The sequence below is a fragment of the Salvelinus fontinalis genome, chromosome 37 (genome assembly GCF_029448725.1).
Source record: "Salvelinus fontinalis isolate EN_2023a chromosome 37, ASM2944872v1, whole genome shotgun sequence".
NCBI classification, from domain to species: Eukaryota; Metazoa; Chordata; class Actinopteri; order Salmoniformes; family Salmonidae; genus Salvelinus; species Salvelinus fontinalis.
Window position 1 is genome coordinate 17,858,421 of NC_074701.1, and position 288,358 is coordinate 18,146,778.

The 288,358-nt window shown below is 42.8% G+C and overlaps 7 protein-coding genes and 1 non-coding gene across 9 annotated transcripts; 4 read left to right on the forward strand and 4 right to left on the reverse strand.

Moving 5' to 3' along the window:
• Positions 1-16,041: 16,041 nt before the first annotated feature.
• On the reverse strand, positions 16,042-16,117 carry trnaa-ugc (transfer RNA alanine (anticodon UGC)). Its single transcript has one exon. It is a non-coding gene; the product is annotated as a tRNA-Ala (tRNA).
• A 4,933-nt stretch (positions 16,118-21,050) lies between these two features.
• LOC129836285 (ventral anterior homeobox 1) lies at positions 21,051-30,531 on the reverse strand. The gene is made up of 4 exons (XM_055902232.1): positions 29,638-30,531; positions 29,275-29,528; positions 26,862-27,049; positions 21,051-23,196 (listed from the first exon to the last, which is right to left on the reverse strand). Exons 2-4 carry the CDS (start codon positions 29,489-29,491, stop codon positions 22,660-22,662), a joined length of 942 nt encoding a protein of 313 aa, XP_055758207.1. The 5' UTR covers positions 29,492-29,528; positions 29,638-30,531; the 3' UTR covers positions 21,051-22,659.
• Positions 30,532-78,052: 47,521 nt separating this feature from the next.
• pla2g4f.1 (phospholipase A2, group IVF, tandem duplicate 1) lies at positions 78,053-106,107 on the forward strand. The gene is made up of 20 exons (XM_055902233.1): positions 78,053-78,134; positions 81,907-81,979; positions 82,160-82,296; positions 84,114-84,248; positions 84,338-84,378; positions 91,489-91,531; positions 93,245-93,299; positions 93,789-93,928; positions 94,032-94,133; positions 94,258-94,292; positions 96,771-96,909; positions 97,692-97,828; positions 98,123-98,345; positions 99,825-99,942; positions 100,230-100,367; positions 102,084-102,191; positions 103,953-104,132; positions 104,310-104,479; positions 104,647-104,833; positions 105,131-106,107. Exons 1-20 carry the CDS (start codon positions 78,126-78,128, stop codon positions 105,340-105,342), a joined length of 2,382 nt encoding a protein of 793 aa, XP_055758208.1. The 5' UTR covers positions 78,053-78,125; the 3' UTR covers positions 105,343-106,107.
• Positions 106,108-118,107: 12,000 nt separating this feature from the next.
• kcnk18 (potassium channel, subfamily K, member 18) lies at positions 118,108-130,833 on the forward strand. Its single transcript, XM_055902234.1, has 3 exons — positions 118,108-118,677; positions 118,948-119,103; positions 129,018-130,833. The coding sequence occupies exons 1-3, from the start codon at positions 118,449-118,451 to the stop codon at positions 129,854-129,856; spliced, it is 1,224 nt and encodes a 407-aa protein (XP_055758209.1). The 5' UTR covers positions 118,108-118,448; the 3' UTR covers positions 129,857-130,833.
• Positions 130,834-132,325: 1,492 nt separating this feature from the next.
• On the forward strand, positions 132,326-152,741 carry LOC129836290 (synaptic vesicular amine transporter-like). Its single transcript, XM_055902237.1, has 16 exons — positions 132,326-132,712; positions 133,013-133,188; positions 136,257-136,617; positions 138,551-138,609; positions 138,738-138,821; positions 139,473-139,565; positions 139,666-139,755; positions 139,863-139,906; positions 140,819-140,879; positions 141,558-141,653; positions 142,557-142,635; positions 143,165-143,216; positions 143,714-143,777; positions 143,889-144,008; positions 144,449-144,582; positions 149,354-152,741. The coding sequence occupies exons 1-16, from the start codon at positions 132,615-132,617 to the stop codon at positions 149,450-149,452; spliced, it is 1,710 nt and encodes a 569-aa protein (XP_055758212.1). The 5' UTR covers positions 132,326-132,614; the 3' UTR covers positions 149,453-152,741.
• Positions 152,742-153,305: 564 nt separating this feature from the next.
• LOC129836288 (PDZ domain-containing protein 8-like) lies at positions 153,306-233,576 on the reverse strand. Of its 2 annotated transcripts, XM_055902235.1 has the most exons (6): positions 232,560-233,576; positions 206,536-206,664; positions 197,064-197,166; positions 173,146-173,223; positions 158,422-158,584; positions 153,306-158,257 (listed from the first exon to the last, which is right to left on the reverse strand). In XM_055902235.1, the coding sequence occupies exons 1-6, from the start codon at positions 233,441-233,443 to the stop codon at positions 155,994-155,996; spliced, it is 3,621 nt and encodes a 1,206-aa protein (XP_055758210.1). In that variant the 5' UTR covers positions 233,444-233,576; the 3' UTR covers positions 153,306-155,993. The 2 variants fall into 2 exon arrangements, with proteins under 2 accessions (XP_055758210.1, XP_055758211.1); XM_055902236.1 differs by lacking the exon at positions 173,146-173,223.
• Positions 233,577-245,752: 12,176 nt separating this feature from the next.
• Positions 245,753-256,281, forward strand: edaradd (EDAR-associated death domain). Its single transcript, XM_055902239.1, has 6 exons — positions 245,753-246,060; positions 251,970-252,028; positions 252,425-252,467; positions 252,576-252,646; positions 254,377-254,425; positions 254,642-256,281. Exons 1-6 carry the CDS (start codon positions 246,003-246,005, stop codon positions 255,028-255,030), a joined length of 669 nt encoding a protein of 222 aa, XP_055758214.1. The 5' UTR covers positions 245,753-246,002; the 3' UTR covers positions 255,031-256,281.
• A 13-nt stretch (positions 256,282-256,294) lies between these two features.
• si:ch211-125o16.4 (neuroblast differentiation-associated protein AHNAK) lies at positions 256,295-265,049 on the reverse strand. The gene is made up of 5 exons (XM_055902238.1): positions 264,964-265,049; positions 263,167-263,221; positions 262,418-262,541; positions 262,094-262,269; positions 256,295-261,894 (listed from the first exon to the last, which is right to left on the reverse strand). The coding sequence occupies exons 2-5, from the start codon at positions 263,167-263,169 to the stop codon at positions 256,783-256,785; spliced, it is 5,415 nt and encodes a 1,804-aa protein (XP_055758213.1). The 5' UTR covers positions 263,170-263,221; positions 264,964-265,049; the 3' UTR covers positions 256,295-256,782.
• Positions 265,050-288,358: the final 23,309 nt, after the last annotated feature.

A 288,358-nucleotide genomic window follows, 5' to 3' on the forward strand; every position in this document is an offset into this window, starting at 1 on the left:
ATTTTCAAATGAGTTCAAAGGATATGATTTTGCACAAACACCTTGTTACTACCTACCTAAGCTACTTGGAATATTGTGTTACTGTAAAGGTGAGGCCATTGTACATTTGGTGTTAGTTGATATGTTAAATCAACCAACATTTGGTGTTAGTTGATATGTTAGGTCCACCAACATTTGGTGTTAGTTGATATGTTAGATCCACCAACATTTGGTGTTAGTTGATATGTTAGATCCACCAACATTTGGTGTTAGTTGATGTTAGATCCACCAACATTTGGTGTTAGTTGATGTTAGATCCACCAACATTTGGTGTTAGTTGATATGTTAGGTCCACCAACATTTGGTGTTAGTTGATATGTTAGGTCCACCAACATTTGGTGTTCGTTGATGTTAGGTCCAACAACATTTGGTGTTTGTTGATATGTTAGGTCCACCAACATTTGGTGTTTGTTGATATGTTAGGTCCAACAACATTTGGTGTTAGTTGATATGTTAGGTCCAACAACATTTGGTGTTAGTTGATATGTTAGGTCCAACAACATTTGGTGTTAGTTGATATGTTAGGTCCAACAACATTTGGTGTTTGTTGATATGTTAGGTCCAACAACATTTGGTGTTAGTTGATATGTTAGGTCCAACAACATTTGGTGTTCGTTGATATGTTAGGTCCAACAACATTTGGTGTTAGTTGATATGTTAGGTCCAACAACATTTGGTGTTTGTTGATATGTTAGGTCCAACAACATTTGGTGTTCGTTGATATGTTAGGTCCACCAACATTTGGTGTTAGTTGATATGTTAGGTCCACCAACATTTGGTGTTAGTTGATGTTAGATCCACCAACATTTGGTGTTAGTTGATGTTAGATCCACCAACATTTGGTGTTAGTTGATATGTTAGGTCCAACAACATTTGGTGTTACTTGATATGTTAGGTCCACCAACATTTGGTGTTCGTTGATATGTTAGGTCCACCAACATTTGGTGTTCGTTGATATGTTAGGTCCAACAACATTTGGTGTTAGTTGATATGTTAGGTCCACCAACATTTGGTGTTAGTTGATATGTTAGGTCCACAAACATTTGGTGTTAGTTGATATGTTAGGTCCAACAACATTTGGTGTTCGTTGATATGTTAGGTCCAACAACATTTGGTGTTTGTTGATATGTTAGGTCCAACAACATTTGGTGTTCGTTGATATGTTAGGTCCACCAACATTTGGTGTTCGTTAATATGTTAGGTCCACCAACATTTGGTGTTCGTTAATATGTTAGGTCCAACAACATTTGGTGTTCGTTGATATGTTAGATCCACCAACAAATGGATAAAATAATAAAGGCCTATTGTTTTATCAGGCTGTTAGTGGCTACATTTGTATTATTTAATTTGACTCAAATGTATTGATATAACTACACAAAGATTTCTATAATCTTATATCTCAAGGCCAATTGACCTACACGAAATTAGATTGTTTCCCACATCCTCGAAAAATGTAAAAGCCCTTTGAAACACATTACTTGAGGTTGAGTCATCATGCCTACAGAATGCCTTTATATAAGAATAACATACGGTCTGTACATATAATGGTAAATACTGCAATTCAATTGTTATTGTTTCAAGTAAGGCCACTTAACGGGGCAATCCGGGATTGTAAAAACAGCAAACCGTTCTGAAGCTATACAGTGTTTGTTTACCATTACATTGTTTACAAACATCAGAGTAAAAACAAGCATATATTATGGGTTCTGATAGGGTAAACAGTTGAACTAAGCTTGTGAGGTGTTAGTTATATTGAAACAACCTTAACCCATCACCTAGCGACCTCATCAGGAGGCCTAATGGCTAAGGTGTTGGGTTGTCAGTTGCTGTAACTTTCCAAACGTGCCTCTCCGCTTACCTCATGTCGAAATAAAAGTCCTCCGCAAGCTATCGCTTACTTGGGCACATATGGTGCATGTGCAGGACTTTTTCTTTGACATGAGGTGAAGCAGTGAACAAGAGATTTGTCAGGCAGCAGACCCATGTTTGGAAAGTTTGTTTATTAATACATTATTTAAGATATTTAATCTCAAATTCCCAACTGTATAAAGACTAACCACCCAGATAACCGAGTAAATTAAAATTACATTTTCTCTAACACCTGGCTTTGCACAGACTGATTGTTAGCGACGCTAGTGTTATGTATTGGGATTATGCCGCAGAGCATCATGGGGGTTATGTGTGTTGAGATGATAATTTCTAGATAAATGTTTGAACTGAATTCCTGTCTCCCATCTCATCATTATTGAATTGTTCTAAAGATGTGGTTATGAAACCCACTAGACATAACAAAAGTTTGGCTATAAGTAAGTCTGAACCTACAGTAACTATTCTGTCTGGAAGAAGTCCGTTTTTACAAGTTTAAAACTGTAATTTTCTGTGGTTTAGTCTGTGAAAACAATGTGATTAAAAAGGGAGGAATATACAGTTCGTAAAGGAAAGGACATTTATTGAACTGTGAAGACTAACTTTGTAATTAAAAACTGCTTAATTAGCGCATTTTAGGATTAAACGTTAGTGAGTGAAGTGAATGAAGATCATGTGACTGAGGAAAATATTGCTGTGGCAGAACAGAACATAGCCATGTTGAGGACAATATTGAAGTGAGTCATTAACCTATTGATGAATGAAAAATGTCTGGAATTGTTGGAAACATTGGACAGTGATGAAAGTATTGAGCTGTTGAACTCATGTACAGAACACTTTGAATATTTTTTTCTTGCAAATGACATTGATAAGGCCAAAATTGTGCCTACATGTTTTAGTGTAATGGCGCCAAAGACATTTAATTTACTACACAGCCTGCTACACCCAGACAGGCCAGGTAATAAGATGTATAGGGATATTGTGGAAATACAATATATATACAAAAATAAAGTGGCAAAAAAAAGGTTGTGAACCCTTTGGAATTACCTGGATTTCTGTATAAATTGGTCATCAAATTTGATCTGATCTTCATCTAAGTCACAACAATAGACAAAGATAGTGTGCTTAAACTAATAACACACACATTATTGTATTTTTCTTGTCTATATTGAATACATCATTTAAACATTCACAGTGTAGGTTGGGAAAAGTATGTGAACCCCTAGCCTAATGACTTCTCAAAAAGCAAATTGCAGTCAGGAGTCAGCTAACCTGGAGTACAATCATTGAGATGAGATTGGAGATGTTGGTTAGAGCTGCCCTGCCCTATAAAAAACACTCACAAAATTTGAGTTTGCTATTCACAAGAAGCATTGCCTGATGTGAACAATGCCTCGAACAAAAGAGATCTCAGAAGACCTTAGATTAAGAATTGTTGACTTGCATAAAGCTGGAAAGGGTTACAAAAGTATCTCTAAAAGCCTTGATGTCCATCAGTCCACAAATTGTCTCTAAATGGAGAAAGTTCAGCACTGTTGCTACTCTCCCTAGGAGTGGCCATCCTACAAGATGACTGCAAGAGCACAGCGCAGAATGCTCTTTGAGGTTAAGAAGAATCCTAGAGTGTCAGCTAAAGACTTAGAGAAATCTCTGGAACATGCTAACATCTCTGTTGATGAGTCTATAATACGTAATACACTAAACAAGAATGGTGTTCATGGGAGGACACCACGGAAGAATCCACTGCTGTCCAAAAAAAAATTCTGCACATCTGAAGTTTGCAAAAGTGCACCTGGATGTTCCACAGTGCTACTGGCAAAATATTCTGTGGACAGATGAAACTACAGTTGAGTTCTTTGGAAGGAACACACAACACTATGTGTAGAGAAAAAAAGGCACAGCACGCCAACATCAAATCCTCATCCCAACTGTAAAGTATGGTGGAGGGAGCATCATTGTTTGGGGCTGCTTTGCTGCCTCAGGGCCTGGACAGCTTGCTATCATCAAAGGAAATATGAATTCCCAAGTTTATCAAAACATTTTGCAGGAGAATGTTAGTGGCCCAGTCGGAGTCCTGAACTCAACCTGAATGAGATGCTGTGGCATGACCTCAAGAGAGCAGTTCACACCAGAAATCCCAAGAATATTGCTGAACTGAAACAATCGTGTAAAGAGGAATGGTCCAAAATTCTTCCTGACCACAGGTCTGATCCGCAACTACAGAAAATGTTTGGTTGAGGTTATTACTACCAAAGGAGGGTCAACCAGTTATTAAATCCAAGGGTTCACATACTTTTCCCACCCTGCACTGTGAATGTTTACACGGTGTGTTCAATAAAGACAGGAAAACGTATAATCGTTTGTGTGTTATTCATTTAAGCAGACTGTGTTTGTCTATTGTTGTGACCTAGATGAACACACCGTGTCACCGTCATAGGATGCCACCTTTCAAACAAGTCAGTTTCTGCTAGAGCTGCCCTGCCCGTTCAACTGTAAGTGCAGTCATTGTGGTGGAAATGTCTAGGAGCAACAGCGGCTAAGCCGTGAAGTGGTAGCCCACACAAGCTCACAGAATGGGACCGCCGAGTGCTGAAGCACGTAGCGTGTAAAAATCTGTCCTCGATTGCAACACTCACTACCGAGTTCCAAACTACCTCTGGAAGCAACTTCAGCACAATAACTGTTCTTCAGGAGCTTGGGTTTCCATGGCCGAGCAGCTGCACACAAGCCTAAGATAACCATGCGCAATGCCAAGTGTCGGCTAGATTGGTGTAAAGCTCGTTGCCATTGGACTCTGGAGCAGTGGAAATACGTTCTCTGGAGTGATGAATCACGCTTCACAATCTGGCAGTCCGACGGACAAATCTGGGTTTGGCGGATGCCAGGAGAACGCTACCTGCCCAAATGCATAGTGCCAACTGTAAAGTTTGGTTGAGGAGGAATAATGGTATGGGCTAGGCTCCTTAGTTCCAGTGAAGGAAAATCTTAACGCTATGGCACATAATGACATTCTAGACGATTCTGTGCTTTCAACTTTGTAGCAACAGTTTGGGGAAGGCCCTTTCCTGTTTCAGCATGACAATGCCCCCGCGCACAAAGCGAGGTCCATACAGAAATGGTTTGTCAAGATTGGTGTGGAAGAACTTAACTGGCTTGCACAGAGCCCTGACCTCAACCCCATCGAACACCTTTTGGATGAATTGGAATACCGACTGCGAGTTAGGCCTAATTGCCCAACATCAGTGCCCGACCTCACTAATGCTCTTGTGGCTGAATGGAAGCAAATAGCTGCAGTAATGTTCCAACATCTAGTGGAAAGCCTTACCAGAAGAGTAGAGGCTGATATAGCACCAAAGGGGGGACCAACTCTATATTAATGCCCATGAATTTGGAATGAGACTTTTGACAAGCAGGTGTCCACATACTTTTGATCATGTAGTGTACTTAAAGGACACTTTTCACCAAAACCACTAGTTATTGCTGAAATGTTTAAGTTCCACAGAATGAATCAGGAAGAGAGAGAATCAGTGTCAATGTTTGCTGCTGCTGCATTAAAGAAACTATCAGAGCACTGTTCTAAGGTTGCATCCAGGGGCTACTAAATGACACCATTAGAGACAGACTAGAATGTAGGCTACAGAGTGAAGCTACACAAGAGACTATTGACAGAAAGTAATCTGACCTTGGCAAGGGCCATTGAAGTCAGTGTGTCCATGAAACTAGCTGCTAAAGAGGCTCAGCATGAGCAGTATCCGCTACCACACATCAACAACCTTTTCGCGGGCTTAGCCTAGTGGTCAAAAGTTCCACAAAAACAACCTCTGCAAGCCCACTTGCAGATGCACGTGGATGAAAAGTCAAAGGAGCTCCTGACCATCGTGACACACAAATGTCTCTTCAGGTACTGTCGTCTACCGTTTGGAATCCCAAGTGTTCCAGCCCTGTTCCAGAGGGCGATGGACCAGATCTTAAATGGATTACCAGGAGTACATTGCTACCTGGATGACATCCTTGTTACTGGAAAGGATGAAGAGGGCCATTTGATTTTTAGCCCAGTGCGCCTGTCTAACTTTCTTTTTTTCGCAAAGGTATCATTATCTGGCTAATAATGGGGGCCAATGTGGGGGCCTGGAGGAATATAGTGGACCAGTGTGGGGGCCTGGAAGAAAATAATGGGCCGGTGTGTTAGAAATGCAAGGGCCGATTTTAGGTCCCAGTAGCACCTGGATGCAACCTTAAAGAGATTGAAGAACTATGCACTCGAGTTCGTAATGACAAATGTGCATCCTTCCAATCATTGGTTGAATACCTCGGACACGTCATCGACGCCACAGGCCTTCACAAGGCTCTGTCCAAGGTCAAGGCTATCTTAGATGGTCCCAGCTCTTCAGAACATCAGCTAACTATGTTCTTTCCTGGGTTACTGAATTACTACGGACGCTTTATCCCAAGCTTAGCAACGAAGCTGAAGCTACTGCATGAGTTGTTTGTCAGGACAAAACATGGAAATAGACAGAACAATGCGAGGAAGCATTCGTGAAAACCAAGGAAACATTTCTCAAATCTGAGGCACTTATACACTTTAACCCATCATTGCCCATCCAACTAGCTTTTTCTGATACTAGTCCATATGGTATGGGAGCAGTCGTGTCCCATATCATACCTTCCGGTGAAGAAAAGATTATTACTTTCACATCGAGGACATTAAACAAAGCAGAAAGTAACTACGCACACATAGAACGAGAAGACCTAGGCTTCGGGTTTCTGGAGTACGTAAGTTTCACCAGTATCTGTACGGGAGTAAGTTCCCCCTTCTTACAGATCATCGTCCACTGACGAGCATTTTTGGACAGCATACTGGGATTCCGTCACTTGCTGCAGGCAGAATACAAAGTAGGGGTTTGTCGAACTTGTGGATTCTCATAGCAAGTGGCCAGAGGTTGCCATCAGGAAGTGTACTACTGCAGAGAAGCTTGGAGAAGTGTTAAGTCGGTTTGGATCGCCACTCCAACTCGTTAGCTACAACGGAATGCAGCTAGTGTCCCAAGAAATGGTCACTTTCCTACAGGTGAATGGCGTACAACACATCAGGTCCGCACCATATCCTCTTTCTATCAACAGGCTGGTGGAGAGGTTTCTACAGACCATGAAACATGCCTTAAAAGCGTCTTGGGGTCAAGGGACACTACACCAATGCTTGAACAGCTTCCTGCTATCCTACAGGATCATACCTCACACTACAACCAAGGCTTTGCCTGCATCGCTACTCATGAAGAGAGAGCTATGCACAAGCTTCGACCTACTCAAACATATGACTGCAAAGGAGACAGTGCGATGTCAACAGGAGAGTTAAGTCAAACATTGTGAACTGAGAGCAAAGGACAGAGCTTTCAATCCTGGATAAACTGTCTTAGCTAGGAACTACCTCAAAAGACCAATGTGGGTTCCTGCTACAGTCATTGCTCAGACTGGTCCTGTGTCCTACACTGTCCAAACTGCAGAGGACGTCATCTGGAAAAGGCACACAGATCAGTTACTGTTGAGTAAAGGCACAATAGACCACCAGTTGTGAGTGGTCTGGAGCTGTTGCTGGGTGATGTCCTGACCCAGCGGTCATCATCTAGGGGCTCACAGTCACCTTCTTAGGACACCAGCTCAGCCGCACCAACACAGGTGTGTGGCGAGACTGTGACACAGGAAACTCGCATGCCTACACCTGTGTCAACGCCACAGTCTAAAGGCATTGTTGAGAGTCACGTTGACCGCCTACGAGAGATAGGTGGGCACCTAGATGGTTAGACTTGTAGACAGACCCTCCCAACAGTTAATGTAAATTCAGCAACAACAAAAAACTATTATTTTTCAGGACTATGTCTTTCAAAGATAGTTCGTAAAAATCCAAATAACTTCACAGATCTTCATTGTAAATGGTTTAAACACTGTTTCCCATGCTTGTTCTATGAACCATAAACAATTGATGAACATGCACCTGTGGAGCAGTCGTTAAGACACTAACAGCTTACAGACGGTAGGCAATTAAGGTCACAGTTATGAAAACTTAGGACACTAAAGAGGCCTTTTTACTGACTCTGAAAAACACCAAAAGAAAGATGCCCAGGGTCCCTGCTCATCTGCGTGAACGTGCCTTAGGGATGCTGCAAGGAGGCATGAGGGACTGCAGATGTGGCCAGGGCAATAAATAGCAATGTCCGTACTGTGAGACGCCTAAGACAGTGCTACAGGGAGACAGGACGAACAGCTGATCGTCCTCGCAGTGGCAGACCATGTGTAACAACACCTGCACAGGATCGGTACATCTGAACATCACACCTGCTGGACAGGTACAGGATGGCAACAACAAATGCCCGAGTTACACCAGGAACGCACAATCTCTCCATCAGTGCTCAGACTGAGGTTGGACTGAGGGCTTGTAGGCCTGTTGTTAGGCAGTTCCTCACCAGACATCACCGGCAACAACGTTGCCTATGTGCACAAACCCACGGTCGCTGGATCAGACAGGACTGGCAAAAAGTGCTCTTCTCTGACGAGTTGCGGATTTGTCTCACCAGGGGTGATGGTCGGATTCGCGTTTATCGTCGAAGGAATGAGCGTTACACGGAGGCCTGTACTCTGGAGCGGGATCGATTTGGAGGTGAAGGGTCTATCATGGTCTGGAGCGGTGTGTCACAGCATCATTGGACTGAGCTTGCTGTCATTGCTGGCAATCTCAACGCTGCGCGTTACAGGGAAGACATCCTCCTCCCTCATGTAGTACCCTTCCTGCAGGCTCATCCTGACCCTCCAGCATGACAATGCCACCAGACATACTGCTCATTCTGTGCGTGATTACCTGCAAAACAGGAATGTCAGTGTTCTGCCATGGTCGGCGAAGAGCCCGGATCTCAATCCCATTGAACACGTCTAGGACCTGTTGGATCGGAGGGTGAGGGCTAGGGCCATTTCCCCCAGAAATGTCAGGGAACTTGGAGGTGCCTTGGTGGAAGAGTGGGGTAACATCTCACAGCAAGAACTGGCAAATCTGGTGCAGTCCATGAGGAGGAGATGCACTGCAGTACTTAATGCAGCTGGTGGCCAGATACTGACTGATACTGACTGCTACTTTTGATTTTGACCCCCCCCTTTGTTCAGGGACACATTATTCAATTTCTGTTAGTCACATGTCTGTGGAACTTGTGTTTATGTCTCAGTTGTTGAATCTTGTTATGTTCATACAAATATTTACACATGGTAAGTTTGCTAAAAATAAATGCAGTTGACAGAGAGAGGACGTTTCTTTTTTTTGCTGAGTGTAGGAGGGGAGGAGTTTGTATTGGGGTTGTGCCGCAGAGCATCAAGGGGATTATGTGTGTTGAAATGATCAGGTTCTAGATAAATAGTTGAAGTGAATTCCTGTCTCCCGTCTCAACATTATTGAATTGCTATAAAGACATGGTTATGAAACCCATGAAAAATAACACCTAGTGTGCATGTCAAAAATTTAAATTGAATAGTAGGTTAATTTGGGAGTTTCATGTGTCGGCTCACGGTCAGGGAAAGGGAAGGGGGGCATTGACAGTTCAACTGTTCATTAGTAAGAGGCAGATGTCAGCAGCAGAACAAGTTTAAAACAAGTAAAGACTAGGTAGCTTGTTTCAACAGCATATCTAACTAGCTGATTCATTTATATGCGCTATACCACAGGAGGTTGGTGGCATCTTAATGGTTTCCATGTGTTTGATGCCATTCCATCTGCTCCGTTCCAGCCATTACTTTCAGCCTTCCTCCCCTCAGCAGCCTCCTGTATGCTATACACACTCATAGATTCTACCCACACATCCACAGGCACATACACTGACACTCTCGCACCCCCCCCCCCCCCCCCCCCACACACATACACACACACACACGCATGCACACCCACACACTGAAGCTCATATACACACACATTCACTCACACACTACACACATACAACCACACGGCAGGTAGCCTCGAGGTTGAAGCGTTGGGCCAGTAACCGAAAGGTCGCTGGTTCGAATCTCAGAGCTGACATGGTGGAAAATGTGTTGTTGTGCCCTTGAGCAAGGCACTTAACCCCAATTGCTCCAGGAGTGCTGGACAATAGTGACCTTGGCTGTGACCCCACTCCCTGCAGGTGTCTCAGATAGAGTTGTGATATGCAAGAAACACATTTCCATTCCACACTTGTGTGTAACAGGACAAATATAAACACCCCAAAAGTATTCTTACATCTACACACAATTACCTTATTCGCTGCTGCTACTATTTATTATATTTACCCTGCTGCTCAATCACTTTAACTTTAACCCTGATTACACAACTTTCACCAGTATCCCTTTCGTTAATTGGTACTGATGTTGACCTTGTATATAGTGTATATTTTTTGTATTTCTCATGTGTATTTCTTTTATATGACTTAGTATTACTGCAACGTTGAGGAAGAGCTCAAAGCAAGCATTTCACTTTACTGTTTACACCTGCTGTATCCTGTGCACATGACAAATAAACTCTGATTTGATTGGATTTATTATGATCAGCTGATAGCCCGCCCCAGTGGTTCTAGCTTGCTTATGAGTGGAGGCCTTCATATACAGTGCCTTCAAAGTATTCACACCCCTTGACATTTTCTACATTTTGATGTGTTACAGCCTGAATTAAATGGTTCTCACCCATCTACACACAACAAATGTCACTGGCCTACACACAATACCCCATAATGTGAAGGTGGAATTATGTTCTTAGACATTTTTACTAAATCATTTAAAATGAAAAGCTGAAATGTCTTGAGTCAGTAAGTATTTACCCCTTTGTTATGTCAAGCCTAAATAAGTTCAGGAGTGAAAATGTGCTTAACAAGTCACATAATAAATTGCATGGACTGTGTGCAATAACTGTTTAACACAATTTATTTATCTGTACCCCACACATACAATTATCTGTAAAGTGGGTCCCTCAGTTGAGCAGTGAATTTCAAACACAGACAGCCACAAAGACCAGGGAGGTAGATGGGTAAAACAAATAAAAAGCAGACATTCAATATCCCTTTGAGCATGGTGAAATTATTAATTACGGATGGTGTATCAAACAGCCAGTCACTAGAAAGATACAGGCATCTTTCCTAACTCAGTTGCCAGAGAGGAAGGAAACCACTCAGGGATTTCACCATGAGGCCATTGGTGACTATAAAAGAGGTACAGTGTTTAATTGCTGTGTTACTAGTTAATGGCTGTGTGTCACGGTATTCCTCCTCCTCTACAACCGAAGAGGAGGAGTAGTGATTGAACCAAGGCGCAGCGGGTTGTGATGACATAATTTTAATAAAACAAGACGGGAAAAACACGAAACGAAACCACTTGAAATAATTAACAAAACAAATGTAGACAAACCTGAACTATACGAACTTACATATAACACTAAGAACGTACGAACAGGGAAAATAGACTACACAAAAGGAACGATGTACAAACAAACCGAACAGTCCCGTATGGTGCGACAAACACTGACACAGGAGACAACCACCCACAACGAACACTGTGAAACAACCTACCTAAATATGACTCTCAATTAGAGGAAACGCCAAACACCTGCCTCTAATTGAGAGCCATACCAGGCAACCCTTAAACCAACATAGAAACAGAAAACATAGAATGCCCACCCAAACTCACGTCCTGACCAACTAACACATACAACAAACTAACAGAAATAGGTCAGGAACGTGACATAACCCCCCCCCCCTTAAGGTGCGAACTCCGGGCGCACCAGCACAAAGTTTAGGGGAGGGTCTGGGTGGGCATCTGACCACGGTGGTGGCTCAGGCTCAGGACGAGGTCCCCACCCCACCATAGTCAATCCCAGCTTGCTAATCCCCCTCAGAATGACCACCCCTCTCTTCCACCCACCTAATATAGGCAACACAAAATAAAGGGACAGCTCCGGAACAAGGTAGCTCAGGACATAGAGGTAGGTGAGAATAGAGAGGTAGCTCAGGATAGAGAGGTAGCTCAGGATAGAGGGGCAGCTCCGGACAGAGAGACAGCTCTGGACTGATGGGCAGTTCTGGATTAATGGCCGCTCTGGGCTGAGGGGCAGCTCATGACTGGCTGACGGCTCTGGACGCTCATGGCTGGCTGACGGCTCTGGACGCTCATGGCTGGCTGACGGCTCTGGACGCTCATGGCTGGCTGACGGCTCTGGACGCTCATGGCTGGCTGACGGCTCTGGACGCTCATGGCTGGCTGACGGCTCTGGACGCTCATGGCTGGCTGACGGCTCTGGACGCTCATGGCTGGCTGACGGCTCTGGACGCTCATGGCTGGCTGACGGCTCTGGACGCTCATGGCTGGCTGGCGGCTCTGGCAGATCCTGTCTGGTTGGCGGCTCTGGCAGATCCTGTCTGGTTGGCGGCTCTGGCAGATCCTGACTGACGAATGGCTCTAGCGGCTCCTGACTGACTAACGGCTCTGACGGCTCGGGACAGACGGGCGGCTCTAATGGCTCGGGACAGACGGATGGCTCAGACGGCGCTGGGGAGACGGATGGCTCAGACGGCGCTGGGGAGACGGATGGCTCAGATGGCGCTGCGGAGACGGATGGCTCAGATGGCGCTGCGGAGACGGATGGATCAGACTGGTCCTGTCTAGCGGAAGGCTTTGGCTGCTCCTGTCTGGTGGAAGGCTCTAGCGGCTCCAGTCTGGTGGAAGGCTCTAGCGGCTCCAGTCTGGCGGAAGGCTCTGTAGGCTCATGGCAGACGGGCGGCTTTGCAGGCTCATGGCAGACGGGCGGCTTTGAAGGCTCAATACAGACGAGCAGTTCATGCGGCGCTTGGCAGACGGACAGTTCAGGCGCCGTTGGGCAGACGGCAGACTCTGGCCGGCTGAGACGCACTGTAGGCCTGGTGCGTGGTTCCGGAACTGGAGGCACCGGACTGGAGACACGCACTTCAAGCCTAGTGCGGGGAGCAGGGACAGGGCACACTGGACTCTCAAAGCGTACTATTTGCCTGGTGCGTGGTACCGGCACTGGGGGCACCGGGCTGAGTGCACGCACATCAGGACGAGTACGGGGAGAAGGAACAGTGTGTACAGGGCTCTGGAGACGCACAGGTGGCTTAGTGCGTGGTGCCGGAACTGGAGGCACTGGGCTGGAGACACGCACCATAGAGAGAGTGCGTGGAGGAGGAACAGGGCTCTGGAAACGCACTGGAAGCCTGGTGCGTGGTGTAGGCACTGGTGGTACTGGGCTGGGGCGGGGAGGTAGTGCCGGAAATACCGGGCCGTGCAAGCGTACTGGCTCCCTTGAGCATTGAGCCTGCCCAACCTTACCTGGTTGAATGCTCCCCGTCGCCGACCAGTGCGGGAAGGTGGAATAACCCGCACCGGGCTATGTAGGCGAACCGGGGACACCATGCGTAAGGCTGGTGCCATGTAAGCCGGCCCGAAGAGACGTACTGGTGGCCAGATATGAAGGGCCGGCTTCATGACATTTGGCTCAATGCCCAATCTAGCCCTACCAGTGCGGGGAGGTGGAATAACCCGCACCGGGCTATGAACACGTACAGGAGACACCGTGCGCTCTACTGCGTAACACGGTGTCTGCCCGTACTCCCGCTCTCCACGGTTAGCCTGGGAAGTGGGCGCAGGTCTCCTACCTGCCCTTGGCCCACTACCTCTTAGCCTCCCCCCCCCCCCCAATAATTTTTTGGGTAGTCCTCACAGGCTTTTCGGGCTTCCGTGCCAGACGGGTCCCCTCATAATGCCGGTTCCTCTCTCCAGTTTCCTCCGCTCTCCGAGCTGCCTCCAGCTGTTCCCATGGGCGGCGATTCACCTCCACTTTAGCCCATGGTCCTTTTCCTTTCATGATCTCCTCCCAAGACCATAATCCCTGCTTCGTGCGCTGTCCGTTCCTCCGATTACACCGCTGCTTGGTTCTTGTTATTTGGTGGGTGGTTCTGTCACGGTATTCCTCCTCCTCTACAACCGAAGAGGAGGAGTAGTGATTGAACCAAGGCACAGCGGGTTGTGATGACATAATTTTAATAAAACAAGACGGGAAAAACACGAAACGAAACCACTTGAAATAATTAACTAAATAACAAAACAAATGTAGACAAACCTGAACTATACGAACTTACATATAACACTAAGAACGCACGAACAGGGAAAATAGACTACACAAAAGGAACGATGTACAAACAAACCGAACAGTCCCGTATGGTGCGACAAACACTGACACAGGAGACAACCACCCACAACGAACACTGTGAAACAACCTACCTAAATATGACTCTCAATTAGAGGAAACGCCAAACACCTGCCTCTAATTGAGAGCCATACCAGGCAACCCTTAAGCCAACATAGAAACAGAAAACATAGAATGCCCACCCAAACTCACGTCCTGACCAACTAACACATACAACAAACTAACAGAAATAGGTCAGGAACGTGACACTGTGTTACTAGTTACTTCACAATATTAAACTAACCATAACACTAACCTAACCCATCAGTCGGATTTTAGACCAGGTCATAGCACTATATCTGTTGCATCCCTAGTCATAAATTAAGTGGTTAACTGTATGGATAAAAGGCAACATTGCACTGCCCTCTTCATTGACCTGTCAAAGGCTTTCGATACTGTTGATCACTCACAGCTTTCCTCAATTGGCCTAGACCAGACTGCATGTAAATGGTTTAAAAATTACTTGATGGATGGTTTTAAATCAGGTTTCCTGTATATTACGAAAGGTGTCTCACAGGGGTTGATTCTGGGTCCTGTACTTTTTACTGATTACATTAACAGTATCAACTTGTCCGTAAAAACATTTTACCTGCACTTGTATGCCGATGATAGTGTTGTGTATGCCATTGCCCCCACAGTTGACCAGGCTCTATCTGAACTACAGTCTGTCTTCATTGTATTGCAGAAAAACTTTACTGACCTGAAATGAGCATTGAATGCCAGTAAAACGAATTACACTGTATGTTGTTCTCTAGAGCGGATAAAAATAACTCTGATGATTTAATCATATGTACTGTGGATGGTGCATTTGGATAGATGAAAAGATGTCTTTAAAAAAGCATATTGATGAGTTTATTAAGAAGCTGAGAATAAAAATGGACTTCTTCTATAGAAATAAGTCCTACCTCTCGCTAAATAGTCGAAAGCAGATTATTCAGTCGATGTTCCTATCGGTCCTAGACTATGGCGACATCATCTATGTGAACGCAGCTGACACTTCATTAAAGACGTTAGATGGTGTTTATCAGAGCGCACTGCACTATATTACGGGTTAAAATGTTAGTACTCATCATTGCATTCTCTACCAGACAGTTTATTGGCCCTCTTTGATGATGATCAAGCTGATCCTAACTGTTATAATGTAGGCTTATTTCTATTTTGCCCTGTTTATCAAAAGTGTTGGAAAAACTTGTCAATAATCAACTGACTGGCTTTCTTGATGTCGATAGTATTCTCTCTGGTATGCAATCTGGTTTCTGCTCAGGTTATGGATATATCACTTCAACCTTAAAGCTCCTCAATTATGTCACCATTGCCCTTGATTCTAAGCAATGTTTTGCTGCTATTTTTATTGACTTGGTTTAAGCTTTTGATACCGTAGATCATTCCATTCTTGTGGGCAGGCTAAGGAGTATTGGTGACTCTGAGGGGTCTTTGGCCTGGTTTGCTAACTACCTCTCTCAATGAGTGCAGTGTATAAAGTCAGAAAATCTGCTGTCTCAGCCACTGCCTGTCACCAAGGGAGTACCTCAAGGCTCAATCCTAGGCCTCACGCTCTTCTCAATGTACATCAACAACATAACTCAGGCAGTAGGAGGCTCTCTCATCCATTTATATGCAGATTATACAGTGTTATACTCAGCTGGCCCCTCCCCGGATTTTGTGTTAAATGCTCTACAACAAGGCTTTCTGTGTCCAACAAGCTTTCTCTACCCTTGACCTTCTTCTGAACATCTCCAAAACAAAAGTCATGTGGTTTGATAAGAAGAATGCCCCTCTCCTCACACGTGTGATTAATACATTACATTACATTTAAATCATTTAGCAGACGCTCTTATCCAGAGCGACTTACAAGTACATACATTCATACTTTTTTGTACTGGTCCCCCGTGGGAATCGAACCCACAACCCTGGCGTTGCAAGCGCCATGCTCTACCAACTGAGCCACACGGGACCCTCTGAGGGTTTAGAGCTTGAGGTAGTCACCTCATACAAGTACTTGGGAGTATGGCTAGCCAGTACACTGTCCTTCTCTCAGCACATATCAAAGCTGCAGGCTAAAGTTAAATCTAGACTTAGTTTCTTCTATTGTAATCGCTCCTCTTTCACCCCAGCTGCCAAACTAACCCTGATTCAGATGACCATCCTACCCATGCTAGATTACGGAGACATAATTTATAGATTGGCAGGTAAGGGTGCTCTCGAGTGGCTAGATGTTCTTTACCATTCAGCCATCAGATTTGCCACCAATGCTCCTTATAGGACACATCACTGCACTCTATACTCCTCTGTAAACTGGTCATTTCTGTATACCCGTTGCAAGACCCACTGGTTGATGCTTATTTATAAAACCCTCTTAGACCTCACTCATCCCCTATCTGAGATATCTACTGCAGCCCTCATCCTCCACATATAACAACCGTTCTGCCAGTCACATTCTGTTAAAGGTCCCGAAAGCACAAACATCCCTGGGTCGCTCGTCTTTTCAGTTCGCTGCAGCTAACGACTGGAACGAGCTGCAACAAACACTCAAACTGGACAGTTTTATCTCAATCTCTTCATTCAAAGACTCAAACATAGACACTCTTACTGACAGTTGTGGCTGCTTTGTATGATGTATTGTTGCCTCTACCTTCTTGCCCTTTGTGCTGTTGTCTGTGCCCAATAATGTTTGTACCATGTTTTGTGCTTCTACCATGTTGTGTTGCTACCATGTTGTTGTTGTGTTGCTACCATGCTGTGTTGTCATGTGTTGCTCCCTTGCTATTTTGTTGTCTTAGGTCTCTTTATGTAGTGTTGTGTTGTCTCTCTTGTCGTGATGTGTGTTTTGTCCTATATTACATTTTTTATTTTTAATCCCAGCCCCCATCTCCGCAGGAGGCCTTTTGCCTTTGGGTAGGCCGTCAGTGTAAATAAGAATTTGTTCTTAACTGACTTGCCTAGTTAAATAAAGGTTAAACATTTTTTTTTTATGTCACGTAGGTTGATACATTGCTATGTTTTCATTTATAAATCCCTTTTACAAAAAGTCGAATATCTTTATTTAACTTTAGACATACGAGGGATGGCAAACTCTGGAAGTGAATTTGGTCTCTACTGAGTTAGGTAAATCAGCGTTTAGTTTTCTTGCACCTTATTTGTGGAAAGATCTTCAACATGTTCTTACATTTGATGTTTTGATGCATCTAAGGCAATTCAGAAAGCTGATTGAGGATTACTGATGAATGCTTGCATTTTGTGTTCATATTTTGATGTGTATATTTACTGTAATTTATGTAATTCAGGGCTTATCTGTAAAATAGTATGACTCCCTGATAAAATAAAGGTTAAATAAAATGTAATTGACAGAGTGAAAAGAAGGAAGCCTGTACAGAATAAAAATATTACAAAACATGCATCCTGTTTGCAACAAGGCAAATAATTTGGCAAAGAAATTAAAAAGTTGTCCTTAATACAAAGTCCTAAAACAAATACATCTCTCCATATTTTCAAGCATAGTGGTAGCTGCATCATGCTTGTAATTGTTAATGACTGGGGATTTTTTCAGGATAAAAAATACATGGAATGGAGCTAAGCACAGTCAAAATCCCAGAGAAAAACCTGGTTCAGTCTGCTTTCCATCAGACACTGGGAGATTAATTCTCCTTTCAGCAGGACAATAACCTAAAACGGAAGGCCAAATATACACTGGAGTTACAGTTTTGACTTAAATCAGCTTGGAAATTAATGGCAAGACTTGAAAATGTCTCTCTAGCAATGATCAACAACCAACTTGACAAAGCTTTGAAAATAATAATGTGCAAATATTTTACAATCCAGGTGTGCAAAGCTCTTTGAGACTTAACCATAAAGACGTACAGCTGTAATTGCTTTTATTTTCATGACATTTGCAAACATTTCTAAAAACATGTTTTCACTTTGTCATTATTGTGTGTAGATGGGTGCATTTTTTTTTTTTTAAGCGTTTTGAATTCAGGCTTTTTGAAATAAGTCAAGCGGTTATGAATACTTTCTGATGGCATGTATGGAATCCCATGTGCGCTGGTCACCTGGACTGCAGGTCCTCTAATGTCCAAATTTGAGATGATTTTACGAATAAACGAACTGTGAAGGTACTTCTAGGGCAATTCCAACAGAACGTCAACCAGAGAAAAAATCTTGGCCTTTTCAAAATGAAACCACGTTCCTAATTATCCTATAGGCTATATTTTGGTATGCATACTTTATTTTACCAGTGTTGTTTTGGAAAGGACTCACAGGGCTTGTTTGCTTCATTTGCATATTTTAATACAATATTTCAGAAAGTGTGTCATGCAAATAATGTCATATTCGTGTCTATATTCAACTGGAAATGGTTATTTTGATATATATAAAGAGAAAGAAATACTCCATTTTGGGTGTGGTGCCTGGCTTTAGCCTATACAGTATGCTATTCAAGCTAACTGTAATTATGGAGTTCTAAGGTATTACGGCTTCTGTTCACTTTTTAAAAACTTTCCAGGTGTCAACAAATGTGTTATGATAGATTTTGATCAAGAAATCAGACTCGGTAACGTCAATAGCAAAGTGTAACATTCATAATAGTAATTGTTCCTCTCCAAAGTAATAATGGAAATGACAATATTTTGAAAATGATAATATTTGTGTTCAGCAAACACAACACAGCATGTTTTGAGCTAAGACTTACAAACGCACAGACTTTTGGTAATATGTTCAGTCTCTGCAAAAAGCTTGTCAATTTCATATAACATCCATGACACCTCTTATTTACTTTATTTCTCCAACATGCCAATACTTAGAAGTCTGCTTTTTAGAGACACGCATAAAACATGTCATTTATATTTTGTCTGTCCATTCTGTGAAACATTAAAGTTGTGATTTTGCATGCAAATGTAATGTCGGTAATGTTGGAATGGCCCACTACTCAAAGTAGTCTCATAGTATAGACATGTAGGAGATTAGTCACTAAGGGTTTTTTTCTCTTCTCAATCCTTTGATTGCATAATTGGATTAATTATTCAGTGAGGTTACCAGCCTGTCCAAGGTAGGCGGGTCACTTAACATTCTGGGAAGGACTAGGAAATCCTCTAGATTTGTCGCACTTCAGGAACTGAGGTCACTAGTTCTCGCTGGTCTTATGTGGCATGAGAGAGTTGACGCTTTGATGAGAACTGTTTACTTTCTAATCCCCATACATATGTACAAACAGAAAGAGGAAAGAGGTGAACAAAAAGAACAAAAACAGACTGGGTGCAACTTTTCTTTCCTCCCAAGGCCTTAGCTTAAAGACAGGTCATGTGATGGGAGAAATGTGTTGGTGGTCTCAAGCTATGACACTCCCCCCAACAACTCCACCGGCTCCCTGACCCCCCCACTTACAAAATCTCCCGACCTTCTGTCTAATTGGACTGCAGGAGAAGAGAGATAATGGGTGGTTGTAGGGGTGGGGGCATAAATGTGACCGTTTTTTCTCCAGGGAGATTCCCAAGACACAGTGGGGAAGGTAAGATTCTCTGCCTGCGTTCATACTGCTGATAGACAAAAGACCCTCAGTTTCCAATGCCACTGAAGCATCCCTTCATTCACCCACAGGAGAGAGAGGGATGGACAGAATGGAACTGCGTCTTAAAATGTAACTTAAGACCACTGCAACTGCTTTTTAAAGAGACAATTCCCCCTTGTGTGACATTTTTTTGTATTTTGAATGGTTCAACTCAATTCTTTTCAGAGGCCGGAGTGTTTTTTCCCTATTCCATAGAAAACAGTACTAATGAAAAGTCCTCCAAGGGTTCTTGAAGACAGAGACTGCAAAGGCCCTTTTCGCTGCATTGCTTGGCTTACAGACAACGTTTTTTCAGTGTCCATTTTGACAGATCTATAACACTTTTAGCAATTGTAATCTTTCAACTAACCCCATCTAGTTCCGAAAGTTTGTTGAAGTGAGTCAGACCATATTTTTTATATCACTTCACCCTAGCCTCCTTCATTCCCTCAATCACATTTTTGAATTTGTGATTTGCAATTGGGCAAATTATTGGTTATATTTATGTATCTTTTTTATTTATTTTTTGTTTAACATTTATTTAACTAGGCAAGCCAGTTAAGAACAAATTCTTATTTACAATGACGGCCTACCTCGGACAACGCTTGGCCAATTGTGTGCCGCCCTATGGGACTCCCAATCACGGCCGGATGTGGTACAGCCTGGATTCAAACCAGGGATTGTAGTGACGCCTCTTGCACTGAGAGGCAGGGCCTTAGACCGCTGCGCCACTCGGGAGCCCTAAGACGATGTACTCTCACTTCCTCTCCTCTATGTTATAATGATCTTTATCCAGTTAACTTACGAACATCTTTTCAAAGTCCTTTGACTTTAGTGGTAATATTCAAGAACACACTGTGAATACAACATTTTGAGAGAGTTGCACTTTTCAAAGTGCACTATTTTTTCCATTAATTAAAGGGTAAAAATGTATCAACATATAACATTTATTCTTCTATGCTCCTATCATTATTTATTAAACCGTCTCACACGATTTGTTTATAGCGATTCCATCTGCAGCTCACTATACTGTAGATTTTCCCATGAGTGAGTGGTTAGGGTTTGGATTAGGGTTAAGGTAGCAAACAAAAACCCTCCCCCAAAACACGTATGCTACTGTTGAACACAGCTACTGTTACCAGCTTAGGGCGACTAATTCAATAACTAAAATGTTCTTCCCCTTGTGTCAGCATTTCCTTTATAGTGCTGTATGAGTTCACCATACGCTGAATAGGCTACAATAAGTAGCATTGCAACCCAAAATAATACATAAGAAGGTCTCTGCATAGGGCATAACACCTCATTTAAATACCAACAAAATATGAAATAAACTGCTATTCAAACCCATTTTCAATGAAGGTACAACATGGCCTTTTTATCATAACTGGATTATCATCAAGACGAATCCATGAAAGAAATTGAAAAAACACACATGGCTTTTTTGGTAGCCATATATATATATAATATATATCCACACTCGTACCACACATTTCACAAAGTTCAAGATATTTCACAACAACAGCACCAAAGAGCTTTGATTGATTTATCACCTCCCTCTTTTACATTCATTCATGCATTATTTTGCAGATATACTAATCATCTATTAATTACAGACGTGAATAATTTACAATAAAATAACAATTTTAGGTACAATTCTCATTTTCTTTCTTTTCTTTTACACTACAGTAATTTCCCTCAGTCACCTCATGCTCATTTCCCTCCAAACCTTCCGCCATGGTGACTGATCTTAAAACATTTCAGATGAGAAAAGTTATTGTCTTAAAGATTGCAAAGCCTTCTGCACTGTTTTCAATCATGTTGCATCAAGCTCAATTCTGTATATCCAACTATGCAAGCAGCTTTCTGAAGTTCAAAAGCTTTCCCAGAACTCTTTCCCCCATCAGCTCTTTTCCCCACCCCACATTTCCAAGCTTTACTCCAACTCTTATCTGTACATGTACATCTGGACTACCACTCTAATATTATTGAAATCACAGACGAAAAAGTGGAATACTGCATCTTTAAGACATGAAAGTCACAAATTTAGACTGTGTTAAAAATCATATTGGGAAAACCCTCACAGAACCATTTAGAAAACAACTAACACAGAACCATTTAACTATCATACGGTATGACAACATTTTTCTTTAGTTTGTTTTGGGCCAAAAATAAAAACAAATACAAACTGGTATAAAAGACTGTTATTGTAGCTTAATATTGGAAAACTGCATATGTAAATGGTATTTGCATGTTAAATACCTGTGTTCCTCATGAGTATCTGCAAATGGAAAAAGAGACCTGCGATATTTCCGTAAACAGAAATGTTATATTTGACAAAGGGCCGAATTAACTCCAAGTTCACCAGGCCATCCTGAACTGACAGTCTGTCACCTGAATTGCACAAGCTGTAGTGCTTGATAACTCTAAGTCTACACACTGTGACACAAGTCTACCCAAAACAAGCAAATAAGAAAACACAAAATAAAAAAAGGTACCATCATGTTACACCCTTGGCCAACCACTCAAAAGCTTTGTATGTATTGTGTCAATTACCTCCAGTAGCTAAACATTTGTGATGTGTTACCCAAACATTAACAGACTCATTTTCTGTGCTTCTTTTGGGATTACTATTGCAGATAAATAAATGTGAGAAAATGTGGTTAAAAAATAAAATTCTGCTCCTTAGTAATCTCTTGGATATTTGTTCCTCTGATCATTTGTATTGAAATTTAGAACTTGGAGATTCAATTTAATTTAGTGCATAAGTAAGAATGAAAATGTATACATGTGTATGTTTTTGTTTTCCTCCCTCTGAGAGGCATCAGATGTTCAGTTGGATTTACATGAACAACAACCACAACACAAACAGGACAGAAGAGGGTGAAACAAACAAACTAAACCAAGACAATAAAAAACAAGGAGAACAACAAAGCAAATCAAAATCCTTTGAGAAACATCATTCCAAAACGTTTTTGTCCACACTCTCCTTCCCATTGGTCCGTGAGTAAGGTTCAAAAGCAGAAGAGCTCAGGTAGCGGGCAGACAGTTCCTGCAGGTTCCCGGCCAGGGAGCCGGCCATGGAGAGCGGGTTAGAGGACATGCGGGTGGCCACGCTACCAAGCAGAGAGGGCATGGGGAAGCTGAACAGGCCGTGAGCTGATGGGGAGTTCTGGAGGCCTGTCACCGTCCCTGAGCTCGTCACTATAGGTAGAGGGGGACTGCCGCCGGCCGTCCCTGAGCTGGCACCACTGCTGCTGCTGCTTCCGTTGCTGACCATGCCCATGGAGGGTCCTCGCAGGGCGGCACCCAGGGTGCCGTTGCCACAGTGCTGCAGGAGCCCCGGCAGGCCTGGTGGCGTGAGGAGCCGGCCCTGCTCCAGAAGTCTCAATACACTGCAGGTGGCCGCCGTCTCTGACACCACCGAGCGCAGTTCTGAATCTTTGCCCTGGTCCTTCTTCTGCTTTGTGCGTCGGTTCTGGAACCAAACTTTAACCTTGAGGGGAGGACAAAAAAACGCTCCAAAATCAGCCAGAAAATAAGTAGTAGAAACCTTCAGCAACAGGGTCTATTTGCAAAAGCCAAATTAACATACTTTGGTTAATATGTATTATTTTCTAACATCTGTAGGCATTTATTGCAACACCAATGTTTGCAGAAAATTACAGAATAATTTGGATTGTGGTAAATAATTACTAATTCCCTTGTGATCTCAGTATAGGTCACTTGATATCCACGTGAATTGAATTGTGATAGTAATAACATTGGTAGCACGATCAGGGACTTAGACCAGGGGGCCCGGCTTCTACCTCTTGACAGATTTAGTAGCTAATTTACAGAAATACGGATTAAATCAAAACCTAATGCCTTGTAAATATTTACATATCAATGTCACATTAATGGATGTTATCAGAGTCACACATATACAATACAGTACTGTTTGTGGTCTAAACTTCAACAAAACTTTCTGTAATGGGAGCCATAAATTACTTTATAACATATTTTTCTTCTAGTGAAATGCAGACTGTAAGGTAAAGTAGCTAGAAATTAATAAAATGTATTTCCATGACCTTAGACATTTTATGAAAATGTTGAAATAATTAATGAACTCAAAGACATGAAAGTAACAAAAGCAGGGTCATATAGTAATGAGTATATATGTATGTGTGGCTGAAGTATACTGTTAGAAGGACATGAGTATAACAAAGTAAAGTGTGCATGCAGATAAACATGGCTATTGTATTCCTATTCATGTGGATGAAGAAAAAACGTGTTTGTGAAGAGGCCATTTTGACGCTGAAGAAGTCATGTTACTGCATTTGGATTGCACATGTTTGATGGTCATTCAACAATGAAAATAGACCTCTCTTTTCCCATTTGCATTTCATATATTTCTATTTTATATATTCTATTCCTTTTCCAAAAAGGATAATAGGAGTTTGTATTTTTTTTGCAGTTTTCTTCATGTATTTCCCCACCTCTATCAAGTCTGTGGCAATTAAACCTGATTGCTTTCATACGGACCATAATTAGAGTGAATGTGTCTCAATCAATGAGCCTCCAGCTACAGTACCTCAAACTGCAGCTACTTCAATCACATCTGAATAGCATGTTTTCCTCCATGTACTTGTTGTAGATAAACAACTCAGTAATTCTCAAGGTTAGTTGGTCAATCGCAAATCTATTTTACACTCTGGAAGTAAGGAATTACATTATTACCATATTCCCTCATGTTATAAGAATATCCTAAATTATTGGTGAACATCTTTTATCTGAGAGGATACATTTTCAACAAGGTCCAACGAAGGGCTCTGAAGCCAGCAAGCCAAACAAAGATGATTAGGGGTGTACACTTCAGCATATGGCAGTCGTTTCTTAATGTAACACCCCAAGAGTGCATTGGAACAAAATGTTAATTTCATGATGCCATCATTAGAGACCACTTCATCAACGAATGAAGGAGACATTTGAAGATTTAATGCAATCAAGGAGCATGGCGGCGTGCAACATTTAATGTTGCATGTGAAAATACATTAAGAAATTCAAGCCTATTGTCCTCCCTATGAATAGGGACCTAAGGGCTGTGTGAAGTCTAAAGCACCATTATTCTATTCTAAAAACCAACAATGAATTCTGAATTCATTGTGTGCTGACATGGTAAACTACATGAATACTGTAGCTGAATACAAAATAAAAGCATCAAATGTATTGGTCAGGAAAACATTTATTTATCATTGTAAAATGTATGTATGTATGTGTATATATATATATATATATAGAAATTCCCCGAGGTCAATATTAATATTTCTTGTAATGATCAGAAATGTGTGACAGAAACACGTGTCTATGCTGTGACTCAGAAGATAACTTTGCATAATGCTCCAGTCTGACCTCTGTCCAAAGTCAAGCTTGTTTAGGCCCACTGAAACATTCATGAGGTACGTAATAAACATATAAGGTAAATGTGGCTGACTATGCCATTATCCAGCTTGCAAGATAAACTAAGAAATAAAATTGTGCTACAAATATTTGGGACTAAGCTCTGAAGCAGAGAGCAAGATTTCCCTGAAGTGAAAATGATACATTGGAGGGTGACTAAGCTTGGTATCTCGTCGAGAACGAGCAGACAAGTGCAAATACAGTTCACCCACAGTGGGCGCAGTGTGACCTTTCCCTGACCCCACTGCTAAGCATGAGGTGAAAGCACTTTTTTATTTTTTTAAAGCCTGTGGACTAGAAACATACTGTTTCCGCACTGAAAATGAGCCTCCTTAATGCAACAATTTAGGCTAACAAGGTTATAGAATTTGTTGGGATAGCAGTGATATGAGATGCATAGTTCACTAGGCTAAATACAATGAAAGAGATTTGATTTGAGTTATGTATAGGATCATAACTTAACAATACTATGCTAGAGCTATATGATCAGTGAAGCGGTCTGCCTTTTCCTAAATTATCTTTAACTAATCAGTCAGCTAAATAGAAAATGCCAGGGTTATAGTAAAACTTACAAAGATTGTATTGGAATGGGATATGCTTACAGAAGTCTGATGACAATATAGAAAGCATTGCGTAAGTGAGATAAGTTTGTGTAATCATACACTCTATTTTTCACATTTGAGATAAGATTTTGAAATACATAAGGGTCGTTCCACGAATAGAGTGCCCTTTATGTCCTTGTGAGATTATCTGTGTCCATTTTGATAAACCACTAAATACTCCAATAGTAGTGTTTTCATGTTTGTCAGACTTCTAGGAAGATTGTAACCCACTTCATTTATTTGTATTTTATTTAGCTAGGTAAGTCAGTTAAGAACAAATTCTTATTTTCAATGAAGGCCTAGGAACAGTGGGTTAACTGCCTTGTTCAGGAGCAGAACGACAGATTTTTAACTTGTCAGCTCGGGGATTCGATTTTGGCAACCTTTCGGTTACTAGTCCAACGCTCTAACCACTAGGCCCCTTAACCCCAAGATTTCACCAAGTTTTCACCATCATTGTAAAGCCCTAGTTCTTTTGTTGCTTTGAAAAAGTAACTTCTGAAGATTATTATTTATTCATTGTGATTTAGTGATGAATATTAAACATCTAACATTGAACATCTTATAGTCAAGTAATATTGTAAAAGCAGGTGAGCTGGTTCTACTCCTTTTGGCCATTTTCTGGGGTTTTGTGGTAGAAAAATGAGTGCAACGAGCATACCATGTCACGCCTGTTACACTAGATCGATAGGCTAGCTCAATTTTTTGGAAAGCTTGCATTCAATTGCCCCTCCCTGTTGTACACAACAAGCTTCCATTTCCCCTGTCTCAAGGGGAGTTATGGCTGATTTAAGATGAAATCGTCAATTTTGTTACGGTCAACCCTGTTACGGTCAGCCCTATTACTTTAATTGCCACTTTTATAGTCTTTTTTATTTTACTTAACCTCTTGACATTGGAAAACCTATTTTTTATGAAGTTGAACAAGTGCTCTTTATGACAGAATGTTAAAATGGGGTGAAAAAATGATGTTATTTTCTACAAAATTACACTACCCAAAAGGCACTCTATTCGTGGAATGACCCATAACATATCTATGATAACACAGAATGTGGATTTGGTATGTATTTACTGATGGCCAGAGTGAAATAGGTACATGTATTGTGTTGCTTGAATTTACCTGCGTTTCAGATAGATTTAGCTGGCGGGCCAGTTCTGTTCGTTCCCTCCCAACCACATACTGGCACCTCTGGAACTCCATTTCCAGACGATAGAGTTGCTCTGCAGTGAAAGAGGTCCGGGTTCGTTTGGGACGGTCCAAATCCAGTCCCTTTGGCAGAATGATCTCTCGGATAGACCCTTTTGCATCTACAGAAAAGAACAAGTGACTATTGAAGATTTGTCAATGATAACTATATTCAAAATGTAGAAACACTTTTGGCTCATCATTATCACAACATCAGAATGACCATTCATCATTTTTAGTAATGTGTGTAGGCCTTCTGTTGTCCATGAAATGACCGATTACCGTCAATGAAAGACTTAGGTCTTGTTGCAGTGCATAGCATAAAGCTATATGGAGATATCGAGGATGATTTCATGTTTGCAAAATTGAAAAATGAACCATCCAGGTATGCACATGAATATGGTACATTATTTATATGAATGCATCAAATGCACAACATCAACCACAGTAATATGCATAACTTAAATTAATACACTGATATTTTCCCAACCAACTAGTGTACTTTCCAAACATACTAGGGGATAACCTCAACCACATTAAAAGCAGTCAAAAAAAACTATTAATTCATTTGAAAAAGCACCGTTTACAGAAGAAAGTTGATCAAACGTATAAAACAAATACAAAATACAATGATACATTATTTTATTTCATTGTGATCATTTCCTTTGGTCAACCCATTTAATTGCATCAATACTCTAGTCTAGATTATCATATTTTAGCATCTCAATCAGTACTCTCTCCTAAATAGTAAACTAACCTCAAAATAATTGTTTTCATTATATAGTTTTCTACAATCAAAATGTAATGTGTAATTTAAAAAGTTGTACTAGTGTCATGTAAACGGAAAATAATTAAAGGATATACCTTTAGATAACGTGATATTAATTGTATAACTGTATGAGCTTTTAATGAATTAATAAAAAGAGAGAAATGAGGAAAGATAATAAGGAAAATGTTTTTTCTTAAGAATTTACTCAATGAACTACAATAAATTATTACTTTTTAAATTGTGATTATTTCTCCCATCATCTAAAAGCAGCAAAATATAACCTGAAAGTATAAACATTTATGTTTGAATTTAGTTGTCATTTCGTTGCTAAATGTTTTCCATAACAATTAGCAAGGATATATTCATGTTTTCAAACAGTCTCCATGTTTGACCAACTGTGTTAAACAGATTAAATAAATGTTGTGCGCTTATTCTGCTACAATTTAGCCCTGAGGCCAGACGACACTCAGAAAGAGTACTAAAACAACATAACAATTAACTCATTTATTTGTATTAACTGCATATGAAATACCTTATATTATTTAGAACAAGATGATGTAAGCAAATGCATTTTACGTACAATATTATTACTCATTCATCATCTGTATCAGAATAAGATAAGATAGTGAAAACCTGGGTATCTTATGATTTGAAACTTCTGTGAATATTGCTTTCAAATGAAATAGTATTTTCATGGAGAGAGATTATATAAAGTAGCATGAAATTCATCCTTCATTTTAAAACCAAATGTACAGTACTTAATATCTTAAATAAATGTGCTCTATGATTCTAGAAGTGTGCTGTATAATTCAATGTCAGAATAAACACAATTGTTGTGAATGCAAACCATTTTGATAGGAGTATATCACAGGGGTAAAATGCATAACATTCACAATTCATAAAAATGTGCAGATAGTACATTTTTATAAAAGTGCAAAAAAAATGTATGTTTGTATTTACCTTAAATTCAAAATGGTTTAAGAAAAAAGCCAAAAATACTTTTACAATGACTAAAACTACCATGAGACAGATAAGAGTGAGTGGGGGTGTGTGTTTTTGATTTTTTTCTTCTTTGGCATAATGTTGCACTCTCACCCGAGAACGCCCCGGAAGCTGCAAAGGGGACTATAGCGCATTGTTAACTGATAGTGCCTAATTTTCTTTTTCTGAAGATGAACGAGTGATAAAAACAACAAATAAACAAAATAGCACTCGGGAGAAATTTGCTGCTTTGTGTCAAATATATAAAGTCGAATTAATATATTGAATGATTCTAATGATTGACAAATTTTAGCGATCCAATACCTCAAATATATTGTACATACAGTATAAAAACAGAGCATTTGGTTGGGAACAATTTAGCAGTATGTCTGTGAAACCAAAAGCTATTTCTATGCTTCTTGAGTCTACACAAAGCCAATACCAGAATCCCATGTTCAAAACATCCGTCTGGCAATCCAGCATATCTCACATAGCAAATGATCTTATATCATCCTGTGGATACATATAAAGTAAAGCAATGAGCAAACAGAGTCCATACACTGCAACAGAAGTAAATATGAGTGGACATCCTCTCACCTCGGACAAGTATTCTTCTGCAGTAGTCCGGGTCCCCCGTGCTCCCCCGGTTTTTCTCACAGCTTTCCACCGTCCCAGATGGCGAGAAGGACTCCTGCTGATCCTTTAGGAAGGTTTTGGAAAGGTTTCCCTGGGAATCCTTGCCGTCTTTCCCATCCTTTATGCCGTTCTTCAGCCCCATCCCTGGTTCAGGCTCTTGGTTGTATCTGACCTCCATACTAACTTATCGTCTTCAATGTTTCTTTCTTTTTTTCCTTTGTCAGGTGAAAAAAACAGTGATTACAGAGAGTGTTGCACGTTGTGTTGTCTCAACAGTGTGGCTTTGTTTTAAAACAGCACCTTTTAGACCAGAGAGTCACCTACCTAATGTTCGGGGAACGCTTGCCTCACCTGCCAAGGTGCCCTATTATCGTTGTCCAACTCACTTGCCCAATGATCATGGACTTATCACTGAAACTCAACAGCCTTGTTACATACACATCAGGCTGATAGATGATCTCCAAATAATCAGAGCCATGGACCGACGCACGCTCACTGTTTCAATTGATTACGGTCATTTTGCTGCCTCCACATTTGCGTAGCCTCATGAATACACTAAATTGTTTGGGAAATATATCAGGTCCTAATGGAGGGGTTTGCTCGCTCCGTCCCTCTCTGTCAGCCAGCTCTCAGCCAGGGAATCAAGAGAAATGATTGGTCTCACTTTGCAAAAAAACCTTCCTGAGCACACAGACACAATCACAGGGGTACGACACTTCCAGAAAAGTTCCCAGGCACATCATTCTTCGATCCCCGAAACATGGCCAGCCATTTTCAGCGTTCTCCGATGTTGGTTGTCTGGCCACGATGGCTAACTTTAAATCGCATTTACTGTGTCTTTCGCCAATGATCGTCCCTCTGCAACATAAAGCTCTCACCGCTATAGTGCTATCCCAGGCGAGTGGGAGGGAGAGAGGGAGAGAGAGAGAGAGAGATAGAGAGAGAAAGTGAGAGCGAGATGAGAGAGAGAGAGAGAACAAGAGAGAACGAAGAGAACGAGAGAGACTGAGATAGAGAGAATAAAGGAGAGGGAGAGAGACAGAGGATACAGAAAAAAGTGAATCCACCCCAAGTGGAATTTGTACTGGCCACGACAGCTGATTCACAGAAATCACCCCGCTCGGCTTCACAGGAACTGTGTTAAAGTTTCCTGTGTTGACCCACGTCACTCAGCACGACAAACAACAGCACGAAGAGTAGCCCACAGGTCCTTGTCATTAACGCTGCGTCCCCACCATTCATATATATGCACCACAGAAGCAGTCTGTTGCACTAATACAATCTTAACCTGCACGATCTGAAAAACATAAAAATGGAACAAAACTTGTCATTAGTGCCCACACTAACACCCCTGGAACGGCCCCCCTCTCCAGCACTCTCCTTCCACCCTGCTACCCACCCACCAACTTTTAGCTATTTTCATTGTCAGAGCAACAATATCTCAGGGAACAGCAGTTGCCAGTAATCCAATAAGACCATTGATTAGGCTACAATGACTCAATTCAAACCAATGGCCTTGTGCAAGGAACATTCTCCGGCCCTTCTCGTCACCTTGTGGGGCCAGAAGCCCTCTTCAAGCTGCCCCCCTCCCTGAACACCATTCATTCCTTTATGGGAAACAGAGAGGAAAAGGAGTGAAAGATGGCAATTATCTAATTGGACTATTAACAAACAATTCTGTGAGTGTGGCTGCCAGGCAGCAAACTTGGGGTGGGTTTAAGGGCCGCATGTTGGACTAACTTTATTCACTGAGTGTTTGGGGGTGGCTGATTGGAGTGGAGAAGGAGCGATTGTTAAATAAAGGTAAAAGGGGGCTAAAAAGAAAGCGACTGAAGGGGACTTCTGCTTCTCAAGCTGTGTTGCTGAGCTTCAGCCTGGGAAACAGCTTGTACACGCAGCACTGTGGCCTCTCGGGTTCCAACAATGGCTCATCTTGAAAAATCCGGTCCTCAATGGCCAGTTCTACAGCAATATTGCAAAGACAGTACCGCAGAATAGCATGAATATAATGTTAAAATGCAAATTCCATGTTAAAGACCGGAAAATAGTATGCACATTCAACATTTTGAGTATTCGAAAATCAATGGGTGGGCTTGTTGGGAAATTAGATGCTCTGTTTTTTTGCCTTAGCTACTTGCATGTCATTTCACAGGCTTCACAGCTAGTTTTCCAATTAATTCCAATGTTTTCATCACAATGTGTTTGTTGTGTTTCTCATTTTGAATTATGAGCTCACTTGAAAGCTTTGCATACATCAAACAAGGTAGTAAAAGAGCACAGCAGTAACAGTAGCTCTGTACCTGTGTAGTAATGTTGTAATTACTAACGTAACAACATTGTATTAACATGCGGTTAATCACTTTGTAATGGTTATGGGGTTGAGCGTTCTTTGTTAGTGAAATAAGGAACAGTCAAGATACAGACACACTAGACCCACTCCATTTGACATACCGCCCCAACAGATCCACAGATGACGCAATCTCAATTGCACTTCACACTGCCCTCTCCCACCTGGACAAGAGGGGAAATAACTATGTGAGAATGCTGTTCATAGACTACAGCTCAGCGTTCAACACCATAGTCCCCTCAGCTGGGGACCCTGGGACTGAACACCTCTCTCTGTAACTGGATCCTGGATTTCCTCACGGGATGGCCCAAAGTGGTCAGTGTAGGCAACAACGCCTCCGCCATGCTGACCCTCAGCACGGAGCCTCTCAATGGTGTGTGCTTAGTCTCCTCCTGTACTCCCTGTTCACCCACGACTACATGGCCACGCACGACTCCAACCACATCATCAAGTTAGCTGACAGTAGATAGATAGTCTGGTAGATCACCGACGGTGATGAGACAGCCTACAGGGAGGAGGTCAGAGACTTGGCAGTGTGGTGCCATGACAACAACCTCTCCCTCAGAGGTAGTAAAGCGCTAAAGAGGGTGGTGCGACGGCCCAGTACATCACTGGGGCCTATCTCCCTGCCATCCAGGACCTCTATATCAGGCAGTGTCAGAGGAAGTCCCAAAGAATTGTCAAAGACTCCAGCCACCCAAGCCATAGACTGTTTACTCTGCTACCGTCCAGCAAATGGTACCAGACCATTGGCTCTCATGACCAACAGGCTCCGAGACAGCTTCTACCCCCAAGCCATAAGAATGCTAAATAGCCATAAGAGTGCTAAATAGTCCGGATAACCATCATTATTTACCTATCTGCACCGACCCTATCTTGCACTGACTCTATGCACACTCACAAGACTATATATACACACTATATACAGTACCAACACTCATACACACACTACATTGATACTCCCACACACATTCACAAACACACATACACAGCACACACACACACACACACACACACACACGCACACACACACACACGCACACACATGCATACCAACACAACACAAACACACATATACACACACACGAACACACACTTTTACACTCATCATTTGCTGCTGCTACTCTGTTCTTTATTTTACTCTTATTATCTATCCTGATGCCTAGTCACTTTACGCTGCCTTCATGTACATATCTACCTCAGATACTTCCTACCTCTGCACATTGATCTGGTACTGGTACTTCCTGTATATAACTCCATTCTTGTGTATTTTATTCCTCTTGTGCTACTCATTTTCCTTGTATTATAATTTTTTGATTTGTTGGGAAGGGCTTGTAAGCAAGCATTTTGTTAAGTCTATATACGTTGTATTCGGTGCATGTGAACTCCATTACTACGCAATCAGATTTCAATAACTAAATTGCTGGTACTAACATGGTTATTACACAAGTATAATAGCAAGTTTATGTAAATTGTTACCAGAACCAGCGAGTATGCTAATACTGGTCAAAGTGCGATTGGTTGAGCACAATATGAAGAGGAAGCCACTGGTTGTGCTGCGGTTACTAAATGGGCATAGCCTTCCCCAGTATCAGTCCTGGCAGAGCAGTGTGTCCTCGGATCAGATGGCAAAAGCAAAATGAATACACTTAGACGCTGCACCCCATGGTGCTGCAGCTTTAGTCAGATTTTCCACTCTATCCAAAAAAGAAGGTTACATCACTCCCAATAATGGGCATGAGACATAACAGTCTGAGAAACAGTAACTTTTGCAACAGAAATAGCACTCTCCATTAGCATTATCCTCCTACAAATACAGTGGTTTCCGCTTATAAGAATCACAGATAAAATAATTTATGGTGGGATAAAAACTAAGGGAGAGAAACGTTTGTAGATTTACAATTACTTACTCTGTTTGTAAGAAGCAATTGGTTATACGATTGTCAAAGTTGTGTGGGTTGAATTTGTTTATTTTAAGAGAAGTACATTGTGGTACACATTATTCACGTGTGTACAGTTGAAGTCGGAAGTTTACATACACTTAGGTTGGAGTTGTTAAAACTCGTTTTTCAACCACTCCACACATTTCTTGTTAACAAAGTATTGTTTTGACAAGTTGTTTAGGACATCCACTTTGTGCATGACACAAGTCATGTTTACAACAATTGTTTACAGACAGATTATTTCACTTATAATTCACTGTATCACAATTCCAGTGGGTCAGAAGTTTACATACACTAAGTTGACTGTGCCTTTAAACAGCTTGGAAAATTCCAGAAAATTATGTCATGGCTTTAGAAGCTTCTGATAGGCTAATTGACATCACTTGAGTCAATTGGAGGTGTACCTGTGGATGTATTTCGAAGCCTACCTTCAAACTCAGTGCCTCTTTGCTTGACATCATGGGAAATCAAAAGAAATCAGCCAAGACCTCAGATTTTTTTTTAGATCTCCACAAGTCTGGTTCATCCTTGGGAGCAATTTACAAATGCCTGAAGGTACCACGTTCATCTGTACAAACAATAGTACGCAAGTATAAACACCATGGGACCACGTAGCCGTCATACCGCTCAGGAAGGATGAACATACTTTCGTGTAAAACATGCAAATCAATCCCAGAACAACAGGAAGGACCTTGTGAAGATGCTGTAGGAAACAGGTACAAAAGTATCTATATCCACAGTAAAACAAGTCCATATTTTGACATAACCTGAAAGGCCGCAAGGAAGAAGCCACTACTCCAAAACAGCCATAAAAAAGCCAGACTACAGTTTGCAACTGCACATGGGGACAAAGATTGTACTTTTTGGAGAAATGTTCTCGTCTGATGAAACAAAAATAGAACTGTTTGGCCATAATGACCATCGTTGTGTTTGGAGGAAAAAGGGGGAGGCTTGCAAGCCCGAAGACCACCATCCCAACTGTGAAGCACGGGGTGGCAGCATCATGTTGTGGGGATGCTTTGCTGCAGGAGGGACTGGTGCACTTTACAAAATAGATGGTTTCATGAGGTAGGAAAATTATGTGGATATATTGAAGCAACATCTCATGACATCAGTCAGGAAGTTAAAGCTTGATCGCAAATGGGTCTTCCAAATGGACAATGACCCCAAGCACACTCGCAAAGTTGTGGCAAAATGGCTTAAGGACAACAAAGTCAAGGTATTGGAGTGGCCATCACAAAGCCCTGACATCCACCCTATAGAAAATTTGTGGGCAGAACTGAAAAAAATGTGTGCGAGCAAGGAGGCCTACGAACCCGACTCAGTTACACCAGCTCTGTCAGGAGGAATGGGCCAAAATTCACCCAACTTATTGTGAGAAGCTTGTGGAAGGCTCCCGGAAACGTTTGACCCAAATGAAACAATTTAAAGGCAATGCTACCAAATACTAATTGAGCGTATGTAAACTTCTGACCCACTGGGAATGTGATGAAAGAAATAAAAGCTGAAATAAATCATTCTCTCTACTCTTATTCTGACATTTCACATTCTTAAAATAAAGTGGTGATCCTAACTGTCCTAAAACAGGGAATTTTTACGAGGATTAAATGTCAGTAATTGTGAAAAACTGAGTTTAAATGTATTTGGCTAAGGGGTATGTAAACTTCCGACTTCAACTGTATGTATAGCTCTATGACAGATGGTAGGGAAACTACCCCTAATCTTTCCCCGAACTTTCATCACCAATATCCCACTTACCACTATCCTATCATATAATATGCATCTGTAGCTTCATTCAAAACCTCTTTCAGAACACCTAACAGCAGCAGCCCCAATGACATATTGGTCATCATGGGTGGGCTAGCAACTGTTTACAGAAAAGGCCAAGTGCAAGCAGGGCCACTACCACAACCAGTTCTAGTAATGCCATAAAACATTCATCATGATCACAGCCAGCATGATTGTTGGGAAGGTTTAGTATCAGAGCCTTGCTCCTTCAGTGTGATTGTGTGTGTATAGTGCAATGGATTGGGAAACAGAGAGAGGGCATTTCAATATCCTTCCAACAATCAAGGCAGGAAACCAGAGGTTTGCTCTAAACACATTTAATGCCTGGATAGAAATTTATGTGTTTTACAAACAGACGCCCAGAAATCAAATAGGCCTGCAGGTAAAATATCAATTGGTTCAATGGTGTGGCTTGACATTTGTAGCTATCTAAAATGTGAAATGATAAATGTTGACACAGTCCCAGACAATAACATCCATCTGTATTTCTATTCTAATTATTTTCTGCTGCCTAAGCAAAGGTACTCCTGGCATTAGTGAAGAACCTGCTCAGTCAACAGAGAGAACCTGAGAACTTTCTTGTTGTAGGTCATTAATGCCTAATTACCAAGCTTCCCAGTGTTTTCTGTGGGTAATGTTACTTGGCACTCACTAACAAAGCCTCTAATAGTAGATAACTTGCTACCAGGGGATAAACCTCTTATCAAGTCTTATTTTTTTTCTTTAAAATGTTCAATTCAAGGTAAATGCACGTATTTAAAGAGTTTTACGTTTTCCATTAGCATGATTATGTCCTGCACAGTAGTGAAGCCAACTGTTTTCCAAACTGAACTCTGTAGTAAGTAGCTTATTGTACATAGGTACCTAGGGGACTGCACAGGGAGCTGAGCTGGAGAGTCTTGTGTGGGGGTTTACAGCATAGCACAAGCTGTCATTTTTATCCTGCTTTGACATTTATTCTTTCTTGTCAAAACCCTTGAGCCTTTACATTGGAGTGCTTTTGGTTACAAGTGATATTTTTTAAATAAACTTGCCTCCCAATTATACTCAACATTTTGAGACGTGGGTTTGCACTCAGTGTAGTGGGGTGTAAAAATGACCAATTGTGACAAGTGAGCTAATAATTGGGATGAATGAGTTTGTATTGCGTTCAGGTGGAAGTGCCATATGTTCTTAAAGGTCCTAGCTGCACCAACAGAAACTCTATTGTTTTCAAAGAGCGGGGTGTGAGCTAATCTTATGCCCTTTCTCAATCATCAGGTTATAAAGACAAAGTAGTGTAAACTTACTGAATCCTAACGTGTACTACACTGAACACTGAAATGTAGCCTGTAAATGAAATGAGAGAAAGAAAGAACCTGATATTTAATGTCTTGTTGTACTGCTGTTTCATTTAACAAGGCCTAAAAAAAATGATGCCTTCATATCAAGAAACAGAAATTAGGCAACATAATCATAACCAATTCATATTCCACCAAAGCTTTTCTGTTCTCCCATCTATGAGCTCAGTGAGGGGGAGGGAGAGGACGAGGAACAAAAGCCAGCAAGAGGGAGAGTGGGGGGGATATTTCAATAGGTTCCGTCTTAGAAAAAAAGGTGCTATCTAGAACCTTAAAGGGTTCTTCGGCTGTCCCCATAGGAGAAACCTCTTAAAGAATCATTTTGGTTGCTGGTAGAACCCTTTTGGTTTGCATGTAGAACCCTTTCTACAGAGGGTTCTACCTGGAACCGAAAAGGATTATCCTATGGGGACAGTCGGAGAACCCTTTTCAAACACTTTTTTCTAAGAGTGTAGGCGCTCATCACACACCAGGCCTGTCCCTATGTAGTGACTGTTCCACAACTGTACATTACGTAATAGGTACAACTCACAGCAGGAGTAATCCTCTGTAATTCTCTATCACGTAATACAGTTAAGATGAGGTTAAACGAGAGCACCACAGCCTCCCTCACTCGGCCTCCCATGTTTCCAAACACTCACAAAGATTTACCCCAAAAATCCATCTGTGCGCCTGAAATGACATCTATTGTTGGATGGGGAAAATTATCTATTTTAAAAGCCTTTATGGCGCTTTTCATCAAGACTGTCATCCTTAGTCTAAAGCTATACAGTGACTGACAATGGCACATAAGTGTTCCAGAGACACAAAGGAACAGCTCAAATTACACCTGTAGCAATTACTACACCGATAAATTATACAGGACCAAGAGTGCTATCTAGAACTCCTCGGGAATACTGTAGAAAAATCTAAGGCCCATACTTGCTTCATCATAGCTTTAAAGCAGTCTGGTAATGTAAAACATGTATTGTATTTTAAATAGTAGATTAGTGCATGCACACTTTAATGTTTTCTTTCTTTATATATATACCAGCCTCCTGACTACTCAGAATATCCAGAATATTGAAAGATACACCTGTCAATGTAAAATATTTATATTTTCAAATCAATTAGAGATAAATGGTATAATTTTTTTGTTATTCTCCTGGCTACACTTCATTGTACAATAAGATCAATTAAACTGTGGGCCTAATCATACTGATGTGGAGTGATGTAACACAACGGTTTTACAGACCACAGCACAATCAGTTCAACACAAAGATATCATAGGAAGGTAGGGAGACAATACCCTCAGGGTGAAAACAAGGTGTCACTTTGTATTTCCCTCACCATCTTGTGACCAACGGCATGAGTGTTCACATGGAGGCCTGAGATGCCTTCATCCAGACAGAACATGAGAACTGTATTGCATGTGATTAGTAACAAACAACGAATATGAAATCTGAATGAATTTAGACTTAAAGAGAACACTCTAGTCTTGTAATGTGGAGTTAGAAGTGCAATGGTGGTCTAATTAAGCAATAAGGCCTGAGGAGGTGGGTTATATGGCTAATGTACCACGGCTAAGGGTTGTTCTTACGCATAACGCAATGCCGAGTGAATGGTCACAGCCCTTAGCCGTGGTATATTGGCCATATATCACAAACCCGAGGTGCCTTATTGCTATTATCAATGTAATTAGAGCAGTAAAAATGCATGTTTTGTCATACCCGTGGTATATACGGTCTGATATACCACAGCTGTCAGCCAATCAGCAGTCAGGGCTCGAAACACTCAGTTTATAATGAAACATATCTGATCAGATAAAATCTAATTATTTTGCTCTGAAATTGTGAGGGATGCAGTATGAAGAGTTTGATTGGATTCTTGCTGATATACTGTAACTCTCAAGGCTATGATTTTAAAAAGGAACTACACTCTCGACTGATGAGGATATGATCATCTGCATGTAACAAATCAGATACAGTTTACATCCCAGCTAATGACAGAGGGTATAGAAAAGACTGAACATTTTAAATAAATTACTGCATTTAATCGTGTGTATTATGATTCCCTTCTATCAAAATCACCAGAAAAAATGGTTCAAGGTTAGTATTTTTTTAATTTTTATATTGTCACCTGCCTGTTTTATGTGAATAATTGTTACAAATATCCTCAATAATCAAACAGCATTCTATCTGGATCTGTAGCCATATGCGATCATTCAGTCGCCAAAGTAAATCAATACCTTCATAAGTAGCCTACTTCTTCAATAAACAAACCAAAGCAGTGAACCAAGTCTGCACAACAATGACTACCTGGATGAATTCAGCTCTTTTCAAATATGTCCCCATTACCCTGTGTTTAGTATTTCTGTATTGGGCTGATATTCTTGTCAAGTGCATGGCCTGATCTTCCTCATCAGAAAGGATATGTGCTCTTTTTATTGTAGGCTCCTGAGGCCAAGATCAAGGGGGAAAAAAACATCTATTTTGATACAGTCAGGAAAAACAGAATCTTACCAACATCGACAATCATTGGAAGAGGGAAAGGGATTATTGTGCTGAGAGTGGTCAATAACTTGATAAGCATTATAGACGTGAAGTACCATATACTTTAAGGAAATAAATACAGTACATTCAATTTCGCGTGTACAGTTGCTCAACATGGCATCAATAAAAAGTTATGCACAGTGGTTATGCAGACAGTAAAATTTGCACCTGTGAATCGTTTAAGAGAAAACACTTCAAATAAAGCATATAAAAACACATTTCGTGCACAGAGTCCAGATTGCGTTCATGAAAGGAATAAGAAAAGTAGCATCTATATATAACACTGTCCGAGATGACTAAATATGTTTATGTTCATGTTTAGTTAAATTCCTTAATATCTTATTCAAATAGCATAAAACAATTAATATAACTATTATCTTACTGTAATTGTAACATTTTGTGTATGAAAAAAATGTTTACAGGAGAAAACATTCAGCATTTGAAGAACGATTCATTATGTATGTTCGCATACAGTATTCAACAGCTGCAACTATGAAATGTGATAATCTTGACATTGTCAACTTCATTCAACTTCAACGTAGCCAGCATTTGGACAAAGGTGTGCAGAGGCTTATTGGCTTAGCTATGAGATTTTGGGTGTTGGGCCTCATTAAAGTATCTTATACAGCCACAATAACATTAATGTGAAACTATAAGCATCTCATGTTTGTGACTACTAGCCTGAATAATTCAACATTTAAAAAATGTGGATTCAAATATTTCCTGTGCACATAGATTGAGTTGTATGGTGCAGCCAGCCACCTTTAAGTCTATTGATGAGTATCACCTCCCCCAACCGCCCTCCAGCCCCCCTACCCTGAGTGTCCCACTTTAGCTTGGTATCAGCATTTCGTCCTCAAAGCTCTGCTTATAGGAATATCCTAAAGACTCCAATCTGTTTGCAAGGTATTTAAACTCGTCTGGCAGCCTCTTACACATTAGAGCTGTCACCTGTTCCTAAAATTAGTTCAACGGGTAAATTAGGGGGAAGAACTAATTCTATTTAATCAGACTCTGATTTGGGAATTAAAGAGGTCTGGTTGTGGGCTATTTTGAGATTACAGTTTTAACTGGCATGTCTAATTTAGAACAACAAATGCGAAAGATAAATTGATGATTACTGTAACTCCATCAAAATGCTCTGACATAGACCACTATGAATGGTAGACCACTGTCAATGGTAGACCACTGTGAAAGTGAGAAAATGACATCCAAACTGGACTTCTTTTAGGGTAGAATACCCAAAATGCTCTCCACTGCCCCGTATCCCCAAAGAGTTGACGTATATAACAGTTACTAACATGCAAACTGATGGTGCATGTTTAGGCTACTAATGGTCAATCAGACTATTTTACATGTTGATAATGGTATTTTTACTGCCTGGGTATATATATATTTTTTTTTAAAGAAGTAAGGTGAGCCGTAAACAAACCATGACAAAGACCAAACAGAGAGGTGATCAAGGACAGACGATAAAATATGGCCATGGGTTTCAATAAGCTGCAGCCTCCTCAGTTGATTACTGAGACTGGAGGTCTCTAACTATTGAGGCTCTACCGCCCTCATGTGGTCATCCCCATCCCCTGTAGTGATAATTATGAGTATAGGTGGGGGTGGGGGTATCAGAAACAGATAATTGTGAACAAAGATACGTGTAATAGCAATTATTTACAGATTATTTTGTGTTTACAGATTAGTAGTAAAGCCATAGAGTTGTCAATTATTCCGTCTGTGACTTGAAAAACATGAAAGCCACTTGTTTTGGTATACAACTAAGGAGCTAGGAATGTAACTCCTCTTAAAATATCAAAAACAGTGTTCTAAATGCAAGGACTGGCAGTCCATGACATCCAAGAGACAGTTTAACCATATGTTGAAGGTATACAATGTTTGTTTACATTCTTGTTGTTTGTAAACAATGAAGTACTAAAACCTTTTTAGGCAATCGCAACCACAGGACAGAACTGCATGCTGATGTGCGTTAGATTGTTACTATGGTTGTGTTACACTGCTCAGACGTTGCTGACACATGCAAGCTTATCCTTCTGAAAAATGTCAAGTTATTTCGGGAATATTTTGGAAAGTTGCTGGCTAACTCATTGATCGTGCTTTGTAGAACACCCACTTGTTTTATTTTAGCACACGGTCTTATCCAGAGGGACTAACAGTATTTTTTAATTGAACCTTTATTTAACTAGACAAGCCAGTTAAGAACAAATTATTTTTTACAATGACGGCCTACCCCGGCCAAACCCTTATCCGGATGACGCTGAGCCAATTGTCCGCCATCCTATGAGACTCCCAATCTGGAATTGAACCAGGGTCTGTACTGACGACCCCTAGCACTAAGATGCAGTGCCTTGGACCACTGCGCCACTCAGGAGTGCATGCATTTGAATACTTTTTCCGTACTGGTCCCCCGTGGAAATCGAACCTACAACTCTGGCTCTTCCAACTGAGCTACACGGGACTAACCCTCAGCAGATCAGTCCATTTTATGTCATAATGAGACTACAATTAAACCAAAACACTCCTGAGTCCCGCCCTATGGACCTATCAGGAACATTGGAAGTCACAATTTTGGTAATTATGCGGCGTTCGTGCGCTATCGGAGTTATTGCAAGCTCCTAGTTCCCAGTGGGAAGTTTCACTTGAATGACCCTCCAAGTCGGAATTTACAAGTGGGAAACTCAGACAAAATGTTGTTACCCAAGTTGCAGAGTTGTGATGTCTCACCACTGACCAAAACAAATCATGTTTTTCTCCATTACAACCTTATCACTATGTATAATGTAGCTAGTTTGACCATATTGCCCATGCTAACCAAGCGAGCTTACTTTATTACTAGCAATGCTAGCTTATCAAGCTAAATAAAATCTTAATGGTTGAAGAATTTTTCCGACTTCAAAAGGACTTGAACACAATCATGTCGGAATCACTTTCCCATTTCCCAGGAGCATGTGAAGCCTATTGCCACAGGAAGTATGGGGGCTTAGGGTGTTGCAGCACCCCCTGAAAAATCATAATTAAAAAACAAATGTATTTATTTTTATTGATTTGTTCTTTTATATACATGAAAGTAGTGCACTGGGCTTTTACTATGCCTGTATTAGCGGTCCAATATAGCCATCTGTAGAGGGGCCCAACATTTTTTTCATGTGCATTTTCCTACCAGTGGTGTGTTTCCACCAAACAGACTTGTTGCATATTTTTGTTTGTGTGTGATGACATAGTGCACACAAAATGTACTTTTTCGCTCAAGTTTTCATTGGTTGGTGGCACCTTAATTGGGGAGGATTGGCTCGTGGTAACGGTTGGAGCAGAATCAGTGGAATGGTATCAAATACATCAAACATAGGATTTTCATGTGTTTAATCAACTTGGACTCATAGTAAATGAAAATCCGGGACACTCAATTATATCAATGATATGTTATGTTTGGTTTGGTATGGTAGGTATTAATTAGTGGATGTTCATTATCCATTTCGTATGATATGTTAGGAATTACAATTTATATGATACCGGTATGTTACAAATTTGCAATACGTATATGTTACAAATTCCAATTTGTTGTGGCTAGTGTTGGCTAGGTGGCTAACGCTAACTTTAGCTAGGTGGCTAACGTTAGCTAGGCTAGGGGTTAGGGTTAGGAGTTAAGGAATAGGGGTTAAGTTTTGGGTTAAGGTTAGGAGATAGTTTAAAGGATTAAGGTTAGGGTTAGGGGAAGGGTTAGCTAATATGCTAAGTAGTTGGAAAGTAGCAAGGGAGTAAATGTTATTTATACTGAACAAAAATATAAACTTTTCCATTGCGACGTTTCTGAATACCCATCTGCTAATTATTAGCTGTCTTATCGGCTGCTATCTAAATAAATATACCAGACAATTTTTTTTTTCTTTTTTTCCTGGGTCACTATATCTATTTTGCAATTGGATCGATCCCCTCTACCACACGGAACCCCACTAATCTACCGACGGAAACGAACGAGGTGACAAAAAAAAACAAAAAAAAAAACAGACCTCCATCCTATGTTATCTTGCTACCGATAGCCAGCTACCCGGCCAGCTGTCTGGATCGCCGTGCCCCCAACCAACCTCTACTCACTGGACCCTTATGATCACTCGATTAAGCATGCCTCTCCTTAATGTAAATATGCCTTGTCCATTGCTGTTCTGGTTAGTGTTAATTGGCTTATTTCACTGTAGTGCCTCTAGCCCTGCTCACTATGTATCCAACCTCTCAGTTCCACCACCCACATATGCGATGACATCACCTGGTTTCAATGATGTTTCTAGAGACTATATCTCTCTCATCATCACCCATTACCTAGGTTTACCTCCACTGTATTCACATCCTACCATACCTTTGTCTGTACATTATTCCTTGAAGCTATTTTATCGCCCCCAGAAACTTCCTTTTACTCTCTGTTCTAGACGTTCCAAACGACCAATTCTCATAGCTTTAGTCGTACCCTTATCCTACTCCTCCTCTGTTCCTCTGGTGATGTAGAGGTGAATCCAGGCCCTGCAGTACCTAGCTCCACTCCTATTCCCCAGGCGCTCTCTTTTGATGACTTCTGTAACCGTAATAGCCTTGGTTTCATGCATGTTAACATTAGAAGCCTCCTCCCTAAGTTTGTTTTGTTCACTGCTTTAGCACACTCTGCCAACCCAGATGTTTTAGCCGTGTCTGAATCCTGGCTTAGGAAGACCACCAAAAATTCGGACATTTTCATCCCTAACTACAAGATTTTCAGACAAGATAGAACGGCCAAAGGGGGCGGTGTTGCAATCTACTGCAAGGATTGCCTGCAGAGTTCTGTTTTACTATCCAGGTCTGTTCCGAAACAATTTGAACTCCTACTTTTAAAAATCCACCTCTCTAAAAACAAGTCTCTCACTGTTGCCGCCTGCTATAGACCACCCTCTGCCCCCAGCTGTGCTCTGGGCACCATATGTGAACTGATTGCCCCCCATCTATCTTCAGAACTTGTGCTGCTAGGCGACCTAAATTGGAACATGCTTAACACCCCAGCCATCCTACAATCTAAGCTTGATGCCCTCAATCTCACACAAATTATCAATGAACCTACCAGGTATCACCCCAATTCCGTAAACACGGGTACCCTCATAGACATCATCCTAACCAACTTGCCCTCCAAATACACCTCTGCTGTTTTCAACCAAGATCTCAGCGATCACTGCCTCATTGCCTGAAAACGTAATGGGTCAGCGATCAAACAACCTCCACTCATCACTGTCAAACGCTCCCTGAAACACTTCAGCGAGCAGGCCTTTCTAATCGACCTGGCCGAGGTATCCTGGAAGGATATTGATCTCATCCCGTCAGTAGAGGATGCCTGGATATTTTTAAAAAATGCCTTCCTCACCATCTTGAATAAGCATGCCCCATTCAAGAAATTTAGAACCAGGAACAGATATAGCCCTTGGTTCTCTCCTGACCTGACTGCCCTTAACCAACAGAAAAACATCCTATGGCGTTCTGCATTAGCATCGAACAGCCCCCGTGATATGCAACTTTTCAGGGAAGCTAGAAACCAGTATACACAGGCAGTTAGAAAAGCCAAGGCTAGCTTTTTCAAGCAGAAATTTGCTTCCTGCAACACAAACTCAAAAAAGTTCTGGGACACTGTAAAGTCCATGGAGAATAAGAACACCTCCTCCCAGCTTCCAACTGCACTGAAGATAGGAAATACTGTCACCACCGACAAATCCATTATAATTGAGAATTTCAATAAGCATTTTTCTACAGCTGGCCATGCTTTCCACCTGGCTACCCCTACCCCGGTCAACAGCACTGCCCTCCCCTCTGCTACTCGCCCAAGCCTTCCCCATTTCTCTTTCTCCCAAATACAGTCAGCTGATGTTCTGAAAGAGCTGCAAAATCTGGACCCTTACAAATCAGCCGGGCTAGATAATCTGGACCCTTTCTTTCTAAAACTATCTGCTGAAATTTTTGCCACCCCTATTACCAGCCTTTTCAACCTCTCTTTCGTGTCGTCTGAGATTCCCAAAGATTGGAAAGCAGCTGCGGTTATCCCCCTCTTCAAAGGGGGAGACACTCTAGACCCAAACTGCTACAGACCTATATCTATCCTACCCTGCCTTTCTAAGGTCTTCGAAAGCCAAGTCAACAAACAGATTACCGACCATCTCGAATCCCACCATACCTTCTCCGCTATGCAATCTGGTTTCAGAGCTGGTCATGGGTGCACCTCAGCCACGCTCAAGGTCATAAACGATATCTTAACCGCTATCGATAGGAAACAGTACTGTGCAGCCATATTCATTGACCTGGCCAAGGCTTTTGACTCTGTCAATCACCACATCCTCATCGGCAGACTCGACAGCCTTGGTTTCTGTAATGATTGCCTCGCCTGGTTCACCAACTACTTCTCTGATCGAGTTCAGTGTGTCAAATCGGAGGGTCTGTTGTCCGGACCTCTGGCAGTCTCTATGGGGGTGCCACAGGGTTCAATTCTTGGACCGACTCTCTTCTCTGTATACATCAATGATGTCGCTCTTGCTGCTGGTGAGTCTCTGATCCACCTCTACGCAGACGACACTATTCTGTATACTTCTGGCCCTTCTCTTGACACTGTGTTAACAACCCTCCAGGCGAGCTTCAATGCCATACAACTCTCCTTCCGTGGCCTCCAATTGCTCTTAAATACAAGTAAAACTAAATGCATGCTCTTCAACCGATCGCTGCCTGCACCTGCCCGCCTGTCCAGCATCACTACTCTGGACGGCTCTGACTTAGAATATGTGGACAACTACAAATACCTAGGTGTCTGGTTAGACTGTAAACTCTCCTTCCAGACTCACATCAAGCATCTCCAATCCAAAGTTAAATCTAGAATCGGCTTCCTATTCCGCAACAAAGCATCCTTCACTCATGCTGCCAAACATACCCTTGTAAAACTGACCATCCTACCAATCCTCGACTTCGGTCATTTACAAAATAGCCTCCAAAACCCTACTCAATAAATTGGACGCAGTCTATTACAGTGCCATCCGTTTTGTCACCAAAGCCCCATATACTACCCACCACTGCGACCTGTACGCTCTCGTTGGCTGGCCCTCGCTTCACACTCGCGTCCCCAAACCCACTGGCTCCAGGTCATCTACAAGGCCCTGCTAGGTAAAGTCCCCCCTTATCTCAGCTCGCTGGTCACCATAGCAACGCCCACCCGTAGCACGCGCTCCAGCAGGTATATCTCTCTGGTCACCCCCAAAACCAATTCTTCCTTTGGCCGCCTCTCCTTCCAGTTCTCTGCTGCCAATGACTGGAACGAACTACAAAAATCTCTGAAACTGGAAACACTTATCTCCCTCACTAGCTTTAAGCACCAGCTGTCAGAGCAGCTCATAGATTACTGCACCTGTACATAGCCCATCTATAATTTAGCCCAAACAACTACCTCTTTACCTACTGTATTTATTTATTTTGCTCCTTTGCACCCCATTATTTCTATCTCTACTTTGCACCTTCTTCCACTGCAAACCAACCATTCCAGTGTTATTTTTTACTTGCTATATTGTATTTACTTCGCCACCATGGCCTTTTTATATTTTTATTTATTTATATATATATTTTGTTTGCCTTCACCTCCCTTATCTCACCTCACTTGCTCATATTGTATATAGACTTATTTTCACTGTATTATTGACTGTATGTTTGTTTTACTCCATGTGTAACTATGTGTTGTTGTATGTGTCGAACTGCTTTGCTTTATCTTGGCCAGGTCGCAATTGTAAATGAGAACGTGTTCTCAATTTGCCTACCTGGTTAAATAAAGGTGAAATAAAAAAATAAATAAAAAAACGCAACATGTAAAGTGTTGGTCCCATGTTTCATGAGCTGAAATAAAAAATTATCCATAAGTACAAAAGGCTTATTTCTCAACAACAAAAAATGCTACGCCAGCCCAGGACCTTTAACTCCGGCTTCTTCACCTGCGGGATGTTCTGAGACGAGCCACCCGGATAGCTGATGAAACTGTGGGTTTGTACAATCAAAGAATTTCTAGAGAAATCTCAGGGAAACTCATCTACGTTCTCGTCGTCTCACCAGGGTCTTCACCTGACTGCAGTTCGGCATCGTAACTGACTTCAGTGGGCAAAAGCTCACCTTCGATGGCCACTGGCACGCAGAGAAGTGTGCTCTTCACGGATGAATCCCGGTTTCAACTGTACCTGGCAGATGGCAGACAGCGTGTGGGCGAGCGGTTTGCTGATGTCAAAGTTGTTAACAGAGTACCCTATGGTGGCGATTGGATTATGGTATGGGCAGGCATAAGCTACGGAACAACGAACACAATTGCATTTTATCTATGACAATTTGAACGCACAGAGATACCGTGACGAGATCCTGAGGCCCATTGTCGTGCTATTCTTCCGTCGCCATCAGCCCATGTTTCAGCATGATAATGCATGGCCCCATGTCGCAAGGATTTGTACACAATTCCCAGTTCTTCCATTACCTGCATACTCACCAGACATGTCACCCATTGAGCATGTTTGGGATGCTCTGGATCGATGTGAATAATTTAAATTGACAGATTTCCTTATCTGAACTATAACTCAGTAAAATCTTTGAAATTGTTACATGTTGCGTTTATATTTTTGTTCAGTATAAAAAAAATTGGACCTCTCTGAAATGAAAGTGGATGGCGCTCCTTCTGCAAAATAGTATTAGGGTTACCTAAACCCTCCCTAAAAGCTTGACACTTAAAAAAAAAAGTGACCCTCCCCTATACCCAAAATAATAATTAGAACAAAGTGGATAGCAGAGAACATGTCTACTGTTTACCCTCACTTCTTGGACAGACCAGAGCCTTAGATATGCAGTTTTAGGAACTGTTCGTCATCCTGAAAGCATTACATGGCATCGCACAAGGCTGTGGGCCAGAAGGTTGTGGTTTCACAGATCACCGTGGACAAGAGTAGATGTAGATAGATCTCCTTTTTTATTAAATAATTGCATGAATCTATCATCATATTTGCAGGTCTGATAAAAATAAATGTGGCTTTTCCAAACGTTTCATGCAATTCTACGTAATTTTACATATTAGCACAATTTTTATAATACCACTCAAATTACAGAAATTACAGGCTAAGACTGAGAGATAAGCGTGTGTTTATCTTATCATATTTCTCCAATGCCAAATCAGTGTGTCCTGTTTGCAAATAATTCAATCTGAGACGTCATTAGGATTCTGAGCATGGTACCTTTCCACCCCAGTCAGAGTAGGCCACAGAAACAGAAAAATGTACGCTTTAACTGCTGGCTACTCTTCTTCCGTGGCTTAAGCCAATGAGAGAAGGACACAAGTGTGGGGCGCGCCCCCACCAGTGGGTGCGCGGGGGTCCCCCTCCCAAAAAAGGAACTCAGTTCGGCTTTCAACTTACCCTATCAAAGTTGTAATAGTAGAATGCATAAGGTATAATTTTGAAATTGGGTAGTACATCATCAGTTTTCCTCTTGTCATGTCAGTCATTCCATACCTTAGAGAGCACTTTAGACCTTGTCAGAAATGTCCAGATCAACTAGCCCATGTCAGCTAATGTTTTTTTGCTATTTTGTACTAATGTTTGAGTAACTCAAATATATCACATGAATACACATTAGACATGGCAAAATGTATAGAATTGCAAGAAAATGAGCTGTGTTTGTGTGTGTGTGGGGGGGGGGGGCACAGGATATTCCCCAATGCAGGAAGGGGGGCCTGAGTGAAAAGGTTTGGTCTATTGTACAGAGTGAATAGCTTAATCAATTGATAGTGACAGAATTAGATTACTTCCCAAGCAAAGTACATTTTTTGTCTCCGCAGTTGTAGGTTGTAGCTCAGCCTCTGAATGAAAAACAAATGAAACAATGATATCCCCATATGCAATGAAGTTACGTCTTTCCCAGGTATTTTACAGCTCGTTTCTAGCATAAAGCATCGCTGTCCAAAGTCACTTTATATAATCGGATCCGTTTTATTTTCTTCAAAATCTTAAGCTAAGAAGGGGTAGGTGTGTGCTTTTTGCCATTTTCTTGGCATACCCTCTCAATTCGAGTCTTGGTTTTAACTTAACCTACCTCCGTGTCAGTGAAGGGCTGTTATTTAAAGAGTGCACGGTGGGTGGAGGAATTGACTGACAAACAGTTGCGACCCGTCATTAAATGTGGCAGTAATAAAGCCTCTCTTGAAAAAGCCAAACCTTGACCCAGAAATTATAAAAAACTATCGGCCTATATCGAATCTTCCACTCCTCTCAAAAAAAAATGAAAAAGCTGTTGCGCAGCAACTCACTGCCTTCCTGAAGACAACCAATGTATACGAAATTATTCAGTCTGGTTTTAGACCCCATCATAGCCCTGAGACTGCACTTGTGAAGGTGGTAAATGACCTTTTAATGGCGTCAGGCATCTGTCGTCGTGCTACTAGACCTTAGTGCTGCCGTTGACACCATCGATCACCACATTCTTTTGGAGAGACTGGAAACCCAAATTGGTCTACACGGACAAGTTCTGGCCTGGTTTAGATCTTATCTGTCGGAAAGATATCAGTTTGTCTCTGTGAATGGTTTGTCCTCTGACAAATCAACTGTAAATTTCGGTGTTCTTCAAGGTTCCGTTTTAGGACCACTATTGTTTTCACTATATATTTTACCTCTTGAGGATGTCAATGTCATTCGAAAACATAATGTTAACTTTCACTGCTATGCGGATGACACACAGCTGTACATTTCAATGAAACATGGTGAAGCCCCAAAATTGCCCTCGCTAGAAGCCTGTGTTTCAGACATAAGGAAGTGGATGGCTGCAAACTTTCTACTTTTAAACTCAGACAAAACAGAGATGCTTGTTCTAGGTCCCAAGAAACAAAGAGATCTTCTGTTGAATCTGACAATTAATCTTGATGGTTGTAAAGTCATCTCAAATAAAACTGTGAAGGACCTCGGCGTTACTCTGGACCCTGATTTCTCTTTTGACGAACATATCAAGACTGTTTCAAGGACAGCTTTTTTCCATCTACGTAACATTGCAAAAATCAGAAACTTTCTGTCCAAAAATGATGCAGAAAAATGAATCCATGCTTTTCTTACTTCTAGGTTAGACTACTGCAATGCTCTACTTTCCGGCTACCCGGATAAAGCACTAAATAAACTTCAGTTAGTGCTAAATACGGCTGCTAGAATCCTGACTAGAACCCCAAAAATTTATCATATTACTCCAGTGCTAGCCTCCCTACACTGGCTTCCTGTTAAGGCAAGGGCTGATTTCAAGGTTTTACTGCTAACCTACAAAGCATTACATGGGCTTGCTCCTACCTATCTCTACGATTTGGTCCTGCTGTACATACCTACACGTACGCTACGGTCACAAGACGCAGGCCTCCTCATTGTCCCTAGAATTTCTAAGCAAACAGCTGGAGGCAGGGCTTTCTCCTATAGAGCTCCATATTTATGGAATGATATGCCTACCCATGTGAGAGGTCTCAACCTTTAAGTCTTGTCTGAAGACTCATCTCTTCAGTGGGTCATATGATTGAGTGTAGTCTGGCCCAGGAGTGTGAAGGTAAACGGAAAGGCTCTGGAGCAACGAACCGCCCTTGCTGTCTCTGCCTGCCCGGTTCCCCTCTCTCCACTGGGATTCTCCTCCTCTAACCCTATTACAGGGGCTGAGTCACTGGCTTACTGGTGCTCTTTCATGCCGTCCCTAGGAGGGGTGCGTCACTTGAGTGGGTTGAGTCACTGATGTGATCTTCCTGTCTGGGTTGGCCCCTCCCCCTTGGGTTGTGCCGTGGCGGAGATCTTTGTGGACTATACTCGGCCTTGTCTCAGGATGGTAAGTTGGTGGTTGAAGATATCCCTCTAGTGGTGTGGGGGCTGTGCTTTGGCAAAGTGGGTGGGGTTATATCCTTCCTGTTTGGCCCTGTCCGGGGGTATCATCGGATGGGGCCACAGTGTCTCCTGACCCCTCCTGTCTCAGCCTCCAGTATTTATGCTGCAGTAGTTTATGTGTAAGGGGGGCTAGGGTCAGTTTGTTATATCTGGAGTACTTCTCCTGTCCTGCGTGAATTTAAGTATGCTCTCTATAATTCTCTCTTTCTCTCTTTCTTTCTCTCTCTCGGAGGACCTGAGCCCTAGGACCATGCCTCAGGACTACCTGGCATTGTGACTCCTTGCTGTCCCCAGTCCACCTGGCCGTGCTGCTGCTCCAGTTTCAACTGTTCTGCCTGCGGCTATGGAACCCTGACCTGTTCACCGGACGTGCTACCTGTCCCAGACCTGCTGTTTTCAACTCTCTAGAGACAGGAGGAGCGGTAGAGATACTCTTAATGATCGGCTATGAAAAGCCAACTGACATTTACTCCTGAGGTGCTGACTTGCTGCATCCTCGACAACTACTGTGATTATTATTATTTGACCATGCTGGTCATTTATGAACATTTGAACATCTTGGCCATGTTCTGTTATAATCTCCACCCGGCACAGCCAGAAGAGGACTGGCCACCCCTCATAGCCTGGTTCCTCTCTAGGTTTCTTCCTAGGTTTTGGCCTTTCTAGGGAGTTTTTCCTAGCCACCGTGCTTCTACACTTGCATTGCTTGCTGTTTGGGGTTTTAGGCTGGGTTTCTGTACAGCACTTTGAGATATCAGCTGATGTAAGAAGGGCTATATAAATAAATGTGATTTGATTTGATTTGTGGGGCAACAGGCTTGCCTGTTTTGCATGTTATTTTGGTATTAATACGTGTCACATATCATTTTGCAAACAATGTAAAAAAATATATAATTGAGTTAATAAAGCCGCATACAACCATGGTCTTGATGGGGGTCACCTTGGGGTCAAGATAGGAGCTGCACCAAATGATTGATGTATTATAATAATTGATTAAGCTTATGTTGTATTAATAGAAGGGGAGGGCTATAAGACCGTTCCCCACTACATTTATAGGGTCCTGGACCACAGATTAGCAATATATGCATTATAAGGTTGAATATTGTTCCACAGTTCTTTTCTAGTCTCTGCCTCTTTTATAAGAAATGGTCTGAGCAGATGTGTGAGCCATTTCAGTCAAACCTGGGTGTCTGTGAGAAAGCGCCTCAAGGCTAAAAGAGATACATAGACACAGACCCTGCAGGGGAGTAAATAGATAAGAGACAAGTCAGACACACCACTGTAAGCCACACGGGAATGGAGAATTACTGCTGAGCCCTTAGAAAACACTGGACTATTGTTTTCTCCTGCAAGTTTGTATAACTGTATACGCATGGGCTTGGTCTCACGAGTAGAAGGTGTTGACGTAGGCATTACATTACATCACTTGGGGTTGCATTACATCACTAGGGGTTGACCGCAAGCATATTAAAGCAATTTTGACCTTTTTATTTTGCAGAACTTACTCTGAAACAGAGTCTGCAATTGCATTAATAAAGGTTTAATTGATTTACTTAAAGAAGATATTGTCTGATTGCTGATTTCACCAATAAGCCAATGATTGACAAGGAACAAGGAATCTACCCCAACAGTCTCTTTTTTGTTTTGAGTAAGGGAGCTCCAAAATGCAGGTGTTTCAGCCTAGCTTAGTGCTTTCTGTGGTGGTGGGGTAAGCCAGCAGAAAATACGGAGTGCTGCGCCGTGATTGGCTCAGTGTTCTGTCAGTCATGGGGACACTACGTCACCGCCAAGTCTAAGGGTAGAGCTCGAAAATTCTAGCCCCTTGGGTGCTGCCATAGAGTTATATTAGAAGTGCCCATCCAAGGAGGCTCAAGGTCATTGGCCACAGATAAAATTACGTCAAATCACGTTATATCTACAGTAGCTTTGATTGGGCTGATCATGTCAACATCATACCTTCAAAATCTTAGCTAGCAGCCATCATCATGAATCAAGTCGACAATCTACTGGAAAATCCTTTTTCATCCTTGTCATATGAAGAGAAATAACGAAGAGAAATTATAAATTATAAAATAAAGAAACGTCCCTTTTTCAGGACCCGGTCTTTCAAAGATAATTCGTAAAAATACAAATAACTTCACAGATCTTCATTGTAAAGGGTTTAAACACTGTTTCCCATGCTTGTTCAATGAACCATAAACAATTAATGAATATGCACCTGTGGAACGGTCGTTAAGACACTAACAGCTTACAGATGGTAGGCAATTAAGGTCACAGTTATGAAAACTTAGGACACTAAAGAGGCCTTTCTACTGACTCTTGAAAAACACCAAAGAAAGATGCCCAGGGTCCCTGCTCATCTGCGTGCATGTGCCTTAGGTATGCTGCAAGGAGGCATGAGGACTGCAGATGTGGCCAGGGCAATACATTTTTGCAATGTCCGTACTGTGAGACGCCTAAGACAGAGCTACAGGGAGCCAAGACGGACAGCTGATCGTCCTCGCAGTGGCAGACCACGTGTAACAACATCTGCACAGGATCGGTACATCCGAACATCACACCTGCGGGACAGGTACAGGATGGCAACAACAACTGCCCGACTTACACCAGGAACGCACAATCCCTCTATCAGTGCTCAGACTGTCCGCAATAGGCTGAGAGAGGCTGGACTGAGGGCTTGTAGGCCTAATGTAAGGCAGGTCCTCACCAGACATCACCAGCAACAACGTTGCCTATGGGCACAAACCCACCGTCGCTGGACCAGACAGGACTGGCAAAAAGTGGACTTGACTGACGAGTTGCGGTTTTGTCTCACAAGGGGTGATGGTCAGATTCGTGTTTATCGTTGAAGGAATGAGCGTTACACCGAGGCCTGTACTCTGGAGCGGGATTTATTTGGAGGTGAAGGGTCCGTCATGGTCAGGGGCGGTGCGTCACAGCATCATCGGACTGAGCTTGTTGTTATTGCAGGCAATTTCAACGCTGTGCGATACTGCTCGACCACATTGAAAGTCACAGAGTTCTTCGGTAAGACCATTTTAGTGCCAATGTTTGTCAATAGAGATTGCATGGCTGTGTGCTTGATTGTACTGTATACACCTGTCAGCAACAGGTGTGGCCGAAACAGCCAAATCCACTAATTTGAAGGGGTGTCCACATACTTTTGTTTATTCAGTATAGTGCATTCGGAAGGTATTCAGACCCGTTCCTTTTTTCCACATCTTGTTACATTACAGCCTTATTCTAAAATGTGTTAAAATATTTTTTTTCCTCATCAATCTACGCACAATATCACATAATGACAAAGTGAAAACAGAGTTTTAATTGTTTTTGCAAATTTATAAAAATGAATAAAGTATTCAGACCTCTTGCTATGAGACTCGAAATTGAGCTCAGGTGCATCCTGTTTCCGTTGATCAACCTTGAGATGTTTCTACAACTTGATTGGAGTCCACCTCTGGTAAATTCTATTGATTGAACATGACCTGTCTATACAAGGTCTCACAGTTGACAGTGCATGTCAGAGTAAAAACCAAGCCATGTCAAAGATAATGTCTGTAGAGCTCCAAGACAGGAGTGTGCTGAGACACAGATCTGGGGAACACAGTGGCCTCCATCATTCTTAAATGGAAGACGTTTTGAACCGCCAAGACTTTTTCTAGAGCTGGCCACCCGGCCAAACTGAGCAAACGGGGAGAAGGGCCTTGGTCAGAGAGGTGACCAAGAACCAGATTGTCACTCTGACAGAGCTCCAGAGTTCCTCTGTGGAGATGGGAGAACCTTCCAGAAGGACAACCATCTCTGCAGCACTCCACCAATCACACCTTTATCGTAGAGTGGTCAGACCGAAGCCACTGCTCAGTAAAAGGCACATGACAGCCTACTTGGAGTTTAAAAGGCACCTGAGAAACAAGATTCTTTGGTCTGATGAAACCAAGATTGAACTCTTTGGCCTGAATGCCAAGCATCACATCTGGAGGAAACCTGGCACAATCCCTTCGGTGAAGCATGGTGGTGGCAGCATCATGCTGTGGGGATGTTTTTCAATGGCAGGGACTGGGAGGCTATTCAGGATCAAGGGAAAGATGAACGGAGCAAAGTACAGAGATCCTTGATGAAAACCTGCTCCAGAGCGCTCAGGACCTCAGACTGGGGCGAAGGTTCACCTTCCAACAGGACAACAACCCTAAGCACATAGCCAAGACAACGGAGGAGTGGCTTCGGGACAAGTCTCAATGTCCTCGAGTAGCCCAGCCTGAGCCCGAACTTGAACCCTATCAAACATCTCCGGAGACCTGACAATAGCTGTGCAGTGACACTCCTCATCCAACCTGACAGAGCTTGAGAGGATCTGCAGAGAAGAATGGAAGAAGCTCCCCAAATACAGGTGTGCCAAGCTTGTAGCGTCATACCCAAGAAGACTTGATGCTGTAATCGCTGTAGGTGCTTAAACAGTCCTGAGTAAAGGGTCTGAATAGTTACTTAAATGTGATATTTCAGGGTTTTTTATTTGATCAATTTGCAAACATTTCTAAAAACCTGTTTTTGCTTTGTCATTATGGGCCATTGTGTGTAGATTGATGATGGAAAAAAACTATTTAATACATTTTAGAATAAGGCTGTAACGTAACAAAATGTGGAAAAAGTCAAGGGGTCTGAATACTTTCCCAATGCATTGTACATGTATTTTTAAACATATGATTTTCTTTTCATCAACAAGTAAAGAAAATGTACGAATACATTTGTGATGCTTATTTTGACCATTGCAACTGTCAACAAGGCAAAAAATGTCACAACGTAGCACACACAGACGTCGATGTAAATTTTTCATAAGATACACAATGAAACAGCATGGGAATGACAATGTGTGCGTATGTCATCGTATGTGCGTGTGTGTGTGTGTGTGTGTGTGTGTGTGTGTGTGTGTGTGTGTGTGTGTGTGTGTGTGTGTGTGTGTGTGTGTGTGTGTGTGTGTGTGTGTTGCTCAGTGAATTTGGTGATCTTTTTTTCCCACACTACCTATATTGCACTACCCTGTGCTCCACCTCATACAACTATTTTTGTTATTCCAAGCTGAATTACTAAAGGACCACTTGTGCATTTTTATTGCAGAGAGGTACGATGTTCTCCATGTACCCCAGTCACTAAGTTAACACAATTTTTTTTAATTTAAATGTATTGAACTTTTTTATTTTTTACTTTAAACATCTTCACAGGGAATGGTAATACGGTGGCCAATAATGGTTGCATTAATATCAGCTGTGCGGGTGATCTTAACGCATATTAATAGCTTAATGAGAGATCACCTGCCGATAATACTGTGTGGTGGCCAACAATGGTACAGTAGCAATGGTTTCAACACACCCAGACCTTTTATCCACATCTTTCTTTACCAACATCCTCTCTACCACAGAAATCTGATTTGTATTGTTGGAGACTGACATTGTGTGAGGAAAATAGTCATTATCGTAACAGGTGGGTAGAGTGAGTGATACATTACCATGGCTTGAAGGCCCCACCAGAGGGCAATAGCACCACTATTCCAACGTAATTCCTATCCTAGAGTGGAAACGCTCGTTAAGGTTCCACCTCCGAAGAATGACTTAGTGGTGATTTCCAGGTTGAGTGGAGAAACAACAAATAGGGCACTGACAGCTGCTAACCTTATTTAGCTAGCTAGCATGCTAACCTTATCTAGCGAGCTAATGTTGGGGCGACGGAGAGAGTGGGGTTGCCAAATCGATCATATCACGCAATTAAACCATTTATAAAATGGTCAGATATATTTTTTAAACAGACTAGCTCGAAAATAATGGAAGCTTTATAAACGAGGTCTTAGTGGCCGGGAGAGGGATGCTTAAGTGCGGCTGCCCGGGTTCGCCTGGTGGGCAAGGTTGTGGAGGTGTCCGAGCCACGGCCGGGATGCTCTGATGGGTGATGCGCAGAGAGAGGGGTGTTGGCCGGGTAGGGAGAGTAGGTGTGGAGGCCTGGAGGCCTGGAGGTCCAGGGAGTAAGCTGAACTCTTAGGCCCAGGGAGAGGGCCCTCACGGGGAGGACTGTGCCCCGGCCGTTCACCGCTTAGAGCGCCCAGGTTCAACCTCTACGTTGCGGGGTGCTACCTGGTTGATGCTGCCAGTAGCATACAAGTCTAAGTACACACGGCCGGTACAGTGAAACTGGAAATGACTAGGCTAGCGATGATAGTGGTAATGATTATCAAAATATAAATAACCAGATACAGTCTATGGTCTAGCTACCGGTATACTCACCACCACTGGGGACCAACAAACTCCAACCACCTGTTCCGCATAATATGGTCCTTCGGCAGGACATGCAAACCATAGTTGTTGGCTGTGCATTCTGCTGGAAGCATGCATTGCATGGTCAATCCGTATAGGCCTTTTCATCTCAAACGTCTGTGATCCTTTGAACGCTTTAGGGGCGATGGAACAACAGGGCCCCATTCAATGAAGGGAAGCGAAGGGAGTGGAGGGGTGATTTGCACAAGGAGTACTGATATAAGTAGGACACATGACATCCCGGCAACTTTGAGAAAAAACACTTTATATCGGAGTTGTCTCGAGATGGATATGCATATTCATGGCATGAGGCTAGTAGAATAGCATCTCTCTCCTTTGAATACAGGCGGTTTACATCAACAACCCTCATCGAAAATTTAAAAAAGGATTACAATAATGAGATGTTTCCACCAATCCAAAGAAAGGATAGCCGGGAGGAAGACAGCCCACCATGCTGCTTTGTGAACAACGACTCCCATTGTTAGGGCTGAGAGACATGTACTTCATGTATCTTGTCAGTATATACATACTCTATGCGGCAGGTAGCCTAGAGGTTAGAGAATTGGACTAATAATTGAAAGGTTGCAAGATCGAATCCCTGAGCTGACAAGGGAAAAATCTGTCGTTCTGCTCCTAAAAAAGGCAGTTCACCCACTGTTCCTAGGCTGTCATTGAAAATAAGAATGTATTCTTAACTGACTTGCCTAGTTAAATAAATAAAAAATAAAAAATTAATATGATAACATACCTGTTGGTTGCAATGGGCCCATTGGGTTATTAACAAGATAGACAATGGGCAATGGGCCCATTGGGATATTAACAAGACAAACGTTAAGTGCATGCAACATTTATAAGTTATATTCTTCAAGAATAAATGGGTAAATATCAAGAATTGAAATGACCATTGAACAGCTTCCCCAAATTCCAGACTGTAGCTTTAAAGGGCCAATCTGGAATTGAATCAATAACAAAGCATATTTCCCACCACTGTTTCGGTAAAAAGCTGAGGGATGGGGCTAGAGAAATGTAATCACTCTCAAATTCATAGACGGTGATATGAGAGCAGGGACTGACCATCTATGATATAAAAAGTATAGTTTAAACCATGTTTTGAGTCTATATCATGTTTGTTTCCATTTACTTTGTTGACAAACATTGGAGTAAAACAGTCTTATATTTTGGGTTCTGATGGGGTACCACAGTTAAACTAAGCTCATGTGGCATTTATAATAATAATGTGATTGTGCTTATATTTGTCTTATTTCTCACATGTACAAGTGTGTATTAATATGCATGTGTGAATGGGAAATGAAACACCCTGGCAGAGTGGGTTCACTGCCAGTGTCTGCCATTATCAATGATGACCCTGGAACAGTTAGGGTTAAGTGCCTTGCTCAAGCTAGCAACCTTTTGGTTAATGGCCCAACGCTCTAATCGCTAGGCTACCTGCCGACCTGAACCATCCATGATGTAACCATGTTTTGAAGCTACAGTATGCAGTGTCTGTTTACAATTATATTCATAGAAAAGTTTAAAAAAATGATGTACCAATCCTAATCTAGAATTGGTCATCCATTTTTACCAAAACAAGTGGCAGGGGAACTGCTTTGTTGTTTTCCGAATCCCGGATGGCTCATTTAAAGGTTTTGAAGGCCATTTAATAACTGTTAATGGACAGACAGAACATTCCCGGCCAGTGCCCACTCCATACAGGTTAACGTGAATGTAGGGGAAGGTTGCTCTAAAGCTGTCCTTTTTGGATGCAGGTTTCATGAGGCCTCTGTTAGAATGGAATGACATAAATGAAAAAGGAACTATTACCAACAGCAAACATACTGATGAGTTGCTGTTGATCAAAGTGTGGTTTTGTCCAATTCAAGCACATACAATATATACACTGCTCAAAAAAATAAAGGGAACACTTAAACAACACAATGTAACTCCAAGTCAATCACACTTCTGTGAAATCAAACTGTCCACTTAGGAAGCAACACTGATTGACAATAAATTTCACATGCTGTTGTGCAAATGGAATAGACAAAAGGTGGAAATTATAGGCAATTAGCAAGACACCCCCCAAAACAGGAGTGATTCTGCAGGTGGTGACCACAGACCACTTCTCAGTTCCTATGCTTCCTGGCTGATGTTTTGGTCACTTTTGAATGCTGGCGGTGCTCTCACTCTAATGGTAGCATGAGACGGAGTCTACAACCCACACAAGTGGCTCAGGTAGTGCAGTTCATCCAGGATGGCGCATCAATGCGAACTGTGTCAAAAAGGTTTGCTGTGTCTGTCAGCGTAGTGTCTAGAGCATGCAGGCGCTACCAGGAGACAGGCCAGTACATCAGGAGACGTGGAGGAGGCCGTAGGAGGGCAACAACCCAGCAGCAGGACCGCTACCTCCGCCTTTGTGCAAGGAGGTGCACTGCCAGCGCCCTGCAAAATGACCTCCAGCAGGCCACAAATGTGCATGTGTCTGCTCAAACGGTCAGAAACAGACTCCATGAGGGTGGTATGAGGGCCCGACGACCACAGGTGGGGGTTGTGCTTACAGCCCAACACCGTGCAGGACGTTTGGCATTTGCCAGAGAACACCAAGATTGGCAAATTCGCCACTGGCGCCCTGTGCTCTTCACAGATGAAAGCAGGTTCACACTGAGCACATGAGCACATGTGACAGACGTGACAGAGTCTGGAGACGCCGTGGAGAACGTTCTGCTGCCTGCAACATCCTCCAGCATGACCGGTTTGGCGATGGGTCAGTCATGGTGTGGGGTGGCATTTCTTTGTGGGGCCGCACAGCCCTCCATGTGCTCGCCAGAGGTAGCCTGACTGCCATTAGGTACCGAGATGAGATCCTCAGACCCCTTGTGAGACCATATGCTGACACATGCACATTTGTGGCCTGCTGGAGGTCATTTTGCAGGGCGCTGGCAGTGCACCTCCTTGCACAAAGTCGGAGGTAGCGGTCCTGCTGCTGGGCTGTTGCCCTCCTACGGCCTCCTCCACGTCTCCTGATGTACTGGCCTGTCTCCTGGTAGCGCCTGCATGCTCTGGACACTACGCTGACAGACACAGCAAACCTTTTTGACACAGTTCGCATTGATGCGCCATCCTGGATGAACTGCACTACCTGAGCCACTTGTGTGGGTTGTAGACTTCGTCTCATGCTACCACTAGAGTGAGAGCACCGCCAGCATTCAAAAGTGACCAAAACATCAGCCAGGAAGCATAGGAACTGAGAAGTGGTCTGTGGTCACCACCTGCAGAATCACTCCTGTTTTGGGGGGTGTCTTGCTAATTGCCTATAATTTCCACCTTTTGTCTATTCCATTTGCACAACAGCATGTGAAATTTATTGTCAATCAGTGTTGCTTCCTAAGTGGACAGTTTGATTTCACAGAAGTGTGATTGACTTGGAGTTACATTGTGTTGTTTAAGCGTTCCCTTTATTTTTTTGAGCAGTGTATAAAGGTGATCATTTGATGTGTGGAAATGTGAAGAATATTCAGCAACTTGATTTGACCGACTTTTTCAGAACATGGTAGTGGTTTTGCGTCTGGCTTCAATTTAACAAAATGACGCTTTGATCAGCAGCTTCTCTTGTCAGAATGTTTGCTGTTGATAATAGTTATTTTTTCATTCGTAATCCTACGCTTATCAATCATGTTGCAAACGAGCCCTTATAAACCCTACATCTCAAAAGGACAGCTTTAGAGCAACCATCTCCCACATTCGCATTGATCTACATTATGTTTGACATGCTTGAGCCTGAAAAAGTGGAACAGCGGCTCCTCCCATTTTGCCTCTCACAGTTCTTGAGAAGGGCAGGATCCTTCTCAAGAAGTGTGTATCTTTTCCTGTCAGTGTGGAAACGGTTGTAGACACAACATGGACCATACAGTAGCTGCAGTCTGCTCTTCCAGTTCAGCTTGAGTTAATGGTGTGAGACATCCATCCAGCTCACCCAGGCAAAGGCATAAACAGTATGAGTCAAGACATGTTAGACCTCCCGTGATACTGAGAGCATCAGCATGTTTTGCAATTTTGTCCAGACTAAACAAACATTTTGGGTCTACCTTAAAGTTGGTAACAGTAGTTAGAAAAATGGTAACTACAGTTGCCATCACTTTAAAGTTCACACACTGTAATATTGGAAAAATACATGTTGAATTGAGTGGGTAAGTGTCCCGTCAGTGCTTTACCAAAATTAAGTTTTGACATTCAACATTCATGAATTGGAGACATTCATTAGAACAAATAACACATAAGATAGTTGATTGCACCCAAATTGGACATTTGAATTTCTAGGATTCATAAAATGAATGAATTTAATAAATATAGGACACAAAATACGATTTGGACCAAACTTGTTTCTAACAATGAGTAAGACATGAAGAATCCCAAGAAATAGTCAAAAGCCACCCACGGACCCCCACACCCCACGCCAATCCCACCCCATCAACAAGTATACCGTATCAGTTCTCTATACAAGTAGTATGGAGCTGTGGCGGAGTATTGTTTCTTCATCCTATGTATTTGTCTTTATTATGGATCGCCATCTTCCTGGGGTCCAGCAAATTTAAGGCAGTTTATACCATTTTAAAACATTACAATATATTTGCAGATTTCACAACTGTCACGATCGTCGTTACGTGAAAGAGAGGAGGACCAAGGAGCAGCATGAAATGAACACATATTTAATCAACGAAGACGAAGAACACTTACAAACTAAACAAAACAACAAACCGACGAACGTGAAGCTATATAATGACAAGTGCAGACACAGGCAACTTACACATAGACAATCACCCACAAACTACCTAATGACTATGGTTGCCTAAATATGGCTCCCAATCAGAGACAACGATAGACAGCTGTCTAATTGAGAACCAATCTAGGCAACCATAGACATACATACACCTAGACTAAACATTGCCCCATAAACATACAAAAACCCCAAGACAATACAAAACACATACATCCCCCATGTCACACCCTGACCTAATTAAAATAATAAAGAAAACAAAGATAACTAAGGCCAGGGCGTGACAGTACCCCCCAAAGGTGCGGACTCCGGCCGCAAAACCTGACATAGAAGGGGAGGGTCCGGGTGGCCCTTCTTACGGCGGCGGCTCGGGTGCGGGACGTGGCCCCCACTACACCATAGTCAATACCCGCTTTGGTGGCGCCTCTGGAGCGAGGACCCTTACAGCGAGTCCCGGACTGAAGACCATCCTAGAGGGCACCACTGGACGGAGGGGCAGCTCCGGACTGAGGGGCAGCTCCGGACTGAGGGGCAGCTCCGGACTGAGGGGCAGCTCCGGACTGAGGGGCAGCTCCGGACTGAGGGGCAGCTCCGGACTGAGGGGCAGCTCCGGACTGGAGGGCAGCTCCGGACTGCAGGGCAGCTCATGACTGGAGGGCAGCTCATGACTGGCGGGCAGCTCATGACTGGCGGGCAGCTCATGACTGGCGGGCAGCTCATGACTGGCGGGCAGCTCATGACTGGCGGGCAGCTCTGGCAGCTCCTGACTGGATGGCGGCTCTGGCAGCTCCTGGCTGACTGGCGGCTCTGGCAGCTCCTGGCTGACTGGCGGCTCTGGCAGGTCCTGGCTGACTGGCGGCTCTGGCAGGTCCTGGCTGACTGACGACTCTGGCAGGTCCTGGCTGACTGACGAATCTGGCAGGTCCTGGCTGACTGACGACTCTGGCAGGTCCTGGCTGACTGACGACTCTGGCCGGTCCTGGCTAGCTGACGACTCTGGCCGGTCCTGGCTGGCTGACTGACGACTCTGGCCGGTCCTGGCTGGCTGACTGACGACTCTGGCCGGTCCTGGCTGGCTGACTGACGACTCTGGCCGGTCCTGGCTGACTGACGACTCTGGCCGGTCCTGGCTGACTGACGACTCTGGCCGGTCCTGGCTGACTGACGGCACTGGCAGGTCCTGGCTGACTGGCGGCTCTGGCAGGTCCTGGCTGACTGGCGGCTCTGGCAGGTCCTGGCTGACTGGCGGCTCTGGCAGGTCCTGGCTGACTGGCGGCTCTGGCAGGTCCTGGCTGACTGGCGGCTCTGGCAACTCCTGACTGGCGGGCGGCACTGGCAGCTCCTGACTGGCGAGCGGCACTGGCAGCTCCTGACTGGCGGGCGGCTCTGGTGGCTCCTGGCTGACGGACGGCTCTAGCGGCTCCTGACTGACGTACGGCTTTGACGGCTCAGGACAGACGGGCGGCTTTGACGGCTCAGGACAGACGGGCGGCTCAAACGGGCAGCGCAGGCGGCGCTGGGCAGACAGACAGCTCAGATGGAGCTTGGCAGACAGGCAGCGCAGGCGGTGCTGGGCAGACGGGTAGCTCAGACGGCGCTGGGCAGGAGGACAGCGCAGACGGCGCTGGGAAGACGGCAGACTCTGGCCGGCTGAGGCGCACAGTAGGCCTGGTGCGTGGTGCCGGAACTGGTGGTACCGGGCTGGGGACACGCATCTCAGGGCTAGTGCGGGGAGGCGGAACAGGGCGTACTGGACTCTGGAGACGCACAGGAAGCTTGGTGCGTGGTGTTGGCACTGGTGGTACTGGGCCGAGGACACGCACCTCAGGGCGAGTGCGGGGAAGAGGAACAGGGCGTACTGGACTGCCGAGGCGCACTATAGGCCTGGTACGTGGTGCCGGAACTGGTGGTACCGGGCTGGGGACACGCACCTCAAGGTTAGTGCGGGGAGCAGGAACAGGGCGCACAGGGCTCTGGAGACGCACAGGAGGCTTGGTACGTGGTACCACGTACCAGGCCTATAGTGCGCCTCGGCAGTCCAGTACGCCTTGTTCCTCTTCCCCGCACTCGCCCTGAGGTGCGTGTCCTCGGCCCAGTACCACCAGTGCCAACACCACGCACCAAGCTTCCTGTGCGTCTCCAGAGTCCAGTACGCCCTGTTCCGCCTCCCCGCACTAGCCCTGAGATGCGTGTCCCTCCTTTCACGCTGCTTGGTCCAATTTTGGTGGGTGATTCTGTCACGATCGTCGTTACTTGAAAGAGAGGAGGACCAAGGCGCAGCATGAAATGAACACATATTTAATCAACGAAGACGAAGAACACTTACAAACTAAACAAAACAACAAACCGACGAACGTGAAGCTATATAATGACAAGTGCAGACACAGGCAACTTACACATAGACATAGACAATCACCCACAAATCACCCACAAACTCTGATTGGGAGCCTAAATATGGCTCCCAATCAGAGACAACGATAGACAGCTGTCTCTAATTGAGACCCAATCTAGGCAACCATAGACATACATACACCTAGACTAAACATTGCCCCATAAACATACAAAAAACCCTAGACAATACAAAACACATACATCCCCCATGTCACACCCTGACCTAACTAAAATAATAAAGAAAACAAAGATAACTAAGGCCAGGGCGTGACAACAACACACTGTGTGCCCCTAGGCCCCTATGCCACCACTACCACATATCTACATTACTAAATCAATGTGTATGTATAGTGCGTATGTTATCGTATGTGCGTGTGTGTGTGTGTGTGTGTGTGTGTGTGTGTGTGTGTGTGTGTGTGTGTGTGTGTGTTGCTCAGTGAATTTGGTGATCTTTTTTTCCCACACTACCTATATTGCACTACCCTGTGCTCCACCTCATACAACTATTTTTGTTATTCCAAGCTGAATTACTAAAGGAGCACTTGTGCATTTTTATTGCTGAGAGGTACGATTTTCTCCATGTACCCCAGTCACTAAGTTAACACAATTTTTTTTTTTCAATTTAAATGTATTGAACTTTTTAAAATTTTTACTTTAAACATCTTCACAGGGAGTGGTAATACGGTGGCCAATAATGGTTGCATTAATATCAGCTGTGCGGGTAATCTTAACGCATATTAATAGCTTAATGAGAGATCACCTGCCGATAATACTGTGTGGTGGCCAACAATGGTACAGTAGCAATGGTTTCAATACACCCAGACCTTTTATCCACATCCTTCTTTACCAACATCCTCTCTACCACAGAAATCTGATTTGTATTGTTGGAGACTGACATTCAGGTGGGTGGAGTGAGTGATACATTACCATGGCTTGAAGGCCCCACCAGAGGGCAATAGCACCACTATTCCAACGTAATTCCTATCCTAGAGTGGAAACGCTCGTTAAGGTTCCACCTCCGAAGAATGACTTAGTGGTGATTTCCAGGTTGAGTGGAGAAACAACAAATAGGGCACTGACAGCTGCTAACCTTATTTAGCTAGCTAGCATGCTAACCTTATCTAGCGAGCTAATGTTGGGGCGACGGAGAGAGTGGGGTTGCCAAATCGATCATATCACGCAATTAAACCATTTATAAAATGGTCAGATATATTTTTTAAACAGACTAGCTCGAAAATAAGGGAAGCTTGATAAACAAGGTCTTAGTGGCCGGGAGAGGGATGCTTAAGTGCGGCTGCCCCGGTTCGCCTGGTGGGCAAGGTTGTGGAGGTGTCCGAGCCACGGCCGGGATGCTCTGATGGGTGATGCGCAGAGAGAGGGGTGTTGGCCGGGTAGGGGGATTAGGTGTGGAGGCCTGGAGGCCTGGAGGTCCAGGGAGTAAGCTGAACTCTTAGGCCCAGGGAGAGGGCCCTCACGGGGAGGACTGTGCCCCGGCCGTTCACCGCTTAGAGCGCCCAGGTTCAACCTCTACGTTGCGGGGTGCTACCTGGTTGATGCTGCCAGTAGCATACAAGTCTAAGTACACACGGCCGGTACAGTGAAACTGGAAATGACTAGGCTAGCGATGATAGTGGTAATGATTATCAAAATATAAATAACCAGATACAGTCTATGGTCTAGCTACCGGTATACTCACCACCACTGGGGACCAACAAACTCCAACCACCTGTTCCGCATAATATGGTCCTTCGGCAGGACATGCAAACCATAGTTGTTGGCTGTGCATTCTGCTGGAAGCATGCATTGCATGGTCAATCCGTATAGGCCTTTTCATCTCAAACGTCTGTGGTCCTTTGAACGCTTTAGGGGCGATGGAACAACAAGGCCCCATTCAATGAAGGGAAGCGAAGGGAGTGGAGGGGTGATTTGCACAAGGAGTACTGATATAAGTAGGACACATGACATCCCGGCAACTTTGAGAAAAAACACTTTATATCGGAGTTGTCTCGAGATGGATATGCATATTCATGGCATGAGGCTAGTAGAATAGCATCTCTCTCCTTTGAATACAGGCGGTTTACATCAACAACCCTCATCGAAAATTCAAAAAAGGATTACAATAATGAGATGTTTCCACCAATCCAAAGAAAGGATAGCCGGGAGGAAGACAGCCCACCATGCCGCTTTGTGAACAACGACTCCCATTGTTAGGGCTGAGAGACATGTACTTCATGTATCTTGTCAGTATATACATACTCTATGCGGCAGGTAGCCTAGTGGTTAGAGAATTGGACTAGTAACCTAAAGCTTGCACGATTGAATCCCTGAGCTGACAAGGGAAAAATCTGTTGTTCTGCTCCTGAAAAAGGCAGTTAACCCACTGTTCCGAGGCTGTCATTGAAAATAAGAATTTGTTCTTAACTGACTTGCCTAGTTAAATAAATAAAAAAGAATACATGAATATGCTAACATACCTGTTGGTTGCAATGGGCCCATTGGGTTATTAACAAGATAGACAGTTGTGCATGGGGCAATGGGCCCATTGGGATATTAACAAGACAGACGTTAAGTGCCTGCGATATTTATAAGTTATATTCTTCAAGAATAAATGGGTAAATATCAAGAATATAAATGACCATTGAACCGCTTCCCCAAATTCCAGACTGTAGCTTTAAAGGGCCAATCTGGAATTGAAGCAATAACAAAGCATATTTCCCACCACTGTTTCGGTAAAAAGCTGAGGGATGGGGCTAGAGAAATGTAATCACTCTCAAATTCATAGACGGTGATATGAGAGCAGGGACTGACCATCTATGATATAAAAAGTATAGTTTAAACCATGTTTTGAGTCTATATCATGTTTGTTTCCATTTACTTTGTTGAAAAACATTGGAGTAAAACAGTCTTATATTTTGGGTTCTGATGGGGTACCACAGTTAAACTAAGCTCATGCGGCATTTATAATAATAATGTGATTGTGCTTATATTTGTCTTATTTCTCACATGTACAAGTGTGTATTAATATGCATGTGTGAATGGGAAATGAAACACCCTGGCAGAGTGGGTTCACTGCCAGTGTCTGCCATTATCAATGATGACCCTGGAACAGTTAGGGTTAAGTGCCTTGCTCAAGCTAGCAACCTTTTGGTTAATGGCCCAACGCTCTAATCACTAGGCCACCTGCCGACCTGAACCATCCATGATGTAACCATGTTTTGAAGCTACAGTATGCAGTGTCTGTTTACAATTATATTCATAGAAAAGTTTTAAAAAATGATTTACCAATCCTAATCTAGAATTGGTCATCCATTTTTACCAAAACAAGTGGCAGGGGAACTGCTTTGTTGTTTTCCGAATCCCGGATGGCTCATTTAAAGGTTTTGAAGGCCATTTAATAACTGTTAATGGACAGACAGAACATTCCCGGCCAGTGCCCACTCCATACAGGTTAACGTGAATGTAGGGGAAGGTTGCTCTAAAGCTGTCCTTTTGGATGCAGGTTTCATGAGGCCTCTGTTAGAATGGAATGACATAAATGAAAAAGGAACTATTACCAACAGCAAACATACTGATGAGTTGCTGCTGATCAAAGTGTAGTTTTGTCCAATTCAAGCACATACAATATATATAAAGGTGATCATTTGATGTGTGGAAATGTGAAGAATATTCAGCAACTTGATTTGACCGACTTTTTCAGAACATGGAAGTGGTTTTGCGTCTGGCTTCAATTGAACAAAATGAAGCTTTGATCAGCAGCTTCTCTTGTCAGAATGTTTGCTGTTGATAATAGTTATTTTTTCATTCGTAATCCTACGCTTATCAATCATGTTGCAACCGAGCCCTTATAAACCCTACATCTCAAAAAGGACAGCTTTAGAGCAACCTTCTCCCACATTCGCATTGACCTGCATGAAGTTTGACATGCTTGAGCCTGAAAAAAGTGGAACAGCGGCTCCTCCCATTTTGCCTCTCACAGTTCTTGAGAAGGGCAGGATCCTTCTCAAGAAGTGTGTATCTTTTCCTGTCAGTGTGGAAACGGTTGTAGACACAACATGGACCATACAGTAGCTGCAGTCTGCTCTTCCAGTTCAGCTTGAGTTAATGGTGTGAGACATCCATCCAGCTCACCCAGGCAAAGGCATAAACAGTATGAGTCAAGACATGTTAGACCTCCCGTGATACTGAGAGCATCAGCATGTTTTGCAATTTTGTCCAGACTAAACAAACATTTTGGGTCTACCTTAAAGTTGGTAACAGTAGTTAGAAAAATGGTAACTACAGTTGCCATCACTTTAAAGTTCACACACTGTAATATTGGAAAAATACATGTTGAATTGAGTGGGTAAGTGTCCCGTCAGTGCTTTACCAAAATTACCAAAATTAAGTTTTGACATTCAACATTCATGAATTGGAGACATTCATTAGAACAAATAACAGATAAGATAGTTAATTGCACCCAAATTGGACATTTGAATTTCTAGGATTCATAAAATGAATGAATTTAATAAATATAGGACCCAAAATACGATTTGGACCAAACTTGTTTCTAACAATGAGTAAAACATGAAGAATCCCAAGAAATAGTCAAAAGCCACCCACGGACCCCCACACCAATCCCACCCCATCAACAAGTATACCGTATCAGTTCTCTATACAAGTAGTATGGAGCTGTGGCGGAGTATTGTTTCTTCATCCTATGTATTTGTGTTTATTATGGATCGCCATCTTCCTGGGGTCCAGCAAATTTAAGGCAGTTTATACCATTTTAAAACATTACAATATATTTGCAGATTTCACAACTGTCACGATCGTCGTTACGTGAAAGAGAGGAGGACCAAGGAGCAGCGTGAAATGAACACATATTTAATCAACGAAGACGAAGAACACTTACAAACTAAACAAAACAACAAACCGACGAACGTGAAGATATATAATGACAAGTGCAGACACAGGCAACTTACACATAGACAATCACCCACAAACTACCTAATGACTATGGTTGCCTAAATATGGCTCCCAATCAGAGACAACGATAGACAGCTGTCTCTAATTGAGACCCAATCTAGGCAACCATAGACATACATACACCTAGACTAAACATTGCCCCATAAACATACAAAACCCCAGGGGCCTCCCGGGTGGCGCAGTGGTCTAGGGCACTGCATCGCAGTGCTAACTGCGCCACCAGAGTCTCTGGGTTCGCGCCCAGGCTCTGTCGCAGCCGGCCGCGACCGGGAGGTCCGTGGGGTGACGCACAATTGGCATAGCGTCGTCCGGGGTAGGGAGGGTTTGGCCGGTAGGGATATCCTTGTCTCATCGCGCTCCAGCGACTCCTGTGGCGGGCCGGGCGCAGTGAGCGCCAACCAAGGGGGCCAGGTACACGGTGTTTCCTCCGACACATTGGTGCGGCTGGCTTCCGGGTTGGAGGCGCGCTGTGTTAAAGAAGCAGTACGGCTGGTTGGGTTGTGCTTCGGAGGACGCATGGCTTTCGACCTTCGTCTCTCCCGGCCCGTACGGGAGTTGTAGCGATGAGACAAGGTAGTAAATACTAGCGATTGAATACCACGAAAATTGGGGAGAAAATGGGATAAAAATTTAAAAAATAAATAAATAAATAAACATACAAAACCCCAAGACAATACAAAACACATACATCCCCCATGTCACACCCTTACCTAATTAAAATAATAAAGAAAACAAAGATAACTAAGGCCAGGGCGTGACAGTACCCCCCAAAGGTGCGGACTCCGGCCGCAAAACCTGACATAGAAGGGGAGGGTCCGGGTGGCCCTTCTTACGGCGGCGGCTCGGGTGCGGGACGTGGCCCCTACTACACCATAGTCAATACCCGCTTTGGTGGCGCCTCTGGAGCGAGGACCCTTACAGCGAGTCCCGGACTGAAGACCATCCTAGAGGGCGCCACTGGACGGAAGGGCCGCTCGGGACTGAGGGGCAGCTCCGGACTGAGGGGCAGCTCCGGACTGAGGGGCATCTCCGGACTGAGGGGCAGCTCCGGACTGGAGGGCAGCTCCGGACTGCAGGGCAGCTCATGACTGCAGGGCAGCTCATGACTGGAGGGCAGCTCATGACTGGCGGGCAGCTCATGACTGGCGGGCAGCTCTGGCAGCTCCTGACTGGATGGCGGCTCTGGCAGCTCCTGGCTGACTGGCGGCTCTGGCAGCTCCTGGCTGACTGGCGGCTCTGGCAGGTCCTGGCTGACTGGCGGCTCTGGCAGGTCCTGGCTGACTGGCGGCTCTGGCAGGTCCTGGCTGACAGACGACTCTGGCAGGTCCTGGCTGACTGACGAATCTGGCAGGTCCTGGCTGACTGACGACTCTGGCAGGTCCTGGATGACTGACGACTCTGGCCGGTCCTGGCTAGCTGACGACTCTGGCCGGTCCTGGCTGGCTGACTGACGACTCTGGCCGGTCCTGGCTGACTGACGACTCTGGCCGGTCCTGGCTGACTGACGGCACTGGCAGGTCCTGGCTGACTGGCGGCACTGGCAGGTTCTGGCTGACTGACGACTCTGGCAGGTCCTGGATGACTGACGACTCTGGCCGGTCCTGGCTAGCTGACGACTCTGGCCGGTCCTGGCTGGCTGACTGACGACTCTGGCCGGTCCTGGCTGACTGACGACTCTGGCCGGTCCTGGCTGACTGACGGCACTGGCAGGTCCTGGCTGACTGGCGGCACTGGCAGGTTCTGGCTGACTGACGACTCTGGCAGGTCCTGGCTGACTGACGACTCTGGACGGTCCTGGCTAGCTGACGACTCTGGCCGGTCCTGGCTGGCTGACTGACGACTCTGGCCGGTCCTGGCTGGCTGACTGACGACTCTGGCCTGTCCTGGCTGACTGACGACTCTGGCAGGTCCTGGCTGACTGACGACTCTGGCCGGTCCTGGCTGACTGACGGCACTGGCAGGTCCTGGCTGACTGGCGGCTCTGGCAGGTCCTGGCTGACTGGCGGCTCTGGCAGGTCCTGGCTGACTGACGACTCTGGCAGGTCCTGGCTGACTGGCGGCTCTGGCAGGTCCTGGCTGACTGGCGGCTCTGGCAGGTCCTGGCTGACTGGCGGCTCTGGCAGGTCCTGGCTGACTGGCGGCTCTGGCAACTCCTGACTGGCGGGCGGCACTGGCAGCTCCTGACTGGCGAGCGGCTGGCGGCTCTGGCCGGTCCTGGCTGACTGACGGCACTGGCAGGTCCTGGCTGACTGGCGCTACTGGCAGGTTCTGGCTGACTGGCGGCTCTGGCAGGTCCTGGCTGACTGGCGGCTCTGGCAGGTCCTGGCTGACTGGCGGCTCTGGCAACTCCTGACTGGCGGGCGGCACTGGCAGCTCCTGACTGGCGAGCGGCACTGGCAGCTCCTGACTGGCGGGCGGCTCTGGTGGCTCCTGACTGACGGACGGCTCTAGCGGCTCCTGACTGACGTACGGCTTTGACGGCTCAGGACAGACGGGCGGCTTTGACGGCTCAGGACAGACGGGCGGCTCAAACGGGCAGCGCAGGCGGCGCTGGGCAGACAGACAGCTCAGATGGAGCTTGGCAGACAGGCAGCGCAGGCGGTGGTGGGCAGACGGGTAGCTCAGACGGTGCTGGGCAGGAGGACAGCGCAGACGGCGCTGGGCAGACGGCAGACTCTGGCCGGCTGAGGCGCACAGTAGGCCTGGTGCGTGGTGCCGGAACTGGTGGTACCGGGCTGGGGATATGCATCTCAGGGCTAGTGCGGGGAGGCGGAACAGGGCGTACTGGACTCTGGAGACGCACAGGAAGCTTGGTGCGTGGTGTTGGCACTGGTGGTACTGGGCCGAGGACACGCACCTCAGGGCGAGTGCGGGGAAGAGGAACAGGGCGTACTGGACTGCCGAGGCGCACTATAGGCCTGGTACGTGGTGCCGGAACTGGTGGTACCGGGCTGGGGACACGCACCTCAAGGTTAGTGCGGGGAGCAGGAACAGGGCGCACAGGGCTCTGGAGACGCACAGGAGGCTTGGTACGTGGTGCCGGAACCGGAGGACTGGTACGAGGGGCTGCCACAGGAGAGCTAGTACGTGGGGCTGCTACAGGAGGTGCAGGACTAGGGAGGCGCACAGGAGGCCTGGTTCGTGGGACTGGCACTGTCATTCCCAGACGGTTAGCACGCACCTCAGGACGAGTATGGAGAGCTGACTCAGGTAACATCACATCCCGCACACGCTCTGTCGGGTGGATGTTGTGCTTCCAGCACCAACACAGCAGCTCCCTCATTTGTAAGTCGCTCTGGATAAGAGCGTCTGCTAAATGACTTAAATGTAAAAATTTAAATTTCACTCTCCTCCAAACTCCCCATTAAATCCTTTACAGTCTCTGTATCATTCCCATTGCTCACCTATAATATCAGCCCGACTGGCTCTGGTTCCTTCTTCGGCTCCTCACGGTAAGCACGGGAAGTTGACGCAGGTCTCCTATCTGAACTCGCCACACTCCCCATGTGCCCCACCCCAAGAAACTTTTGGCGTTTCCTCGAGGGCTTCCTACCGCGCCGTCGTGCTCCTTTCTCCAACTCCATTATCCTGTAACCCTCCTCGCACTGCTCCAGTGAATCCCAGGCGGGCTCCGGCACTTTCTCTGGATCGATCGCCCACCTGTCTATCTCTTCCCAGGTTGTTCTCCACTCATCCTTTTCCCGGGTCCATTCCTCCACAAACCTCTGTTCCCTCCTTTCACGCTGCTTGGTCCAATTTTGGTGGGTGATTCTGTCACGATCGTCGTTACGTGAAAGAGAGGAGGACCAAGGCGCAGCGTGAAATGAACACATATTTAATCAACGAAGACGAAGAACACTTACAAACTAAACAAAACAACAAACCGACGAACGTGAAGCTATATAATGACAAGTGCAGACACAGGCAACTTACACATAGACAATCACCCACAAACTACCTAATGACTATGGTTGCCTAAATATGGCTCCCAATCAGAGACAACGATAGACAGCTGTCTCTAATTGAGACCCAATCTAGGCAACCATAGACATACATACACCTAGACTAAACATTGCCCCATAAAGATACAAAAAACCCTAGACAATACAAAACACATACATCCCCCATGTCACACCCTGACCTAACTAAAATAATAAAGAAAACAAAGATAACTAAGGCCAGGGACAACAACACACTGTGTGCCCCTAGGCCCCTACGCCACCACTACCACATATCTACATTACTAAATCAATGTGTATGTATAGTGCGTATGTTATCGTATGTGCGTGTGTGTGTGTGTGTGTGTGTGTGTGTGTGTGTGTGTGTGTGTGTGTGTTGCTCAGTGAATTTGGTGATCTTTTTTTCCCACACTACCTATATTGCACTACCCTGTGCTCCACCTCATACAACTATTTTTGTTATTCCAAGCTGAATTACTAAAGGAGCACTTGTGCATTTTTATTGCTGAGAGGTACGATTTTCTCCATGTACCCCAGTCACTAAGTTAACACAATTTTTTTTTTTTCAATTTAAATGTATTGAACTTTTTAAAATTGTTACTTTAAACATCTTCACAGGGAGTGGTAATACGGTGGCCAATAATGGTTGCAATTAATATCAGCTGTGCGGGTGATCTTAACGCATATTAATAGCTTTATGAGAGATCACCTGCCGATAATACTGTGTGGTGGCCAACAATGGTACAGTAGCAATGGTTTCAACACACCCAGACCTTTTATCCACATCCTTCTTTACCAACATCCTCTCTACCACAGAAATCTGATTTGTATTGTTGGAGACTGACATTGTGTGAGGAAAATAGTCATTATCGTAACAGGTGGGTGGAGTGAGTGATACATTACCATGGCTTGAAGGCCCCACCAGAGGGCAATAGCACCACTATTCCAACGTAATTCCTATCCTAGAGTGGAAACGCTCGTTAAGGTTCCACCTCCGAAGAATGACTTAGTGGTGATTTCCAGGTTGAGTGGAGAAACAACAAATAGGGCACTGACAGCTGCTAACCTTATTTAGCTAGCTAGCATGCTAACCTTATCTAGCGAGCTAATGTTGGGGCGACGGAGAGAGTGGGGTTCCCAAATCGATCATATCACGCAATTAAACCATTTATAAAATGGTCAGATATATTTTTTAAACAGACTAGCTCGAAAATAATGGAAGCTTTATAAACGAGGTCTTAGAGGCCGGGAGAGGGATGCTTAAGTGCGGCTGCCCGGGTTCGCCTGGTGGGCAAGGTTGTGGAGGTGTCCGAGACACGGCCGGGATGCTCTGATGGGTGATGCGCAGAGAGAGGGGTGTTGGCCGGGTAGGGAGAGTAGGTGTGGAGGCCTGGAGGCCTGGAGGTCCAGGGAGTAAGCTGAACTCTTAGGCCCAGGGAGAGGGCCCTCACGGGGAGGACTGTGCCCCGGCCGTTCACCGCTTAGAGCGCCCAGGTTCAACCTCTACGTTGCGGGGTGCTACCTGGTTGATGCTGCCAGTAGCATACAAGTCTAAGTACACACGGCCGGTACAGTGAAACTGGAAATGACTAGGCTAGCGATGATAGTGGTAATGATTATCAAAATATAAATAACCAGATACAGTCTATGGTCTAGCTACCGGTATACTCACCACCACTGGGGACCAACAAACTCCAACCACCTGTTCCGCATAATATGGTCCTTCGGCAGGACATGCAAACCATAGTTGTTGGCTGTGCATTCTGCTGGAAGCATGCATTGCATGGTCAATCCGTATAGGCCTTTTCATCTCAAACGTCTGTGATCCTTTGAACGCTTTAGGGGCGATGGAACAACAGGGCCCCATTCAATGAAGGGAAGCGAAGGGAGTGGAGGGGTGATTTGCACAAGGAGTACTGATATAAGTAGGACACATGACATCCCGGCAACTTTGAGAAAAAACACTTTATATCGGAGTTGTCTCGAGATGGATATGCATATTCATGGCATGAGGCTAGTAGAATAGCATCTCTCTCCTTTGAATACAGGCGGTTTACATCAACAACCCTCATCGAAAATTTAAAAAAGGATTACAATAATGAGATGTTTCCACCAATCCAAAGAAAGGATAGCCGGGAGGAAGACAGCCCACCATGCTGCTTTGTGAACAACGACTCCCATTGTTAGGGCTGAGAGACATGTACTTCATGTATCTTGTCAGTATATACATACTCTATGCGGCAGGTAGCCTGGAGGTTAGAGAATTGGACTAATAATTGAAAGGTTGCAAGATCGAATCCCTGAGCTGACAAGGGAAAAATCTGTTGTTCTGCTCCTGAAAAAGGCAGTTCACCCACTGTTCCTAGGCTGTCATTGAAAATAAGAATTTATTCTTAACTGACTTGCCTAGTTAAATAAATAAAAAATAAAAAATGTATATGATAACATACCTGTTTGTTGCAATGGGCCCATTGGGTTATTAACAAGATAGACAATGGGCAATGGGCCCATTGGGATATTAACAAGACAAACGTTAAGTGCATGCAACATTTATAAGTTATATTCTTCAAGAATAAATGGGTAAATATCAAGAATTGAAATGATCATTGAACAGCTTCCCCAAATTCCAGACTGTAGCTTTAAAGGGCCAATCTGGAATTGAATCAATAACAAAGCATATTTCCCACCACTGTTTCGGTAAAAAGCTGAGGGATGGGGCTAGAGAAATGTAATCACTCTCAAATTCATAGACGGTGATATGAGAGCAGGGACTGACCATCTATGATATAAAAAGTATAGTTTAAACCATGTTTTGAGTCTATATCATATTTGTTTCCATTTACTTTGTTGAAAAACATTGGTGTAAAACAGGCTTATATTTTGGGTTCTGATGGGGTACCACAGTTAAACTAAGCTCATGTGGCATTTATAATAATAATGTGATTGTGCTTATATTTGTCTTATTTCTCACATGTACAAGTGTGTATTAATATGCATGTGTGAATGGAAAATGAAACACCCTGGCAGAGTGGGTTCACTGCCAGTGTCTGCCATTATCAATGATGACCCTGGAACAGTTAGGGTTAAGTGCCTTGCTCAAGCTAGCAACCTTTTGGTTAATGGCCCAACGCTCTAATCACTAGGCTACCTGCCGACCTGAACCATCCATGATGTAACCATGTTTTGAAGCTACAGTATGCAGTGTCTGTTTACAATTATATTCATAGAAAAGTTTTAAAAAATGATGTACCAATCCTAATCTAGAATTGGTCATCCATTTTTACCAAAACAAGTGGCAGGGGAACTGCTTTGTTATTTTCCGAATCCCGGATGGCTCATTTAAAGGTTTTGAAGGCCATTTAATACCTGTTAATGGACAGACAGAACATTCCCGGCCAGTGCCCACTCCATACAGGTTAACGTGAATGTAGGGGAAGGTTGCTCTAAAGCTGTCCTTTTTGGATGCAGGTTTCATGAGGCCTCTGTTAGAATGGAATGACATAAATGAAAAAGGAACTATTACCAACAGCAAACATACTGATGAGTTGCTGGTGAATCAAAGTGTGGTTTTGTCCAATTCAAGCACATACAATATATATAAAGGTGATCATTTGATGTGTGGAAATGTGAAGAATATTCAGCAACTTGATTTGACCGTGTGATAAGGTGCGTCTCGGTGAGAGGTGTAGGAGTCAGGCGCAGGAGAGCAGGGATTTCTGAGAAGCGTGTTTAATATATAATATTATATATATAGTCCACCAATACAAAATTGGCAGACGAAAATCCCAAACTACGTTCTCGAAGGAACAGAAACTCGTGCCAACACACGGAGGAACAACCACAGTTCCGACGCTACATACAAGTGCCTAAAAATGTGAAAACAATACAGAAACTCAACAAACTCACTTCCGAAACTTAACTACACCTATATAATAACGAAAACAAGAAACATCAAAGATAATCGAGCGCAAATACACACACGTTAATCCCGCACGAAATAAGGCAGGTAACAGATGCCCTATATAAACACAGAAATAAACGCAATTGAAACCAGGTGTGAAAATGAACAGACAAAACAACCAGAAAAGGAAAAAGGGATCGGTGGCGGCTAGTAAACCGGCGACGCCGAGCGCCGCCTGAACAGGGAGAGGAGTTATCTTCGGTAGAAGTCGTGACAGACCGACTTTTTCAGAACATGGAAGTGGTTTTGCGTCTGGCTTCAATTTAACAAAATTACGCTTTGATCAGCAGCTTCTCTTGTCAGAATGTTTGCTGTTGATAATAGTTATTTTTTCATTCGTAATCCTACGCTTATCAATCATGTTGCAACCGAGCCCTTATAAACCCTACATCTCAAAAAGGACAGCTTTAGAGCAACCTTCCCCCACAATCGCATTGACCTGCATGAAGTTTGACATGCTTGAGCCTGAAAAAGTGGGTCCTCCCATTTTGCCTCACCTATATAGTGTTTATACCTTCCACTCTGCAGGGAGAAGGATACCCGACAGCTGACAGGATCTTCAATTCTCTGCAAACCTACTGTAGGAGGAACATTAACTAACCATGTTGAAGGTACCTCTTTATTTTACATTTATTTTAAATATGTATTTATGCAACCGATCTTCTGAGAACAGTGTAGGCCCAGGGTTACCCAACTTGTTGCCCACAGGTGATTTTATTTGGCCACCCAAGTTGGGGCGGCGGGTAACCTAGTGCTAAAAGCATTGGGCCAGTAACCGAAAGGTTGCTAGATCGAATCCCTGAGCTGACAGGGTAAAAATCTGTTGTTCTGCCCCTGAACAAGGCAGTTAAACCCACTGTTCCTAGGCTGTCATTGTAAATAAGAATTTGTTCTTAACTGACTTACCTAGTTCAATAAAATAAAAATAATAATAAAGTTTTATGAGAAATATATATATATATATCAAAAGTTTGGACACACCTACTCATTCAAGGGTTTTTCTTTATTTTTACTATTTTCTATGTTGTAGAATAATAGTGAAGACAACAAAACTATGAAATAACACATATGGAATTATGTAGTAAACAAAAACCTGTTCAAAAAATCGAAATAAATGTTATGTTTGAGATTCTTCAAAGTAGCCACCCTTTGCCTTGATGACAGCTTTGCACACTCTTGGCATTCTCTCAACCAGCTTCATGAGGTAGTCACCTGGAATGCATTTTACTTAACAGGTGTGCCTTGTTAAGTTAATTTGTGGAATTTCTTTCCTTCATGTTCTGTGCATCTGTATATTCTTTACTTTACGCATAGGGAACAGGCTACTCAGGAGAATGGTGGTCATTAAATAAAGTTGGATCAAAGCTGAATCAATGTCTGCAATATCCCATAATGATCACATTATTGTACAAAACAGAACCAACATTTTTAGCATAGTAGTATAACGTAACACCGCCACATTTTTCTCTCACGTGGTCAACACTCAACACCGTGCGCCACTAGGCAAAATACACAGGTAGGCTATTCTATGGTTTGTTAACACCATCTGCTCACCATTCGAAACAACACTGTAGGGTACTTCGAAACAACACTCTAGACTACTTCGAAACAACACTGTCGGCTACTTCGAAACAACACTGTCGGCTACTTCGAAACAACACTGTAGGGTACTTCGAAACAACACTGTAGGGTACTTCGAAACAACACTGTAGGGTACTTCGAAACAACACTGTAGACTACTTCGAAACAACACTGTAGACTACTTCGAAACAACACTGTAGACTACTTCGAAACAACACTGTAGACTACTTCGAAACAACACTGTAGACTACTTCGAAACAACACTGTCGACTACTTCGAAACAACACTGTAGACTACTTCGAAACAACACTGTAGGGTACTTCGAAACAACACTGTCGGCTACTTCGAAACAACACTGTAGGGTACTTCGAAACAACACTGTCGGCTACTTCGAAACAACACTGTAGGGTACTTCGAAACAACACTGTAGGGTACTTCGAAACAACACTGTAGGGTACTTCGAAACAACACTGTAGGGTACTTCGAAACAACACTGTAGACTACTTCGAAACAACACTGTCGGCTACTTCGAAACAACACTGTAGACTACTTCGAAACAACACTGTAGGGTACTTCGAAACAACACTGTAGGGTACTTCGAAACAACACTGTAGACTACTTCGAAACAACACTGTAGACTACTTCGAAACAACACTGTAGACTACTTCTAAACAACACTGTAGACTACTTCGAAACAACACTGTAGACTACTTCGAAACAACACTGTCGACTACTTCGAAACAACACTGTAGACTCCTTCGAAACAACACTGTAGACTACTTCGAAACAACACTGTAGGGTACTTCGAAACAACACTGTCGGCTACTTCGAAACAACACTGTAGGGTACTTCGAAACAACACTGTAGGGTACTTCGAAACAACACTGTCGGCTACTTCGAAACAACACTGTCGGCTACTTCGAAACAACACTGTAGGGTACTTCGAAACAACACTGTAGGGTACTTCGAAACAACACTGTAGGGTACTTCGAAACAACACTGTAGGGTACTTCGAAACAACACTGTAGGGTACTTCGAAACAACACTGTAGGGTACTTCGAAACAACACTGTAGACTACTTCGAAACAACACTGTAGACTACTTCGAAACAACACTGTAGACTACTTCGAAACAACACTGTAGACTACTTCGAAACAACACTGTAGACTACTTCGAAACAACACTGTCGACTACTTCGAAACAACACTGTAGACTCCTTCGAAACAACACTGTAGACTACTTCGAAACAACACTGTAGGGTACTTCGAAACAACACTGTCGGCTACTTCGAAACAACACTGTAGGGTACTTCGAAACAACACTGTAGGGTACTTCGAAACAACACTGTCGGCTACTTCGAAACAACACTGTAGGGTACTTCGAAACAACACTGTAGGGTACTTCGAAACAACACTGTAGGGTACTTCGAAACAACACTGTAGGGTACTTCGAAACAACACTGTAGGGTACTTCGAAACAACACTGTAGGGTACTTCGAAACAACACTGTAGGGTACTTCGAAACAACACTGTAGACTACTTCGAAACAACACTGTAGACTACTTCGAAACAACACTGTAGACTACTTCGAAACAACACTGTAGACTACTTCGAAACAACACTGTAGACTACTTCGAAACAACACTGTCGACTACTTCGAAACAACACTGTAGACTCCTTCGAAACAACACTGTAGACTACTTCGAAACAACACTGTAGGGTACTTCGAAACAACACTGTCGGCTACTTCGAAACAACACTGTAGGGTACTTCGAAACAACACTGTAGGGTACTTCGAAACAACACTGTCGGCTACTTCGAAACAACACTGTCGGCTACTTCGAAACAACACTGTAGGGTACTTCGAAACAACACTGTAGGGTACTTCGAAACAACACTGTAGGGTACTTCGAAACAACACTGTAGGGTACTTCGAAACAACACTGTAGGGTACTTCGAAACAACACTGTAGGGTACTTTGAAACAACACTGTAGACTACTTCGAAACAACACTGTAGACTACTTCGAAACAACACTGTAGACTATTTCGAAACAACACTGTAGACTACTTCGAAACAACACTGTAGGGTACTTCTTCTGAGTAGCCTGTTCTCTACGCATAGAGAATAAACACACATGCAGAACGTGATCCCCACACGCCCAGAAGCTTTGGGAAGCTCCGGATCTTTTAGTCAGCGGATCCCCAAAAAGTTGAATCCGCATCCATGGCCTAAAATAAAAGTGTGTGCTATGGTCATTTCTTATCAAGATTGGGGGTAAATAATCCCTGGGCTGTACATATTTGAAATGTGTAACTAAATCTTGTCAATCGAATGGATTGAGTTGTTTGTGCCAGAAGGACATGGGCCGGAATCACTGGGCCGAAATATGCGAGCTGAAGGCAGCGGCCCACTAGATCACCCCAGGCCACAATTCAACAAAATGTTGACAGTTGATTCATAACCTTAGGTTCGCTAGAAACGTTAAGATATCCTCTGATGGCCCAGATCAGCTCATCAACTCAGTCAGGGAATCACAAACAGTGGCCTGTTATCAGTTTTCACACTTTCAAGTATGTGACAATGGATAGACCCGCTGGTCCGAATGACGACTGCCTCCACATGGAGAGATGAGACATGTGGGTTTCACAAATTTGAATTTCCTGATGCGCAAGGGAAAAAAATTGCGACTTAAGAGATCCGATATCTGTACACCATTCAGCACATTTGTCCATCTTATGTATGTAGTATGTCGTATGTGTTTGTATTTCTGTAACCATGTATGTTTTTGCCTCCCCTATTAGAGAGAGGTTAAGACTTACCAGAGCCTGACAGTTACTGTACTCCGAGCAATAAACAACTGCTCTCATGATTATTGTGAGTCATATTGGTTTCAATATACAGTATGTATATACTTTTCATAGATTTCTAAATTCATTATCAGAGCAGACAGTTATTTCAGTTGAAGATAAAAAGTGAACTATCCCTTTAAGCATTTAATCTCTGATCTGTTTTTACACACAAAATCGTTTCTAACGGTCGTGTTTTGTTTTGCAGGGTCTGAGTCCGACTGTTATGTTACTGTAGGTCTCCCCACAGCATCTGCCAGGACCTTCTGTACTAAGACTGTGCCCAACAGCAAGACCCCAGAGTGGAATGAGAGTTTCCAATTCAGGGTCCACAGTCACGTCAAGGTAAAACCCCTCATACAGTATGCCAATCACTAGGCAGATATAACTCATAGGGACATGGTGTCCCTAAAACATATGTATTTGCATATAGGTAGGTAGGGTGTAATGACAGCAGTGTTGCCAACTTAGCGACTTTGTCGCTATATTTAGCGAGTATTCAGACCCCTTTAGCGACACGTTTTCAAAAAAGTGACTAGCGACAAATCTAGCGGCTTTTTCGGGTGTTATTGGAGACTTTTGGAGACTCTGGCGTGAAAGCGCATATCGTTCTTACTCTTCTCAATGAGCAGCGGGTGCTGCTGTGGGCCCCACCTCGGTCCCAAAGCACTCACAGGTGTAAAAGGTTGCGTCAATCAAATCTGGTATCAGGATAAAATGTGATTCAGAGTCACTGAATATACTTTAATTATTTTTATTTAACACAAGCGATAAATGGTAAATGCAATTTTCATATATACGGGTTCACTGTATCACCACGCAGGGTAAAGCAGAGAACTGACTGAAATAGTACAGACATCTTCTTTTATACTGTGACAGATGTAGTTCCAACTTTAGAGTTGGCCTGTCACAGTAGAGGCTTAGCGTGGTTTAAACTTGCTAGCCTATCGGTGGTGCCCAGGCTGGTCCCAGCCTCACAGCACACAGGATCCAGATATCCGGAAGTGTTTGTTATGAAGTTTGAGCTGAGTTGTCGGTGGCTACACTGCTCAGTTCCTGTTTTCTTGTTATTCAGCATTTTTCCATCTTGTCTCAACCTTCTGGTTAGCACAGTCGACACCCTAGATTAACAACAGCTTTTCTGCAGTCACGCTATGTTTTGTGATTAACATGTCCTATTTCTTTAAGGCATATATTTCTGTTAAAAAGAGAACAAAACCATCCTTCACACAGGCGGCCCAGTCCTCGCACAGCAGTCCCTCCCAGCTGCAGTCAGAGCAGGAGATGTTCACCCCTCCGGTCCAGACTGCAAATGAATCGCGCATGCGGGAAGCCGCCGCTGGCTGATCCCGCCCTGGCTTACATTCAGGGCGGGATGTAAATGTAAAAAACGAAACTATAAAAATAAAATCAAAAAACTAAGGAACTCCGCCAGAGTGTCTCTTTGGGTCACTTTTGCCGGTCCCAAGCCCGGATAAAGGAGGAGGGTTGGAATTCTGAATCGACAGAATAAAGTCAGCTGTAGTTGTAAACATATTTAGGGTGTTTTTTACTCACTTGTTGTCTCACCCACATTCCTCTCTCCTACAGCGTCCATCACAATTACATGCACATGGCCAATTATGAAAATTAGGTGATGATGTACTTTTGTGACTTTTAGGACAGCCAATAGCTACTTTCCTTACTGAGGAGTTGGCAACATTGAATGACAGTGTAGCTACACATTTTGGGTGTTCGGGCATGCTGGTAAGTCACATCCCTTGGAATCCCCTTAAGGCCGCTACACACTTTAAGCAAACTACGCAAATGCAGCGACGTACTTTTGTGCAGCTCAAATAACACATTTTATTGTAACACCAATTTAATTTTAAAACATAAAAATGCATTCTACCCGACTTTGCTTTCACAAACACCTGAAAAGCTAGTTTGGATGCATTTTTCCCCCTTAAATATATTGAAAATAATAGGTTATGGTGTTATTTCACATGCCATGGAACAGATTAGAATTGCAAAAGGAATGCATTATCTTGTGTGAAAATTCCGGGTAAGTTCCAGAATGAGAGTTTATAGACTTACTAGTTTTGCATGTGTAAACAAACATATACTGTAAATCAAAATACAGTACATCCAATCGTGATAAAGAGATGCCCTTGTCTTTTCAGAATATCATAGAGTTGAAGATGTACGATGAGGACAGTTTCATTGGCAAGGGCGATGACCTGTGCTCCATCGTAGTGTTTGACGTCAATAAGCTCACCCCTGGGAAGAAGAAGACCAAGACCTTCATCTGTGGACCGGTAGGACTATTCTAGCGCTAAGGAATATAACTAGAATATGTATTTAATGAATCATAACCTTAGTCTCCTATGCCTCCTCTCTATTTCAGACCAAAGATGAATTGTGGGTGGAGTTTGAGTTGCTGGAGAGGTGAGTGTCAACTTTGACATCCATGCCATTTTGGGACCGCTATCAAAGCAGAAGATATTGAAATGTTTTGTTGTAACAACCCTTACAAAAAAGCACACGTGAAATAGCTGTTTTCACATGTTGAGCTTAAATTTCACCTGTGGAATTGCAAGTTCACATGTGAAAAACAATCTCATTTGCAGTTTCATATGTGAAAAACGTTCAAATGTGATTGATTCTCCACATGTGAAAGTAAAAATTAAATTTGCAGTTTCACATGTAAGAAAACATTTATTCATTTAGCAGACACTCTCACTTAGTTGGCTCAGGGATTCGAACCAGCAACCTTTAGGATATTGGCCCGAAGCTCTTAACCTCTAGGTTACCTGCCACTCTTAACCACTAGTTTACCTGCCGCTCTTAACCGCTGGGCTACCTGCCGCTCTTAACCGCTAGGCCAATGGTGTGCCTCCAAACAATTCTAAAAGTATTTTCAGGTGTTCTACCTAGGGCTGTTGCAGTGACCGTATTGCCGCCACACCAGGTGGTCAGGAGTCATGAAGGCAGTCAAATTCCATGTGACCGTATAGTCACTGTAATTAGGCTTCTCCAAGCTCTGATGCTGCTGGTCATTAGTAGCCTACCAAACTTGCTAGTTTACAATTGGCTCATTCATCCCCCTCCTCTCCACTGTAACTATTCCCCAGGTCGTTGCTGCAAATGAGAACGTGTTCTCAGTCAACTTACCTGGTAAAATAACGGTAAAATAAATAAATAAATAAAAAAACTGCCTGGTACTCAGCACTCTACTGTCCCTCAAATAACTCTGACATCAATGAAAATGTAATCGAAAATCTAACCAAACACTTCATGAGAGCCCATGAGCTCATGTTGCGCAACATTTCAATAGGCTATGCAATTGCGTGAGAAAACTGAGTGATGGCCTCTATTAAAAAGAGGAGGATCCCATCAGCTTTCTATAGGCTAGGCCTACTAAACTCAGCAAAAAAAGAAACGTCCTCTCACTGTCAACTGCGTTTTTTCAGCAAAATTAACATGTGTAAATATTTGTATGAACATAACAAGATAACAAGGCTGATCAAGTTCCACAGACATGTGACTAACAGAAATTGAATAATGTGTCCCTGAACAAAGTAAAGTAACAGTCTGGCCACCGGCTGCATTAAGTACTGCAATGCATCTCCTCCTCGTGGACTGCACCAGATTTGCCAGTTCTTGCTGTGAGATGTTACCCCACTCTTCCACCAAGGCACCTGCAAGTTCCCGGACACCCTCCGATCCAACAGGTCCCAGACATGCTCAATGGGATTGAGATCCGGGCTCTTCGCTGGCCATGGCAGATCACTGACATTCCTGTCTTGCAGGAAATCACACACAGAACGAGCAGTATGGCCGGTGGCATTGTCATGCTGGAGAGTCATGTTAGGATGAGCCTGCAGGAAGGGTACCACATGAGGGAGGAGGATGTCTTCCCTGTAACGCACATCAGTGAGATGCAATGACAACAAGCTCAGTCCGATGATGCTGGGACACACTACCCCAGACCATGACGTACCCTCCACCTCCAAATCGATCCCGCTCCAGAGTACAGGCCTCTGTGGAACACTCATTCCTTCGATGATAAACGCAAATCAGACCATCACCCCTGGTGAGACACAACCTCGACGATCAGCTGTCTGTCCTGTCTCCCTGTAGTGCTGTTTGAGGCGTCTCACAGTACGGACATCACAATTTATTGCCATGGCCACATCTGCAGTCCTCATGCCTCCTTGCAGCATGCCTAAGGCACATTCACGCAAATGAACAGGGACCCTGGGCATCTTTCTTTTGGTGTTTTTCAGAGTCAGTAGAAAGGCCTCTTTAATGTCCTAAGTTTTCATAACTGTGACCTTAATTGCCTACCGTCTGTAAACTGTTAGTGTCTTAACGACCGTTCCACAGGTGCATGTTCATTAATTGTTTATGGTTCATTGAACAAGCAAGGGTTTAAACCCTTTACAATGAAGATCTGTGAAGTTATTTAGATTTTTACGAATTATCTTTGAAAGACAGGGTCCTGAAAAAGGAACGTTTCTTTTTTGCTGAGTTTATATTTATTACTCAGCTTTCCTAATTTTAAGCACTTTGCTTATATTTACAACAGGAGTATAGCCTACCTGGCTGGCATGAAAATGAACCACGGGAACAGCGTCCTCCATTCGCTATTTAAGTGCATCAATTACATGTATTTTTTCCTGCTGCCCCTGTTTCGATACAGGTGCATGATAATGGTCCATTCTAAATAAAAATAGAAATTTACACAAATATTATTTTGTATATGTAAAAACAAGATTAAATCAAGAATAGTCTGATGGGTGACAATATTAGCCTATCACTTGTGAATTATATAGTATCACTTGTGAATGATGCCCAGAATAAGAAACAATGTCTTTTTTTGCGCGACTTTTTCTAATCATAGTCGCACACCTCATGTAGCCTAGCCCATGCCTATATGTTTGATAAGGTTTGTATCACAACTAAAGTGGCCAAATAAATTAAGCACATTAATATGCTTTACAAGGGGTGTAGAGCCTAACTGGCATACATAAAGCGCATGAGTTTCAAGTTTGGGGAAAATAATTTTCACCATAAAAATGTGCCTTTATAATTAAAGCATTACATGCATAATTGCATTTATGGTCACTTTTGATAATGGTGTTTTCTGCTAATGGAACATTTGGCTGATAGCCTACTACCATGTGCGCATTCCTACGCTTATAATGTGAAGAAATATCCAAATAGCTTCTCAAGATCTTAAGCTAAACGTTCTGATCTGTTGCGTCAGCCACACTGCGTAAAACATTTTTTGGAATGCCATTGGTTTTATTAATTTGGGATCTATTGCATCCCACAACTGTCCCTGACCTATGTTTGGAATATTTATTTATTGCACAGAATAGAAAAGGTCAACTTTTGTACTATGGGAGATAGTAGATTGACATAAGCTAGTGCTTTTGCTGTTCGTTAGGCCTACTCATCTTCTTGGCTGATGAAAAGTAAATGTGGACAGTTCTTCCAATATCTTCAATATGCACCTCAGAATTGGATAAGGGCGCCCACAGTTGCGTCCCCGATGCGTCTGTCTTCACTTGTAACCTGTCAGAAAGACCCGATCACTTGATGGAGAGCCATGTGAGTGAACGGTGATTGTCAGTGCGCACCTCTCAGGGAGAAGGGCACAACCACCACTGGCCGCAAAAGGCATGGATTTTTTAGGGTGCATTATGGCCACAGAAGGGAATGCCACCGTTAAATTCCAGGCATTATCAAGTGCTTGTCAAATTGTGAATGAGTGACGGATGAAGTGTGTACAGCCTGCGCAAAAAAAAACCTGAGCTCATGCCTTTCAAGTGACTTTTAAAAAATCATCATTAGAGTTGCATCATGCAGCCTTACAAAGTATTAAAAATCAAAACATATAGAACAACGTTTGTAGAGCAAATATATATTTCTTTGTTAAACGGCTCATCACACTTCCTCAAATTGTTTGGAGAAAATATCCCATCAATTTTATTCATCATACTATAAAATAATGCCACGGAATTCTAAGCAAATCTTGTCTGCTATATGAACTAGTGTAGCCCACAGCCATTTGGCGTAGCCACATCAGGACCTAATATAAGGACAACTCAGAGTATGCTATTCTGGTCTTCTGAAATAGGCTGGATTTTCTTCATATCGTGCTTCTTTAGACCTGTCTAAAGTAAATAATAGATTTATTGTGAAGTGTAGGCTATATTACATTCATTTATTAGACTTTTTTAAATGTAGATATTAATCAGTGGCAGTGGAAGCCAGGAGATGCTAAATGTGTTTATGTTAATTAACGGTCAATCACCACGAGACCAACAGTTATTTGTGTGACAATCACCGGCTGACAATATTTTGTGACTGCCACAGCCCTAGTTCCGCCGCAAACTGTCATAAACAAATCTCACAAATATCTCCTAGCGACTATCTAATCAACGCAACATTGACATTATCCCACGCCTGGTTAGCCACTATTGGCTTAAAAAGCCAATTCATTTCCAGCAATATTGCCCCTCTGTCCGTGTGGTGCCGCGTTTGTTTATCACTCCCATGTGTAGCTAGTGGATGTGATAATCTTCTTGTGGGTTGACAAATACTTTCCCCAAAACCTTTAAATTGAATGTTAATTGTAAAGTAGGCTTTCCTGTCAGAAGTATATCATGAGTAAGTACAGTATATCATTTGTATCTATTATTTGTTATTTGCAAACTTTGCCATGAGCAGCTGCAGTACAGAACCATCTCTAGACCGGCACATTGCACATTCCTAACTTGCTAGACGCTCAATTAAAGGGCCAGATGCGCAATTAAAGGGGAAATACACTCAAAAATCTAAATTTGTTTGTTTTCTTCCAGACCAATTAAAAAATATATATGATTTAAGCATTGACATGTTGCATTGACAACATCTAATGTCATTGTTTCTCTATGAACAATTGTAATTTTAAGAGTGGAAAGTACAACTAAGAACATCATTTGGGAAAATATGAAATAGAATTTGCGTGAAAAAAATATTTTACCAGGTATATTGACAGACAACACTACAACACAACTACTGCACTACTTTCTCTTGTACACTAAGGACCCGAGGAAGAGTTGCAGGTGAGAGGAGAATAATGTTCCTATTTGAAAGCTAGAAAGAAATGACTAGCTCGTGACATGTTTCATTTTTTAAAAGGAGCTCTCATGCTATAAAAGGTTGGAGACCCCTGCGCTAGGCTACCTGTCTCCAATGTTTGTAAACAAAGTAAATGTAAACAAGCGCTGTGTAGCCTAAAAGCATTGTTAAAACTAATTATGATGTCATGGATGGTCAGTCCTTGCATCCATAGCATAGCCGAGGGGTCCCCAATTACAGTTGAAGTCGGAAGTTTACATACACCTTAGCCAAATACATTTAAACTCAGTTTTTCACAATTCCTGACATTTAATTATAGTAAAAAATCCCTGTCTTATGTCAGTTTCTTAACTTTTTCACCACTTTATTTTAATAATGTGAAACGTCAGAATAATAGTAGAGAGAATGATTTATTTCAGCTTTTATTTCTTTCATCACATTACCAGTGGGTCATACGTTTACATACACTCAATTAGTATTTGGTAGCATTGCCATTAAATTGTTTAACTTGGGTCAAACGTTTTGGATAGCCTTCCACAAGCTTCCCACAATAAGTTGGATGAATTTTGGCCCATTCCTCCTGACAGAGCTGGTGTAACTGAGTCAGGTTTGTAGGTGCGAGCAAGGAAAATGACCACACATTTTCTATAGGATTGAGGTCAGAGCTTTGTGATGGCCACTCCAATATCTTCACTTTGTTGTCCTTAAGCCATTTTGCCACAACTTTGGAAGTATGCTTGGGGTCATTGTCCATTTGGAAGACCCATTTGCAACCAAGCTTTAACTTCCTGACTGATGTCTTGAGATGTTGCTTCAATCTATCCACATAATTGTCTTTCCTCATGATTCTATCTATTTTGTGAAGTGCACCAGTCCCTCCTGAAGCAAAGCACACCCACAACATGATGCTGCCACCCCCGTGCTTCACGGTTGGGATGGTGTTCTTCGGCTTGCAAGCCTCCCCCTTTTTCCTCCAAACATAAAGATGCTCATTATGGCCTAACAGTTCTATTTTTGTTTCATCAGACCAGAGGACATTTCTCCAAAAAGTACGATCTTTGACCCCATGTGCAGTTGCAAACCGTAGTCTGGCTTTTTTATGGCGGTTTTGGAGCAGTGGCTTCTTCCTTGCTGAGCGGCCTTTCAGGTTATATCGATATAGGACTCGTTTTACTGTGGATATAGATACTTTTGTACCTGTTTCCTCCAGCATCTTCACATGGTCCTTTACTGTGTTTCTGGAATTGATTTGCACTTTTCGCACAAAAGTACTTTTTTTTTTTTCTTTTTTTGTTTTTGTCATTTAGTAGACGCTCTTATCCAGAGCGACTTACAGTAGAGTGCATACATTTTATTACATTTTTACATACTGAGACAAGGATATCCCTACCGGCCAAACCCTCCCTAACCCGGACGACGCTATGCCAATTATGCGTCGCCCCACGGACCTCCCGGTTGCGGCCGGCTGCGACAGAGCGTTTGGAAATTGCTCCCAAGGATGAACCAGACTGGTGGAGGTCTACAGTTTTTTTTTCTGGGGTCTTGGCTGATTTCTTTTGATTTCCCCATGATGTCAAGCAAAGAGGCACTGAGTTTGAAGGTAGGCCTTGAAATACATCCACAGGTACACCTCCAATTGACTCAAATGATGTCAATTAGCCTATCAGAAGCTTCTAAAGCCATGACATAATTTTCTGGAATTTTCCAAGCTGTTTAAAGGCACAGTCAACTATGTAAACTTCTGACCCACTGGAATTGTGATACAGTGAAATAATCTGTCTGTAAACAATTGTTGGAAAAATTACTTGTGTCATGCACAATGTAGATGTCCTAACCGACTTGCCAAAACTATAGTTTGTTAACAAGAAATGTGTGCATTGTTTGAAAAACGAGTTTTAATGACTCCTACCTAAGTGTATGTAAACTTCCGACTTGAACTGTACATTCATCCGTGGCCCAATTTTTCCATGAGTGGATGGTCGCGGTGCCGGAACATAGTTATAAATCATTTGTACAGAATCATTTTAAAAAACTGAATAATTTCAAACTTTAATTACATTAAGATACAAACAAATATGCCTCTCTATTACTTGGGAACAGATTTCAGAAAATAAAATCACGCAATTTAATTTCCTGGTGATTTTACAGTCTTTTATATCCGACAACAAAAATGAATACAAAACAAATAAAATCACCCGTGTGCTGAATTTGGACAGTGGGCTGCCTATTGGGGAACTCTGTAGTCTATGGATTTGAGAGTGGTTGCAATTCTCCAGCACCATCCCTCAGCTTTTTACCGAAACTGGAGGGGAGAACGCTTTGTTAATGTTTCAATTAAGGATTGCTGCTTTAAACACCTTTTTTTGTAAGGGAACTACTTCCATGACTGAAAAAAAGTTTGTTTCTCGTGTTCCCTGTTTGCAGTAAAGAGCCTGCTGGCGAGTTTCTCTCTAATGGTGTACTAGTGGTAAGGGCATTCATTTGGTTTGCTGATCATTCTAAGGCAAAGTCAACATCACAAGGATGGTCAGAGATGGATAATGATGAGGTCAATAATGACAGGACAAATTATTCACACCCCTTTTTCCATATTTTGTTGTATTACAGCCTGGATTTTAAAATTGATTAAATTGAGGTTTTGTGCCACTGATCTACACACTATACCCCATAATGCCCCACAATTTTGACAAATTAATAAAAAATGAAAAGCTGAAATGTCTTGAGTCAATAAGTATTCAACCCTTTTGTTATGGCAAACCTAAATAAGTTCAGGAGTAAAAATGTAACTTAGCTTAACAAGTCACATAATAAGTAGCATGGACTCCCTCTATGTGCAATAAAGGTGGTTAACATGGTTATTGAATGATTACCCCATCTCTATACCCCACACATCTTTATGGTCCTTCAGTCAAGTAGTGAATTTCAAGCGCAGATTCAACCACAAAGTCCAGGGAGGTTTTCTAATGCGTCACAAAGGGAATCTATTGATAGATGGGTAAAACATTTTAAAAAGCAGACAATAAATATCAGTTTGAGTATGGTGAAGTTATTAAATATGCTTTGGATGGTGTATCAACACACCCAGTCACTATAAATCTACAGGCGTCCTTCCTAACTCAGTTGCCAGAGATTAAGGAAACCGCTCAGGGATTTCATCATGAGGCCAATGGTGATTTTAAAACAGTTTAGTGGCTGTGATAGGAGAAAACTAAGGATGAATCAACAACATTTTAGTTACTTCACAACACTACCCTAAATGACAGAGTGAAAAGAATACAGTGTACATAATACAACTATTCCTAAACCTAAACCCTGTTTGCAATAATGCTCTAAAGTGTGGCAAATAAATTAACTTTTTGTCCTGAATACAAAGCATTATGTTTGGTCAAACACATCACAACACATTCATATTTTCAAGCATGCTATGGATATACTTGTCATCAGCAAGGACTAGAGAGTTTTTGGGGGGCATTAAAAAAAAACTGAATAGAGCTGACCACAGGGAAAATCCTAGAGGAAACCAAGTACAGTCTGCTTTCCAACAGACAATGGGAGACAAATTCACCTTTCAGCAGGACAAAAACTTTAAAATCAAGGCCAAATATACAGTACACTGGAGTTGCTTGAATGTTCCTGGAGTTGCTTGAATGTGGCCTAGTTACAGTTGTGACTTAAATCGGCTTGAAAATATATGGCAAGACTTGAAAATGGCTGTCTAGCAATAATCAGCAACCAACTTGACAGAGTTTGAAGAGTTTAAAAAATAATAATAGGCAAATATTGTACAATACAGGTGTGCAAAACTCTTAGAGACTTTCACAAAAAGACACAGCTGTAATCACTGCCAAAAGTGATTCTAACATGTATTGACTCAGGGACTTCAACACTTATTTAATCAAGATATGTCAAGATAGTGTTTTATTTTTTCATAATTCTTTAAAAACAAAATTTTTCTTCCACTTTGACATTACAGAGTATTTGGTGTAGATCAAAAGACAATTAAATTAATTTTAATCCCAATTTGTAACATAACAAAATGTGGAATATGTTAAGGGGTATGAATACCATCTGAAGGAACTGTACATGTAATATAATGCTGTACAAAATTAAGGCAAATAATTCACAACCACGAACAGAAGGCTATTCTATATGCTGATTATTGTAGTATACTTTGTCCTAGGCCTCCCCATTCTCTACTGTGGATGTGAATGTAGAAAAGCTGATGACCACTGCCAGTGAGTATCATTCAAATTATTATCTACTGTATCAGGTCTGCTTATTTTTCCAGGTGCCTGTTGAACATAGTTTGGCCTTTACTTGACTCAGAACTTTCTTCTTTCATTTTATATCAGTCTAAAGACTGCCCCTGCTGCAAAGTTGCTTGCAATGTCATCATGAGTCATCAGTTTCTGGTTTGAACTAGTTTTGTCTGTTTTAGTGTGAGGACATGCCTGGGGGATGTCCACTCAGTTGCTCCCCTCTGTCTAGTCCTATCTAGTAGAGTGATCATAAGGGGCCACTTATTCTCTAAATACCTCCCAATGTATGTTCTGCCTGCCTGCCTGCCTGCCTGCCTGCCTGCCTGCCTGCCTGCCTGCCTGCCTGCCTGTCTGTCTGTCTGTCTGTCTGCCTGCCTGCCTGAGCGAGCATAATCAGACCGGTCTACACAGGATATTCATAGATCACTGAACTGAGCAACCACATCTATGTTGTTATTGTTCCAGTGGCGCAGAATGTGGTCCTGAAAATGCGTGGGGCCTTTCCAGAAGAGCATAAGATTCTTGCTCCTGAGAAAACATCCAACCTGACCAAAACTCTGCGCTACTACATCAACAGAGACCTGGAGACAGAGCTTTGCGTGAGGGTGCGGTTAACTGATCCTTCACTTGACCAATATCTTACCCATCTTTATACAAGTTCCATATGATTTAAAAAAAAATCCACAATCATATTTTTTGTATCCCCAGGATAAATTGGGTCAGGTAGAAGATCCAAATGTCACTGGCTTATCTACTGCTCTGCACCTTCCAGCCAGTAATGATTTCAAAGTATCTTTACCTGTGGGAGAGGTACAGTAGACCTAATTTAAGTCTTTGCACCCTTCTAGTGTGTGCATAAAGTGCCAAGGAAAGCTTATTGATGAACGATGTTTATAAAGCCCATATGATTTACATGGACACTCCCCCTTCACAGGACATGGTGGATCTACATTTGAGAACAGAGGACTGGTAAAAGTGCTTTCCTTTTTATGAAACAAACCATCAGTATTTGAAGAGTTTCTTTCCAAAACGCTATATATCCATTTTCAGAAATATTAAAATAGCTTGTATTGTTTAAAGAAATTATGAAAGAGATTTGTGCGTTTTTTCTCTATCTAATCATGGCATGGCATTGTTCAATGACAAGCATGTATTTGTTTAATATCTTTCACTTGACGGTTTCATTTTAGAGAGACAAATAATCATGTTTTTTGCCAAATGCTATATATCTGCCTCAGTTACAGAGAAATAAGTAGTACAGCTAAGGCCGGTTGTGATACAGCCCTGGATCGAACCAGGGTCTGTAGCGACGCCTCTAGCACTGCAATGCTGTGCCTTAAACAGCTGCGCCACTTGGGAGTATATATATATACACCGTACCAGTCAAAAGTTTGGACACAGCTACTCATTCAAGGGTTTTTCTTTATTTTTACTATTTTCTACATTGTAGAATAATAGTAAAGACATCAAAACTATGAAATAACACATATGGAATCATGTAGTAACCAAAAAAGTGTTAAAAAAATCTAAATATATTTTATGTTTGAGAATCTTCAAAGAAGCCACCATTTGCCTTGATGACAGCTTTGCACACTCTTGACATTCTGTCAACCAGCTTCATGAGGTAGTCACCTGGAATTTATTTCAATTAACAGGTGTGCCTTGTTAAAAGTTAATTTCTGGAATTTCTTTCCTTCTTAATGTGTTTAAGCCAATCAGTTGTGTTGTGACAAGGTAGGGCCGGTATACAGAAGATAGCCCTATTTGGTAAAAGACCAAGTCCTTATTATGTCAAGAACAGCTCAAATAAGCAAAGAGAAACGACAGACCATCATTACTTTAAGACATGAAGGTCAATCAATCTGGAACATTTCAAGAACTTTTAACGTTTCTTCAAGTGCAATCGCAAAAACCATCAAGCGCTATTAAGAAACTAGCTCTCATGAGGACCGCCACAGGAAAGGAAGACCCAGAGTTACCTCTGTTGCAGAGGATAAGTTCAATAGAGTTACCAGCCTCAGAAATTGCTGACAAAAGAATGCTTCACAGAGTTCAAGTAACAGACATATCTCAACATCAACTGTTCAAAGTAGACTGCATGAATCAGGCCTTCATGGTCGAATTGCTGCAAAGAAACCACTAGTAAAGGACACCAATAAGAAGAAGAGACTTGCTTGGGCCAAGAAACACGAGCAAAGGACTTAGACCGGTGGAAATCTGTCCTTTGGACTGAGTCCAAATTTGAGATTTTTGGTTCTAACCGCTGTGTCATTGTGAGACACAGAAAAGGTGAATGGATGATCTCCGCATGTGTGGTTCCCACCGTGAAGCATGGAGGAGGAGGTGTGATGGTGTGGGGGTGCATTGCTGGTGACACTGTCAGTGATTTGTTTAGAATTCAAGGCACACTTAACCAGCATGGCTACCACAGCATTCTGCAGCGATATGACATCCCATCTGGTTTGTGCTTAGTGGGACTATCATTTGTTTTTCAACAGGACAATGACCCAAAACACACCTCCAGGCTGTGTAAAGGCTATTTTACCAAGAAGGAGAGTGATGGAGTGCTGCATCAGATGACCTGGCCTCCACAATCACCTCACCTCAACCCAATTGAGATGGTTTGGGATGGGTTGGACCACAGAGTGAAGGAAAAGCAGCCAACAAGTGCTCAGCATATATGGGAACTCCTTCAAGACTGTAGGAAACCATTCCAGGTGAAGCTGGTTGAGAGAATGCCAAGAGTGTGCAAAGCTGTCAGGGAGGCAGAGGGTGGCTACTTTGAAGAATCTAAAATCTAAAATATATTTTGATTTGTATAACACTTTTTTGGTTACTACATGACTCCATATGTGTTATTTCATATTTTTGATGTCTTCACTATTCTACAATATAGATAATAGTAAAAATAAGAAAAAACCCTTGAATGAGTAGGTATGTCCAAACTTTTCACTGCTACTGTATATATATATTTGTAATAATAATTTAATACAGTAATATGATATCTGTATATAAAACATTTACATTTGACATTTTAGTAATTTAGCAGATGTTCTTATCCAGAGCGACATACATTAAGTGCATTGATTTTAAGATAGCTAGGTGAGACAACCACATATCACAGTCAAATAAATATACAGGATGCGAACCTTCCATTCCAGCTAGACAATGGATTTGCAAAAAAACACATCTAAAATCTATTCATAAAAAATCTGAGAACAGTAATATTTTACACACACATGAAGGTATCCGTAAGCAATCATTTCTGATGAAAAAACACAACAAATTGGTTGATATAGATGGAAATAAACTCTTAATTTCATTCAGAAGAATGCAAACACGTGGCATATTTAGTTGTTATTAATGTGTGTACGTGTGTGTGTGTGTGTGTGCGTGTGTGGGTTCGTGCATGGGTGGGTGTATTGTATGGCCTCTGTAAATCCACAGCCCAGACATTGAATTTAAGGTGCGTCTTGATTTTGACATCCCTCCGGAGGAAAAAGAATTCCTGAAGAAGAGAAAGGTGCTAGTGGGTCAGGCCTTACGAAAGGAGTTGGGCCTCACCTCTCCCCCTGACCCTAAAAAGGTACATGGTGATGATTTTTATGCACTAATTTACCCACTGCACTAATTGCTGCTTATCATCCATAATTTCAACACTAATGGAGACTGAATGTTGATGCTGACCAAATTTGTTTGTCTTTTTTCAGTCTCATTGTTGTGGGGAAATTGTTCATTTCTACTGTGGTGTGCAGATGTCGTCCACTGTCACTATGATACAAGTCTCAACAGAATGTGTTAAAACGGATTGACCTGGGGGCCTCCCGGGTGGCGCAGTGGTCTAGAGCTAACACTCTCTAACTGGTAGAGTGCTAACTGCGCCACCAGAGTCTCTGGGTTCGCCCCCAGGCTCTGTCGCAGCCGGCCGCGACCGGGAGGTCCGTGGGGCGACGCACAATTGGGCTAGCGTCGTCCGGGTAAGGGAGGGTTTGGCCGGTAGGGATTTCCTTGTCTCATCGCGCTCCAGCGACTCCTGTGGCGGGCTGGGCGCAGTGCGTGCTAACCAAGGGGGCCAGGTGCACGGTGTTTCCTCCGACACATTGGTGCGGCTGGCTTCCGGGTTGGAGGCGCGCTGTGTTAAAGAAGCAGTGCGGCTTGGTTGGGTTGTGCTTCGGAGGACGCATGACTTTCGACCTTCGTCTCTCCCGAGCCCGTACGGGAGTTGTAGCGATGAGACAAGATAGTAATTACTAGCGATTGGATACCACGAAAATTGGGGAGAAAAGGGGATAAAAAAAATTAAAAAAAACGGATTGACTGACAGATGGAAGATCCAACCAGAGTTGTTGTTTGTCTTTCTTCCCCCAGTTGCCTGTTATAGCTGTGGTTGGCTCAGGGGGAGGGACCAGAGCAATGACCGGCCTGTATGGCAGTCTGAAGGGGCTGCAGAGATTGGGCCTACTGGACGCTGTGAGCTACATCACTGGTGTGTCAGGCTCCACATGGTGAGCATGGCATTTATCTCCATTGCAATTAAATCTGCAGTATACTATAAGCTGAATGAATGAATGAACAAACAAACAAAAACTCAGAAACAACATTTTGTCACTTTGAATTTTTACTCTGTAATATTTATAAATATTACATATAAATATTTATAAATATTACATATAAAAATAAAAGTATAAATATTTTTACTCTGTAATCTCCACAGTACTGTAACCTGTCTTCACTTACTAAGTTTATACTACTGAGACTCCTACTTACCGTAAGTGACATAACACATTCCTGTTCAACAGGGCCTTAGCCGCCCTGTATCAGGAAGCAGATTGGTCACAGCGTGATATGGATGAGTCCATCTCGGCTATGGAGGAGGAAATCACCAAGTGTTTCCTCAGTGCCTTCACCACTGAGAAGCTGCAGTACTACAAACACCAGATGGCAGAGAAAGAGAAGGAGGGACATATGGTGTCACTCATAGACATGTGGGGTCTGGTCATTGAGCACTGCCTTCATGGGAAGGTACAGCAGCCTCCTGTACACTCATACTTTACAATACACACTGTACTAATCACACTGCAATAGGAAGAAGTTCCGCAGAAATGGATTTGTCGCCTGTAATTATAGTGCCTTTAATTACATTGAAACTATGAGATGTTTTTTCTACAGACACACTATTATGTCTTTCACACTGAGTTATGATACTTTACATAATGCGTTTTGCGAATTTGGTTGCAGCAGCGTATTTGACAGATTGATTTCTCCCAATGATGTATATAAACCCTGGATTGCTGACGCTATTGGCCATTGAGAGGCTTTGAAGCCACCCGTTAGCCATATTGGTACTCCCCAGTAGGAGCAGTCCTCAATGGTAATGAATGGAATTCTAAAGTATTTCAATTAAATGTTTCAAGGACAAAATTACATGTATTTAAGTATTTTTTGTTGTGGTGGGTACAGTAACATTAGTAATCTCTAAAAAATATACTTTAAGGAAAATGTATATTTAGCTCACATAATATAATTTCAAAGTATACATTAAGGTGTCTGTAAAATAATTGTGGTAAAAACAAATATAGACATTAATAAATGCATTATATAGCTTCAAAAATACTTTTTTACTTCGGTGGGGGAGTACCGAGATGGAGGCACGGTGGTATCATCACGGCGCCCCCCTGTCAGTCATCTAGTGTATATATAAATCATTGGTGAGAACTCTAACAACCAAGAACCAACCTCTGTCTTCAGCCTATGTGGATTGCTAGAGTTTACCAGAGATTAATCTGATTAAATGAGTAAAATCAAATAGCAGGATGATTGCTGGTAGGCACGGAACACAATACAATGACTATAGGATCGAGCAGATCCAGAAACATGGGTAAATCAATCCTGTCAAAACAAAGCATGACTGACATGACTATTTGTTACACCCGCTAAAGAAATGAACCAACAAATCAGAAAAAAAACAGAGGGGCAGAATTGGCTCTTCACTTAGATAGTAGATGAGATGTACCCGACCTAGTATTAAACTTTGTAACTGTGTGGCGATCTATATAGTCTTAGTTATTGAGAGGCAGCTCTCTATTTGAATGGTGCAGGGTTGGCTGGCAACCTGCTTTCTCAGTCAAGTCTCTCACACTCCACACTGTGGGTCTGGGAGTGTTTATCACCAGGTCTCTCTGATGTCACAGCAAGCCTTGCTCGGTGCTCCAGTCAGCTACTTCAGCCTGGCTGTCACTACCCATGGAATGTGGGGATTGTGGTGCTTTAACTCCCTGCTATCAACCAACCACCATCTATGATCCAAACAACCCTTTCAGAATAGAATAATTGTGGCAAAAACGAATGTAGACATTAATACATGCATTTTTATAGCTTCCAAAATATGTTTTACAATGGTGGGAGAGTGCCAAGATGGAGGCACGGTGGCCTCAACACAGCGCCCCACATTAGTGTTGTATATACTGTATAAAACATTGATTTCTCCTGTGGGGTTTGTAGAAGAAAACCAGTACCCTGTCTGACCAGCAGAAGGCAGTATCAGAGGGCCAGAACCCTTTACCCATCTGTACTGCTGTCAACCTGAAGGACGGAGTGAAAGGCACCACAACTGAGTTTGGTAAAGCTGTTCTAGGAACTTATGTTTGATATGTATTTTAATGAAACCCAAACAATGGTCCACATGTTGAAGCAAGGAATATTGTAACATCATTTTGATGGTGTTAACTTATGTTATTTACATATCCTTATGTATGCAGTTATACACTAAAAACGTTTTTGTAGTGGGAGGGGACACATAGATAAAATGCCTTACAACCGATTGACAATAGCAGTTGCAGTATAAATTACCTATACATTTAATAATAAATTAACAATTTGTTTATCTTTATATTCCTATCCTTTTAGAGTGGTGTGAGTTCACACCATACGAGGTGGGCTTCCAAAAGTATGGGGCCTATGTCCATGCGGAGGACTTTGGGAGTGAATTCTACCTTGGTCACCTGGTCAAGAAACATCCAGAGATGCATATCGCCTCTCTGCTTGGTGAGAGAACACTTACTTGTGTGTGTGCATGCGTTTCACAGAGAGAGAGAGAGAGATATACAGTTGAAGTCAGAAATGTACATACACCTTAGCCAAATATTTTTTAACTCAGTTTTTCAAAAGAATTCCATGTCTTAGGTCAGTTATGATCACCACTTTATTTTAAGAATGTGAAATGTCAGAATAATAGTAGAGAGAATGATTTATTTCAGCTTTTATTTCTTTCATCACTTTCCCAGTGGGTCAGAAGTTTACATACATTCAATTTGTATTTGGTAGCATTGCCTTTAAATTGTTTAACTTGGGACAAATGTTTCAGGTAGCCTTCCACAAGCTTCCCACAATAAGTTGGGTGAATTTTGACCCATTCCTCCTGACAGAGCTGGTGTAACTGAGTCAGGTTTGTAGGCCTCCTTGCTCGCACACGCTTTTTCAGTTCTGCCCACACATTTTCTATAGGATTGAGGTCAGGGCTTTGTGATGTCCACTCCAATACCTTGACTTTGTTGTCCTTAAGCCATTTTGCCACAACTTTGGAAGTATGCTTGGGGTCATTGTCCATTTGGAAGACCCATTTGCAACCAAGCTTTAACTTCCTGACTGATGTCTTGAGATGTTGCTTCACCAGTCCCTCCTGCAGCAAGGCACCCCCACAACATGATGCTGCTACCCCCGTGCTTCACGGTTGGGATGGTGTTCTTCAGCTTGCAAGCGTCCCCCTTTTCGCTCCGAACATAACGATGGTCATTATGGCCAAACAGTTCTATTTTTGTTTTATCAGACCAGAGGACATTTCTCCAAAAAGTACGATCTTTGACCCGATGTGCAGTTGCAAACCGTAGTCTGTTTTTTAAAATTATGGTTTTGGAGCAGTGGCTTCTTCCTTGCTGAGCGGCCTTTCAGGGTATGTCAATATAGGACTCGTTTTACTGTGGATATAGATACTTTTGTACCTGTTTCCTCCAACATCTTCACAAGGTCCTTTGCTGTTGTTCTGGGATTGTTTTGCACTTTTCCCACCAAAGTACGTTCATCTCTAGGAGACAGAACGCATCTCCTTCCCGAGCGGAATAACGGCTGCGTGGTCCAATGGTGTTTATACTTGCGTACTATTGTTTGTACAGATGAACGTGGTACCTTCAGGCGTTTGGAAATTGCTCGCAAGGATGAACCAGACTGGTGGAGGTCTACAGTTTTTTTTCTGAGGTCTTGGCTGATTTCTTTTGATTTTCTAATGATGTCAAGCAAAGAGGCACTATTTGAAGGTAGCCCTTGAAATATATCCACAGGTACACCTCCAATTGACTCAAATGATGTCAATTAGCCTATTAGATGCTTCTAAAGCCATGACATCATTTTCTGTAATTTTCCAAGCTGTTTAAAGGCACAGTCAACTTAGTGTATGTAAACTTCTGACCCCTTGGAATTGTGATTCAGTTAATTATAAGTTAAATAATCTGTCTGTAATCAATTGTTGGAAAAATTACTTGCGTTATGCACAAAGTAGATGTTCTAACCTACTTGCCAAAACTATAGTTTGTTAACAAGATATTTGTGGAGTGATTGAAAAACGAGTTTTAATGACTCCAACCTAAGTGTATGTAAACTTCCGACTTCAACTGTATGTCACAATATACCTGCCACTAATGATATATGGATTTCAATGTAAATGCAATACTTTCTACAGTGTGTGAACCTTTGCCTCTGTGTTGACAGGTCTTTGGAGCAGTGTCTTCTCTCTTAACCTGACCCAGCTTTGGGACTTTGCAACTGGAGGTCAGACATCCTGGAGCACATGGCTGGGGCAAGATGTCAACAAAATAGGTCTCTAACATGTATATTTGGTGTTTTGTATTTATTAGGATCCCATTAGCCGCTGCATAAGTATTAGCTACTCTTCTTGGGGTCAAAATGACATATTACATAATACAGAACATTATTAGTCAAGGACTGAAATATGTCACAAATAGCCTACAAATCAAATGTATTTATATAGCCCTTCTTACATCAGCTGATATATCAAAGTGCTGTACAGAAACCCAGCCTAAAACCCCAAACAGCAAGCAATGCAGGTGTAGAAGCACGGTGGCTAGGAAAAACTCCCTAGAAAGGCCAAAACCTAGGAAGAAACCTAGAGAGCAACCAGGCTATGAGGGGTGGCCAGTCCTCTTCTGGCTGTGCCGGGTGGAGATTATAACAGAACATGGCCAAGATGTTCAAATGTTCATAAATGAACAGCATGGTCAAATAATAGTAATCACAGTGAACAGGTCAGGGTTCCATAGCCGCAGGCAGAACAGTTGAAACTGGAGCAGCAGCACGGCCAGGTGGACTGGGGACAACAAGGAGTCATCATGCCAGGTAGTCCTGAGGCATGGTCCTAGGGTTCAGGTTCTCCGAGAGAGAGAGAGAGAGAAAGAAAGAAAGAAAGAAAGAAAGAGAGAATTAGAGAGAGCATACTTAAATTCACACAGGACACCGGATAAGACAGGAGAAATACTCCAGATATAACAGACTGACCCTAGCCCCCCAACACATAAACTACTGCAGCATAAATACTGGAGGCTGAGACAGGAGGGGTCAGGAGACACTGTGGCCCCATCCGATGATGTACATACAGTACATACACACAATATTATGTCGAATATATATATATATATAGTACAGTGCAAATTGCAATACAAAATATGTAAAAATGGCTGTCTCCTTGTGCAGTAAGGTGTTCTTTTATCTGTTTTTGAAACTGATTTTAATGCTAGCTTGAGTTACCTGGGGTGGCAGAGAGTTCCATGTAATGGCTCTATTTCATACTGTGCGTTTCCCAGCCTCTGTTCTGGACCTGGGGACTATGAAGACTCTTCTGGTTGCTTGTCTTTTGCTGTACCGATGAGAGTCCAAACTGTGTGCCCACTGCTTGAACAGACAGTTCGGTACCTTCAACACATCAATACCTCAGACAAAGATCAATAGTGATGCGGTCAATTTCTCCTCAACTTTGAGCCAGGAGAGACTGACATGCATGTTACTGACACTTTCCCTCCGTGTACATCTAAGTGCTATACTTGCTGCTTTGTTCTGGACCAACTGCAATTTACATATGTCCTTCTTTGCCGCACATGACCACACAGCTGGGCAGTAATCCAGGTGCGACAAAACTAGGGCCTGTAGGACCTGTCTGGTCTATTGAGACGTCAAGAAGGCAGAGCAACGCCCTATCATGGACAGACCTCTTCCCATTTTCGCAACCATTGAGTCTGTTTTAACCATGACAGCTTGCTATCTAGGGTTACACCAGGCAGTTTAGTTTCCTCAACTTGCTCAATAGCCACATTATTCAAAAATTGATCTAAACGAGGTTTAGCGTTGAGCAAGTGATTTGTCCCATAAAGTATGCTTTTCGTTTTTGATATATTTAGCACCAGCCTATTGCTAGTCACCCATTCTAAACCTGACTGGAGCGCTATGTTAAGTGTCTCAGTTATTTATTTTACTGTTGCAGCTGACATACTGCTCTGCCAAACTCACAATAAACTCTGTGTGGCAATGTTTGAGATGTTTGACACCACTCCGCTTCTTCCTCTAAAGAAAATGACAATGAACCAACCACCCTGGACACCTACCTCTTCAAGCCTATCACTAACACTGCCTCATCGCTGACCAGCTTATTTACCAGCCGGCCAGTCATCACTCAGATCTACAACTTCATGCGCGGGTTCTTCCTGCACCGGAACTACAAAGACAACAGAAAGTTTACATCCTGGAAAGGTGCCATGCATGAACCACCCGAACTATTGCTGTTAAACCAAATTCAACATGGATTTACTCAAACACTGTTATACAGTGTGTGTGTGTGTGGCACCAGCAGTCTATTTATGCATTGTATTATTAATGCATGTAGATTCAGATTATTTTTGTGAAGTTTTTCTCCCAATCTTGATGCAGATATGCATCCAGATGCCTTCCCCAACAGACTGACTCCAGCTGACCCCACACTCTACCTGGCAGACTCTGGGTTCTCCATCAACACAGGCTGTCCCCCTGTCTTGAGACCAGAGAGAGGTGTTGATGTCATCATGTCCCTCAACTATTCGTGGTGCGAGGATCAATTCAAAGTAAATGGGTTGAGTTTATGAATAATACAAGAGTGAACTTAATTTGCTAGATCCACATTTTGCGCAGGTTTGCACACACATACTTGGCCAGAAGGTGCATATGACTTGTAATTGCCATACACAGTGTTTGAATTGTCTGACTGACATCTCTTTAATCGATCTACCAGGTCCTTAAGAGGACTGAGGTTTACTGCGAAGACCACAGCATCCCCTTCCCCCGCATTGACTTCAGCAGCCTGGAGGCACAGCCCCTGAAAGAGCTCTACGTCTTTGAGGATGAGAAGAACCCCAAGGCTCCCATAGTCCTTCACTTCCCTTTCGTCAACATCTCATTCAAAGAGTTCAAGGCCCCTGGTAAGCACTGTCAAGATTATCATAATTGTAAAAGAAGCAGAGGTAGTCAATGAGCTACTGTAGCTAGCTAATGGCTCAACCTGTCAATATGCCATTCGCCCTGTCTGTCGATTTTCAATGTTGTGTGCTTTAGAGATCAGGGCCAAAAATCATTGGCCTAAACCTTTGTATTGTATTGTATTGGACTAGATTGTAGAGGTGGATTGCACTTTGTTGATATTGTTGGTTAAACTATAGTTTGATGTTTGTTCGTTTAATGTTTAAGGCTGACAGTATTGTTATGTTCTCATTCTGAAGGTGTGGCACGTAAGGGTGAGGAGGAGATGAAGGCAGGGGATGTTGACATTAGCTCAAGCAGCTCCCCTTACCTCACCAAACATCTCACCTACACAGAAAAGGACTTCCGAGCACTGATAGACCTTACCTCATACAACATCCAGAACAACAAGGAGCAGATCCTCCAGGCTCTTGGGAAGGTCCTCGAAAGGAAGGTGCCTGTGGAAGAATGAGACCACCATGAGCAGCACTCATATCATTGACAGGGGCCCCTCCATGAAGGAAGAGAGGGAACAACATGCATACAGAGAAGATTTAGAGGAGCAACTCTAACTGCAATTTCTTGGTGGTGCGTCCTAAGCCGTGTTTCTAAAGGGGAGAATGCATTTTTTTGTAACTTTGAGTTCTTGTTTCCGAGCTCCTACGTTCCGTGGGTTGTTTTTCTAGACTGTCTTTTTTTACAGTCTACCTTTATGAACCTTACTGTATGTTTCATATTATGAATTGTATCTTGTTGAGTTCATTTTAGCACAGAACTTCTGTGTGTTTATACACAAATAGTATTTTCTCTTAGAGGTTATTCTGGAGACACATGTAACCACGTTAAATCGTATTTCTTGATAGTGATTTACTCTGCTTTGTTATGTACCATGTCTTCAATGTATATGGTTGTTGTTTGAAAGTTAATTAATTCATGACTAAAATCTATTAGTTGATATGAGTAAATGCATTCCTCGTTTATAGAGTAACTCTTTGAATGGCTATTTTCATAAGTTAGTAATGGTTACTCTTAAATTGGCTAATTGCACACACACATTAATGCTTCGAGATCCTCACGGAGTACACCTTCAAAACACTGTCAAATAAATGTCACACCAAAGCAACACTCACAGGAAAAATAAATGTTTACAAAGTGGTTCTTTAACACAGGCGTCTTTCGAAATGATAGAAAGCTTGGCATCTGTCCCAGAGCAAATGAGACTTCTAAACATTATGTGTTTGGTGGTAAAGACAGAGAGCAGGCTCATTGGAAATAACTTCACGATCCGAGCTCTGTCTTGAGACTCATAATATGGGAATTAGATTGTGTTAATGGCACTGGGTCCAGCATACAGCATTGTATCTAAAGGATTGAATTGAAATCGTACACAACTCATCATAATGCAACTATGGACTTGATGGAAAATGTATACTTTCAGCACTCCAGCTTTTCAAATGCTTTTGCTATTGACCTAACTTTAGAGGTTAATTCCTTCAAAGTGGTGCAGGTGGTAAAATGCAATTCTCTGGTGATGTGAGAACACATGATGCCCAATGCTTGTGACATTGCTGATACTTCAGTCAAGGTCCAGAGGATGGAAAAATAAATTACCTAAATAAACGGATTCAATTGAAATTCCCTCCGCAAGGCAATCAACAAGCGAAATGTCAGTATAGAGGCAAAGTGGAGTCGCATTTCAACGGCTCAGAGTGGCAGGATCTACAGACAATCACGGACTACAAAACGAAAACCAGCCACATCACGGACACCGACGTCTTGCTTCCAGACAAGCTAAACACCTTATTTGCCCGCTCTTAGGATAATACAGTGCCACCAACGCGGCCTACTAGCAAGGACTGTGGGCTCTCCTTCTCCGTGGCCTACGTGAGTAAGACATTTAAACGTGTTAACCCTCGCAAGGCTGCCGGCCCAGACGGCATACCTTGTCGCGTCCTCAGAGCATGCGCAGACCAGCTGGCTAGTGTGTTCACAGACATATTCAATCTCTCCCTATCCCAGTCTGCTGTCCACACATGCTTCAATATGGTCACCATTGTTCCTGTACCCAAGAAGGTAAAGGTAACTGAACTAAATGACTATCGCCCCGTAGCACTCACTTCTGTCATCATGAAGTGCTTTGAGAGACTAGTCAAGGATCACATCAACAACACCTTACCTGTCAACCTAGATCCACTTCAATTTGCTTACCGCCCCAATAGGTCCGCAGACGATGCAATCGCCATCACACTGCATACTGCCCTATCCCATCTGGACAAGAGGAACACCTATGTAAGAATACTGCTCATTGACTATAGCTCAGCATTCAACACCATAGGACCCTCCAAGCTCATCATTAAGCTTGAGGCCCTGTGTCTGAACCTCGCCCTGTGCAATTGGGTCCTGGACTTCCTGATGGGCTGCCCCCAGGTGGTGAAAATGGGAAACAACATCTCCACTTTGCTGATCCTCAACACTGGGGCACCACAAGGGTGCATGCTCAGCCCCCTCCTGTACTCCCTGTTCACCCATGACTGCGTGGCCATGCACATCTCCAACTGAATCATCAAGTTTGCAGACGACACAACAGTAGTAGGCTTGATTACCAACAACGACGAGACAGCCTACAGGGAGGAGGTGAGGGCACTCGGAGTGTGGTGTCAGGAAAACAACCTCTCACTCAATGTCAACAAAACAAAGGAGATGATTGTGGACTTCAGGAAACAGCAGAGGGAGGGAGCACCAACCTATCCACATCAACGGGACAGCAGTGGAGAAGGTCGAAAGTTTTAAGATCCTTGGCGTACACATCACGGACAAACTGAAATGGTCCACCCACACTGTCTTCAGACAGTGTGGTGAAGGCGCAACAGCGCCTCTTCAACCTCAGGAGTCTGAAGAAATTTGGCTTGTCACCTAAAACCCTCACAAACTTTTACAGATGCACAATTGAGAGCATCCTGTCGGGCTGTATCACTGCCTGGTATGGTAACTGCACTGCCCACAACCACAAAGCTCTCCAGAGGGTGGTGCGGTCTGCACAACGCATGACCGGGGGCAAACTACCTGCCCTCCAGGACACCTACTGCACCCGATGTCACAGGAAGGCCAAAAAGATCATCAAGGACAACAACCACCCGAGCCACTGCTTGTTCACCCCCCTACCATCCAGAAGGCGAGGTCAGTACAGGTGCATCAAAGCTGAGACCGAGAGACTGAAAAACAGCTTCTATCTCAAGGCCATCAGACTGTTAAATAGCCAGCACTAGCACAGAGAGGCTGCTGCATACATACAGACGTGAAATCATTGGCCACTTTAATAAATGGATCACTACTCACTTTAATTATGCCACTTTAATAATGTTTACATATCTTGCATTACTCATCCCATACAGTTGGTCGGAAGTTAACATACACTTAGGTTGGAGTCATTAAAACTTGTTAATCAACCACTCCACAAATTTCTTGTTAACAAACTATAGTTTTGGCAAGCTGGTTAGGACATCTACTTTGTGCATGACACAAGTAATTTTCCCAACAGTTGTTTACAGACAGATTATTTCACTTATAATTCAGTGTATCACAATTCCAATGGGTCAGAAGTTTACATACACTAAGTTGACTGTGCCTTTAAACAGCTTGGAAAAATCCAGAAAATGATGTCATGGCTTTAGAAGCTTCTGATAGGCTAATTGACATCATTTGAGTCAATTGGAGGTGTACCTGTGGATGTATTTCAAGGCCTACCTTCAAATAGTGCCTCTTTGCTTGACATCATTAGAAAATCAAAAGAAATCAACGAAGACCTCAGAAAGAAAACTGTAGACCTCCACCAGTCTGGTTCATCCTTGCGAGCAATTTCCAAATGCCTGAAGGTACCACATTCATCTGTACAAACAACAGTACGCAAGTATAAACACAATGCGACCACGCAGCCATCATTCCGTTCAGGAAGGAGACGCGTTCTGTCTCCTAGAGATTAATGTACTTTCGTGCGAAAAGTGCAAATCAATCCCAGAACAACAGCAAAGGACCTTCTGAAGATGCTGGAGGAAACAGGTACAAAAGTATCTATATCCACAGTAAAACCAGTCCTATATCGACATAACCTGAAAGGCTGATTAGCAAAGAAGAAGCTACTGCTCCAAAACCGCCATAAAAAAGCCAGACTACGGTTTGCAACTGCACATGGGGACAAAGATCGTACTTTTTTGAGAAATGTCCTCTGGTCTGATGAAACAAAAATAGAACTGTTTAGCCATAATGACCATCGTTATGTTCAGAGGAAAAAGGGGGAGGCTTGCAAGCCGAAGAACACCATCCCAACCGTGAAGCACTGGGTGGCAGCATCATGTTGTGGGGGTGCTTTGCTGCAGGAGGGACTGGTGCACTTCACAAAATAGATGGCATCATGAGGAAAGACAATTATGTGGATATATTGAAGCAACATCTCAAGACATCAGTCAGGAAGTTAAAGCTTGGTTGCAAATGGGTCTTCCAAATGGACAATGACCCCAAGCATACTTCCAAAGTTGTGGCAAAATGGCTTAAAGACAACAAAGTCAAGGTATTGGAGTGGCCATCACAAAGCCCTGACCTCAATCCTAAAGAAAATTTGTGGGCAGAACTGAAAAAGCGTGTGCGAGCAAAGAGGCCTACAAACCTTACTCAGTTACACCAGCTCTGTCAGGAGGAATGGGTCAAAATTCACCCAACTTATTGTGGAAAGCTTGTGGAAGGCTACCCAAAACGTTTGACCCAAGTTAAACAATTTAAAGGCAATGCTACCAAATATCTGCACCTGTTTGAACTCGTTACCTGTATAAAAGACACCTGTCCACACACTCAAGCAAACAGACTCCAACCTCTCCACAATGGCCAAGACCAGAGAGCTGTGTAAGGACATCAGGGATAAAATTGTAGACCTGCACAAGGCTGGGATGGGCTACAGGACAATAGGCAAGCAGCTTGGTGAGAAGGCAACAACTGTTGGCGCAATTATTAGAAAATGGAAGAAGTTCAAGATGACGGTCAATCACCCTCGGTCTGGGGCTCCATGCAAGATCACACCTCGTGGGGCATCAATGATCATGAGGAAGGTGAGGGATCAGCACAGAACTACACGGCAGGACCTGGTCAATGACCTGAAGAGAGCTGGGACCACAGTCTGAAAGAAAACCATTAGTAACACACTACGCCGCCATGGATTAAAATCCTGCAGCGCACGCAAGGTCCCCCTGCTCAAGCCAGCGCATGTCCAGGCCCGTCTGAAGTTTGCCAATGACCATCTGGATGATCCAGAGGAGGAATGGGAGAAGGTCATGTGGTCTGATGAGACAAAAATAGAGCTTTTTGGTCTAAACTCCACTCGCCGTGTTTGGAGGAAGAAGAAGGATGAGTACAACCCCAAGAATACCATCCCAACCGTGAAGCATGGAGGTGGAAACATCATTCTTTGGGGATGCTTTTCTGCAAAGGGGACAGGACAACTGCACCGTATTGAGGGGAGGATGGATGCGGCCATGTATCGCGAGATCTTGGCCAACAACCTCCTTCCCTCAGTAAGAGCATTGAAGATGGGTCGTGGCTGGGTCTTCCAGCATGACAACGACCCAAAACACACAGCCAGGGCAACTAAGGAGTGGCTCCGTAAGAAGCATCTCAAGGTCCTGGAGTGGCCTAGCCAGTCTCCAGACCTGAACCCAATAGAAAATCTTTGGAGGGAGCTGAAAGTCTGTATTGCCCAGCGACAGCCCCGAAACCTGAAGGATCTGGAGAAGGTCTGTATGGAGGAGTGGGCCAAAATCCCTGCTGCAGTGTGTGCAAACCTGGTCAAGAACTACAGGAAATGTATGATCTCTGTAATTGCAAACAAAGCTTTCTGTACCAAATATTAAGTTCTGCTTTTCTGATGTATCAAATACTTATGTCATGCAATAAAATGCAAATTAATTACTTAAAAACCATACAATGCGATTTTCTGGATTTTTGTTTTAGATCCCGTCTCTCACATTTGAAGTGTACCTATGATAAAAATTACAGACCTCTACATGCTTTGTAAGTAGGAAAACCTGCAAAATCGGCAGTGTATCAAATACTTGTTCTCCCCACTGTATATACTGTATTTTATACCATCTTGCCTATGCCATTCTGCCATTGCTCATCCATATATTTATATGTACTGTATATATTCTTATTCCATTCCTTTACTTAGATTTGTGTGTATTAGGTAGTTGTTGTGGAATTGTTAGATTACATGTTAGATATTGCTGCGCTGTAGGAACTAGAAGCGCAAGCATTATGCTACACTCGCAATAACATCTGCTAATCATGTGTATGTGACCAATACAATTTGATTGATTTGATACAAATGTATACCTCATTTGATCAATTCCTGACACGTTCTACCCAAGCGTGATAACAATGGCAAAGAACAAAGAGTTTAAAATACTGTGGCCCCACCAGGCTAGAAGCTGAGGCTATAGCAATCATCCAACATCAAGAAGCACGTCACCTAATTCAAACAACAGCTGACTTACTTCACTAATAAAAGGTTTGTCTGAGAGTATATGTCTGCTCCAGACATAAGAATGTGAGCAGCCTGAATGCCGCCTTACTTGGCTGTTAAGCCACCTATCAGAGCCTTGTGATTCTGAAACTCACTGATCTCTGTTTATACCAGCCTTAATTTCAGCTAAATATTTACAAATTTAACATTGACCAGACATCAACTGTTAACACAATAGGTTGTTTTATATGGTAAGAGCTCTTGTAGCCTTCTCCAGGTTTACTACTCACATACTGGGATGTGCTCGGACAGTATGTACAAAACATACAGTACAAGATTTATATTGAACAGTCATTGATAATGGTTGAGGGACAAGCTATCGGTGTTAAGAGTATTCAAGCTATGGAATAATGCACACTATAATTAAGTAATTCATTGTTGAGTACAAATGAAACACTTTTAATTATCCACCAGCCTGATAAATTGCGATTGTAGACGTAGTGTGACACAGTATGTCTCAGGCTACAAGAATGTCCGTGTATGATCCTATCAATTGATCATTATTCATTGGACCATTGTATGATTGTATGATGCTCAAACGTGTGTGATGACCATACAGATAGTGCAGCAAGTCTCACAATAAGACCACTCCTCATCTGAATTATTGTATAGTAGGCCTATATGTACGCCCACTGAAGGATGTTTTGCAGAAGTAGTGCCACGGGGTCTAAACTCTAAGGGTTTGGTATTCACCTGGAGAGTAGCCTATATGGTCAGGCTCAGAGAACTCACATGGTCAAATTTGTCCACTTACCTCTTAGACCAGGTTAGGCTTCTTTTTAGGCCTCACAATTTTCTTACAACTCTCTGCTTTAACCTTTTACTGCAGTGGGCTAAATCAGGTCACACAGAGTCTTTCTTGGTAGTTTTAGTCTTAAACAAATCTACTTTGAAACAAAAGTATACACCTCACACACATGGTTATGGGCTTAAAAAAAGTACCATGTCAGATTACATTTTTAGTTTGCGTCCCAATATTACATTGTACAGTATATATATATATATCACAGAAGACTGAAATACAGTATAACAAAACCATTTAACGTAGAAACACTGGATTTTCTGCATTTAAACAAATAATAGTTGATTAATTATGAAACTATGAAAATGATTAATAGCTTTCCAACCATGAGGCCACTAAAGGGTGATTTGGTCATTTGACTGCAGGAAAAGGGTGCATTTGGGGTAAAGTGTCACGGATTCCCCCCATACTGCTGCTCATTCCGTTCAGAAGCTACGGATGCCTACGTGGAGATGGAGGAGCAATGTATCAGCGCAGTCAGGTCATGGCCCATCCCCGACTCCGTGAAAGCAGTCCAGCGATTCCTGGGGTTCGCCAATTATGTTCATCTGGGGCTTCAGCACGGTGGTCGCGCCTCTTACCTCCCTGCTGAGAGGAGGTCCCCAGCGGCTTCATTGGACGGCGGAGGCGGAGAGGGCGTTCGAGACGCTGAAGGCACGCTTCACCACTTCTCCCATGCTGGCACATCCCGACTCCTCACTCCCCTTCATCGTCGAGGTGGATGCCTCCGAAGTAGGAGATAGGGCAGTGCTGTCCCAGCGCATCGGAACCATTCCAAAGCTGCGGCCCTGCACCTTCTACTCCAAGCATCTGAGCCCCGCCCAAAGGAACCACGACGTAGGGGACCGGGAACTCTTGGGGGTCAAGAAGGCTCTGAAGGCGTGGAGGCACTGGTTGGAGGGGTCCAAACCCCCTTTCCTGGTGTGGATGGACCACTGCAGTCTGTAGTACATCAGGACAGCGAAGAGGCTAAACCCGAGACAGGCCAGGTGGGCTCTATTCTTTGCCAGGTTTCAATTCCCGCTTTCCTATAGGCCAGGCTCGAAGAATGTGAAGGCGGACGTCCTGTCTCGCCTTTTTGACACAGAGGAGAGGCAGGGAGAGGAGACCCCGAATATCCCTCAGTTCCGTATCATCGCGCCAGTGGTGTGGGACGTGGACGCCGACATACGGCAGGCCCTGCGTACGGAACCTGCACCGGCACAGTGCCCGGAGAACCGCGCCTACGTGCCCACGTGTGTGCGGGACCGCCTCCTTACCTGGGCGCACATGGCGCCTGTGTCGGGTCATCCTGGGATAGGCCGTACCATCGCCTGCCTGACTGAGAAATACTGGTGGCCCACCTTGGCTAGGGACATCTGGGTTTACGTCTCTTCCTGCTCCATCTGTGCCCAGTCTAAGACACCCAGACACCTCCCTTATGGAAAGCTCCTTCCCCTGCCGGTCCACAACGACCCTGGTCTCACCTCTGGGTGGACTTTGTCACTGACCTTCCCCCTCCCAGGGGAACACCACCGTTCTCGTCATTGTGGACAGGTTTTACAAAGCTTGTCACCTCCTTCCTCTGCCTGGGCTTCCGTCGGCTATGCAAACCGCGGAGGCTCTTTGTACGCACGTCTTCTGCTACTACGGGATCCTGGATGACATTGTGTCAGACCGTGGCCCTCAGTTCACCTCACGCGTATGGTCAGTCTCACCTCCGGGTACCGCCCTCTCCAGCGGGCCGTGCGTCGGCACAAGGAACAGACCGACCATCACCGCAGTGAGGCACCTGTTTTCTCTCCAGGCGACCGGGTCTGGCTCTCCACCCGGGAACCTGCACCTCCGCCTGCCCTGCCGGATGCTGAGCCCGCGGTTTGTTGGGACGTTTAAAGTCCTGAGGAGGGTTAATGAGGTAACGTACCGTTTGCAACTCCCTGCTGATTACCACATTAACCTGACTTTTCATGTGTCTCTCCTCAGGCCAGTGGACCCTGGTCCCCTTGCTGAGGCTGGACCCAGTGACGCCTGGCCTCCTCCTCTAGACATCGAGGGAGGTCCGACGTACTTGGTCCGTGAAGTCCTGGATTCAAGGTGTTGGGCGGGGCATCTCCAGTACCTCATCAACTGGGGGGGATAAGGGCCCAGAGGAGCGGTGTTGGGTTCATGCGGTGGACATCCTGGGCGCTTCACTGACCAGGGATTTTCACCGTTGGCGTCCTGACCAACCCGCACCGTGTCCCTGTGGTCGTCCCCGAGGCCAGTGTTGTCCCGCTGCACGTCGGCGGGGGGGGGGGGGGGGGCCTTCTAGGCGTCCTTCTAGGCGTCACTGAACTAGATCATTACCACCAACCCTAGACTGTCATGTCTCATTATACACAACTGTTTCCCATTCCCTCTGATTAGTATGTGTATATATGTGCCCTCTGTTCCCCAATGTCCTTGTTGATTATTGTTCCACTTCCGTTAGTCTTGTGAGTACCTGTGCTCTGTTGTATCGGTTTTCTTGATACCGTGTATTGTTACTACGGGTCTCGTCACGTGTATTGTTAGTACAGGTCTCATCCCGTGTATTTATTAGAGGTTTCCACCTCGTGCTTGGTTTGGGTTACAGCCTCGTGTTATATACAGTTGAAGTGTGAAGTTTACATACACCTTAGCCAAATACATTTAAACTCAGTTTTTCACAATTCCTGGCATTTAATCCTATTAAAATTCCCTGTCTTAGGTCAGTTAGGATCAACACTTTATTTTAAGAATGTGAAATGTCAGAATAATAGTAGAGAATTATTTATTTCAGCTTTTATTTCTTTCATCACACTCCCAGTGGGTCAGAAGTTTACATACACTCAATTAGTATTTGGTAGCATTGCCTTTAAATTGGTTAACTTGGGTCAAATGTTACGGGAGCCTACCACAAGCTTCCCACAATAAATTGGGTGAATTTTGGCCCATTCCTCCTGACAGAGCTGGTGTAACTGAGTCAGGTTCGTAGGCCTCCTTGCTCGCACATGCTTTTTCAGTTCTGCCCACAAATTTTCTATAGGATTGAGGTCAGGGCTTTGTGATATCCACTCCAATACCTTGACTTTGTTGTCCTTTAGCCATTTTGCCACAACTTTGGAAGTATGCTTGGGGTCATTGTCCATTTGGAAGACCCATTTGCGATCAAGCTTTAACTTCCCGACTGATGTCTTGAGATGTTGCTTCAATATATCCACATAATTGTCTTTCCTCATGATGCCATCTATTTTGTGAAGTGCACCAGTCCCTCCTGCAGCAAAGCACCCTCACAACATGATGCTGCCACCCCGTGCTTCACGGTTGGGATGGTGTTCTTCGGCTTGCAAGTCTCCCCCTTTTTCCTCTGAACATAACGATGGTCATTATGGCTAAACAGTTCTATTTTTGTTTCATCAGACCAGAGGACATTTCTCTAAAAAGTACGATCTTTGACCCGATGTGCAGTTGCAAACCATAGTCAGTTTTTTTATGGCGGTTTTGGAGCAGTAGCTTCTTCCTTGCTGAGTGGCCTTTCAGGTTATGTCGATATAGTATAGGACTCATTTTACTGTGGATATAAATACTTTTGCACTTTTCACACCAAAGTACGTTCCTCTCTAGGAGACAGAACGTGTCTCCTTCCTGAGCGGAATGACGGCTGCGTGGTCCCATGGTGTTTACACTTGCGTACTATTGTTTTTACAGATGAACCTGGTACCTTCAGGCGTTTGAAAATTGCTCGCAAGGATGAACTAGACTGGTGGAGGTCTACAGTTTTTTTTCTGAGGTCTTCGCTGATTTCTTTTGAGGCACTGAGTTTGAAGGAAGGCCTTGAAATACATCCACAGTTACACCTCCAATTGACTCAAATTATGTCAATTAGCCTATCAGAAGCTTCTAAAGCCATGACATAATTTTCTGGAATTTTCCAAGCTGTTTAAAGGCACAGTCAACTTAGTGTATGTAAACTTCTGACCCATTGGAATTGTGATTCAGTTAATTATAAGTGAAAAAATCTGTCTGTATACAATTGTTGGAAAAATTACTTGTGTTATGTGTAACAGTATAACTTTAAAACGTCCCCTCGCCCCGACACGGGCGCGAACCAGGGACCCTCTGCACACATCAACAACTGACACCCACGAAGCGTCGTTACCCATCGCTCCACAAAAGCCGCGGCCCTTGCAGAGCAAGGGGAAACCCTACTTCAAGTCTCAGAGCAAGTGACGTAACCAATTGAAACGCTATTAGCGCGTACCCACTAACTAGCTAGCCATTTCACATCCGTTACACTCACCCCCCTTTCGACCTCCTCCTTTTCCGCAGCAACCAGTGATCCGGGTCAACAGCATCAATGTTAACAGTATAAACTTTACGTCCCCTCGCCCCGACACGGGCGCGAACCAGGGACCCTCTGCACACATCAACAACTGACACCCACGAAGCGTCGTTACCCATCGCTCCACAAAAGCCGCGGCCCTTGCAGAGCAAGGGGAAACCCTACTTCAAGTCTCAGAGCAAGTGACGTAACCAATTGAAACGCTATTAGCGCGTACCCGCTAACTAGCTAGCCATTTCACATCCGTTACATATGCACAAAGTAGATGTCCTTACCGACTTGCCAAAACTATAGTTTGTTAACAAGAAATTTGTGGAGTGGTTAAAAAAGGAGTTTTAATGACTCCAACCTAAGGGTATGTACATTTCATACTTCAACTGTATACACGTGTTTGTTTTGGGCTTCGTCCCTGTCATGTTCATGACGTACTCTATTTTGGGTAGAGAAATAAAATCCCCCTATTTCGTATTCCTGCGCCTATCTCCTACAATATACAACGTAATATGAAGAATAAGAAAAAACTAGTCTGAGAATAAACCCTTTGTTGGCTCCTACCTTATACTCACTCACTCATCCCCGCATAGGGCAGCAACAAAGGTTTCTACCCATAGAAGGTTCTTCATTGCCTGTCTCACAAAATTGGACAACCTTCTGGTAGGTTAGTTTCGTTACTTGTGTTTCGGTGAACCATGCTCACATGATGAAGCACCTTGCTTAAAACCTTAAAACAAACACCCATCCATGCAGTCCTTTCGGATCTTGGCAACAGTCTCAAAAGACTTTGAATGGACCATCTGACACTGTGCACCTTTTATCGTGATTTGTTGGATTAAACAGGACAGGATCAATTGAAAGCTAAATACAAACATTTAGAGTATATTTCTTGCTTCACAGAAGGCTCTTTATACAGATGTAGGAACTTAATTTGATCACTCTGTTGCAGAACATATCTGCGTTGCAGGAAATGTAAAACTTGTAGTATATCTGGGGTTTAAAAAGGCTTCTGAAGTTTGCAATTTCCGCTTTTAAATTTCAGACTTAATTTTCCCTTAAACAAAATGTATCAACCAGAGGCTGGTGGGAGGAGCTATACAGGCTGATTGTAGTGGCTGGAATGGAATCAATGAAATGGAGTCAACAAACACATTGTTTCAATGTGTTTGATGTGCTTGTACAATTCCACTGATTTACTCCCACCAGCCTCATCTGGTATCAACACTACAAAAATGTTCATTAATTATAATCCACATAATAATTAATTTTCCTGCTGTAGCAAACTGGTTCAAATTAAGATCCTAGCCTAAACACGTAATATGACAACTAAGTAAAGCAGTAGGCCTATTTAGCCAATGTTTTAGGCAATGGTCATAATTTACCCAATGATTTCCATTGTGATTCATGGCAGCAGAAGTTTGTTGTAATGTTTGTAGGATGTTTTTAAGGCAGTTTTGTCGCTGTGCCTTGTAGGGAATTGTCTGTTTTACTGGATGGAATTTGACAAGCTCCAATTGTTCTTCTGAAACAACAGCGGCATTCATATGGGGCTAGCTAAATAACACCTGTTGCTCAATGCTCAAAAAGTCGAACGGCAAGATCAAATTGTGTTTACTGATTAAAATGGCAATTGCATTATCCAGTTTAGGAGGCTTTAATGTGGAATCAAGTACAAAACGAATAAATGTCCTCTTTTGTGGAGTTTCAAAATAGCCTACCTGAGAGATGAAGTCAATAGCACTTGTCTCCTGGGGGACTTCGATTTGGTGTTAGCTTAATGCGGGGGGGTGGCGGGCACATATCATTCTGCGCTTCTCGCCGTCGGACGGTCTTGACAGCCTTGCCATGGAGAGAGAATTTGGCATCGCGTTCCAATAGCTCTTCAGAGACTGCAAGATGTCGTTGGCAGTGGGTAAAACACGAAGTTCGATAGAGAATTCCAAAAAGTGTGCTTCAAAGCTATGGAAGCTGTTTCCTCACGTTTTTCTCATACTTTTACTCGTCGGATATGCCGCCTTGGGAGCGGTGCTATTCTGGTGCATTGAGGGAGGGAGTGGGTACCAAGCAGAAGGGGAATATCATGAGTTTTTGGGTAAACTGTTGCGCAGAATTCAGAATTATCCAGGTAAAGTAAATCAATCAATCAATCAATCAAATGTATTTATAAAGCCCTTTTTACATCAGCCGATGTCACGAAGTGCTATACAGAAACTCAGCATAAAAAGGCCAGAAAGCTAGATCTATGTTTATTATTATTATTGTTATAATATAGGGCTACCGTCTTTATAGATGGGGTAAAAATAGGATTTTTACATTACATTTTTTTTATGTGTTGTAAATGTGTTCAAAAATGTTTACGGCTAACTTCATTCAAATAATTCAATTTTATTTACAGGTAATTTGTCCAGCAATTCTTCTCAAGAACAACATTCGGTGAAAGAACTAGAGAATGAAATCAACGGGGGGTTCAAGTCCATATGGCTTCAACGTCCAGAGCGATGGACATTCTATGGATCCCTGTTCTTCTGTTGTACTGTATTCACAACCGTGGGTAAGTCATCTAAATTACCAACTTTTAAGTTAAGTTTCGTCTTAAGTTAAAAGACATGCAAAACAAACACAAAATAGGCCTAATTAAGACAGCACATTACAGTATACTGAAATATAATTGTGCTGGTGTGGCAGACCATTTGCTAATTTTTTTGGCTCATTTGATTCTCTTTGTAAATGTATAGCCTCATTGGGACAATATAGATAGATACTCTCAATTGTTATGCCTGGTTATGGATTGTTATGCATGGGCACCACTGATATAGATTGCCTCTATGCAACAATGGCTTTCCTGTCAAAATGAAGCCCACCTGAAATAAATATCAATGGATATGGAACACCAGGCATGATGTATTAGTACAATATCATTACAATCTTTTTACAAATAAGACACTGTCTCTCATCTCTTTAGTCACTGAAATGTCCACCACATTAAATCCTGTTGTTTGCCTCAGGCTTGATGAACTTTGGTCTTAGTGTGCTGTGTGCCATGCTCACTGAGTGAACTGATGTTATCAGGCTGTAAACGAGAGTGGATCCGCTCTCCATCAAACAGCAGTCAACCATGAAACAACGGGTTTGGCCAACAGGGATTGAAAATTTGATATTTTGGGGATTTGTCTATCTGTAATTCCTACCATAGCTGATTTGACTCCTACCATACCTCACTGATAAATAGTTTGTCATTAAATGTAAATACTGTGGAATACACATTACACATTTGTGCATGTTACATCAGAGCATTTCATGGACAAAGTTATCAGTAGTATTAACAGATCGATGTGTAAACATATTTTTTTTAAAGTCTGGACTGTAGTATGAATTCATATCCATCTAACCCTTATCCTTTGTCAAATGAATTGTTAAAACAATGGTTGACATTGACATACTTGTATCTAGTAGCACATGCAATGTCGATATACATAGAGTAGTTTACCGCGTTCCCTAAATTAAACAAATTTGGTTTCTTAACCACCTCCCATACAATTATTTTTCCAGAGGAAACCATTTTTTAAATTGAGTTTAAAATGACTGCATTAATGTCAAATAAATTAGCCTTTCCGGGGACAACAGGAATGAGCTATAATGGCAGTATTCAAAACCAAATGAGTTAAATGGCAGAAGACTGTGTTAGTGATGTAACTATGTTATTATGTTACTCTTACACTTTATAAAACTTACAGACTAAAAAAAACTGTTGACTGTGCTCTGCATTCATTCTTGCAAGCACCTTGTGGTTCTCATCTGCAGACAGCTGCAGCAAAGAATGGGGGGGGGGGGGGGGGGTTGCCATGTTCTGTGCTCTTTTCATGTGTCAGTCCCTGTGGTGCAGGTTCACGCTGGGCTCAGACCCTCTCTGATTGCGATGATCACCACCAGGGACAAAACCGCTGCTTTGATTGCACCTTAAGATGGTGATGTCATATTGAAATCAGAGTCTGTGCCCATAAGATTAATACAAGAGTATTTGTGTCTTAAGATGTGCCTATATACATAATATGAACTGTCAATGATATATGTGGTCATTGACTATACAACTACTACCATCTTGAGGGAGTGTGAGGACAATGTAATGTATGTCCAGTGGTTAAAGTAACAAGATAAGATATTGGTTAGCCTTCTCTTTCAACGCTCCTTTAGTGAAGAACATAGATCATTGACTTGGCCTCACCCCCAGTCTTGACTTCACTCAACAGCCATTTCAAGCCACAGCTTCAGCATTAGTGCCTAGCCGTGATTGCTAATGGACCATTCCCATCAACTGCATTTGCAGACAGTTTTTCACACATGCATATTATGTAGTTCTTGTTCAGCATTGTTCTGAATCTCGAAACTTTTAGTGTATCAAATCAAATACACTGCTCAAAAAAATAAAGGGAACACTTAAACAACACAATGTAACTCCAAGTCAATCACACTTCTGTGAAATCAAACTGTCCACTTAGGAAGCAACACTGATTGACAATAAATTTCACATGCTGTTGTGCAAATGGAATAGACAAAAGGTGGAAATTATAGGCAATTAGCAAGACACCCCCAAAAAAGGAGTGATTCTGCAGGTGGTGACCACAGACCACTTCTCAGTTCCTATGCTTCCTGGCTGATGTTTTGGTCACTTTTAATGCTGGCGGTGCTCTCACTCTAATGGTAGCATGAGACGGAGTCTACAACGGTCCTGCTGCTGGGTTGTTGCCCTCCTACGGCCTCCTCCACGTCTCCTGATGTACTGGCCTGTCTCCTGGTAGCGCCTCCATGCTCTGGACACTACGCTGACAGACACAGCAAACCTTTTTGCCACAGCTCGCATTGATGTGCCATCCTGGATGAACTGCACTACCTGAGCCACTTGTGTGGGTTGTAGACTCCGTCTCATGCTACCACTAGAGTGAGAGCACCGCCAGCATTCAAAAGTGACCAAAACATCAGCCAGGAAGCATAGGAACTGAGAAGTGGTCTGTGATCACCACCTGCAGAATCACTCCTTTTTTGGGGGTGTCTTGCTAATTGCCTATAATTTCCACATTTTGTCTATTCCATTTGCACAACAGCATGTGAAATTTATTGTCAATCAGTGTTGCTTCCTAAGTGGACAGTTTGATTTCACAGAAGTGTGATTGACTTGGAGTTACATTGTGTTGTTTAAGTGTTCCCTTTATTTTTTTGAGCAGTGTATGTATTCGTCACATGCTTCGTAAACAACAGGTGTGGACTAACTGTGAAATGCTTACTTACGGGCCCTTCCCAACAATGCAGAGAGAAAGAAAATAGAGAAATAATGAAAAGTAAAACTGTAATAATAGAGAGCAACGATAACTTGGCTAAATACATGGGTCAATGTGCAGGGGTACGAGGTAAATGAGGTACATGTAGATACAGTATGTGCATATAACAACCCCTCTTTTACGCTACTGCTACTCTCTGTTCATCTTATATGAATAGTCACTTTAACCATATTTACATGTACATACTATCTCAATCAGCCTGACTAACCGGTGTCTGTATGTAGCCTTGCTACTTTTATAGCCTCGCTACTGTATATAGCCTGTCTTTTTACTGTTGTTTTATTTCTTTACCCACTTATTGTTCACCTAATACCTTTTTTGCACTATTGGTTAGAGCCTGTAAGTAAGCATTTGTATTCGGCGCACGTGACAAATAAATGTTGATTTGATTTGATTTTGATTTAACTAGGAATAAAGTGACAGATAGTAAACAGTAGCAGCAGTGTATGTGATGAGTCAAAAAGGTTCTATGAAGATAGTCCGGGTAGCTATTTGGTTAATTATTTAACTAAATATTTATCAGTCTCATGGCTTGGGGGTAGACGCTGTTCACGGTCCTGCTGGTTCCAGACTTGGTACATCAGTACCATTTGCCATATGGGAGCAGAGAGAACAGTCTATAACTTGGGTAGCTGGAGTTTTTGACAATTTTAGGGCCATCCTCTATACAGTTGGCAAGCCATAGACCATTCAACAGGATGATTTTCTAGTGAGCCATGCTGTATTGAACCAAACATTTACCGATCATATATCGGAAAGTGAAATGGGAGAGGTTGCTATATTCCATTTTTTTTCTAATGTTGTGGTAGTACCTGCAGGGGAAGTTCACACGTTTTTACATGTAAGCTTCTTTTCACTCTTTCTGTGATTGTAGTTGATCCCCATATTTTGTTTCATTACATAGACAATTGTCATCACTTGCCATTGACTACAAGGCATTATGCAAATGTTGCTAAAACATGTTAGAAAACACTCCAAAACACTCCAAACCAAGTAATATTACATCAGAATCCCATTTTGAATGACATCTCTGCACTCTATTTTTTGTTAATGTTCCACTTTATGTTCATAAAATACATTAGGAAGTCTGTTAAGGTCTGATATATGATAGCTATCACGGTCCATTTATGTTGGGGTTAATGGCTAATAGCTTGGTCGGCAAACAGGAAGGCCACAAATTACTGAAGAAAGTCCCTCGAAGACTCAAATGCATTTCACATCACCAGAAGCAGATTAGAGGTCTCAAGACGGACTTCTTTCCACATTATTGATAATTATTGCTTTCTAGGTTCCAATTTCCAAGATCACCACAATATGTCCTCATGTCACTACTAGAAAACCACAATGGATCTCATCTCAACTATTTTTCCTCTTTATCCCTTTGTCGTCAAATTGTAAATGATTGAGCTTGTATGACATTGTTATTATACATTTGTTGTTAATGCTATGACTTGTGTCTATAGTCACTCTTATGAAGCTTCACTGTTACATCATGTAACCATCATTACCAGGGACACTCTCTCAATAGTCTTGGATATCCCAGACCTTGGAGTATCTTAAGTTAGGCAACGGCACAAGGTCTGGGGAGGATGTCGCCTTCTCTCTGACATTCCGAAAGGGAGAAAAAAAAAATCAGGGTAGGGTCCTTTTCAGACACACAACTCTCCCAACAAATCACGAGTTTGGGTATGCAGGGCTTAAAATGCAGGCAGGAATTGTGCTCATGTTTAGCTCATTGAGGTATAGTAAGAACTGGAGACTGCATCCAGGACATTTGTTTTCAAGGTAATCTACTCACGTTCACATATGCTAATTCATGGACCTTCTATATCCGGGTTGCATCCGGTTTATACCGACCAACATCACATGCACAACTAGCACTCAGTGTGCACAGGAAGCAGCGGGAGCAGCAACGACATCCTTACGTAATCCCAAAATATAACGAGCGCGCTGAGAGTCGGGAAGCAAGTTCAGGGAGTGAGTGTTTTAATAAATAAAAGAAGCAATGAACACGAAACACAAACGCACCGGCATGAAAACAGAGTCTATAACACCTGAGGAAAGAACCAAGGGCAGTGACAGATATAGGGAAAATAATCAAGGAGGTGATGGAGTCCAGGTGATTGTCAAGAAGCGCAGGTGCGCGAGACGATGGTGATAGGTGTGCGGGATAATTAACAGCCTGATGACCTGGAGGTCGGAGAGGGAGTATACATGACAGTACCTCCTCCCCGACGCGCGGCTCCATCTGCAGGATGCCGTCAAAGGGGACGGACCCGGGGATCAGGAGCGTACCGGTCACCCCTGCTGATGCGCCAGAAACTGTCACGCCAGCTGAGGCTCGGGAACCTGTCGAGTCAGCTGGGGCGCGGGAACCTGACAGATCGGTTGAGGCAGGGGAGCCTGGGGATCCGGTTGAGGCATGAGAACCTGACAAGCCGGTGGAAGCACGGGAGCCTGTCGATCCAGCGGAGGCATGAAAGCGGAGGCAGAAACGGAGGCAGAAACTGTCACGCCAGCTGAGGCTGGCGTGACAGGCAGGGGAGCCTGGCGATCCGGCTAAGGCATGAAAGCCCGACGAGCCGGCGGAGGCAGTGGAGCCCGACGAGCCGGCTGAGGCAGGGGAGCCGGCTGAGGCAGGGGAGCCCGACGAGCCGGCTGAGGCAGGGGAGCCCGACGAGCCGGCTGAGGCAGGGGAGCCGGCTGAGGCAGGGAATCCTGGAAATCTGGTTGAGGCATGAGAGCTTGTAGCAGTTCCCGGACCCGAAGTCATTACTCTGACACAAAAAGTGAAATTTAAAAAACACTCCCTGATACTTCCCTTGGGTGAGGCGTTATTCTACAACGAGCGCGCATGAGAGTCGGGAAGCAAGTTTTAAAGAGTGTTTGAATAAATAAATGAAACAGTAAGTAAGAAACACAAACAACACACCGACATGAAAACAGAGTCAATTGCACCTGAGGAAAGAACCAAGGAGAGTGACAGATATAGGGAAAATAATCAAGGAGGTGATGGAATCCAGGTGATTGTCAAGAGGCACAGGTGCGCGAGGCGATGGTGATAATCAGCAGCCTGATGACCTAGAGGCCGGAGAGGGAGTATACGTGACATAGAACATGGCAGACATTGAATGAATGTACAATTTTAATATCTTCGGCTGTGAAAAAATGTATTGCCCTCAGCGACAATTATTAGGATAATTCACAAAGGTGATGACTAAAGTGTCTTAATAGGAATTTTCTAATCTGACTTCTCTATGTAGCCATGTATGAAAATTGTCTTTCTGGGCCAAGCATCAGTTAAACTGCAGTACCGAAGAAAAACTGTAGGAGCAGTCGAAGCTGTCCTTCTAGACAGGCACCCTGGCCCCTTGGTTTAACTAAGGCAAAATGCCACTAAGGCACTGAGCAAATTTCAGGTCTGCTGAGCGCAAACTTGAACGTTCTGAAAATCCTGTGCAACTTCCAGCGCGCATTTACTGTGAACACTGAGGCTGTACCACCTTTATGTTACAGTTTTAACAGTGGCCAAATAGGCTACTCTTGCTATTTGATCATAATGTAGGCCTACCAGAGTGGCCTACCATAAAAAAACAATGGAGAAAATGCATCCTATAACATTTGAGCTGTTCTATCATTCAGCCTTCAGTTGCAGCCAATGTGTGGTGTTCAATGTAGGCCTAAATTCCATGAGACTTTTGAAAAAAGCATGCAGGGCTTGACATTCACCTGTTTGTCCTTCAGACAAGTAGGTGACTGAAAATGTTGTTGTGTTGTTTGATGCAAGAAACCACTTTACAAAATAAAATACATTATTTCCATACTATTATTACAGTGTCTAGTTTGACACCTCACAATCCTCAACTGGCAGCTTCATTAAATAGTACCCGCAAAATACCAGTCTCAACGTCAACAGTGAAGAGGCGACTCCGGGATGCTAGCCTTCTAGGCAGAGTTGCAAAGAAAAAGCCATATCTCAGACTGGCCAATAAAAATTAAATATTAAGATGGGCAAAAGAACACAGACACTGGACAGAGGAACTCTGCCTAGAAGGCCAGCATCCCGGAGTCGCCTCTTCACTGTTGACGTTGAGACTGGTGTTTTGCGGGTACTATTTAATGAAGCTGCCAGTTGAGGACTCTCAAACTAGACACTCTAATGTACTTGTCCTCTTGCTCAGTTGTGCACCGGGTACTCCCACTCCTCTTTCTATTCTGTTTAGAGCTAGTTTGTGCTGTTCTGTGAAGGGAGTAGTACACAGAATTGTATGAGATCTTCAGTTTCTTGGCAATTTCTCACATGGAATAGCCTTCATTTCTGAGAACAAGAATAAACTGAGTTTCAGAAGAAAGTCTTTGTTTCTGGCCATTTTGAGCCTGTAACGAACCCACAAATCTGATGCTCCAGATACTCAACTAGTCTAAAGAAGGCCAGTTGTATTGCTTCTGTAGTCAGCATGACCATTTTCAGCTGTGCTAACCTAATTGCAAAAGGGCTTTCTAATGATCAATTAGCCTTTTAAAATGATAAACTTGCACTAGCTAACACAACGTGCCATTGGAACACAGGAGTGATGGTTGCTGATAATAGGCCTCTGTACGCCTATGTAGATATTCCATAAAAAACCTAACGTTTCCAGCTACAATAGTCATTTACAACATTAACAATGTATATACTGTATTCCTGATCAATTTGATGTTTTTTTCAAAAACAAGGACATTTCTAAGTGACCCCAAACTTTTGAACGGTAGTGTATGTCTGTATGGTCAAAAGACTATACCGCTATACTATATATGGAAATAACTTGTTTTGATATAGACATTGCCATTGAGGGCTTCCGCCATTTAAAAGTAGTCAACTGGGTGGGGATTCCTATGGGTTGGGAGTGATCAGCCAATGATCAGAGAGCATTGTCTATTTCAAATTGGGTTGCGTATAGCTCGTAAACCAAAGACTAAGGTAATATCTAGGAGCCAAGACCAAGATTCATACCAGGACATCGGTCCCAAGATTCAGACCCAGATCCAGTGAGTTGAGACCATGACAAGTTACTGTGCTCTGTTATAATGTATCCTACTGTAATGTTCTCTACTGTTCTGTGCTCGAGTTTACTCTTCTTGCGTTTCTAACAATTGAAGAAAGGGCCCATGAACTCTTGATCTAGTGGTCTTGGTCTGTAGAGTACAGTAGAGTAGAGTAGAGTAGAGTACAGTAGAGTAGAGTAGGATACAGTACAGTAGAGCACAGTACGGTAGAGTACAGTCGAGAATAGTAGAGTAGGTTAGAGTACAGTATAGCACATTATAGACGTCTGTTTTGGCCAAATAGATGTCAATGTTTGTCCACTACCCACATCGTGGTCCTCTGTAGTAGAGGTCTGCGGAGAACAGATTTTTTAGTACCGTGCACGCCCCCACAGGTTTTTTTTGCCAACACCGACCTGCTCCTGCCAGATCTCATCCAGCTCCTGCCTGCAGTCCCACAATGTTAAAATTACACATCTTCAAAACCACAATCTTATACATTATATTGTGCAATGAATGCATGATTTCATAAGACATTTTCTAGTTGGAATAAAGTAATGTTATTAAAACAAACTCCAGTGTAACCCTTTTGAAGCAGCCCAGACAAAAGTCACTGCAGACAGAATATTAAAAAAAAATGAATGAATTCACCTTGTAAACTTTCCAATTCCAAACGCATCTCAACTCGAACTGTCAGTAAGAGAAAGGTAAGGCAACAAAAAGGCTATTGATAGGCTGACTAGTGCCCAATCATAATATCCATTATTTCATTACCTTTAGAAAATGATTAACAACATACTTTCCAGTGAGAACTGCAAAATGATTGCTTTTATAATTCCTTCTAGAATTTATCACAATAAACTCAATCATATCAGAGAATTGTTTTGCCAACGTGAGCCCCAGTTAAAGGCGGGGAGAGGTACACATGCAGCCAGAATTAAATCAAATCAATTGTTATTGGTCACATACACATGGTTAGCAGATTTTATTGCGAGTGTTGCGAAATGCTTGTGCTTCTAGTTCCGACAGTGCAGCAATATCTAACAAGTAATATCTAACAATTCCACAACAAATACCTAATAGAATGATTCATGTGATAGATAAGTGGTTTTATAACAATTCACAGCGCATTTAAAACGGCGATGCGACCATTATGAAATAATTTAAACAAACTCTTGGAAGAGTCTTGGCGGTTCCAAACTTCTTCCACTTAAGAATGATGGAGGCCACTGTGATCTTGGGGACCTTCAATGCTGCTGACATTTTTTAGTACCCTTCCCCAGATCTGTGCCTCGACACAATCCTGTCTCGGAGCTCTACGGACAGTTCCTTCGACCTCATTGTCTGGTTTTTGCTCGGACATGCACTGTCAACTGTGGGACCTTATATAGACAGATGTGTGCCTTTCCAAATCATGTCCAATCAATTGAATTTACCACAGGTGGACTCCAATCAAGTTCTAAAAACATCTCAAGGATGATCAATGGAAACGGGATGCACCGAGCTCAATTTCGAGCCTTATTGCAAATACTCATGTAAATAAAGTATTTCCGTTTTTTTGCAAACATTTCTAAAAACCTGTTTTGCTTTGTCATTATGGAGTATTGTGTGTGGATTGATGAGAGAAAAAATAATTATATCCATTTTAGAGTCTGTAATGTAACAAAAAGTGTAACAAAAAGTGAAGGGGTCTGAATACTTTCCGAATGCACTGTAGAATTAGACATAATTATTATGGCTCTAAACTTCCTCCCCCCTCCATCCTCACATACTTCATGCCCCTTATAAAATAATGGGTGTATGATGCCCCTGCCTGAGCATACAGTTAGTTATCTGTCCCTGAATGCCCTTAGAGAGAAGCATCAGCAAATCCAGTATTAGAAATGACCGACAGATGGCAGCAATAGATCTAAAACCATGTTTGACAAACTATATTCTTTCAATCTTCTACACATCTTTTTTTGTATGTTAGGAGCAGACATTTTTACAATATAATTTGAGGTTAGACACAAAATTATTGTTGTCGATAAAGGGGATATTTGGATATGAGAGGGAAATAAGTAAGCTACCTGTATGATCCCATACCCTGCTGCTCTTCTTGTCTCAGGTTATGGAGAGATCTATCCGGTGACCCTGCCTGGTAAAGTGGTCTGTATCCTGTATGCCATGGTGGGTATCCCCCTCATGCTCCTGGTTATCACAGATGTGGGAGACCTCCTGGCCATGCTCCTCTCCAGGGCCTACTGCCACCTGCACAGTCTTTTCTGCAGGTTGCCCCAATACGGCCGCTGGTCCCCCTCCCATGACACAGAGAAGCCAGGGCACGGGGGCCAGGGGGGCTTCCAGGACGGGACCTATACCTTCAGCCAAGAGGTGGTGGTCCGGGAGCCCATGGACATCCGACAGGTCCTCCACAGCCAGCAGTCTGTGAAGCGCAAGTCCGTCCAGCTGCGAAACAACACAGAGATCTTCAACCGCATCATTGCACGGGAGAACTTCAACAGGCAGGGCCCACTGGTGCGGAGCCTTTCCTGCCCTGAGCTGGACCGCATGCCCCCGTTGCCCAAGGGCTTTGCCATCTGGAACTTCACAGGCATCGGGGACAATATGGACAAGCTGAACGTGCCGCTGCTCCTCATCCTGGTGGTGGTGTTTGCCTACATCCTGTTTGGAGGCCTCATCCTGCCCCTGTGGGAGACAGAGTTCAACACCTTTGACGCCTACTACTTTTGCTTCATCACCCTCACCACCATCGGCTTCGGTGACATCGTGCCCAACCACCCCAAGTACTTCATGCTCACTTTTGTCTTCATCATCATGGGCATGGCCATCATGTCCATGGCCTTCAAGCTGGGCCAGTCACGCATTGTCAGCTGCTACCGCCAGTGCATGCGCTGCATCAGCGGGGGGATGGTAGAGAGATTTGAGGAGTTGGGGAGCGACTGAGAAAAAGAGTTTCGGCCTCCACCGGGCGGCTCAAGAGTTCTAGGGTTATGAGGCCCTGCCATTGTGGGTCCAAAAAGCACTAAGCACGAAGTTCTGTACGGCTGACTTGGGAACCGTGTCTAGCTCAGTGGGGTGCAAAGCTAACCCTTAAGCTAACCCCTCATCATTAGCTTGAGCAAATGAAAATGTGCATGTGACCAAAGCTTAAGCAAAATTGTGTGACTTTAAATATGTGAGATTTATCTTACATGTCTGTTGCCCGAATATAGATATGCACTCTATGTCTGGATATATTTATCCAACAAGTTACTTATACTATCTATGGTATGTATACATGTTGTCTACAGTTCAACCTGTTGTTCCAAAACTCTACCTTTTGATTTAGGATGGGGACATCCCAATCAGCTGTTGGTAGATTTGACTGAAGCTGCAATGACTCTTGCATTGGTTAGAATTGTTTATGAGTCTTTGTTCAAGTTGTGAGATTTGTGCACATTAAAGCTTTCACCTGCATTTTTCAGTGCCTCCTCTATAGGAAATAATATGGTAGCAGTTTATTTTTACAGTACTGTACCACTGTTATTTATTTACCTTGTATTTATTATCAATGTATACTTTCTGGTGCTTACTTAAAATAATTCAACACAATTAGTAGCTATAGTACCTGGTACCAAATGGTTATTGTTGTGTATGTATCATGTATAAATACTTGGTAATGTGTGTACGGTAAAATGAAGTACTACCAATACGTTTTTTTCAAATTGCCTTCTGTGTTCATTGAGATAAGGTGTCTGTTATTAAGGTAGTCTTTGGCTGTGTGCTTTTTATGTGCCAGCAGTAACTCCTAACATGCAAATATAGTGGAGAAATATGAGAAATACATGTTTGTTGTTAATCACCCTGCATGCATAAGCTTATGCTGTCTAGCAACCTGTATATCCTGCTTTCACATCACCATTAAAACATGTTCAGGTCAATGTGTGGTGTCTAAATATTTTATGAAAGAAATTACATGAGACATCGTGAGACATTACTCACACAGTATATTCCAAAGATAAAAATATGATATGCTTATATCCTTTTAGTATGGCAGCACATTCTCAAAGAACAGAAAGAAAAAAGGTAGAGAGTGGTCTGAAAAAGGGCCCATAACTCAACCTGAGGAACAATGTAAAGGGAGGTTTGTTGTCAATGGCCAATCACAGGAGACCACAACCAACATACCACTTCACATAAAACCCCAGTAGCAACAACATAGGCCTACTACATTTCAGGAAAGCTGTGTCATTACATGTTGAGGTAACCAATAGATAAAATAGTTGGATCTACTCCTACAGCAACAACATACTAATAAATCACAAAAAAACAAAGGTACAAATTCACTTATGGTTGAGAAAAGGTGTTCTTGGTAAACGTGTGTTGGCTATGTAATCGAAGGGGCAGGAGGCTATGGTTACTCAATGAGCTGGAGATCTCATAGGTCAGTCAAGGGGGTAATAGGCTACAATGGTTGTAGGATTATGTAATTGAGTGGGTGAAACATGATGGTCGTTTTTTAAATCTTTATAATACAAGCCTTCTTGGACAACATCCTGACTTGGGTGATCCTTTAGATGTGGATGAAACTGGTAGGAGTTTGAATATGTCAATATGGTTAAGATTTGCTTCAGTTTAACTGGATGAAAGTGGTGGATAAATCCAGGGCCAAAAAATTCATTGCAATTACACTTTCAGTCGCGTGAAGTCTAGACAGATTACAGCCGTATCTTTATACCTCCACAGAGTTGGAAATGCAAAGATAGGTTGTTCCCCGTTTATGGCAACACATCGGCCTGCTAGTGTTCGTTTTGCGTTGTCTCATGAAGATGCAACAGACATCATAAAACACAAGGTGGTGCCATTGCCACCCTTTACTGCAATGACGTGCTCAAAAGCATTCATAATGAGTCCTTTTCAAAATAGACAGAGTTTAGTTATTGAGAGATGATTCTGCACTGATCTTGCATAAAAAGATAGGAAGATAAGGGTCTCTGATAAACGCAGAGAGCGAACGCTCAGGAGGTCAAGTCACATGGTTGATAAAAAGGGATTTTGAAGAGGCAGGAGTGGTCAAACCCCGTGTAAAAATGGGGTCTGGCAGGCTTTGTGAGGGTTGACGGTTGGCCTGACAGGTTTTGTGACGGTTGACTGTTGCCAAATGGAAGCTAGTTTTACCTAGCTCTCACGGGTTCCATATCGGTGGCATCTATATAACATTGTAGAGATGCTGTCGCTGTATTGAAACATGGGAAGTTACAAGTGTGTGTGTTCTTGCTCCAGCTTTAAGTTCGCAGCCCCATGCGAAATATATTTTAAGCGTGTTCCACATTGCTCGCGTGCTAGCAAGCACACACACACACACACACAAACACGCACACACACACACACACACCTACTGCACCCATATAGGCTATTGCTTATGTATGATAATGAATGAACCGTATTTGATTTACATAGTCAACAAAATGCTAGATTGTCAGTATCAAACTGTTACTCTGATAAACTGTAGTTGGTTTCAAAATGATAATGATATCCCTCAGAAGTGTAAGTAACTTAAAACTTTAAGTAACATGCAATTTTGTTAATTTCATAGTATGCACATCATCAAAACCCCGACTACCACATTGTCTCACGTTTTCGACTTAGTCTTCAATGTTATTTGCTTGTGCGTATCCCTCACTGTGATGCTGTATGTGAGGATGTTCATGATAAAGGTTGCATGACGTCAAGGAGCATTCAAGTAACTATAACGCCCCGCATCTATCGTTCCTTTCGGATTTGCCGCCGCAAAGGGATTTTTGCTAATGTGCATCTAAGGTAAGATTTCAACCATTATGGCACTTTTAACACATTTCAGGTCACGATCTCTTGAAGCAGATGTCCCAATTTCTACTTTATTCCACTGGCACATAAGCGATTTATATTAGTCTACTCCACTCTGTATAAGGGCATTTTACATTGCCCTGTGTGAAATCTCTACAATTTATACAAAATTAACATTTATTAATTGACATTTTAACGTGCGCAATTTGCAATTAGGCTTATATACTATAGTAGCCTACATTTTTTGTTTCCAGACTGTCACTCTCTGGTGTCCATAACGTTTGTTCTTTTCAGAGCGAATATATTTTTTTCACTTGCTCCTTTGTGGACTCTAAAAATGGGAAGATTAGACACACTGAGAGAATTTAATTTATTGTCATGGATGAGAGAGGAAAGACAATCGAGGAAGTTGATCCTGGTCATCGTTTTCATCGCCTTGCTGCTGGATAATATGCTTCTAACGGTGGTCGGTAGGTGCAACTTTGGATAAAGTATTTTCACACTGCTTACCTGTTGCGTCAACTGTTATTTCACCCATTGAAGTTCACATAAAAATGCATTTCTGAAACCAATTCGAGTCCGTTGCTAGCCTAAATAACCTATAAACAATGTGGAAACATAACAGATATTATTTTGAACCATGCAATGTTTTGTTATTTCCATTTTAAGAAGGTAGTATTCTCCTCTTTGTTTCGAGTAGTTCAATTATTATTTTTGGTGTGGAACAAAAGTTATTCATGTCAGCGTCCTGGCTATTGCTTTCCAATAAAAAAAAGAAATAAACTAGGCTAGTCTAAAGCCTATGATTTGCTCATAATTTAGCCTTGCCTGAAGCTTTGTAATATACGAAATTAGACACAAGCTACTTCAGTTCTTAACTTTGCATAGACCTGGTCATATCATTTAATTGAATTCAAATAAAATAGACATTGATTGGTTTGTCATCCGATATCCAATATTAGCTATGACAATGAGTAAGAATGAAGGCATCAAATATTTCATAAATCAAACAGATTATGAATTAAAATGTTATTATACCCATAATAACATATTAGTAGGCGGCCAATGTGCAACAATGTTGTTCCCTAAACGTTTAATCTGTCCATTATGATTAGTCATGTTATCAGATTGCGTCAAATTGCTTACAACTTTAGGCATTTTCAAACGCTGTAGCCTATAGTGTAAAGCTTCACAAGGAGATTAATTGTTCATAATTTAACATAATTTATATTGCCTTTCACGTTGCCAAGTAAAGAGTAATTATTAAATAAAATCTGGTGGACCGGGATGGTGGACCCGCTACAGATATGTTTTTGGTCCCAAGGTCCCCAGTTCACTTGATTTACCTGAAAGCATCAAAACTGCCATTTCCAATGAATCTCCCAGTCGTATCCGATAGATTATAGATGACATTGATGTGTGCGTAAATGCTGTTATTTCGCGCGAGATTACACCCTCAGCGCTGGTTATGTCTCCCGGACATGTCCATTGAACACTGGATACAGGTGCGCGTTGGAAGAATGTCAGAATATGTCAGTCAGAAATTACTCTAGAGTAGCTAGCCGTATATGCCTATATGTGATTGGAGGCAAATCTATATACAGCAAGGGCATAACTTTGTGTTGCATATTGAGTCAATGGGTTCCGGTGGCAATACCCCTCAAGGTGGGTCTGGGGGAATGCCCCTCAAGATATATAAAAAAGCTGTGAAATGGTTGTTTCTGGTCAATTTCTAAGGGAAAATACATCCAAAAATGTCCTGATAATTTGGTCAATATACATCAATCACAACTGAAATACCAATATTACTTTTAACTGTGTTGTTACTCTTAACAGTTCAGAAAGTCACCACCAAAACCCATCTTTAACTACATTTAAATGTCAAAACCCATTCATCTATTTGTGTACCCTTCACCATGGTTGGCTAGTACGTGGTCTTGAATAACTAATTTCCAATACTGAATTAACTTAAAAGGAGTCGAGGCAATCTGAGTACAGAAACTTCTCACTTGGTTACACAATTTTATTGCAATATTATTTCATACAATAATTCAGTGACAGTCAAAATATAACTCCTCAATAAGGAATAAAATGCTATAGCAATAGACTTCAAAATAAATAAATGAGTATGCCATCATGCTCAAGAAATAGACTTCAAAATATCCCAATCAGTATGGCCTCATGCTCAAGCAATAGACTTCAAAAATACATAGAAACATTGTCATTCACCATCAAGTAAAAAACACACATTCAAAAACAGTCAATAACTGGTTGCAACCTTATACAAAGGTGGGCGTATAGTGGTACAGAGAGGGGTCAGATCTTTAGTCTCAATTCACTTAAATGCACCAAATACCTTTCTATGCATGTCACTGAACGCAATACAATTATGGCATATTGTTTTCCTATCTATGGTATCCAGCTTTTCCAGGTGGATATGACAGACATCAACATGGTTCAATCTGGTGCTCTCTCTCTCCCTCTCTCTATACTACCTGTCTCTGACCCCTGCCATGACAACCAAATTAAATCAGAATGTGGGCAACCACATTTTTTATAGCACTTGGGCACCAGTCTATTAGGAATTGTACAGTGTAGTTAGCTAGCTAGCTATGTAGCCATTTATTCATTTACATAGTCTTTTGCACTCCCAAAAATAAACTAATGTACAGCACTTTTATCCTCTTTGGTGTTGGCACCTCCATTAAAGGCACTATCTACTTTTTCACAAATGTGAACACTGACTCACTGAGTGCTGCTCATCTGAAACTGCAGTTGAAAAGATCCAGATACTGTGCTAGCTTTGGTGCTAGCTTAGCTAATTTAGCGTACGTTAGCCTAGCTACAATAGCCAACCTAACATTGCATGCATCCGTATAACTTGTATAAAACTATTTTTACACACTATTATCTCATCACCATTAGTTTGCTATTTACACAACAACATAGGAATACATCTATGAAATGTTCATGAAGTCTTACTCATTTTAAACTTTCGAAACATGTATACAAAGAGAAAGAGAGAGAGCGGGTAGTGCAGGCTGCTGAACAGTTACTGCAGACCAAAGTAATACATCACAGACCGATGAAAAGGGAAAGAGAGGATAAATTGCTTGTTTCTCCGTTCTCCTTACAAGCCGTGCTCAACTTTTTTTCCCGTTTTACCACAAACTGGTGCCTCTGCGGGCACTCTGGTGCAAAACCACATAAAGCCAGGCGCTTTAGATTGGGGATTTTTTTCTCCAAACAATTAAACTGATCATGGTATATTATTGGGGGGGTCAAATTGTCCTGTTTCAAATATTGGGGCGGTCATGACCTCCTAATAATCATATCGTTACAATATAATAAAAACATGATAATAACATAATAATATGAAAGTAATAGGCTAAAACCCTCTTCATGGGGCCAATTATTGTGTTATCTGCAATATTTATAGCTAAATTAGTGAAATCCAATCAATCTATTCTTAACCTTTGAAACAAATGTAGTGAACCTTTTTACCCCATCTCTTTTTCTGATCCTTTCTCCTTGGTAGTCCCCATCATCCCAAGCTACCTATACACAATTGATGATGCAGCAGCCAACGTGGCCAAGAATCACACTACGGCCTCCCCACACACCCCTTCTGGAACCTTCCAGACCATCGTGTCCCTCTATGACAACTCTGTCAGGGTAACCAGCGGAGGCCCAATGGACTCCACACCCATACCCTTGGGTCAGACGCAGGGGGTCTCTTCTTCCACCTCGGCTCTCACACCCCACAACTCCACACAGCCCGACTGCCCCAAAGCAGACGATCAGCTGCTCAATGAGAATGTGAAAGTGGGACTACTGTTTGCCTCCAAGGCCACTGTACAGCTCATCACCAACCCCTTCATTGGCCCTCTCACCAACAGGTGGGTGAATGAAAGCTTCTAACCGTCACATTTCCCCATGTCCACACTGGTGTGTTTTCTGTTACTCACTCTTTTTCAAATACAATAGTTTTATGCTTATTTCTAGATTATTTTAAATTGAATGCCAGCTGTGAACTGGTTTGCATGGCAACTAGCTTAGCTGTATAGTCATATAATTCTGGTTTCATAAGACATGTCTATTTATGTTTCCCTTGTGTATGAAGAGCGGCGGCAGGTAGCCTAGCAGTTAAGTGCATTGGGCCAGTAAGCGGTTGGTAGTTTGAATCCCAAAGCTGGCTAGGTGAAAAATCCATCAGTGTGCCCTAGAGCAAGTCACTTAACCTTAATTACTCCTGTAAGTTGCTCTGGATAAGAGCGTCTGCTAAATGACAAAAATGTAAACGTTTTAGCATTTAAAATGATTCACTGCTGGCACTCATTTATATTTATTTAACCTTTCTTTAACTAGGCAAGTCAGTTAAGAACAAATTCTTATTTTACAATGATGGCTTAACCCTCGCCTAACCCGGACGATGCTGGGCCAATTGTACGCCACCCTACGGGACTCCCGATCACAGCCGGTTGTGATACAGCCGGGATCAAACCAGGGTCTGTAGTGACACCTCTAGCACTGAAATGCAGTGCCTTAGACCACTGCGCCACTCGGGAGTATAAAGTGGTTGTTTCATACAGTTATGACTTGATATGACTAATAATTAAAACAAGTAGTTTTGAATTACACTAAAATGAGATGACAGCAGGCAGGCAAGCTGGACCAGTGTGTGTATCTTCCCAGTTCAGTTCATAGCCACATGCAGTGTGGGTGCCTGCCAGGTCACAGTGGCTTCCTGCTAGCCCAGAGCTGAATGGTGACTAAGCTTACCCTGAGTTTGGGTACTCAGTCAAAGGTCATTATTTAATCATATTTATGTATTTATCTAAGTAAAATCACAGTATTCATGGAACGAAAGATCAGTAACAGACTCGTTTCAAGTGACAGGGAGGAAAATCAAAAAATGATAACATTTATATACATTATATTACATTATATTGCTATTTTGAGACCAAATGTTATGTAGTTAGATCTAATCCATCCTGCTCCCATGTAGCTAAATTCCTGTTTAGTGATTTGTGTTGGATTTATGCTTCCCTGCATGCACGTAGCATGCATTCCGTAAGGATCCCTGCTTGTAGGGCTTTACAAGCACTTGTAGTTATTGTTTTGAACTACTTGCTGTGTTCTAAAATTGCTCAATATCGATTATACTCTAGAACAAGTATTTTATAGACATACCTGTATGTCAGCACACGTTCTGAAAGACCAAGGTGTCAGAGACATTACTGTGAGTTATTTTCTTATGGAATGCGCCCATGGGTAAAGTATGGAATCAGTCAAGATGTGAGCTCTAGCAGTGCTCACTGCTCAGTATTGGCAAATGCATCAAGGCTAGTACTTACCGTCTCAACTGGGCACCACAATATGCTGTAATTGAAGCAAACAATAGAATCCTATTATTTCCCCTTAGTCACCTTCGGCTTGGATAAGGACAACACAAGGCAAGTCATGCATGTCAGTTACATGGAACAAGGCCCGCAGTACACACTCAAGTTGTATAACAACTGATGTGCAATTCATTGTGATACAACAGAGTTTTTCGCATTGACACCACACAATGGTTGTGTAGACATTTCTGTGGAGACCAACTCTCAGTTGTGTATCACACAAATATCAGTTGTATCACAACCATTGTGGCAAACGCATTGTACATCAGCTGTACAACCTAAGTGTGTACAGGGCCAAAGAGTATTTCTGCCCGACTACTGCAACTAGACTGCCTAGTGTTAGAAGAGATGTAGTTATTGGTGTCTTGTTTTATATTGTATTGTATTACATTGAACAGTATTGAGAAGGGATGTCTCTATGTGCTTACAGAATAGGATACCAGATCCCCATGTTTGCCGGGTTCTGTATTATGTTCCTGTCAACCATCAGTAAGTATTACCCACATCCACACCCGTCACATCCACACCTGTTTTCAGATCTCACACAGTGTTTCAATGTTTTTTCATGATTGATGTTTTCTTTTGTCTGAATTTCTATTGTCGTCGTTGTTGTTAAGTGTTCGCCTTCTCATCGAGCTACACTCTGCTGTTTCTGGCCAGATCCCTGCAGGGTGTGGGCTCCTCCTGCTCCTCTGTGGCTGGTAAGGTCCTTGGCATTACCCCTGACATTTATGGATGCTTTCAGGATTAGCTTTACTTTGAGACAGATGTGCAAGAACATACAGTTTCTCCAGAAACTTCACATTTTCATTACTGTGGGCCTACCTTGTTATGCATCTTTATGTCTCTCAAGTTGAACAATCATTTATCACAGCTCTAGTGGAGTTATTGAATGGTGCTGTGGTAGAGGGACAAATACTCCTAATATAGCGCTGTCAAATGTCTATTCAAACAATCACAGAGGTTTTGGTTTGTTTTGTTCGAACAGCTCTGGGATAAACGAAGAGCAGTGTTTCATTACAGTGTGCTATAAAGAAATAAAATACCCCGACTGCTTTAACCAAACATATACATTTAGCCAAGTCAAATGTATCTGTGTATCTAAGAGCTTACCCACCGGGTAAAAATCTATGTGATGACAATGAATCAACGTGGAAAATTGATTGGATTAGCAAAAAGTCATCAAAGTAAATACTGTTTTTTTTAATTTAAAAAAATCTAAATCCAATGATATTGTGACATTTGTTGTTGATTTCATGTTGAATTCACATTAGTTGACAACTCAACCAAATGTAAATCAAAACTAGATGTCTGTGCCCAGTGGGTAGCTGCATGTCCTGTTCTTCTTCTAGGGATGGGGATGCTTGCCAGTGTGTACACAGATGATGAGGAGAGGGGAAATGCCATTGGGATAGCCCTCGGTGGTCTGGCCATGGGCGTGCTGGGTATGTACACAATTCATGATGCATTTCAGCTCTTTGTAGACTACAGTAACAGGCTACGTTTGGCCAAAACCATTGACCATCTTTACTTTCTTCCACCCAGTGGGCCCACCATTTGGCAGTGTCATGTATGAGTTTGTGGGGAAAACGGCGCCTTTCCTCATTCTGGCTGTTCTGGCTGTGCTGGATGGAGGTAATGTGGCCATGTTTCTCTCCATCATGAAGCAGACATTCTGTTTTCTCCAATCAGAAGTTACCTGTTAGGGATGCTAACTAAGTTCAGACTCTGTCTCCCAACAGCACTGCAACTGTTCATTCTCCAGCCCTCAAAGGTGGAACCAGAGGTGAGATTTGACAGCTCTTTTTAGGATTATTGATGTAAATTCATTGGAATTGTGTTGGAATGTGTTCACAATCACCAGATCACTGTGATATCAATAGTGTATTATATGTGATTTGATCGGGATTGGATTCGAACAGTGTTTTTCCAGATGATTAAAGTGCTTTACACCAGCGATTCTCAAGTGGGGGTCGCGGGTGTCTGAGTAAAAACAACCAAAAAAACAGTCTGAATTTAAACCACTACATTTGTGGGTCTCTGGTATGATGGGTTACCATTCCAGTTAGAGGAGATCTGTGCCTGTGATAGAGATTCCTATCACAGCCACTATGACTTTGGTCTATGGGGCTGATGTGTATCAGTCACCACGAATACCAAGAAGGCAGAGACTGAATCAGAGCGCTAGATGGTGGCTGTGATTGTCAGACCAATGGCGCTTAGACGTTGTTTAGTTGTGGATGATAGGGGAAGGTTGTTTATGTTTGAAATAGTTTCATGTTTGAAATTGATGTCTTGAAGAATATTAAAAAGGGGAAGTAGAATGGGTCTGGGTCATGACATAATCCTCACAATTAGTACATATCTGTCATTAAGCTTAGAGACGGTGTCAGAGGGACTGATAACAGGTTGTTGTCAACACTGTGCCAGTCTTTAGTAAAGTCATTGGCTATGTGTGGACATTTTCTATTCGCTACTGTAAGAGCAGGGATCCTCAGAATAGAGACGGACAATTGTGTTCCAGTTTGACATAAGCACAGATAGTAACCAAACATCATTGTGGAATGATGTAAAAGCACTGTAGTAATTACGTACCCTAGATCATATTTTGGCTGCCTTTTTTGTATGAATCAGTTTTGACATGAAACTCATGGCTCTCTGTTTAGCTCTACATTTCATGTCGCTTTTCTGTCTACAGAGCCAGAAAGGGTCTTCACTATGGAGTCTTATGAAAGATCCATACATACTCATTGCTGCAGGTAAGAATGCGTCACTTATTAATACTGTAATATTATTACTTCATTCTGAAGCACCTGCTGTGCCATTTCCCATTTCAGTCACACTAAGCAAAGAGGTGGGAGCAAAGAGGTGGGAGCAAAGAGGTGGAAGAAGAATTGATTCAGATGTTCCATCAAATTCTATTTGAGCGGTTGAATTTGTGCCCTGAGCCAGGAAAACACAGTATTATTGCCAGTGAGAGTGTTGAGAGGGAGCGAGCGCTGCATGTTAGATGGGGTCATCTCTCCATTAGAATAGAGTGAGTGAGTGAGTGCGAGCGTCCCTGCATTCGTGTGTGCATTCACACGTGCATTGGTGCATGTGTGCTTGTGCATGCATGTGCACGTGCGTGCATGTGTGTGGTGTGTGACTGTATGTGTGTGTGCGTGCTTGCTTGCACACTTGCTTGTGTGTGTTGGAGTATGTGTGATACTGAAGTACTGGGGGGAAATGCATTTATGTGTCAGTGAGCCTCCCCACCACTTCAATTACCAGGTCCTTAGGCCAGGGTGGACTAATACTTGGTATTATGTCTGAGGCTGCAGGAACGGGGGGTGGGGGGTGGGCGGTGGGGGGGTGATAGGGACACACAAAATGTGTGAAGATGGAGAATAATAGGCCCAGGGTCCACTTATCCTCAATCACATTCTCTTTTCCAGGATCCATTTGTTTTGCAAACATGGCCATCGCCATGTTAGAACCAGCGTTGCCTATTTGGATGATGGAGACCATGTGTCCAAGAAAATGGCAGCTAGGTATTTTGACATTTATTTTCCTTTTTGTCCCTCTTGACAACCCTGTTTCCCCTATTGACAATGCTGCTCATGAAACCATTCTGTCCGCTGAATGTACTTAGAATAAAGGTCCTCATTTCAACTCAAGGTTTGGATTATAACTGTAGACTTGCAATAACTTCAAACAGTATGTAGGTGAACATTGAAAATCTCATTGAACCTCCCATTGAAACCAAATCACTCTTTTTCTTTTCCGTCATTATTACTTATTTTATTAGTGGCGTTGCCTGTGAGGACTCGCACAGATAAAGGGGGATGAGAGAGGGGCTGGAGGAAGATGGGGGGACAGGGCAGGATATTAGGGTGTCATTTGAGGGCGAGTGTAGAGCGGGAGTGTTCATTACTGTGTCTAGGAGATGTGCTGGAGACCTATGATGAAGGCTGATAATGTGGCTGCTTATCTGGGCCTCTCTCTCTCTCTCTCTCTCGTTACCCTGCTCTCTCTCTCCAACCTGCTCTCTCTTTCTCCTCTCTCTCTCCCCTCTCTCTCTCTCTCTCTCGTTACCCTGCTCTCTCTCTCCAACCTGCTCTCTCTTTCTCCTCTCTCTCTCTCTCTCTCTCGCTCTCTCACTCTCTCTCTCTCTCTCTCTCCTCTCTGTACCCTGCCCTCTCCCTCTCTCTCTCTCTCTCTCTCTCTCTCTCTCCCTCTCTCTCTCTCTCTCTCTCTCTCTCTCTCTCTCTCCCTCTCCCTCTCCCTCTCTCTCCCTCTCCCTCTCCCTCTCCCTCTCCCTCTCCCTCTCCCTCTCCCTCTCCCTCCCTCTCCCTCTCTCCCTCTCCCTCTCCCTCTCCCTCTCTCTCTCTCTCTCTCTCTCTCTCTCTCTCTCTCTCTCTCTCTCTTTCTTTCTTTCTCTTTCTCTCTGCTAGGCATTGCCTTCGTGCCAGCCAGCATCTCTTACCTTATTGGAACCAACATCTTTGGCGTCCTCGCACACAAGATGGGGAGGTAGGGAGGGAAATTACTCCAGTTTTTCCGTCTCCTTATCTTCTCCCGCGTTGGTATCTGTTTCCTGTACTATTGAGCAACTCTGAATGAGATTTCTCTTGCAGGTTGGGTATTTGCTGTTTATTGAAGTCTCAGTGTGACAATGAGTTTATGACCTCTTGGCTAATGTTTGTTTGTTTTCCGCAGTTGATCAAGTGTGTGATCTGTCACATATGAATCATTTTAATTTTAACTCACACTTTATGAAAATAAATGTATTTCAGGACTCAAATGTTGCCTGTAGTCATAGCAGTATTATTTTAGAAAGTTGAAATAAGCAACTCCTATTTGTTTCTTAAAATGTCCTAATCCTGACTCAAAGAAAACAGATTGTGATCCATTTACTTCCTCTATTCGTTTATTTTAAGTTTAATATTCTAAGAAATCAGATTGTGTGGCCTTGCGGTACAATACAACGGTGGAGGGAGGGGAGAGGGACGTTGACTGTTGTCATTGGCAGACGCTGAACTGCTCTTTCTTCCTTTCCCAGATGGCTGTGCTCTCTCATCGGGATGGTCCTCGTGGGGGTTAGCATCCTCTGTGTGAGTGCTAGACACATCTTCCTCAGCTAGAATTTAGCATCCAGCTCAACACAGTGCTTACCTGTTTGGCATGGCATCGTCAGTATTAGGGTGTCCATCTAAAGATTGTTTGTGCAATACAATGGGTATAGGTGAAGCTAGGGTTTTACCAATGTCAGATCAGGAATTACATAGAAGAAAGGGGGAAGTAATGATACATTTTCAAAATATTGGAACAGTCCCATTGTCTTAATGTCCTACTATATCTCATTAGTCTCCAAATCACATTCTGAGTCTAGGGAAGGGGAGTTCGCTCAGAAGTCAACCAGCAAACAGCTCATTCTCTGGAAACAGACAATTCCATTTTCATTGTAGTGCCTTATGCAGTTGTGTTCGTGTGTGGGAGAACAAATATCTTCGAGTCCCACATAAAGAATGGTATTCTGGATAACACTGTAAACATTTGATCAATAAAACCCCTGTTCCACTCTTTACCTTGACTATGTCCTGTGTCATAGGTTCCTTTTGCTAAGGACATCTATGGACTAATACTTCCGAATTTCGGTGTTGGTTTTGCAATTGGTAAGTCAATTTGTTTTTATGAAATTAGCATCTGGTTATTATGAAATTATGAAATTAGCATCTGGTTTGTAACAGATACTACTGTATTCTCAATGTCTTGTCTCTTGTCAGGCATGGTGGATTCCTCTATGATGCCAATCATGGGCTATTTAGTGGACCTGAGACATGTGTCAGTCTATGGCACTGTGTACGCCATTGCTGATGTGGCATTCTGCATGGGCTTTGCTTTAGGTAACTCAGATGCTTGAAAATAACCCAGTCAAGTAGCATTGTCTTTTAAACATTTCTATCAAACACTTATTATCATTTTTTTGTGTTCAGGTTTTAATTTTGGGGTTGACAAGACAAACAAAAAAAGCACAAACCAAAAGACATAACTCAAATACACATTTATCCCCCCCAACCCCCTCCCCATCCCACCCACAGGACCCACTTAAGTACACATACAGTATTTAGAGTAATGATTTTAAACTGCCAAGTGTTGTAGTCCATATGTTTATATTCTCTGATTTTGTACCGTGCGTTCTTATGTATGTTTTTAAGGTGTGGCATAGTAAGAGTTCGCAAATTTGCCGTCATGGGGATAATTATCATGATATGTCAAAATGGGGGAAAAAAGGCCTCTATATTAAACTCCTCTATAAGCTCATTTACTTCCTTTGCTGATGAAGGTCCGTCCGCTGGGGGTGCCATAGCGAAGAGCATTGGGTTCTCCTGGCTCATGACCATCATCGGCATCGTGGACATCCTCTTTGCTCCCCTCTGCTACTTCCTCAGGAGTCCTCCTGGGAGGGAAGAGAAAATGGTGAGACACTGAACACCTACACTACACACGCACAAGCGCACACACATGTACACAAAGACACACATGCACACACATAAGCACGCACACACACACGCAAACCTACTACACACACATCAGCAGAGGTATGCATTTGAATGTGAATTACTTGTAAAGCTGCGTCTGATGCAGAGAGAACTACCATACCCACAGGCTCAAACTACTGCCGTCTTTTACAGGCAATACTACCAGGAGAAGCAGAGAGAGAGAGGAACTCGAGACAGAGTTTTGATCAAGAGACACATGCCTTCTTAGATTTGGCTGTCTATTTAAGTTGGCCTGTTCAAGTCTTACCATTGCTGTGTAATGCATTCTACTGCTGTTGGCCACCCCCACCCCAGCTTCCACCTGCTTTTGGTTCTCCAGACTGAATTGGTTTAGAGCGGGGATCTCCAGCAGGTCGATCGCGAGCTACCAGTAGCTCACAGCCCACCTATGAGTAGCTCGCCAAACAATTCTGAAAGTACATGCAATTTTCACGTGTTCCACGCAAACTGTCATAAACAAATCTCACTAGTATCTCCCAGCGACTATCTAATCAACACAACATTCACATCATCCCACACCTGGTTAGCCACTATGGCTTAAAAAGCCAAGCCTAACACATTATCTGCCAATTCATTTCCAGCAATATTGCCCCTGTCTGTCTGTGGGGCGCGTTTGTCTATCACTCCTCTGTGTGTAGCCAGTTGATGTGATAACCCAATTGTGGGTGGACAGAAAACCTTCTGAATTAAATGCAAAGTAGGCTTACCTGGCAGAAGTAAATCATGAGTAAGTATATAATTTGTATATATTATTTGTTATTTGCAAACTTTGCCATGAAGTCGGCAGCAGCAGTACAGAACCATCTCTAGACTGGCACATTAGACAGAACATTCCTCACAGATGCTCAATTAAACCATAAGAGTGTAAGGAGGGTAGGGGGGTACTACTAAGCTGTATGGAATTGTTTTAAGAAGGTCATACCAAGGATCATTTTGGCACTGCATCACAGTGGCACTGCATCACAGTGTGGCAGCGTCACTACAGCCTGGGGTTTGATCTACATGGAACAACATGAAGAATCTATCCTATATCTGACAGATATAAAAAAAGATCAGGATATAAAAACAAAACAAAAATGTAACCCCTTATTTTTGTCACCTAGAGACTCCATATACACTACAAAGCCAAAAGTATGTGGACACACCTTCAAATTAGTGAATTCAGCTATTTCAGCCACACCTGTTGCTGACAGGTGTTTAAAAACGAGTACACTGCAGCCATGCAATAAGCCATGCTATCTCCATAGACACACATTGGCAGTAGAATGGCCCGTACTGAAGAGCTCAGTGACTTTCAACGTGCCACTTTTCCAACAAGTCAGTTCGTCAAGTTTCTGCCCTGCAAGAGCTGCCTCGGACAACTGTCAGTGCTGTTATTGTGAAGTGGAAACGTCTAGGAGCAACAGCTCAGCCGGGAAGTGGTAGGCCACACAAGCTCACAGAACAGCTCACAGAACAAGACCACCGAGTGCTGAAGCGCGTAGCACGTAAAAATCGTCTGTCCTCAGTTGCAACACTTAGTACAGAGTTCCAAACTGCCTCTTGAAGCAACGTCAGCACAATAACTCTTCATCGGGAGCTTCATGAAATGGGTTTCCATGGCCAAGCAGCCGCACACAAGCCTAAGATCACCATGCACAATGCCAAGCGCCAGCTGGAGTGGTGTAAAGCTCGCCACAATCGGACTCTGGAACAGTGGAAACGCGTTCTCTGGAGTGATGAATCACGCTTCACCATCTGACAGACAAATCTGGGTTTGGCAGATACCAGTAAAGTTTAGTGGGAAAATGGTCTGGGACAGTTTTTCATGGTTCGGGCAGTCCACTTAGTTTACATTTACATTTACATTTAAGTCATTTAGCATTTAGCAGACGCTCTTATCCAGAGCGACTTACAAATTGGTTCAGTGAAGGAACATCTTAGTGGTACAGCATCACAGTGCTGTGCTGCCAACTTTGTGGCAACAGTTTGGGGAAGGCACCTTCCTGTTTCAGCAGGACAATGTCCTCGTGCACAAAGCGAGGTCCATACACAAATGGTTTGTCGAGATCGGTGTGTAAAAACGCGACTGGCCTGCACAGAGCCCTGACCTCAACCCCATCGAGCACGTTTGGGATGAATTGGGACGCTGACTGTGAGCCAGGCCTAATCGCCCAACATCAGTGCCCGACCTCACTAATTCTCTTGTGGCTTAATGGAAGCAAGTCCCTGCAGCAACGTTCCAACATCTAGTGGAAAGCCTTCCCAGAAGAGTGGAAGCTGTTATAGCAGCAAAGGGGTGGCCAACTTCATATTAATGCCCATAATATTGGAAGGAGATGTTTGATGAGCAGGTGTCTTCCATACATTTTTACGACTTGGTCCCGGGTGACCTTCAGACGAGTCTTGTGAGGCCTGTGGGTGTCCTAGAGCAAAACATGTACGTGTTTGTAAGAGTCTCACCTTTACGCAGAGGGGTATTATTAGTGTCTAGCCCAAAGTGTTCGGACGCTACAGACAGAAATTGGCAGATCGGCTGTAACGACTTCAGACGAGTCCCGAGATGCTTGCGGGGGTAGAAGAGCAAAACGTTACAAAGGATTTTGTGATGTCTCATGATATGACAAACACTGCTCTAGCTCTGTCACATTTCTCTGCAGATGTAGAAGTGTTACATAGGCTGATGGAGTAGAATGAGACGCATCCAATGCCAAAACTCAGATATCTCTAGTTTAAAACGGATGGAATTTTATGGGGATTATTTGATTATGCAAATTAGATTTACGGATGGACGCTGGGGTTTTAAAAGGCCAGATGCGCAATGAAAGGGGAATGACAAAATCAAAATTTACTAGTTTTCTTCCAGACCCAGACATGGACTCAGAACATCCAATTTTATTGTTTCTCCAGGAACAATTGTAATTTTGAATGTGAAAAACAAAAAAAATGGAAAACCAGGAACATTTTTACAGAGAAAAAATTATTTGGAAAAATATTTTGAAAAATCTCAGATTTGAAAGGGCCCCCCTTAGAGTTGTTTATTAATCATTATTTTACCAGGGATATTGACATAAAACATAGTGCACTACATTCTCTTATAGGAACTCCGGGGAAGAGTTGCAGGGGACATGAGAAGAGAGGAAAATAGAAATACATTACTAGCTCTCTATGTTTTATTTTTCTAAAGTAGCTCTCATACTAGAAAAGGTTGGAGACCCCTGGTTTAGAGTATGAGTAAGCTACAGTATGTATGGGCAGGTAGAAGAGGATAGCTTATTTGTGCACATTGTGGAGGGATAGGTGGATAGATTGTGGACATGGTGGAGGGATAGGTGGATAGATTGTACACATGGTGGAGGGATAGGTGGAGGGATTGTGGACATGGTGGAGGGATAGGTGGATAGATTGTACACATGGTGGAAGGAGAGGTGGATAGATTGTACACATGGTGGAGGGATAGGTGGATAGATTGTGGACATGGTGGAGGGATAAGTGGATAGATTGTACACATGGTGGAGGGATAGGTGGATAGATTGTACACATGGTGGAGGGATAGGTGGATAGATTGTGGACATGGTGGAGGGATAGGTGGATAGATTGAAAAGATGATGGAGGGATAGGTGGATAGATTGTACACATGGTGGAGGGATAGGTGGATAGATTGTACACATGGTGGAGGGATAGGTGGATAGATTGTACACATGGTGGAGGGATAGGTGGATAGATTGTACACATGGTGGAGGGATAGGTGGATAGATTGTACACATGGTGGAGTGATAGGTGGATAGATTGTACACATGGTGGAGGGATAGGTGGATAGATTGTGGACATGGTGGAGGGATAGATTGTGTGTATGTTTACAGTTTGCTGTCTTAGAAACACCACATACATGAACAGATAGCAGGGTATTGAGCTTGGTTAGAGGGTTTGAACAATATACACTGAGTCTACAAAATATTATGAACACCTACTCTTTCCATGACATAGAGTGACCAGGTGAAAGCTATGATCCCTTATGGATGTCACCTGTTAAATCCACTTCAGGCAGTGTAGATGAAGGGGACGGGAAAGGTTAAAGAATGATTTTTAAGTCTTGAGACAATTGAGACATGGATTGTGTTTTTCACACTCAACAGTTTCCTGTGTGTATCAAGGATAGTCCACCACCCAAAGGACATCCAGCCAACTTGACACAACTGTGGGAAGCACTGGAGTCAACATGGGCCAGCATCCTTGTGGAACTCTTTCAACACCTTGGCCCGACGAATTGAGGCTGTTCTGAGGGCAGAAGGGGGTGGAGCAAATCAATATTAGGAAGATGTTCTTAATGTTTTGTACACTCAGGGTAGTTTCCCCTTTGGTTGGACATTTTGGGGGTAGATGGTGGTGGTGAATCTACATAGTTTGAAAAGCTTTTATAAACTGCACATGGGTGTCTCTGTAACTAGATATTGTGACAAAGGTTCAAAGAATTATGCCTCTCGAGGCAGACTAATAAATTGGCCTAGGTAGTTGTCTTCCATCAAAGCCACATGACTGTATATGATGCAACCACAGTACAAAGCTCTTTGTTTTCAAACGAGACATCTTTCGCCTCTGATACTTCTATCCTTGATAACAAATGATTGGTGACCATTTTATTCTCTTTTTCCATTTATGGTGCATTTTTTGGGTTGTACTCTGACTCTAGACAATTGTTTTCTTCTCAGGCCATCTTGATGGACTCCAACTGCGCAATGAAGACCCGCTCATACTCAACACAAGGGAACACAGAATACGAAGAGATGGAGACAGAGTATGATGAGTAGTAATGGACACCAGACAGGTATGTTACCTTCCAGAGGATCTATTTTGTTGTACAAAAACAGATAAAAATTGAAAATACAAAAAAAAAAACAGCAAAGCTGATTTGATGTGAATGTCCCAAGTGCGGTCGGTCTTCACTGTTCTATGTCATTGTGATCGTACGACTGGAGCAAACCAAAGCTGTTCTTATCCCCCTGTGGTCACAAGCACGTTGCTTGTGTTTATTTTTAGCCAACAGCCTTATCCAACGGAGGTGGAACACTTGTCAAAGCAGCGTTTTCATAGGCCGTAATAGTAGAACGTTGTGAGTCATATTTACTGGATAGTTCAGCTGAGGGGGATCTTATAGATCACCAAATTGTGTACTGTAGGTTAGCAAGGAGTACAAACCTGTCTTAATAATTCACCTTTTGGCCATTAACAGTCTTCACCAACATATCTAATACAGAAATATGGAAAAAATGGTACTTAGAGAGTTACTTCTATCTGTGTAGAAACTGACGTTGGATCAGATTCAACATCTCGAACAAGGCACTATGAGGACACTGCTTTAGTGTTTGTCATTCTATTTGTTGATTATAATTGTATTATGATGAGATGGTAAATTATTTAGATATAGAGTATTACATAGTCTATACAAGTTACTCAATACATTTGGAATGAGAATTTGTTAACTTCTTTGGACAAGGCAAATCCTGATGTATGGGTTACATTTGACCTTGAAATTGGCCTTTTTTTCATTGATTCTACAAACATGTTTTTACGTTGACATTCAAATTGAGGAAATACCTGAACTGAAACCTTTGAAGTCATAGAAAGTTATATCCCCAGAAACCAGTGCTGTCCTGGGTTGACTGCTTATGGCTATTTGCATGGTATACCACATAAAAAACACAGCATCACTCCAATATCATCCTCAGTTTCACCTTCCACCTAAAAGAAAAGGTGCTTTTCTTAGTGAAAAAAAAAGGTGCTTTTCTTTTCTTTCTTTTCTTTTTTTATTTGTACATTTTGGAAAGCCATTTGAATGTGTGGAAAAGTAAGACTTATATCTGAGTGATTTTTGAATACAGATAATAGAATTGTATCTTTCTGTTTACCCTCAGCTCCATTTACAGACAATTGGAAACATATCTTATAGGCTTTTCTTAGTGTGTTTGTGTCAATACAATGTTTAGGTAGATGATGTGCAACTAAGATTTTTTTAACCTTCCCTATTGATATTACAAGCCATAAAATATACGGTGGTGAAAAGTAAACATATACAGACACAGCATTACTCAGTTGTCTCTGATTAAACATCACCTTAAGGAGAGGAGAAATTCTATAAGCACTTTATCAGAGTCTAGATATCCACACCATTTAACTCCAAGGACAGTTCTAGTATGTTAATGTTGGTTTAGCAGAGAGAGAATATTGAGGTGATCAGTCTGTTTTGTCACGTTGTCTGTTAGTAAGAAAAAACTCTCAAAGTTTTATCAAAGATAAATGCACTGATTATTATTGTGTTTTAAGTACACTTTCCCAGTAGTGTTAATCCCTAAAATAAGCAGATACTCCGTGTATTTTCAAGCACTAATGTTCAATTTTAGGTCCCAATCTTTCCCAATTTGAATCTTAGTTAAACTAATCCCTTGAGAGCATTAACTTTATTATTTGTGAATTTATTGATCACTTCCAGGTCATCAAAAAGTAGACCCTTTTTCTAGCTGCTTAACACACAATACAGAAAGCACAGCATACATTGTTTCCAAAATGAAATAAGAGTTTATTATTGTCCAGCAGTGCATGCACATACACTGAGTATACCAAACATTAGGAACACCTTCATAATATTGAGTTACACCCCCCCCCTTTTTGCCCTCAGAATAGCCTCAATTTTGTTGGGGAATGGACTCTACAAGGTGTCAAGTTTTCCACAGGGATGCTGGCCCATGTTGACTCCAATGCTTCCCACAGTTGTGTCAAGTTGGCTGGATGTCCTTTGGGTGGTGGGCCATCCTTGATACACAATGGAAACTGTTGAGTGTGAAAAACCCAGCAGTGTTGCAGTTCTTGACACAAACCAGTGCGCCTGGCACCTACTACCATACTCCATTCAAAGGCACTTAAATCTTTTGTCTTGCCCATTCACCCACTGAATGGTACACTTACACAATCAATGTCTCAAGGATTTAAAAAATAATCCTTATTTAACCTGTCTCCTTCCCTTCATATAAACTGATTGAAGTGGATTTAACATGGGTCATCAATAAGTATACATACACACTTAAGTCTGAGGATTTGATTGGCTGACTGGGCCCTGGCCTGCACATATCATTAATGAATTGTGTGTGCAGTCAGTCACCAGTATTAATCCACAACACAGGGCCATGAAGGGGCCCTCCCCTTTACCCCACCCCCTCTCCTCTCCTATTTGTCTTGAAGCAGAAAATGAAAATTGACTCATCCACTATTCTGCTTTTTGTCAAAATCCCGGTGATCTAACAGAAAAAGCCAGGCATACAAAGCACGGCTAATAACTGTCAAATATATATGTAATTGTTTGGTAAAGTGCATTTATTACAAACCATTATTTGGTTCTTCAAGCAAATCTGACATCTAGATATCCTGGAAATCTGTAAAAATCTTTGAAAATACTTTAATGCCCTTGCCACAGAAAAGCACCATGGCCCATATTCAAAATGTCAAATAAGATTGCATTTTGAAGTATATGGACTGTTATTTGCCGAACTCTGGGTTTTCTGGATTGCAGGTCTGTTTGAATGGACACTCAAATGAGCTTCATTGTATATTAATGATATAAGCAAAATTGTCTGTGGTGGAGTTGACAGAGATAATTACCTGAAAACTTTAATATTAGTTGCATTATTTTCTCAAATGTATATTTAAATTCACCACACCCTTAATGAAAATATTCTTATGTCAAGATGGCTACTATTCTAAGAGGTTGTCGTTATTTTGCAATACATTGTCGGGTCATGTAGATTACATCATTGATTATATATTGTGGAGATGAATATATTTTTTTGTCATTTGTTTAGATGCGAAATGTATTGCACACTTGCACAAAATGTGTGTGTGTGTGCTCATGTTGGTGTGTGTGCCTTCTGACATGTATGTCATTGGTTTGTGTGTATATCAAATACTTACTAACTGGTACAAAAAAACTAATGTTGACATTTTATAATCTGGACTGGTTGTTTACTTGTAAAGTGTGCTGATTGTGTAATATATGTTGATACTCAGTGGGGATGGGAAACAAAAATAAATGTTGTATACTCTGAAAAAGTGTTTGGATGGAATATGTTAACATTGGATGTCCATTTTCTTTTTTAAAGCAGTACATTCAACCTAAGTTTGATACATGTTTTTTTTTGTATGATTAATTGTTGTTGACTGAGGAGAAATGACACCTATTCTTGATGTCTTTGAAGCAGTAGTGGGAGACATGAGGATGTTGGGGGAGCAGACTATGAGGATAGGGGTGGTGTCACCAGTTCCCCATGTTTGAGACAACACACCCTAATCATCATGTCCATCTCACCACTGGGCTCCAATTACATACCAGATGCTCAAACAATGATTTCCCATTTCACCAAGGAACTGTCAAATATAAACATTGATTTCCCATTCAACCAAGGAACCGTAACAGTTAAAAGACAGCCATCGGTCTTGTGTTATCTTTCCCTGTGTCTACAGAACAGGCCAGTGTGAGAGAAAGGCCATCAGACCAACGTAATGTTAAACTGACTGAGAAAATACCTTAAAGTCTTACAGTACCTTCAGAATGAGTTCAGTATTGCTTAATTCAAAGAGTATTTAGCATAGGAACACACAGGAACTCAAATGGACTTCAGGTGAGCTTTTTTATTGAGGCCATGTACAATAGCGCTTCATCACATGATCCATCTCTAGAACCGTGTACAACATCCCTCTTACAAAAAAAAAAATTAAACAGCAGAAAGCCATGACACTATGTTAGTATACTGTGAATCGTATGGAGAGACAGATCAGGAGCGTAGGAATGGGTTTAGAGAGTACAGAGTTACAACAGCAGCAGTAGCAGAAGTAGCATGACAGCCCAAAATGTGTTTTTGTTTACTCTTCTCATGAGCTCAATTCCAGCCCAGGGGTCCCAAGTTACCTAACGGTCAGATACGGCTTTCTATGGAGAGAAACAACGAGAAATAGAAAACTGAAGAATCCTTTCCTGATTATCACTTTTGTCTTCATTTCCTACAAAAATATTGCACGACAATCTGAATATACAACAATTTAAGAGAGATCAACAGGTAGCAGCCAAGCCAGCTTCTACAAGAGCATCACGTCTATTGCACAGCATTTAGTTTAGCTTTCTTTCCCCTTCACCCATCTCCTGTCTGACCCAAAGGGCCACTTCACCATCTCTGGTCCTATGCTGAAGCAATGGCAGCACAGCCACAGAAACGCACTGTGATTTCAATGAGCCTGGTAAGAATAGAATAGAAGTCATAGGCTGTGTTGAAATCTGGCTTGCCTACTACTTAAACTGCATACTGTGTACTACTTGTACTACATACTGTTGAGTACAAATGTATGCAGTCAGCAACAAATATCAACATACTACTCATCCATACTGAGAAGGTTGTTCCCCGCCATTTAATCATTTTTGTAGCGCGTGCCCCTTATTCTGATTATCAGTTGTTCTCGAACTAACGTGGGTGTGAAAAGACAATTCTCTTCCTCAATTAGTGTGCAGCGAATTCTACTAGATAAAAAAGCTGAAATGAGTATGACATCCGGGGATTTAAAGTATACTAGATTTTCAATATTTCACCTACTATAAAACGGTATTTTTTCGCATACTCAAACAGCCTACTATTTAGGAGTATAGCTATGGGTATTCGGACATCCTCGTAGTGATCCTATCCAGAGGCTTTGGGTCCCTTAAGAGAATTACGCTTTCCTTGTCCTAAAACCAGCGCTTTTCCTTCTGTGCCTTACAACAGTTGTAATAGGTTTGTATGGAATTTGTTTGTGGCCTGTCATGATGACATCACTGTATTGGGGTACAACAGTGGTTGCATTTCTGTAGAGGGTTTGTGCTGGACTGTATATACATAGAAATGGACATACATTCGTCCATAATTGAGAACAACTTTCAAAGGCCAAGAACTTTACACAATCACAGCCTAACTGCTCTGAGCATTTATCAAAATCAGACCCGACACCCGTCACCAAACCACAAAGACAGATAAACATACAACAAAACAAAAAGAAATCCACGTGTTCCTGTATCTTACACAACACTCAGAACAAAATTAACCAAATAAAATTATTTTCTGCCATAAATACATAAATACTTTGCATCTATCAATAAGAATTTGAACAGCAAGCATATCGTCTCAAGTAACATGATCAGATAAAACCACCACCACCATATTTGAGTTGAGTTTTAGTTCAGGGTTATTATATCCATATAAACAATCCAAGTAAACAATTCGGATGGGGGGGCGAGACAACAAAACAGGTGCTTAATCAAAAAACTTAATTTTCTAAATTAGAAACAACTATTACATCACTATATCCCTCCCCCCAGAAAAAAAGTTCCAAAAAGAAATAACATGTACAGTTAATATGCTGGTTAAACAATGGGTCATATACACAGTCAAACATGTTTGGCCTCGGTGACATACACTAAACCGAGGATGACAGGGATAGACCACTATCTTCCCCACATTATTGCCCATTTCATTGAATTATCACATGAGCTTGTAGTTCCAGAACCTCCAAAAACTAAAAAAGAAGAGAAAAGTCATGGGTGACCTCAAAAACTTGATTATGCATTAATTAAAAGTACTCAAACAGAAGATAAGTGACATGAAAAGTACATAATCTGAAACAAAACACATTTCCATATGGTTGAGTGAGTGAGTATGTATATATATATATATATATTTTACACTAATATTTATTTCCTTGCCCAAAGACAATTTAGATAAAAACAGAACCATTTGCAATTTGCATAGCTCCTGCTATGGTGACCACATTTTGATTGTAATCTTATGCCAAATTTGAAAAGCGGTTGCTGTAACTTGCAGTGATAAAATACCGAACAGTTCTATTTAAAACATTGAACACAAACATTTAAGCTCATATTTTCAAGCAATAAGAAAATATGTTTTGTTTCAAGGTGCCTTGTAAGGAAAACAAATGAATTAACGTCAACAAAACCTAAAATAGTACGAAATAGTAATGTACAGTATGTTTTCAACTTTTATTGAATCCAAGCACTTACATATTGACTTGGAAGACGGTTCTTAATGCCAATTGAAGCAGATCACAATCTAGCTTTCCAGCTTCCCTTTAAAAGTATGACTTTTGGAAAACTAGGACAAAAACCAAGAATGAATCGCATGACTGATTGGTTTACAAATCAACAATTGCACCCTCACCAGACCACTTCAGCTAATCTTCAGAAGGTAACCTAAACCCCACCACCCCCAAAGAAAAGGATTCCAATCATTTTGTTTTAAGTCTCAAGCCCATGCCTTGTCCTCTCTAGTGGAGCGCCTCCACACAAATCTGCTCCTCTGTGATGTCATCCAGCAGCTGAGCCTCCATTGGGCTGCATATGTCACTGTCATAAACCTCTGTCCCCAGTATTGCCTCCTCCAAGGCCCCGCCCTTGGCCTGGAGGCCATGCGGCTCCGAGGGGGAGGTGCCGGCACTATCCACAGACTCCAGATCCTCGATGCCTGCCCGGTAGTGGATCATGAGCAGGGTGAGAGCCTGGAGCCTCTCCCCAGACTTGGTCAGGGCGGCCGTGATCAGAGCCTTCCTCCGGGCGTCCCCAGTCTCCCTCTCCTCCTGCATCAGGGCGTTGTTGTGCTCCAGCTCCTGGTCAATCTCCTGCTGCAGCTTGTCCAGCATCAGCTCCAGTTTCTGCGAGCGCTCGTCGGTGGGAAGGCCCCGGTACAGGTCCCGGCCGATCTCCTTCACCGCGATGAATACACTGTCATCAAGTCCTCCCTCCCTCCTTACCAGCTTGGTGGTGCTGCCGGCTGCATGCTTGGAGGGGCTAGCCCCAGCGTAGGTTTCTGTATCGCTGCTCTCGTTGTCTGAGATGTCGGGGGTGTGCACCACGTCGGGCACAACATCAGCCGCTTGCTCTGCCAGCCGGCTCTTGGGCACCTGGCGCAGGTTGAGCAGACGGGAGCCGGTGTTGATGATGTGGCGGCTCAGGCCTGTGGTGGCGCGGTTGATGGTGGACTTAGCCTCCGGGTCGGCACTGCGTCGGTCTGTGGCGGCCACGCAGAGAGGGTGCTCGGCCAGGCACTTCTCCTGGCACTTCTTGTGGCAGACGTAGGAACAGATCATGCACTGGGAGGCAGCCTTGGTCCACACCTTCTTCTTGCAGTACTCACACCAGGTGGGGTTCTGGAACTGGGTATCCTGGAAGTTGTGGCGCACCTCCACCAGCTGCATGGTGCTGTAGGCCAGGTCATCACTGGGAATAGAGGAAGGCTGCTCCCTCTCCCTCTCCCTCAGCTCTTCGTCCTGCATGCTGGCCTTCTTCTCCCGCTCCGCCAGCCCACCGCACGTCTCGGACTCTCCATCAGCCAGGTAGCTGAAGTTGAGGATGATGTCTCCGTAGCACAGCTTCTCGTTGAAGCCCTTGTGGGTGCTGAGGCTGCGCAGGGCGGTGCGGCTGACGCTGGCCCTGGGCTCTGGGGCTTCCAGCCTGAAGGTGCTCTGGTACTCAGATGAGGACGTGGACAGACACTCCAGGGCCACGTGCTCCAGTGTCAGGCTGACGTGGCCCAGACACAGCAGGCTGCCCAGCTTGAAGGGGTCTTTGCACCACAGTGCCACGTTAAGGTACTTATGGTTGCTTTCCACCTCTAACACCACAGAGGCATGGCCCCAGTGAGCCGTCCGGTTGCGGAACATGGTCTCTGAGGACTCCCACATTGAGTGATCCTCCATGCTGTCTCGGGTGTTGATGGAGCTCTCAGAAACCTTGTCTTTGGCCAGGTCCTGCTTGCTGGGAGTGGAGGGGGGCGCTGGCGGCTCTTCGCAGGGTTCGGGTGACTTGACTGCTGGCTTTGGTTCGGGCTGTTTCACAGGAGTCGTCACAGCACTGCCTTTGTCACCATTGCTTCCTGTGGAGTGTGTTTGAGTCTTTTCTGGAGTTCTCTCAGCCCCGTTGGTAGCTTCGCTCCCCTCCAGCAGACTTTGTGTTTCAGAAGAGGCGGACGTTAATTTAATGTGGGGTCTAGGGGGCACCGGCGGGCGAGTGGGTGGGGGTGGAGGGGGGCCAGTGGGGCGCTGTGGCCCCTCTCCTGGCTCACTGCTCTTGTGTGGCGAGGGCTTTGGTGTGGGTGGGGATCTGACCGGCGACTGAAGCCCTGCCAGGTTCATTTTGCGGTTGAGGATGGGTGATATGCTGCCGAGGGGTTTTGAGGCCAGATTGGTCACGGTCCTTTTGGGGCTTTGGTTTACGGACAGGAAATCCTCCTTGGCCTCCGCGCTACTGCTAAGGGGGTTAGGCTTGGGGTCCACAGTCGAGTCTTCAAACTCACAGTCCATGTCTTTGCTGTCAGCTATGTCGGCGAGTGTGGTGATGGGGGCCGGGTCCTCCTCATAGCACCCCGGGGGAGGGATGAAGCTGGGCTCCTCTAGCTGGCCCAGCCCCTCCTGGAGGGCACCCAGTCCCACGGTGGGACTCTGGTGACGCACAGGCCTCTCGTACAGGACCAGCATCCTGTCCCCTGCCTGCTTCAGCAGTTTGGGCACTTGGACAGAGGATGTCACTTTGACACCTGCCCGGAAGAAAAATAACATGTTAAACTCATATTTATTAACCAAAACAACATGCATTCCAGTGTTATTGTATGCTACTGATCTTAAGTCACTTCAAACACTCTCAGGGTTGCCAGATCATGCTAGTCAGGTTTACTTAGGTTGCATGGCTTTAGGGTCTTACCTCCAATGGCGATGAGTCGATCGCCCCTCTGCAGGTCTGCCAGGGCAGCAGGAGAGTTGGGAGTGACCGTCTCGATGCTGACATGGACTGCGTCACCCTCACAGGCAGGGACGTGCCTGAACGTCATACCCACATTGCCAAAGGGTCCTTTGATCACCTCCGTCTGAAACACACACACACACACACACACACACACACGACAGAGAGAAACGAACATACATTAGAACTTTCAACTTAGCATCACTAAGTTTGCTATCGATTTCAGAACAGTGAAGAAAATGCAGTAAGCCTTATCCTTTAGGCTACTGTCTTAAACCATCACAAAACCGTTAAATTGAAGAATGTTAACGGCAGCAGCAACCCTTACAGCATACAAATATACAACAATATTAGACCTAATTGAAGAAGTTCCTTTCTAGACATTAAGTAAACACGCAGCTTCTTGTGAGGGCCTCCATTTATAGCAGAGTACTAAATGGTATATAAAGAGAGAAGACTGTCTCAGAACAAGAAGTCTGCCTCCACACTCCGGGTTAGATGACGGTAAAACACTGCATGCTAATTCGGAGGGAAAGGAAGGTCTGCAATTACGGGCCAATTTCACCCCTGGAGTTTACCAGATGCCTCAATCACTGTCACAGCACATTGAGCACAAGTCACGTATCCCACCATGCACCTGTTGTGATGTCGGGGCATCCTGCTTTGTATCTCCCTGGACCAATGCAACATGACAACGTGCTGCTATTGTGCAGTGCTTCTAATGTAGAGTCCCCCCCTCTTCTATGCAGATTCTCATAATACCATGTCATCATGGGACGATTCCAACTATCAAAATGGCATACACACCAACACAACTATAGAATTGTGGAGGAAGTTGATGTCTGTCAGATCTTGAATGCGAGGTCAAATGTGATGAGAGATTGATAGTTGAGGGAGGAGAGGAAGAAGATGGGATAGGTAGGAGGGGAAGTGGTCTGGGAGACAGAGGGTTCTCAGAGAACCCAGAGAGACGGAGACAAACGACTGTAATTTCCCAGCTGTCATTTGTTCTAATTCTCGAGGAGGGCACTGATCGAGTTAGGGGCGGGGATGAAGAAGCAGATGATCTATACGAGCTGACAAGCCGAGGGTAGTTGATTCATTTGAAGCTGACGGATGATTTCAAAGAACCTTCAGGTGAAATTTGGAGATAAAGAGATCAGTCCAGAACCTAAGCTACATGTGGGTCTATCACAATGTGACACGGTAGGCAAGAACAGCTCATAATGGTCTCCACTTCCATTCAAAATGTTTCAGGTATCAGAAAAAAATATATTTATATTTTTACGACAAAAAATATTTTACTGTTGCACAAACATTTAGAAATCAAACGATTGTGCAATCATACAGTACTGCTGATTATCTTGACTATGTTCACACTTGGTTTAAAAAGATTTCCAGTACTACAGAAAAATAACAAATAGAGTGTGAACCATAGAAATAGCCTGTAGGCCTTGTCACACTGGTGGCAACTGACAGGAATATGGTGTGGACAGCAGTTGTTCAGTCAGTCCTGTTACCTGTCTCTAAATCCTGTAGACCAAGGAACCTGCCTTTTCATTTGAAACTTTCCTAATTAATTTAATGCAGGTCCCTGCCTCGAGGCTTAACCGGATCTGGCCACATTGCACCCCTTTCCTAGAATGCCCTAATTACATTTAAAAGCCAACAGGTGTTAGTGGAGAAACGATGAGGGCTGCAAAGCAAATAAAACACTTTAAGTTCACCCAACGATGTACAGCAGCTGTAAAGACAAAATGTGCACAAGAGCCTTTAAATCGTCAAGCTATTGCCATGTTAGGCTACATTGTGCAATGATGAAGAACACTGTGTATCTTTGAGTAGCCATTTGGTAGTGTCTCGTGAATAGCTGGCCCGCACAAGCAATATTTGATTCTGGGTTCTGATATTAGCCATTTGGCTGCTGGCGTATACTCTCTCACACAAAGCCAATTTTTCATATGTGTCAAAACTCTTCCATCAGAGTTGACAGCATGGTCTTGTCATAATTGAGCAGGAAACAATACATATTGTATGTAGGTAAGTTAAACTATGGGGGACAATCTTGCCAAAGAAAACACATTTTCCCCCCTTTCTAATGGAAGAGGCCAGTGAGATTCAGAAGAGGGTCTGAAACCACTTACAGACAAATAAATAAAGCAATTCAAACTCAACAAGTAGTTGGGCAGGAGTGAATATCAAGGGTGCTGCCGCTATTACTGAGGCTAATATCTTCTTTGTGCCAGGAGAGGAAACGCTGTGTGATCTAAACCTGAGGCTTTCATCTGAGGATGTCTGCCTCTGAAAGCATTGCACTCCACTTCAGTCGCTGGTTATGATGCATGTCAATCGCAAATCACACACAAGGCTGCGACAGACAAAAGACAATTGAACATCAGATCGAATGGCCTGCTATACACTGCTATAGTCACTAAGCAAATTCAATTGAGTGAAAACCATGAGCTGGACCCTCGTGTTTCAGCATCCATCCTGAAGAAATACTGATCTCTGCATTAGCCATTCAGTCAGACACAAACCTAAAAAGCATTAAAACAAAAATGGTTTTCATGGAACTGCACCAGTAGTGAGTGTTTCACAGTATCAATACTTTGTGCTAAAGCTCAGCAGGAGGGTTAGGCTTGATGCTCATCTGTATGCCTTAAACAGATTTCCTACACATCCTATTCATCTGATAGGCCTGTCACCTCTTGAAGGCGCTCACTAGAACTACAGAGTAGCTAGTAAGACTAAACAAAAGAAGAAAGCAGAGTGAATACTCTCTCTTATGACTGTTCTACAGCAACACCCTGAGAGAGACATCCTGTGTCAATGCAACCGTTTTCCCCAAAAGTACAGAGAGGGCTACATCATCCTAAACCGCTCACAGAGAGGGCTACATCATCCTAAACCGCTCACAGAGAGGCGTCATTGAGCGGCAATTATGGGTGACTTGCAAGGATGAACGCCGACTAAAGGGCAATTACAGAGGAGACGGTGGGAGCTGCGTAAGATTTAGCCAGGCCAATAACACCAGGAAGCAGGTAAACGGCTGCTGCCTCTCGCCAGGGCCGTGGCGTGCAGTGCATGCTCCACATCAATTTACACCGCTGCTGTACACAGTCCCTATAGATCAGAAGGTCTGGCCCACGGATGGCCTATCTGTCATTAGCTGAAGAGGCCACACACCTCCCTGAGGAAGAATATTCACTCATCACCATAACTGTCCCCTCGAGCTGGGAGTACAAGATGTTACCCTTTTGCCTTGAGTGACATGTAAATGCAGTGACAGCTTTGCAGTTAGATGACGAAGTCGAGGGGCAGCAGCAAAATACATGGTAGAATACATCTATGCTTGTATCTCTAAGTTACAGTACTTCAAGTATTCATTCTGAAAAATGTTCACCCTGCACTAAGCTATACGGAGTGGTGATCATATATTTTTCTGTAAAGGTAGTAAGTTTGGTGAGTCAACACCATTTATGACTAATACAACTCTACTGCATCATTTGTTCAGTTACTGTTCACAGGGTCCCATGTACACATCACACTAAAAACCACAATGCACCCACAAACACAATTGTATGCTCTACTAAGCGAACCAATTGCCGTTGAACAAAATGTTTGAATACGTGAAATTGTGCACTGCAATTGTAATGACAGGCAATCTGAAACTACAATCGGTGAGAAACAAATTACCCATGTAGCAGATGCCAAGATTTGAGCAAATATGCCAAGTGACATCAACGGTTTTTGGTACATGGATGGTTTACTGCAGAGCGTGTGTGTAGGTGTTGAGGGACAGTCATTGAAGCCATTGTGCTGATAAACACAGTATCCTTGTGTATACACCTGTTGCTCGAGCGATGCCGCTGTCCAATCTGCCTCCTCCTCCACCCCCTGGATCATTTGCATACGAGAGCAGTTTTTGTGAAGTGCAAATAGTGCCCTCTCCCCTCCCACGTGATATGTGCACAACACTCACACATGGCGGACAAGATAGAGAACCCCGAATTAATTTAGTAATAAGACCAGTGCTCTCTCCCAGGTGCTCATTAAAAGGAAAAATCCACCCAAAACCACTAATTCCTATAACTTAGTGTTAAATAAGCCTAATATGTAAGAACAATGTTGTGTGAACAAATGTTTCATTTTGTAAATATAAGGTGGGTATGTATCAACATGTGAAAATCATTGTTGAAATCTGTTGCAGCTCAAGTCGACTACAAAACCCACAATGCAATGCTCCATGGGTCGGCTGCAAACGTAGCTATACACAATAATACCAAAGTTAATATCAGCATGTGAAGTAGCTAGTTAGCTGTAAAAATCACCTAAACAAACCGCACTATCAATTTAGTAGTCCACAATCGCACCATTTTCAACCTGCAGATCGATGTGCCACAGAGTGGATTCGCAATGGCACAATGCAATGCACCCTGGATTGAAGAGGCAGACAAATAGGAGAAATGTGGTGGACCCTCTGTTAAATAATACATTTTTTGAGGTAGGAATAATCTGACATGTATGATAGATGTTTTTGCGATCTAAAAGTCATATTCCTATTAACTTCCAGTGTTGTGAGAGAATTTATCACACGTCATACCGGACAGATTTCTGCCTACTTGAACACCAAAAGCTCAGATACACATGAACACATGAAATGATCCTGGGAATTGATAGAACATCGCACAGAGATGCACAAAAACAATACAACAATCAAAATGGGTGAACCTTTCATTTGAAGAATGTGAGGTCCCGGTCCCACAGCTCTCCTTCAGTGTTACGGTCTAATATTAATGCTGCAGTAGTTTATGTGTCGGGGGGCTAGGGTCAGTTGGTTATATCTGGAGTACTTCTCCTGTCTTATCCAGTGGCCTGTGTGAATTTAAGTATGCTCTCTCTAATTCTCTCCTTCTCTCTTTCTTTCTCTCTCTCGGAGAACCTGAGCCCTAGGACCATACGTCAGGACTACCGGGCATGATGACTCCTTGCTGTCCCAGGTCCACCTGGCCTTGCTGCTGTTCCAGTTTCAACTGTTCTGCCTGCGGTTATGGAACCCCTACCTGTCCCAGACCTGCTGTTTTCAACTCTTAATGATCGGCTATGAAAAGCCAACTGACATTTATTCCTGATTATTATTTGACCATGCTTGTCACTTATGAACATTTTGGCCATGTTCTGTTATAATCTCCACCCGGCACAGCCAGAAGAGGACTGGCCACCCCTCATAGCCTGGTTCCTCTCTAGGTTTCTTCCTAGGTTTTGGCCTTTCTAGGGAGTTTTTCCTAGCCACCGTGCTTCTACACCTGCATTGCTTGCTGTTTGGGGTTTTAGGCTGGGTTTCTGTACAGCACTTTGAGATATTAGCTGATGTACGAAGGGCTATATAAAATAAACTTGATTAGATTTTGATTTGATTAATGTTCACTGATGCTTCATTCAACTAACATAAGAGAAACCAGCATAACCTCTTAAAATATATTTTCAGCTTGATGTTATTATCCAAGTATTCATAAAAATAATTTGTGTGTCAGTAAACAAGTTTCTGATTATTAAGAAATCAGTGGTGGTCAGTGATGTTTAAGATGAGAGGACGATAAAAAAAATTATGATAATGGCCTTATTTCTATTACAACATATTTGATGACGGTTATTTATATTACATTCAACCAGCTCAATGTAACATAGATAGAGTTAGGCTACTACAAATTCAGTTATGTTATTCCCCTGTTTCACCATTTGCTTCCCTTTAAGAAACGTTTTACAACAGAATTGGCTGCATGAATACACCCCTGATCACATGCAAACACAGTTCACATTGATAGCAGCCACTTACAAACAGCATGATCATTTTGGCTGGCCGTTGTATAATTCCTTCTCGCACCGACGCGCTCTCCTCCTCTCACCTTTTCCCTTCGCTTGTGGACTTCAGTGCACAACACATCAGCAGTTTGACCAGGCAAAAAAAAATACTTTCCAAGCCAAACCTTCACATCATAACCACTAACCCCTACAGGCAGCCTACATTGTTGTCACCATGTTAGCTAATGTCATAGTCAACATAGCTACTAGTAGTAACGTGTTAGTAAACCTGCTACAATCATGCAGTACAGTATAGTCAGCAATCAGTTTAGCAGTTAAACTGGCAGGCCCCAGTGACAATAAATGAATAAAACCAAAAGCTTACCTCGACTTGGAAGAGTTCCAGTGTTGGATAACCATAGTCAGCTAGCTAACATAGCATCCTGCTCTGTTTGAGCCGGGTGTTTGAGTAGGCTAAACGAGCTAGCTGCATTCGCTAGCTAAGTGAACAAAATACAAAATATAACTGTCTCTTGCTTCTCCATAATTTAAGAAACGCTTTTGTTCAAACCAGTTCAACTATTGTCTTTCTCTTAGTCAACTACTCACCACATTTTATACACTGCAGTGCTAACTAGCTGTAGCTTATGCTTGAAGTACTAGATTCATTCTGATACTTTGATTGGGTGGACAACATATCAGTTCATGCTGCAAGAGCTCTGATAGGTTTGAGGACGTCCACCGAAAGTCATAATTAAGCATTTGGAAGGGGGTGAGAACCATGAGCCTAATAGGTTTTGTATTGAAGTCATTGTACTCAGAGGACGGAAACGAGCTGTCCTCCGACAACACCATGGTGCTACAGTGTGTTTTAATCAATTATTTGTTGACATGAATATTTAGTATAGTCAAATTATTATAAAAAGGATAACTTTTTTTATGTTTCACTTTTTATTTTTATGAATTTCACTGAGGATGGTCCTCCCCTTCCTCATCTGAAGAGCCTCCGCTGTAAGAAATTGAATAGACTGCGGATATAAATAATGGTGTTGAACAAAAACAGACCTGAAATTCAACTAATGAAAAACAATGGGTGGCAAAAAAACACAAAAAAAACTCCTTTCTACGAAACATTTCTTTTTAAAGTAATTTTTTTGTGGCCTTTTACCCTCAAATTACATTGTTTTATTATTTTATGTGGGAGATTTATCTCAAACCTGAGCTGAAGCGACGGAGTAATCTAGTTAACATTGACTAAGAGAACAGACAGCTCTTGGTTCCTTCTCACTGAGGAGAAAACAAACAGGCAGTGTAGCAACAGTGAATGGCCCAGATGTAAATAGCACAATTTACTGTCTATTTCAACAAACCTCTCATATCTGTGCTGCCTTGGAGAACAAATTAAAGGTTAATATGACTATTAAGCAGTTATCACTGCTTTAAATACACATTAATCTGTAGCCCCATCCTACGCTTGAGTAAGAATACAGTCAGACATTTTCTTTGATTTATCACGTTATAGTATTTATTCAAATCTCAAAGACTTGGCCAGTACTGAGAAATGTATTCAATAGTTTGTAGATACTATGTGTCTGTGTATTCTTTGTTATTATGTAGCCTAACAAAATCATGTGCAATTCAATGACAGAGCAATGTTAGATAAGCAGCAACATAGATGTTCAATTGCAGCACTCCCTACTCCTTAAATGAAGGTCCATGTGTAGACAGACACCATGTTAGATACTAAACTATAACACAGCAATATCATGACATTAGGAGGAAAAAGGTTAGGCAAAACATCCCAAACAAATGCTTGCAGTGATCTCACTATTCTGACAAAAGGCAAAACATGTTAACGATACCAGCCCCTTCTTTTCCTACTGCCTCCAATTTTACTTATAATACTGTGTATAGGCCAAGTAGTGCCACAGCCGTAGCTAAACCAGCTTCATCGATGCGCCGCTCGGGTGGTCCAAGGGGTTGCACGTGAGCAGAGCATCTGCCGGATGCTGGTTGGGGCAAACAAATCCTTTTCCCGGTCACTAGGCTGCCCAGTAATCTAATCTAATACCACATGTCAGATCGATTTGTGTATGGTTATAGGGTACAAGTCCCTGCGAGGCAGGCAGGCAGCAATTCGCTGCCATATCCAATTAGTGGCACCATCGGAGGAGCCTTGGATGGCCACTGGCTATGGGCTCCACATGAGCACTGTTCAAGTTGATTAGCTCCTTTAGAAAAACACTTGGAAATCACAGTTGCAAATTTGAGGGCTCATAAATGAATAACCAGTAAATAAAACATGTTGACGCCAACCATTTGAAAGGTCTCCATATGGTTTGGCTGGATTGGGCTGTTTTTTTGCTATATAGAATAGAATGTGTGAGAGATTGAGTGTGTGTGATTGTTGTTATATGGCTGGTTATGGCTGCCTGTTTAATAGATTATTGTGTATTATAATGGAGGTTTCATAAATAATCTGTTTGGGATACGAAGGAACGCAAGCTGGACTTTTAATTGAAGGAGAAAGCAAACACGTAATTGACATAATTATTGTTGCCTGTCATGGTTGCCCTTTTCTCTTTTGTGAAAACTCAATAAAACTCAAAATCAGTATTACCCCATCTCCACCAGCGCACTTACAATTTCAGCATCAGAATTCATTGAACCAATCAATGTTGTAATATCGGTAAACACTAAAATTAAAGTGGGAAAGCATGAATGGTCCTGATATCAATGATTCAAAGGTTAAAAAAGTTTTTTTTTTTTTAAATGACGCAACCTATTCAGGATTAATTACCTTTGTTAAGTTCATATTTTTCAGAGTAAATAACTCACGGACACTAGAGAAGCTTAACCAAGTTTATTCTTCCCAAAGGGTCATCACAGCTGTATTCAGACAGCCAAACATTTCACCATCACAGGTATATATATCCCACTTAAGACACTCCTCGTTCTCACATCCATACATCTTATAGTTCCACAGGAAAAGGGTAGTAAACCCTTATTACTCTATTCAGAGGATCTGACCTGACCTGCTGACCTCAACCCCTCCCCGCCTAATCCACAGATGTCCATCTGCTTCCCCAATAGCAATCCTTTGATCTCCTCCCTTCCACCCAGTACATTCCACAGCCACTCTGTCTTTCTACAGATCTCACTCCTTATATTCTATGCTTCTGATCTATCATTTATATAATTTTGCAATGTTCAAGGTTTAGCTGATTCCAACACCTTCAAAGAAAAAATAGCTGAGGGTAAGCAACATATGAAATGAGAGCATAAAGTGACAGTTACAGATGAGAAGCACAATCTGAGAAGCACAATCTGAAAATCCACCAAGTGATCCACAAGGTAATAGGTTTCAGCACGCTTGCCTCTGTTCTAAGGAGATCCCAATCTCCTTAGACTGGAGGGAAGTGAAGGGGACATTGACCTGCATAGGGTGCTGTCTTTCAGATGAGACGTTAACGGGTGTCCTGACTCTTTGTGGTCATAAAAAATCCCTTTGCACTTATCGTAAGAGTAGGGGTGTTAACCCGGGTGTCCAGACCAATTTCCCAACCTGGCCCCTTTCAATCATAGCCACCTAATCATCCCTCTGATTGGCATATACCACTCTCCACCATGACAGCAGATGTGTGGTGAGTGTTCTGGCACAAAATGGTTGCCGTGCATCACCCAAGTGGCTGCTACACATTGGTGGTGGAAGAATTGAGTTTCTCCCCTTACTATGTTAAGCACTTTGAGCACCTACAGTAGGTGGAAAGAACCTATATAAAGTGCAAACAATTATTTTATTTCCTTTTTCTAATCTTTGACAAAGCTCGACAAAGCTTCCGGTCAAATTTATGCTTGTGTTTGTCATCAAGAGGTTCTTTGAATTTTCATGTTGCTACTGTGGCTTATGATAGCAGGCCGGCTTCAAAAGCAAGGGGACAAAGGAGTTGTTATGGAGACGGAAGCGAACACAAAAAAAGGTGCTCGTCCGCTCGTCCACCCCCCCTTCCTAATTTGCACTTGCATATACAGCCTCCCTTGTAGGTTCTTCACCCACACGTAGTCCACTCAGGTCCGTTTATAGCATGTCCATTGTCCTTCACGCCCAAAGAATTATCTCTCATCAGCATCATGCTTGAACAGTTTTCCAAAATGGAAATAAAACCACCACCTCTCATATCAGCAATTTCCTTTCAAACAGCAAAGAGAGAGAGGGATGGCATGATGCACTTTTTTTATTTTCCTTATCACGTTGGTATTTAATTCTTTCTTCTTTGTCCTTTGAGCTCCAATGTGCAGCTAGGATCGCCAGGTGCCACTCAGCTCTCTGGAACTTCTCAGGGCTGACTTACCTGATTAACCCCTTTCATTTCCTCAGCTTGCTTTTGGAGCTGATTGGAGCCCGCAGGTAAACAGCAACACACTGTATTAGTTTGGTCCAGCCACAGTATTAGTCTGGCTAACCACAGTGTTTTAGAACATCTCCTGCCAACCAGCCCACAGCACCTCCTCCAGCACCAGTCTCTCCATTTGCCATTTCATTAGCCTTCTGTTTTGGGGCTGTACTTGTACTACACTTTGTGTGTACTATCAGAGTTTTGAACAGAGGAAATACGAACTGCAGCAGAATAAATTCTAAGAAATGACAATTACCATCAATTTATTTCAAACTGAATAAAGTTAAACAGAAGACAAAACATGGACATTGTCAGATGGAATATAAGCCGATCATAAAACTAAAGGTCTCCTTCAGTTCATCTGAGCAGTTTGCCAACCTGTGTGATCTACTGTATAGCCTAAGATTCATCTGCTTTGAACCTAAGGGCTTTATTTTGGGCTGGCGTTAAGGCGTTACTAGTGTCAAACGATCAAATCAAATCGTATGTCACATGCGCTGAATACAACAGGTAGACCTTACCGTGAAAAGCCCTTAACTCTATTTCTTGAACTGCATTGTTTAAGAAAATATTTACTAATTACACTAAAGCAAAAAATAAAATAAAAAGTAACAAAATTACAAAACAATAACGAGGATATAGACAGGGGGTACCGTGCCGAGTCAATGTGCGGAGGTACAGGTTAGTCGAGGTCATTTGTAAATGTAGGTAGGGGTAAAGTGACTATGCATAGATAATAGACTGGGTGGTCAATTGATTAATTGTTCAGGAGTCTTATGGCTTGGGGGTAGAAGCTGTTAAAGAGCCTTTTGTACCTAGACTTGGTGCTCAAGTACCACTTGCCGTGAGGTAGCAGAGAGAATATTCTTTGATAAGGGTGGATGGAGTCTGATCATTTCTTGGGCCTTCCTCTGACACCGCCTAGCATATAGGTCCTGGATGGCAGGAAGATTAGCCCCAGTGATGTACTGGGCTGTATGCACTACCCTCTGTAGCGCCTTACGGTCAGATGCCGAGCAGTTGCCATACTAGGCGGTGATGCAACCGGTCAATATGCTCTCGATGGTGCAGCTGTATAACTTTGAGGATTTGGGGACCCATGCCAAATCTTTTTAGACTCCTGAGGGGGAAAAGGTATTGTTGTGACCTCTTCACGACTGTCTTGGTGTGTTTGGACCATGATAGTTTGTTGGTGATGTGGACACCTAGGAATTTGAAACGCTCGACCTGCTCCACTACAGCCCTGTCAATATTAAATGGGGGCCTGTTTGGCCCTCCTTTTCCTGTAGTCCACGAACAGCTCCTTTGTCTTGATCACATTGAGGGAGAGGTTGTTGTCCTGGCTTGGCCACAAAGTCGTGGGTGAACAGGGAGTACAGGAGGGAACTAAGCACGCACCCCTGAGGGGCCCCGGTGTTGAGGATCAGTGTGGCGTATTTGATGTTACCTACCATTACCACCTGAGGGCGGCCCGTCATAAAGTCCAGTTGCAGAAGGAGGTGCTTAGTCCCAGGGTCCTTAGCTTAGTGATGAGCTTTGTGGGCACTATGGTGTTGAACGCTGAGCTGTAGTCAATGAATAGCATTCTCACATAGGTGTTCCTTTTGTCCAGGTGGGAAAGGGCAGTGCTGAGCACGATTGAAATTGCTTCATCTGTGGACCTGTTTCAGGCGGTATGAGAATTGGTGTGGGTCTAGGGTTTCCGGGATGATGGTGTTGATGTGAGCAATGACCAGCCTTTCAAAGCACTTCATGGCTATCGACGTGAGTGCTACGGGGCAGTAGTCATTTAGGCAGGTTACCTTCACATTCTTGGGCACAGGGTCTATGGTGGTCTGCTTGAAACATGTAGGTATTACAGACTTGGTCAGGGAGAGGTTGAAAATATCAGTAAAGACACTTGCTCTGAGAACATGTAAAGAATACTCCGTCTGGCCCTTCGACCTTGTGAATGTTGACCTGTTTAACCTCTTTCAGCTAGGGGGCACTATTTTTATGTTTGGAAAAATAACGTTCCCAAGGTAAACAGACTATTTCTCAGGCCCAGATGCTAGAATATGCATATAATTGACAGATTAGGATAGAAAACTCTAAAGTTTCCAAAACTGTCAAAATATTGTCTGTGAGTAACAGAACTGATTTTGCAGGCGAAAACCTGAGGAAATCCAACCTGGAAGTGTTTTTATTTGGAAAAATCCCTGTTCCATTGCTTGTCCATCCTCCATTTAAAGGGGTATCAACCAGATTCCTTTTCCAATGGCTTCCTCAGGCTGTGACCAGGCTTTAGACATAGTTTCAAGCTTTTATTTTGAAAAATTAGCAAGATTTATCATAACGCGTCAGATGTCCTTTGATTAGTTCATGCGCCCGAGAGTTGTAGCTCGACATGCTCTTTCTCTGTAGTATTGAATAGTTTACCGTCCGGTTTAAATATTATCGATTATGTATGTTTAAAACAACCTGAGGATTGATTATAAAAACCGTTTGACATGTTTCTACGAACATTACGGATACTTTTTGGAATTTGTCTGCCCTTCAGGACCGGCACGAGCCTGTGGTTTTCTGAACATAACGCGCAAACCAAATGGAGGTTTTTGGTTATAAAAAATAATCTTTATCAAACAAAAATAACATTTATTGTGTAACTGGGAGTCTCTTGAGTGCAAACATCCGAAGATCAAAAGGTAAGCGATTAATTTTATTGCTTTTCTGACTTTCGTGACCAAGCTAATTTGCGGCTAGCTGTTCTTACTGTTTTGTCTAGTGATTGATAAACTCACAAATGCTTGGATTGCTTTCGCTGTAAAGCATACTTTCAATCTGACACGATAGGTGGATTTACAACAAGCTAAGCTGTGTTTTGGTATATTTCCCTTGTGATTTCATGATTATAAATATTATTTTTTAATTTGGCGCTCTGCAATTCAGCGGTTGTTTGCGAAAATGATCCCGCTAAAGGGATCCGTGCGTCAAGAAGTTAAAAGGTCTTGCTCACATCGGCTACGGAGTGCGTGATCACACAGTTGTCCGGAATAGCTGGTGCTCTCATGCATGCTTCAGTGTTGCTTGCCTCGCGTCACTGGGCAGCTTGCGGCTAGGTTTCCGTTTGTAGTCCGTAATAGTTTGCAAGCCCTGCCACATCCAACGAGCATCAGAGCCGATGTAGTAGGATTCAATCTTAGTCCTGTATTGACACTTTGCCAGTTTGATAGTTTGTCTGAGTGCATAACGGGATTTCTTATAAACTTCCGGATTAGAGCCCTGCTCTTGAAAGCAGCAGCTCTATCCTTTAGCTCGGTTCGGATGTTGCCTGTAATCCATGGCTTCTGGTTAGGATATGTACATACAGTCACTATGGGGATGACGTCATCGATGCACTTATTGATGAAGCCGGTGACTGAGGTGGTATACTCCTCAATGCCATTGGATGAATCCTGGAACATATTCCAGTCTGTGCTAGCAAAACAGTCCTGTAGCGTAGCATCATCTGATTACTTCCTTATTGAGCAAGTTTCTGGTACTTGCTGCTTTAGTTTTGCTTGTAAGCAGGAATCAGGAGGATAGAATTACGATCAGATTTGCCAAATGGAAGGTGAGGGAGAGCTTTGTTTGCATCACTGTGTATGGAGTAAAGCTGGCCGAGAGTTTCCCCCCCCCCTCTGGTTGCACATGTGACAATGCTGGTAGAAAATGAGGTAAAAAAGGATTTAAGTTTGCCTGCATTAAAGTCCCCGGCCACTAAGAGCGCCGCTTCTGGATGAGTTTTTTCTTGTTTGCTTATGGACTTATACAGCTCGTTGAGTGCATTCTTAGTGCCCGCATTGGTTTGTGGTGTTAAATAGACAGCTACAAATTCTCACAAGGCACCCCGACCTTCTCCATGTATCTCCATCTTTTCTTCACACTAATGACAGGGATTTGGGCCTGGTCTCTGGGAAGCAGTATATCCTTCGAGTTGGACTCATTAAATAAAAAATCTTCTTCTGGTTCGAAGTGAGTAATTGCTCTTCTGATGTCCAGAAGCTATTTTCGGGAGTGATGCACCGATATTACAATTTTTTGGCCGACACCTATATCCAATATTTTCCTTGCCAAAAAGAAAAATACCGATAACCGATATTTACAATTTTTGCGGCCTTTTAAAGCATTCTAGTACAGTTAAATAGTTAACACACACACACCTGGATGCACCGGTCTAAGGCACTACATCTGTGCAAGAGGCTTCACTACAGTCCCTGGTTCGAATCCAGGCTGTATCACATCCGGCCGTGATTGGGAGTCCCATAGTGCAGAGCACAATTGGCCCAGCGTCGTCCGGGTTTGGTCGGGGTAGACAGTCATTGTAAATAAGAATTTGTTCTCAACTGACTTGCCTAGTTAAATAAAGGTTACACACACAAACACACACTAAAAAGTTGTTTTGTTGGCATTTACGTATGTTCCAATTACCAGTAAAACATAATCAAAACCTATTTCTTTCACTTACTTGCTGTGCTGTTTGGTTGTTCATTTGTTCAGTTGTTTCATTCTCAACCAGGATTTCTATGGAACGCCGTTTGGGTCTCTGCATGTCAAAAAAGATACACTTGAAATAAGCTTGTTGACCAATCAGGACCTGAAAATGACTGCACGTCACATAATTTTACGCATTCATTGATTACACTATCACTCGTATTTCATATGTCACAACAATTCCTCGATACGTATGCTATGATGCTGGTAAAGTTGTCTCGGGCACCTACAGCGCTGGTCATAAAAAAAGCTAGCTAGCTCAAGGATGCAAATATTGTTCTTCCCCAAAAACAGCAAAACAACAATCTGTTTCAGTAGCTATCATTAGCTAGCTAACTATATAGCTAGGTGTCGTCATCGAAAATAACCCTAATTTATAAGACAGTTCTTATTTGATTAATGGTTGTCAGACCCATCAATGTGAAGCTAGCCACAATAAGGATTAGCCACAATAGTGGACTTTGCGGTTAGTCTTCAATATAAAAGTAGGGCATAATTCTACTCTTTGTATTCATTTGCATCACTATCAATGACATGCTTTTAGTTTGAAAGCAAACCTCAAAATCCACTATCGTTCCTAATCCTTATTGTGCCTAGCTTCCCAACACATAACCCGGTCCGGTCGAGCCTCACTAGCCAGAAGAAGCTAGCTGGCTGCTTATAACATTAGCTTTGGGCAACAGGGTTAAGTAGCTGGCTAGCTATGAATTTTCATATACTGAAGTTTAATTCTATAGGCGAACAACAAGTGGCAACCTAGCTAATACTTACTTAAGGATTCCTAAATCATTGCTAAGCATAATGAAAATGACTGCAGTTTATTCTGGTAATTTTTTTTCAGGCTGGTTGTATTGGTGCTAGCTAGGTACCAAGCTAAAGCTAGCTACCCCTAGAAGTTGCGGTCGAACAAATTATGCTTTATTACCAACGCGGTGTTGTAAACACATCGTTCGTGCCGGTATTTGTTTGCAAACTTTCTTGTACAGCTTTGACAGTGCTACTGCATCTTTTTTGACACACAAAGACCTAAACGGCTTTCCATAGTATGTATGTCGGAAAGCTATTTTACTTTTTTATTTAACTAGGCATGTCAGTTAAGAACAATTTCTTATTTACAACGACTGCCTAGGAAAAGTGGGTTAACTGCCTTGTTCAGGTGCAGAATGACAGATTTTTACTTTGTCAGCTTGGGGATTCGATCTAGAAAACTTTCGGTTACTGGCCCAACGCTCTAAGCACCCAAGCGAATAGTAGTGACGCCATTACTGTGTAACTCCGGTAGGGCAACATCTGAAAAATTGCACAATTGGTAGTGTGTACCGGTGCTCAACCAGTCGGCGAAAGCCAACATCACCCACGACAGAACGGTTGATTGTCAAGGGCAATGAATTCCATTATCTTGGCTTTAATGGAGTTCGCCTTTGAGTTGTCTTGCTGAAATTTTCTTACTCTTTCAAATGACTTCTCGACTTGCTGACTGCTCGAGCTACACAGCAGACATTGTGGGCTAGGTTAGGAATGCTGTGTTGCAACAGCGAAGGTTGCAGCAACTTCATGTAAAAAATAATTAATTTACAAACTATGCAAAAATAAATAAAAAAATAGCACAGTTGGTTAGGAGCACGTAAAACGGCAGCCAAATCCTCAGCCGCCATTATCCAAAGTGATCATTTCAGGCAGTGCCAACAGGGATATTTGAAACCAACCAAAAACTGGTTTTAGCGGTACCCCTGTTGTTTTAGTTTTATTTGATTAAAAACCAAGCATAGCCTCCCCTCCTCTCAATGAAGGCATTTTTTGCCTGCCCAATGCAATTGCAAAGTACTCAAGACAATCGATAAAGGGTTTGGCTTCTGTGACCACTTGGAAACAAATCTTAAATCACCAAAGCTTTATTAAAATATCAAGTTTGAGAGGAGTAAAACTAAGCTGACGTTCCCTTTTCATCTATGCATTGTAGGCAGGACCACATTATTTTAGCTATGCAGGTCTCGTTTTGGATGTGCGTCAAACCCTCCATAGTCTGCGTTGATTGAATATTACATGCCCACAGGGAAAATGACGGCGCCTTGAAGTGTGACATACTATTTAAAACAAGTTGTTTCGTTTTGATTATAATTTTTTTTAGGCCTCATCAATAATTAATTTAATCTTGCTTATTGACAATGCTTGGCATGTCCATGCCAAAATGCAATTTAGATTGGGCCTAGCCCCTATATCAGTGTGAATGCCATTGAAGCCATGCAATTACTGAAAATTGGATCAAGTTAACCTATTTAGCAAAGATGGGATAGGTCTACCTTTTGTTATTTCATTTCTGTAAGTCATTTAAGAAACTATTTTAGACTAACATTGGAATTGAAGTTGATTCCAAGGCAATACATAACGGACCATAAATACACAACCTGAAGCAACCACATATTTCGCCATGGAGCACGTTCTGATTGGCCAGTGAGGGGCCAAGCCTCGACACAATCACAGCTTGTTAATTCATCAAAACCCAGCCCTTTCGCGCCAACAAGTGCGCCAACAATTGTGATTTCTGACACCCATGAACCTATAGTGCAACCGCCTACACTTAGATTTACTATTGCGTAAGGTTTGTTAAAATAAAGCCGTAAACCAAAGCCAATTCCAACAACAAATATCATTATACCAGAACTAATAAAACATCCTGGGACAATTCTGACATACAGCAGCAAATAACGTAAGGTCATTTGCGCTCTAATGAGCAACGCTGTCTAAAACATCAGATAAAGGCATTCTGAGCACAATTGACAGGAAGTCAGTAATGCGGTTGGGGCAAGGTTCGTCATGCACACTATCACCCGTCAATTCCGCCTTCACTGCTGCAAGCCCCCTTCCGATGTGAATTGATTGTAAATGTAATGATAACAACCAGCCGACGAGATCTGGTGCCCGTTTCTTTAATATGTTACCACCTTGCAGACGCACAGCTGTAAAGAGGATTAGAGTGGGCCATTTAAAAAAATCGGCCACAGCTACAGTAGGAGGAAGGGGTTGATAACTGTCACACACTGTGGCAGCCAATTTGTTTGCTATGTAAACAGATTGAGGTGACAGCAGTCTCCAAAATAGCTAGATCATCAACCCCACTGGGTTGAGAAACAAAGTATTTTACCAGCTTTTGAGAGCATTGAATCATGTCAATATGTTTTCCACATGCATTTCCTAACCATTAGTATGTGTCAAAAGGCATTTTGTCCACTGAAAGGTTACCTACACTCAGTGGTCAGTTTTTTTGGTACACGACCACGTTCACGAAAATGGTTCGCTCCTACAGAGAGTGAGTCAAATGGCCGTGGCATGCTAAAAGTAACCAGTCAAAAGTTACTCATTCAAGGGTTTTTCTTTATTTTTACTATTTTATACATTGTAGAATAATAGTGAAGACATCAAAACTATGAAATAACACAATGTAGAATCACGTAGGAAAAAAAAAAAAGTTAAACAAATCAAAATATATTTGATGGTTTAGATTCTTCAAAGTAGCCACCCTTTGCCTTGACAGCTTTGCACACTTTTCGCATTCTCTCAACCAGCTTCTTGAGGTTGTCACCTGGAATGCATTTCAATTAACATGTGTGCCTTCTTAAAAGTTCATTTGTGATAGAAGATAGCACTATTTGGTAAAAATTCATATTATGGCAAGAATACGTCAAATAAGGAAACGACAGTCCATCAATACTTTAAGACATGAAGGTCAGTAAACCCGGAACATTAAGAACTTTGAAAGTTTCTTCAAATCAAATCAAATTTGATTAGTCACATGTGCCAAAAACAACAGGTGTAGACCTTATAGTGAAATGCTTACTTACGAGCCCCTAACAGTGCAGTTTAAAAAAAATAAGGATAAGAATAAAAGTAACAAGGTATTAAAGAGCAGCAGTAAAAAAAAAAAAAACATATACAGGGGGGTGCCGGTACAGAGTCAATGTGCGGGGGCACCGGTTAATTGAGGAAGTATGTACATGTAAGTAGAGTTATTTAAGTGACTATGCATAGATGACAACAGAGAGTGGCGGTGGTGTGGAGAGGGGGGGGGGGGGGGGGCAATGCAAATAGTCTGGGTAACCAATTGACTAGATGTTCAGGAGTCTTAGGGCTTGGGGGTAGAAGCTGTTTAGAAGCCTTCTGAACCTAGACTTGGCGCTCCAATACCGCCTGACGTGCGTTAGCAGAGAAAACAGTCTATGACTAGGGTGGCTGGAGTCTTTGACAATTTTAAGGGCCTTCCTCTGACTGATATAGAGGCCCTGGATGGCAGGAAGCTTGGCCCCAGTGATGTACTGGGCCGTACGCACTACCCTCTGTAGGACCTTGCGGTCGGAAGCCGAGCAGTTGCCATACCAGGCAGTGATGCAACCAGTCAGGATGCTCTCGATGGTGCAGCTGTAGAACCTTTTGAGGATCTGAGGACACATGCCAAATCTTTTCAGTCTCCGGAGGGGGAATAGGTTATGTGTCCGCTTCACTCCTGTCTTGGTGTGCTTAGACCATGTTAGTTTGTTGGTGATGTGGACGTCTAGGAAATTGAAGCTCTCAACCTGCTCTACTGGAGCCCCATCGATGAGAATAGGGGCATGCTCGGCCCTCTGTTTCCTGTAGTCCACAATCATCTCCTTTGTCTTGATCACATTGAGGGAGAGGTTGTTGTCCTGGCACCACACGGCCAGGTCTCTGACCTCCCCCCTATAGGCTGTCTCGTTGTTGTCGGTGATCAGGCCTACCACTGTGGTGATGGTATTTAATGACGGTGTTGGAGTCGTTCCTGGCCATGCAGTCATGAGTGAACAGGGAGTACAGGAGGGGGCTGAGCACGCACCCATGAGGGGCCCCTGTGTTGAGGATCAGCGTAGCGGATGCGTTGTTACCTACCCTTACCACCTAGGGGCGGCCTGGCAGGAAGTCCAGGATCCAGTTGCAAAGGAAGGTGTTTAGTCCCAGGGTCCTTAGCTTATTGATGAGCTTAGAGGGCACTATGGAGTTGAACGCTAAACTGTAGTCAATGAAAAGCATTCTCACATAGGTGTTCCTTTTGTCCAGGTGGGAAAGGGCAGTGTGGAGTGCAATAAAGATTATATAATCTGTTGGGGCGGTATGCAAATTGGAGCGGGTCTAGGGTTTCTGGGATGGTGTTGATGTGAGCCTGGGCACCTGGGCAGCTCTCAGCTGTGTTTCGCTTTGTAGTTTGTAATGGTTTGCAAGCCCTGCCACATCCGACGAGCGTCAGAGCCGGTGTAGTATGACTCAATCTTAGTCCTGTATTGATGCTTTGCCTGTCTGATGGTTCGTCGGAGGGCATAGCGGGATTTCTTATAAGCTTCCGGGTTAGAGTCCCGCACCTTGAAAGTGGCAGCTCTAGCCTGTATCTTAGTGCGAATGCTGCCTGTAATCCATGGCTTCTGATTGGGGTATGTACGATCACTGTGGGGACGACGTCATCGATGCACTTATTGATGAAGTTGTAAAAACCATCAAGCGCTATGATGAAACTGGCTCTCATGAGGACCGCCACATGAAAGGAACACCCAGTTACATCTGCTGCAGAGGATTAGTTCAGAGTTACCAGCCTCAGAAATTGCAGCCCAAAAAAACGCTTCAGAGTTCAAGTAACAGATACATCTCAACATCAACTGTTCAGAGGAGACTGTGTGAATCAGGCCTTCATGGTCGAATTGCTGCAAAGAAACTATTACCAAAGGACACCAATAAGAAGAGACTTGCTAGGGCCAAGAGACACAAGCAATGGACATTAGACTGGTGGAAATTTGTCCTTTGGTCTGGAGTCCAAATCTGAGATTTTTAGATCCAACCGCCGTGTCTTTGTGAGACACGAGGTGGGTGAACGGAGGATGTACACGTGTATTTTCCACCGTAAAACATGGAGGTGGAGGTGTCACTGTGTGGGGGTGCTTTGCTGGTGACAATGTCAGCGATTTATTTAGAATTCAAGGCACACTTAACCTTTTCTCAATAGGGGGTGCTGTTTGCACTTTGTAAAAATTTAATTCCCAAATTAAACTGCCTCGTACTCAATTCTTGCTCGTACAATATGCATATTATTATTACTATTGGATAGAAAACACTCTCTAGTTTCTAAAACCGTTTGAATTATATCTGTGAGTAAAACAGAACTCGAGTTGGAGCAATCTTCCTGTCAGCAAGTGAGAAATCTGAAATCAGCCAGGCTGTTCTGAGGTCAGTTTATTAATTTGCATGTCTTCTATTGGTTGAGATGCACTGCATACGCCTTCCCCTGGATGTCAGCAAATAGTGAGAATTGGAATGGAGTTGCTAGGCAGATCTGAGGCCATATAAATGGACTGGGAACGTGGGGTCCGGTCTTTCCTTCATTCACCATGACGCAAGACAGACCTCAGGATGGCGTTCTAGAAAGCTCCCGTTATAGCCCTTAGATATATCCGGCTCTGATTTTATTCGATATAGGTGTTAAAGACATCATAATGTTGTTATTTTAAACCGAGTTATATCAATTTATATCAGTATATTGCGATTTTCGGATATTTATTTGTGCTGCGTTCTAGTGAGTTGGGCACGTCTGGGTCACATGGCTAATGTTTACTGCTAAATCCAAAGTTGAAGGCGACAATCTACAACAGAGCAACGATTATTTTGGACAAAGGACAACTTGCCCAAGATTCTGATGGGAGCTCATCAAAAAGTAAGAACTATTTATGATGTTAATTCGTTGTTCTGTTGAAAAATGTAAAACTCATATTCCGCCATTAATTTCGGTGCGGTCTCGCTTTAACGCACGCTGTATGTCATAGTAACGTTAATTTTAAAAATCTAACACAGCGGTAGCATTAAGAACTAATGTATCTTTCATTTGCTGTCCAATCTGTATTTTTTAGTCAAGTTTATGATTAGTTACTGATTAGATTAGGTGCCTCTCCCAAGATTTCTCCCGACATATTGTTGGCAGCTTGGCTACTATTCTCATTGTATAACCACGATTTGTGCCGCGAAATATGCACATTTTCGAACAAACTCTATATGTATTGTGTAATATGATGTTATAGGACTGTCATCTGAAGAAGTTTGAGAAGGTTAGTGAAAAAATTAATATCTTTTGCTGGTTTATTCGTTATCGCTATTGTTGGCTTGAATCAATGCTGTTGTGTGGTTGGCTATTGTAGTAAGCTAATATTATGCCATATTGTGTTTTCGCTGTAAAACACTTAAAATCTGAAATATTGGCTGGATTCAGAAGATCTTTGTCTTTCATTTGCTGTACGCTGTGTATTTTTCATAAATGTTTTATGATGAGTATTTAGGTAATTCACGTTGGTCTCTGTAGTTATTCTAGTTGCTTTGGTGAGAGTTGTGATGGTGGCTGCAATGGTAAACTATGATTTATACCTGAAATATGCACATTTTTCTAACAAAACATATGCTATACAATAAATATGTTATCAGACTGTCATCTGATGAAGTTGTTTCTTGGTTAGTGACTATTTATATCTTTATTTGGTCGAAATTGTGATAGCTCCCTATGCAGGAAAAAAATGGTGGGAAAAAAAGTTGTGTATTTTGCTATCGTGGTTAGCTAATAAATTTACATATTGTGTCTTCCCTGTAAAACATTTAAAAAATCAGAAATGATGGCTGGATTCACAAGATGTGTATCTTTCATCTGGTGTCTTGGACTTGTGATTTAATGATATTTAGATGCTGGCTACCACAACATTCTGCAGCAATACGCCATCCCATCTGGTTTGGGCTTAGTGGGATTATTATTTGTTTTTCAACAGGACAATGACCCAACACACCTCCAGGCTGTGTACGGGCTATTTTACCAAGATGGAGTGATGCATCAGATGACCTGGCCTCCACACTCCCCCGAACTCAACCAAATTGAGATGGTTTGGGATGAGTCGGACCGCAGAAGGAAAAGCAGCCAACAAGGAAAAAGGAAAGGAAAAGCAGCCAACACGTGCTCAGCATATGTGGGAACTCTTTCAAGACTGTTGGAAAAGCATTCCAGGTTCAGCTGATTGAGAGAATGCCAAGAGTGTGCTAAGCTGTCATCAAGGTAAAGGGTGGCTATTTGAAGAATCTCAAATATAAAATATATTTTGATTTGTTTAACACTTTTTTGGTTACTACATGATTCCATGTGTTATTTCATAGTTTTGATGTCGTCTTCACTATTATTCAACAATGTAGAAAATAGTGAAAATAAACAAAACCCTTGAACGAGTAGGTGTTCTAAAACTTTTGACTGGTAGTGTGCAGACGGGCATCAAAGCATTCAGTTACGGTTTGATTGAACGTTAGAATGGGCAAAACGAGTGACCTAAGCTACTTTGAGCGTGGTATGATCGTCGGTGCCAGGCGCACCGGTCCCAGTACCTCAGAAACGTTCGGTCTCCTGGGCTTTTCACAAATGACAGTGTCTAGTTTACCGTGAATAGTGCGACAAACTAAAAAAGTCCAGTCAGCGGCAGTCCTGTGGGCGAAAACAGCTCGTTGATGAGAGGTCGAAAGAGAATGGAAAGAATTGTACAAGCTAACAGGCAGTCCATAAACAGGCAAATAACGGCACAGGACAAGTGGTGTGCAGAACGGCATTTCTGAACCCACAACTCGTCGGACCTTGTCATGGATGGGTTACTGCAGCAGACGACCACACCGGGTTCTACTCCTATCAGCTAACAACAAGAACAAGCAGCTCCAGTGGGCACATGATCACCAACAACGGACAATTGAGGAGTGGAAAAACATTGGCTGGTCCAACGAATCACAGTTCCTGTTGCGTCATGCTGATGGCAGTCAGGATTTAGCGTAACCACACGATGGCGGTGGTGGTGGAATGGTGTGGGGAATGTTTTCACACGTTAGGTCCCTTGATACCAACTGAGCAACGTTTCCATGACCTCAAGAATTAAGAAGGTTCTGGAGGCAAAAGGGAGTCCGACCAAGTAATAGACGGGTACACCTAATAAACTGGCCACAGTGTATGTTATCACTGAAAGGAGGATACATCAGGGAATTGAATGGCTACACCTACAAGATGAAAGAATTTAAAATACCTGAAATCATGTACTTTTTTTACATCCTCGCCATGTATATCAAACATTTCCCTAAAGACAGGAGCTTTATACCTGTCACACAATAAGGGAGCCAGTCAGTGCACTGTGTATACCACACTGGTATGGTGGAGTTTAGGGTTGTCTGGAGCCCATCAGCCCATGGGCCTGAATGAGCCTCATCTTCGCAGGGCAGAATGAGCAGGGGCAGGTGAGGTGGAAGAGAGAGCGAGAGAGAGAGCGTGCGCACACGAGAAAGAGGAGTCTATGGACAGCCTTTCATCAGCCGTCAGGGAGAGCCAGGCGCAGTGTGGATTAAAGACACACAAACACTGAAATGGAACATCAAACAGAGGCGAGTGGAGAGCTGCGTCAGAGCATCTCTGATCACCCCAATGGGCACAGGAAGTGCCCCTTCTATCTCTACATACCAGCGCTGGTGAGATGCTGAAGGCCAGACTGCAGAGATGTACTGCGGAAGTTGTTCCAGGTGATTTGGCAAAATGAGAGGATCCTTTGACAATACATGATGTACAAAAATGGCAGGTCTTACAGTGAAAAATTAGGGCATCTCGCTTTAATAATTAGTGAAAAGACAGGACAGTGGGAGGGACCGAAAACAGAAAGACAGAAAGAAAAAGATCAAATAAATAAAAAGAAGCAAGCTCTCTAGGTCACAGCGTTGAGGGATGCCCAGTGAGCACCTGTAGTCTAGTCCTGCTTCTGACACATCAATCTGTGGGGAGCTCCTCTGAACAGGCGGTGTGCACAGCACTACTCCTGACTGTGTACAGACAGACTCACTAGAGGAGAAGCTCAGTCTGCTGAAGACAGTGAATATACTCAGAGATTGCTCCTATATCCAGCCACTGAGCCACCATGAACCTCGGGATAGCCACAGGTATTCGCTCTCTGAATGGGTCCGAGTCTGAACCCCTCCCTGTTCAACTGGGTCCTAGACTTCCTGACGGGCCGACCCCAGGTGGTGAAGGTAGGCAACAACACTCTGCCACGCTGATCCTCAGCATGGGGGCCCTACAGGGGTGCGTACTCAGCTTCTCCTGTACTCCTTGTTCACCCATGACTACGTGGCTACTAGAGTTGACCCCAATTATTAGGTCGATAGGCTGTTGGTCGAAATAGTTTATTTTTATTGAGCAGTAGATTACACACACAAATGTCCCTTTTTCAGGACACTGTCTTTCAAAGATAATTAGTAAAACTTTGAATAACTTCACAGATCTTCATTGTAAAGTGTTTAAAACACTTTTTCCCATGCTTGTTCAAAGAACCATAAACAATTAATGAACATGCACCTGTGGAACGGTCGTTAAGACACTAACAGCTTACAGACGGTAGACAATTAAGGTCACAGTTATGAAAACTTAGGACACTAAAGAGGCCTTTCTACTGACTCTGAAAAATACCAAAAGAAAGATGCCACGGGTCACTGCTCATCTGCGTGAACGTGCCTTGCATGCTGCAAGGAGGCATGAGGACTGCAGATGTGGCCAGGGCAAATTGCAATGTCCGTACTGTGAGACACCTAAGACAGTGCTACAGGGAGACAGGACGGACAGCTGATCGTCCTTGCAGTGGCAGACCACGTGTAACAACACCTGCAAAGGATCGGTACATCCGAACATCACACCTGCGGGACAGGTACAGGATGGCAACAACTGCTCGAGTTACACCAGGAACGCACAATCCCTCCATCAGTGCTCAGACTGTCCGCAATAGGTTGAGAGAGGCTGGACTGAGGGCTTGTTGGCCTGTTGTAAGGCAGGTCCTCACCAGACGTCACCGGCAACAACGTTGTCTATGAACACAAACCCAGTCGCTGTACCAAACAGGACTGGCAAAAAGTGCTCTTCACTGACGAGTCGAGGTTGTGTCTCACCAGGGTTGATGGTCGGATTTGCGTTTATCATCGAAGGAATGAGTGTTCCACAGAGGCCTGTACTCTGGAGCGGGATCGATTTGGAGGTGGAGGGTACGTCATGGTCTGGGGTAGTGTGTCCCAGCATCATCGGACTGAGCTTGTTGTCATTGCAGGCAATCTCAACGCTATGCGTTATAGGGAAGACATCCTCCTCCCTCATGTGGTACCCTTCCTGCAGGCTCATCCTGACATGACCCTCCAGCATCACAATGCCACCAGTCATACTGCTCGTTCTGTGCGTAATTTCCTGCAAGACAGGAATGTCAGTGTTCAGCCATGGCCAGCGAAGAGCCCGGATCTCAATCCCATTGAGCACATCTGGGAAATGTTGGATCGGAGGGTGAGGGCTAGGGCCATTCCCCCCAGAAATATCCAGGAACTTGCAGGTGCCTTGGTTGAAGAGTGGGGTTACATCTCACAGCAAGAACTGGCAAATCTGGTGCAGTCCATGAGGAGGAGATGCACTGCAGTACTTAATGCAGCTGGTGGCTACACCAGATACTGACTGTTACTTTTGACCCCCCTTTGTTCAGGGCCACATTATTTAATTTACGTAAGTCACATGTCTGTTGTTTAATCTTGTTATTTTCATACAAATATCTACATGTTAATTTTGCTGAAAATAAACGCAGTTGACAGTGAGAGGACGTTTCTTTTTTTTGCTGAGTTTACATACACATACAGTACCAGTCAAAAGTTTGCACACACCTACTCGTTCCAGGATTTTTCTTTATTTCACTATTTTCTACATTTTAGAATAATAGTTTAGACATCAAATCTATGAAATAACACATATGGAATCATGTAGTAAGAAAGAAAAAAAGTGTTAAACAAATCAAAATATATTTTATATTTGAGATTCTTCAAAGTAGCCACCCTTTGCGGTAGTCACCTGGAATGCATTTCAATTAATAGGTGTGCCTGGTTAACAAGTTCATTTGTGGAATTTCTTTCCTTCTTAATGCGTTTGAGCCAATCAGTTGTGTTGTGACAAGGTAGGGGTAGTATACAGAAGATAGGCCTATTTGGAAAAATACCATCAAAAAAGCAAAGAGTCAATCATTACTTTAAAGACAATAAGGTCAGTCAATCCAGAACATTTCAAGAACTTTGAACGTTTCTTCAAGCGCAGTTGCAAAAACCATCAAGCGCTATGATGAAACTGGCTCTATGAGGACCGCCACATAAAAGGAATAACCAATTACCTCTGCTGCAGAGGATAAGGATCTGATAGTATTTCTGATTGGCTTAATGCACCACCACTAATGAGCTGTGGAGCTTCTCAAAGTATTTTTTTCTTCACCTCAAACAGCAAGCAAATGATGGCAAAATCTACGAAAGATAGTAGGAGTGGGAGGAGGATGGTCGGGACAGGTTAAGTTAAAAAAAACTTTTTTTTTATTTTTTTTTTACACTTCTGGTTATCTTGATCTCTGACTCCCTCAAGTAATTTGTGTCTTATTTCATCAAACAGTGAACTTATAGCATCAGACACGCTCAATGCATATATACTTAATTTTAAAACACATCATTAAAAAACACGACTTTCGGTCGACCAAGATTTGTATTTTATTTTGTCGGGGAAAGCCCCAGTGGCCACGCACATCTCCAACTCAATCATCAAGTTTGCTTACGACACAACAGTAGTTGGTCTGATTACCAACAACGATGAGACAGCCTACATGGAGGAGGTGAGAGCCCTGGCGGAGTGGTGCCAGGAAAATAACCTCTCCCTCAACAAAACAAAGTAGGTGAACGTGGACTACAGGAGTCAGCAGAGAGAACACGCCCCTATCCACATCGACAGGGACGCAGTGTTGAGGGTCAAAAGCTTCAAGTTCCTCGGCGTGCACATCACTCAGGACCTGAAATGGTCCCTCCACATCAACACCGTGGTAAAGAAGTCGCAACAGCACCTTCAGGAGACTGAAGAAATTTGGCTTGGCCCCTAAGACCCTCACAAACTTTTACAGATGCACTATTGAGAGCATTTGGTCATCGCCCGCAACCGCAGGACTCTCCAGAGGGTGTTGCGGTCAGCCCAATGCATCATCGGGGGCACACTGCCGGCCCTCCAGGATATCTACAGCACCCGGTACACAGGAAGGCCAAGATGATCATCAAGGACCTCAGCCACCCGAGCAACAGCTTGTTCACCTTGCTACAATCTAGCAGGAGGAGACAGTACAGGTGCATCAAAGCAGGGGCCAAGAGTCTGAAAAACAGCTTCTATCTCCAGGCCATTAGACTGCTGCAACAGTCATCCTTAGCCGGCCCCCACCTGGTACAATGCCCTGCACCTTAGAGACTGCTAACCTATGTACATACAGTTATTGAACACTGGTCACTTTAATAATGTTTACAATGTTTATTGTTCTGAAATAATTTCTGTAGTTAGAAACAGATAAGAGTAGCATTCCTGCAACATTTTGTGCAAATGTGATTAGATCTTTGAGAAACTAAGCTAATTGATTACTCACTTAATATATACACATACTGTAATCTCAACATAGCTCATCCTATTTAACTACTGTTGTACATAACTTGTACTACTTCTGTATTGTCCATACTGTTCTATACACACCACATATTTATATTCTGGACTGACATTGCTAGTTCTAATATTAATTTCTTTTTGGGGGGTATTATTTGTGTATTAGTATTGTACTGTTAGACACTTACTGTTGACTAACCCCATTCCATACAAATTTGCGCAACCGCGGCATTCAAACAACGCTGTACGTTAAATTGTGACATGTCATTACGTGACGTACAGCACGCATAATGCAACTCACTCTGTGTCGTACAGCCTCTCTCCACCAGCGCTTCTCTCGCACATTAAAAACAAGGGACAGGGTAAGGGGGGATACCTAGTCAATTGTACAACTGAATGCATCACTGCAAGCCATCATGACTCTCAATAGCCACTGTTTACTTCTGAAGATAAATTTAGCGCCGCCCTACAAACCAGATTCAAATTCAACACAAACCTTCAAATAATGACACATTATATAAACTCTTTATAGTGTTTATTAACATTTTAGAGGCGATAAGTTGGACAGATCGGGTGAAAAAAGCAGTTTCCCCACAGTTTCCCCTATCCTGCAGTAGGTTTCGTTCCCCAACCGCCATTTAAAAAAAAAAAAAAACGACAGAGCTCATTGCCTTCTTCAATCATGCAGACGGGCAGTATGAAGGTCTCGTCATTGATTTTGCTGGAAAAAGGGGAGAAATTGCGCTTTACAATGGCATTCATATTACAGTTGACCTGGAAGTATTACGTTTTTGGGCGCTAAAATAAGGTCAATTGTACGTTACAGCGCGATGTACAAAAGTGCTTTAGGTAACTATACTGCACTGTTGGAGCTAGAAACATAAGCATTTCGCTGCACTTGCTTTAACATCTTCTAATCTGTGTACACGACAAATAAAATGGTATTAGCGGTAAAAAAACGCTGTGTTCTTTCTCAGTGTCTTAACCATTGTGGTGAGGTGATCCTATCAACAGAGCAGTGCCTTTCCCTTAATGTATGGGAAAATATTAGCTTTTGGGGGGGGGGGGGGGTTCATGTGAAAGACCCCACGCACAGCACTGAACCAGGACACCTTTGTCACTGAGGAGAACTAGATATCAGTTCTTAGAAATAGCCATTCAGTCAATCACTTTCTAATCTAAGCACACACCTTCAGGACAACCATCTAAAATGAAATCTTGTTGAAATCAATCAAGCAATTATTTACCATTAAAGCAGGAATCCTTAATGGTGAAACTGCCATGTCCATTTGTGATACTACAACAAAGAAGTTACTTCAAATACCAAACACTGTTTTTTCCCGCTCAGATAATAAAAATAAAAAAACACAATGCTGGATGCTCCGCTCTGTTTAATCAACAAAACAAAAAAATGTGCTGGGGGTGAACAGTGGCGCCATTACCCTTACGCGTATTTCAGCTTTAACATTATTAGGGTACTAAAGACACACCCACACAAATGTAAATACATATGTAAAGTTTAAGCACACATGTATAATATATATACAAAAGACATACAGATAAACACTGTGGCTGGTACACTGTTGTCTTCCCCCCTGTTAGGCTGTCAGGAAGCATCAGCACTCAGGGCCAAATGATGGCTGATGATGGAATCAGTGAGGCAGATGTGCAAACACGCCTGGTGGAGCAGCCCGCACCACAGGCCTCCTGTCACTAATAAACCCAGCACAGCTCGGCAATGGAAAAGGGCTAAATCTACTCCACAGCCCGCAAAGTCCCCTCACCCTTACACACAGGTGTTTGAGTGGACTTTACATATTGAACTAGGTGAAGGATCGTGAGGACACTACAGGGGTTGGCCTGGGTATTATGGGATCTCAGGAAGGAGGGTAAAGGAAGGGAGCACCCCTCTAGTCTACAACAGGATGGAAAAGGCTTCTAATATCAGTATTACGAAAGGAAAGCCAATGTTATTACGCAATGTAGGCTAAGTATGGTCAAGGTGAGGGTAAAAGGGAAGCAGAAAGCTCAGTAATTGTTTAACTATTCTAGGTTTAAAATTAAATTCCATTTAAAAACCTTATCCTGGATCACAGTAACTTACCAGTAATACTGTAATATTAAATCAAACTATACTCTGATATACAACTGTGACCACACAACACTACTCAATATGACAAATACTATTTTCGTTCAATAAACATTTGGTGGATTACCGCAAAAATGGGGAACAAAGTAAGAAAATTGTCTGTTGGCATTGCATTAAAGACCACAAATGGTTAAATAAAAAAGTATACCAGTCTCATTCAAGCACCAAAAAATGTACAGCTGTGCCATATACAGTGCCTTCGGAAAGCATTCAGACCCCTTGACTTTTTCCACATTTTCCTACATTACAGCCCTATTCTAAAATGGATTTTGAAAAACTCAGCAATCTACACACAATATCCCATAATGACAAAGTGAAACCTGGTTTAGAATTTTTTGCGAATGTATTAAAAAATAACCTTATTTATATAATTCAGACCCTTTGCTATAAGACTCAAAATTGAGCTCAGGTGCATCCTGTTTCCATTGATCATCCTTGAGAGGTTTCTATGACTTGATTGGAGTCCACCTGTGGTAAACTCAATTGATTGGACATGATTTGGAAAGGCACACACCTGTCTATATAAGGTCCCACAGTTGACAGGGCATGTCAGGGCAAAAACCAAGCTATGAGGTCCAAGGATTTGTCCGTAGAGCTCAGAGACAGGATTGTGTCGAGGCACAGAACTAGGGAAGAGTACCAAAAAATGTCTGCAGTTGTTAAGGTCCCCAAGAACCCAGTGGCATCCATCATTCTTAAATGGAAGTTGTTCAGAACCACCAAGACTCCTTCTAGATCTGTCCGCCTGTCCCAACTGAGCTATCGAAGGAGGACCTTGGTCAGGGTGGTGATCAAGAACCCAATGGTCCTTCTGACAGAGCTCTAGTGTTCCTCTGTGGAGATGGGAGAACCTTCCAGAAGGACAACCATCTCTGCAGCACTCCACCAATCAGGCCTTTATTGTAGTGGCCAGACGGAAGCGGCAGGGACTGGGAGACTAGTCAGGATCGAGGCAAAGATGAACGGAGCAAAGTACAGAGAGATCCTTGATGAAAACCTGCTCCAGAGCGCTCAGTACCTCAGACTGGGGCGAATGTTTACCTTCCAACAGGACAACGACCCTAAGCACACAACCAAGACAAAGCAGGAGTGACTTCAGGACAAGTCTCTGAATGTCCTTGAGTGGCACAGCCAGACCCAGACTTGAACTCGATCGAACCTCTCTGGAGAGACCTGAAAAAAGCTGTGCAGCAACGCTCCCCATCCTACCTGACAGAGCTTGAGAAGATCTGCAGAGAATGGGAGAAATTCCCCAAATACAGGTGTTGCGCGCGATGACCATCACTGCCAAAGGTGATTCAAAAAAGTACTGAGTAAATGGTCAGAATACTTATATAAATGTGATATAAACTCAGCAAAAACGTCCCTTTTTCAGGACCCTGTCTTTCAAAGATAATTAGTAAAAATCCAAAAAACATCACAGATGTTCATTGTAAAGGGTTTAAAAACTGTTTCCCATGCTTGTTCAATGAATCATAAACAAGTAATGAACATGCACCCGTGGAACGGTCGTTAAGACACTATCAGCTTACAGACGGTAGACAATTAAGGTCACAGTTATGAAAACATAGGATACTAGAGGCCTTTCTACTGACTCTGAAAAAAAAAAAAAGAAAGATGCCCAGGGTCCCTGCTCATCTGAATATGCCTTAGGCATGCTGCAAGGAGGCATGAGGACTGCAGATGTGGCCAGGGCAAATAAATTGCAATGTGCGTACCGTGAGCCGCCTAAGACAGCGCTATAGGGAGACAGGACGGACAGCTGATCGTCCTCGCAGTGGCAGACCACGTCTAACAACACCTGCAAAGGATCGGTACATCCGAACATCACACCTGCGGGACAGGTACAGGATGGCAACAACAACCGCTCGAGTTACACCAGGAATGCACAATCCCTCCATCAGTGCTCAGACTGTCCGCAATAGGTTGAGAGAGGTTGGATTGAGGGCTTCTAGGCCTGTTTTAAGGCAACGTCGCCTATGGGCACAAACCCACCGTCGCTGGACCAGACAGGACTGGCAAAAAGTGCTCTTCACTGACGAGTCGCAGTTTTGTCTCACCAGGGGTGATGATCGGATTCGCATTTATCGTCAAAGGATTGAGCGTTACACAGAGGCCTTACTCTGGAGCGGGATCGATTTGGAGGGTCCGTCATGATCTGGGGCGGTGTGTCACAGCATCATCGGACTGAGCTTGTTGTCATTGCAGGCAATCTCAACGCTGTGCGTTACAGGGAAGACATCCTCCTCCCTCATGTGGTACCCTCCTGCAGGCTCATCCTAACATGACAATGCCACCATCCAAACTGCTCATTCTGTGCGTGATGTCCTGCAAGACAGGAATGTCAGTGATCTGCCATGGCCAGCGAAGAGCCCGGATCTCAATCCCATTGAGCATGTCTGGGACCTGTTGGATCGGAGGGTGAGGGCTAGGGCCATTCCCCCCAGAAATGTCTGGGAACTTGCACGTGCCTTGGTGGAAGAGTGGGGTAACATCTCACAGCAAGAACGGGCAAATCTGGTGCAGTCCATGAGGAGATGCACTGCAGTACTTAATGCAGCTGGCGGCCACACCAGATTCTTACTTACTTTTGATTTTGACCCCCCTTTGTTGAGGGACACATTATTCAATTTTTGTTAGTCACATGTCTGTGGAACTTGTTCAGTTGATGTCTCAGTTGTTGAATCTTATGTTCATACAAATATTTACATGTTAAGTTTGCTGAAAATAAACGCAATTGACAGTGAGAGGACGTTTTTTTTTGTTGCTGAGTTTGTTTTCATTTTTTAGAACCGGCAAAAATAAATCTAGCAACCTGCTTTTGCTTTGTCATTATGGGGTATTGTGTGTAGATTGAGAAGAAAAAAAACATTGGTCCATTTTAGAATAAGGCTGGGTGATTTAAAAATTCCTAGTTAATCGATCAATAATATAATAATTTTAGCAAAATGTAAAATCTGTAAAAATGCTGAGAATAAAAAAGGTACTGAACTTGTGAAACATCACATCACTGTTGAAAAATATATGGCAAATAGAAATCAAAACTGAATGGTCTTCAGAGATAGATGGAGGGGTTGAGGGTAGCTGAAGGAAGAGACTAAAAACAAACAAAAGATAACTCATGTAAAATATACTGTCTCTGTAAAATAAATGTATCACACTACCGTTCAAAAGATTGGGGTCACTTAGAAATGTCCTTGTTTAAAAAAAAAAAAAAAATTGGCCATTAAAATAACATCAAATTGATCAGAAATGCAGTGTAGACATTGTTCATGTTTTTCAGTTCGCTGCAGCTAGAGAATGGAACGAGCTGCACTCACTCACTCAAACTGGACAGTTTATTCTCAATCTCTTCATTCAAAGACTCAATCATGAACACTCTTACTGACCGTTGTGGCTGCTTTGCGTGATGTATTGTTGTCTCTACCTTCTTGCCCTTTGTGCTGTGGTCTGTGCCCTATAATGTTTGTGACATTTTTTATAGTGATGCACCGATAGGATCATTTTGGGATATACCGATATCCAATATTTTCCTTGCGAAAAAAAAATATATACAGTGGGGCAAAAAAGTATTTAGTCAGCCACCAATTGTGCAAGTTCTCCCACTTAAAAAGATGAGAGGCCTGTAATTTTCATCATAGGTACACTTTAACTATGACAGACAACATGAGAAAAAGAAATCCAGAAAATCACATTGTAGGATAATTTTTTTTATTGTTTTTATTTTAGCCCCTTTTCTCCCCAATTTTCGTGGTATCCAATCGCTAGTAATTACTATCTTGTCTCATCGCTACAACTCCAGTACAGGCTCGGGAGAGACGGGCGCGAACCCAGAGACTCTGGTGGCGCAGCTAGCACTGCGATGCAGTGCCCTAGACCGCTGTGCCACCCGGGAGGCCCCACATTGTAGGATTTTTTATGAATTTGCAAATTATGGTGGAAAATAAGTATTTGGTCACCTACAAACAAGCAAGATTTCTGGCTCTCACAGACCTGTAACTTCTTCTTTAAGAGGCTCCTCTGTCCTCCACTCGTTACCTGTATTAATGGCACCTGTTTGAACTTGTTATCAGTATAAAAGACACCTGTCCACAACCTCAAACAGTCACACTCCAAACTCCACTATGGCCAAGACCAAAGAGATGTCAAAGGACACCAGAAACAAAATTGTAGACCTGCACCAGGCTGGGAAGACTGAATCTGCAATAGGTAAGCAGCTTGGTTTGAAGAAATCAACTGTGGGAGCAATTATTAGGAAATGGAAGACATACAAGACCACTGATAATCTCCCTCGATCTGGGGCTCCACGCAAGATCTCACCCCGTGGGGTCAAAATGATCACAAGAACGGTGAGCAAAAATCCCAGAACCACACGGGGGGACCTAGTGAATGACCTGCAGAGAGCTGGGACCAAAGTAACAAAGCCTACCATCAGTAACACACTACGCCGCCAGGGACTCAAATCCTGCAGTGCCAGACGTGTCCCCCTGCTTAAGCCAGTACATGTCCAGGCCCGTCTGAAGTTTGCTAGAGAGCATTTGGATGATCCAGAAGAAGATTGGGAGAATGTCATATGGTCAGATGAAACCAAAATCTAACTTTTTGGTAAAAACTCAACTCGTCGTGTTTGGAGGACAAAGAATGCTGAGTTGCATCCAAAGAACACCATACCTACTGTGAAGCATGGGGGTGGAAACATCATGCTTTGGGGCTGTTTTTCTGCAAAGGGACCAGGACGACTGATCCGTGTAAAGGAAAGAATGAATGGGGCCATGTATCTTGAGATTTTAAGTGAAAACCTCCTTCCATCAGCAAGGGCATTGAATATGAAACGTGGCTGGGTCTTTCAGCATGACAATGATCCTAAATACACCGCCCGGGCAACGAAGGAGTGGCTTCGTAAGAAGCATTTCAAGGTCCTGGAGTGGCCTAGCCAGTCTCCAGATCTCAACCCCATAGAAAATCTTTGGAGGGAGTTGAAAGTCCGTGTTGCCCAGCAACAGCCCCAAAACATCACTGCTCTAGAGGAGATCTGCATGGAGGAATGGGCCAAAATACCAGCAACAGTGTGTGAAAACCTTGTGAAGACTTACAGAAAACGTTTGACCTCTGTCATTGCCAACAAAGGGTATATAACAAAGTATTGAGAAACTTTTGTTATTGACCAAATACTTATTTTCCACCATAATTTGCAAATAAATTCATAAAAAATCCTACAATGTGATTTTGTGGATTTTGTCTGTCATGGTTGAAGTGTACCTATGATGAAAATTACAGGCCTCTCATCTTTTTAAGTGGGAGCACTTGTACAATTGGTGGCTGACTAAATACTTTTTTGCCCCACTGTATTTAATTGAATTTTTGCAGCCTTTAAAAAGCATTCTAGTACAGTTAAATAGTTAACACACACGGACGCAGTGGTCTACGGCACTGCATCTGTCGCCTCTTCACTGTTGACATTGAGACTGGTGTTTTGCGGGTACTATTTAATGAAGTTGCCAGTTGAGGACTTGTGAGGCGTCTGTTTCTCAAACTAGACACTAATGTACTTGTTCTCTTGCTCAGTTGTGCACCGGGGCCTCCCACTCTTTCTATTCTGGTTAGAGCCAGTTTGGTGAGTATAAAGGCCTTGGAAGAACTGGGACATTTTCAACTTCCAGGAATTATGTACAGATCGTTGCAACATGGGGCTGTGCATTACCATGCTGAAACATGAGGTGATGGTGGGGGATGAATGGCACAACAATGGGCCTCAGGATCTCGTAACGGTATATCTCTGTGCATTCGAATTGCCATTGCCAAAATGCAATTGTGTTCACTGTCCGTAGCATATGCCTGCACATACCATGACCCCACCCGCCACTATGGGGCGCTCTGTTCACAACGTTGATTTCAGCAAACCGCTCGCCCACACGACGCCATACACGCTGTCTGCAATTTGCCCGCTACAGTTGAAACCGGAATTCATTTGTGCAAGCAACCATCGAAGGTGAGCATTTTCCCACTTAAGTCGGTTATGATGCCAAACTGCAGTCAGGTCAAGACCCTTGTGAGGACGAGCACGCAGATGAGCTTCCCTGAGATGGTTTCTGACAGTTTGCGCTGAAATTCTTCAGTTGTGCAAACCCACAGTTTCATCAGCTGTCTGGGTGGTTGGTCTCAGACGATCCCGTAGGTGAAGAAACCGAATGTGGAGATCTTGGGCTGGCGTTGTAACACATGATCTGCGGTTGTGAGGCCAGTTGGACGTACTGCCAAATTCTCTAAAAACGACAGAGGCGGCTTATGGTAGAGAAATGAACATTTAATTCCCTGGCAACAGGTCTGGTGGACATTCCTGCAGTCAGCATGCCAATTGCATGTCCCTCAACTTGAGACATCTGTGACATTGTGTTGTGACAACTGCACATTTGAGTGGCCTTTTATTGTACACAACACAAGGTGCACCTGTGTAATGTTCATGCTGTTTAATCAGCTTCTTGATATGCCACACCTGTCAGACGGATGGATTATCTTAGCAAAGGCCAAATGCTCACTAACAGGGATATAAACAAATTTTGGCGCAAAATAAGCTTTTTGTGTATATGGAAAATTTCTGGGATCTTCTATTTCAGCTCATGAAACATGGGACCAACAATTTAAATGTTGTGTTTATATTTTTGTTCAGTGCATTAACATACATGTGCCACACAGAGAGCCTTGTTCAGAGGATAGGTTGGGCCTCATCTCCAGCGATCATTCTTGGAATAAAAACGCAAAGGAATATGCAGAGAAAGAAAGGGAGAGTGACCTTTTTTAAGATGGTATCGCCTTTAATCCTTAGCATGGTCCTGCTTGGGACACAAGCTGCAAGAGGCTGATACAACGGCCCAAATGCCACCTTGCATCTGCATCTCTAGGTTGCATATTAATGGAGAGCTAGCTACAGCACTCTGTCTGAAGAGGATGTCATTAGAGGGACACCCCGGGTGACAGCCATATTGGTCAAGTTGAACACATACCTCAGCGGCTACAGTTGATGGGTTGTACATTGGAAGGAATGTTGAAGAAATTGTGTTGTAGCATGTCTGAGAGTCATAGCTTTTATTGCAGGCAGGTAGTCCAGCGGTTAGAGCATTGGGCCAGTAACCGAAAGGTCGGCAGTTTGAATCCCAGAGCCGACAAGGTGAAAAATCTGTCGATGTGCCCTTGATCTAGGCACTTAATTGCTCCAGGTAATGACAGAACCTGGCCGTGACTCCACTTTCCAAAGGTGTCTCAGGGGGAGTTGGGCTATTACACCCAACCAAGCTTTATATGAGAAAATGTGATGGTAGAGATAAAACTGGGTCTCACTTTCCAATGAAAGCCTGTTGAAAATGATTTGAGATGGTCTTTCTCTCTTCAACACAAATATCACACACACAACTTACAGATCGTGGCATGTTAGAACGCATGGCTTACTAAGAGCACATACAGTAAATGAGGATTACTGATATGAACTATTTTACTGAAAATGCCCCTTTATTTTTTGCAAGCGATGTAGCGAGGAACAAATGTTATAGTGGCATTGCCCTCTGCTGGACAGGATGGAAGCTGCTACAACATAATAACATTATGTGTGAGTGATGGTCAGTAATTAGACGTGCCATTTTTGTCTCAAACAGTCATTAGTCACTTCCGAACAAGTCCCATGTTATAATGTTAATATCTCTGAATTGCTGCAATTAGAAAAGGTTTGCTCTAAGGCTCGATTATTTTTGTTGCTTTCAAAATGTCACTGGGGGAAATTGACTTCAGATGGGGGACAATAAAAGTTTTGAATCAATAGATCAAGTATTCCATGCTTCTTCTCTAATGACTATGGTCTCGATCATGTTAATATCTTTGAATAAAAATATACCATCAGTGAAACCGGTAAATGTCACCATTAGGTGTTTTGTATCAACCAATTAATGCGTCACAAATGTAACTCATCTATAAGAAGTTAAACACTATTGTCATATTGTGACAATTGATTAGGAACACAAAAATAACATGGAGCACCAATACGATACTGCTTGTTGTTCTTCTTAAGGAAAAACCTATGATTCCCTAGCTCCCCTAGTTGAACATGGCGGATCAAACATGTGTCAGTAGCCCTCTGGCTCTTTGTCTGACAAATTGGCATTACGCTTGGGTGGTCTTTAAGAAAGATGACTGGTGTTTTACATGGGGGGAGTGGGGGGGACAGTATCTTAAAGAAGCCCACCGTTTTGATGGAGCTGCGTGTTTTCTCTTTCCACTCGTGGCTGCTCAGCTCAAAGGTGCAGTGCACGTAGGTCTCTCTGTCGTACGAGCCCAGGATAAAAAGCCTGAGGGAGAAATTAGAGAAGAAAAAGCTAATTTTAGACAGTACATCGTTGCTGACTCTCTCCGTCTCCCTATGTGTAATGCATTGCCTATGTAACACTATGTAACAATATATTTAAAATACAGACGTACACACTTGAAAGACCTTGATGCCACTGTAGACGAACCAAATTATTTGGGCTGGGACAAGTGTTTTCAGGTACTACTAGGACGCATCAGAGACCCCTGACCAATGGTACAAGGATACTGAAGCAAACACTGTCAAGGCTATTGCTGCCCTTTTGTGAAGTGATGAAAATACACCAAAAAATAGTAAAATACTAAGGCAGGGGTGTCAAACTCATTCCACGGAGGGCCTAGTGTCTGCAGATTTTTGTTTTTTCCTTTCAATAAAGCCCTAGACAACCAGGTGTTGGGAGTTCCTAACTAATTAGTGATGTTAATTCATCAATCAAGTACAAGGGAGGAGCGAAAACCCGCAGACACTCGGCCCCCCGTGGAATGAGTTTGACACCTGTGTACTAAGGTAAAGCAGTAGTAGATGCGCATTTGAAGTGTTAAACTATTTATAGTGCAGGATTACATTCTACAATATACAGTAGGTAGACCTAATTGAAAATGATAGTTTCAACTTATTTTAAAGTCATAAAAACACAATTGACAAGTGTTTCAAAAAGTAAACAAAGAAACAGTAGTAACTATTTTTATTTGCCTCAATTACACCACTGGATATGTATGTTCTTGTCCCATTAACTCAATTGAGCGCTATCTGTATACAGGATGTGCAGATGACATACTGGATTCTGGATGAACAATATGCTGACTGTGTCTCCATCTGCTGGTAACAGACAATACATTTTACATAGACTTGACAACCTAATCCTGCCAGTCACTGACTGATTAGAATTTTGTCAAACTCCTTTAAAAGTTGAGGTCAAATCTGGCCACTTAAACTTTGAACACCCTTCTGTCTTGACCAATGTCTTAACTGGTTCACTAGCCAGTGCTTGGCTTTAAATAAGTTACCAAAACACAATAATGTTTTTAAATTCATGTATTATATAAAGTCGTGGCCAAAAGTTTTGAGAATGACACAAATATTATTTTTCAAAGTTTGCTGCCTCAGTGTCTTTAGATATTTTTGTCAAATGTTACTATGGAATACTTAAGAATAATTACAAGTGTCAAAGGCTTTAATTGACAATTAGCATGCTGTCAATTAACTTCTGGGCCACATCCTGACTGATGGCAGCCCATTCTTGCATAATCAATGCTTGGAGTTTTGTCAGAATTTGTGGGGTTTTGTTTGTCCGCCCGCCTCTTGAGGATTGACCACAAGTTCTCAATGGGATTAAGGTCTGGGGAGTTTCCTGGCCATGGACCCAAAATATCAATGTTTTGTTCCCCAAGCCACTTAGTTGTCACTTTTGCCTTATGGCAAGGTGCTCCATCATGCTGGAAAAGGCATCGTTTGTCACCAAACTTTTCCTGGATGGTTGGGAGAAGTTGCTCTCGGAGGATGTGTTGGTACCATTCTTTATTCATGGCTGTGTTCTCAGGCAAAATTGTTAGTGAGCCCACTTCCTTGGCTGAGAAGCAACCCCACACATGAATGGTCTCAGGATGCTTTACTGTTGGCATGACACAGGACTGATGGTAGCGCTCACCTTGTCTTCTCCGGACAAGCTTTTTTCCAGATGCCAAAAACAATCGGAAAGGGGATTCATCAGAGAAAATGACTTTACCCCAGTCCTCAGCAGTCCAATCCCTGTACCTTTTGCAGAATATCAGTCTGTCCCTTATATTTTTCCTGGAGAGAAGTGGCTTCTTTGCTGCCCTTCTTGACATCAAGCCATCCTCCAAAAGTCTTCTACTCACTGTGCGTGCAGATGCACTCACACCTGCCTGCTGCCATTCCTGAGCAAGTGTTGTACTGGTGGTGCCCCGATCCCGCAGCTGAATCAACTTTAGGAGACGGTCCTGGCACTTGTTGGACTTTCTTGGGCGCCCTGAAGTCTTCTTCACAACAATTGAACCGCTCTCCTTGAAGTTCTTGATGATCCGATAAATGGTTGATTTAGGTGCAATCTTCCTGGCAGCAATATCCTTGCCTGTGAAGCCCTTTTGTGCAAAGCAATGATGACGGCACGTGTTTCCTTGCAGGTAACCATGGTTGACAGAGGAAGAACAATGATTCCAAGCACCACCCTCCTTTTGAAGCTTCCAGTCTGTTATTCAAATTCAATCGGCATGACAGAGTGATCTCCAGCCTTGTCCTCGTCAACACTCACATCTGTGTTAACGAGAGAATCACTGACATGTCAGCTGCTCCTTTTGTGGCAGGGCTGAAATGCAGTGGAAATGTTTTTTGGGGATTCAGTTCATTTGAATGACAAAGAGGGACTTCGCAATTAATTGCAATTCATCTGATCACTCTTCATAACATTCTGGAGTATATGTCAATTGCAATCATAAAAAGTGAGGCAGCAGACTGAAAATTTATATTTATGTCATTCTCAAAACTTTTGGCCACGACTGTAGAGTTGAAGTCGGAGGTTTACATACACTTAGGTTGGAGTCATTAAAACTCGTTTTTCAACCACTCCACAAATTTCTTATTAACAAACTATAGTTTTGGCAATTCGGTTAGGACATCTACATTGTGCATGACACAAGTAATTTTTCCAACAATTGTTTACAGACAGATTATTTCACTGTATCACAATTCCAGTGGGTCAGAAGTTGACTGTGCCTTTAAACAGCTTGGAAAATTCCAGAAAATGTCATGGCTTTAGAAGCTTCTGATAGGCTAATTGACGTCATTTGAGTCAATTGGAGGTGTACCTGAGGATGTATTTCCTACCTTCAAACTCAGTGCTTCTTTGCTTGACATCATTGGGAAATCAAAAGAAATCATCCAAGACCTCAGAAAGAAAAATTGTAGACCTCCACAAGTCTGGATCATCCTTGGGAGCAATTTCCAAACGCCTGAAGGTACTATGTTCATTTGTACAAACAATAGTACGCAAGTATAAACACTATGGGACCATGCAGCCGTCATACATTTGTGCGTCAGGTATCCTCGTGGTTAGAGCGTTGGACTAGTAACCGAAAGGTTGCAAGAACGAATCCCCGAGCGGACAACGTAAAAATCTGTCGTTCTGCCCCTGAACAAGGCAGTTAACCCACTGTTCGTAGGCCGTCATTGAAAACAAGAATTTGTACTTAAACCTGTCTAGGATTAGCGTGCCGCTAGCGGCACACCCCCCCACTGAAAAACCAGTGCCGCGAAATTCAAAAAATTTTTTTTTTTTTTAAATATTTAACTTTCACACATTAAAGTCCAATACAGCTAATGAAAGACACAGATCTTGTGAATCCAGTCAACATGTCCGATTTTTTTAATGTTTTACAGGGAAGACACAATATGTAAAGATGTACATCTATTACCTAAAAACACATTAGCATAATCCACCATCTTTTATTTGTCCACCAACACCAGTAGCCATCACCAATTCGGCTAAACTAAGATATTTATAGCCCCTAACCAACAAAAACACTCATCAGATGACAGTCTGATAACATATTTATGGTATGGGATAGGTTTTGTTAGAAAAAAGTGCATATTTCAGGTAGATGGCATAGGTTACAATTGCACCCACCGTCACAAATGGAATAGAAAAACTACTTAGAGCAACGTGTTTACCTACTTATTAATCATCAAACATTTCGTAAAAATACACAGCATACACGAATCGAAAGACACAGATCCTGTGAATACAGACAATATTAAAGATTTTCTAAGTGTCTTACAGCGAAAACACAATAAATCGTTATATTAGCATAGCACATAGCACATAGCAGCCCAGCATTGATTCTAGCCAAAGTGAGCGATAACGTCAACATCGCCAAAAATATATTAATTTTTTCACTAACCTTCTCAGAATTCTTCAGATGACACTCCTGTAACATCATATTACACAATACATATAGAGTTTGATCGAAAACGTTTATATTTAGCCACCAAAATCATGGTTAGACAATGTGAAATGTAACTCAGCTGGTCAGAAAATGTCCTTGCGCCACTTAGACAGTGATCTACTCTTATACATAAATACTCATAAAACGTGACTAAAAAATATAGGGTGGACAGGGATTGATAGACAATTTAATTCTTAATACAATTGCGGAATTACATTTTTTTATTTATCCTTACTTTTCAATACAGTTTGCGCCAAGCGAAGCTACGTCAAAAAACATGGCGTCCTAAGCCACTAAAATGTTTCAACAGAAACACGATTTATCATAATAAAAATGTCCTACTTTGAGCTGTTCTTCCATCAGTATCTTGGGCAAAGGATCCTTTCTTGGGAGTAATCGTCTTTTGGTGGAAAGCTGTCCTCTTGCCATGTGGAAATGCCAACTGCGTTCGGGATGAACTGAAAAGCGTGCCCAGCTATTCACATCGTTTCAAAAATAAATGTCCCAAAATCGCACTAAACGGATATAAATTGCTATAAAACGCTTTAAATTAACTACCTTATGATGTTTAACTCCTATAACGAGTGAAAAGATGACCGGAGAAATATAACAGGCTAAACTAACGCTTGGAACAGGAGAGGGTCGGTGTCCTCCACGCGCGTTACGCACCAAGAAAAGACTTGCTAGCTACAGGGTTTTTTAATTTGTAGTGCCTGTGAACGCGCAATCGACCCCATTGGAATCGTCATCACGTAAAGGCATCCAGGGGAAGACGTAAGAAGTGTCCGTATAGTCATAGCAATAACAGTGCTCTTTTAACTGACTTCAGAACAGTGGCCAACATTTCTGAAATCTGACTCCATGTCAGGGAAATTGCTGTAGAATGGGCTCTGTTCCACTTAGAGACAAAATTTCAACTCCTATAGAAACTATAGACTGTTTTCTATCCAATAATAATAATAATATGCATATTGTACGATCAAGGATTTTGTGGGAAGCCGTTTCAAAAATTACCCAATTAGCATAAATAGTCTCAACAGCGCCCCCATCCTCAACAGGTTTTTAACCGACTTGCCTAGTTAAATAAAAAAATAAAAAATACCCGTCTCCTAGAGATTAGCGTACTTGGTGCGAAAAGTGCAAATCAATCCCAGAACAACAGCAAAAGACCTTGTAAAGATGCTGGAGGAAACAGGCACAAAAGCATATTTTTCCACAGTAAAACGAGTCCTATATCGACATAACCTGAAAGGCCGCTCAGCAAGGAAGAAGCCACTGCACCAAAACCACCATAAAAAAGCCAGACTATGGTTTGCAACTGCACATGGGGACAAAGATCATACTTTTTGGAGAAATGTCCTCTGGTCTGATGAAACAAAAATAGAACTGTTTGGCCATAACGACCATCGTTATGTTTGGAGGAAAAAGGGGGATGCTTGCAAGCCGAAGAACACCATCCCAACCGTGAAGCACGGGGGTGGTAGCATCATGTTGTGGGGGGGCTTTGCTGCAGGAGGGATTGGATTGTATGTAAACTTCTGACCCACTGGGAATGTGATGAAAGAAATAAAGGCTGAAATAAATCATTCCCTCCACTATTATTCTGACATTTCACATTCTTAAAGTAAAGTGGTGATCCTAACTGACCTAAGACAGGGAATTTTCACTAGGATTAAATGTCAGGAATTGTGAAAAACGGATTTTAAATGTATTTGGCTAAGGTGTATGTAAACTTCTGACTTCAACTGTATACAGTATATGGTGGATGCATGGTAGGCAAGAGAAAGCAAGCATGCTATCATTACATTGAGGTTTTTCACTGTCAGTTGGCAGCAACTAACAGACAGAAAGTAACCAATCAAAACTAAAGAACATAAAAATAAAGAACATGACAGGCAGTTTAAAATGGTCTTGTTGCTATTTACAATCTATAAAATATTAATCTGAACCAGTTCACTGATCATTTCAGGTCTATTTAGAATATTATGATGCTCCTCTGATTATCAACAACCTTTTATTCCTCCTCTTAAAAATGCATTGCCTATTCAGAAAAACAAAGACTCTCTCGCAGTTCGGTTTCATTTGGCTCCATCCCAATGGAATCCTACAGGGACAAACGCAATATTAGGCACGGTAGAGCCTGTGTAAATTGAAGTGGATGGGCGTCATTGTCAGACATATCTGGCTGCGCCCAGTGAGGTAAGAGGGTATCCATTTGCAGCAGCTGTAAGGATAGAAGTGCCAGCCAGCCATAGCTTGGGCCTGGCCTCATAATGGGCAAGGACTGTGTATTATTAATGAGGAGCTTTTCTGGTGTCCTACAGTCTTGCGGCCACTCCACTACTAGACCCAAGCAACACAACAAAGACTTACACCGCCATCAGGACAGGGTGGAGGAGACACTTCTCAGGCCCAGAGCTGACATGTTTAAGTTGTCATTGGCCCAGAGGAGATGTAGCTGTGTTTTAGGAAGGTAGGGGAGACTAGAGAAGAGATACATGACCTACCTAAATACAAACACCCTGCTTTTTAACTGTGCAAGGCATTGTTACCCAAATGGTTTAGGCTACTTTGAGCAGAAGGTAACTAAATTACCTGGTAAATGTGTAGCCTTGCTGATTAAGTTTATTCGTGATGTATTTCCTTGATGGGTGTGGCCAGAGCCTTTACCAAGAGCAGGATTGGACACCTAGCACATAGTGGTGAAAAATACAAGGTCTAGATATAGTCCAGACTGTTTTAGCCCCTTTTAATGCAGATGTAATCTCAGAAACCCAGAACTAAAATATTGCGTAAGATGCTTGATTCAACATGTTAGAAAATATACTAGAACGAACGAGAGGCAGACACAGAGCGGTAGCTCCACCCCCCTCTCTTTGCAACATACGAGACAGTCTTTCCAAAATTTGAAAGATGCGAACACCTGAAAAATCTAGATTTTTCCAAATGATCAGTGCTGAACAATCTGCGCCCCGGACCGAAGTTCCTCATTAGTCGTCGCATTCCAGTCTGTTGATAGACACTACGTTACCAGTTGTATTACATTCTATTTATGTTAACTTTATTTTCTAAATTAAAATTGTAAACTTAAGACAAAATGGCTTGAACAAAATTATTGCCACCCTGAAGCTAGTACTAAGAGAACTGCCAACAAATGCTTATTGTAGCCATCAATGAGCTTTCTGCACATTTCTACTGGCAAGTTGTCACACTTTTCAATTGGTCTAATTTATCAATGTTTGAGTGCCCTCCAACCGCTGTTTTCATCTCCCACCATAGGTTATAGATGTGATTCAGATCTGGACTCTTTGCTGGCAACTCCAGAACAGTCCAGCGCTTGTTCTTGAACCATTCCAAGGTGCTTTTGATGTGCGTTTGGGGTTGTTGTCCAGCTAGAAAACCCACAGCCTTCAACAGAGATCCAGTTTTTGGACACAAGGTTGAACATTGCACTCCAAAACACCTTGACAATCTGCTGTTTTCATGATGTCTTGCACACGTTCAACGCCCCCATTACCAGAGGCAGCTTAGCACAGCATTACTGACCCTCCCCATGTTTGATTTTAGGGAGGGTATGATTTTCTTTGAACGTTTCATGTGGTCGTTGGTAAACATAGGAAGACCCCACTACTGAAAGAGACACAAGAAATGTTCAATGAGGCTATCAAAACACCACCTAAAACAAGCTTAAATCCTGGGGAAACTGCTGTGGACCACTGAAACAAATGTAGAGCTAGCTCAGATCAGCGCTGTGAATACCGAAAACCAAATTAAGCATTCAATGAAAAGAACACCTTCTCTACAATCAAACATGGCGAGGTTTGATAATATAGTGGGGTTGCTTTTCTGCCTCTGGTACTAGAGGCCTTGAACACGTGCAAGGCATCATGAAATCAGCAGATTTTCAAGGTGTTTTAGAGTCCAAAGTTAAACCGTGTGTCCAAAAACTGGGTTTCCATTGAAGGCTGTGGATCTTCCAGCAGGACCAGGCCCTAAACACGCATCAAAACGCACCCAGGAATGGATCAAGAAGAAACGCTGGACTGTTTTGGAGTGGCCAGCGAAGGGTCGATATCGGAATCACATCCAAAACCTTCGGCGAGATCTGAAAGCAGCAGTTGGTAGAGGGCACCACTCATACAAAGAAGAATTAGAATTAGATTTAGGAATGATGGATGCCACTGTGTTCATGGGGACCTTCAATGCTGCAGACATTTTTTGGTACCCTTCCCCAGATCTGTGCCGACACAATCCTGTCATGGAGCTCTACAGACAATTCATTCGACCTCTTGGCTTGGTTTTTGATCTGACATGCACTGTCAACTGTGGAACCTTATATAGACAGGTGTGCCTTTCCAAATTGCTGAGGACTTTTTTATTTAATACATTTTAGAATAAGGCTGTAACGTAACAAAATGTCGAAAAGGTCAATGGGTCTGAATACTTTCCAAAGGCACTAATTGTCCGCAACTGTATAAGTTACACACAGTATATTGTATCCCTGTGCAGAAAAGCTGTGGAGACTGCAGACAAACTGCAAGTACTGTAGAACTACTAATAATGATCAATAGCATTACCTGCTCTTAGTCCCAATAGGCCTCTTAGGACCGTAACACTGTTGGCTCAGTGTGTGTATAATTATATTCTCATATCATCTCTGAAAAAGAAAGGTATTGCTGTGATGCATTGGGAAATATCCCCCCTCCCCGTGTTCCCAAGACAGAATCCTGGTTCACATTACCCATAAGCACTCCACCTTGCGGTTGAAGGCTCCGTTGCGAGACAGACGCCGCATACTTTAAATATGTTCAAACATTGCATTGTCTTAAGTCCAGCCAGAGTCCGTCGAAGAACAGGAAGTGGCCAAACTACAGAAGATTAAAATATTGAGGGCTTTATGGGATAGCTAGCAACTTGTAAACAATGACCCATTCCTATAAGTGAGCACAAATTTAGTAGTCATGTTAAATAATACACATTAGCTGTGAGCCAATTATATTATATGAGAGTTGCTTCCTGTTTAAGTTGATTGTGATGGTAATGAAGTTTGTTTTTGATGATAATTATTAGGTGGACGTTGCAAGCTACAATGGTATCTTCAACCTAGCCTAGCTAGCTAGCTGCAGTGCAGGCAAGCTTGACTTGCTATAAAATTAGAGAAACAAGTTGAAGAAAAAGTAACTAAACAAAACATGTTTTATTATCACTTAAAACAATATTTATCCTGTTTTGAATAAAATAAATGCTATCTTTGACAATAGACAGGGTCTCCAACATCTTGCGTTACAAACACTACTCTTGTCCGTTATGTAGTGGGGCAAGATTCCGTCAAGATGACGTAAGGCGAAATGAAATATGTCACGATGTAAACAGGGCATGAGACATCCTACCTGCTACATTCAACAAGGGTGACCCTAAGCCGTCCCTCCACCAATCCTGAGTCCTGAACGGAGAGGTCCAAGTCACAGGCGGAAGACCCGATAGGTGGTTGCACTTGGAACGGGAAAAAGGGTTTGTATCTGTAAAAAAACACATAACAGACAATGATTAAATTAGAAAATGGTTGTCCATTTGTTGTATACTGCTAGTGATTTCAGTGTGAACATAACAACAGAGGGATTCAACACTTCATTGAGCAGTGTTTGACAATCTATGCATAGGCCTTTGGCTTTTCCACTGGGGGAAGAAAATAACAGAGCACTTGTGATCACTTCCCTCAAATCCCAAACACTACTGTATCAGCAATTTGATTCAGCGATTAAGCATTGCTTAAAACACTTCTTCTTAGTTCTGCTTTTCTAACCACCATACTGCTGGAGAAGTTGAGAAGCAAAGCCCTGAGGACATCCGGTGCTAACTCGCTACTGTCTACGTTTCAGATTATGTGCTCTTAGCCCACGGCAATAGTTTAACAGACACAGAACCGGTTAGCGTCTCTGCTTTGTCATCATCCTCAGGATTGTTTCACTTGAGTGACTGAACACGGGCTCAGTGATAAGGAGATAACCAACTGACTAAAATGTATGCTAAAGCTGCTATTGACTGCTTCATCACGACACCTACACATCAGCATAGGCACAAAGTAGGCTGAGTTGAAAAAGTAAAGAGGGATGGATGATGAGGAGGAGGATGGTGAGATGAGGAAAAGTGGGGGAGAGATGGAGAAGAGATAGTGTCTTCAGAAAGTATGCATACCCCTTGACTTATTCCACATTTGTTGTGTTACAGCCTGAATTCAAAATGGATTAAATCAATCTCACCCATCTACACACAATACCCCATAACGACAAAGTGAAAATATGATTTAGAAATGTTGGCAAATTATTGAAAATTTAATTCAGAAATATCACTTGCATAAGTATTCACACGGCGGAGTCAATGCCTTGTAAAAGCACCTTTGGCAGCGAATACAGCTGTGAGTCTTTCTGGGTAAGTCTCTAAGGGCTCGATTCAGATTAAGGGCCCAATTAAGCCATGTAAATGGGACACAATTCCCTTTTATGCACTTTTCTCTCTATGCGTATTATGACCTTGAACTTAAGCATGAGAATGGCATTCTATTGACCTGCTATTAATTTTGGGTGTGTCTACAAATTCGCTGTATTCTGACCTTGACTTAATTCCCTAATAATTCCACCACCTTACACACAAGGAAACCATGAATAAGGTCTAGTGAACCTACCGGTTCCAAGTGGGAAAAGCATGTTCTCTCTTTTTCTTTTTCGATAGAAATAACACCATTCTCCTTTAACTGTTTGAATAAGGGAATTGTAAATATAAATGACACATGCTTTAGATAAACTACATGACCAAAAGTATGTTGTTCCCCGGTACCAGTCGGAAATGTTATGTAAGTATGCACTACATGGCCAAAAGTATGTGGACACCTGCTCATTGAACATCTCATTCCAAAATATTGGACATTAATATGGAGTTGGTCACCCCTTTGCTGCTAGAACAGCCTCCACTCTTCTGGCAAAGCTTTCCACTAGATATTGAAACATTGCTGCGGGGACTTGAGGTACAAGAGCATTAGTGAGGTTGGGCACTGACATTGGGCGTTCAAGACTGGCTCGCAGTCAGCGTTCCAATTAATCCCAAAGGTGTTCGATGGGGTTGAGGTCAGGGCTCTGTGCAGGCCAGTCAAGTTCTTCCACACCAATGTCATCAAACCATTTCTGTATGGACCTCACTTTGTGCACGTGGCATTGTCATGCTGAAACAGGAAAGGGCCTTCCCCAAACTGTTGCCACAAAGTTGGAAGCACAGAATCGTCTAGAATGTCATTGTATGCCGTAGAGTTAAGATTTCCCTTCACCGGCCTCCCGGGTGGCGCAGTGGTCTAAGGCACTGCATCGCAGTGCTAGCTGTGCCACCAGAGACTCTGGGTTCGAGCTCAGGCTCTGTCGCAGCCGGCCGCGACCGGGAGGTCCATGGGGCGACGCACAATTGGCCTAGCGTCGTCCAGGTTAGGAAGGGTTTGGCCGGTAAGATTATCCTTGTCTCATTGCGCACTAGCGACTCCTGTGGCGGGCCGGGCGCAGTGCACGCTAGGTGTATGGTGTTTCCTCCGACACATTGGTGCGGCTGGCTTCCGGGTTGGATGCGCACTGTGTTAAGAAGCACTGCGGCTTGGTTGGGTTGTGTTTCGGAGGACAAATGGCTCTCGACCTTCGTCTCTCCCGAGCCCGTACGGGAGTTGTAGCGATGAGACAAGACAGTAACTACTAACAATTGGATACCACGAAATTGGGGAGAAAAAGGGGGTTAAAAAATAATAATAATAAAGATTTCCCTTCACCTATGGGCCTAGCCCGAACCATGAAAAACCGCCCCAGACCATTTTGCTCCTCCACCACCACAGTTGGCACTATGCATTCGGGCAGGTAGTGTTCTCCTGGCTTCTGCCAAACCCAGATTCATCCGTCGGATTGCCAGATGGTGAAGCGTGATTCATCACTCCAGAGAACGAGTTTCTACTGCTCCAGAGTCCCATGGCGGCGAGCTTTACACCACTCCAGCCGACGCTTGGAATTGCGCATGGTGATAGGCTTGTGTGCAGCTGCTCGACTATGGAAACCCATTTCATGAAGCTCCCGAAGAACAGTTCTTGTGCTGATGTTGCTTCCAGAGGCAGTTCGGAACTCAGTAGTGGGTGTTGCAACTGAGGACACAATTTTAACGCGCTTTAGCACTCGGCGGTCTTGTTCTGTGAGCTTGTGTGGCCTACCACTTCGCAGCTGAGATGTTGCTGAGATGTTGTTGCTGCTAGACATTTCCACCTCACAATAACAGCACTTACAGGTGACCGATGGCAGCTCTAGCAAGGCAGGAATTGTGACGAACTGAAAGGTGGCATCCAATGACGCTGCCACATTGAAAGTCACTGAGCTCTTCAGTAAGACCATTCTACTGCCAATGTTTGTCTATGGAGATTGCATGGCTGTGTGCTCGATTTTATACACCTGTCAGCAATAAGTGTAGCTTAAATAGCCAAATCCACTCATTTGAAGGGGTGTCTACATACTTTTGTTTAAAGTGTATATTTTAGCTTATAAATCGCTGGGGACAAATGTGAAACAGTAAGGTTTATGAAATGCTGTGCCACAATGCATCATTTAAATTGTATGGCCTTTTAACTTGCAGGGATGGGCATTCTCAAATCTCTTAATTATAGGCTACCCCGACTTTCTCTTTCTTATTTGAATCATGTAAAATTTGCGCCACTATCAGTATCGACCGTCAGTAGGCCTAATAACCACACATAATCAACTGCAAATTTACTGTTAGTTCCCTTCAGCTGGTATAGCTTACATTATCATTCCATTTAATTACATTGTTTCGTTTACCTTAATTTGCTTCCCCTGTAAACGCAATCACGGCCAGTTGGTTATTGCTAAGGATCATTACTAACAGTTAATTTTATTAAAAAAAGACGTAGGCCAATTAAATCATTATGAAGCAGAGTGCAGACCAGGCGTAACAGTTTGAACCCGCAGCATAGTGCAATACGTGGCTGTGTCATCACACAGTTCCATGGTTAGTGCAGGCAATAGACTATAGATAGAATAGGGTATAGCCTACTAGTGTACACTAGCCTCCCTGTTAGAATTCTATGTACACTAATCTTCCAACATCTCCATGGGTTAAAGAACTGAATTTGGCAATTTTCAGAATGAATCAAACCACCGTTTTTTCTTTTGTGCGTAAAGGCTCTCCAAACCTGTTTATGATTCATAAATACTTTCCCAACCTTTTTAAAATCTGCCAATTGGTGCTGACAGATAGCTTACTTTTATTGATCCCTAATATTCTGAAACGGTTCTGTCGATATGTTCTATTGAGTCTGTAGACAAAATTCAAGCAAAGGTACACCGTATTGATGGGTGGTCTCTGATCCACCTCTAAGCAGACGACACCATTCTGTATACTTCTGGCCCTTCTTTGGACACTGTGTTAACAACCCTCTAGACGAGCTTCAATGCCATACAACTCTCCTTCCGTGGCCTCCAACTGCGCTTAAATACAAGTAAAACTAAATGCATGCTCTTCAACCGATCGCTGCCTGCACCTGCCCGCCCGTCCAGCATCACTACTCTGGACGGTTCTGACTTAGAATATGTGGGCAACTACAAATACCTAGGTGTCTGGTTAGACTGTAAACTCTCCTTCCAGACTCACATTAAGCATCTCCAATCCAAAATTGAATCTAGAATTGGCTTCCTATTTCGCAACAAAGCATCCTTCACTCATGCTGCCAAACATACCCTTGTAAAACTGACCATCCTACCGATCCTCGACTTCGGTGAAGTAATTTACAAAATAGCCTCCAACATCCTACTCAGCAAATTGGATGCAGTCTATCACAGTGCCATCTGTTTTGTCACCAAAGCCCCATATACTACCCACCACTGCGACCTGTACGCTCTCGTTGGCTGGCCCTCGCTTCATTTCTCGTCGCAAAACCCACTGGCTCCAGGTCATCTACAAGACCCTGCTAGGTAAAGTCCCGCCTTATCTCTGCTCGCTGGTCACCATAGCAGCACCCACCCGTAGCACGCGTTCCAGCAGGTATATCTCACTTGTCAGCCCCAAAGCCAATTCCTCCTTTGGTCGCCTCTCCTTCCAGTTCTCTGCTGCCAATGACTGGAACGAATTACAAAAATCTTTGAAACTGGAAACACTTATCTCCCTCACTAGCTTTAAGCACCAGCTGTCAGAGCAGCTCACAGATCACTGCACCTGTACATAGCCCATCTATAAAATAGCCCAAACAACTACCTCTTCCCTACTGTATTTATTTTGCTCCTTTGCACCCCAGTATTTCTACTTTGCACACTCATCTGTCAAATCTACCATTCCAGTGTTTTAATTGCTATATTGTATTTACTTCGCCATCATCATCATCATTTGTCAGCAGCATACCACCCTGCATACCACTGCTGGCTTGCTTCTAAAGCTAAGCAGGGTTGGTCCTGGTCAGTCCCTGGATGGGAGACCAGATGCTGCTGGAAGTGGTGTTGGAGGGCCAATAGGAGGCACTCTTTCCTCTGGTCTAAAAAATATCCCAATGCCCCAGGGCAGTGATTGGGGACACTGCCCTGTGTAGGGTGCCGTCTTTCGGATGGGACGTTAAACGGGTGTCCTGACTCTGAGGTCATTAAAGATCCCATGGCACTTATCGTAAGAGTAGGGGTGTTAACCCCGGTGTCCTGGCTAAATTCCCAATCTGGCCCTCAAACCATCATGGTCACCTAATAATCCCCAGTTTACAATTGGCTCATTCATCCCCCTCCTCTCCCCTGTAACTATTCCCCAGGTCGTTGCTGCAAATGAGAACGTGTTCTCAGTCAACTTACCTGGTAAAATAACAGTAAAATAAAAAATAAATAAATAAAAAATGGCCTATTTATTGCCTTTACCTCCCTTATTTCACCTCATTTGCTCACATTGTATATAGACTTATTTTCCTACTGTATTATTGACTGTGTTTGTTTTACTCCATGTATAACTCTGTTGTTATATGTGTTGAACTGCTTTGCTTTATCTTGGCCAGGTCGCAGTTGTAAATGAGACCTTGTTCTCAACTTGCCTACCTGGTTAAATAAAGATGAAATAAATAAATAAATTGAAAGGGACGTCTTAAGATAAATGTACTGAAAACCCTATTTAATTAAAAATCCACAACAATATATATTTTTTAAAGGTACTTTTGAATACCAACTACTGAGAAGTGCATTGGAAAGGCGTAATTTACTAAGCTGGAATCTGGCCTAAAGAGTTTTCCACAACTGGATTCTGCAACATTGGCCCATTATTCTTTTCAGAATTCTCCAAGCTGTCAAATTGGTCATTGATCATTGCTAGGCAACCAGTTTCAGGTCTTGCCATAGATTTATGTCAAAACTGTAACTCGGCCACTCAGGAACCATCACTGTCTTCTTGATATGCAACTACAGTGTAAATGTGGCCTTCTGTTTTAGGTTATCGTCCTGCTGAAAGGTGAATTCATTTCCCAGGGTCTGGTGGAAAGCAGACAACCAGGTTCTCTTCTCCGATTTTGCCTGTGTTAAGCTCCATTCCGTTTCTTTTTTATCCTGAAAAACTCACCAGTCCTTAACGATTAGCATACCTATAACATAAAGCCACAACTATGCTTGAAAATATGGAGTGTGGTACTCAGTAATGTTTTGTATTAGCCCCAAACATAACACTTATTCAGGACAAAAAGTGAATTACTTTGCTACACTATTCTGCACAGGCTTCCTTCTTTTCACTGTGTCAGTTCGGTTAGTATTGTGGAGCAACTACAATATTGTTGATCCATCCTCAGTTCTCCTATACCAGCCATTCAACTCTGCAACTGTCTTAAAGTCACCATTGGCCTCATGGTGAAATCCCTGAGGGGGTTTCTTTCCTCTCCAGCAACTGAGTTAGGAATGCCGCCTGTATCTTTGTAGAGACTGGTTATATTTATACACCATCCAAATTGTAATTAATAACTTCACCATGATCAAAGGGATATTCAATGTGTGCTTTTTAATATACCAATAGGTGTCCTTTGCGAGGCATTAGAAAATCTCCTTGGTCTTCATGGTTGAATCTGTTACAAATTCACTGCTCGAATGAGGTAGTAGGGCTAGGCAGTATACCGTCTTTTACTATATACCGGTATTTATGCACGGACTGGTTTGGGTTTTTACTACCTTCTATAATGGTATTTGAATGTTTAGTTTGTTAAATGTGATACGCCGTGTGTAAAGTCCATTTTTATAGTTTACTCCGCTACTTGAGTCATCCCTCTCCGCTCTCTCCACGCAGCTTTCCACACAGACCTAGTCCTACCCCGTCACTGAAGTAGCACATTTGTTGTTGCTTGACCACGAGACACTTTCAGTCTGCAGCACATGCAACAAGTTTGATGACAACGCTGTTGTTTGCACTATGGTCTTAGTATAAATCCACAAGCGTTCTATAATTACAATATTAGTTTGTGTTTCTTACATCTGCAAACAGCTAGTTTGTATTTTATTAGCAAGTTAAGCTAAATCGTGTTAGACACTAATGTTAATCGCTAGTTTTATATCGACGGCTAGCTAACTAGCTAATAAAAGTACTTAGTCAGAGCAAACGTAGCTACCTAATACAGCCTGATACCAGTACTGGTGGAGGCTTATATCAGCATGTTGTTTGTGCAACAGTACCTTCTAAATCAAACAGGAATAGGCGAAGCATGTTAGCTATGTGAATAAAGATTTAATGTAGCCAAAGATTATAGGGTCCCCTAGGAAACACTCAACATCACTTTGGTTCGTACCTTGTCACAATAACTCGTCCATGTCATTTTTTTCATTCGTTGTCATGTCAAACAAACAAAGTGCCCCCTATTATTTACATTCTAACTATAGAATTATAATAAACATTTTATTTCCATGATTCCAAAAGGTCACCCAACTGTTTTGATCTAAATTGCAACATTTGGTTAAAAATAAGGCCTAGTATTTTTGCCCATATCGTGGCAGTGTGGAAATGATCTCAAATGAGTGCAGGAAATGCAGAAATTGATGGAAATTATTTTAGGTTCAAGTTGAATTGAACAGTATAAAACAATCAGAATGGAGAAGGACCCATTGAAATAATTTTGAATATATGTGTTGCTACCCTAGGGCCACGCACTACTCATGAAGCAAATTTAGAGCTTTTATTAATAAAAAATTAGAAAAATACAGTATATACAGTGGGGAGAACAAGTATTTGACACATTGCCGATTTTGCAGGTTTTTTTACTTACAAAGCATGTAGAGGTCTGTAATTTTTATCATAGGTACACTTCAACTGTGGGAGACGGAATCTAAAACAAAAATCCAGAAAATCACATTGTATGATTTTTAAGTAATTAATTTGCATTTTATTGCATAACATAAGTATTTGATACATCAGAAAAGCAGAACTTAATATTTGGTACAGAAACCGTTGTTTGCAATTACAGAGATCATACGTTTCCTGTAGTTCTTGACCAGGTTTGCACACACTGCAGCAGGGATTTTGGCCCACTCCTCCATACAGACCTTCTCCAGATCCTTCAGGTTTCGGGGCTGTCGCTGGGCAATACGGACTTTCAGCTCCCTCCAAAGATTTTCTATTGGGTTCAGGTCTGGAGACTGGCTAGACCACTCCGGGACCTTGAGATGCTGCTTACGGAGCCACTCCTTAGTTGCCCTGGCTGTGTGTTTCGGGTCGTCGTCATGCTGGAAGACCCAGCCACGACCCATCTTCAATGCTCTTACTGAGGGAAGGAGGTTGTTGGCCAAGATCTCGCGATACATGGCCCCATCCATCCTCCCCTCAATACGGTGCAGTCGTCCTGTACCCTTTGCAGAAAAGCATCCCCAAAGAATGATGTTTCCACCTCCATGCTTCACGGTTGGGATGGTGTTCTTGGGGTTGTACTCATCCTTCTTCTTCCTCCAAACACGGCGAGGGGAGTTTAGACCAAAAAGCTCTATTTTTGTCTCATCAGACAACATGACCTTCTCCCATTCCTCCTCTGGATCATCCAGATGGTCATTGGCAAACTTCAGACGGGCCTGGACATGCGCTGGCTTGAGCAGGGGGACCTTGCGTGCGCTGCAGGATTTTAATCCATGACGGCGTAGTGTGTTACTAATGGTTTTCTTTCAGACTGTGGTCCCAGCTCTCTTCAGGTCATTGACCAGGTCCTGCCGTGTAGTTCTGGGCTAATCCCTCACCTTCCTCATGATCATTGATGCCCCACGAGTTGAGATCTTGCATGGAGCCCCAGACCGAGGGTGATTGACCGTCATCTTGAATTTCTTCCATTTTCTAATAATTGCGCCAACAGTTGTTGCCTTCTCACCAAGCTGCTTGCCTATTGTCCTCTAGCCCATCCCAGCCTTGTGCATGTCTACAATTTTATCCCTGATGTCCTTACACAGCTCTATGGTCTTGGCCTTGTGGAGAGGTTGGAGTCTGTTTGATTGAGTGTGTGGACAGGTGTCTTTTATACAGGTAACGAGTTCAAACAGGTGCAGCTAATAAAGGTAATGAGTGGAGAACAGGAGGGCTTCTTAAAGAAAAACAAACAGGTCTGTGAGAGCCGGAATTCTTACTGGTTGGTAGGTGATCAAATACTTATGTCATGCAATAAAATGCTAATTAATTACTTAAAAACCATACAATGTGATTTTCTGGATTTTTGTTTTAGATTCCGTCTCTCACAGTTGAAGTGTACCTATGATAAAAATTACAGACCTCTCCATGCTTTGTAGTAGGAAAACCTGCAAAATCAGCAGTGTATCAAATACTTGTTCTCCCCAGTGTGTGTGTGTGTGTGTGTGTGTGTGTGTGTGTGTGTGTGTGTGTGTGTGTGTGTGTGTGTGTGTGTGTGTGTGTGTGTGTGTGTGTGTGTGTGTTTCCTGTAGTTCCCATCTGGCCAAATATATATATAATATTTGGCCATATCACCCAACCCTATGAGGTAGTCATTAAAAAAATCATTCTAAACACCATTATTGCACACAGAGTGAGTGCATGCAACTTGTGTGACTTGTTAAGCAAATGTTTATTTAGGCTTGCCATAACAAAGGGGTTGAATTCTTAGTGACTCAAGACATTTCCATCCAAACATTTGTAAAATATTGCGGGGTATTGTGAGTAGGCCAGTGACAACAAATCTATATTTAATGCATTTTAAATTCAGGCTGTAATGTAGAAAATGTCAAGGGGTGTGAATACTTTGATGGCACTGTGGATGCGAAATGGAGGAGATGCTACAGGAGCATCTACTGGAGGCCCACGGTTCCATTGGGCATGTGGGCAGATTGATAATCTGATCCCAGCAGGGCAGGGATTTCCTAACAGATCCTGGGTGTTTCCTGCTCTCGCTCCACAGCAGGAGGACTGACCTCAACCAGTGTGGGGTGACACACACAGCTTGGCTCTCCATCTCTCTGTCTCACCCTAGTTCACACACTGACCCACTCATACAACATGATGTCCTCCAAAACATTTGGTCCCAGCACTGTGACTTCCTCTATTGGGTGTGGTCATTGGCTAAAAGCAAAATTAAGGCCAATGATTAAACAGTAATGAAAATCCTCATTGTAATTATGAACATCATGTTGATTTGGACTACACGCCTGTCTCTACTATTTTTGGCCCCTCGTGCCATTTCTAGCCTGAAGCCTCTGGCATTCTATACCAGAGAGGATTTTGTGTAACTGTTCATTAATAAAATGCTAGATATGAGACAGATGGCCTAACCACAGAAATAAAATATATATAAATTCTAGTTATGAGCCTATTCTACATCCAAAGATTATATTTGTTTTCAAGATGAAGTGTTTTATATGGATGCCTCTACAATAGCTACCACTTTGATAATTTTTTTCCTAGCGTTTTTCAAATCCAGCATCTTGAATTCCTATTTATTCCATGTTGACATACATAGCAGCTTCTCTGTCATGCTTCAACAGGTTGTCCAGAGAGGTCAAACAACAAGATGGAAGAGAATGGTACCACTACCAGATTCAGCTTGCAGCATCCCAGCCCTGGCTGTACCCTCCATGTTCTTTGGGTACTGAACAAAAGCAGAACCATTGTTCAGGGCTCAGTTCCTTTAGGCTCCTTTGTGGTTGTCAGCACACTGTCTCCAACACATTTCCACAGGGAGAAAATAGAAATCCAGAAGAGGAGGAGAAGAATGTGACAGGGGAGACATTCTGAAGGACTTCGCTGGCTAACTCCAGGGCAGCCTGTTTTTTAAACCGGCAACATTCATCTCCTGCTAAACTCCAAGATGAACAATGTCTTAGCATGTGAGAATGGCTAAACAACACTTCATTAGTCCTTATATATGATGAGTAGCAGGCTATGATCTACAAAAGGTAGACTAACTCCCTAAATGGACAGTATACTTTCAAATCAAAGCCCGTCAGATGTTTGGTGATTGGCTAATTATACTGTACGTTGTACAACCAAATGTTCACATCAGCAGTTGACACTGTAGTGCGCCTCCGTGGTCATGAATGAACCCAGTTCCAAAACCACTTATCGCACATAGGCCACACAGGTCTACATTCTTAAATCACAGTTAACATTCCCTCGATTGCACAGACAGTGCAGGTCAGAGTGGAAGAGGCAGCTCAGCTCAGTAACATTAGATGGGCAATGATTAGGAGAACATGGCAGATTATTAGGCATGAGGGCTTGACAGCACCATTCCACGACAAAGTCATCTTAATTGGTAAACAAGTTTGCATTTTGTCTCGGTGCAAGTACAAGCGGGCAGACGTGGCCTATCACGTTCCACAGACACCATTAGCCTCATCAAAAAGCCTCTATTAAAAATGCATAGGGCACATCCCTATCCCTTTGGCCTACATGCATCTTGCATTTAGTTTCTTTACAATTATCCATTAGATTAGGCCGTCACAAATACCGTACCCTGTCACAAAAGCTAACACCACCTAATTGCTGAAAAGAAAACATGCATATGACAATGTAAACCAAACATGATTGTTGCTATAGGCCTAGTCTCTTATTAAAATATTATCAATAATTGTTTCTTGTATCGAGGGATCTAAGGATTGCCTTGTTTCTAGTGGTTGGGCTTTAGAGCCTTTAATAATTAAGTAGGACGAAAGCAAGTCTCAACCACAACAACCATGGGGGTTACAGTAGAAGTGAATATCTCGTTCTGAGATGGACACAATACAGTCCTTGAATAAGTTTGGCCAAATATTCCTTGTATTCTGTGCTTGGCGTCTCCCATAGACCCGGTCCGTTATGGCAGCTCAGTAGTGCTGAGCGATTAGTATTTTTAAAGTCAGTTGAGATTCCTTTAGATTATTAAAAAATAATCACACTCTTTGATTCAATAATTTTTTGTAAACACTAAAAGCACTAGGCATTATGTGGGTTGAACACTAACACAGAAAAAAACTATTAATGAAAGTCCCATGATGGTAGTGACTTCCCATTACTGCTTATCACTTATTAACCATCATTTATTCACATGACTTCACTTGAATAAAATATTTCAGTTGTGTATACTTTATTACATTTGTTTAATTTGATGACTATCATTCTGTCCCAAGTCATCTCATCTTTATAGAGCTGCTGCATACGCTGTCGGACAAAGATACTATTTTGTAGTTCTTCAAAGTAAATTAAGCATACATTCTGCGGTCTCTTCTGTAGCAAGCGTAAAAACAAACATACCTGACAAGTAGGTGCGCAGTGGATTATGGTCATTGTAGTTAATTATCACATTTTCCACTCTACACTATATAGAATTTTGGCCTGTTGGAAACTACAACTCCATACTCGCACAGTTCAGGCTGAATCTGATTTATCTCATGAGAAACTGTGCAACGTGCGCATTGAGCTCACATAAAAATAAAAAATAAAATGGAATTCAAATAATTTACCCAATTAAAAAACGAAAAATAACCAACATTTTTGCTAATTGCTCAGCTAATGAGAAGTCAAAAGCTTTCTGAACAATGTTCCGGCCAGACATTCCTTTCAGTAAGGAAACTTGATTCTTTAAATCAGAAAGCTCTTAAAAGATTAGCCAAGGCGTAGATTTGTTTTCTATGAAAACGATTTGTGCACACACAAGGACAAGAGGAATGTACTTGTAGGCTCCTACATTGGTAAGGAACAACTGGATGCAACAGTATTGGTATCTTATTCATTCAAGTGCTAACAAGCTAACATACAGTAACTCTCAAAAGATGAATATTTGTACAAACCAATAAACATGTAACATCAAAATGAAAATGGAAAGGGCAGTCTAAATAAATGCTGATGGCAGTAATAAAACAGTAACAAATAGCTCTCTGTTGGGCTCAAAGCATTTAAAAGGCTACATGAGAATATGGCCTCTTCCTGCTATGAAACCACAGATTAACTGTCTGATTTAGATACCACAAATCCTGATGTCAAACTAGGCCGGGCTTTGGTAAGCCATCCCCAAAACCTGATCGAGACAGCCCAGGTGTTCCGTGTCAGCAGATTTAATTTGCGATTATGTACCAACTGCCTGGGTTGCCTACGAAAGATCTGCAAACTCAAAAGCTTAAATTGTCCTGATGTATCGGTGAGCATTAAAGTCTATTTTGGGGGGACTGGCACAAAACATAGCCAGGCCAAAGTTCCAGGCAATAATCCTAAAATGACCATGAGGGATGAACGTGAGAGGGCATGATACGCAGAGTTTATATGCAGTAAAACGCAGAACTCTGATGGAATAGCCAAACGCATTGTGATTCTCCTAAATAATGTATGTGAACTATATTACACAGCAAAGCAGACAAAAAAATCCCTACTCTACTTAAGCTGCATTTTCTGTAAAGGTATCAAGTCTCAATATGAGAAGAAGCATGTCTGGAAAATGGGGTAACCTCAATTATTTATGTTATAAAAATGGACACCAACTGTTCAACACCCCAATGCCCTAACAAAATCAGGGAGCACGTGTGTGCAATCATAAGCTTGTAGCATGTGTTTAAAAGAGTGTAGAATAGCATTTGCTGCAACTTAACTGAATAATTACATGCATGCTTCTTAAGTTATTACTGTATTCTCAGACGAAATGTACTTTTTCCTGCTGTATCTCCTTCCCTCAGCTACGAGTAAATTCTAGTATCCCCATTGCTTATGCTCAGTGCCCAAGCAACAGTAAGATCATAAGATGTTACATTACAGACAGAAATCTTGAGAACCTTGGAGTTGAAACGGGTTGTGCAGATCCATATTTAATAGACAGTGAGTTATCATGTCACTTTAGAAAGTAAAGCATTTGGCCAGGCCCCCCCAAAAAACAACAAAGAAGCTTTGCTCCAAATTTCAAGCAAAGAAGTTATTCTCTATCAGGATGTCATGAACATGTACTGCAGTGGACTTTGTGTATAACTACAGGGCTCCTTTTCAACACATTAGCAATCAAAGCTTTCAAAAGTATTATTGATTAGAACCCTGACCATCAGTCATTAACACACACTAATGCAAGAGCATGCAATATGTCGTTCTATTGAAAGAGGTTGGACATACTGTAAGGGGAGATTTAAGAGATGGACTTTGCCCTCCCACACCATGGACCTCACGAAACGATATCACGATACTTAGGTGCCGATACTACAGTACATGTATTGCGATTCTCAAAATATTGCGATTTGATAGTGTGATTTTATTTCAATGTTCCAAACATATTGCTCACCATATGTCTGCTGCAGAGAGACAAGAGAGAGCCATGAGAAAATTCGTTTTGATCCGTCAAGGAAATATAAGTGCTGAAAAAGAAAAATGGTCTCCCTATTTAAAAAGATGTAGAACAAGCTATGAAGGGAAAATACTGGGGTTTTAGCACAGGTACAGCCAACTAGCACAAAAATAATATTGTGATATTGTCAATATGACACATCGTCCAAAATAATATCCCGATACGCAACTGTATGAAGTGCATTATTGCACCAAAATGGTGGCTTTCTGGCTAGAGGCTGTAGTATTACTTCCAGCTTCATTGTCTTATTAACCTATTTTCTCCTTCTCTGGGATCCAACAGAACAGCTAAACAACAATGACAGCTCAATCAATGAAGGGTATGAAGCAGGGTTGTCACGATAGCAGTATCACGATACTACGATACCTGATGTTCCATGGCAAAAATAAAACTACAAAGCAGACTTAAAACTCTTTGGTCCTTTAGGTTTTTTACAGTATGTAAAATAGTTATATAGCTTGGAATACAAAAGTGATTCTGGGTGACAACATAAGGCTGATTGTTTCCAACATTAGGACTGTTTTCCCTCAGGAAATGTAATCCTCTTCATGTTTTGTATCCTTGCTGCGCGCCGCACAAGCAACCTCCGCACGCTACCGCTGCGTGCAAATGCCGCAGCTCATGAAACCAACACTTTACATGTGGCATTTATATTTTTTTTGTTCAGCGTAGTTCCTGTTTATACTGATCATTTTGTTTATGAAATATTAAGTGATTAAAACGAGTCAATCTGTTATCAAATCGGTAACAGAGTGCCTGAAAAATCAGTAACAGTATGATTGCAATTGAATTGGCCACAATGGGAAATCATAGTAGTCAAAAACCAAAGTTGCAGTAGAGTGCAGCAGAACACAGTACAGCAGAGCACAGTAGAGCAGGGTTTCCCCAAACTCTGTCCAAATTTGGTCTTGTTTGGGGCGGAGCTCATTAGAATGATAGCTAGTGGATAGAATAATATCTAAAGACAGAAGGAGGATATTACATTTTTCTACCTCGCCATGAAAATAAGGACATTAATTATGCATTTGTGTAAAGTACAGACCAAGGACCCATGTCATGCTGTTACAGTCAGTCTGTTAACAGGTGCTGATACACTTCACTTACTGTAGTTCAATAACCAAAATTGATATTTTCAAACTCAAGGTGTCATGACATAGCTGAAACCTTTTGGTCGACACGACCAAATTCACATAGAAATGTGAGTTATTGATGTGTCATTTCTCAATGACACATCAATAACAGCTGTTTAGATGGTACAATGATTTTCTACACTATACTTAATTTTTTTTATCACAAACTAAAATTTTAGCAACCAGGAAATGGCAGAGCACATGGTCACAAAAAACATTGTTATCAAACTTTGCATCTGCATTGTCCTCAAGTAAATGCGTTTCAGTAAAATATTCTGTGGAAATTGTCAAAACTAAACTTCTGAATATTGGTGTATGGTTTGTTAAACTTTGCAGTCAATTTTTATTTTATTTATTTTACCGTTATTTTACCAGGTAAGTTGACTGAGAACACGTTCTCATTTGCAGCAACGACCTGGGGAATAGTTACAGGGGAGAGGAGGGGGATGAATGAGCCAATTGTAAACTGGGGATTATTAGGTGACCATGATGGTTTGAGGGCCAGATTGGGAATTTAGCCAGGACACCGGGGTTAACACCCCTACTCTTACGATAAGTGCCATGGGATCTTTAATGACCTCAGAGAGTCAGGACACCCGTTTAACGTCCCATCCGAAAGACGGCACCCTACACAGGGCAGTGTCCCCAATCACTGCCCTGGGGCATTGGGATATTTTTTTTTTTTTAGACCAGAGGAAAGAGTGCCTCCTACTGGCCCTCCAACACCACTTCCAGCAGCATCTGGTCTCCCATCCAGGGACTGACCAGGACCAACCCTGCTTAGCTTCAGAAGCAAGCCAGCAGTGGTATGCAGGGTGGTATGCTGCTGGTATGGTTTTGGCTTGGCATTCATTTTAAAGTGGATCTGAGCATCACTCTGTTATAATGGAATTGCCCATAAGAAACAACCCAGCTGAAATTGGATGAGGGAGGGATGGGGGGGGGGATAATGGATTCATTACATATTGGTACACATTACTGATTGTCCAGGACAAATCAAATGTAATAAATTCAGAATTTCACACAGGATATTAGAATCATATTGAGGACAAGCCAGTCCAACAACCATCCAAAGTCATGAAAATGACAAAGGAATGGCACACGGTAAGCCCAAGCTTACGAAGAAATGATGCCAATCTAGTATGTCCTGTCCAGATAAGGATGGGGACAGGGGTGAATGGCTCAGTGCATTTGACTGTGATCTAATATGCCAAGTGATTGGCCCCCTACTTTGCAGACCTGAAATGTGGTTAATGATGTGCTCAAGTTTAACACTGGTCCAGTGTCTGAGAATTCTTCTCTTACAGGTTTAAATTCTCTGACCCCCAAAAAATCTCAAAAGGCTTAATACCATTTGAGGGCGTAGCCAGAAAATTCAGCAATGATCTGTTCACCACCCCCATCTATTATGCTAAGAATACCTACCGCCTGAACGTAACATTTGAGTGAATTTGCAATGCATGTAAACAAGAACTCTCCAATCCACACCATGTGGGTTTGCAGAGATTACAGGGCTACCACTGTTGCCTTAGTGAAGATAGGAGCAGGTGAAAGGTTGATTCCAGTACTTAAAATCAGCCATTCATCTCACGCTTTTTAACTGCATCACCTCCTATCTCCTGAACATTCCATTCAGAAACCAGACAGACTCACTGTCAAGACTCACAAACCTGTCCGGTTTGTAAAGTAGAGAGGGAGGTAATCATAACTCTGTCAACTCTCACCGTAAATCTGGAACACAAAGAATGTTACCCTCTCTGAAACTTACTGCAGAGATAAAGCTTTATTCTATGCTACAGAGGATTGCTGTAGTATCTCATTCCCCACTGTTTCAGTACAGTATCCATATTGCTTTTGTCCTGACTCAAGATGGGTGTTGTTATGCCTGGATTACCTCCAGCCCCCCCTCCCCTCCAGAGTCCTGCCATCTGTGACATTCAGATAATCCTAATGTCCACTGCTCCATCCTCAAAGGCTGTTTTAGATGACATCGCCTCACAACTCTCACTCAGACAGAGTCATTATCATGGGCACCTCACAAACATGCACCATTTTAGGTCAATCCTCCAGATTGTTGCATTTAGCCTTCATTTAACATTTAGCTCCCACACATGATCCAAACCAGATCTTTCACAAGAAGTGGCTATGCCATGTCAGTAGAGGCCTGTGGCTGCACATAGGGACATAAAATAGTTACATTTAGTTGTTGTTCTCACAAAACAACCAAACCATTGTTTGCCTGCTCTGCAGCCCACATAGTAAATATGGTGGACAAAAGGAAAGTCTGTTCATTTTGTCAGGCACAAGACAGCGTTTCATTGATTTTCAAGTGAAACAATGTGCCTTCTCACAGTCTGGCATTTTAACAACAATAATCACCTGATTAAACCCACCTAATTATATACATTTAACCTAAATCAATGACAAATGCTGGTTTTGTATGGACCATTTGCAGCATTACTATATAAAATGTCTTCATATTAAATAAAAATTATAAATTGCAACAGCCAGGTTATTTATTTATTATACCTGTCAAAAGTTTGGACACCTACTCGTTAAAATATTATGGCAGGAACAGATCAAATAAGCGAAGAGAAATGACAGTCCATCATTACTTTAAGACATGAAGGTCAGTAAAGTTTGAACGTTTCTTCAAGTGCAGTCGCATAAACCATCAAGCGCTATGATGAAACTGGCTCTCACGAGGACCACCACAAGAAAGGAACACCCAGAGTTACCTCTGCTGCAGAGGATAAGTTCAATAGAGTTACCAGCCTCAGAAATTGCAGCCCAAATAAATGCTTCATGGAATTCAAGTAACAGACACATCTAAACGTCATCTGTTCAGAGGAGACCGTGTGAAACAGGCCTTCATGGTCAAATTGCTGCAAAGAAACCACTACCAAAGGACACCAATAATAAGAAGAGACTTGCTTGGGCCAAGAGACATGAGCAACGGACATTAGACTGGTGGAAATCTGTCCTTTGGTCTGATAAGTCTAAATTGGAGATGTTAAGTTCCAACCACTGTCTTTGTGAGACGCCTAGTATGTGATCTGATGATCTCTGCATATGTGGTTCCCACAGAGAAGCATGGAGGAGGTGTGATGGTGCTTTGCTGGTGAAACTGCTGGTGATTTATTTAGAATTCAAGGCACACTTAACCAGCATGGCACAGCGATACGCCATCCCATCTGGTTTGTGCTTAGTGGGACTATAATTTATTTTTCAACAAGACAATGACCCAAAACACACCTCCAGGCTGTGTAAGGGCTATCTGACCAAAAAGGAGAGTGATGGAGTGCTGCATCAGATGAACTGGCTTCCACAATCACACGATCTCAACCCAATTGAGATGCTTGGGATGAGTTGGACCGCAGAGTGAAGAAAAGCAGCCAACAAGTGCTCAGCATATGTGGATCTCCTTGAAGACTGCCTGAAAAGCATTCCAGGTGAAATTGGTTGAGAGAATGCCAAGAGTGTGCAAAGCTGTCATCAAGGCAAAGGGAGGCTATTTGAAGAAAATATATCATATATATTTTGATTTGTTTAACACTTTCTTGGTTCCTACATGATTTCATGTGTGTTATTTCATAGTTAATGCATTCACTATTATTCTACAATGTAGAAAATAGTAAAAATAAAGCTAAAAACCCTTGAATGAGTAGGTGTATCCAAACATCTAACTGGTACTGTATATCTCTATATTACAATTATACAGATGTATGTCATGGACCAGAACATATTACAGTTGCTTATTTCACAGCCCAATAATCACAACTACACCTTCTAAAAAGAAAACAACTTTTTCCCACAATTAAACACAACATCTTGGAATAAATCACAGAATGCTAAAAACAATATTAGCAAACAAAAAAGGTGATTTTAGGATGCTGCGTTGTAGCGAATGACAAACACACCTGCAAACAACCAACCCAGGATGTTTGAACTAAAGGTCGACCGATTATGATTTTTCAACGCCGATACCAATTATCGGAGGACCAAAAAAAGCCTATACCGATTCATCGGACGATTTCTTAAAATGTATTTGTAATAATGACAATTACAACAATAGTGAATGAACACTTCTTTTAACTTAATATAATACATCAATAAAATCAATTTAGCCTCAATTAAATAATGAAACATGTTCAATTTGGTTTAAATAATACAAAAACAAAGTGTTGGAGAAGAAAGTAAAAGTACAATATGTGCCATGTAAGAAAGCTAACGTTTAAGTTCCTTGTTCAGAACATGAGAACATATGAAAGCTGGTGGTTCCTTTTAACATGAGACATCAATATTCCAAGGTAAGAGGTTTTAGGTTGTAGTTAATATAGTATTTATAGGACTATTTCTCTCTATTTCATTTGTTTTCCATATACCTTTGACTATTGGATGTTCTTATAGGCAATTTAGTATTGCCAGTGTAACAGTATAGCTTCCGTCCCTCTCCTCGCCCCTACCTGGGCTCGAACCAGGAACACATCGACAACAGCCACCCTCGAAGCATTGTTACCCATCGCTCCACGAAAGCCGTGGCCCTTGCAGAGCAAGGGGAACAACTACTCTAAGTCTCAGAGCGAGTGACGTTTGAAACTCTATTAGCGAGCACCCCGATAGCTAGCTAGCCATTTCACATCGGTTACACCAGCCTAATCTCGGGAGTTGATAAGCTTGAAGTCATAAACAGCGCGATGCTTGAAGCACAGTGAAGAGCTGCTGGCAAAACGCACGAAAGTGCTGTTTGAATGAATACTTACGAGCCTGCTGCTGCCTACCATTGCTCAGTCAGACTGCTCTATCAAATATCAAATCATAGACTTAATTATAACATAACACAGAGAAATACGAGCCTTTGGTCATTAATATGGTAGAATCCGGAAACTATCATTTTGAAAACAAAACATTTATTATTTCAGTGAAATACGGAACCGTTCCTTATTTTATCTAACGGGTGGCATCCCTAAGTCTAAATATTGCTGTTACATTGTACAACCTTCAATGTTAGGAAGCTCTTTGCCACCTTCTCCTCCCTCCTGAATCCTCCTCCCCCTCCCCCCCCCTCCTCCGTCTCTGCAGACGACTTCGTCAACCATTTCGAAAAGAAGGTCGACGACATCCGATCCTCGTTTGCTAAGTCAAACGCCACCGCTGGTTCTGCTCACACTGCCCTACCCTGTGCTCTGACCTCTTTCTTCCCTCTCTCTCCAGATGAAATCTCGCGTCTTGTGACGGCCGGCCGCCCAACAACCTGCCCGCTTGACCCTATCCCCTCCTCTCTTCTCCAGACCATTTCCGGAGACCTTCTCCCTTACCTCACCTCGCTCATCAACTCATCCTTGACCGCTGGCTACGTCCCTTCCGTCTTCAAGAGAGCGAGAGTTGCACCCCTTCTGAAAAAACCTACACTCGATCCCTCCGATGTCAACAACTACAGACCAGTATCCCTTCTTTCTTTTCTCTCCAAAACTCTTGAACGTGCCGTCCTTGGCCAGCTCTCCTGCTATCTCTCTCAGAATGACCTTCTTGATCCAAATCAGTCAGGTTTCAAGACTAGTCACTCAACAGACTGCTCTTCTCTGTATCACGGAGGCGCTCCTCACTGCTAAAGCTAACTCTCTCTCCTCTGCTCTCATCCTTCTAGACCTATCGGCTGCCTTCGATACTGTGAACCATCAGATCCTCCTCTCCACCCTCTCCGAGTTGGGCATCTCCGGCGCGGCCCACGCTTGGATTGCGTCCTACCTGACAGGTCGCTCCTACCAGGTGGCGTGGCGAGAATCTGTCTCCTCACCACGCGCTCTCACCACTGGTGTCCCCCAGGGCTCTGTTCTAGGCCCTCTCCTATTCTCGCTATACACCAAGTCACTTGGCTCTGTCATAACCTCACATGGTCTCTCCTATCATTGCTATGCAGACGACACACAATTAATCTTCTCCTTTCCCCCTTCTGATGACCAGGTGGCGAATCGCATCTCTGCATGTCTGGCAGACATATCAGTGTGGATTACGGATCACCACCTCAAGCTGAACCTCGGCAAGACGGAGCTGCTCTTCCTCCCGGGGAAGGACTGCCCGTTCCATGATCTCGCCATCACGGTTGACAACTCCATTGTGTCCTCCTCCCAGAGCGCTAAGAACCTTGGCGTGATCCTGGACAACACCCTGTCGTTCTCAACTAACATCAAGGCGGTGGCCCGTTCCTGTAGGTTCATGCTCTACAACATCCGCAGAGTACGACCCTGCCTCACACAGGAAGCGGCGCAGGTCCTAATCCAGGCACTTGTCATCTCCCGTCTGGATTACTGCAACTCGCTGTTGGCTGGGCTCCCTGCCTGTGCCATTAAACCCCTACAACTCATCCAGAACGCCACAGCCCGTCTGGTGTTCAACCTTCCCAAGTTCTCTCACGTCACCCCGCTCCTCCGCTCTCTCCACTGGCTTCCAGTTGAAGCTCGCATCCGCTACAAGACCATGGTGCTTGCCTACGGAGCTGTGAGGGGAACGGCACCTCAGTACTTTCAGGCTCTGATCAGGCCCTACACCCAAACAAGGGCACTGCGTTCATCCACCTCTGGCCTGCTCGCCTCCCTACCACTGAGGAAGTACAGTTCCCGCTCAGCCCAGTCAAAACTGTTCGCTGCTCTGGCACCCCAATGGTGGAACAAACTCCCTCACGACGCCAGGACAGCGGAGTCAATCACCACCTTCCGGAGACACCTGAAACCCCACCTCTTCAAGGAATACCTAGGATAGGATAAAGCAATCCTTCTGCCCCCCCCCCCTAAAAGATTTAGATGCACTATTGTAAAGTGGCTGTTCCACTGGATGTCATAAGGTGAATGCACCAATTTGTAAGTCGCTCTGGATAAGAGCGTCTGCTAAATGACTTAAATGTAAATGTAAATGTTATGTCATAATTACGTAAAATTCTGGGAAATTAGTTCGCAAAGAGCCAGGCGGCCCAAACTGTTGCATATACCCTGACTCTGCGTGCAATGAACGCAAGAGAAGTGACACAATTTCACCTGGTTAATATTTCCTGCTAACCTGGATTTCTTTTAGCTAAATATGCAGGTTTAAAAATATATACTTCTGTGTATTGATTTTAAGAAAAGCATTGCTTTTTATGGTTAGGTACACGTTGGAGCAACGACAGTCCTTTTTCTGCGAATGGGCACCGCATCGATTATATGCAATGCAGGACACGTTAGATAAACTAGTAATATCATCAACCATGTGTAGTTAACTAGTGATTATGATTGATTGATTGTTTTTTATAAGATAAGTTTAATGCTAGCTAGCAACTTACCTTGGCTTCTTACTGCATTCGCGTAACAGGCAGGCTCCGCGTGGAGTGCAATGAGAGGCAGGTGGTTAGAGCGTTGGACTAGTTAACTGTAAGGTTGCAAGATTGAATCCCCGAGCTGACAAGGTTAAAATCTGTCGTTCTGCCCCTGAACAAGGCAGTTAACCCACCGTTCCTAGGCCTTCATTGAAAATAAGAATGTGTTCTTAACTGACTTGCCTAGTTAAATAAAGGTGTAAAAAAATATATATATAATAAAAATAAAACTTTTATATATATATAAAAATATTGGCCAAATCGTTGTGCAAAAATCGGCCATTCCGATTAATCGGTCGACCTCTAGTTTGAAGTGCATTTCACTTCAAAGGCTAGAACAGGCAACAATATAACATTTAGCTGGAATTGTGCTATTCTAACAATCAAAGCAAAGGAATATGACAGGAGTAATTATGCTGTACAGAAGGCTGTATAGAGAAGTTTTGGCGTTCCAATGTGGCTATCGCTGCAGTTCCAGCACACCAGCATGACCCTTCCAGACATAACACAGACGAACCAGCTGCATGTGCCATGTAATTGAGGCCACAAATGCTGAGCCCAGTAAGTGCTGTCACAACATTTGTGACAAGCTGACTGGGTCAAAAGAAGCACTAACAAGAACCTCAACGATAGCAACTTCTGTAGGTGATAGGCTAACATGCGGACCAGACTGGACACGTCGCGTGCGCAAGCGTCGCAAAATAAATTTAGAAATCCATGTTATTGAATTATTGCACACACACTGCTCGCGCACGCCAACGAGCGTCTGCGACGCCAAGGGCTAAAATAGAACTCATTCCTATTTCTGACGCAGATCGCGCTGCAAGTCCTGCCTCTCCCATCCCCTCATTGGTTTATAGAAGCAGGTACCCACGTGCCATCTCCTCATTGGTTATACCCACGTGGGTGATTGAAAGACGAACTGTTTTGCCGGTAGTCGTGGTAATACAATGAAATGTTTAGATGCAATCACCATATAAGTTAAACGATGAAAAAGCCTGGAAGGAGGAGAGATGACTAGAAACTATTCGGTTGGCCGTTTTATGTGTGGAGTAATTGTCGGAGTAGAGGTCCTTGTGCATATCAGGTAAAAAAACAACTCAATGTTTATATCCCAGGACGAATTAGCTAGCAACAGCAAGCTAGCTAAATAGGACAAATTAACGTTAGCTAGCAAGCGCAAGCTAACTAGCTGAATTGCCATACATGTTTAATGCTTTTCAACCTGTCCCCAAATTAATGTTATTGGTTGAGAGTTTGTTTTGATATTTTAAACTGCGTGTCTTGATCGCGTTTGGTGTGGGGGGGGCAAAATAAATGTATGCACGATGGCGCATGCGCGAAACCGGTTTGGGTTCCGTGTAAGGCTTACCCTTTCAGCATAATTCAATAGATTTGTTTTCCACATCTAGAAATAGCCTAGATTCATTTAACATTCAGGCCTAGTCATGTTGAAAGCTAACACTTAGAGATTTTCTGGTACTTTTGTATACTTTTTAACCAGTAGTTCTTAAAGTAGCACTCAGAAGCTAAAAGTGGTCGCCAAAAATTGCATACATATGTGCAGATACAGTATGTGCATCACACCATTGCTCTCTCGCTCTGCAATATGTGCATCTTGCCAACTGTCACTCAAATGGCAAGGTGCTGAAGCTCATTGGTTAGAACTCGAATTGCTAGGGGGCCGGCCAACGTGGGGGAAAAAGTAGGCAAAATGGCACAGCTTCCAGAAAAATAGTCGCTTTCAAACTAGGGATTTCGGGGATAATTGAGGTATTAGCAGTATTTCTGCTAATAGATTATGCATTTAGTAACTACACATTGACACATCCAGCCCAAAGCGGGAGGTTTAAATATACTTAGTAGTCACCAAAGTTCAAGAGCATGTCTTTAACATTAAGTTGCTCTTATAACTGAGAAGTTAGAATGTACTACAGTAACATATTAGCAAGGAAATATATTATTAGTTAAATTGATAAATCTAGGCTGTGTGACATCAGGTCTGTGTTAATACGTCCATAGAAAAGAAGTATACTTTCAGGCCTAGTTAAATCCACATTGGTGTTTTTTGCCTTGAGCGAGTGCAACCAAATACAAAAGTGATGGTGAACACTTCCAGCAAATAATCTCCAAAAGGGTACCTGACTAATGTGACAGAGTCTAAAAGATAAAATAAGAGGTGACAAGATGCTGCACATGCATTCATGTTACTAACAGGGAAGTACTAGAAAGCTTTCTGTCTTTCAGTTTTAGTGTTGGCAAAGCGTTTAACTGTGACTATTTCACACCAGGTTGTGGTCATTTCAAAATGTTCTCAATGTAGTGACAGGGGGCACTCCTCTGTCTCAGAAGGATCAACACTATCCTTTATCATTTCATAGGTTTGCAACTATGATGTCCCTCAATGGCTTCCTTTGCAACAGGTGCCGTCCCATGTCTCAACACTGTATACTACCACACTGCCTACTGACAGTCGGTAGGCCTATGCCCTGACAGTTGAAAAAAATTAAAGACTGCATGTTTGTCATCATTTAACCTTTCGCTGCAACCTGGACTTAAAAGTTGATAATTATCTACAATGCTAAAGTTGTCCATGATGTGACTCAAACACAACCTTTGGGATGCTGGACACACGTTACACGCCCCCTCCCATCCTCCCCAAACAAACTCAGTCCTTTAATTTTGGCTAAGTAACCTTCGGTTTTATGTAACCATACCAAACAAAACATATCATACTCATTTCAGTTTCACAGATATACTCTGTTACATCTAGTCTGAGGCCAGGCTGTTCAATAACGTGGTGGACAATTTCAACCTAAAAAAAATATCTAAAAGGTTGCATTGGGATAGAAGGCCTAAGCAGAGCCTTCAATTTAGCCAAATAGAAGGCTATATGGCTATGTGTTATGACCCATTTGGAGTCCAAATGTGCATCTTACAGATCTTGGAAGCTATCAAAATAATAGTTGGGCTGTTAGTTGGGCCACTTTCCCTTGTCCTTAAATCAGCTTCAAATGCAGCTTCAAATGTTGACGATACACATCTCTGACCATCTCTGACCTTGGTAGGCCTACTGACTTGCATAGACTTAAATAAATATAAAAGTGGTAGACTAGGTGCAAGTTTTACCTGATTTTGTAATTTGGCAAGGTGTGTTTCTTCTTGATGATTCTTTTCAGCTGGTTGACAATGATTGAGGTGAGCTGGGGCAAGGGCCTTCCCTCGAACTGTGACTTCACCTCGAAATCTATCAGTGGGTCCTCAAGGAACGCAAAGGACCAGTGCGTAAAAGGCATGCGAGTGAACTGCAGCTTCAGTCTTCCAACCACACGCGTCATTTTTACGAACAGGTATGCTGACTTCCCAAAAACAAGGTCTACATCAATTGCTAGATGGAACCCGCCATTATATTCAAGGTCCACCTCGAAATTGAGTTCCTCGGGCATGCCGTCTTCATTTAAACTCACTGGCTTCATAAGTTTGGCCGTTTTAAACACGGGCAAAGAATTACCAAGGGAGATATCCCTGAGACTGAGTCCCTCCAACAGCCGACCAGCTGTCTTGGTTTGTAATAGCTCCTCGAACTCCACCTTGAACTTTTTGGTCAGCCAGTGCCTAACGACGGGAGTGTCGCGGAGTTCTCTGAATAGGAACAAAAAGATAGCATTTAGAAAATTGCACGTCTCCGGTTTGGAGGTGTGGAGGGGCTCACTTTGACAAGGCGGTGACGGTTGTTGTTTAGGGCTACTGCTGGTGGCAGCCGCTTCCTGATGCCTGGGAGTGATGGCCTCTTGCTGTTTGGGTGCAGCGGATGATGTGTTGTCTTGTTGCTGCTGGCCTGATTCTGCATGTTGGTTATTAAAGTAATCCTTCAATGCGGGATCAGGCACTGCTTTGACATATTGGACTGTCCTGGCTATAGGCTCGGGGCTTCTCCGGTAAAGCAGTAAGAACTGTAATACCAATGTAATGAGTGCTCCAGATAATGCGGAAATGACTATCAAGTAAATCATTTCAAGCAGTGTCCCCTCTCCCTGTTTCCGCGTTAAAATGTTTTCATATTCCGACGTTTAACCGTCTTAACAATGCAAGTTCCACCTGGTCGCTCACAAAGCTGCCATATCATCTGCCTCTTCCCTGATCAGCGGCTCGTCAGCAACACTAAAAAAGTACTTCCGGGTCACGGAATTTCGGAAATGTTCAAAATGAAAGTCCACATGTAGTAGTAGGAAAACATCATTAACCTATATGTATTCATGAAGTATGAAAAAATAATTGTCTAAACATTAACAATGATTAATATGTGTTCATATTTAAGTTGCATGCATTAAATCTGTGTTTTAAGACAATGTTCCAGGATCAAGGTGCCTGGACACTAGATCTACAACTACAGTGGTACAGATGTAAAAGTGGAGTGTGGAGTACACAGTAGGGTCTGTATAGTATATATATATATATATATATATATATATATATATATATATATTATTTCCCCCAAAATTGACCAAGCAAAAATAAAAAAAACGTCAAATAAGTTTTCTTTCGTCTCTTTGTGTTTCATAATTAACCTTCAATTCGCAAAAGGCTGAATGTATCTCACTGGAGAAAGCATCCAACAGAGCGAAACAGCGCCGCTCTGTCTATGTATGTGTAGTCCATCTATCTGATGTTGTCTGGTCAAAAAGGGTATGTATGATATTGTTGCCACTGTAGGGTTGTGTGTATATTTATATTTAATATTTATATTTATATTATATATATATTATATTTATTATATTTATATTTAAGTCATTTAGCAGACGCTCTTATCCAGAGCGACTTACAAATTGGAAAGTTCATACATATTCATCCTGGTCCCCCCCGTGGGAATTGAACCCTGGTCCCCCCGTGGGAAATGAACCCACAACCCTGGCGTTGCAAGTGCCATGCTCTACCAACTGAGCCACACGGGACCAAAGGAAGCCGGTAAGCATTTGACCTCCCTTGACAAAAAAATATTTATACACTAATAGCCATTCAGTATTGAGCTAAATTGAATGAACTCTACTGTGAATGGTCCTAGCGCACCAAAAAAAAGTGTAAAGGGAAGCCAGGTTGGATTTGGCTTCACACCAATCACTTTACATCAAAAGCCAAATGTCATTAACAGAAAAAAACTTGAATTGTTGCATGTCGTTGTGCTGTTGTCCTCCAGTGGCGAGCTATCTTGCTAAAATTGGCCCTATCCTAAATTATCCATTGTTGGAGATAGGGATTTGGACTTGTGGTTTTACTTCATTCTCAGTACTGGCCAATGATTATAACGGTGATTCTGACCCAACCATAAATTTATACATTGTGCCTCTGGGCTGAGAGGACGGAAGTTCAATATGTAGCTAGAAAGCTAATGTTAACTAGCTGGCTAATCATTGCTCATGAAAGGAAGTTAGGCTAGCGAGCAAGCATTTTAGCCAAGTAGCCTAGGACAACAAAAACTAAAAGCGTGTACTGTATAACAGTCATAGATTGTTTCGGCAACATGAAAGAAAGGAGGATGGCATTGGTGTTTCTCTACAAGTAGGGTGAGTCAACATGTTTTTCTACTTATGCACACACACACAAATCAGTACCAATAGACAGCCACATGGTATTTAGCTTACGTTTATTGGACTAAATTGTTTTGGGAATCTTTGAGTTATATTATATTAGACACCTATTAGCATAGGTGATTTTATGATGTTGAAACAGTGCTGGAATAGTGGAAGCAGCTCCTGTTTTCTTTGCGACTTGTGGTAACTTTCCGGTGTTTGTTTAGTAGTCCGAAAATGACGGAAACATTAACTTGATTGACCATGCTGTAAGTCATGTTACATGCAATATGCCTTGTGGACTCCACTAGAAAGATGTTGCGCTCCAGTTTTGTGATGAAACAAAGGTGTGGTTGAATTTATTCTGCCACTGTGTCTTCTTCTTGTCTCGGCCTTAGGCCTATTTATCACAGTGGCAAGGCATATGAACTAACAGGTTATTGAGGAAATAATGCAAATATCACAATACAGGTTGTAATATGGCATTATTTTGCTGGCTTGGCTTCCCCAGGGATTTTACCCACACACTGCTACTGCTCTTCAAACTAATACATATCTCTTGCACAGTGTATTAGAGTGTATTGCATTGGGGGCTATGGAGGGGGCGGAGTGAAATGCCAGCAACAGGCAGTGCAACACAGTCCCCCTCCAAAATTATTCATTTTTGGTTAGTAGAGACCCTACTGAGTATTTCCCACCCCAAAATACTCAGTAGGGTCTCTAGCAACCAAATATTATTCGTTTTAAGGGGGACTGTGTTGCACAGCTTGCTGTTGGCTTTTAACATTATGCACTATACAAAGCTGCAAAAATATGTAGATTTTGTATCATACGCGTAGCGTTTTTACAGCTGACTTTTATTTTGATGGCAAAACTCAAAAACCGGAAATCTTAATGTAGATATGATCCCGCTGGTGCTGCTGCCGTGACACGAATTATTTCCTGGGATTCAAGCTCCTCATCTGATTGGGCGAACGTTTTACGTAGTTGTGCGTAATGACGGAGTTCACAAAAGTGTACGTTAGGCCACAAAACGCACCGAGCCCAGGGGTGTATTCACAAGAAACCAAACGGAACGAAACGGGGAGATGCATACCTGAATTTCTCCAATAGAAATTCTCGTTTTCATTGCAAAATGGAACCTTTAGCAACTGTTTTCATTAAAGATTACACCACAGGAAAACTAAAGCCAAATGATTGGCTCTTTCAAAGTCACCTACCAGTTTTACGCAGTGAATCATGCCTCGTGAAGAATAATGCCAAATACATTAGGGCATATTTCATATTTCCACAAGAACATCTGCTTGCCTAAACAACACTTCTTTAAACAGTAAACAGTCTAGGCTCCAAAATAATTTATGCGTAAAGAACATAATATTCCGCATTGATTCAGGCCTAGACTATAGACTGAAATTAAGTCGTAATAAATCCATAGGCCTAAAAGCAGGTGTTGCATTGCATTTCGAAGAGGACCTGTGTTCGTACCCATACATGACGTACCCATACATGACAGCAGATGGTAGCACCTTTACATTTGAATCTGCAAAATACACTTTAGAAAGGAAGAATCTCTTGCGCAGTGCAAACTCAATGGTGCATTGCAAGTAAGCCATTAAATGATACAATGCAACCTTGTTACATTGTATCACTGCTTTAACAGTCAAGGCAGTGTCAAAGAAAGTATTTGTTTATTATTTCCCATAGCACAATGTGTGTGTTTTTTCCACATAGCGGACACCACCAACATTTATTTCAACATTGTCTACTCTAGACTCTAGTAGAAACTAATATATCAAGCCTATTGGATCGGCTGCTATATTTCATTCTGGGATGTTTCCTACTGTTCAATGTTCACATTTCAATACTGTAGCTAAAGCTACTGATATACATTGATTCTTGAAGAATATAACTTCAAGATTAGGCTCAATCTCCTCTGCACACCAAGTGGCATGGCTGCCTTTGGCTGAAGCATGATTACTGTTTTTAGGCTATTTTTAGGCTATTTTTGACAACCATGTAATGAGACCTACAGTACCAGTCAAAAGTTTGGACACACCTACTCACCCAAGGGTTTTTCTTTATTTTTCCTATTTCTTTATTGAAGAATAATAGTGAAGACATCAAAACCTTGAAATAACACATAAGGAATCATATAGTAACCAAAAAAGTGTAAAACAAATCAAAATATATTTTATATTTGAGATTCTTCAAAGTAGCCACCATTTGCCTTGATAACAGCTTTGCACACTCTTGGCATTCTCTCAACAAGCTTCACCTGGAATGCTTTTCCAACAGTCTTGAAGGAGTTCCCACATATGCTGAGCACTTGTTGGCTGCTTTTCCTTCACTCTGCGGTCCAAATCATCCCAAACCATCTCATTTGGGTTGAGGTTGGGTGATTGTGGAGGCCAGGTCATCCCTAGGTCATCTGATGCAGTACTCCATCACTCTCCTTTTTGGTCAAATAGCCCTTACACAGCCTGGAGGTGTGTTGGATCATTGTCCTGTTGAAAAACAAATGAAAGTCCAACTATGCGCGAACCAGATGGGATGGGGTATTGCTGCAGAATGCTGTGGTAGCCATGCTGGTTAAGTGTGCCTTGAATTCTAAATGAATCACCATCAGTGTCACCAGCAAAGCACCCCCACACCATCACACCTCTTCCTTCATGCTTCACTGTGGGAACCACACATGCGGACATCATCCGTTCACCTACTCTGCGTCTCACAAAGAACACAAAGATTGGAACCAAAAATCTCAAATTTTGACTCAGTCCAAAGGACAGATTTGCACCGGTCTATTGTCCATTGCTCGTGTTTCTTGGCCCAAAGAAGTTTCTTCTTCTTTTTGGTGTCCTTTAGGAGTGGTTTCTTTGCAGCAAAATCGACCACGAAGGCCTGATTCACGTAGTCTCTGAACAGTTGATGTTGAGATGTGTCTGTGACTTGAACTCTGAAGCATTTGTTTGGGCTGCAATTTCTGAGGCTGGTAACTCTATTAAACTTATCTTCTGCAGCAAAGGTAAGTCTGGGTGTTCCTTTCCTGTGGCGGTCCTCATTAGAGCAATTTTCATTATAGCGCTTGATGGTTTTTGCGACTCCACTTGAAGAAACGTTCAAAATTTTGACAGACCTTCATATCTTAAAGTAATGATGGACTGTTGTTTCTCTTTGGTTATTTGAGCTGTTCTTGCCATAATATGGATTTGGGCTTTTACCAAATAGGGCTATCTTCTGTATACCACCCCTACCTGTGCGCTGGACTCCACATGTGAATTGATTGCCCCCCATTTATCTTCAGAGTTCGTACTGTTAGGTGACCTAAACTGGGATATGCTTAACACCCCGGCCGTCCTACAATCTAAGCTAGATGCCCTCAATCTCACACAAACTATCAAGGAACCTACCAGATACAACCCTAAATCTGTAAACACGGGCACCCTCTTAGATATCATCCTGACCAACCTGCCCTCTAAATACACCTCTGCTGTCTTTAACCAGGATCCCAGCGGTCACTGCCTCATTGCCTGCGTCCGTAATGGGTCCACTGTCAAACGACCACCCTTCACTGTCAAACGCTCCCTAAAACACTTCAGCGGGCAGGCCTTTCTAATCAACCTGGCCCAGGTATCCTGAAAGGATATTGACCTCTTCCCGTCAGTAAAGGTTGCCTGGTTATTCTTTAAAAGTGCTTTCTTCACCATCTTAAATAAGCATGTGTAACCGATGTGAAATGGCTAGCTAGTTAGCGGTGGTGCGCGCTAATAGCCTTTCAATCGGTGACGTCACTTGCTCTGTGACCTTGAAGTAGTGGTTCCCCTTGCTCTGCAAGGGCCGCGGCTTTTGTGGAGCGATGGGTAACGATGCTTCGTGGGTGACTGTTGTTGATGTGTGCAGAGGAACCCTGGTTCGCACCCGGGTCGGGGCGAGGGGACGGACATAAAGTTAAACTGTTACACATGCCCCTTTCAAAAAATGTGAAACTAAGAACAGATATAGCCCTTGGTTCACTCCAGACTTGACTGCCCTTGACCAGCACAAAAACATCCTGCGGTGTACTGAATTGTCATCAAATAGTCCCCGCGATATGCAACTTTCAGGGAGGTTAGGAACCAATATACACAGTCAGTTAGGAAAACAAAGGCTAGCTTTTTCAAACAGTAATTTGCATCCTGTAGCACAAATTCCCCAAAGTTTTGGGACACTGTAAAGTCCATGGAGAATAAGAGCACCTCCTCCCAGCTGCCCACTGCACTGAGGCAAGGAAACACTGTCACCACCGATAAATCCACAATAATCGAGAATTTCAATAAGCGTTTTTCTACGGCTGACCATGCTTTCCACCTGGTTACCGCTAACCCAGCCAACCCAGTGTGTCATATCGGAGGGCCTGTTGTCCAGACCTCTGGCAGTCTCTATGGGGGTGCCACAGGGCTCAGTGCTTAAAGTTAGAGGGAGATATAAGTCTCCAGCCTCAGTGATTTTTGCAATTCGTTCCAGTCATTGGCAGCAGAGAACTGGAAGGAAAGGCGGCCAAAGGAAGTGTTGGCTTTGGGGGTGACCAGTGAGATACCTGCTGGAGCGCGTGCTACGGGTGGGTGCTGCTATGGTGACCAGTGAGCTGAGATAAGGCGGGGCTTTACCTACCAGAGACTTATAGATGACCTGGAGCCAGTGGGTTTGGCGACGAATATGTAGTGAGGACCAGCCAATGAGAGCCTACAGATCACAGTGGTGGGTAGTATATGTGGCTTTGGTGACAAAACGGATGACACTGTGATAGACTGCATCCAATTTGCTGAGTAGGGTGTTGGAGGCTATTTTGTAAATTATATCACCGAAGTCAAGTATCGGTAGGATAGTCAGTTTTATGAGGGTATGTTTGGCAGCATGAGTGAAGGAGGTTTTGTTAGCGAAATAGGAAGCCAATTCTAGATTAAATTTTTGATTGGAGATGCTTAATGTGAGTCTGGAAGGAGAGTTTACAGTCTAACCAGACACCTAGGTGTTTGTAGTTATCCACATATTCTAAATAAGAACCGTCCAGAGTTGTGATGCTAGTCGGGCAGGAGGTTGCGGGCAGCAAAGTTGAAGAGCATGCACTTAGTTTTACTTGCATTTAAAAGCAGTTCGAGGCCTCGGAAGGAGTGTTCATAAGCTTACCGATCACTGCACCTGTACACAGCCCATCTGTAAATAGCCCACCCAACTACCTCATCCCCATATTGTTATTTATTTTTGCTCTTTTGCACCCCAGTATCTCTACTTGTACATCATCATCTGCACATATATCACTCCAGTGTTAACGCTAAATTGTAATTATTTCGTCACTATGGCCTATTTATTGCCTTACCTCCCTAATCTTACTACATTTGCACACACTGTATATATATTTTTCTATTGTGTTATTGACTGTACATTTGTTTATCCCATGTGTAACTCTGTGTTGTTTTTGTCACACTGCTTTGCTGTATCTTGGCCAGGTCGCAGTTGTAAAGGTGAAATAAAATAAAAACATAAAAAATAAATACCTTGTCACAACACAACTGATTGGCTCAAACCCATTAAGGAAAGAAATTCCACAAATTAACTTTTAACAAGGCAAACTTGTTGATTGAAATGCATTCCAGGTGACTACTTCATGATGCTGGTTGAGCGAATGCCAAGAGTGTGCAAAGCTGTCATCAAGGCAAAGGGTGGCTACTTTGAAGAATCTCAAATATAAAATATATTTTGATTTGTTTAACACTTTTTTTTGGTTACTACATGATTCCATATGTGTTATTTCATAGTTTTGATGTCTTCATTATTATTCTACAATGTAGAAAATAGTCTAAATAAAGAAAAACCCGGGAATGAGTAGGTGTGTCAAAATTTTGACTTGTACTGTATACAGTCGTCACCAAAGGTTTTGAGAATGACACCAATATTAATTTTCACAAAGTCTGCTGCCTCAGTTTGTGTGATGGCAATTTGCAATTACTCCAGACTGTTATGAAGAGTGATCAGATGAATTGCAATTATTTGCAAAGTCCCTCTTTGCCATGAAAATGAACTGAATCCCCAAAAAACATTTCCACTGCATTTCAGCCCTGCCACAAAAGGACCAGCTGACATCATGTCAGTGATTCTCTCGTTAACACAGGTGTGAGTGTTGACGAGGACAAGGCTGGAGATCACTCTGTCATGCTGATTGAGTTTGAATAACAGACTGGAAGCTTCAAAAGGAGGGTGGTGCTTGGAATCATTGTTCTTCCTCAGCCAACCATGGTTACCTGCAACGAAACACGTGCCGTCGTCATTGCTTTGCACAAAAAGGGCTTCACAGGCAAGGATGTTGCTGCCAGTAAGATTGCATCTAAATCAACCATTTATCGGATCATCAAGAACTTCAAGGAGAGCGGTTCAATTGTTGTGAAGAAGGCTTCAGGGCGCCCAAGAAAGTCCAGCAAGCACCAGGACCGTCTCCTAAAGTTGATTCAGCTGCTGGATCGGGGCACCACCAGTACAGCACTTGCTCAGGAATGGCAGCAGGCAGGTGTGAGTGCATCTGCACGCACAGTGAGGCAAAGACTTTTGGAGGATGGCCTGGTGTCAAGAAGGGCAGCAAAGAAGCCACTTCTCTCCAGTAAAAACATCAGGGACAGACTGATATTCTGCAAAAGGTACAGGGATTGGACTGCTGAGGACTGGGGTAAAGTCATTTTCTCTGAATCCCCTTTCCGATTGTTTGGTGCATCCGGAAAAAAGCTTGTCCGGAGAAGACAAGGTGAGCGCTATCATCAGTCCTGTGTCATGCCAATAGTAAAGCATCCTGAGACCATTCATGTGTGGGGTTGCTTCTCAGCCAAGGGAGTGGGCTCACTCACAATTTTGCCTAAGAACACAGCCATGAATAAAGAATGGTACCAACACATCCTCCGAGAGCAACTTCTCCCAAACATCCAGGAACAGTTTGGGGACAAACAATGCCTTTTCCAGCATGATGGAGCACCTTGCCATAAGGCAAAAGTGACACCTAAGTGGCTCGGGTGTCATGTTCCTGACCTGTTTTCTGTTTAGTTTTGTGTGTTAGTTGGTCAGGACGTGAGTTTGGGTGGGCATTCTATGTTGTCTGTTTCTATGTTGGTTTAGGGTTGCCTGGTATGGCTCTCAATTGGAGGCAGGTGTTTGGCGTTCCTCTAATTGAGAGTCATATTTAGGTAGGCGGTTCACAGTGTTTGTTTGTGGGTGGTTGTCTCCTGTGTCCGTGTCAATGTTTGCACCATACGGGACTGTATACGGTTTGTTCATTTCATGTAGTCTGTTCCTGTTCATTTCGTTCGTCACGTTGTATGTAAGTTCGTCGTTCAGGACTGTCTACTTTCGTTTTGTTATTTTGTATCATTTTCAAGTATAGTTCGTTTTGTCTTATTAAATAAATTCATCATGTCATTTCAACGCGCTGCACCTTGGTTCAATCCCTGCTCCTCCTCTTCTGATGAAGAGGAGGAGAATTATCGTTACAGAACCACCCACCAATCCAGAGCCAAGCAGCGGTTTAAACGGAGTAAGGGACAGCGCAAGAATGAGGAATGGACTTGGGACGATGTATTGGACGGTAAAGGTTGCTACACATGGGAGGAGATCCTGGCTGGAAGGGATCGCCTCCCATGGGAACAGGTGGAGGCACTGAGGAGAGCAGAGGCTACTGGAGTGAAGAACCGGAGTTATGAGGGGACGCGTCTTGCACGGAAGCCCGAAAAGCCCGTGAGTAATTCCCAAAAAATTCTTGGGGGGGAGCTAAGGGGTTGTGGGCCAAGGGCAGGTAGGAGACCTGCGCCCACTTCCCAGGCTAACCGTGGAGAGCGGGAGTACGGGCAGACACCGTGTTACGCAGTAGAGCGCACGGTGTCTCCTGTACGTGTGCATAGCCCAGTGCGGGTTATTCCACCTCCCCGCACTGGTAGGGCTAGATTGGGCATTGAGCCAGGTGTCATGAGGCCGGCTCAACGCGTCTGGTCTCCAGTGCGTCTCCTCGGGCCGGCATACATGGCACCTGCCTTACGCATGGTTTCCCCGGTTCGCCTGCATAGCCCAGTGCGGGCTATTCCACCTCGCCGCACTGGCAGGGCGACCGGGAGCATTCAACCAGGTAAGGTTGGGCAGGCTCAATGCTCAAGAGAGCCAGTACGCCTGCACGGTCCGGTATTTCCGGCGCCACCTCCCCGCCCCAGCCTAGTACCTACAGTGCCTACATTACGCACTAGGCTACCAGTGCATTTCCAGAGCCCTGTTCCTCCTCCACGCATTCTCCCTGTAGTGCGTGCATCTAGCCCGGTGCCTCCAGTTCCGGCCCCACGCACTAAGCTACCAGTGCGTCTCCAGAGCCCTGTACACACTATATATTCTCCCCCTACTAATCCTGATGTGCTTGTCCTCAGCCCGGCGTCACCAGTGCCGGTACCACGCATCAGGGGTAGAGTAGGCTTTGAGGATACAGTGTGCCCTGTCCCTGCTCCCCGCACTAGTAGGAAGGTGCTTATCATTAGCACGGTGCCTCCAGTTCCGGCACCACGCACCAGGTCTACAGTGCGCCATATCCGGTCTGAGCCATCCGTCTCACCAGCGCCATCTGAGCCATCCGTCTCCCCAGCGCCATCTGAGCCATCCGTCTCCCCAGCGCCATCTGAGCCATCCGTCTCCCCAGCGCCATCTGAGCCATCCGTCTGCCAGGAGCCTGCAAAGCCGCCCGTCTGCCATGAGCCTGCAAAGCCGCCCGTCTGCCATGAGCCTACAGAGCCGTCAGCCAGACAGGAGCCGCTAGAGCCATCAGCCAGACAGGAGCCGCTAGAGCCGTCAGCCAGACAGGATCTGCCAGAGCCGCCAACCAGACAGGATCTGCCAGAGCCGCCAACCAGACAGGATCTGCCAGAGCCGCCAACCAGACAGGATCTGCCAGAGCCGCCAACCAGACAGGATCTGCCAGAGCCGCCAACCAGACAGGATCTGCCAGAGCCGCCAACCAGACAGGATCTGCCAGAGCCGCCAACCAGACAGGATCTGCCAGAGCCGCCAGCGAGCCATGAGCAGCCAGAGCCGCCAGCGAGCCATGAGCAGCCAGAGCCGCCAGCGAGCCATGAGCAGCCAGAGCCGTCAGAGCGCCATGAGCAGCCAGAGCCGTCAGAGCGCCATGAGCGTCGAGAGCCGTCAGAGCGCCATGAGCGTCGAGAGCCGTCAGAGCGCCATGAGCGTCGAGAGCCGTCAGCCTGCCATGAGCGTCGTGAGCCGTCAGCCTGCCATGAGCGTCGTGAGCCGTCAGCCTGCCATGAGCGTCGAGAGCCGTCAGCCTGCCATGAGCGTCGAGAGCCGTCAGCCAGCCATGAGCTGCCCTTCAGCCTGAAAAGGCTAGATACCCAGAACTGCCCAGCAGTCCAGAGCTGTCTCTCTGTCCGGAGCTGCCCTTCAGTCCGGAGTTGCCCCTCTATCCTGAGCTACCTCTTTATCTTGAGCTACCTCTCTCTCCTAAGCTATCCCTCTGTCCTGAGCTACCTTGTCCCAGAGCTGTCCTTGATTCTGGTGTTGCCCCTAAATTTAGGTGGGGTTATTTGGAGGGTGGTCATTGTGGGGAGGCTACGGAAGCGGGGATTGATTATGGTGGGGTGGGAACCACGCCCGGAGCCTAAGCCACCACCGTGGTCAGATGCCCACCCAGACCCTCCCCTGGACTTTTTGGTGATGCGTTCGGAGTACGCATCTTGAGGGGGGGGTTATGTCATGTTCCTGACCTGTTTTCTGTTTAGTTTTGTGTGTTAGTTGGTCAGGACGTGAGTTTGGGTGGGCATTCTATGTTGTCTGTTTCTATGTTGGTTTAGGGTTGCCTGGTATGGCTCTCAATTGGAGGCAGGTGTTTGGCGTTCCTCTAATTGAGAGTCATATTTAGGTAGGCGGTTCACAGTGTTTGTTTGTGGGTGGTTGTCTCCTGTGTCCGTGTCAATGTTTGCACCATACGGGACTGTATACGGTTTGTTCATTTCATGTAGTCTGTTCCTGTTCATTTCGTTCGTCACGTTGTATGTAAGTTCGTCGTTCAGGACTGTCTACTTTCGTTTTGTTATTTTGTATCATTTTCAAGTATAGTTCGTTTTGTCTTATTAAATAAATTCATCATGTCATTTCAACGCGCTGCACCTTGGTTCAATCCCTGCTCCTCCTCTTCTGATGAAGAGGAGGAGGATTATCGTTACATCGGGGAACAAAACATCGATATTTTGGGTCCATGGCCAGGAAACTCCCCAGACTTTAATCCCATTGAGAACTTGCGGGTGGACAAACAAAAACCCACAAATTCTGACAAACTCCAAGCAATGATTATGCATGAATGGGCTGCCATCAGTCAGGATGTGGCCCAGAAGTTAATTGACAGCATGCCAGGGCAGATTGCAGAGGTCTTGAAAAATAAGGGTCAACATTGCAAATATTGACTCTTTGCATCAACTTCGTGTAATTGTCAATAAAAGCCTTTGACACTTATGAAATGCTTGTAATTATACTTCAGTATTTCATAGTAACATCTGACAAAAAATTCTAAAGACACTGAAGCAGCAAACTTTGTGAAAATTAATATTTGTGTCATTCTCAAAACTTTTGACCACGACTGTATATAATTCCTTGGCTATGTAGTATACAATAGCATCGCCTAGGCTAAGGAAAGTTATTGGGTCATGTAGTAATGGCGGGAGTTAAATGGTTAATCTCCAGACAGGTCTGTCGGCCTCCATGACATGTCTTCCATTGTGTACGGGAAGTTGCTCGACATGAGACACTTGTGATCAGAGAAGAGGCATATATGATTGAAGTCTGAACTTTTTCTACTATTGAGCATCATCATCATTACATAATCTTAACCTCCCACCCCCTCAGCTCAGTCTCGGGTACTCAGTCGCCGAAGTGGTATCGCCACTCCGCATCAATTTTGTTATCAGACGTTGTCATTTTACTATTAGGTGCAACGGACTTTTCTCTTATGTGTACGTCTATTTGTGTCAAGATGAATAGCTTGAAGGCGTTTAAGGAGCCATTCGGTAAGTCTGCACTTTTATTTAAAATGTTTAAATGATATAGATATGTCGTTTATGGCCCTCTTGTATGTTATCTATAGGCTATTTACTGGTTATGGATGAAGGTCATCCTTATTAACGCATGTTTGAATACACATCTTCCTACTGGGCGAAAACTGTTTGAATCAACGTTGTTTTCACGTCATTTCAACTACAAAAATTTCAGCGTGGAAAACTGATTGAATTTGTATAAAGACATAAACGTAGTTTTTCATCCAACATATTACTTTATTAGGCAAGTCAGTTAAGGACAAATTCATATTTACAATGACCGCCTACCGGGGAACTGTGGGTCAAAAAAATATACGTTGAATGACGTCTGTGCCCAGTGGGTTGTGTGCTTTTTGAACAACCTACTAATTTACAAAGGGACAGCCTAACTGTAATATTGGAAAGTCCTTTTGATTTGTTTAAAAAAAAAATGTAGGCTATCAGAACTTTTTTATTAATACATATTTCCACATCTTAGTTGTAAGAATGTATTGACATAACAGAGAACCTGCATTTTATTGGTTCTATGACCTCTTCTCACAACTGGCATTTCCCCAAACATAAAAATCCCCTTCCTGTATCGATGACAGTAAGGAACTTGCACCTTATTCTCAGTCAGTGGCGGTCGGTGCAGTTTAAGATGAGGGAGGATGATAAAAATAATTATGAGTATGGCCTTATTTCTATTACAGCATATTGGATGGCTGTCATTCATATTCCATTCAAATCAAATCACATATTTAGCAGATGTTATTGCGGGTGTAGCAAAATGCTTGTGTTCCTAGCCCCAACAGTGCAGTAGTATCTAACAATACAAACAAATCTAAAAGTAAAATAATGGAGTTATAAAATATATAAATATTAGATTGAGCAATGTTGGAATGGCATTAACTAAAATACAGTAGAATAGAATACAGTATATGCATATGAGATGATTAAAGGAGTATGTAAACATTATTTAAACATTTATTAAAGTGACAAGTGTTCCATTATTAAAGTGGCCAGTGATTCCAAGTCCATGTGTATAGGGCAGCAGCCTCTAAGGTGCAAGGTTGCGTAACTGGGTGGAAGCTGGCTTGTGATGGCTATTTAACAGTCTAATGGCCTTGACATAGAAGCTGTTTTTCAGTCTCTATGTGCCAGCTTTGATGCACCTGTACTGACCTCGCCTTCTGGATGTTAGCGGGGTGAACAGGCCGTGGCTCGGGTGGTTGATTTCCTTGATGATCTTTTTGGCCTTAAGCTTTCCACCTTCTCCACTGTGGCCCTGTCAATATAGATAGGGGCGTGCTCCCTCTGCTGTTTCCTGAAATCCACAATCAGCTCCTTTGTTTTGTTGACATTGAGTGAGAGGTTATTTTCCTAGCGCCACTCTCCCAGGGCCCTCACCTCCTCCCTGTTGGCTGTCTCATCGTTGTTGGTAATCTGTTGTGTTGTCTGCAAACTTGATGATTGAGTTGGAGGCGTGCATGGCCATGCAGTCATAGGTGAACAGGAAGTACAGGAGGGGGCTGACCACGCACACTTGTGGGGCCCGTGTGTTGAGGATCAGCGAAGGGGAGGTGTTGTTTCCTACCTTCACCACCTGGGGGCGGCCCGTCAGGAAGTCCAGGTGCCAGTTGCACAGGGCGGGGTTCAGACCCAGGTTCCTGAGCTATAGTCACAGCATTCTTACATAGGTATTCCTCTTGTCCAGATGGGATAGGGCAGTGTGCAGTGCGATGGCGATTGCATCGTCTGTGGATCTATTGGGGCGGTAAGCAAATTGAAATGGGTCTAGGGTGCCAGGTAAGGTAGAGGGGATATATATCCTTAACTAGCCTCTCAAAGCACTTCATGATGACAGAAGAGTGCTACAGGGCGATAGTCATTTAGTTCAGTTACCTTTGCTTTCTTGGGTACAGGAACAATGGTGGACATCTTGAAGCAAATGTCCGGAAGCAAGACGTGGGTGGTTTTCCCTTTGTAGTCCGTGATTGTCAATAGACCCTGTCACCCAGCTCAATGTAAGATTGATAGGTTTAGACTTCTACATGACACTTTAATTTTCTCTGTACCCATCATGAGGTTGCTACTACATAGCCTATGAATGAAAGTTTACAACAGAGAATTTAGAGGCATCACGGTGACACATTCAATACTGCCTTGCACACTCTTGCCTGCATCTAGCTGATCTAGGGAGTAATCATTAGTCCAACAGTTGCAAATGTGAATTTCTATTGGACAAATTCTGGTATTTTTATCCCAGTTTCGTTCCGTTTAAGAAATGTTTTTGAACAGAGTCGGCGGAATGAATATGGCCCTAATAACAGTCAAACACAGTTCACTGCATTCTATAGCTAAGTGAAAGTAAGACAATATACACCCAAATATAGCTAAGTAGCTCTTTCTCTCGCTTCTCCTTAATTTTGGAAGAAATTAATTTGTTCAAAACTGTTCAACAATTGTCCTTCTCTCTCTTTGAGTCAACTACTCACCACATTTTATGCACTGCAGTGCTAGCTAGCTGTAGCTTATGCTTTCAGTACTAGATTCATTCTCTGATATTTTGATTGGGTGGACATGTCAGTTCATGCTGCAAGAGCTCTGATAGGTTGGAGGACGTCATCCGGAAGTTGTCATAATTACTGTGTAATTCTATGGAAGGGGGTGAGAACCATGAGCCTCCTAGGTTTTGTATTGAAGTCAATGTACCCAGAGGAGGACGGAAGCTAGCTGCTGTTGAGGCTACTCTAGACCTTCATTGCAAAACAGTGTTTTAATCAATTATTTGGTGACGTGAACATATTTAGTATAGTCTTATCTAAAAAGGCAAACTTTTTTAATGTTTCACTATTTGTATTTTTATGAAATTCACTGAGGAAGATGGTCCTCCTCTTCCTAATCTGAGGAGCCTCCACTGCTCTCGGTGGATGTATAAGATGTGTGGGAGTTGGAAAATATAACATTTTGTCAGTGATAAAAGTGAGTAGGGTAGGCCTAGCCTATGCCAAACTGTACTAACGTGATTAAACATAACAGTTTTATGCTATCTCAAATTTGAGACATTGGACACCCTGATGAATCAAACCTAAATGGCAAACTATGCTACTGTGTTTTTTAAATGTCAATGTTGTAAAGAATATAACCCCACATTTTAAATGTTTGGTTTTCACTGTGAATCTATAATGATTTTAAATGGTTAATCAATAATATTTGCAAATGTAAATGACTGTTTTGGTGTGGGTGGGTGTGAAAATGTGAGCTGACCCCTTGAGCTCATGCAAATGAATGACATTTACTCTGTGATCTGTTTGAACAGATACCTGTTGGGTCTTGAGGATGCCTTTTCACTTGAATGAGCAGAACAATAATACCCCACTGCTACACAATGCTCTGGTTCTTTCATAAAAATGTCTGCTTTTTTAATACTGAAACGTTGTCCTCATCAGCATGTCTTGAAGAACAATATCTCTAATGTTGCTTACTATTGCGTTGTCAATTTTAATATAGCAGCCAAGGCCTTTACAGTAGCCGGAGCTTTTACAGCAGCCGAGGGCTTTAGGCCAGCAAAGTACGCCTCATCTCACTCAACAAATCACAGAACTTATTTTTCATGCTGAGCATGGTGGAACTTGAGTTTTCCAGCACAGACACACACACACACACACAACCCTCAATCATCCACCGTGCATAGAAGAGGCAACGAGGCATTTGTCCATCTTTGTGTTAGATATAGAAACTGCATGGATTGAGTTAGGTATTAGCACGTCAGCACGCCATTCATCTCAAGCCATTTGTGGGCCTTTGTCACTGCCGAGCAAATGCACCGTTACACGATCTGATTAAATGTTTAAAAAACCTTGACTTATCTTAGCAGCAAAGGCATGGGTGGTCAAAAAGGAGAAAATCTAGGTTCATCTCTGTGGAATCATGGCCTCGAGGGATCTAACGTTATTATGATGAGGCTTATATTTCATCTCTTGAACTTTTTCCTGAGCGAGTAGGTACATGTCTCTGCATTCCCTGTGCAGCAGAAACAATACTGAGATGAGCTGGGTTTCTGCTTATAGTTGATGAGTAGGGGATGTGGGGCTGATGTGTCTCAGCATTGCATGCACTAATAAGGAGCAAGGTAGAATGAGTATTCATTACCAAAGGATCTGTACATAACTCTGTGCAACCGCAGGCCTAGAATGAGACTCTATTTCTATGTATGCAACAGCAATTACATGGTTATTACAGTGACACTGCATAAAACATCACTGTAACTGTTCTGCTGTTATTGATCTTACTGAGAGCTTGGCATATGGAGAGGTAACTGGCAGGTCCTCTCTTGTCTCCCTGTCATCATAATCATGTAGGAAACAGTTGAGAAAATACTGCAAGATGTACTCTTTTCCCACGTGGCACAGATGTCAATTCAACGTCTATTCCACGTTGATTCAATGTAATTTAATTCAACGTTAATTGAACCAGTGTGTGCCAATTGAGTTGTTTGTAGCCTCCACAGAAATGATCACAGTTTCTGGACTGTGATTTATGACTAGAATATGTGAAAATAATCTTGTTCAATCAAAACTCGTGAGGGTGTTTTAGTAGTTATTTGACATCTTGACAAAATGTACCTTCTTGTTGGTGATATGTTCAATCAATGACATAGTCTGACAGGCCCCTGGTGCGAGTGACCTTACAGCTCCATTATAATAACATTTGCTGTGGTAAAATTGGATACGGTGCATCAGTGTGTGTGTTTGTGTGTATATGTTTGATCACGTCACCAATGTGAGAAAACCCTGAAAATGTTGTCTCTTGTTCGAGGAAGTGAGCACACCCACGTGTTTTCTTTTGAGATCATTGCCTGGCACAGTTTCAACTGTGTCACTAACTTAATTAATGTGGCTATAGGAAATGGTCTTTAGTTCACTTGAATGTGTTTACAAACCCTAGGTTCCCATCTAAGCTAAAGTGAGTGTCAGCTTCATGGAATGTAACCTAAGAAAGGCCAGAAAGGTCAGAGCAGCTCTTTATTTAAAGCCCTCAGGTCATGCAATAGCCTTACAATGATGCAGACTGATAGAAGCCTGAATGACCTTGTAGAGGTACAGGTAAGTGCCAAAATAATGTAAAGATGAGCAAATGAGGAATACAAAGTAAATTGAAAGCAGGTGCTTCCACACAGGTGTTGTTCCTGAGTTAATTAAGCAACTAACATCTAATCATGCTTAGGGTCATGTATAAAAATACTGAGTAGGCCATTATTTTGGCTACCATGGCTATGCCCCCATAGGATGACTATGCCCCCATCCACAGGGCACAAGTGGTCACTGAATGGTTTAATGAGCATGAAAACAATGTAAACCATGGCCGTCTCAGTCACCAGTTCTTAACCTAATTGAACACTGATGAGAGATTCTGGAGCGGCGCCTGAGACAGCGTTTTCCACCACCATCAACAAAACACCAAATGATGGAATTTCTTGTGGAAGAATGGTGTTGCATCCCTCCAATAGAGTTCCAGACACTTGTAGAATCTATGCCAAGGTGCATTGAAGCTGTTCTGGCTCGTGGTGCCCAACGTCCTATTAAGACACTTTATGTTGGCGTTTCCTGTATTTTGTCAGTTAGACTTATGATAGCTGTATGATTTAGATAGCTGTATGTTTTAGAGCCAAAATTGAGGGCTTTGTACATTGCAACTCATCCATGTGTGTCCATGTCCACTATATCAGGACCCAGGACAATCAATAATTTCAGATTTAATGTATCCTCTTCATTCTGATATTTGCTTTGTTGAGAAACTGCATTCCATCATTTCCATCAGCCATCATTATATATAACATCTGCAATATGTTCCTTTATGCATTGTTCTCTTCATGTAATATCCCTGTCTTGTCTCGACAGATAGAATCATCTCTGAACCAGTGGAGGACACAGATACTAGTAGCTTCATGGCAGAAATGGTATGGCCGTCTAATATCATCAGAAACAAACATGTGTTAAGAAATGTACAATCTGAATTTAATTGAATCTAATTTCAAAAGAATAGAACAAAATGAATGCTAACTCTTCAGTCTGAGTAGACCGAGAAAAGCCATGTTTTCAGAAAATAGCCATGTAAAGTAATTTAACCATAGTTGAGTACATTATGCTGGGATTTCTTACGCCCAGGGACTAATATAGAAGCAAGTTGCAACAAGCCACTTTTTGCTATCCAACACGAGTATAATATTTCTCCACAGTTTATATGTGTTTTAATTGCTATCTCTCTGTCTTCAAATATTTCTATCACTATAAAGATCAGAATCCATCAGTGTCATTTTGTAGCAAAGCTGAACATGTGTGTTTGTGTCTCTTAGTCCTTGAAGTCCAACTATCCAGTCCAAGTCACAGAACCTCAAGGTAGGTGCTCTAAGCTCAGTACATCTGTTCACACAACTGATGTGCCTTTCTGGGGCCACTGATGAGAAAATACAATATTCATCTATACTGTCGATCTGTCCTTTCCAGATACAGTGACACTGCAGCTGAGGTCCATGCCACCTGGCTACCTCACACCTCTCTCAGACAGAATAAGACAGGTGGGTGATGGGCTCACTTACACTGAGATAAAGTGTAGTTTCTTTGTGTTAGTTTCATATTAACGTGAAAATGTGGTGATGAGCCTTGACAGGATGCTCCTGTAAACTGTAGATTACTAAAGATAACTCCAACCGCTAAGCCAGCATCTGAAAATGTCATGACCTGGCCTGTAATGTTTGAGCCTTTGTAACTGGAACTAGTGGTTGGTGTCAAAACCACAAGACCGTTTTAATGAGTGAGAATAATCGCTTGTTTCCGTATAGGAAAAGGTTTGTGAGTTTGTTTAAAAAGGTTGTGTTATTTTAATGCTATCAATTAGAATACTGTAAGGCAGGTATTCGAAATAAAAATGTGATTCACATGTTTTTTTTTATATTTAAAAAAAACCCACCCAAATGTATAGCCCTGTTGGAAAATATACATGGGCTTTTTGAAAATGCTATACATTTGGGTGAGTTTTTTTTCTCTCTCGCCTGAGTAGCCTTGTTTCACTGCCAAAAATGTAAATAAACTATCTAGTGTTCAGCGAAATAACAACACAATGTCAAATACAGGTAGCCTAGTCAAATAATTAACATCCAATCACATTAACCATTACTCTCTCGCGGGAATTCAACTAACGGTCATTATGTAGCCAAACGTAGCTGCTGCTCATGTTGGTATCTGTACTGATGGCGCAAAAGCCATGACAGGGAGACATAGTGGAGTGGTAACGTGCGTGCAAGCAGTTGCTCCCGACGCAACTTGGGTACACTGTAGCATCCACCGAGAGGCTCTTGCTGCCAAGGGAATGCCTGACCGCTTGAAAGACGTTTTGGACACTACAGTGAAAATGGTTGTTTGATTGAATTGATTGAATTTAACTTTGTTAAAGCAAGGCCCCTGAACTCTCGTGTATTTTCTGCACTATGCAATGATATGGGCTGCGACCATGTAATGCTTTTACAACATACAGAAGTGCGCTGGTTATCAAGGGGCAAAGTATTGACACGTTTTTTTTTTAAATTGAGAGACGAGCTTAAAGTTTTCTTTACTGACCATTTTCTCACACGACTGGCCTATCTGGGTGATAATTTTTCTCGCCTGAAGGATCTGAATCTAGGATTATAGGGACTCTCCGCAACTATTCAATGTGCGGGACAAAATTGTGGCTATGATTAAGAAGTTGGAGCTCTTCTCTGTCTGCATTAACAAGGACAACACAGGTCTTTCCATCATTGTATGATTTCTTGTGTGCAAATGATTTCAAGCTTACGGACAATGTCAAATGTGATATTGTGAAGCACCTGAGTGAGCTATGTGAGAGTGGATTCTCAGCCCTCACTAGCATGTGTGTGTGGAAAATGATTTAAGACTGGGACTCTCTCCAATACAACCCAACATTGCAGAGTTATGTGTATCCTTTCAAGCACACCCTTCTCATTAACCTGTGGTAAGTTAGTCACAATTTTTGATGAACAAATAAGGTTTAATATGTAAGATCATTAAATAAAGAGCTAAATTATTGATTATTATTATTTGTATGATGGCAAGAAACCAACATCTGAGAGTGCGCAGACCCTGGTGCTAGAGGGGGTACACAGCTGGAGGTTGAATGTTTGAAGGGGTACAGGACTATAAAAAGTTTGGGAACCACTGCTGTAAGGTATTCTGAATCATATCGGTAGTTAATTCCTCTCTATAATTAGAACTGTGAATGTAATGTTTTGTTTTACCCAACCTCGTACAGCCAGTGGAAGATGGTGTAGAGTGCATCTGCACAGGCTCCATCTCACCAGGTAATTTTCATTTTATCATGATATATACTATACCCCTGAACAACATTTCCAAGCACATGTTGTAGATAGATTATAGCAACACATCTTTCAAGACAGATGCATTATATTTGCATACAGTACATGTACCAAAATAGTAGACTAATCCTTTATGTGCACTGTATATTTCCAAGGCTGTTGGTAATTCCATTATCCTTTGCCCCAATCCCTACCCCTTAGACTTCCCCAAGGAGCTGCAGTTCTTGAAAAACCAATGTGAGAAGTGCTGCTGCTCAGCTCCACCTCCAAAGATCAGTGACCTAATGGATGACAATGACTTGCTTGACTTACTGCGTCTTAAACTGGACCCAAATCATTGCACTGTCAAGAACTGGAAGAACTTTGCGAGCCGTTGGGGTATGAGCTATGATGAGCTGACTCTGCTGGAGCACCGGACCCAGGGCTCAATGTGCCACAGCCCCACACAAGAGTTCCTGCTGCGCAACAACCACAAGACCGTCACTGAGCTCACCGAACTTTGCCGGGTCTACCAGCGCATTGATGTGCTGCGGCTTCTGCAACGTTGGATGGAGAACGACTGGCCCTCACGCTGGCAAAATGCTCATTAATCACATATCCCCAACCACCCAAATTATACATTTTACATTTTGCTATCCACTTTATTGAATTAGCAATGACAACAGGGACTTGGACCATTTGTTATCAGAAGCCTATTTATTTAACAACCAGTGGTTCCCGGATTTTAGATGATTTGGTGTGCAAAAGACAACTGGATCACATGTTATGACTCCTGCGGAGTTGAGGACTTAATGGGACTGATTGTCGTTTTGTACTTGTTACCAATACTGTAGTTCTGATTATCTCAACCGGCACATTCTTTTCTTTTTCAAAAGGTTCCTCATTCTCTGAATTGTTGTGTGTCCAAGTGTTGGTGTACCCACAAAAATAATGAGGCGGCTAGAACATAAAAAGTAGAGCTGTAGTAACCAGCATAGCACGTAAAGAAGGTGAGGTGGGAAAAAGAGAACGAGATTAAAAGGGTGCATTGTTCATCAATTGTAACTTTTTAGAACAGTGACCATAATAAGAATCAATGTAGTATACATCATATGGCAAAGATGACAGTGTTGCGTTTTGGTCTTTATAGTTTCATAAAAATAGGAATAATCTCCAAATAATGTATTGTTTGTATTCATAGTTAATGAGTCTTGATTATTTTGGGATAGTTTGATGAAGCTGAGATTGTGTTTTTCAATTTCACTACAGTTTGAATTCTAATTAGGAATTTGCCCTTACGCTTTATCCTGAATGTGGTTCCAATTCCTCTCCCCAAACCCACTTGAAGCAAATAAAAGCTAGATGTTTTACATATTCTTGCTAATCTTATTAACTTTCCCTCAATAACACGTTTAAAAAATAATCATATCCTCATATCATCATTTACTTTAATCATGTCAATTAAAATACTATTTAAGGGATACTGTGAGATTCTGGCATCAGATGAACTCTTGGAAACCATTTTTATGTCTCTGCGTGCAGTATGAAGGAAGTTAGCGGTAGTTTCGCAAACCAATGCTGACTAGTGTTAGCGCAATGACTGGAAATCTACAGGTACGGAAGCATTGAAAATACAATGACGAAAAAAAGGTTTACTATAGGAAGTCTTCCATGAAAGTTTGAGCTTTCTCTGTGTGTGATGATTATATCAACTTGGTTCATGTTTATTTGTTTTAATTTCAGTGATGAATATCCAATCAAACAGGAATTCAAACCTGCCATGTAATATAATACTGTTACATATTGTTGTAGTCAATTACAGTATAATTTATAGTCAATCACCAATAAATTATTGAGTCATATAGACATTGCTATAGTAGTTTATTGGAGAAGGAAATAACGAATTAATAGTATAATTACATTTCACTGTTCAACAATTGTTTTAGCTTAAAATGTGAAGATGACAGCTTCCATAAAGATTGTGTCCTTTACAGGTGAAACATGTCTGAATTGTGACAGATACAATACTGAGGCATTTGTAAAAAATAAGTAAACTTCCAAGTGAACAGCATTTGGGAAACATTACCATAATTTAAATACGTTTGAGTACACATAGAGCCAAGCCAATGAGCACATTTTCCTTCATTTTGCTGTCAACTGTTTGAATATAGATGTAGCATATGGATTAACTAAGTTATCAGAGAATCGACAAACAAATAATTACATGTTTCTGTTTTGTTTATACATAAAGACAAACCACATCCTTAAAATGGAGTCAACTCATGAACATATTGATGTATTTACAAAGTAGTTACAATCATGTTGGTTTATCCCAAGTGTAAGGTTCACATGACTGGAAACTATCAGTAATATGCATCAGGCTCTTTGATATTCAGACCAAGCATATTGGAGAGGCTTATTGACATGCTATCGTTTCCCTCTGAGTCCACTACAGGGTATTCCAGGCCTATCCCAGATTCAGGTTTTGTAACTTTGAAAGTCCCTCTTTTTAGCTTAGTGGAACTATCTACGTCTGAGGTGGAGCTGACATCAAGGCTAGGGGTACGTAGCTCACCTTTCACTTCTGGCAAGGAGACATTAGCTGTGGGTGTTTTTGCTTTAAATCTATTCAACCGCTCCATGATGTTAATAAGTCCTGAAGGTGATGTCACCTTCGGTCCTTCATTCACTTTAGGCAAACTGACCTCTACGCCAGCTGTTTCAAGGCCTCCTTCAAGCTTTGGCGTGTCCTTTGCCTCACCAAGGGCCTCGGCAGCATCTTGGAATTCACTCTCAATCTTGTTGTTCTGTGGCAGTCTGTGAAATGTAAACATTGGCACCTCCACCTGATCACGCTTTGATTCATCCCTACTATGTACTTCCTCATCGTCCATGTCAGAATCTTTACCTTTTGAGCCAGATGAGTTAAAGCTTGGCCACTTGAATGGCCATTTGAATGTACTTTTGTGAGTGTCTCCCTCAACATCTACTTTGAGGTCAGCTTCTGGTACATTTACATCCAAATATGGCATGTCAGCACTGGCCTCAACGCCAGGAGCAGAGAGACTCAGTTCAGGGGTACTAATCTCTCCCTCAATTTTGGGGACTGAAACTTCCACATCAGGTGTATTTACATCTGCACTAGCATTAAATTCTGTGCCCTTTATTCTAGGTCCCGAGAGACCAAACTTTGGCATCTTAAAATGTGGCAGTTTTTCAGAGGGAGCCTCAATGTCAACATCTGGAGCTTTAAACTTGACCTCGGGGCCTTTAATGTCTGGGACACTTACTTTAATTCCTGGGGTAGAGAGACTCTGATCAGGACCATTCAACTCTACCTCAGGGCCAGAGAGGTCCGTTTTTGGTAAACTTAGATTTACATCTGGAGCACTGATATCACTTTTAACATTAGGATCAGATAGCTTGAGAAATGCTAAATCTACCTTTGTGGCTTCAAGCTGACTCTCAACTCTGGGAACTGAAACATTAATGTCAGGTGTCTCAACGTCAAGGTTTTGTCTCTCCAGTTCAGAACCTGAAAGGCCAAATGTGGGGAGCTTAAAATGGGGCAATTTGAATTTGCCTGAAGGGGCATCAATGTCTACATCTGGAGCTTTTAGATCTAGTCCAGGTCCTTTGAGATCAGTTTTGGGTACATTAATTGTAATCTTTGGTACATTCACTTCATCAAGTTTGGGGGCAGAACGGTTGAGATCTGGTGTTTTCAGCTCTACTACAGTGGCTTGTAGGTCAGCTGTTGGTAAATTGACATCCACATCAGGAACAGAGACATCCAATTTAGGGGCCTTTAGCTCAGCATCAAGGTTTGGTCCTTTAACTCTTTGTCCTGTTAAACTGGATTTGGGGAGTTTGAATTTGGGCAACTTCAAGATTCCAGATGGGGCATCAAGGTCAACTTCTGGGGCTTTAAGATCTATCGCTCGACCTTTAATGCCAGCTTCAGGCAAATTGGTCCTCAAATCTGGAGCAGCCATAGATCCCTTGATTGTGGGGGCAGAAAGGTCTGGTGTTTTCAGCTCTACTACAGTGGCTTGGAGGTCAGCTGTCGGTAAATTGACATCCACATCAGGAACAGAGACATCCAATTTAGGGGCCTTTAGCTCAGCATCAAGGTTTGGTCCTTTAACTCTTTGTCCTGTTAAACTGGATTTGGGGAGTTTGAATTTGGGCAACTTCAAGATTCCAGATGGGGCATCAAGGTCAACTTCTGGGGCTTTAAGATCTATCGCTCGACCTTTAATGCCAGCTTCAGGCAAATTGGTCCTCAAATCTGGAGCAGCCATAGATCCCTTGATTGTGGGGGCAGAAAGGTCTGGTGTTTTCAGCTCTACTACAGTGGCTTGGAGGTCAGCTGTCGGTAAATTGACATCCACATCAGGAACAGAGACATCCAATTTAGGGGCCTTTAGCTCAGCATCAAGGTTTGGTCCTTTAACTCTTTGTCCTGTTAAACTGGATTTGGGGAGTTTGAATTTGGGCAACTTCAAGATTCCAGATGGGGCATCAAGGTCAACTTCTGGGGCTTTAAGATCTATCGCTCGACCTTTAATGCCAGCTTCAGGCAAATTGGTCCTCAAATCTGGAGCAGCCATAGATCCCTTGATTGTGGGGGCAGAAAGGTCTGGTGTTTTCAGCTCTACTACAGTGGCTTGGAGGTCAGCTGTCGGTAAATTGACATCCACATCAGGAACAGAGACATACAATTTAGGGTCCTTTAGCTCAGCATCAAGGTTTGGTCCTTTAACTCTTTGTCCTGTTAAACTGGATTTGGGGAGTTTGAATTTGGGCAACATGAATGTTCCAGAGGGAGCATCAGGGTCAACTTCTGGGGTGTCAAGATCTACCTCTGGACCTTTGATGTCCGCTTCAGGCAAACTGACACTCAAATCTGGAGCAGCGATGGTTCCCTCAATCTTTGGAGCAGAAAGGTCCAGGTCTGGTGTTTTCAGCTCTACTACAGGGGTTAGGAGGTCAGCAGTCGGCAAACTGACATCCACATCAGGAACAGAGACATCCAATTTTGGGGCCTTTAGCTCAGCATCAAGGTTTGGTCCTTTAACTCTTCGCCCTGTTAAACTGAATTTTGGGAGTTTGTATTTTGACAACTTGAATGTTCCAGAAGGAGCATCAGGGTCAACTTCAGGCAAACTGATATTGAAATCTGGAACAGCAATGTCTTCCTCAATTGCTGGTGCTGAAAGGTTGAGATCTGTTGTTTTCAAGTTGAGACAGGGCCCTTTCAGATCTGCTTCAGGTGAATTAACATCAACAGCTAATTCTGGGGTCTTAAGATCAGCATCTACATCAAGTTCCGGTCCTTTTACTTTTCTTATTTTTGGCCATTTTAGTTTCGGCAACTTGAATTTTCCAGAGGGAGCATCAAGGTCTAAATCGACATCTGGTCCTTTGAGGTCAGCTTCAGGCAAACTGACATTGATATCTGGAACAGCGATGTTTCCTTCAATTGCTGGTGCTGAGAGGTTGAGATCAGAGCCTTGGAGATCTGCTTCTGGTAAATTCACATCAACCTCTGGAGCTGAGAGGTCCAAATCTGCTTTCTTTAGATTAGCATCAATATCAAGGTTTGGTCCCGTCACCTTATGTCCAGACCAGTTAATTTTGGGCATTTTTAAAGTTGGAAATTGTTTCTTTCCAGTGGGTGCCTCAATGTTGACTGCTGGTGCCTGAAGATCTACATCTGGAACAGCAATGTCTGCTGTAATTGATGGTGTGGAGAGGTTAAGATCAAGGCTTTGGAGATCTGCTCCTGGTAAATTCACATCAACCTTGGGAGCTGATAGGTCCAAATCTGCTCTCTTCAGATCACTATCAAGCTTTGGTCCCTTCACCTTATGTCCAGTCCAGTTAATTGTGGGCATTTTTAAAGTTGGAAATCTTTGCTTTCCAGAGGGTGTCTTAATGTCTATCTCTGGTGCTTGAAGATCTACATCTGGACCTTTCAAATCAGCTGTGGGCTTCTTTAGGTTGAACCACTTGAATTTTCCAGAATGAGCATCAGTGTCAACATTTACCTCTGGGCCTTCAAGGTCAGCTTTGGGTAAAGTAAGATCTACATCTGGTGCATTTATTTCTCCATCAACGTTTGGAGTGGCGAGATTCAATTCTTCGAGACCCTTAACCTTGGGTCCAGAGAGACCAAACTTTGTTTTTTTTAGAGTAAGCCATTTTAATTTCCCTGAAAGGGGCTCAATGTCCACTTCTGATGCGTTCAGGTCTACTTCAGGGCCTTTGATATTTGCATTTGGAAAATGTGTGTGCAAATCAGGCATGTTAATCCCTGCCTCAACTTCAGGGACAGAGAGACTGAGGTCAGGTGCCTTCAGATCTGCATCAACATCAATGTCTGGAGCTTTTATATTTGGTCCAGAGAGCCTGAAATTGGGCTTTTTGAGTGTTGGGAACTTAAGTTTCCCATTGGGAGGATGAATATCAACAACAGGGGCTTTCACATCTACCTCAGGGCCGCTGAGTTCTGCTTTGGGTAAATTAAATTCTAAATTTGGGTTGCTCATCTCAGCCTCAATCTTTGGGACAGAAAGATCAACGGTTGGTTTCTCCAGATCTGCCTTAACATCCACACCAGGGGAGTTGACTTTGGGCCCTTTGTGTTTGTGTTTATTTAAATGAGGCCATTTGAATTTACTTGAGGGAGCCTCAATGTCGATATCTGGAGCTTGCAGATCTATATCTTTTGGTATACTCAAGTCTACATCTGATGCGCTTATCTCTCCATCAATGTTTGGAGTGGAGAGATTCATGTCAGGTGCAGACAGGTCAGCATCTATGTCCACTTCATGTCCCTTCATTTTTGGTCCAGATAATCCAAACGTGGGCTTTGTGAGAGTAAGCCATTTGAATTTGCCAGAAGGAGCCTCTATGTCAACATCTGGAGCTTTCAAGACAGCATTTGGCCCATTCAAATCTGGGCGTTTGATTTCCACATCAGGGGCTGAGAGGTTCAGGTCTCGTGTCTCTAGCTCTCCACTGAAACCAGGGCCTTCTAAATCTGCTGATACAATCACATCTCCCTTTGGCGCTTTGGCTTTTACGTGTGGTAGTTTGAAGTGAGGCATTTTGAATTTTGGATGCTTGTACTTCAATCCACTCGTCTTAACCTCAGGTTTCTCCAAGTCAAGTGAAGCATCTGGAGTGCTGAACTCTGGTGTTGATAGACTGACTTTAGGGTGCGTGAGGGTGCCCTCCTGATCTGCTCCTTTCATTGCTGGCCCAGATATTCCAATGGTGGGGAACTTTGCACCTCCATCTGGTCCAGGTGTGTCCAATGTAACATTGGGCAATTCCCCATTCAAAGTGGGACCATTGATTTCATGCTTCAACCAGCCTTCTGCATTTAATTGTCCATTGAGGCCATTAACCTCAGTAGATGGTGCCTCACCTGCTCGCTGCATTCTGCTGTAGGTATCTTTGAGCATCTGTAGACAAACAAATAGCAATTAAGTGGTAGTCAATGTTGGCAGTCATGTACAAAGTGGAGTTTTTATTCAAAGGTATTGATCCATATTGATCCATAATACATTATTCATATAATTGTACAGAAATGAAAAAGAACCTTGAGCATAGTGTAATGACTGCTGACATAAATCGTGAAGTAAATTTGATTCTGAAACGTACATCCCCGGGACTTTTGAGACCACTGTCCAATGAGCCGAGTCTGACGCTGGCATTCAGATCCGGCTTTGTCACAAAACTCATGTTGTCTTCGTAAGGCTCCATGATCTTAAGTATTTTCATCAGGTCATCTTTATTGAGGTGGTTAAGATGTATGGTGGCAGCAACAATCTCATCGCCTAAAACAGTAGAAAAAATGGAGGGTTGAAAAAATTTCTATCGTTTTCTTATTTGTACAACCAATAACAAAACGTACATATGCTTTACATTTTATAATTAAGAATGTTTTTTGTTGTTGCAAAAATTAACTGATCTGTGACATTTTACCTTCTTTCAAGCCACTCTTATTAGTGACTCTAGGGTCTGTGATTCCAGTGATGACAACTCCTCCTCTGTCTGAATCCTCCAGGACCAAGCTTTCGGAATAACGACTTTGCTGACTTTCCCCATTCTAAGAGGTCAACAGTGAAATACAATTAAATCAAATCAATTGTAGTCACTATCATGAAGTTTAAGCATCAACTGTTTGTAACAGTTAAATTAGCATGTGAGCAGTATTCAAAGACTCTGGTAAGACAAAATATTTGCATGGTTTTAGGATCTGATTTCCAACAAGATAGATAGCTTATTTTTAGGAAAACATACTTCCTCAATGCTTCTGTTCTTTTAAAGGGAAAATCTGCATTTCAAACACTGTTTTAGTACAAAGTTGAGAGGTGAGGCTGGAGAAATGAGACCACTCTCAAATTCATTGACAGAGCAATAGATGCAAGGACTGACTAACCATGATATAAAAAGTATAGTTTTAACATGTTTGAAAGCTAGTGTTGGTTTACAATTCCATTGTTTACTAACAATGGAGCAAAATAAGTGTATATATTTTGGGTTCCGATGGGGTATGACAGTGGAACTAAGCTAATGAAGCTTTTTAAGTTAGATTCTTCATGAATCAATGGGTATAATTAATTTAAAAGTAAAAAAAAAATGGATGTACCAATCGCAGATTGCCTCTTTAATGGGAAGCATGAAAGGTTATGAAATGTCAGGAAACTGTATAAATAAAGTATTTCACTCACCATTATTTCTGAAGTATATTTACAGCAGCATATCAAGAAAAAATTTCACTATAACCTGTAAAAACAAAGTAGTGAGGTGCAGTTAATAATGTGGTTTAAGAAGCAGATATAAACAACAATAAAACAATTCATCTTACAGGGTTTTGTATCAAGAATGGTACACCACCCAAAGGACATCCAGACAACTTGAACCAACTGTAAGAAGCATTGGGGTGAACATGGGCCAGCATCCCTGTGGAGCGCTTTCGACACCTTGTAAAGTCCATGCCCTGACAAATTGATGCTGTTCTGAGGGCAAGGGGGGTGTAACACAATATTAGGAAGGTGTTCTTAATGTTAATAACGACAATAATACTTAATATCCACGCTAAAGCTTGTCAAAGCTCTCTGCCTTTAATTTACTGCTGCCAGACTGACAGCGACACCCACAAACAGCCTCACGCCTCAGGAATCCAAGGCATGGCCCCGTGCCAGGATGCTCAGGGGAATGTATTGCAAACCAGTTGGTTGAGACACATGCTAGCTTACATGCCATACCTACTATCACAGCCGCACACTGCCACACACACTACTCTCAATGAATGTATTCATTCACCTGCATTGTGATACTGAGGGTTTGGGTGGGCAACATGTCAGAAAGAAGAAACGATGTAAGTGGAATTATGAGTGTCATGATATTGGCTTCAAAACAATACATTATTACACCACCACAAATGCATTATGTGAAACATGAAGCCACATAAGTTTGGTTACAACTTTAACCGGTCTCTCTGTTTCATGAAACGGAAAAAAGTTATTTTTCAATCTCTGAGGATAAATATTAGAAGTAAAAGAAGATATAAGGCAGTTGAAGCAATTCAATAGTTGTGGGTTTAAAATTGTGGCTTCATAGGCCAGCAAAAATACAGCACGAATGGCTTGGCTTGGTATGCAACACATTAAATATGTAAAAGGAGTTCTATGAGACAATGATTGAAATACTGTATACCATTTCATCATGTTATGGTGGCTTCATTCTCATCCCACCACTATGAAGAACTTACCACAACAGCAACACCTCAGAGATATTAAGTAACAAGGGTACTATAAAAGACACAATACACATGTTTCCGTGACATAGATTAAGCTTGGACTAAAAAGCGTGCTCAACTGGAGAATCTCAATGGAGAATTCTATTCCAGGACTAGGCTTAATGTGTGTCTGGAAAACCAGCCCTTTATGTTTGATGAATAGTACCACACTAGCAAAATCCACTTCACCAATAATTGATCAATCTACAGTTCTGGGCAAGGTATGTTGACAAACTATCTTTCAGGGTGACGCCAAGTTCATTAACAATCAGCCAACAACAATAACCCATGTGGCAAAATACATTACTGAAATATGATCCTACATCCACCCACAAATGTCGATATCACACAAATCAAGTCGTAGGGGCACACAAATCAAATTATTTACTACCTTCACCTGCTCATTTACATTTAAGTCAAGGCAATTTCACGAGGGACTATTTAATCTGTTTAGCAAAACATTTAAAATATAAAACTAAAAGAATTTCATAAAATTGCAGAAACTATAAATCCATGACTAGTTTCAACACAGCATGATGAACAACTGTTAGGCCTCTGTACTCTACATACAAGATCACTAAACTGATTCAAGTTCCCATTGTACCATCAGCACAAATGACAATGTTAAATATCACATTCTAATGGCAACAAAAGGCTTTTCAAGCTCATCTTTGTATGCTGGGGCTTCGCTGGGCTCGGATTAGGGCATAGGATGGGAAGGACTCACCTTGTCAACGTCTTAGAGTCCTCCAAAAGCCCAGGCAATGTTGTCTCCTCTGTACCTCAGCTGTTCTGTCAATTTAAGAGGATCTGTCAGTTAAATGTCTTTTCTGTCCACCACCTGAGCTGGAGAACAGGTTAGGCTACACCTAGACCTGCTCCTCAGTGCCACCCCAACCCCCACCCTTTCACAGGAAGAGGGACATGTCATACACCTTTGCGGGGCTGGTGACAACCGAAACTTGCGAAGAGAGTGAGAGGTCATGAATAAGAGAAGTACACACCACTCCTCCTTAACAGGCTGAACCAGGTTTACAAAGAGAAAAGAAACAGAGGCCTGCAATAGTTGCAAAACATGCATTTACACTCATCAACAAATGAATGCGCTCTCACACACACACACACACACACACACACACACACAGAGCTCTGGAAAAATGAATGGAATCAAAAGATTCTGACCATCAACCATTCATCAGTATTTGCCATCTCCTACTGTATCCAACTGACCTGTGTAACGAAGGGGGAGTGAGGTGTTATTGTTTTTAAAGGCTTGAACTTTATTGTGATCTCTCAAAAAGTTGATTAATTATCTTTCATTTCATGAAAAGTCTTTGTATTTTTGTTATTTCAACTTTGGGGGTTTGTGTGTCCATACAGTTGGTACATGGCAGGCATCTTACCTCTACCCATCAACCCCTCCACTACATCATCATCATCATACTGTATACTGTAATTTACTTTACTTACTGATTCTACTTCGTCCCAGGTGGGACACAAGGCCATAGACTATGAAATTACAGAGTTATGCCTACTATGTGCACCATACCAAAACCAGGCATAGCATAGTGAGTCATTGCCCTACCCACTCTGTCGATGAATAAAATTTTAGAACAGTGCATCACAAGAGTAGGGCTCAGCTCCAGCAAAACAGTTGTTCTCTACAGTGGTAAGTGCTATAAACAATGCCTCTGAACTCAAGGTCTAATTTCCTGATTGGGTGTTGGCAAGTGAACATGATATCTCCTACTTGCATTGAAGATATCGAAAGACAGAGTGGTGAACAATTGATACGTGGGTAACATGCAGATCGATTCTTTCCTGAATATTTTCATTCAGACAATCAACATAACATCTGTCAATAATATGATTTATAGTCAGACTGAAAACATTTGCATATCTGAAGGTACTGGATAGGTGAAGCATGGTAACAGCTTCACCAAGCCTTCCAATACCCTATGAAAGTCCCGCCTACTTCCGGGTGCAAGTCCCGTATTGTTTTTGAATGGGAGTCAAGCTTACCATCAAATTCATGAAAATGGGACCATTTAAGATAAACAGTATCAGTCAAACGTTTTCACACACCTACTCATTCCAGGGTTTTTCTTGATTTTTACAATTTTCTACATTGTAGAATATTAGTGAAGACATGAAAACTATGAAATAACACATATGGAATCATGCAGTAACCAAAAAAGTGTAAAACAGATCAAATATTTTTTATATTTGAGATTCTCAAAGTAGCCACCCTTTGCCTTGATGACAACTTTGCACACTCTTGGCATTCTCTGAACCAGCTTCATGAGGTAGTCACCTGGAATGCATTTCAATTAACACGTGTGTCTTGTTAAAAGTTAATTTGTGGAATTTCTTTCCTTCTTAATGTGTTTGAGCATTAAGTTGAGCATTATGTTGTGACAAGGTAGGGGTGGTATACAGAAGATAGCCCTATTTGGTAAAAGACCAAGTCCATATTATGGAAAAAAACAGCTCAAATAAGCTAATAGAACTGACAGGCCATCATTACTTTAAGACATGAAGGTCAGTCTATCCGGAAAATTTCAAGAACTTTCTTCAATGGCAGTTGCAAAAACCATCAAGCTATCAGAACTCAGGATACGACCCAGATGCAGACAGCTAGAGTCACAGATGTTTATTGACCCAAAGGACAGGTCAAAGGCAGGCAGAGGTCTGTAATCCAGGTCAGAGTCAATAAGGTACAGAACAGCAGGCAGGCTAAGGGTCATGGCAGGCAAAACGGAGAAACTAGGAAACAGAACTTGAGAAAGCAGGGAGACGGGAAAACACGCTGGTAAGACCTGGCAAGACAAGACGAACTGGTAACAGACAAACAGAGAACACAGGTATAAATGGGATATCAAGGCACAAGGTGATACAGATGCAGACACAGGAGGAAGATGGTTGGTGTCTTACAACGTTTATTAATCCAAAAAGGGGTAGGCAAGAGAGTGGTCGTATACAGGCAAAATGTAAAAACCAGTTCAGAGTCCAATAGGCACTGAAGGGCAGGCAGATTTAAGGTCAGGGCAGGCAGGATGAACAGGCAGGCGGGAAAGTAGTCCAGAGTCAGGCAGTGGTCAAAACTGGGAAGATAAGCAAAAGAGAATAGAAAAAGAGTACGGGGAAAAACACACTGGTTGACTTGACTAAACATACAAGACAAACAGGCACAGAGAGACAGGAAACACAGGGATAAATACACTGGGGAAAATAAGCGACACCTGGAGGGGGTGGAGACAATCACAGGGACAGGTGAAACAGATCAGGGCGTGATAGAGGAAGATGGGCAACACCTGGAGGGAGGTGGAGACAAGCACAAAGACAGGTGAAACAGATCAGGGAGTTACAGTACCCCCCCTCCCCCTCTCTAGGGGCGCCACCTGGCGTCCTACCTGTGCGCATACCTGGTTGACCGGGCTGCTGGCGTTGAAACTCAGCGATGAGACCTGGGTCCAGGATGTCTCTAGCGGGGACCCAGCATCTCTTCTCCGGGCCATAACCCTCCCAGTCAACCAAGTACTGGAATCCCCTGCCCCGCGGTTGAACCTTCAGGAGGCGCCTCACCGTGTACGTCGGTTGGCCGTCGATGAGAAGAGGGAGAGGGGTGGGTCTGGAAACAGGAAACATAGGTTTAATCCTAGACACGTGAAAGTGGGATGAATAAGGAGGGTATGCCGACCTCTTCCTCTTGCTCCGGGAAGAGCGGGGGCTGATACCCCAGGGAACACTCGAAAGGCAAGAGCCCAGTGGCAGAGCAGGGGAGGGTGTTGCGGGTGTTTTCAACCCACACTAGTTGCTGGCTCAAAGTGGTGGGGTTGGCGGTGACAAGGCAGCGAAGTCGTCTCCAGGTCTTGATTGGCTTGCTCCGACTGGCCGTTGGACTGCGGGTGGAACCCGGAGGACAGGCTGGCTGACGACCCAGTGAGTGTACAGAACGCCTTGCAGAACAGAGACAAGAACTGAGGGCCCCGGTTGGAGACCATGTCCACCGGCAGTCCATGGATCCGGAAGACGTACTGCACCATGAGCTGGGTCGTCTCATTGGCAGAGGGTAGTTTTGGGTAAGGAATGAAGTGGGCGGCTTTGGAAAACCGGTCCACTACTGTCAGGATGGTGGTGTTGCCATCAGACGGGTGAAGAACCGTGACGGGATATGTGAGACCAGGAACGGTGAGGGACAAGCAGTGGTTGAAGAAAACCAGCCGGAGCTTGCCAAGGTGTCTTGTTCTGCGCACAAACTGCACAGACGGCAACGAATGAGGAGACATCCGGGACCATGGTAGGCCACCAAAAGCGTTGTCGCACAAAGGCCAGGGTCCGACGGGAGCCTGGGTGGCAGGCAAGCCTGGAGGACCGAGGAGAAGAGGGAGAAGTTAAACCCGGGTGAAAAGCAGGGCCCACCTCGCTTGCTTGGAATTGAGACACTTGGCGGTGTGGAGATATTCCAGGTTCTTGTGGTTCGTCCACACAATGAACGGATGTTCCGCCGCCTCATACTAGTGTCTCCACTCCTCCAACACCATCTTCACTACGAGAAGCTCACAATTCCCCACATCGTAGTTCCTCTCCGAGGCGTTGAGGCGATGGGAGAAGAAGGAAGGCGCAGGGATGTAACTTGAGGTCTAGGGCAGAATGCTGGAACAGGACAGCCCCCACTCTGACATCCGAAGCATCGGCCTCCACCACGAGCTGAAAGGATGGGTCAGATGAACCAATATGGAAGCAGTGGTGAAGAGGTGCTTGAGGTCCCGGAACGCCCGTTCAGCAGCTGGGGACCATGTGAACGGAACCTTGAGAGAGGTGAGTGCAGACAGGTGGGAAGCCAGGGTGCTGTAACCCCGGATAAAGCGGCGATAGAAGTTGGCAAATCCCAGGAAATGTTCCAAGTGCACTCTGGATGTAGGCTGGGGCCAATCCACCACCGTTCTCACCTTCCCGGGATCCATCTGTACATTCCCTGCAGCGATGATGTAACCAAGGAAGAGGATGGTGTAGCGATGAAATTTGCATTTGTCCACTTTCACAAAAAGCTGGTTCCCCAGGGGGCGCTGGAGGACCTGTTGGAAGTGGAGCAGGTGTTCTTGGGCTGAATGGGAGAAAATGAGGATATCATCAAGGTAGATGAAACAAATGGGTCAACAATTCGCGGAGAACGTCATTAACCAGGGCCTGGAACACAGCAGGGCGTTGGTAAGTCCAAATGGCATGACCAGGTATTGGTAGTGGCCACTGACCGTGTGGAATGCAGTTTACCACTCGTCCCCTTCCCGTTTCCGCACCAGATGGTAGGCGTTCCGCAGGTCCAACTTGGAGAAAATGATGGCCCCCTGGAGCGGCTCGAAGGCCGAAGCGATGAGTGGTAGCGGGTAGCGGTTCTTCACCATGATGTCATTGAGGCCCCGGTTGATGCACGGCGGGGGAGGCGGAAGGACAGATAACACCCTGCAGCTAGGGAGTCCTCGATGTAGGTCCCCATAGCCTTGGTCACTGGACCCGACAGAGAGGACAGTCGTCCCCAGGGTGGTGTGGTGCCTGAGAGATGGTCAATTCCGCAGTCATAGGGTCGGTGCGGAGGAAGTGGAGTGGCCCGGGCCTTAGTGAAAACCTCCCGGAGGTCCTGGTACTCCACGGGAATGGTGGAGAGATCCCGTGGTAGGCTGTGCTGACTTCAGACAATGGGCGTGGCAGAACAAGCTCCAGCCCAAAATGACACCAGCCATCCAGTCTATGATGGGATTGTGTCGCTGGAGCCAAGAGAATCCAAATACCACAGGAACCTGAAGAGACTTAATCAGCATAAATTGGATTGCCTCGCTGTGGTTCCCTGACACTCGTAGGTTGATGGAAGTGGTATTGTGAATAACCCGGCCTATAGAGCTCCCATCCAGCCCTCTAACGTCCATGGGAAAGGAGAGGGGCTGAGTGGGGATGCTCAGCTTGGATGCCAGGGTAGCGTCCAAAAATCTCTCATCAGCCCCAGAGTCAATGAGTACCCAGAGAGAGATTTCGACTGGTTCCTCCACAGCAGGATGGCATGGATGGCATGGAAAGGGCTGCGAGTAAGGGTTTAGGAAAAGCTATCTGTATGACCCACCAGAGTATTTTTAATGGGCAGGCACAGTTGAAGTCGGAAGTTTACATACACATTAGCCAAATACATTTAAACTCAGTTTTTCACAATTCCTGACATTTCATCCTATTAACAAAATTCCCTGTCTTAGGTCAGTTAGGATCACCACTTTATTTTAAGAATGTGAAATGTCAGAATAATAGTAGAGAGAATAATTTATTTAAGCTTTTATTTCTTTCATCACATTCCCAGTGGGTCAGAAGTTTACATACACTCAATTCGTATTTGGGAGCATTGCCTTTAACTTGGGTCAAACGTTTCGGGTAGCCTTCCACAAGCTTCCCACAATAAGTTGGGTAAATTTTGGCCCATTCCTCCTGACAGAGCTGGTGTAACTGAGTCAGGTTTGTAGGCCTCCTTGCTCGCAAACGCTTTTTCAGTTCTGCCCACAAATTTTCTATAGGATTGAGGTCAGGGCTTTGTGATGGTCACGCCAATACCTTGACTTTGTTGTCCTGAGATATTGCTTCAATATATCCACATAATTTTCCTTACGCATAATGCCATCTATTTTGTGAAGTGCACCAGTCCCTCCTGCAGCAAAGCACCCCCACAACATGATGCGGCCACCCCCGTGCTTCACGGTTGGGATGGTGTTTTTCGGCTTGCAAGCCCCCCCCCCTTTTTCATCCAAACATAACGATGGTCATTATGGCCAAACAGTTCTATTTTTGTTTAATCAGATCAAGGGACATTTCTCCAAAAAGTACGATCTTTGTCCCCATGTGCAGTTGCAAACCGTAGTCTGGCTTTTTTATGGCGGTTTTGGAGCAGTGGCTTCTTCCTTGCTAAGCGGCCTTTCAGGTTATGTCGATATAGGACTCGTTTTACTGTGGATATAGATACTTTTGTACCCGTTTCCTCCAGCATCTTCACAAGGTCCTTTGCTGTTGTTCTGGGATTGATTTGCACATTTTGCACCAAAGTACGTTCACCTCTAGGAGACAGAACGCGTCTCCTTCCTGAGCGGAATGATGGCTGCGTGGTCCCATGGTGTTTATACTTGCGTACTATTGTTTGTACAGATGAACGTGGTCCCTCCAGGCATTTGGAAATTGCTCCCAAGGATGAACCAATATTTTTTCTGTGGTCTTGGCTGATTTCTTTTGATTTCCCATGATGTCAAGCAAAGAGGCACTGAGTTTGAAGGTAGGTCTTGAAATACATCCACAGGTACACCTCCAATTGACTCAAATTATGTCAATTAGCCTATCAGAAGCTTCTAAAGCCATGACATAATTTTCTGGAATTTTCAAAGCTGTTTAAAGGGACAATCAACTTAGTGTATCTAACCTTCTGACCCACTGGAATTGTGATACAGTGAATTATAAGTGAAATAATCTGTCTGCAAACAATTGTTGGAAAAATTACTTGTGTCATGCACAAAGTAGATGTCCTAACTGACTTGCCAAAACTATAGTCTGTTAACAAGAAATTTGTGGAGTGGTTGAAAAACGAATTTTATTGACTCCAACCTAAGTGTATATAAACTTATGTCTTCAACTGTAGCTACGAAATGTCCCGTAGCTCTACAATATAGACAGCCCTGGGTGTGGAGTTGGCGTAAGTGCTCAGTCGGAGTCAATCTAGCGCTACCCAGGTGCATGGACTCCGAAGGAGGCAAGTCGACAGCCCTCAGTGATTCCCGAGAGAACTCGGGTGACGTCGGGGTCACTCGGACATGTTGACTTCAGGATTCTTCGGAGGCGAGGTGGGAATCGATGTCGAACGAGGGCGACAGGGCACAAATTCCCTCTCCCTCCTACGTTCTTGAAGCCGCCCATTGATCCGGATGGTCACGGCTATGAGGGAGTCAAGGTACATGGGCAGCTCCCAGGGTGAGAGCTCATCTTTGATGACCTCCGATAATCCGTGAAGGAACATGTCGAACAATGCTTCTGGGTTCCAGGCAGTCTCAGTCACCAATGCGCAAAAATACACTGTGTAGTCTTCCACACTACGGGAGTCTTGACATAGCTGGAGCAGCTGACGAGCAGCCTCTCTTCCAGACAACGGAGAATCAAACACCTTCCAAACTTCCGCCACGAACTCCTCCAGACTGAGGCAGACGGAGGACTGTTGCTCCCACACAGCCGTGGCCCAGGCGAGTGCCCTCCCGGACATCAGCGTTATGTAGTACACTATCCTCGAGCGGCGCGTGGGGAACAAAGAAGGCTTCAGCTCGAAAATGAGGGAGCAATGGGAGAGAAAAGCATGGCAGGTTCCAGAATATCCAGCGTAGCATTCCGGGGGAGGTAAGCTGGGTTCTCGGGTGTCGTGGCAATTTCCTGTATTACCAAATGAGGAGAGTTACAAACCACACACCAGTCAGAGTTATACTTAAACTTCATCTTTAATAATATGAGCTTTACAATAGCCCTTTGACTCTCAGATCAATTCAGTGTCTATAATGAATTCTGAGAGTCCCTACAGTAGAATACAAAGATATTTTATAGCCAAGATACACCCCTCTCAACTTACATGACGAACCACAGATCTTAGGAACTCTTCAGAAAGGGCCTTTAACTTGAGAGAGGAGTATCCCATAGCCAGATAGCATTCGCTATAAATTATCGTTCAGTTTGGTCCCTAAGACGAGGTTCTAATCTCGTTCCTGGTACTTCATAGTACCAAAACATTACCTCATCCCAGGCATAACTCAATTGTCAACTCTATATACACCCATCTCAAGTAAACCCCCTCTTCTCCCCACTCCTGGACAAGCTCACTGAGGGGACTGACTTGCGCACAGACATTGTGGAGCCAATTTATTGGTTCCCCCTTATTCACACCATCCCTTCACATGGTTTAACAGATACATTCACATATGAAGACAATGTTCCATCCTGTCCTCTTCCCTTTCTGATATTCTGCATAGCACCAGAGTCATGTAAAAGACAAGCCTGACCTCTCCCCTCTCTGGGCCCCAAATGACTGAGCCCCAGCTAAGAAAAAAGTGCAACTGCCAACGCTATAGCCCAAAAGGATACATTCTAATGACAAGTATCTCACATAAGCATATTATATAAATAAAACATCTTATTTATCTATGTTACCCAACTAATTCTGATTCATCCGCAACACGTGACACTGGGGTAGGCTGGGAGATTACGAATGTGACCCGCTGCACAGTGGGGAATCTGCGGAATTGCTCCAGCAATGTATCGAACGTCTGGTTATGGCGTTCTGCCAGGGTATGGAGTCCCTCCATAAGACATTGCAGTAACTCCTTGTGTCTTCCAATGGGGCCTCCTTGCAGGGAGACAGCATTGTGGAGCTGGTCTGAGTCTGCTGGGTCAGCCATGGCCAGTTCATACTATCAGAACTCAGGATAAGAGCATTGAGCATTATGTTGTAACAAGATAGGTGTGGTATACAGAAGATAGCCCTATTTGGTAAAAAACTAAGACCACATTATGGAAAAAACAGCTCAAATAAGCAAAGATAAATGACAGTCCATCATTACTTTACTTTAAAACATAAAGGTCAGTCTATCCGGAAAATGTCAAGAACTTTGAATGTTTCTTCAAGTGCAGTTGCAAAAACCATCAAGTTATCAGAACTCAGGATAAGACCCAGATGCAGACAGCTAGAGTCACAGATGTTTATTGACCCAAACAGAGGGCAGGCAAAATACAGGTCAAAGGCAGGCAGAGGTCTGTAATCCAGGGCAGAGTCAATAAGGTACAGAACAGCAGGCAGGCTCGGGGTCTGGGCAGGCAGAATGGTCAGAACCGGGGAAACTGGGAAACAGAACTTGAGAAAGCAGGGAGACGGGAAAATATGCTGGTAAGACCTGACAAGACGAACTGGCAACAGACAACACAGGTATAAATACACTGGGGATAATGAGGAAAATGGGTGACAGCTGGACAAGCACAAAGACAGGTGAAACAGATCAGGGTGTGACACAAGCGCTATGATGAAACTGGCTCTCATGGGAACCACCACAGGAAAGGATAACCCAGAGTTACCTCTGCTGCAGAGGATAAGTTCAATAGAGTTACCAGCCTCAGAAATTGCAGCCCAAATAAATGCTTCACAGAATTCAAGTAACAGACACATCTCAACATCAACTGTTCAGAGGAGACTGTGTGAATCTGGCCTTCATGGTCGAATTGCTGCAAAGAAACCACTACTAAAGGACACCAATAATAAGAAGAGACCTGCTTTGGCCAAGAAATACAAGCAATGGACATTAAACCGGTGGAAATCTATCCTTGTTCTGATGAGTCCAAATTATTATTTTTTGGTTCCAACAGCCGTTTCTTTGTGAGACGCAGAGTAGTTGAACGGATGATCTCCGCATGTGTGGTTCCCACCGTGAAGCATAGAGGAGGAGGTGTGATGGTGTGGGGGTGCTTTGCTGGTGACATTGTCAGTGATTTATTCAGAATTCAAGGCACACTTAACCAGCATGACTATAATACACCATACAGTAAGGCTGGCTACTCTACTATAATACATGTTGAGTACACCATACAGTAAGGCTGGCTATTCTACTGTAATACACCATACAGTAAGGCTGGCTACTCTACTATAATACACCATACAGTAAGGCTGGCTACTCTACTATAATACACCATACAGTAAGGCTGGCTACTCTACTATAATACACCATACAGTAAGGCTGGCTACTCTACTATAAGCTTGAAGCCCATTCAAAAATAGTACGGGACTTGCACCAGGCAGTAGGCGGGACTTTTATAGGGTATCGGCACAGAGAAGCTGCTATATTGCTTACATCAATCCTGTTCTCAAATCTGCTAACACCAAATTGCATCGCCAGTAGGACTCTTGAAAAAAGCATATCGTATGCAGTAACTGAATTATAATCAATCTATAACCCTTGCTATGTAATACTTCTGAAGATACAGTAGATATCTGGCTTTGGCTTTACACAGGAGGTGATGGATGTGAAATGACCATGTAGGTAGGGGAATAAACAGTGAAGAGCTGGTTTTACACAAGTAGAACGGATTAGATGAGTTACATCTGCACAAGGTTTCAGATGTAATTGCAGGGTACAGTGAGGAAGGAAATCCAGGTGACAGGAGGGGGACAGGGGGAGCAGGTAGCTGATGGTGTGGAGGTAGAAGCTATTGGCCAGTCTGACTGTTTTTGCCATGATGCTCCTATACTGCCCGTGTCTGAGTGATGGAAGAGGGAGAACAAGCCGTGGCTCAAGTGGCTGAGGACCTTGATGATATTCTTGGGCGTCCTGCGACACCTGGTGTTGTAGGTGTCCCGGATGGCAGACAGCGTGCACCCAATTGTGCGTTTGGCTGAGCATACCACCGTCTGTAGAGCCTTGCCGTCAGCCGCGGTGGAGTTGCCGTACCAGGCTGTGATACAGCCCAACAGTATGCTCTCAATGGTGCTCCTGTAGAATACTGAGGGCCCTCGGGAACAGCCTACATTTTTTCAGCCTCCTGAGGGTAAAGAGTTGCTGTCGTGCCTTCTTCATCATGGTGTCTGCGTGGTTTGACCATTTCAGCTCCTCTGAGATGTGTACGCGGAGGAACATGACGTTTTTGACAGTCTCCACGGCGGCCCTGTTGAGGATGGGGGCGTGCCCAGCCTGGTTCCTCCTGAAATTCATAATCAGCTCCTTTGTTTTGCTGACGTTGAGGGAGAGGTTGTTTACCTGGCACCACTCCTTCAAAGTGCCTACCTCCTTTCTGTAGGCCGTCTCGTCGTTGTTGGTAATCAGGCCTACGACTGTCGTGTCATCAGCAAACTTGATAATGGAGTTGGAACTGTGTGAGGCCACGTAGTCATGGATATACAGGGAGCACAGGAGGGGACTGAGGACGCACCTTTGTGGGGCCCCGTGTTGAGGATCAGTGTGGAGGAGGTAATTTTGCCTACCTTCACCACCTGGGGGACGACCCGTCAGGAAGACAAAGGCATGCACTGCAAGGAAAATACCAGATGTTCTCATAATGAATGAAAATTGCACAGGGAGGTTGTGAATTTGTTCCGACATGTCTGCAACCAAGTCAAATGGTTTCGCCTGAAGGTAGGATTCTGGAATCAGAAGAGAAAAAAGGATGGCTTCTTGATTCATGTTTCACTTACTGTCTCAGCTTCAGGTCTAAACATGTAGTACTCTCCTAGCTAGACTTCTCTTTAATGAAAGTCTCTGAAATGTCAGGTGAGGAGTTCTCTAAAACAAAGAAACCCTCCCCCTCTGTTTGCACAGGCCCGAGCACCACACTGCGCACATAATTTAATCGCTTGTGCCTCAAATATAGTAAACTACAACACTGAGTCAGAAAAAGCAGCCATGTTGAAAATGTTACAAGTCTTTGTGTCATACCACTAACCTTCTTCGACAACAACATTCTTCACATACTTTGTCTCTTTTAAGTTCAAAGATATTCTTCATTTAACAATCCATGACAGCAAGACCCTCCAGCAGGTGATGAAGAGGGCCCAGTACATCACTGGGACCGTGCTCCTACCCATTCAGGACATCTACTTGAAACGGTGCCTGAGGAAGACACACAGCATCATCAAGGACCCCATTTTTTTTACTCTTTATTTTTATTTGTTATTCACTGTTCTACTATTTCTATTTTTATCTCATCGTTAACTCGGCATTGTTTGAAAAGGAACCGTAAGTAAGTATTTCACTGTTAGTCTACACTTGTTGTCTACGAAGCATGTGACAAATACAATTTGATTTGATACACCGCAGCCATGAGCTGTTCTCTCCTTTACCGTCGGGCAGACTGTATCGGAACATGAGGTCTAATAACAACAGGCTCAGAGACAGTGTCTATCTACAAGCCATCAGACTGCTGAACTGGACTGACCACCTGCTCTGATTCTCTGCACCTAAGCACACACATATACACTACTGCTCAAAAGTTTGGGGTCACACAGAAATGTCCTTGTTTTTGAAAGAAAATAAAAGTTTTGGTCCATTAAAATAACATCAAATTGATCAGAAATACAGTGTAGACATTGTTAATGTTGTAAATGACTATTGTAGCTGGAAACGGCAGATTTTTAATGGAATATCTACATAGGCGTACAGAGGCCCATTATCAGCAACCATCACTCCTGTGTTCCAACGGCCCGTTGTGTTAGCTAATCCAAGTTTATCATTTTAAAAGGCTAATTGATCATTAGAAAACCCTTTTGCAATTATGTTAGCACAGCTGAAAACTGTTGTGCTAATTAAAGAAGCAATAAAACTGGCCTTCTTTAGACTAGTTGAGTATCTGGAGCATCAGCATTTGTGGGTTCGATTACAGGCTCAAAATGACCAGAAACAAAGACCTTTCTTCTGAAACTCGTCAGTCTAATCTATTTCTATTCTTGTGCTATTCCATGCGAGAAATTGCCAAGAAACTGAAGATCTTGTACAACGCTGTGTACTAGTCCCTTCACAGAACAGCGCAAACTGTCTCTAACCAGAATAGAAAGAGGAGTGGGAGGCCCTGGTGCACAAGTGAGCAAGAGGACAAGTACATTAGTGTCTAGTTTGAGAAACAGACACCTCACAAGTAATCAATTGGCAGCTTCACTAAATAGAACCCGCAAAACACCAGTCTCAACGTCAACAGTGAAGAGGCAACTCCGGGATGCTGGCAAAGTTGCAAAGAAAAAGCCATATCTCAGACTGGCCAATAAAAAGAAAAGATTAAGATGGGCAAAAGAACACAGACACTGGACAGAGGAACTCTGCCTAGAAGGCCAACATCCCGGAGTCGCCTCTTCACTGTTGATGTTGAGACTGGTGTTTTGCGGGTACTATTTAATGATGCTGCCAGTTAAGGACTTGTGAAAGAAAATGTGCAAAAAAACAAGGACATTTCAAAGTGACCCCAAACTTTTGAACGGTAGTGTACATTCATGTTACACACATCACAACTGCTGCTACCAGACTCATACTGCTCAATTAATACACTGCCCCCATCCTCAATAGACGTGTAAATATTAAGACTATAAATTGTGCCTTCCTGTATTATACTTGCTAAAATGTTTATTCTATCCTACTGTGCCATGTACTTTATGTTCGTATTCTTATCTTGTATTATTTATTATTGCTGTTACATTATTGAGAAGGAACCTGTAAGTAAGCACTTCACTGGACAATGTATACCATGCGTATCCAGTACATATTGCTAATACAACTTGAAAACTAATGCTGCTCGAGCCATGTCTTGCATTTGTAAGTCCTTCTGTGCAGCTCGTCATTGTGGAATGTCGAGGGGAGGGGGTCTTTTTTTCTTGCCGATGTGACTGGCTCTGATAGGTGAATAGTTAGATGCTGTCAATCCGGATATTGGGACTATACGTTATCTTGTAAGTGGTACCTATTGTAAGGGAAAGAATTCTGAGAATGCGACAGGCTGCTTTTTCCAGCCTACCTGCTCCATTTGTAATGACACTGATGTCCAATCCACACAACATTGTATCAAGGGTTACACACCTTCAATTTGGAATCAAGGGCAATCATCTGTAATGAGTTTAGCATAATGGTCATATGCTGTTATGACAAGAGGTGGAAAAGTGACATGTTCTTTAAAATCTGGGTTGAGCAGGCAGTGAAGTAGAGACCAAACACAAAGGGGAAGTTTCAAACATTTTATGGCATGGTTCTGTCCATAACTTTGCAATCAAGTCTCAACACATTCTATTTACATATTATGCTTGATTTAGCTCTTACGTAATATCAATAAGTTACTTTAAAAACGATGCAAAGATTTAAACAAAAACATACCCTAATGAATAAAATTTAAAAAGCACAGGAAGCTGTGGAGCACAGGAAGCAGCCCTCCATTTTCTACAACCATCCATGTCACAACCTTCAGTAGTCATGTGCTCTCACCTAATGCTTGCTATATAGATGGGTTGGTTGTCTAGCAACAAAACTGACGCGTGCGCAACTATGAAGCAAAACCGACGGGGTTGGCTTACATTGTTGACAACATGTAAACTACAGTATATTTAGTCTCCAATGTATATTGAAAACATAAATAAAGTTGAACAATGAGCACTTGTCTCAAAAACATTATAACAGTTAGCCATATTAACATAGACATAACATCAGTAAAAAAACAACTCAAAACAAGACATGGTATCAAGAACAAAATAAAACTAACTGAAACAATCCACTTCCGATTCCCCAGTTTGTCATTGTTATCTGGCCATCCAGAAAAACAACACACGGCGTTCTGCCCCATTGAAGGGGGTGCATCGTTTTCGTGGCATTCATAGCTAACCCGTCTATGCTTTCTGCCAACAGGGATCCACCATGCCTCCGGACTGCCTCTCTTCCTGTGGGCGGCCGCCTAGAACTTCTTCTTGTTTGATGAGGTTCAAAGGCGGTTGGCATCCAATTAATGTTGCATTACAGCCACCGACTAGACTGGAGTATAACTCCCTTATACTTTGCTTGGAAAAAGGGAGAAAAAAAATCAACAAATACCCTACCATCTAACCCTACACTCATTAACAATCCACCACCTTACTCCACTATTTAAACCTATCTAGTCCTACCTCAGGCCAACAGCCTGAAAGGACGGGACACCACCACTAAACATACCCTGTACCTCTTCTGACATCCAATCTCATACAGCCAAATACTTCTCTGCAGCTGCCACCACAACCTCTATTTTCTGTGACTTACATGGCCAAAAGGATGTGGACACCCCTTCAAATTAGGGGATTCGGCTATTTCAGCTACACCAGTTGCTGACAAGTGTATACACTTGAGCACACAGCCATGCAATCTCCATAGACAAACATTGGCAGTAGAATGGCCTTACTGAAGAGCTCAGTGGCTTTCAACGTGGCACCGTCATAGGAACAACGGCTCATCCGCAAAGTAGTAGGCCACATAAGCTCACAGAATGGGACAGCCTAGTGTTAAAGTGTGTAGCGCGTAAAAATCTTCTGTCCTCGGTTGCAACACCCACTACCGAGTTCCAAACTGCATTTGCAAGTAACATCAGCACAAGAACTGTTCGGCCCTTAGTTCCAGTGAAGGGAAATCTTAACGCTACAGCATACAATGACATTCTAGACGATTCTGTGCTTCCAACTTTGTGGCAACAGTTTGGGGAAGGCCCTTTCCTGTTTCAGCATGACAATGCACCTGTGCACAAAGCGAGGTCCATACAGAAATGGTTTGTTGAGATTGGTGTGGAAGAACTTGACTGGCCTGCCCAGAGCCCTGACCTCACTCCATCGAACAGATTTGGGGTGAAATGTAACGCCGACTGCGAGCCAGGCCTAATTGCCCAACATCAGTGCCCGTCCTCAATAATTCTCTTGTAGCTGAATGGAAGTAAGTCCCCGCAGCAATGTTCCAACATCTAGTGGAAAGCTTTACCAGAAGAGTGGAGGCTGTTATAGCAGCAAAGGGGGAACAAACTCCATATTAATGCCCATGATTTATGAATGAGATGTTCAACAAGCAGATGTACACATACTTTTGGCTATGTAGTGTATGTTCCATCCCTGCAGTACAGTTGATAAACATGGCCATGAACATTAAAATGCCAATCTTACTGAAGCATATATCACACGTTGGTCTATCCCTCTGTACTGGTACAGATCTACTACTCACACAAATCCTCTCAGCATCCCTCCCCCTTGACCCATCTTCCTCAATTTTCTTCACTGCCTCAGCATGCAACACCCTCTGCTCTCCTCTAACCCTGGTAAGCTCAACCTGACTTTCTCGTACCAGACATTTCTGATCCCCAGCTCCATGGGCACCCCTACAATTAACACATACCGCTTCTTTCCCCAATGCTACACACTCCTTTGTCTCAAGCCCTTCTGTGCACTTCTCACACATAGGAACCTCCCTCCTACACACTGCTGACATATGCCCATAAGCCTGACATCTGTAACAATGTAATGTATTCGGTACAAAAACTCGTACGGATAACTGAAATATCCTAACATCACTTTGTTGGGCAAAGACTAAACATCAAAAAACAAAAAAAAGACAATGACTCGTTTCACCACTCACACCGTCTGCATCACACCAAATAACAAGCATTACAAACACTGGAAATCTTTCCCTTCAGTTGATCCACTTTTACCGCTACCCCAGTATATCACTCCATTCAATGGCACCCTTTTCTTGAGAGCAAAACAAGTGTAACGTAGATGCAGGAAGTCAGGAAGAAAGTGTAGTTAGTGAGTTCAATTACAAAGAACATATATTAAACAAGGGATGCATCTAACTTGGAAACATTAACAATATTGCCTGGTGGGTAATAACAAAGGAGTGCTAGATAAAGGGGAAGTAATCATGATGGATGATGATGTCCAGGTGTGCCTCATGATTAGGGAAGTTGAGGTGACCGTATTAACACCACACCTGTGGTCACAACTCATGAAGGCAGTCAAATTCCGTGACGTTTAGTCATGGTAATTAGGCTTCTCCAAAATCTGAGACTGCTGATGGTCATTAATAGCCTACCAGACTTGCTAAGTGCCTGGTACTCACGCTCTTTTGTCCTGCTAATCACTCTGACATCAATGCAAATGTAATCGAAAATCGGATCTAACACTTCTTGAGAGCCCATGAGGTCTATAAACTAGGCCTACTATATTTATTTCTCAACTTTCCTAATATTAAGCACATTGTTTTTCTTTAGAAGGAGTATAGCCTACCTGGCATGAAAATTAACCACAGGAAAAGCATCCTCCATTCGCTATTTAAGTGCATAGATGACCAAACAGGTGCATGATAATGGTCCATTCTAAATCAAAAACAATTCACACATATTATTTAGCATATGTAAAGACAATATTAAATCAAGAATAGTCTAATGGGTGACAATATTAGCCAATCACGTGTGAATGATATATTATCTGCTTTTCCCCCGGGTTTTTCGAATCATAGTCGCACGCCTCATGTAGCCTACCCCATAGGCCTATATTTTATTTATTTATTTAACCAAGTAGGCCAGTTGAGAACAAGTTCTCATTTACAACTGCGACCTGGCCAAGATAAAGCACAGCAGTTCGACACATACAACAACACAGAGTTACACATGGAATAAACAAACATACAGTCAATAATACAGTAGAAAAAAGACAAAACTATATACAGTGTTTCTATATGCTTTGGTATCACAACTAGAGGCCAAATAACTTCTTAAAATTAAGCACATTAATTCGCGTTACAAGGGGTTTAGAACTTAACTGACATACATAAGCAGTGCGTGAGTTTCAAGTTTGGGGAAGATCATTTTCACCATAAAAATGCACCTTTATAATAAAATCATTACATGCATAATCCCATTTGCGGTCACTTTGATAATGGTGTTTTCTCGCTAATGGAACATACGGGCACAAAGGGGATGCCGCTGTGAAATTCGAGGCATTATCAAGTGCTTGTCAAATTGTTAATGAGAGACTATTGAAGCGCATGCGCAAAAAATAAAGCAGAGCTCATGCGTTTCAAGCGACTTTTTTCAAATCATTAGTCTCATCATGCAGCCTTACAATGTATTACACATCAAAACATATAGCCGAGCATTTGTAAAACAACTAAAGTTACATAAATAACTCTAAATTAATTTCAGTGATACCCATCCCGGATCCGGGATCCGCCTCATCAAAAAAGCTGACTAGCATAGCCTAGCCTAACGGGACAGGGATATCATATAATATAATTTTCATGAAATCACAAGTCCAATACAGCAAATGAAAGATAAACATCTTGTGAATCCAGCCATCATTTCCGATTTTTAAAATGTTTTACAGCGAAAACACAATATGTATTTCTATTAGCTAACCACAATAGCCAAACACACAACCGCATATTTTCACCATGTTTCTACCGCATAGGTAGCTTTCACAAAACCGACAAAATAGAGATAAAATTAGTCACTAACCAAGAAACAACTTCCTCAGATGACAGTCTTATAACATGTTATACAATACATTTATGTTTTGTTCGAAAATTTGCATATTTGAGGTATAAATCATAGTTTTACATTGCAGCTACCATCAAAAATATCACCAAAGCAGCCTGAATAATTACAGAGAGCAACATGAAATACCTAAATACTCATCATAAAACATTTATGAAAAATACATGGTGTACAGCAAATGAAAGATAAACATCTTGTGAATCCAGCCAATATTTCCGATTTTTTAAGTGTTTTACAGCGAAAACACAATATAGAATTATATTAGCTTACCACAATAGCCAAACACACAAACGCATTTATTCACCGCAAAAGGTAGCTTTCGCAAAAACCAGCAAAAGATATAAAATTAATCACTAACCTTGAACAAATTCATCAGATGACAGTCTTATAACATCATGTTATACAATACAATTGTTTTGTTCGAAAATGTGCATATTTAGAGCTACAAATCCTGATTATACATTGTGAATACGTAGCATCGATTCACCAGAATTCCGGAGATATTTTGGACACTCACCTAATCTGACCAAAGAACTCATCATAAACTTTACATAAAAATACTTGTTGTATGGCAAATGAAAGATACACTGGTTCATAATGCAACCGCTGTTAGATTTAAAAATAAATAACTTTAACATAACATACAGCTTGCGTTATTGCGAGACAGCGCTCACCAAAACGGCGAAGAATAGGACTCAACATTTTACACAGAAATATGAAATAACATCATAAATGTTTTCTTACTTTTGTTGAGCTTCCATCTGAATGTTGTACAAGGAGTCCTTGGTCCAGAATAAATTGTTGTTTGGTTTTAGAATTTCATTTCTTCTATCGAATTAGCAACCTTGGCTAGCCATGTGGCGCGAACATGCCCATCAACTCTTGGCGCAAAGAACAGAAAATTACAAAAGTCCCAATAAACGTTGAATAAACTGATAAAACTCGGATGAAAAAACCTACTTTATGATGTTATTATCACATGTATCAAATAAAATCAGAGCCGGAGATATTCGCCGTGTATACGTAACGCTTTTCAGAAGCCAATGTCAAGCTCCGCGGCGCGCCTTGGTAGACAAAGAAAATTCCTGACCTGCCACTCCAAAAGCTCTTGTTCGGCCTCAGATCAAGCTAGACACCCCATTCCACCTTCCACTGCCTGTTGACATCTAGTGGAAGGCGTATGAAGTGCATGCATATCGATAAACATAAGGCAATTGAATAGGCAGGCCCTGAAACAGAGCCTTGTTTTCAGATTTTTCACTTCCTGCATGGAAGTTTGCTGCAAAATGAGTTCTGTTTTACGCACAGACATAATTCAAACAGTTTTAGAAACTTTTGAGTGTTTTCTATCCAATAGTAATAATAATATGCATATTGTATGATCTAGAAAAGAGTACGAGGCCGTTTCATTTGGGCACGATTTTTCCCAAAGTGAAAACAGCGCCCCCCTATTGAAAAGTGTTAAGCATATAGGAGTACCTATTTCATTGTTAACCGCTCAACACAGAATAGCCACGTGCACACTCCCTCAAATCATTTGGAGAAAATATTTGTATTTTATTCAGCTTTGTTCAATTGAATTCTTCATACTATAAAATAATGCCACGGAATTCTAAGCAAATCTTGTCTGCTAAATGAACTAGTGTAGCCCACAGCCATTTGGCATAGCCACATCAGGACCTAACATAAGGACAACTCAAGAGCATGTTATTATTTTCATCTGAAATAGACATTTTCTTCATATCATGCTTCTTTAGACCTGTCTGCAATAAATAATGGATTTATTGAGACGGTGGTGGGTGGCTATGTTATATGGATTTATTAGACTTTTTAAAATGTAGATGTTCCATGTGTCTTGTGTGGAAGCCAGGAGATGCTAAATGTGTTTATGTTAATTAACAGTCAATTACCGTGAGACCGACAGTTATTTGCTAGACAATCACCGGCTGACAAAATTTCGTGACCTGTGGGCGACGTCGAGCGCCGGACAACAAGTCATATATATTCTCCAGATTTGTTTGGCGCGAAGAGCCTGCTCCCTCTGACCAGCAGAAACACAAACAATTATCACAAGACCATTTTAGCGGAGATCTTCTGTGTATTATGTGATGCAGTAGGGCAAAAAAACATCTAACGACGGACTTAAGCTGTTCTACGAGTGGTCTGAGGAAGGCTTTTGCAAGTGCAACGTAGCCTAGGTAGCCTAGGCCAACAAAAAATAAGTGTGTACTCTATGCAGTGGAGATTCTTGCTGGGAAAACTCAACAAAAACAAACAATTATGCATGCCAGCAAAGCCACTACACAACATTAAACAGTACATTAATTTGACTATGACAGTTACAAACAGTGCTCACAAACTGTTAGGACCTACATAACGCTGTCCCAACAGCAGAGTCCCAACACCTTACCACCGCTACACATGGCTATCAGCGGAGCTTTGTTTGGCAGCAAAACATTTAATTCAACCTTATTTACTGCCTTAAAAAAACATAGTTGATATGGCTGACTTGCTTAAACAAATGTGTTTTCTACTTACAATTGAGATGTACAAACTATGGCATAAGGGGAAGACAAGCGGATAAGAGGCAATCATAAATTCGATTAAGACATTCATGAGTGAGCTAGGACAGACGTAGATAATATAACTATTTGTTCAGAACGTTTGAAATGTACTGCGACAGAATTCAGAACATGGGCCAATCTTACAGTATTCTCCCTGTACACCAAGTCAGCACTGTAGGATAAATAAAGGGGGCATATAAGCAGACAATGAAACCTCTTACAATATTCAATAATGACATTTCTCAAAAAGGCTACATGTGCACCACCAAGTCAGAACTGTTGGTTAAATGAGGGGAAAAGGGACCAAATTATTATGGTGAGGCACATGGGCTACTAACAGCTTACTACACAACATACACTTAGTATTACGTTCTTAGCTAGAGTATACAAACAGTGCATTCGGAAAGTATTCTGGCCCCTCCACCTTTTTCACATTTTGTTATGTTACAGCCTAAAATTGATTAAATTGTTGTTTTTTCCCCTGACCAATCTACACACAATACCCCATAATGACAGAGCAAAAACAGATTTTCTGAAATATTAGCAAATTTATTAAAAAAACATATATAAAAAACGGAAATATCACATTTACATACGTTTTCAGACCCTTTACACTTTACATTGTAGAATCACTTTTGGCAATGATTACAGCCGTGAGTCTTCTTGGGTATGACGCTACAAGCATGGCACACCTGCATTTGGGGAGATTCTCCCATTCTTCTCTGCAGATCCTCTCAATGTCTGTCAGGTTGGATGGGGAGCGACGCTGCACAGCTATTATCAGGTCCCTCCAAAGATGTTCGATTGGGTTCAAGTCCGGGCTCTGGCTGGGCCACTCAAGGACATTCAGATACTTGTCCCGAAGCCACTCCTGTGTTGTCTTGGCTGTGTGCTTATGGTTGTTGTGCTATTGGAAGGTGAATCTTCACCCCCAGTCTGAGGTCCTGAGCACTCTGAAGCATGTTTTCATCAAGGATCTTTCTGTACTTTGCTCCGTTCAGCTTTCCCTTGATGCTGACTAGTCTCCCAGTCCCTGGCGCTGAATAACATCTCCACTGCATGATGCTGCCACCACCATGCTTCACCGTAGGAATAGTGCCAGGTTTCCTCCAGACGTGACGCTTGGCATTCAGGCCAAAGTGTTCAATCTTGGTTTCATCAGACCAGAGAACCTTGTTTCTCATGGTGTGAGAGTCTTTAGGTGCCTTTTGGCAAACTACAAGCAGGCTGTCATGTGCCTTTTACTGAGGAGTAGCTTCCATCTGGCCACTCTACCATAAAGGCCTTATTGGTGGAGTGCTGTAGAGATGGTTGTCCTTCTGGAAGGTTCTCCCATCTCCACAGAGGAACTCTGAAGCTCTGTCAGAGTGACCATCGGGTTCTTGGTCACCTCCCTGGCCAAGGCCCTTCTCCCCTGATTGCTCAGTTTGGCCAGGCAGCCAGCTCTAGGAAGAGTCTTGGTAGTTCCAAAATTCTTCCATTTAAGAATGACGGAGGCCACTGTGTTCTTGGGGACCTTTAATGCTGCAGAGATTGTTTGGTACCCTTCTCCAGATCTGTGCCTTGACACAATCATGTCTCAGAGCTCTACAGACAATTCCTTCGATCTCATAGCTTGGTTTTTGCTCTGACATGCACTGTCAACTGTGGGACTTTATATAGACAGGTGTGTGTCTTTCCAAATCATGTCCAATCAATTAAAATTGACCACAGGTGGACTCCAATCAAGTCATAGAAACATCCCAAGGATGATCAATGGAAACAGGATGCACCTGAGCTCAATTTCGAGTCCCATAGCAAAGGGTCTGAATACTTATGTAAACAAGGTAATTTTTTATTTATTTATACATGAGCAAAAATGTTTAAAAACCTGTTTTCGCTTTGTCCATTATGGGGTATTGTGTGTCGATTTCTGAGGAAAAAAAGATTTTCAAAGTATGATTGACATGATCAGTTCAATCAAAGCTACTGTAGATATAACACGAATTGAGGTCATTTCATCTGTGGCCAATGACCTTGAGTCTTCTTGGATGGGCCCTTCTAATGTAACTCTATGGCAGCACCGAAGGGGCTTGAATTTTCAAGCTCTTCCCGTAGATTTTGCGGTGACGTAGTGTCCCCATGAGAGACAGAATACTGGGCCAATCACAGTGCAACTAAAGACCATTACCAACCCCTACGCTACATATTGTCTGCTGGCTGCCCCACCACCACCACCACAGAAAGCACTGAATTAGGCTGAAACACCTGCTTTTTTGGAGCTGCCTTACTCAAGAAAGCAAAAAAGAGTACATGTTTTATGCGGCTTTATTAAGTCAATTATTATTATTTGTTAACATTGTTTGCAAAGTAATATGTGACACTTATTAATGCCAAAATAAAAGGCAAACAGGCAACAACAACAACAAAAAAGACATACAGTTGAAGTCGGAAGTTTACATACACCTTAGCCAAATACATTTAACTCAGTTTTTCACAATTTCTGACATT

What these genes read in the sequence shown, in the direction of transcription:
- kcnk18 (XM_055902234.1), top strand. Translation starts at nt 118,449, where the DNA reads ATGTCGTTGGCAGTGGGTAAAACACGAAGTTCGATAGAGAATTCCAAA. An exon ending in CAGAATTCAGAATTATCCAG is followed by an intron (nt 118,678 to 118,947) that starts GTAAAGTAAATC and finishes TTTTATTTACAG; the next exon opens with GTAATTTGTCCAGCAATTCT. An exon ending in TACTGTATTCACAACCGTGG is followed by an intron (nt 119,104 to 129,017) that starts GTAAGTCATCTA and finishes TTCTTGTCTCAG; the next exon opens with GTTATGGAGAGATCTATCCG.
- LOC129836290 (XM_055902237.1), top strand. Translation starts at nt 132,615, where the DNA reads ATGACGTCAAGGAGCATTCAAGTAACTATAACGCCCCGCATCTATCGT. An exon ending in TCTGGCTGTGCTGGATGGAG is followed by an intron (nt 139,756 to 139,862) that starts GTAATGTGGCCA and finishes GTCTCCCAACAG; the next exon opens with CACTGCAACTGTTCATTCTC. An exon ending in CTGGGAGGGAAGAGAAAATG is followed by an intron (nt 144,583 to 149,353) that starts GTGAGACACTGA and finishes TTTTCTTCTCAG; the next exon opens with GCCATCTTGATGGACTCCAA.
- edaradd (XM_055902239.1), top strand. Translation starts at nt 246,003, where the DNA reads ATGTGTACGTCTATTTGTGTCAAGATGAATAGCTTGAAGGCGTTTAAG. An exon ending in GTAGCTTCATGGCAGAAATG is followed by an intron (nt 252,029 to 252,424) that starts GTATGGCCGTCT and finishes TGTGTCTCTTAG; the next exon opens with TCCTTGAAGTCCAACTATCC. An exon ending in TCTCAGACAGAATAAGACAG is followed by an intron (nt 252,647 to 254,376) that starts GTGGGTGATGGG and finishes AACCTCGTACAG; the next exon opens with CCAGTGGAAGATGGTGTAGA.
- LOC129836288 (XM_055902235.1), bottom strand. Translation starts at nt 233,443, where the DNA reads ATGATTTACTTGATAGTCATTTCCGCATTATCTGGAGCACTCATTACA. An exon ending in TTGCCAAATTACAAAATCAG is followed by an intron (nt 206,665 to 232,559) that starts GTAAAACTTGCA and finishes GTTTTTTTACAG; the next exon opens with ATACAAACCCTTTTTCCCGT. An exon ending in ACCCTTGTTGAATGTAGCAG is followed by an intron (nt 197,167 to 206,535) that starts GTAGGATGTCTC and finishes TTTCTCCCTCAG; the next exon opens with GCTTTTTATCCTGGGCTCGT.
- si:ch211-125o16.4 (XM_055902238.1), bottom strand. An exon ending in TAAGAGTGGCTTGAAAGAAG is followed by an intron (nt 262,270 to 262,417) that starts GTAAAATGTCAC and finishes CTACTGTTTTAG; the next exon opens with GCGATGAGATTGTTGCTGCC. An exon ending in GTCTCAAAAGTCCCGGGGAT is followed by an intron (nt 261,895 to 262,093) that starts GTACGTTTCAGA and finishes GTTTGTCTACAG; the next exon opens with ATGCTCAAAGATACCTACAG.
- LOC129836285 (XM_055902232.1), bottom strand. Translation starts at nt 29,491, where the DNA reads ATGGAGGTCAGATACAACCAAGAGCCTGAACCAGGGATGGGGCTGAAG. An exon ending in CAGAAGAATACTTGTCCGAG is followed by an intron (nt 27,050 to 29,274) that starts GTGAGAGGATGT and finishes TCTTTTCTGTAG; the next exon opens with ATGCAAAAGGGTCTATCCGA. An exon ending in TAAATCTATCTGAAACGCAG is followed by an intron (nt 23,197 to 26,861) that starts GTAAATTCAAGC and finishes CCTCCCCTCAAG; the next exon opens with GTTAAAGTTTGGTTCCAGAA.
- pla2g4f.1 (XM_055902233.1), top strand. An exon ending in TCTCTAATGGTGTACTAGTG is followed by an intron (nt 91,532 to 93,244) that starts GTAAGGGCATTC and finishes ACTTTGTCCTAG; the next exon opens with GCCTCCCCATTCTCTACTGT. An exon ending in AAAGTTTACATCCTGGAAAG is followed by an intron (nt 104,133 to 104,309) that starts GTGCCATGCATG and finishes ATCTTGATGCAG; the next exon opens with ATATGCATCCAGATGCCTTC.